The sequence below is a fragment of the Anas acuta genome, chromosome 25 (assembly GCF_963932015.1).
Source record: "Anas acuta chromosome 25, bAnaAcu1.1, whole genome shotgun sequence".
Taxonomy (NCBI): Eukaryota; Metazoa; Chordata; class Aves; order Anseriformes; family Anatidae; genus Anas; species Anas acuta.
In genome coordinates this window covers 892,059-1,104,322 of record NC_089003.1, presented here as the reverse complement: position 1 = coordinate 1,104,322, position 212,264 = coordinate 892,059, and the positions used below count along the sequence as shown (strand labels likewise).

The following is a 212,264-nucleotide window of genomic DNA, read 5'->3' as shown; positions in this document are numbered from 1 at the left end:
GGACCCCCAAATGCAGGGTGGGGACCCCCTAAACTGGGTTCCAGCAGCAGGAGGGGGCCTGGCTGCAGCCCCACAGTGGGGAGAGGGGGCTCTGCTTTGTGCAGGGCAGGGGGCTACGGCCTAGGAAGAGGCAGGAGCTGGGGGTATCACGGCCCCCGTCCCCACCAGCACAGCCGAGGTGGCGGCGGAGCCCACCCCGTGGGCTGCAGGGGTTGGGAATCCCCCTGGGGCCAGCAGCAGCGTGATCCCCTGGGAAAAACCTACTCTGGGTCAGGCTGGAAACCCCCCCCCAGCCTGAGGGGCGAGAGGGGCTTTCCTCTCCTTTTGTCTCCTCTCACTTCCCCTTGAGTTCTGGCCCAGCAAATCCCATCCCAGCAGGGCTGGGGTCGGTTCCTCTGGGGTGGGCACAACGGGGGTGCCCTCGTCCTCTATCCTGGGGCCAGGCTGAGCGGTGCCGTGGTGCTGAGCAGCACAGGGGGCAGCAGGAGGGGGTTGCCTCTGGCTCTGGCCGAGTTTCTGAGTTTCTTCTGGGGTTTCTGAGAGCGGGGAAGTGCCTCCCCGCGCTGCGGGCTGGAGGCCTCTTCCCGCTCACCCACACACGGCTCCCGCTTTGGGATTAGCCCGGTGCTCTCGCTGGGAGAATCCAGCCCAGACCCTTCGCCTACTTCTGGGCAGGAAATGCAATTACCGCTGACTCAGCACCGCACAGCCCCCATCCCCCCGCCACCCCCCAGCCTCCCCCCCCCTCCTCGCCAACCCGGTGCCAGATGGGGAGCACCTGGCCCTGCAGGCAGCTCCCCATCTCCCTACCCAACCGTCGCCCTCGGGCTACCCCGATCCCACCTCTGCTGGCCCCACGGCCGTGCCACATCGCCCACGCTGGCCCCGTGTCCCCTGCGGCCCCCCGGCGGGCTCAGCTCCCTCCCTCCCTGCGTGGCCCCGTGGGGCTGGCGGTGCTGCGTGGGCGTCGAGCTGGCAGCCGGCGGCTCCTGGGCTCCTGCCTGCGCATCCCCGGTCCCAGCAGCTCCAGGGGAGCGGGGCTGGGGGGCTTAACCCCTTCAGGGGCTGCGGGAGCGGGGCTGGGGGATGTCACGGGGCTGAGGTGCGACCCCAGCACCGGTTCCTTCCGTGGATAGAGTGGCCAAGGCTGGCAGGAGCGCCCTGCCCTGCCTGACCGTGGCACCGAGGGGTGGCCAAGGCCACGCTGCTGCGGGTGGCGGCACCGTGCGCCCCATGGACCCCGTTCCCAGCCCTGGCACACGACACCGGCGGTGCCAGGCCTCACCGGGACGGGGGCACCGCGTGCCCTCGGTGCCATGCAGCACCTCGGTGCCACCACCGGTGACAGCCCCGGTGCACAGCACCGGGTGCCACCAGCCCGGCACCTCCCAGCCCGGCCACCAAGCACCCGGTGCCCGGTACCGAGGTGCCGCTGCCCACACCGGGCGCACCGGGGCGGCCGGGTCCCCCCGAATCCCCGACGTGCCCGGTTCCCCGCTGGAGGCGGGTGGGCACCCGGGGGTGGGGGGTGCCCGGTGCTGCCCCCCCAGCCCCGTTCGGCCGCGCGCCCCCGCCCGGTGGATGACGCAAACGGCGGCCCCGCCGCCCCGGGCGCGCTGGCTCCGCCCCGGGCCGTGCGCGGCGATTGGCGGGGGCCGGTGACGCGCCGGGGCCGGCCCGCCCGGGGCGGCGGCGGCGGCGGCGGCGGGGCCGGTCCCGGTGGCGGCGGTGGCGGCCGGTGCTCGGCGCAGCGCGGGCGGCGGGGCCGGGCCCGGCGGGGCGATGCCGTTCCCCGGCGGGCTCTGGTGGCTGCTGTGCTGCCGGCAGGGCTTCACGCTGCTGCGGCGGGACTACGGCGACGCGGACCGGGAGGCGGACGGCGAGGCCGAGGAGGAGGCGTCCTTCGAGCTCCGAGCGCAGGGAGACCAGGTGGGTGCTACCGGCACCGGCACCGGGACCGGAGCCGCGGCTGGGCACGGCGCGGTGGGTGCCACCGTGCGCCCCTCGTCCCGTCCCGGGCGCACGGCTCGGTTGGGCTCGGCTCGGCTCGGCTCGGCCCGCGGCTGTCCGGTACCGTGCTGGGCTGCGCTGCACCGGCCCCGCTCCCGGTGCACCGGCCGCTGCCTGCGGGCCCCGAGCGCGGCTCGCACGGGGCTCGGAGCCCGTCCCGGTGCGCGCCGTGCGGGGCCGGCACCGCGGTGCGCACGGGTTTGCCCGGTCCCGGGAGGCTTCGGAGAGCTCGGCCCGGAGGTCGGGGCACCGGGAGCGGATCCGGCCCTTCCCGGTAGCGACCGGCCGGCTCCGGTCTCCGCCGCCGCTTGCCCGGGCACGTCCCTACCGCGGTCGGGGCGCGCCGGGGCCCGCGGGCAGGGGTGCCCTTGGCGCGTCCCCGCACCGGCCGCTCCCCGGGCACGGGGGACCGGAGCCACCGGGGCTCGGCGGGGCTCCCGGGCAGCCGGAGGGGGGTGTCCCGGCCGCGGGGGGCGTGCGGGCTCCCGGTACCACCGCAGGTCGCTGCGGGGGGGGCTCTGCGGTGCTCAGGGGGCCGGGCTCCTGCTGCTCCGTGGTGTGACCGGGGGGGCTGCCCAGGGGCTGGGGCTGATCCTGGCACAGCCTGGGGGGCTGCGGACCCCCTGGGCTCGTCCTGAGCCCCCCCGTGTGCTGCCCCTGGCTGAGCTGGGGCACTGGGGGGAGGCTGGCCGGGGGTGTTGCCCCCCTATGAACAGGGCCTGGGGCACAGTGCGGGGGTGCACGGGGACGAGGGTGCCTGGCTGGTGTCCATGGGGCTGCGTCTGCAGGGTGGCAGAGGGGACGGGGTCCCCTGGCCCAGGGGTCCCCCTGCCTTCCTTGGGAGGAGGCAGCCTGGCTGCTTTTCTATCCCTTTGGGGCCTGGCTCCGTGTTCCCGTTAGCTCAGGCTGTGTCTGGTCAATGGGGGGGCACTGGGGGCTCCCGGTGCCCCCAGCCCCTGTTCCCAAGCGGGGCTGGCTCCTGGCCGCTCAGCCCAAGCGGTGCTGGTGCCCCCGGGTCCCTCTCTCGGTGCTGCGTGGGCCGTGGCGGCGGCTGCTGGCTCCCAGCCGTGGGGCTGCTGCCGGGGCCGCTCCTGGTGCCCTGCCAGCCCGGTGGGAGCCCGGGCACCCTCAGGGCTTCGGGGCGCAGCCAAAGCCGGGGGGGCGCTGCCAGCCTGGGTGCCTGGCTGGGGAGCGGAGCTGCCCGCGCCTGCTCCTCAGGCAGGAGCAGTGGGGCTGGATCCCGGCTTGGGATCATCCCCGTGCCACCTCCAAGGGTCAGGTTGGTTTGGGGGGCCCTGTGGGATGGGTTCCTCGGGGTTGCTCTGCGCAGACCTGCGGGTCCAGGCAGCGCTGCCGGGGCCGTTCCCGGCACGCTCCGCGCCGGGGAGCAGGGCCTGGATCTCCCCGCTCCGGCTGCTTCCTCTGCTCGGGGAAGCGGAGCAGCGCGGCGGAAGCCGGCGCTTCCCTCCTGCGGGGCTGCCTTGGGGACGGCTGATAGCGCGGGGGCGGCCGGGGAGCCACGGGGCTGAATCCCTGCCCTTAGGGGACGCGGGGTTTGCTGAGAGCTAAGCTCGCTGCAGCCCCTCTCCAGCCCCACAGCACTGTTTGCAGCCTGGTTCCCCTACAGCCGGGCTGGGGACAGATCTGAGCCCCCCCCCAACTCCAAGCTCCCCCCTTGCAGCAGGGCCTGGCTGTGCTGGGATCCCCTTCCCCAGCAGTGCCAGGGGCTGGAGCTGGGCCCACCGGGTGCCAGTGGCGGTGCCAAGGGCACGGGCCAGCAGCAGAAGCCGTTTTGGGCTTTCCCGTGTCCCACAGGCTGCGCTGGCTCCGGAGGTCCAGGCTGGCGTGGGCGGCCGTGACGCTGGTTCCCCGGGGAGCCCTTTGCCCGCCCCACGGCCGCGGGGTCCTCGGAAACCCTCGGCGCCAGCCGCCCCTTCCCGGGAGCGTGGGAGCAGCTGCCCTGGCCCTGCCGTGGCGGCTTCTCTCCTCTCCTGTTTATTTATAACCCTGAGAAGGAGCCGGACACCGCCGTCTCCTCCTGCGGGCCACGGCCAAGAGGAGCCGGGCACCGTCTCCGTGCCTCGCAGCCGGGCAGGAGCGTGGGGAGCTCTCCCTGGTTGTGACCCCGGTGTAGGGCAGCCCCGGCAGGAGCTGGCCCCGTGCACGAGGCGCCGGCGTTGCATGACAGGTGCCCTTAATGCCACGGGTCAGCGGAGCCTGCTCCTGCCCCGGCGCGGCGATACCTGGAGCGGCTCCTGCTCCCCCTCTCCCTGCTGCTATTTTTAGCAGCCGTCTCTTTTTCTCGGCGTTTTTGGAGCGCCCTGACCTGGCTGCGGCTGCCCCCGTGGAGCTGCAGCTGGCGGGGAGCCCGCACCTCTCCTGGGGTCGCATCCTGCCCGTGCCACCGCATCCCTGCGCCCCGGCGCTGCCGCCTTGCCCTGCCCTGCCCGGTGCCTGCCCGTGCCTGGGCTCTGCCTCATGTCCCGGCACGTGTGCCAGGCTCGTCACGTGTGTGGCACCGCAAACGTCAGGCCGTGCCGCGCGAGGAGGAACCGGCCCCCGGCCCCGCTGCAGGGCCAGGGACTTCCCTGCGCAGCGTCCCACCGCCGCGGGCAGGAAGTCAGCGGCCCCATTACAATGGGACTTTGTGCCGTAAGCGTATTACTCAGCACTGACCTTGTGCAATTCTGCACGGTATTCAGCCTGCCGGGGTCAGCTGAGGATACGCGGCCAGCGCGCCCGGCGGCTGCCCCGAGGGGTGCCCCAGCTGCAGCCCCAGGTGCTCCCCAGGACGCGAGCCCGTCCCTCGGGGTCTGGAGCCGAGCAGTGATCAGGGGGAGGTGGTTTCGGGGAGTGCCAGGCGGTGGCTGTGGGGCTGAGACGTGTCTCCTTCCTCCCCAGGCGTCCCTGGAGGTGAGCCTGAGCCAGCCCACCCGCACCAGCAGCGGCTCGGAGCGGTGAGTGACCCCGTGGTGCCGGGCATCCCATCGCATCCCCCTCACGGTGCTGCAGGAGCCGTGCACCATCCTGCCCCGCTCACCTGGCCGGGCGCTTGGCAAGAACAGGGGCTGGTGGTGCTGGGACTGCCGGGCTCCGTCCCCGTATCTGCTGCACCCTCGGGCTCATCCCCATCCCTTTGCCTCGGCCTCGCCGTGTCGGGTGGCGCGGCTGCGGCAGGGTTTGCCAGTGGGGCCGTGCGTGGTCCCCGACCCCGGGATGTGTCCGTGGGGACCGTGTCCGGCCATGGGGACCATGTCCCGGGACGCCACGTGCCCAGGGAGATGGGGTGCTGGGGGCACAGGGGCCTGCTCGCTCCCCGTCCTCCCAGTGCCGACACCGCTGCCAGCATTCCTTCCTGGTTGTTCATTTTCCGAATTCCTTGGCAGGGCCGCGACTGCAAACAGCTTATTTTTAGCCGGGGTCATCTGCACCCGATGGCTGTGCCGCGTTCCCACCGCGGGGTTGCGGGGTGTCCGGTGCCCCCCGGGGATGTTGCTCCCCGCTGCTGTGGCACCGTCGGCCCCCACCTCTGGGGGCTTGGCGGGCTCCTAAGGGCACCCAGGCTCAGCCCTGCGATGTCCCCAGGTCCCTGCTGGTGTCGGAGGAGATGCGCAGTCTCATTGTGGAGAAGGGGCCGGGGCCAGTGGAGGAGGACCCCGATGCTCTGGTGAAAGGTAGGCACAGCGCTACAGGGGTTTTATTTTTTTTTCTGCCCTACCCCCAGGTTCACAGCTGGGGTTGGCAGGATTGTGCCCCGACGGGCTGGATGCCACCCTAGGGTGGCACAAGGCAGGGGACACGGGCATCCAGCAGGGTGGATGGGGCTGGTGGCAGGGGCTGAGGCTTCTCCTTCCCAGGCTGGCTGCAGCGGGAGGTGCGGGGAGGCGTCAAGACCCCCTGGATCCGGCCTCGGAAGTACTGGTTCGTGCTGACCCCCGACTCCCTGGACTACTACAGCAGCAACGAGAAGGGAGCCAAGCGCCTGGGCTCCCTCGTGCTCACCAGCCTCTGCTCCGTGCTCTGGCCGGACAAGCAGACCTACAAGGAGACGGGTAGGGTGCCCAACGGGTGGGCGTCCCCTTGGCAAACCCTAGCGCGCCCCGTGTCACCCTGCGGCACCCGGGGAGGGGGCGTTGGGTGAGCTGTGTGTCCCCCCCCAGGCTACTGGAGCGTGACGGTGTTTGGCAGGAAGCACTGCTACCGCCTGTACAGCGAGCACCTCAACGAGGCCGTGCGCTGGGTGTGCGCGGTGCAGAAGGTCATCGACAGCAAGGCGCCCGTGCAGACGCCCACCCAGCTGCTCATGCGCGACGTCGAGGTGAGTCCGCGGCACCGGGGTGGGGGACACGGGGGGGACACTGCAGGAACTCGGCCGGGCGGCCCCTCTGCAGCCGCTGCTGTCGCTTTGCAGGAGCACTGCGGCAGCCCCGAGGTCCTGGAGCAGATTTACCGCTGCAACCCCATCCTGCGCTACACCAGCAGCCCGCTCTACGCCCCCCTGCTGCCCTTCCCCTACGGCAACCTGGACCAAAGCGGTGAGCGGGTGGGTGGGGGGGACCCCGGGGTGCCAAACCATGCCGGTGCAGGGGACCCTGGGGTGCCAAACCGTGCCGGTGCAGCAGGGAGGGCCGGGTGCTGAGCAGGAGTGGCAGGAGTTGGGTTGGGTCTGAACCTCTCCACATCATGGGCACGGTGCCTGGTTGCTGGGGGCGATTTGGAAAGCCCCAAATCGTGGCTGTTAACACCCCCTCCCCATCCTGTCCCATCCCGTCCTGTCCTGCAGCCCCCGGTCCACGCAGCTACACCACGCTGCGCGACGAGGCCGTGAAGCTCTTCAACTCGCTGCAGCAGCTGGAGTCGCAGCGGGACCCGGTGCCGCTGATCCAGGGCATCCTGCAGACCTGCCTGGACCTGCCGCCGCTGGTGGACGAGATTTACTGCCAGCTGGTGAAGCAGACCACGGAGCCGCCGGCGCCGGGCGGGCCGGGCGACTTGCACTACTGGCAGCTGCTCACCTGCATGAGCTGCACGTTCCTGCCCTCCCCGCCTGTCCTGCGCTTCCTGCGCTTCCACCTGGACAGGCGAGTGCCACGGAGCTCGCCGGGTTCCCACCGGGATTGGCGTGGGGTCCCCGGCACTGCTGTGACCCCCCTTTTCCTCTTACCCTGGTGTCCCCCCCCTGCAGGACGGAGAGCCGCTTCCCTGCCTCGGAGATGGCCAAATACGCCTGCTTCATCCGGGAGGCGCTGGGCAAGACGAGGGGCAGGGAGTGCGTGCCGTCCCTGGAGGAGATCCTGGTGCTGATGCAGCGGCAGGAGATGGTCTGCACCGTGCACTGCCCCGGCGCCGCCGCCTGCAGCGTGGCCATCAGCTCCCACACCACGGCCGAGGAGGTGAGGGCCGAACCCGTGCCGTGTGCGGGGCTGGGGAGCATCGGGCAGAGGGGACGGGGGCGGGGAGGCAACGTGGGGGGCGCGGGGACGCCTGCCTCTGCCCGCCGTGACCTGTCTGTGTCCCTTTGCAGCCCTGAGCGCCGCGGCCAGGGACGCGCAGTCACCGTTGGTTGCCTTTGTCTCGCCCCAGGTGGCCCGGGAGCTGGTGTCGCGCCTGGGGCTGTCCCAGAGCCCCAACCTCTTTGCGCTCTACGAGCAGTCCCGGCTCCGGGAGCAGCCCGTGGGCAGCTCCACGCTGCTGGCCGACGTCCTCACCAGGTTTGAAAAGTAAATGTCCTGCTCTGCTGCCTACGGGGAGGGAGAAGGAAGGGGGGCAAGCGGGTCCCGGGGACGAGGGGATGCTGCTGGGGGGCTGCGCCCGCCTGCGTTGCCCGGCGCTGACGGCGCTGCTCTCTTGGCACAGCCTGGCCGGGGAGGAGCGGGAGCAGGACGCGCCGTGCCGGCTCTGCTTCAAGCACTACGGCTTCCTGGACACGGACAACGTCCCGCGGGACAGCCTGGAGTTTGCCCTCCTCTTTGAGCAGGTGAGAGCCGTGCCGGGGTGCCAGGGGTGGCTGTGCTGTGCCACGGTGCTACCGGTGGCTGTCCTGTGCCACGGGTGGCCATGCTGTGCCATGGTGCCACGGGTGGCCATCCCGTGCCACGGTGCCATGGGTGACCGTGCCGTAGTGGCTGTCCTTTGCCATGCCACGGGTGGCCGTGCCCTGGTGGCCATGCCGTGCCCGGGCACCCATCTCACCGTGCCCTCCCCCAGGCTCACGAGATGGTGCTGCGGGGCTACGTGCCCACGTCGGAGGAGACGCTGCAGACGCTGGCGGCGCTGCGCCTGCAGAGCCTCAACAGCGACTTCTCCACCCACGCCCCCTTCCCGCGCCTGGAGGAGCTTTTCCCACCCCACGTCCTGCACGCCCGCCTGCCTGCCCCCCGCCCCGACCCCCCGCCCCCCAAATGCCGCGGGGCCCGGCTGCGCGCGGGGCTGCTGGCCGGGGGGCTGTGGGGGCACTCGCTGGCCAAGCAGCGCGCCGAGAGGGATCAGCGCCTGCGGGGTCGCCTGCGGGAGGAGGGGGCCAGCACCATGGCTGCCATCGTGGAGAAGTGGAAGCTGCTGCAGGGCATGGGGCGGCCCGAAGCCATGGCCGCCTACGTGGCGCTGGTGCGGGAATGGCCGGGATTCGGCTCCACGCTCTTCGACGTGGACCTGCGCGCGGTGAGGCCCCGGCGCGGCGGCGAGGGGACGGGGAGCGGGCGGGAGGGGGTGGCCCTGACGCCCCTCTCCATGCAGAGCCCGGTGGGAGCCGGCCCCCAGCGGCTGTGGCTGGGCATCGGGGCCAAGGCGGTGTCGCTGTACAAACCGGGGGAGCCCGAGCCCTTGGACAGCTTCTGCTACGGTCGCATCTCCTCCTTCGGGGCCTCCGACAGCAGCACGTTCCGCCTCTCCGTGGAGGACCGGGACCTGCTCTTTGAGACCTCCCAGGTAAGGGACATCCCTCTGTCTGTCCTTCCATGCTGCCGTCTGTCTGTCCATCCATCCATTGTCCCCCTCGGGGGGACTGTTAGGAACGTCCCCCTAGGGCGCAGCCCCCCTCCGACCACCCGTCTCCCCTCCGCCCCGCAGGTGGACGAGATCGCCCAGCTCCTCACCACGTACCTCGCCTCCACGGCTGCCCGCCGGCCACCCCAGGAGCCAGCCCCCGGCCCCCCCCTCGATCCGGACCCCTCCGCGCTCCCCCGGGGGCTCTGCCCCGTGGCCGGGCCCTGGCAGCGCCCGCCGCCCACCGGCTCCTTCGGCAGCTAGCCCGGTGGCCACGGAGGATGCTCCGGGTGGACGGCGCGGGGAGGGCGAGCGGTGGGGTCCGCGCCGACCCCCGGTGCCCCGCGCTCTCCCCGCTCCACCGTTGCCTTTCTGGTTATTTCCTTAATTTATTTCGAGACGCCCGCTCGCCCACGTCTCCCAGCACTTTCCCTGGAGGGGGCAGCGGGACGGCCGTGTCGCGGGTGCCCGGTGCTGGCTGGGCTCCTGCTTCCCCCGGCCGGTCCCCCCCCAACGCTGCTGCCCCCCCAGGCCCGTCCCCTTCCCCTGTCCCCTTGGTGCCTTCGCCTCCAGCACTCGTGCTGCCCTTGGCGGCTCTGCCTCTGCCCTGGCTCCTTCCATCCCGGTGCTTTTGCCCGGGCGAGGAGGGTGCTGGGCAGCAGCGCTGCCGTCCGTCCGTCTGTCTGTCCGTCCGCTGAACCCACCCTTCCTGGAAAGCTGCGGGCGGCTTTTGGCCGAGCCGCCTCGGGGCCCGGTGCGCTCCTGCCGGGTGGCCCCGCGGTGGGGCTCGGGGTGCAGGGGTGGCCGGCCCGGGGGGCGGCAGGGTGGGCTGGGCAGGTACGGCTGGGGCTCAGCCCCGTGGCATTGCCTCTGTAAAGTTTGTCGGTTCCAGTCTTTTGGGTTGTTTTTTTTTTGTTCTTTTTTGTTGTTGTTGTTGTTCATTTTTTGTTGTTGTTGTCGGTTTTTTTGTTTTTTAAATAAATGCACAAAAAGAAAGCGGAGCCTTCCTGCGTCCCCCAGCCAGCAGGCGTGGATGGGATCCCATCCCCGTGGGGACAGCAGGGCCCCATCCCGGGCGGCCCCCGTTCCGCGGGGAGGGTTCGGCACAGCGTGTCCTTGGGGGGCAGGGAGCCGCCGTCCCTGCGGCCAACGCCGGGAGCCGGGCTCCTCGCTCTGCCCTTTGGCATTTCGTCAACAGCACAGCCAGCGCTGCGGCTCCGCTTCCAGCTCCCCCCGGCACCCGCTGGCACTGGCTGCCCCGGCTGGGGGGGAACCGTCCCCGCAGCGGGCGCCTTGGTGGGGCCGGTGCCAAAGAGGGCGTGGGAGCATCGGCGCTGCGAGGGCCGGCGAGTATTTTTAGCCCGCTGCTCCGTGCCACACGGTCAGAGGAAAAGGCTAATTCTCACCTTGGGCTGACGGGGTTTGGGCTGGGGCCAGTGCTGCCCCGCACCCAGGGCGGTCAGGACCACACAGTCCCTTGCCCGATGCCACCCCAAGGTGCCATCCCCTCGCTTTGGGGCCGGAGTGGTGAGGAGCCCTTTTTTTGTGCGCCCCCCATCCTGCACGTGGCCTCACCCCTGTGAAACATTAACGCGGGCACCCGCGTGCGGGACGGGAGGCGAAGGCAGGGCGGTGCCGGCGCCCGGTCAGCCGTGCCGCAGGTCCTTCCAGTATTTCTGGCTCTGCTGCAGCTGCCACCCGGCTCCCCGGCCCTGCCCGGCCACCCTGCGCCGTGCGGGTGAGCAGCAGGAGCCCCTCGGGTGCCGAGGCCGGCCGGCGAGGTGAGGTGAGCGCTGGTTTCTGGGGGCTGTGTCTGCGAGCCACTTGGGAGCTGCTCGCTGCAGGTGGGGTCAGTGCAGGAACAGCCTTTATTAAAGCAAAATAACCTACAAAAATATAGATACAGCCTGTGCCCCAGGCCTGATCTGGCGAAGGAGGAACAAGGCCCGTGCCCAGGGCAAGGGGACTGGCTCAGCCACACAGAGCCCTCGGCCCCAGGACCCAAATCTTTGGGCCAAGCCCGCTCCCGGCCCCCAGTTTCGCTCTCGCCGTCCTCCGTGCGAGCGCGTGCTCCCAGGGGAAGAGCTCTCCCTACCAGCAGCTGCCCCAGTCCCGTCCTGGGCCAGTGGAGCAGAGGCTGTCCCCTGCCAAGGGTCTTAGGGGCAGTGCAGCTCCGTGCTGAGCCGCTCCTGCGTGTGTGTGTGCAGCCACCGTGGCGATGCCAGCTGCAGCCGGGCAGCTCGGAGGGGTGCTAAGGGTGGGCACAGCAGAGCCGAGCCCCGCTGGCACGCGTGGGGGAGGCCGTGGGACCCTCCCGTTCCCCCCACACGCACAGGGCCCTCACTGCTCCTGGGTGCCCCAGGAGATGTAGTCGGGGCGCGTGGCCGCGTGGTACTCGTCGATCAGCTGCTGCACGATCTCCCGGGAGTTGTCCAGCTCGTCGAAGTTGTCCTTGAAGATGTCCTCCTTGCGGAACTGCTCCAGGAAGGCCTCCCGCTTGCGCAGCTTGTCGTACTGCCGGCACGTCCGCTCAAACAGCTGGAGAACGGCAGCAGCGAGGCGGTCAGGAGGGCCGCGGGTCCCCGGGGAGCCCGCGCGCAGAGACACCAGGACGGGGCCCTCAGCCTCCCCCGGCTGCTGCTCGGGAGGGAGGAGGGTGAGCAGCACCAGCTCCTGCCCCCGGCCAATGCTCGCCACCAGCTCGTGCTTCTGGGGCTGCTTTAACCCAAGAAGAAAGGAATGGAGCTCCTGGGAGAGCAGCACCAGGGATGGGGACCTACAGGGAAGGGTGGGAGCCCAGGCTCGAGCTGAACCCCACGGTGCTGCAGGAGGGAACTGGCCCCCACCCCGCACCTGCAGGCCCCGCTGGGGTTTTGGGGAAGGCCAAGAGGAGGAATGGATGTGCCTGGAAGGGGAGAAGCTCAGCTCTGGGGGGCTGCTGCCGCCCGTGGTGCAGGGGGAACTCACCGAGGAGATGTTGGTGTGGTTTGCCATCATCAGCCCGCTGACGCGGTGTGCGGAGGGCAGGTAGGGGGACTTGCGGGACAGAGCCACCTGGATGCTGGCGGGCCCCCAGGGGATGAAGTTGGCCAGCTTTCGCTCCCGGATCCGCTGCAGGCTCTTGTGAACCTGGTGGGACGAGAGCAGAAAAGGGGGAGAAAAGCGCTGGGCAAAGCAGCCCCAGGACAGCACTCCCAGGAGTGCCTGGAACAGCTGCAATGGTTTATCCCCGATGGTTTATCCCCGATGGTTTATCCCCACGGGAGCTCACCTGCGTGGGATCCACCTCCCCCTGGATGATGTTGAGGATGGCGATGTAGCAGTGGTTGGTCTGCCTGTCTCGCCCCGTGGACACCATCACGTTTTTGGGCTGCAGCAACCTTCTCATCACATCCAGAACCGTGGTTTTCCTCACGCTGGCCACCTGCAAAGGGCGGTCCAGGTCAGAGGCAGCGGGCGTGCTGCTCCCTCGCCCTCCCGCTGCCCCGCACACGCACGCAGGAGCAGGGGGCAGCTGGAGGGGAGAAGTCCTCGCCCCGGGGGATGGAGCCACGTGCAAAAAGCTGCATGCAGGATGGGCAAACCCCAACGTCACACCGCAGGCACGGCCAGGCTGAGAGCTGGAGCAGCAGCCAAGGCTCCACCGAGGGAGCTGAGCTCCTCCAGCAGCACAGCAGGGGCCGAGGGGTGAAGCTCAGAGCTCAGAGCGCCGGGGCCACGTTTTGTGTTGCTGCCATCAACCCGTCCTGCTCTGCTGCCACGACGAGGAGCAGGGCTGGAGGAGAGGATGGGGTTGTTCCCCACTGCAGCCCACACCCCATCGCTCTGCAGTGAGCCCGTGGGTGCTGTCAGCCTTTGCCTGCACAGCTGCAGCCCTCACGCTGGGTGCCAGCACCCAAAGGTGCGTGCCCACGGCGAGGACAGCTTGGTGGTGTGGCAGCCCAGGTCCCCTCCGAGCTGCTGGCTGAACCCCTCCCCACACTCCTCCTCCCTGGGAGGACAGATCACACGCTCGATACCCTTTTCAGAGCCAGCAGTTTTTCAGATTTGCTCCTCTGAGTAACATCCTGAGGAAATGCACACAACAAGAGGAGAACAGCAGCTGTTAGCCCCGAGCAGAACTGAGACGCGGCCAACGCAGGTGAGTGTCTCAAAACAAAACAGCCCCGGCCTCCCCTGCAGCCAGGGGGCCAAGCTGAAGGTGAGAGGCAGCATTTGATGCAGCTGAGGGGCAACCATCCCGTCGGGGTAGGGACTGACACCTGGAGACCACGCTCAGCCTCGGCATGACACCGACACGGCTCACTGCGGCGACAGGCCTGGCAGGCAGAGCTTGCTCTGATCCTTTTTAAGGTTGCCTTTTGCCAAATCAAACATTGTCGGCTCTCCCAAAGCTGCCACCGCCGACCTGAGGCATGCAGGAGGCAGCCCAGCACACGCACAGCTGCGAGTGGTGTCACGCTCGGGCTGTCAGGCGAGGCGAGGTGGCTGCACGCAGCTTAGGACCGAGCATTTACAGCTCCCACCACGGCTCCGGGGCTGAGGGATGGCAGCAGGCGAGCGTGGCAGCTCCTGCTGCCCTCGGGGAACGGGAGGAGCCCCCAGCGGGCTGCTTTAGGGACCGGGCTGCCTTACCGACTGGTCCGTAGTGAGCGGCGTGTAGCCCGTCATGAGGAAGTGCAGGCGCGGGGTGGGGATGAGCGAGGCGATCAGCCCGATGAGGTCGTTGTTCATGTAGCCAGGATACCTGAGCGTGGTGGTGCTGGCAGACATGATGGTGGAAACCTTTTTGGGGGAGAGGAGCAGGTCACTGCGTGGCCACGGAGCGTGTTCCAAGCCCGCTTCATGCAGCGGGGCCGAGGGAGGCCGGGGTGCCCCAGGAATCCACCCCGAGGAAGGGCAGGGGGCTCTCATTCCCGGCTCCAGGCTGCCCAAGCTGAGCCCGGGGAGCTCAAACCAAATTAAAGCCACCGGGAAAGCCCCGTGCCAGCTCCTCGGGAGGGGAGAGAAGAGCTTCTCACCAGCTGGTTGATCTGAGAGAAGGAGGGATTCTGAATGTGCAGCCGGTCTGTGGCGATGCGATTCAAGGCTGTGTTGTCTAGAACCACCTGCAGGAGGGGACAAAAAAAAAAAAAGAAAAAAAAAAGCTCCGTGAAGCTTAAGGGAGGCACCCAGAGGAAAAGGCAGCCCCGGCCACGTGTCTGAGGGCACCGGATCCCGCAGCCTGGCCCAGCGCGGGCCCCGAGCGCCGCAGCCCGGCCGAGCCCTCCCGCAGCAGGTGGCAGCCACTGGAAACCACGGAGCTGACTCATTCGTGGAGCGTAACTGACACTGTCAATGGGAGCTCTTCCCTGCGCCTTGGCCACGCTCCCCAGCGCTCTCCCGAAGAGCACAGCCCCTGGGCCAGCACCTCACGGCAGCTTCAGCCTCAGCAGCTCCGCCGGAGCCTCCCCTGCCCTGCTCCCGGCGGGGATGAGCTGGGAGGGACGAGGTGAGGAGCTGAGGGGGGGTGAGGGCTGAAGGTGCTGCGTGGTTGGGGGCTGCGGGTGCTGGAAGCAACGCTGGAATGGAGCTCGAGTGGCAGGCTGCAGGGGAAGCACAGCCAGCCTGGGGAAAACCTGCTGGATCCCAGGGGCAGGGCAGGACAGCTCGGCAGGGGTCAGAGCAGAGTCCTCGTGCCCTGAACCACCAAATCTGCCTGGCTGGAGGTGCTGGGGACCCCCCCTTACCACGCAGTCAGCGTTCTGAGTCAGCCTCTTCAGGGTCAGCAGGGAGTTGTACGGCTGCACCACCACGTCGCTCATCTCATCCTGGTTTGGGAAAACCGAGTAGGTCTCCACCAGCTTCTTGGGATACCTGGTGAAAAAAAACAGCCCTCGGAAGGGTTAACAGGGCCAAGGCAGCGCGCTCCCCTCCCACCAGCTCTCTTTGCAGTCTCCAGGGCTCAGGACAGCAGTGAGTCACCAGCGCTGCGTGCCAGAGTCGGCTCCCAGGGAGGGAATTTGTCCCAGCAGTGCCTACCCCAGCAGCACGGGGAGCAGGCAGCCAGACGGAGCTACAGGCGAGGCTGAGCCATCCGCAGGCTGATCCAGCAGCTGCCTGCCAGCCTTTTCAAGAGGCTGCAAGCTCCGACAGGCGGGGACGGCAGCTCAAAGCCCACAGCTACAGCCTCCCACCCCTCCCCGGCGCAGGCAGGGTGGCAGAAGGCAGCTGCCTGCTGAGAAGGGCCGAGGGAAGGCAGCGTTGGGACAGCGCGAGCCCAGCTCCGGAGCCTCTGTAGTCCCCAGGCGTATCAGGAGCCGTCCCTTCCCCGGGCTCTTTGCCAGGGATTGCACAAGACAGTGTTTGGGTGGGGGCGGTGGCTGGGGCTCTGAGTCAGCTCTCTCCAGCTCTCAGCTCTGGCAGGGTGCCCGGGCATGGGCCAGGCTCTGCTGCGCTGCGGGAAGGGGCTGGGGCCGAGCACTCACCTGTCATTCAGCCTCTCCAGGAGGTAGGAGCCCAGCCCCGAGCCCGTCCCGCCGGCGATGGAGTGGCAAAGCACAAAGCCCTGCAAGGAAGCAGAAGGAGGCGTGGGTCAGCCCCGAGAGCAGGGCAGAGGGTGAGAACCTCCCCTGCGTGGCCAGGGCTGCAGAGAGGGAGCTGAAGGCAGGCAGAGCTCAGCCCTGGCTCCTCCAGATCGCACGCTCCTCATGCCGCTTCTGCCAGGGGGGGAGGAATCTGCTTCTCTGCACACACCACGAGGTCCAACCGCTGCTCGGGAGCCTCCTGGATTCCTCCCAGCCCAAACCAGACTTCAGGACAGCTCAGACGTCACCTTCAGCACCCAGCTGCTCGTATAAAATGGACGCAGACCTTCTCAGCCCTTTCCCTGGGCAAGCCTTCCAGGGTCTCTGAAGCCAAACTCCCTCTACCTAACTTCAGGGCAGCTCCCCCCGCCTTGCTGCAGGTCCCACAACCTGCTCTGAGAGCTGCCAGTTTGTTTTTCAAGCCGCATTTTCCCTCTCTCTGTTGCCATGTGACAGCCTGACACAAACACCAGCGAGCCATGCCTGTCCCCACGCAGAAACTGGGTTTACACGACGGTAGCCAAGGTCCTGCCAGAGGCAGGCAGCAAAGAGGCCTGAAAGCTGTCTCCAAGCTCTTGGTGTCCCTGGTGCCCCTTCGATCCAGCTGGAGAGAGCACGGAGCTGCCGGGGAGCCATGGGATGGGGGTGGAAAGGAAAAAGCATGATAATGAGAGAGAAAACTCCTCCTTCAGGCTGTATCCTGTGGAAGCAGCACTGGGGGCAGAAAAATGCCCCGCTGAGGTAAAATGATTTCTGGGGAAGCCTGGTAAATGTAGTCATGACAGAAAAGACCTCGCTTCCCCAGCTCCCCTCCCTCCTCACTGTCTGCTCAGCACTTCAGCAAGGACTGAGCCTGACCTCATAAAACACCAGCCTGGCCCTTAAAACACCAGGCAGGGCAACTGCAGTCAAAGTCCTCAATTTACTTACTTCCAAACTGTCGCTGCCATCAGCCTCTCTGTCTATTATGTCAAAGATATCTTCGTGGATTTTTTCTCCCTGCAAAAGAGACCGGAACGGGATGGGTTTCTTCCCTGCCAAGTCTGACTGGACCCAGGGTGCCCCAGATCAGTCCTAAGTCCCTGCTGAGCGACGTGGTGCTCTGCAGGAGCTGCTGGCCTGATGTAAAGCCTCGTGCCTCAATGCCTTTGGGGCACCAGAGCCCGATACCTGCGAGAAGCCACTGGCCCAGTTGTTCCCAGCTCCGCCGCCATGCTCAGACAGGTAGATATTTTCTGGGTTGTAGAGGTTGGCGTAAGGGGAGTTGAGGATGGAGTGGATGACCCGGGGCTCCAGGTCCAGCAGCACGGCTCGCGGGATGTAGTGCTCGTCATCTGCCTTTAACGAGGAGCAGCGAGATCAGGACGCAGCCGCGGCTCAGTGCAGTTTCTGACTGCGGGGAAACTGCGACCGAGCGTGCCACCCCCTGGCCGCAGCAGAGCACAGCACAGCCCCCGTCTGACGGAGGAGAGGAGGGCGAGAAACTCGGTCCGTCTGTACAGCACGGAGCCTCTCCACGTGCCTCACAGCGTCCCCTGAGCGCAGAGGGCTGGCTCCTCCCAGCAGTTAGGTGCTGCCTCCCCACCACGTCCCCTGCAGCACCCGGAGCAGGGCCGGGAGGGCTGGCAGCGGGCAGGCAGCAGGAGCAGGGCTCAGGCTGCTGCGGGGGTTTGCACAGGGGCTGAGGCTGCGAGGCTGACCCCAATGGGGGGCTGCTGAGGAGAGAGATGGAGCAGCCGGGAAGGCTCTGGGGGCGTCCCTTGGGGCAAGGGGCAGCACCCAGCACCCATGGGTGCAGCACCCATCAGTGCAGTGATGCAGCACCCATGGGTGCAGCCCCCAGCACTGCAGTGGCGCAGCCCCCAGCACCCATGGGTGCAGCCCCCAGCCCCCAGCCCCCATGGGTGCAGCCCCCCCGTGCCGTGCCCCCCGCGGGTACCTGGTAGAAGAAGACGTCCTTGCGGTCGGTGCCCTCGGTGGCGAACTCCTCCACGATGCCCTCGGGGCTGATGCCGTGCTCGGCGCAGAGCTGCTTCCAGAACTCGAAACCGACTGCGGGCAGCGGGGGGGGGACGGGGTCAGTGGGGGGGGGGTAGGGGGCAGAGACCCCTGCAGGCCCCGCCCCCTCCCCAAGCCCCGCCCCCAGCCACCCTCAGGCCCCGCCCCCCAGGCCCTCTGTGGCCACGCCCTCTGCAGGCCACGCCCCTATCCCCAAAGCCCCGCCCCCTCCCCTGCAGCCCCACCCCCAGCACAGGCCCCGCCCACAGCACCCTGAAGCCCCGCCCACCGCCAGGCCACGCCCCCCTTCCCACACCACGCCCCCAATCAGAGCCCCCGCCCCCTCACGAAGCCCCGCCCCCTCCATAAGCCCCGCCCCCTCCCTCACAGCGGCCCGGCCCCGCCCGGGCCCCGCTCTCCCGCTCCTCCCCGCCCCGGCCCGGCCCCGCCGCCGCCCCGCCGCTCACTCTGGTTGCCGCACTGGCCCAGCTGCAGCGTGATGATCTCCCGCGGCATGGCGCCCGCCGCTGCGCTCCCCTCCCGCCTCCCCGCCGCCGCCGCCGCCTCCTCCTCCCGCCCGCTGCCCGCCGCCCGCCGCCACGGGCACTGCGCCTGCGCGCCGCGCACTTCCGCCCCACCGCCCCCTCCCCTCCCGCGGCGCCTTGGCAACGCGCATGCGCGCCGCCCGGCCGCCTCCACCGCGCCTGCGCCAAGATGGCGGCGCCCAGCGCGGCTCCAGCCCCTTCGCCCTGGCGGCCGCCATGTTGGTGCCGGCCGGATGTTGATGCCGTGAGGGAGCCATGGCGGCGCGGCCCGGCGGGGCCGGCGAGCGGCGGCGGCGGGTGGAGGAGCTGAGCGCGGCGCTGCGGGGCCGCCTGGGGCCCTACGAGCCGCTGCTGGGCGCCCTGCAGGCAGCGCTCGTGTGGGAGCGGCCGGGCCGCAGCGCCCTGTGGTGGGTGGCGGCGCACGGCCTCTTCTGGTGAGCGGCCCCCGGGGAGATGAGGGGACGGGGGCGGGCAGGGCCGCACCGGGACGAGGAGGTTCCAGGGGGGAGGGTCCGGGCCCTGCTGGGCACTGACGGGACCGGGAGAGCCTTGGGGGGGGGGGGGGTGCTGAGGTGATTTGGTGCGTGTGGGGCCTGGTAGTGAGCCCTGGGGGGGCTGGGGGCTGGGGTGGGGGGGTGGGGGGGCAGGGCCCCAAAACCCCGGGTATTGCCCCCAAAATCCTGAGCAGGGCCCCTGAACCCCGGGTAGGGCCCCAAAACCCTGTGTAGAGCCCCCAAAACCTCGGGAATTGCCCCCAAAACCCCGGGCAGGGCCCCCGAACCACGGGTAGGGCCCCAAAACCCCGGGCATTGCCCCCAAAACCCCAAGCAGGGCCACAAAACCCTGCGTAGAGCCCCCAAAACCTCAGGAATTGCCCCCAAAACCCCGAGCAGAGCCCCTCGGTGCTGTAGGGGTTTTGCTCTGTGCCCCCCGTTCCTGCCCCTCGCGGGGTTTGCTGAGTGCTGCCTTCTCCTCAGAGCCCTTCCCGCAGCCGGCTGGTTACGCTTTGGGGTTTGGGTTTTGGGCTGAGCTGCTGGGCGAGCAGTTTGGCTTGGTGACCTGTTTCTGTGTCCAACAAATGCTGGAAGCGCTGAGCTCTGCTTTAGCTTTGTCCCTCTCAGCGTGTCCCTCTCATAACAGCACCAAACCAGGCAGCAGGAACTGAGCTGGTGGGTGAACAGCAGGGGAAGGGCAGGAGGTTCTGCTTGCCTCTGGCCGGTGAGCTGTAAACGAGGGTGGTTGTGCTAGAAATGACACAAGCAGATACTGTAAAACCATCTCAAGGCAGCTGTGAGATAAGCTCCTGGCCCAGGCAGTGCGGGCAGGCTGATTGCTGACTGATTGCTGCTTGCTTTCTGTTCTCTTGCTGTAGCTGTAACCAGGTTTTGAGGGTGGTTTGCGTCTCCTTTCGTCTGTGTCAGGCAGATCGTGCTGGTTATTTATCTGCTTGTTTCTTCCTCATAGGTTCTTTGCTCTGACTTCTCTTCGATTGGTGTTCCTGGTTGCGTTTACTCTTATTGTAGTAGTTTGTATAGATAAGTGGAAGAACAAAATCTGGCCTGAAATTGGAGGTAAGTTGCAACGTTTAAGTTAATATCAGAACGTTAAGTACTGTTTTTAGATCTGGAGTGTGCAGCGTTTGGAGTTAAAGAGGTAAAATCCAGGGCTTTTTTCTGGTGGGAATCCAGAAGCAGGCAAGAATGCTGTAGGCACGTTCTTCCTGGAGTTGCTCTGGGAAGCCCTAACCTGTGTAAATAATAAGAGGTTTTTCTGCCAGTGTCTTGTAACCTTCTGAGTTTCCCCTTCCATTTTTGCTTTGTAGAGACTTGAGATCTTTTAGCACGTTATGAAGTAGCCTGCTTGTTTGTGACTCTTCTGTTTGTGGGATGTCACCCCAGGCTCTTGTTTGCTCATGAGGTGTGGTTTTATGGCGTGTTGGAATATTCGCCAGTTGGGGCTTTTGTCATCTCTGTGTAATTTTAGTGAAGCACAAACCATTCTTGAGTTACAAGGAAAAGATCTCTGCAACCTGTGTTGTACAGAGTCATTCTGCTAAGAGAAGAACTCTAGAATAAAGAGAGCATTTCACTAAATGCTAATGTTTGAAACAGCTGGTGTGTGAGAGTTAGGGCAGGTTTTGAAGCAGTGATTCATCTTCTAAGCATTCAATACAGGAGCAAGAAATTTCAATTTCAAAAATCCAATATAAAAGCAAGCGTTTATGGAATATGTCTGGATTTCTCCTCGGATTCAGTAATAAATCAGCTTCAAGGTTTAAGACAGAGATGAGTCCCAGCCTTGCCTACAAAGTAGAGAATTCATTAAAAGGAGAGGCATCTTAACAGCTGTTAATTAAATTAGTCTTAAGCTTTCAGGGAACAAAGCAGCTCTTTTTCTCGTTTGTAATATTAGTGTGCTCAAGAATAATAACAATCCGAGCAGGATTTTGTTGCTTTTGCATGGTCAGATGACCTTTGAAGCAGTGCATGTGGTTTCCATGCTCCCAGAGAGAGCTCTGTAACTAATGAGCAGGTTCTACCCCAGCTTTGTGCCTCAGCCTGTGTTCTGGGTAGTTCTTTGGAAGACATTAAAGCTTCACTCGGTTCCTGCCATCAGCTTTCTGCAGGCTTTATAACCGAAGTGTTCTTACTAGTGAGGGAAGTGGGGAGAGTTACCTGCCCAGCTCCTGCATAACCTTGATTTAAACTCGTCAGGAGAACTGGTACATCCCTGGCTTGCTTTTCAAGCCTGGTCTGGGTGAAAAAATATCAAAAGGCATAAATCCAATGCCTCCGAATAAGCAAACTGCTTGTCCTTCACCTTCTGGGTGTGTGCAGGGGAAGGGAGGGAGATACAAGTGGAACTTTTTTTTTTTTGCAACCAGAGCCTTCCAGATGCTGTCCAACAAGGCTGAGGAGCAGCAAGGAGGCTCTCTTGCAGTCTTGTACCGTCACTGTACAAATTCAGAACGTGTTACGGAGTGATGCGTCTCTGGTTCTTAACAGTTAATGTCTTTTCCAGGCACCTCCCAACTCATTAAAGCTTTACTTAAATCCCAAGAGCTAAGCATTCTTATGGCAAATTCCTTGCAACTAATGTCGTGTCTGTTCTTAATATTTTAGTGGCAAGACCTGACGACTTAGACAATGAGAGGTAGGAAACTAATTGAATCCTCTGCTCTTTGGTGCTCTGCTGTGATCCCGGGTAATTGGTACCTGCACGTGCTTGGAATGTTGGCTTCTTAGAGAGGAAGGAAGGGGAGTAGGGAGCTGCTTAATGCAGTGAGGATGGAGCCCTCTGTCGTGCTGTTGTGACAGGTTTTTGACTTGCCCAAGCCATTATGTTATAGTTAATCTCTGCCTTCAGATTGCCCGGCAGTTAATGCTTGCTTGAGTGTTGTAAAACTTCCACCGCCGCTTCCACTTGCACCCCCGGGTTGGAGGTGCTGCCTGAAAACCAATTCCTTTTGTGTGGGTCTCCAGTAGCAGGAAAACAACTGGGGCTTTTGTTGGAAAGAAAGAAATCTTCTAAGACTAGATCTGGAACGTTTAAAGAGGCATTTCCCAGAAGTTGTTCCTGCATAGTTCTGACCTGACTGCAGCTTTAATAACAGTGGGTTGAGAAATGTTTGGGTGTTGCCTTCCTAATAACACCTTCCTCTCTCTGGGCACACCTTTCTGCCTGCTTGTGCTGCCCGGCCACACTTGGATGCTCAGCTCTTGATTAAATCGCTTGAGCTGTTGCCAGAGAAGTTTGTTTGTTTACTGCAAGAGGCTCAAATACAAAAGGAATTGCTGTTCCTAAGCTTCAGGTTCCTGTGACTAGCAGTTAAGAAGCACTAATAGAACCTGCCAAAGATAATACCTCCGAAGTAACAGAATCTATTAAGTAAGGTACAAGGCTGCCTGGAAGCCTCATGCTGAATTTTTGGGGGTTGCTGTTGACCAAGTCGATGCAGAGAAAGCAAATGGCTTCACTTGATTTGCTTCTGCCGTGCCCCTTCCCTTCCAGTAGCGTGGAAGCTCTAGTCTAAGACGACAAGAGGCTGAGTGACTCACATCACTGCTCCTCAGCTGCTGTGGGAGAACGGAGACGCCTGCAGAAGGGGATGCAGAGCACTGCTTTTGGCAAGGCGCTGCTCTGAGAGGCAGGCTGATGCTCCTCTCGAGAGCTGAGCAGCTGGGCGAGAGGAGAAAGTGGTGTGGTGACAAGCGCTTGTCACAAGGGACGTCTGCACTGAATCCCATGCAGTAATTAATATCTGTTGCTGATTATTTTTCCATTCTCTGCAGCTGGGGATATGTCCACCCTCGGCTGCTCGGGGTGCCCGAACTTTGTCACCATTTGGCTGAAGGATGGGTGACCTGGACCAACTTCTTCAATAATCTCTACGTTTTCAAGAGGCAAAGCCCTGGCAAGGTGCGAATGTACAGACGTTAGCAAATGGCATAGTTGTCCAGCCTCTGCTGGTTTCCTTTTGTGATGGCATCCAGCGCTGGCTGAACGCGTTCCAAACAGGGGAGGTTACCATGGGAAGTCTCCCAGCTTGGCATGGCTGTGAAGTGGTGCAGAGGAATAGAAAGCACAGGCAGAATAATCATGTGGAGGAGGGAGGAGAAAACAAGCGTTGGCACGTTGATTGCATTAGTGAAGTGGCAATAGAGCTGCTCCTTCTGTAGCTTTCTAGTTTTTTAAGTGTCTGTCAAATGCGTCACCGCCAATGGATTTTAGCAGGCAGAGAAAGTGTCATTTTTTTTTGTTGCTCTTGTTTTTGAGGCTTATGCAAAGAGGAACCTGTAACTGCATTTGTGTTCTTCACTGTGAAAGAGTTCTCTCTCTTTCAGTCTCTTCCTCGCTTTTAGCATACCTGCTTTGGGAAGCTCCCTATAATCCGAAGCAAGAAACTTTGCTGTGCTGCCTGTGGCTCTGAAGGCAGACACATCCTGAGTCTGTTCTAGTCCTGGAATGGGGTAGTGCTAGGAAGGCTTGGCTGTTGTTAAATTACAACTTTAGCTAGAATTCTGCAGGGAGAAAGATGGTCAAGAAGTGAGTGATTCCATTGCTTAACCCTGGAAACTCACCGTCTCCCATGTCTTCAGTTTTGCCTTCTAGTCTGTGGAGTTTTTACTTTCCTGGCTGTTCTGGGCCGGTATATCCCTGGACTCCTGCTCTCATACTTGCTGTGTAAGTAGAAGATCCCTATGCCAAATACAGACTTGAACATGAAAAAGGGATAGAAACGAGTAGGATCTGATTGTCTGAGGAGTCAGGCTCTGCTCCAAAGAGAGCAGCAACCATTCCTGCTCCAAAGGAAGGGTCATGTTAATGGCTTTAAAATTTAAAGTAATGTGTTCTGCCTAGAATGTGGTGGGTCCTGTCCAGGGCTCTAAGGTCTCTGGTCTGGACACAACATGTCTGAGTGGTTAGTAACGATGGATCTGAGCACTGAAAGGTCGGCCTCTCCGTTTTGTTACCTTGGCAGAGGTGATTGCACCAACTCTAAAGCAGCATTACCTTCAGTGCCCAGATCTTGCATTCTGGATGTGTGTGACACTGCATCACAACACAGGCAAGGTGCTTGCCAGATAGCACACCGTGCAAACTTCTCATCAGCCTTCCCTATTCCCTCAGTGCTCTTCGTCCTGCTGTGGCCCCTGGCTGTCTACCACAGGCTGGGGCACCGCATGTACCTGAAGCTGGAGCCAGCTCTGCAGCGGCTGGATTTCAGTGTCCGAGGCTACATGATATCGAAGCAGCGGGAGAAGCAGCGTAAGTTTCTAGAGGGTGTTTCTGGCCCTTCAGACACTGATACTTTGTACCTGAACCGATCTGTAAACCAAGCCTCTGGTCGTGGAGTGGGGTAGCCCTGCACGTCTCGCGTGGCGGTTGCTCCAGTTCCCTTGGCAAATACTTGCAAGTACTTTTTGGGAGGAAGTGAGGCAGCTCTGCCTCCACAGGGGTCTGCCAGTGAGTGTGTGGTGTGAGCTCTTCATGGTGCTGAGCTGCATCAGTTCTCAGCTGTCAGAACCGTGTGTTCTGGGTTGCAGTTTTACCAAGTCCTTCCTCTTTTCAGTGTGAGGTTGCTGCTGAGCATGTTCATCTCAGCAAAAGATCTGCAGCAGCCCAAGTCAGAAATGATCCCATTGCTCTGTTGAGGAACCAAATATGCTGTGTTACGTCCAAGCCTGCCAATTATTTTTTTTTCTTGGTGTAAGATCTCTGTCCTAACAGCAATAATAAGTTTTGACTCTGGTTTCTGACAGTGCGCCACCGATCCCTTAATCAGGAGGGCACGGATGATGGGAGTGACAGTGAAGAGGAGCTTGCTGCTTTCTGTCCCAAGGTAGGGAACTGTACATGAACGTACTGGGTACTGTGGGTGTCCAGAACTGCTTGTACCAGCTCCTAGGCTAGGCAGTAACACGTGAAACGAGTCTCAGATACCAGCCTCTCATGAGGACTGGGTTTAACTGGCAGCCACTGGATGATGGCAGAGGAATTAGCTTTCCAGTATTTAATATTTTCTAATGTATCTCCTGTTTCAAAGCTGGATGACTCCGTGGTTGCCAAGGAACTAACCATCTCTGACTCGGAGCATTCAGATGCTGAGGTTTCCTACACTGAGAACGGGATGTTTAACCTCTCAAGGGGCCAGACTCCACTGACAGAGGGATCAGAAGGTGAGAGGAAACTGGCAGCTCCTCAGAGGTGTGGAATGCTGAGCAGGCACCGGTGCGACAGGTTGGGGGGAGGCCATGCATTCCCTTCTGTCCCTGAGGTCTAGCTGTTTGATGTCTGTTGCTGGCCAAGATGAGATGAAACTACCTGTTTTTTCAGCGCAGAGCTTCCTTCTTAATTCCTGTGGTGCTTTGGTAGAGCAATTTCAGCTGCTCTTCAAAGGCAGATCCAGCTCTGCCAGTCTTTGACCGCAGGGATGTGTGTTGCAGCACAGCCTCTGTCACCGTGACCGGCCTGTCCCTCTGGTCATGTCATTATAGTGTAGGCACAACCAGCTCGTCCTGTCCAAGACCCTTCTGTACCCTCTGCTTATCTGCTGACTGAGCGAGAGGGTAGTTTCCTCTTGTTCAGCACCTGCATTCCTTGAGAGTGAGCTGGGAGGTAAGCAGGCACCCAGAATAGCTATGTGAGGGGGAGATTAAAGACAGCGTGATGCGGAGGTGATAGGAGACCGTCTGTCTTGGTAAGGTAATGGCCCAGATTTTGAGTGCTGTGCTGTTCTTGCCTTCAGGGTGTTTGGCATGTGCTGTGTATTTAAAATACTCTCTCCTCTTCTAGACCTGGATGGTCACAGTGACCCAGAAGAATCTTTTGCCAGGGATCTCCCTGACTTCCCTTCCATCAACCCAGAAGTGACTGGCCTAGATGATGAAGATGACACCAGCATTGGGATCCCAAGTCTGGCTTACCGCCCGCAAGGAACGGAAGAGTTGCACTTCCCTTATTACCAGGAAGAAGCCGGCGCACTGCCATCTGTACAGAATCTCACTAACAACATAGCTGGGTTTGTCACCAGGGGGATGATACAGCTTGCGCTGTCGGGAGCCGCTCAGCCGGGCTCTTCGCACAGCGACAATCCCCAGAGAGGTGCAAAGACTTACCTCAGAACGGCCAGCTCGGACTTGGACACTGACGCGGAAGGGGATGACTTTGAACTGCTGGATCAGTCTGAGCTGAACCAGCTGGATCCTGCTGGCTCGCGGGGCCAGTAAGCAATCACATCACCTCCTTTCTGGTTTTCTGATGTGTGTCGTGGAGGGGAATCCTGGAAGGAAGAAGCATTGCACACTTATCTAGATTGTCTCCCGTGTGAGTACGAGTGATATGACAACCAGTCCTGGCTGGGAGCACCACTGCGAGCCGTGACTCTGTAGCCTCGCTTGGATTTTAAAATAAACCACCCTGGTAATTCGTAGGGAAAAGGTGTTGATGTGATGGCTCCACAATCACCCATGCGTTGCCCTGCATTGTCTGCCAGGATGCTGCTTGCTCCAAATTTCCTCACCTAAGACAATAAATCTGGTGTCTGCAGCCGAGAGACCACAAATCAGACTGAATTAGCGTCGCTGAGAACAATCTGGAAGCCGACCTTCCGGGGCTGATACACAACAAGGTGAATGGGACTGGTTTCCCCTCAGACTTAGTGTCTAGGACTTAATGCTGTTCTGTCTTTAAGACAACCCTTTCCTGCTCCTCAAATGTGCACAGAAATCCCGATTCTTCTCTCCCAGCAATATCCAGCTCTGGGTAGAAACGAACACCTTGCTCCCCTTGTGGACGTGGTGGTGTACGGCCACAAACGTTTGTACTTGTAATGACCACTCATCTCCAGCTCAAGCTTTCTAGTGATGCTATTTTGTAAGAGACATAATGGCAATAAGACATCTACTGTGATGACTAGAGTCCTGCAAAGAACATCCACGTGTGGCAGCTGTTCTTGTGTTGCTTTCTTAAAATCCCGGACTAACAATTTACTAAAAACCCCGTGTTATCCCCAAACACATCCGGCATGGACAGTAGCAATACCACATTTCCCCCGACACTGCCTCTTAGGGAACAACTAGGGAGAGGTTTTCTGGAGGAGGGAAGAAGCGGAGCTGGCCTGCTCAGCCACTTTTGTTCTGGGCCTCGTTCCCAGCTTTGTATAGCTTAGAACCTGCCAGTAGGAATCGAACGGAGGACACCAGCTCCAACCGCAAGGGACTGAAGAGCTTTTACCTGCTGTGGGCACTTAAACAAACCAGCAACCCATAGGGGAGAGACGTGTGAGAGCCCTTTCCGAGTCACTGAGCTTTCCCATTGCTTTTTCTAAGCCATAAAAACTGATACAGATCACATTTGTGCAGCAAACAACTTACCTCTTCAGGGAAACGCCCATGTATGTGCTTCTTTTTGTCTAAATCTGCTTGCCTGAAAGTGTTGGCCGTACAGATGCTTAGACTGTCTTGAATTAAGGAGGCATGGGTAAGGTGGGGGCTTTATTAATTTTATACTAGCCTAAATCTTTGGTTTGGCCTTGCAAGGACAAGCTGTCACCTGAGAAAATGTCAGCCTACTTTGGGATCTGAAGTAAAGAGCCTGTCACAAACCTCGAGGATTGCTGGGTGATACCAAACCACCGAGTCTGTGTATTACACGGGCACTCAACAGCTTACAATCTAGTTCTAGGCTGCTGGGTGCTTTTGGGACTGGGGGCTGTTTTTAGGGGCTCTGTCCCTCTGCAGGGGCCATTTTGGGGGTTCTTTGGGGGGATTTTTCATTTTTGTGGGGCTGCTTTGGGGGTGGTATCCACCTGGTGCCGTCTGTGCCTGGTTGTGTCTCCCCAGTGTGGCCAGTTTTGGGGTCATATTCTCTGGTGGGGCCGCTTTTGGGGGCCATGTTGTGGTGGGACCATTTGTGGGGCTGACTCCTAGCGGCCCTTTCCTAAATTACGTGTTTCCGGGCAAAGCACCCCAAAATGTGGGAACCCAAAGAAAAGAAGCTGCTGCCACACCACGATACATAGGGTACACCTCAACTCCCTGGGGGAGCATTTACGTAACCCCACACGCAACCAGACTCTGGGCCTTCTCTCCTTCCAAACAACCCTAAATGTAACCCTACAAGGAACACTGAGCCCAACCCTAAATAGGAGCCTAGAGAACATGTAGGGTGCCACTTTCTCCCATCAAAAAGAGCTCCCAGCGGAAGCCTTTGGGTTCACCTGAACACCTCGGGGGAGATTTTACACAGTCCCACACATAATGGGACTCTGCGCGTTCTGTCTTTTCAAACACCAATAACCGTAACACTAAAACTAAACGTCAGCCTAAACCTAACCCTAAACCTAACTCTAACCTGAAACCTAACCCCAGCCCTAAACCTAACGCTGAACCTCACCCTAACAATTACTCTAACCCTAGTCCTAGCCCTAGGGCTAACACCAAACCCTAATCTAACACTAACCTTAACCCTAACCATAAACCCGAACCTGAAACCTAACCCTAAACCTAACCCTAAGTATAATGGTGGAGGTAACCCTAACCCTAAACCTAACCCTTACCCTAACCCTAACCCTAAACCAAACCCTAAGCCTAACCCTGATCCTAGCCATAATCATAACCATGCACACCCTACCCCTAACACCAAACCCTAACCTAAGCCTAACCCTAACCCGAAACCTGACCCTAAGCCTAAACCCAACGCCCGCCCTCACCGCTGTGACCACGCCCACAGCTGTGGCCACGCCCTCTCGTGGCCACGCCCACTGCCGCCCCCTCCCGGTAACCCGACCCCTCCCACCGCCGTGACCACGCCCACTTCAAGTAACCACGCCCCCTGCCACCACCTCGCCCAATCCCGTGACCACGCCCACTCCAATGACCACGCCCCCCTGCTACCACCTCTCCCGTTCTGGCCACGCCCACTCCGTGACCACGCCCCCCTGCTACCACCTCTCCCGTTCTGGCCACGCCCACTCCGTGACCACGCCCACCACCCCATAACCACGCCCACCCCCCCGCGGCCACACCCCACCCCCTTCCTCCCATTGGCCACTCCGCCGGCTGAGGGGCGGGGCCGCGGCGCTGATTGGCGGAGCGGCACGTCACTCAGGGCGAAGCAGCGCGCCATGGCGGGACCGCTGCAGGTGGCGGCGCTGGCGGCGCTGCTGGCGGTGCCGGTCCCGGTGCGGGCCCCGGTCCCGGAGCGGCGGCAGGAGGCGGCGGTGCGGGCCCTGGCTCGGCGCCTCCTGGGCCCCCGGGCGGCCTCCGCCGTGGCGCTGTCGGTGGACGGGCGGCTGGCGGCGGGCGGCCCCGATGCCTACCGCCTGCTGTCCCCTCCCGGTGCCGCCGTGGCCGTGGCCGTGACCGGTTCCAGCGGCGTGGCGGCCGCCGCCGGGCTCTACCGCTACCTGCGGGACTTCTGCGGATGTCACCTCTCGTGGGCCGGGGCGCAGCTCCGCCTGCCCGAGCCCCTGCCGCGGGTACCGGCCGAGATCCGCGCAGCCACCCCCAACCGGTACCGGGACCGGAGGGGAGGGGGGGGGGCTGGCGGTGCGCTGGGGTCCCGGGGGTGGCGGTGTGGAGGGCACCGGGGGGGGGGACCCCGGTAATGTACCGGGTGCTGGGGGGTCCCGGGGGCTCCGTTACTGCAGCAGGCTCCCCGGTGCTACCGGTGCACGGGGGTCCGGGGGCTCCGGTACTGCCCTGGGTGCTGAAGTTGCACGGGGGGACACCGGGGGTTCCGTTAACACACCGGGCTCCCCGGTGCTGCCGGTACGGGGGGGTACCGGGGCCTCCGTTAATGCACCGGGCTCCCCGGTGCTGCTGGTATGGGGGGGGTACCGGGGGATACTGGGGGCTCCGTTAATGCACGGGGTGCAAGGGGGGGGTCCGGGGGCTCCGTTACCACCCCGGGCTCCCCAGGCGCTACCGATGCACGGAGCTCCGTTAACGCACCGGGTGCTGCCGGCGTGCGGGGGCCTTGGGGCTCCATTAATGCCCCGCACCCCTGGGTCTGGGGGCACCCGGGGGGCTCTGTTCGTGTCCCGGTTCCCCCCCCGGTGCTGCTGACGTCCATACGGGGGGGCTCCGCTGGTGGCATCCGTGCCACGATCCGTGCCAGCTCGGGCACGGAGCCGGGCACCGCTCACAGCTCGTTAGCCCGGGACAAAAGGCGCTCGGCCTTACGTAACGGGGGAGGCAGCGGGGGGCCGGGGTGCTCCCCCCCGGTCCTTATATCAGCACCCCATCATCGTTGTGCCCCAGGTACCGCTACTACCAGAACGTCTGCACCCAGAGCTACTCCTACGCCTGGTGGGACTGGGAGCGCTGGGAGCGGGAGATCGACTGGATGGCGCTGAGCGGCATCAACCTGGCGCTGGCCTTCCTGGGGCAGGAGCTCGTCTGGCAGCGGGTGGGGTGTCCCCGGGGCCGGGGGGGGGGTTTGGGGGGGCTGTGGTGGGCGTCGGGCACAGGGGGGAGCTGACGTTTGGGCTGCCCGCAGGTCTACCTGTCCCTGGGTCTGAACCAGTCGGAGATCGACGCCTACTTCACGGGGCCGGCGTTCCTGGCGTGGAACCGCCTGGGGAACCTCCACGGCTGGGCAGGGCCGCTGCCGCGCTCCTGGCACCTCAAGCAGCTCTATCTGCAGGTACCGGGGGGGGTCTCACCCTGCTGGGGTGGTGCTGGGGGCGGGCTCCTTTCCCCGGGTGCCCAGAGACCCCTCGTAGCGCCCGGGGCTCCTCTTCCTCCCCTCCCTCCTCTTCCTCTCTCCCAGTACAGGATCGTGGAGCGGATGCGCTCGCTGGGGATGTTCACGGTGCTGCCGGCCTTCGCGGGCCATGTGCCGCCGGGGGTCCTCCGGTACGTGCGGCTGTGCCCGCAGACCCCACAGGTCCTTGAGCTCCCTGCCCTGTGGGTCCCGGCTCCGGGTCCCACCTTCGGGCAGCACCGGGTGCCCCTGGGGGCTCCCCTGCGGCGTGCGGTCCCATCCTGCTCCTGATCCCCGTCCCTGCCCTCCTGCTCAGGGTCTTCCCGCGTGTGAACGCCACTCGCCTCGGGGGCTGGAGCCACTTTGATTGCACCTACTCCTGCTCCTACCTGCTGGACCCCGAGGACCCCATGTTCCAGGTGATCGGCACCCTCTTCCTCAAGGAGCTGATCAAGGAGTTCGGCACCGACCACATCTACAGCGCCGACACCTTCAACGAGATGAGCCCCCTGTCCTCCGACCCCGCTTACCTCTCGAGGGTCAGCAACGCCGTCTTCAGGTCGATGACGGGAGGTGGGTCGGGGCCGGGGCCGCCTGGTGGCACCGCGGAAGAGGGGGGCGGTGGGGTCCGGGGGTGCTCCTCGTGCCTCACCCCGTGTCTCCGTCCCCAGCCGACCCCGAGGCGCTGTGGCTGATGCAGGGCTGGCTGTTCCAGCACCAGCCGGACTTCTGGCAGCCGGCGCAGGTGCGGGCGCTGCTGCACGGCGTGCCCCTGGGCAGGATGATCGTCCTCGACCTCTTCGCCGAGTCCAAGCCCGTCTACCCGTGGACGGAGTCCTTCTACGGGCAGCCCTTCATCTGGTGCATGCTGCACAACTTCGGCGGCAACCACGGCCTCTTCGGCACCGTGGAGTCCCTCAACCGCGGCCCCTTCGAGGCTCGCCGCTTCCCCAACTCCACCATGGTGGGCACGGGGCTGGCGCCCGAGGGCATCGAGCAGAACGACGTGGTGTACGAGCTGATGAACGAGCTGGGCTGGCGCCACGAGCCCCTCGACCTCCCCGCCTGGGTGTCCCGCTACGCCCAGCGCCGCTACGGCGCCGCCAACGCCGCCGCCTCCTCCGCCTGGCTCCTGCTCCTCCGCAGCCCCTACAACTGCACGGGCGTCTGCGTCAACCACAACCGCAGCCCGCTGGTGCGCCGCCCGTCCCTGCACATGGACACGCAGCTCTGGTACAACGCCAGCGACGTCTACGAGGCTTGGAGGCTGCTGCTGAGCGCCGGCGCCGCGCTGGGCTCCAGCCTCACCTACCGCTACGATCTGGTGGATGTCACCCGCCAGGCGGTGCAGCAGCTGGTGGCCGATTATTACCTGAGCATCCGCGGCGCCTTCCAGAGCCGCGCGCTGCCCGAGCTGCTGACGGCCGGCGGGGTGCTGGTGTACGACCTCCTGCCCGAGCTCGACAGCCTCCTCTCCAGCCACCGCCTCTTCCTCCTGGGCCGCTGGTTGGAGAGCGCCCGCGCCGCGGCCACGAGCGACCGGGAGGCTGAGCTGTACGAGATGAACGCCCGCAACCAGCTGACGCTCTGGGGACCGAGCGGGAACATCCTGGATTATGCCAACAAGCAGCTGGGGGGGCTGGTGCTGGATTATTACGGTGTGCGCTGGAGCCTCTTCGTCTCTCTCCTGGTGGAGAGCCTCAATTCGGGCAGCCCCTTCCACCAGGAGCAGTTCAACCAGGCCGTCTTCCAGGTGGAGAGGGGCTTCATCTACAACAAGAAGCGGTACCCCACCGCGCCCGTCGGCGACACGCTGGAGATCTCCAGGAAGCTTTTCCTCAAATACTACCCCGGGGCCATGAAACGGAGCCGGGCTGGGCCAGCGTGATTTGGGGCCGTGCCTCTTGGAGCCTCCCCCAGGAGGGAGGGCAGAGACCCCGCGTCCTCATGCGTCGAGGCTCCTGCAGCTCCCTGCCTGATCGCCGCGTCCCTCCCCGATCGCCGCGTCCCGGTGGTGCCGGAATGAAGGCGCAGAGCCCCGCTGGGACCTGGCTGCGTGCTCTGCATGGGCAGGACGAGCCCCGGAGGGGGCTGGCAGGCAGCTGTGGGGCTGGCTGTGCCTCAGGGACCGCTGCTGCACCGTGCTCAGCCCTGACAGCCCCTCCTGGCTGCCCCACGCCTGCCCCACTGGAGCTGAGCCGCCCCACGGCACGGAGCAGGGAGGCAGCGCTCTGCTGCCCCGCTGGTTGCTCGCTGGGACCTGGGATGGTGCAGACGGACAGAGGACAGACGGACAGAGGGGCTGGCACGTCCCCCCCCCAGCGCCTGCCCCTGGCCAAGCAGCAGGGAGCCAGCCTTGCCCCATGGCTCGTGCCCCCCTCCCCGGCTCCCCTCCTTGTGGGGCCGTCAGCCTCTGCGCAGCCCCTGCTTGGTGCCTGTGGCACTGAAGGAGCCTTGGCAGAGATTTCTGCGGTGCTGCTGGGGCCGGGCTCCTCGGGCTGGGCTCTCTCTGTGCCTTTTCCTCCCCTCGCTGGGGCTCGGGCCAAGGCTGCGTGGCCATGGGTCGCTCTGGCCCCAGGCAGGGTGGGGGCTGAAACCTGCAGAGCTATTAAAGGCTTGGACACTGAGTGCTGTCGGGCTCCTCCGCTTCTCCCCAGCGTGCAATTTATTTGAACTTTGGCAAGGGAGCAGCTCGCAGATGAGATTTTTTTTTTCCCCTAAGGAGGAAAAAAGCACGGCCAGCTGCGGGGCTGCTGCTCGGGGCTGTCCCCGGCTGGTGTGGAGCTCCGGGGCTGCCTTCCCCTCGTGCCCCCCGTGCCTCCTCCCTGGCTCTGCCACGGGGTCTTTATCTCGGCAGCTGAACCAGCATCAAGGCAGAGGGAGGCAGGTGGAGGGGCCTTGAGATAAGCAGGCAGACAAAACAGGGAGGGAAGGAGGGAGGGAGGGGGCCCCTGCCCGGCCCTTTTAAACAGCGCAGCCCCCCCAGAGCCCGGCACTGCCGTGGTGGTGCCCATGGAGCAAACCACGGTGCTGATCACCGGCTGCTCCTCGGGCATCGGGCTGGGGCTGGCCGCCCGCCTGGCAGCCGATTCTGCTCGCAGGTTCAAAGGTAAAGGGGCGATGCTGTGCCACAGGGGGTCCCGGCACCGAGGGGGTCCTGGCACCAAGGGGGTCCCGGCACCGAGGGGGTCCCGGCACCGAGGGGTTCTCCCCCCGCCGGTCCCTGGGGTGGCAGCGCTGCCCCGCGGCCCCGTTTTCTCCCCCAGTGTTCGCCACCATGCGCGACCTGGCCAAGAGCGAGCGGCTGCGGGAGAGGTTTGGGGGCGGCTGCCCCGAAACGCTGGAGCTGCTGCAGTTGGACGTCACCGACCCGCGCTCGCTGGCCGCCGCGGCGCAGCGGGTGCAGGGGCAGCGGCTGGACGTGCTGGGTACGATTCCCACCACCCCCCCCGGGCATCAGCCGGGACCGGGTGCCAAAAAATAGGATGAGCCACGGTGGTCCTGCATGGGGCTGGGGGGTGCTGCAGCCCTAAGGATGGGGTTGGGGGCGTAGGGAGGAGGGATGGGGTCTGGTGCCCGTGTCCCCGTCCCCGATCCGTCGCCCTGGTGCTGGGGGTGCCCGGCTGACGGGGGCCGTGCCCCGGCAGTGTGCAACGCGGGGGTGGGCCTGATGGGCCCCCTGGAGACGTGCTCCGAGCAGGCCATGAGGACGGTGTTCGAGGTGAATCTCTTCGGGGCCATCCGCACCATCCAGACCTTCCTGCCCGCCATGAAGCGCCGCAGGGCCGGCAGGATTGTGGTCACCGGCAGCATCGGGGGGCTGCAAGGTGGGCACTGCATGGGGGGGGGGGTGGTGGGCTGTGCTGGCTTGGGGAGGGGGGTGCCCGGCTCTCAAAGCACCGCTCTGCCCCAAGGGGTGCCCTTCAATTCCGTGTACTGCGCCAGCAAATTCGCCGTGGAGGGGCTGTGCGAGAGCCTGGCCATCGTCCTGCGGCCCTTCAACATCCAGTGAGTGCCGGCAGCGGCGCGGGGAAGGGGCACAGAGCTTGGGGCTGGGGGCTGACAGCCCCCCCCACCCCCATTTGGGGCTGCTCCTTCCCGCAGCGTGACGCTGGTGGAGTGCGGGCCGGTCAATACGGGCTTCCTGCAGAACCTGCAGCGAGCAGACCCCGAGGGCAGCGAGCTGCAGGGGCTGGACCACGAAACACGGAGCCTCTACTGCAGGTACCTGCGGCACTGCCACGGCCTCTTCCGAGACGCTGCCCAGGAGGTGGAGGAGGTGCTGCAGGTGGGATGGGGATGGGATGGGATGGGGATATGGGATGGGATGGGATGGGGATATGGGATGGGATGGGGATATGGGATGGGATGGGGATATGGGATGGGATGGGATGGGATGGGATGGGGATATGGGATGGGATGGGATGGGGATATGGGATGGGGAGATGGGATGGGATGGGATGGGGAGATGGGATGGGATGGGATGGGGAGATGGGATGGGACGGGGATATGGGATGGGATGGGATGGGGATATGGGATGGGATGGGATGGGATGGGATGGGATGGGATGGGATGGGATGGGATGGGATGGGATGGGATGGGGGCTTGGGGCCGGTGCTGAGCCCTGTGCGGTGCCAGGTGTTCCTGGAGGCCATCAGCACCCCCTGCCCACCCCTGCGCTGTGCCACCACCCAGCTCTTCGCCCCCCTGGCGCGCCTGAAGCTGGCCAGCCCCGACGGCTCCGACTACGTGCGGGCCATGCACGACTTCGTCTTCGGCCCCGGTGATGATGGCGGGGACCAGCCCTGAGCACCGGCACCCGCAGAGCACCCAGCAGGGGATGGGACCCTCGGTGCCAGCAATAAACCCCTGCTGCTGCCCCACGGCTCCGGCTCCGGCCCCGCTGTTTGTGGGGCAGGACGGCACCGGCGGGGTGGGGGGCGGTGGGTGGGGGGTGGTGGGCATCGCCTGCGCTGGGAGGGTGGGACTGGGGAACCAGTGGGGGGGCTGGAGTGGGGGGCATGGGGGATCGAGGGGGTGATACTGGGACTGGGCAGGAGATACTGGGACTGGGCAGCCGGTACTGGGATTGGGCAGCCGGTACTGGGACTGGGCAGCCAGTTTGGGGCTGTTTTAGCGACTGGTACCAGGGCTCCAGCAGGCACTACGGGGGCTCTTTGAGCCACTGGGGTCCGGTGGGCAGTCCTGGGGCTGCGGGACACAGCAGGGGGGTGGGCGGGCAGCCGGGACCGAGCCCCCAGCGGGCAGCACCGAGGCCGGGCGAGCAGCACCGAGCCTTTAACGGGAAGCACCGAGCTTTTAACGGGAGGCACCGAGCCTGCAGCGAGCAGCCCCGGGACCCCCTCCGGTTGCCCGCACCCCTCCCGTTCCCCTCCGGCTCCCCGAAGCCCCCCCGGGGCGGCGATGCCGCCCTCGCTCCGCCACCGGGGCGGCGCCGGGGCGGTCCGGTGACGCGTTCCGGGCAGGCTCCGTCTTTCCGGCGGGGCCATGGCGCCGTTCCCGTCGGGGCTGTTGGTGCTGACGGCCCCGCTGGGCTCGGTACCGGGCCGGGCGGCGGCTGCGCTGGCGGCGGCGGCGGGGCTGGTGGCGGGGCCGCTCTACGTGCACCTGCAACCGGGGCTGCTCCTGGGGGGCTCCGCACCGCTCCCCGCCGCCCCTCCGCCGGCTCCGGTTTTGCTCCGGGCTTTGGCCGCCCTTTACTCGGCGGCGGCGGCGCACCGGGGGCTGGACGTGCGCGTCCTGCTGGGTCACGGGCACCGGCTGGCGGAGCCGCCCCGCGTCCTGCTGGCCGACGGGGGGGGCGGCGACGAGGACCCGGTGAGCTTCGGGCTCCGGCAGCTGGCGGCCGCCGCTTACGGTTGCCCCCCCGGGTTGCCCACCCTGCTGCTGGGCGACCCCGACGGGCCCCGGGTTGCCCCCGAGGGCACCGAGGGGGAGCTGCCCGCCTACCCCGACGTGGTGGTGGGGGGCACCTTCGATCGGCTGCACGGTGCCCACCGCCTGCTGCTCAGCGCCTGCTGCCTCCTGGCCCGGAGGAGGCTCCTGGTCGGGGTGGCGGACGGGGAGCTGCTCCGCCGTGAGTGCTGCGGGGGTGGCACCGGGGGTAGGGGACATGGGGGGGGGACGGCCCCGGGGGTAGGGGAGGCGGGAGAGGGTCGTGGTGGAGGGTTTGGGGTGGGGGTGGTGGGGAGAGGGGTGTGGAGTTTGCCCTGGGAAGCCTGGAGGGGCTTGGGGGGAGGTTGGTGGGAAGGGGGTTGGGGGGTCTGCACCCCAGTGTCCCTGCACCCCAGTGCCACCGCGGGTAGGGGGACAGCGGGAGACCCCCCGGGATTTGGGGTGAGACCCACCAGGAGCGGGGGGCTTTGGAGAAGGCAGGCCCCAAAACCCCAGGACCGGTTCCTCTCCCTCTCTCCCTTCCCATTTATCCATCGCGTCGTGACCCCGCGCTCAGCCCCCGCGCCCCCCCCGTGCCCCGCAGACAAGGTGCTGAAGGAGCTGATCGAGCCCTACGAGCTGCGGGCCGCCAAACTGCGCGAGTTCCTGGCGGACGTGCAGCCCGCGGTGCTGTACGACATCGTGCCCCTGGCCGACCCCTACGGCCCCGCCGCCACCGACCCCGAGCTGAGCTGCATCGTGGTCAGCGAGGAGACGCGCAAGGGAGGGGAGGCCGTGAACAAGAAGAGACTTGAGAACGTAATTTTGGGGAGGGGGCTGAGAATTCCCAGTCCCACCACCGGCGGGCTCAGTGGGCTCCTTGTCCTGGCAGGGGCTCGCTGCGCTGGAGCTCTTTGAGATCCAGCTGATCAAAGACCCCGAGCACGGCCGGAACGAGGAGGAGAAGATCAGCTCCTCCAGCCTGCGGCAGAGGCTGCTCGGGACGCTGCTGCGGCCCCCACGGGTGAGGGGGGGACACTCGGAGGGGTTGCGATGGTGTCGGGGGTCTGGGGGGGCTGTGGGACCCATAAATGGGCTGGACCCCGCTGCTGGCTTTGGGAAATGTCCCTAAAGACGCCCGTGGTGCTCCTGTCCTGAACTCCTGGAGCAGGTCTGGGTGAAATATGGGGTAGAAAGCAGGCAGTGGTCGGGGTTTTGGGGTCCCAAATGGGGTCACCGGTTTGGGTGAGTTGTGGGGTGAAAGCTCGATGCCCTGGTGAAGTCAGGGAGCCGCAGGGATGGCAGCCTGGGGTGCTGGAGCCAGCCTGTCCCCTGCCACTGGGGGGACATTTGGGGGTCTGCCTGCCTTTGGCACATCCCAGGGAAGGACAGGGCCGCGCTCTGCAGGGCCGGGAGCTGCCACGACGCCCGCGGGATCCTCGTGTGCCACCCCCCAGCCTGACGGCAGCCCCCGTCCCCGCAGGAAGCCCCCACTTTGCCGCCTCGCCCCTACGTGATCGGGCTGACCGGAGGCACCGGCAGCGGCAAAACCTCCATCGCCAGGCTCCTGGGGCAGCTCGGAGCCTTCCTCATCGACGCCGACAAGCTGGGCCACGCCGCCTACCTCCCCGGGGGCCCTGCCTACGAGCGGGTGCTGGCGGCGTTTGGGGCAGGTAGGGGTCCCTGGGGATGGCTGGGTGAGCCCAAAGGGGCAAAGTTTTCCCCCAAATCCTCCGTGCCCCGTGGCGGAGCTGCTTTCAGGGGGCTGGTTCGGGGCTCTGGGCTGAGCTGCTGCGTGTCCGACCTTTTCTGGAGTGTGATAAGGAGATCCCGGGTCCGGTCCCGCACCGGGGGGCCCTTTGGGGTCCTGTGCTGAAGTCCTGCTCTGCCCCGTGGGCCTCATCTTACCACGGGGGTGTCAGTGGGGTTCGTCCCGTCCCAAACACGTTCCCCTCCTGCCTTGCAGAGATCCTGAGCGAAGACGGGACGATTAACAGGAAAGTCCTCGGGGCCAAAGTGTTTGGAAACCAGGTAAAAGCGGCGCGGGGAGTGTCAATATTTAACCTCCCGAGCTCAGAGCTGTCTCCGCGTCCATGCCGGGGGCTTTTTGCTTCGCAGCCCTTTGAGCTCCTGGCCCTATTCCTGGCAGCAGTGCCGCACGGCGGGGGCAGGACACGGGGATCACTTCCCCGTCACCACGTCAGCGGCCACGCAGGACGTGCCCCCGGCACCCTTGGCAGCTGCTGCTGCTGCTTCCCCAGCCCTGCTTCCCTCTGTCCTTCACCCAGCACCGAGCTGAAGCCCCGCCGTGCGCGTCACCCGTGCCCTGTGGCCGTCAGGGGACTTGGACGCGTGGCAAGTGGGGCTCGGTGACCCCGCAGCTGCACCGGGAGCCCCCGCTCGCTGGTGCCGCCGCAGCCCAGGCTCCTCCTGAGGGTCCCTCGGGGGCTGGAGGGTCCCACGGGGATGCTGCGGTGCGAGGGGGGCTCTGCCAAGCGCTCCTCCTGCTGAAATTCTGCTGAGAGAAGGGTGGGAAAGGGAAAAGAGCCGGCAGTCATCGGTAGACACCAGAGCCTTCACCCAGCGTCTCTCCCGGTGTCCCCTGGTGCCGATTTCTGCCCTCGTTGGCCCCCCAGGAGCTCTGAACCCCGCTGTGCTTCCCTTCCAGGAGCGGCTGAAGAGCCTCACGGACATCGTGTGGCCTGAGATCGCCCGGCTGGTCAGGAAGGAGATCGGGGAAGCCGATGCTCAAGGTAACCGGGGCGCGCAAACGGGGGCGTTCGCTCCTGTGCCGCGCTCCAGGTGCCCCCTGCCCCATGGATTCCGCTGCTCTGGGCAGCACCGCGAGGATTTCCCATGCTCAGCCCCTGCTTTTTTGGCTGGGGATTTTCACTGCTGCTGGTGTGCTGCCTGCTCCGAAACAGCCCCAATTTGTTTGTGAGCAAAACCTTCCCAGCTCCAGGGGGGGCTTGACGGGCGTTTGGCTGCAGGCATCAGCTTGGGGTGTGCAGGGGGCACCTGAACCCCCTGATATGGGGCATTTGAGCAAACGCAGCCCCCGAAAGCAGCCCGAGGAGCGCTCGTGGTGCCCTGCGTGGCCGGGAACAACGAGCGATGGCCTCGTCCTGCAGGAAAAGCCGTGTGCGTGCTGGATGCGGCCGTGCTGCTGGAGGCTGGCTGGCAGGAGATGGTGCACGAGGTGTGGACGGCCGTGATCCCCGAGGAGGAGGTGGGTGCTGCCCTCCTGCTGAGCCCCGCTGCCCCCTCCCCAAACCCCTGAGTGTCCCCCCCCTGCGCTCCCCCCAGGCTGTGAAGCGCATCATGGAGAGGGACGGGCTGAGCGAGGGGGCTGCTCGCAGCCGGCTGCGGAGCCAGATGAGCAACAGCCAGCGCGTGGAGCAGTCGCAGGTGGTGCTGTGCACGCTGTGGGAGCCCGAAATCACCCGCAAGCAGGTGAGCTGCCGGCCACCGAGCTGGGGTCTGCATTTGGGGGGGCGAGGGGGGGACCCCAGGCTGGGACGGGGATGGAGGGCTGCGTGCTGGGGCTCACCGCGAGGCTGATGTGGTGTGGGATGAGGGATGAGTTCACACAATCCCAGAATTGTTGGGGTTGGAGGGGACCTCCAGGATCCCCCAGTCCAAATTTTTAACCTAACATCCTTTAAAGCCCTGCAGGGCTGGGGGCTGCAGCACCTCCCCGGGCAGCCCATCCCAATCCCAATCCTCTCAGCCCTTTCGGTAAAATTCTTCCTCACGTTCAGGGTTGGGAATGGAGCAGGGAAGGGGCAGAAGATTTGGGAGCCCTTCTTTTGGGGTTCCTCCCTCCCTGACGGCCGTTCCCTGGCAGGTGGAGAAGGCCTGGGCCCTCCTGCAGCAGCGCCTGAGCCACGCACCCGGATCGCCGTCCCGCTAACGGCCCCGTGGGACACCGAGCACCGAGCAGCACCGGGACATGGGGCGAGGGCACCGTCCGTGAAACGGGTGCGGAGGGGCTGGGGCTGACCCCCCCCCGCTGCGTCCCCACCCCGCAGAGGGGCCGGGAGCCCCCTGCCCTGATGCCACCGCCGCCGGACACCGTGACCCCAGGAGTGGGAATGAGCTGGAATCGCTGCGGCAGTGCCTTGGGTCAAAGGGCTGAGCCCCCCCCCGCTGGTTCCTGCACGTCCTGAGAGCGGGGGGCACCGCCTGAAGCCCCCCCCTAAAACCCCCAGGGCTTGGGGACAGGCCCTGGGCACTGTGAGCCCGTCCCGCTGTGCCAGTTAAAGAGCAGTTTTCCTCCGCAGTGTCTGTGGGGTGTTTTTGTCCCCTTTTTCAGCCGTTCCCCCCCCGGGGGCTGCCCCCACCACCGCCGCCACCACCCCAGGGGCTTCTTCCCCGCTCGGAGGGGGGCAGCAGCCCACCAGGGTGTCCCCCGGTGCCACCAGCCAGTGTCCCCCCGGTGCCACCAGCCCACGGCCGGGGCTGCTCGGGGGCTCTGCCCTGCTCCCGGTGCTGGTCCCGGTGCCCTCATCCTTGGGCTCCCCCCTCTGCGTTCCCGTTACACCGGGGGTGGCTCCACCGGGAGCGGTTTGGGAACCCCGGAGGGTCCCGGTGCTGGTCCCAGTGCCAGTCCTGGAACTGGTCCTGGTCCCGGTACTGGTCCCGGTGCCGATCCCGGTGCCGGTCCTGGACCCGGTCCGAGTGCGGGGGGGGGTGGGCGGGGCGCCCGGTCCCGCCCCCGGCGCTCCCCCGTGATATCAGCGGGCACCCGGGGCTGTCCCGCCCCGGTACCGGCACGGGGCACGGGGCCGCGCAGAGCAGAGCCGAGCCATGGCCGGGTGCGGGCGGACGCTGCTCGGGGCTGCTGCCCGGTGAGACACCGGCACCGGGACCCCGGGACCCCGGGACACCAGGACACCGGGACCGGGGTCGGTGCAGAGCACCGAGGGGCAGCAGCTCCGGTTTTCTGACCCCCTTTTTATCCTCTCCAGGTGCCCCGGTGCCCTCCGCTCCCCGTGCCCGCAGCCGGTGCAGCCCGCGCGGCCGTTCCTCAGCCTGGTGGGCTCCAGTGCCACCGGGTACCGGGAGCACCGCGTCCTGGGGTGAGTTTGGCACCGGAGAGGGGGGGGGGACCCGGTTACCGGGTGGGTGCGAGGTGCTGGTGCTGAGCTGTATTTTTGCCTCCCCCCCCCCAGATATTCGGCGCAGCAGATGTACGAGCTGGTGGCCAACGTCGGGGACTACCGGCTCTTCGTGCCGTGGTGCCGCCGCTCGGCCGTGCTGTCCCGCCGCGGCCACGTGCTGCGGGCCGAGCTCGAGGTCGGCTTCCCCCCCCTCCACGAGCGGTACCTCTCCGAGGTGTCCCTGGGGCCCCGGCAGATCCGGGTAAGCCGTGGTGTTCCCCCCCCCTGTCTGGGTTTGGGGCTCAGCAGGATCCACGTGGGGGGGAAAAGCTGGGGGCAGGGGGCACTGGGGGCGAGGGGCTGCGATGCACCCCGGATCCGGAGACCCCAAACTACTCCTGTGCAAGGAAAGCTGCCCCCAGCAATGCTCCCCCTGCCCTAAAACCGCTCCAGCAGCCCCGTGTCCTGTCCCCTGCTTGGCACTTGGGGATGGGGCCAGGGCCGTTTCTGTTGCTCATCCCGGTGCTGGGTGCCCGGTGCCGGGACCCCCAGCAGCTTTTTTTGCCCCCCCGCAGGCGGTGAGCAGCGACTGCCGGCTCTTCAGGCACCTGGAGACGCTGTGGAGCTTCGGGCCGGGGCTGCCGGGGCGGACGGACAGCTGCTCGCTGGATTTCTCGGTGAGTTTACAGCACCGGGGACCAGGCCGGGCTTTGGGGGCAGGGGGCTGCCGGCCCCGCTGCGTCCCCCCCGAGCCTTCCCCAGCACCTCCCCGCCTCCTGCCAGGTCTCCTTCGAGTTCCGCTCGGCGCTGCACTCCCGCCTGGCCGCGCTCTTCCTGGACGAGGTGGCCAAGCAGATGGTGGCCGCCTTCGAGGGCCGGGCGCGGGAGCTCTTCGGGCCGCAGGCTGCACAGCGAGCAGCGCGCCGGGCCTGAGCTCGGCCTCCCCCTGCCCCCAGCCCCGCTGAGGCCTCCCCCTATTTATGGCTATTTAACCCCCCCGGAGATAATTTATTGTTTTTTTTGTAAGCCCCGCTCCTGTTGAACGCTGTCGACACCAGGACCAAGCGGCCTCGGGCCGTGCGGCCGCTCTGTTTGTGGTGCTTGGGCAATAAAATTTGGGGCACGGACTGGCTCGGGATTGTTCTTTCTCCCCGTGTGGCCCCCATCCCTGTGCTGCCCCTTGTCCCTTTGCTGTCCCTGTCCCTGTCCCCATGCTGCACCCCATCCCTGTCCCATCTCTGTCCCTGTCCTACCCCTGTCCCTGTCTTGTCTCCATCCCCTTGCTGTCCCCATCCCGTCCCTGTCCCCATCCCGTCCCTGTCCCCACGATGTCCCCAACCTGTCCCCATGATGTCCCCAACCCATCCCCATGCTGTCCCCATCCTGCGCCCCATGCCTGTACTGTTCCTGTCCCCATCCCCATCCTGTCCCTGTGCTGTCCCCTGTCCCTGTCCCATCCTCGTCCTGTCCCCATCCCCTTGCTGTCCCTGTCCCCTTGCTGTCCCCATCCTGCCCCCCATCCCCGTCCTATCTCTGTGCTGTCCCCTGTCCCCGTGCTGTCCCCATCCCATCCACGTCCCTGTCCCCTTGCTGCTCCCTGTCCCTATCCCGTCCCCATCCCGTCCCCGTTCCCGTCCCCGCCCCGCCCCCGCCGCCCCCCCCCCGGCCGTTCCCGGGGTCAGGGCCGAGGGAAGGCCGCGGCTCACGGCCTCTGCCCCGGGCCCGGTGCCCCCTGCGTCACAGTGACGTCAGCGCCGTTACGCAAACACCGGGCACCGACCCGGCCCCGCCCCCTGCCCCCGGCCCCGCCCCCTCCTCCCGGCCCCGCCCCCCCCTCCCGGCCCCGCCCCCTCCTCCCGGCCCCGCCCCCTTCCCCCGGTCCCGTCCGGGCGCCCCCTGGCGGCGCCTCGGGCCCGCATTTCCCATCAGCCCCCGCGGCGGGCACGTGACCGGGGCGGGCGGAAGATGGCGGAGCCGCCCGGGGCCGCGGCCGAGGACTCGTGGGGCAAGGTGAGAACGGGGGGGGGGAGGCACCGGGAACCGGGCACGGGCCTCACGGGGAGGGGCTGCGGGGGGGTGAAGGTCAAGGTGAGGGGCGGAGGGCAAAGGGCCAGGGGGCCCGGTTGGGTCCGGTAGGGCCCGATTCGGCCTGGTCGAGGGGGCCCGGTTCTGTCCCGGTTGGTCCCAGTTGAGCCCGGTGGGTCCCGGTTGAGCCTGGTTGGGGCCCGGTTGAGCCCGGTTCGTCCCGGTTAAGTCCCGGTTGAGCCCAATTGGGTCCCATTTGGGCCCGGTTCATCCCGGTTGGGGCCCGGTTGGGCCCGGTTCGGCTCGGTTGGTCCCCGTTGAGCCCTTTTCGTCCCAGTTGGGTCTCGTTTGAGCCCGGTTGGGGTCCGGTTGGGTCCCTGTTAGGTCCCGGTTGAGCCCTGTTCGGCTCTGCTGGGTCCCCGTTGAGCCCAGTTGGGTCCCGGTTCGGCCCGGTTGGGCCCGGTCGGGTCCCGTTGTGCCCGGTTGCGCTGACCGCCGCCTTCTCCTTGCTGCCCCAAGGTGGACGCCGCCTACGGTGACAACGGCCTGGACTCGGGTAGGTGCTGCCGGGGCTCGGGGCTGCGGCCGGACCCGGCCCGGGGCTCCCCGGGACTCGGGGGGGCGGCGGCGGGGAGAGGGGGGGGGGGGCCCGTGGCCGCCCCTCGCCCCTCACCGGCCGCCTGCCCACCCGCAGTGCTGCTCGGGGACTGCGCCCGCAAGGGGAGCGTCGTGTCCCGCGCCAACAGCATCGGCTCCACCAGCGCCTCGTCCGTCCCCAACACGGGTGGGTTTTGGGGGCAGGCCCCCGGTCATTGCCTCTTCTGATCCCTACGGTTGGGTTTTGGGGTCCATCTCCCAGTCATTGTCTTCTCCATCCCCATTATGGGTGGGTTTTGGGGTCTGTCCCCTGGTCATTGCCTCCTCCATCCCCCACATGGGTGGGTTTTGGGGGCTGCCCCCCAGTTATTCCCTCCTCCGTCCCCATCACAGATGGGTTTTGGGGTCTTTCCCCAGGTCGTTCCCTTCATCCCCCTGCCTGCTGCCTGGCCCCATGTGGAGAGAGCGGGGGTGTCCCTGAGCTGCCCCAGGGGCTGTGACAGAGCTGCACGAGGAAGGGGCCCAGCTTGAGCCCCCCCCTTCCCGTGCTCACATTTTTTTGTCGCCCCGCAGACGATGAGGACAGCGACTACCACCAGGAGCCCTACAAGGAGTCCTACAAGGACCAGCGCAGGCGGGCGCACACGCAGGCAGAGCAGAAGAGGCGAGATGCCATCAAGGTAACCCCGAGGCCGTGGGAGCGCGGTGGCTCACCCCTTCCCGGGGCCCTGCGGCGCTCAGGACCCTGCTTTTTGTGCCCCTTTCCCCTTTTTTTTGCTGCTGCATTTACTCCCCTGAGCCCTGCGTGTGCCGGGAGCCGCCTTGGCTCCGTCTGGCTGCGTGGTGGGAGCTGGGGTTTGGCCCCGTGTGAAGCCACGGCAGAACTGGACACCCCAAACCCTGCGTGTGAGCCCTGGGTGGGGTGGGCTGTGTGACCCCACACCCCAAACATGTGGCTCTGCTTCCCCACAGAAAGGCTACGACGACTTGCAGGCCATCGTCCCCACCTGCCAGCAGCAGGACTTCTCCATCGGCTCCCAGAAGCTGAGCAAGGCCATCGTCCTCCAGAAAAGTGAGTCCTGAGGGGGGAGGGAGAGTAAAAAGGTGCTCCCAAACCCCAAAACACCCTGCAACAGCTTGGGGGGGAGGGATCTTGTGGTCAGGGGAGGCCGGGTGCTGACCCACGGGAGAGTTGGGGCCACCAGGAGCTGGTGGTGCCCAGGCTTGGGGCTGCCACTGCCCTGGGGGTCTCGGGGGGGCCGTGCGTGCTCCCAACGCCTCGCGCTGTATTTTCTTGCTCAGCCATCGACTACATCCAGTTCCTGCACAAGGAAAAGAAGAAGCAAGAAGAGGAAGTTTCTATTCTCAGGAAAGAGGTGATGGCCCTGAAGATCATGAAAGTGTAAGCAAAACTGCTCACTCGCTGCCCTCCTTCCTGCTGCTTTTCTCCCCCATCCTTGCGAGGCTCCTGTGGGGTGCTCCCAGCGCTCCCCAGGCAGCCCAGCACCCAGGGTACCTATCCTGCGCCTCCCCGCTGGCATCCCTCCTCGTTAGGGGCTCGTTAGCAGGGCTCTGGCTCAGGCCAGCTGGTGGGGTTGAGCGTGAGGTGGATCTGAGTCTGAAAACAGATCTGCTCCTGGTGGCTGAGAGGCTGCAGCTGCCCGGAGTTTATTCACCCGCGGGCTCCTGGCTGGTTGCAGGAACTACGAGCAGATCGTGAAGGCTCACCAGGACAACCCGAACGAGGGAAAGGACCAGATCTCCGACCAGATGAAGTTCAACGTTTTCCAGGGCGTCATGGATTCCCTCTTCCAGTCCTTCAACGCCTCCATCTCAGTCACCAGCTTCCAGGAGCTCTCGGCCTGCGTCTTCAGCTGGATCGAGGAGCACTGCAAGCCCCAGGTGAGCACGGGCACCGGGCGGTCCAGGAGGGGCTTCTCCAGTCCTAACGGTTCCGTGGTTGTAAGATCCCACCTCCAGCTGCCAGGCTGGCGTGGGGCTGGAAGCTGGCCCCTTAAAACAGTTCAGGAGGGGTCCTGCTCCTTCCCAGCACGTCCTTAAGACACCCAAAAGTTTGCTGGGAGTTAAGAAGTCGTTGAGAGGGGTGAGGCACGCAGGCAGAGCAGGTCCTCGTCATGCCAAGGCCCTGCAGCCCAGGACCACGGAGGGGTGATCACTTCCATGCACCGCGTGTGCCCCCCGACGGGGATTTTAGCAGGAGCAGCTCGCCAGGGAAGGGCTGCTCCTCCCCTGCAACAACTGACCCGGTCTCCTCTCTGCCCCAGACGCTCCGGGACATCGTCATCGGGGTCCTGCACCAACTGAAGAGCCAGCTGTACTGAGCCTTCCCTCACCAGCAGCTCCGGGGCTGCCGCCTCCTCGGCTCCTGCTGGAGCTGGGCGCCACTGGGAGAGGCCGGGCCGTGCCCCTCGGGGCTGTTCCTGAAGCTTCTCCGTTTATTTATTGTGACTGCAAAACCGAAACCAGGCTGTGCGCGCATCTCTGCTCCACAGGTACTGGCACAGCTGACGTTACCAAGTACTTCTAGGGACTTAGCAAAGGGAAAAGGGAAAAAAAAAAGTGTTTTGAATGTGTCGTGGCAGCCAGCAGAGAGTCCTTAGCTCAGGCAGGCGTGTGGTGCTTGGGTTTGCCTGTGCCACTGACTCTCCACAGCCACAGCCGGGCTGGCAGGGCAGCTCTGCTCCGTAACAGGCTGGGCTAAAAACCCTTCTGACCCAAGGAAATGAAAAAAGCATGCTAAAAGCTGTTGTAACACAGATTAGGAGGGTTCCACAGCTGTGGGCTCTCTCTCCCTCCCTCTGAAGCAGCTCCTAGGAGGACAAGAGGCTGTCCTGGGCTTGTGGAGATGCTTTGGGGAGCTGCAGGAAGGATCAGCCCCTCACTGCCAGGGCCGTGCTCGCAGGGAGCACACCAGGGCCTCGCTGTCCTGACCTCTCTTTGCAGCCATAAAAGCCCAGAAGGGAGCAGACTTTCTTTGCAGTCTTTTCCTGCTTGTGCTCGTTGAGATGTGCCTGGCTTCATCGCGCTTCGGGTCGTGACGTGGCCGTGCTGACCAGGGAAGTAGTGCAGTAACCGCAGCCCCGCGCTGCCGGGAGCTCTCACTGCTCCTTCTTAGAACCATAGGATTTTTTTTATACGTATATACGCATAACCAGCCTTGATTTTATTTTATAAATCACTCAAATCATTGTGAAGCCCTCTCGGTGTCAGCTTTGCAGACAGATCCTTGCTGGGACAGTGACCGTGACCCCCACAGAGGGGGTGGAGCAGTGCAGGAGCCGTTTGCTGCTCTCGGGGGTTTTTGGACCCCCTCCACAGCAGCGATGCCTGCAGCAGGGTCTGGTCTCACTCATCACCTTCTTGCTACCCCTCCAGCAGCTATTTTAGGGTGGTTTTCCCCCTGTAATGCTGTTTCCCAGCTCCACGTTGTTGGTCGGGATGCTGCAGTTTGAGCTTGTTTAAGCTGCTCCTACCTGACTCGAGAGGAACCCTTCTGGGGATTAATTTTTATGCGAGATTCTTCCCCAGCCCCCTTTTTTTTGGGTGTTCTTTTCAATTCAAAGCAGTGGAAGCCCCCAAGGAGCTGAGCTTGGGGGCGATGCCTGGAGTTGGTAACGTGGGGCAGCCGTGGCCCTGGAGGGGTTGCTTGGTGAGGAAGGAAAACACTGCCGGGGGCTGAGAGCCTCTGCCAGAAGCAGCCCCCCACCTCGCGAGGAGGACGGGGGCTTTTACAGACCTGCCGTTATTTTTCTATGACGAGAAGTAATGAAATAAATTGTGCTGAATGTTTTAATGACATCTCTGCTTTGAGTTCTTGTGGCTGGGCTCCCGGAGCCTTTCCCTGGAGCAGGTAAGAGTTGGACACAAAATTTCTGGAAGCCCAGCCCTTCACAGCAGCTGTGGCTCAGCTTTCCAGCTGTGCTTTTTACCCTCCTGGCTCTCGCCTTCTACCCCCCAGGCAGGGGAGCTGCACCCAAGGGTGGCCCTGCAGCACTCTGAACACAGAAGACACCACACCAAAGCACATCTGGAACAAAAGCAGGGTGTTTAATGAATCCTAGTCTCGTGTACAGCTCCGTGCACCCCCTGAGAAGCCGCCCCCTGCCTTTCAGTTTGCTGAACTCGTGCTGGGGCTCTGCAGCCCCCACCAAACCCCGTTCATTCACCTGTACCAGGCACTCGCTTCCTCTTCTTGCTACACCACCAGAGCCTCCAAACCAGGGCAGTTACAGCTTCCTGGCCACAGCCCGGTGAAGACACCGGCCCTCAACAGGACACTGGGCTGAAGGTAAGGAAAAAAATGGCATTCCCTCGGCAAGGGAGAAAGGGAAAGGGCTCAGTGCTGAGTTAATCGTTCCAACCACCCTTCCAGGGGCAAGGCACTTAAACACACACAAAAGATGTGGGACAAGCCCAAAAAAAAAAAAAAAAACAGCCCAAAACCAGCAGCTGAGTTTCAGCAGCACGTTCTGTTCCCTGAAGTGAAGGCCTCCCTCAGCACCTCACACGGCTGCAGGCAGGGTGACGTTGTGGTCCTCGTCTGTTTCGATGCCAACCTCCTCCTGTGTGAGGACAAAAGGGGCTCGGGGCAGGATGGGAGCTGCTGGCACAGCCCTCCAGGGGCAGAGCCAGGCGCTGGGACTTACAAAGAACTGCTTCTTGCTTTTGGGGTACCCCTCCAGGATGGCATCGAGCAGCTCGGTCGCCTGGCAGGACAGAGAGAGCCCTGGGGTCAGGCTCAGGGCTGACTCCCAGCCTCTGCTGCAGCTGCCAGGCACTGGTCCGCAGGGGGTGTCAGAGCCAGCACAGCTCAGGAAGAGGTGGAAACTGCTCTTTCTGATTGAAGGAGCATTCCTTTTGTTTCCACAAGAACAAACAATATTCAAAGATGTTTCTTACTGGGGTATTTCAGTGACATGGCCTTTCCCAGAGGCTTTGATACACGTTAGTCCTTACCAAGCCCGGGTGGCGCTCGGCAGTGAGCACAGAGCGCCTTTAATAGTCACAGTGTTTGCCTGAAGTCCCCCCAGTCTGTGTCACAGCTCACAGAACACTTGCCAAGCAATTCTGCCGACTGTGCCTGTCCCCTACGGGCACCAGCATCACCATGGGACTGTCACTGCCACTGCTCCCCCACCCCGTGTTCACTGCAGAGCCTTACCATCCGCTTCCTCTTCCTCCACTCCTTGCAGTACAGCCTCTGCTCACTGCACACCTGCCAAGAGCAAGGCAAAGTGAGAACAACCCAGCCAGGAGCCTACCTGCGGAGCCTCTGTAAGCCCAAAGCTGGGAAATGTCTGGTTCCAAGGACGTTGTACATCTGGGCTATGGCCAGAGGGGTTTCAGGCAGCAGGAGCAACTCCAAGCCCTTACAGGGACATGAACTGTGCCTTGTGACGGCTCAGGAGAGGGACGGGTTGAATTGATAAAGTGCCCAGCCCCTCTTCACCTTCTCTTTTTCCTCTGGCGTGACGTGGTTGGTGGCAGACTTGATCCTCTCCAGCTTGTCCGCGTAACCGGCGCAGTCCTTCCTCAGCTCCTCCACCTCCCGGGCCATCTCGGGCGTCGTCATGGAGCCGCTCAGCTCCCTCAGCTCTGCAAGGCAACGCCGATCACCGGCAGGACCAGCAGCCGGCTCCCAGCCACCCGACCCCGCAGCCCACGGCCGGCACCGGGGCCGTACCGGGAGCCCTCACCCGCTTCCATCTGCCGGCAGCCCTGCTGCAGAGCCTGCAGCTGAGCCGACAGCGCCGCGATCTCCCCATCCAGCCCTCGCAGCTCCGCATCGCTGGCGGCCGGGAGCTGCTCCTGGAAGGGGGGGGAGGAAGCAGCAGGAGCTCAGCGGGACCTGGGGGGGGGGGGGGCTGGGGCAGGGCTGGGGCCGGCCCGGAGCTCACCTGGTCGGCGAAATAAACCTTCTGCTTGCCGTACACCTTCTCGCGGATGTGGCCCTGCTGGGCCAGCTGCTCCAGCGCCTTCACCACGGCCTGAGGGAGGCGGGCGGTCAGCAAGGCCCCGCTCCCCGCCCCGTTAGGCCCAGCCAGGCCCGGCCCGGCCCGGCCCGCTCACCGCCTTGCCCAGCCCGTGCTCCCGCTGCAGGTTCCCGAAAACGTCCTGGGCGCTGTAGGGGCGGTTCTGCTCCCGCAGGTACCGCAGCAGGACGGCGGCGGCTCCTGGGGGACAGCGGCGCGGTCACCGCGGGCGGCCCCAGCCCCTCCGGGAGCCCCCCGGCCCCGCCAGCCCTCACCGCCCGCCGCGGGGCCCTCCCGCCCCTTGCTCATCCTCCTCCTCCGCCGCCCGCCGACCAAATGACGCGCTTCCGGCGCGGCGAGCGAACCACCCCCGACGATTGCAGCCAATCGGAGCGGGAGGGAGGAAGAGGGGAGGGCGGTGATTGGAGGAGGGACGCGAAGCCACGCCCAGAAATGGGAGGGGCGGGGGTGCGCGGGTTGTTTGAGAGCAGGGTCCGGGTCACGTGGTGTGTGTGTATGGGGGGGCGTCGAGGCTCCCGAGGGAGCTCAGGTCTACCCAAAGGATTCCATTGGGAGCAGACGGGGGAAAGTGTCCAGGGCCCTGGTTAGGGTCATTAGGGTTTGGGTTAGGGTCATTAGGGTTCGTGTTCGGGTCGTTAGGGTTCGTGTTCGGGTTAGCTCCATCATTAGGGTTAGGGTTTGGGTTAGGATTAGCTCTGCCATTCGGTTAGGGTTCAGGTTAGGGTTAGAGTTAGGGTTAGTGTTGTTAGGGTCAGTGTTGTTAGGGTCAGGGTCATTACGTTTAGGGTCGTTAAGGTTAGGGTTAAGGTTAGGGTTAGGGTCATTAGGCTTAGAGTTGGGGTCATTAGGGTTAGGGTTTGAGTTAGGGTTAGAGTTAGGGTTAAGGTTAGGGTTAGGTTCAGTGTTAAGGTCATTAGGGTTAGGGTTAAGGTTAGGGTTTGGGTTAGAGTTAGAATTAGGGTTAAGGCTAGAGTTAGCGTCAGTAGGGTTAGGGTCATTAGGGTAATGGTTAGGGTTCGCTTTAGGGTTTGGGTCGCAGGGTAGGGTCATGAGGTTTAGGGTTAGGGTTAGGGTCATTACAGTTACGATGAGGGTCAGGTTTAGGGTTAGCGTTCCGGTTAGGGTTGTTTGGAAAGCGAGGAGGCGCAGAGCCCTGCGTCCTGTGGGGTTGTGTTAAGGCCCCCGGGGCCGTCCCGGTGTCCCCAAGGCTCCCGTTGGGATCTCCCCGCTCTGACCCCAGCGCCGCCCCCGCTGCTCCCCGGGGTCCCCCTCAGCGGCGAGCCGGAAGTGACGTCATCAAACGGCGCCACGGCCCGGGGCCTAGCGATGGCGGCGGCGGCGACCGGGGCTGGGGGCACCGGGGGGGGGGCGGAACCCCGGACCCCAGCCCCTGAACCGGCCCCGGCAGCCGCCCCCTGCCCCCCGCCTGCCCCGGGAGCCGCGGCCGGGTGGGATCCGGCCGGTACCGGGGGCCTGGAGCGGGGCTGGGGGGGGCCCGGCCGTTAACGGGCGGCGGGGAGAGGTGGGCCCAGCACCGGGTGCGTGGGCCTGTGGGGTGGGGGCGGGCACAGCTCGGCCTCCGCACCTCCAGCTCGTTATCCCCGCTTATAATTCATTATTCCTTGGCTTCATTACCTTAATTACACGCCCCGGCGCTCCCTGGCTGTGGTGTGTTACCTCTGGGGTGAATTATTTTACCCCGCAGCCTTTGATGTCTGCCCGGTGCTAAATGAAACGTTTGTGCTCGTCCTCACAGGGCCCGGCCTGGCTGGAAGGCGGCGGCGAGGCTCCGGGTGTCGGCGGTTCCCTGCCCTGCAGCCTCTGGACAGGCAGCGAGGAAGGCAGCGAGGCCGCGGGCAGCACCGGAGCTGCTCCCTGCAGGGTTTGGGTGAGGCCCTGAGCACACAGGGGCACGGCCGAGCGCCTTCGGAGGCCTCCTGAGGTGGGTGCTTCCAGGTATTCTGTTTTCCTACTCCATCAGAAGGTGCTGTAAGGGAAAGCAAAGTGGGAAGTGGTTGGCGTGTCCCCCAAGGGCCTGTGAGCAGGCGTGGTGCGAGGCCTGGGGCTGGTGAGGCCAGGAGGAGGTCAAAGAGAGGGAATTCCTGCGGGAGCCGTGCTGCAGGTACTGTGAGCACAAGGCCTGGAATGCAGCAGGTGCTGCCCAGGTGGGGGTATAGCTCAGGGGTAGAGCATTTGACTGCAGATCAAGAGGTCCCCGGTTCAAATCCGGGTGCCCCCTCCCCTTTTCCTCCTCTTTTTGCCCCCAAAAGGTCCATTTGGGGCTTCTCAGTTGACTGCTTTCCCCTGAACTGTTTGCAGGGAACGTCCTCTGGCAGACGTGGCGGTAGCCAGGCAGCAAGAAGAAGATTGACAGGAGAAGAGGACTGGCACCGTGGAGGTTGTGAGCAGAGAGGTATTTCCTTCAGTGTTTTTTGTGCTGGGAGTAATTTGTTGGGGTGCTGGAATTGTTTGGAATGAGCGGAAAACTTCCAGCCATGGAGGAGGCTGACGCAGGGGGTATAGCTCAGTGGTAGAGCATTTGACTGCAGATCAAGAGGTCCCTGGTTCAACTCCAGGTGCCCCCTCTTTTAAATGTCTTTTTCAACCAGCTTTTGGCCCAGGAAAGCTCAGGGCTTCTGCTCTGAGTTGCCCTGCGCTGTTTTTGTCTAAGTTTGCAATTTTCTGTAGTAACTCTTTGCAGAAGTTATGTCCATTGCCCTGTCCAGGCTGCTGCCAAGTTAATGAATCTTAACCCGTGGTCAGACACTGGCTGTGTATAAATGTTTTTAAAACCACCTGGTGCAGGTGTTGCTTCAGGGGGTATAGCTCAGTGGTAGAGCATTTGACTGCAGATCAAGAGGTCCCTGGTTCAACTCCAGGTGCCCCCTCTTTTTATTGTGTTTTTTTCAGGAAAAAGGACGAGGTGTTTGCCTTATTTTTAGATCCTCTGAGCTACTGTTTGGCCAAAGGGCTGGTCTCTGAACCAAACCCAGGACAGAGCATTAATCTAAAAACTCAGCCAAATCTGTATGCTTGTCAGTGACTAAGCAAAGGCACAATGCTGCCTTCTGGGCTGTAGGAGTTGTTTTGATCAGCCAAGAGACTGCAGTGGTTCTACGCTTTGTCTCCTCTATTGATTCTCTGAATATACTTTGGCATGTGCATTTCAGTGCAAAGGAGTCTGTCAAATAAAAAAAAACAAAAAACTGAGCTCTCTGTGATTTTTGTTTTTGTTGTTGTTTTTTTTTTCCTGCACCTTTCTGGTTGCTCACCCAAGGGGGTATAGCTCAGTGGCAGAGCATTTGACTGCAGATCAAGAGGTCCCTGGTTCAACTCCAGGTGCCCCCTCTCTTTATTGTTTTTTTCATCCTGCCTTTTGCTTAGGAGAGTTCAGGGCTTCTTCTCCAAGTAGCTGTGTGCTGTCTGTGTGTTTTTGTTTGAGGTGAAATTCTCTCTAGTATCTCTTTGCAGAAATGATGTCCATTACTCCGTCCAGGCTGCTGCCAAGTTGATGAATCTTAACCCGTGGTCAGACACTGGCTGTGTATAAGTGCTTTTAAAACCACCTGGTGCAGGTGTTGCTTCAGGGGGTATAGCTCAGTGGTAGAGCATTTGACTGCAGATCAAGAGGTCCCTGGTTCAACTCCAGGTGCCCCCTCTTTTTCTTGTCTTTTCTTGTCTTTTTCAGCCTGCATTTTGCCAGAACTCATAACAGGAAAAAGATGGACACACCACCTTAGGTCTCAGGAGCTTGTCCTACGTGTTGGAGTCTTTGTGCTGCAATATTCAAGGCACTCAGTGCCTGTCTCCTAGGAACCTACCGGGCTTCTGCCCTGCGTGAGGAGCTCTGCTTCTGTGTGTGTTTGGTCTTGATTTCGTGCAGTGACTCCCTGCTGCCATCCATTATGGTAGGTTCATTACCTTGCCCAGGGGGCTGTTGGTTAAAGGCTTCTATCCACTGGACATGGACACTGGGCTCCGCGTGCAGTGCTGTAAAATTCCTCTGTGCAGGTGTTACTCCAGGGGGTATAGCTCAGTGGTAGAGCATTTGACTGCAGATCAAGAGGTCCCTGGTTCAACTCCAGGTGCCCCCTCTTTTAAATGGCTTTTTCAGCCAGGCTTTGGCCCAGGACAGCTCAGGGCTTCTGCTCTGAGTTGCCCTGCACTGTTTTTGTCTAAGTTTGCAATTTTCTGTCCACAGTTATGTCCACTGCCCTGTCCAGGCTGCTGCCAAGTTAATGAATCTTAACCTGTGGTCAGACACTGGGTGTGTATAAGTGCTTTTAAAACCACCTGGTGCAGGTGTTGCTTCAGGGGGTATAGCTCAGTGGTAGAGCATTTGACTGCAGATCAAGAGGTCCCTGGTTCAACTCCAGGTGCCCCCTCTCTTTACCTCCTTTTCCATCCTTTCTTCTTTACAGACAGAATAGGGAGAGACCTTCTTATTCCCCAGAGGTTTTAGAGGTCACTTCACGTTCTTTTGCCAACCTGTCATGGTTTCAGCTGGGAGAGAACTAATTTTATTAGTTAAGGCTAGGATGATGCTGTGGTTTGGATTTTTGATGAAAACAGTGGTGATAATACACTGATGTTTTAGTTGCTGCAAAGCAGTGCTCACCCAGAACCGAGGACTCTTCTCCTGCTGCCCTGCTGGGAGAAGGCTGGGAATGCACAAGCCAGGAGGGGAGCAGAGATCAAGACGGCTGCCCCACGCTGGCCAAGGAAATGCTCCGTACCATCTGATGCCGTGCAATAAAAGCTGGGGTAAAGGAGGGGGGTGACAACATCGGGAGCTTCTTGGGCAGCCAAACGCCGTCGTGTTTGATGAGCCGTGGAAGTGATGAGCCACTGGAAGCGGCTGAACGCCTGCCAGCTGATGGGAAAGGGTGGATTCATTCCTCGTTTTGCTTTGTTTGTGGGCACAGCTTGTACTGTACCTAGTAAACCATTATATTTCTGACAACCCCTGACTTCTCGCATTGTTCCCTGTCGGGTTCCCTCCCCGTCCCACCGGGGCAGAGCGAGCTGGAAGCAGCCGCGCGGTTCCCAGCCCCCTGCCAGCTTTACACCACAACACCCGCTCACACCTTCCTATTCCTCCTGGCTTTTTACTTTACACACAAGCCCCAGAGGCGATGCAGAGGGAGCAGGAACCGAGATAAACACCGAGCACGGGGGAAACCGGGATTAACGCCGCCGGGCGCTGGCTCCCGGACCAGGGGGGACTCGAACCCGGGACCTGCGGCCCCGCGGGCAGCCGCGCTCCCCCCTGCGCCACGCCCCAGACGCCGCAGCCGCGCGTGGCTCCGGGGCAGGGCGCGGGGCTGGGAGCCCGCAGGACCCGGGTTCGAATCCCGCCGCGGGCGGAACCGGCCCCGGGGGGGGTCCTAAGGCCGGGCCCTGCTCTGCTCTTCCGCTTCCTTCCGCCATCAGCGGCGCGGCGGAAGTGACGTCGTCAGCCGGCGCCACGCCCCGGTGACGAGAGGCGGCCGGAGCCCGGCGGGGAGGGGAGCGCGGAGCGAGCGGCGCCATGGGGGGGGGCGACCTGGTGAGGGGGGGGTCCGGCCGGGGCGGGGGAGGCCTCGGGTACCGGTACCGGGCCTTGAGGGATCCCGACAGGGCCTCGGGGGGGCTGGGAAGGGCCCTCGGGGTGCGGGCTCTGGGCCCGTGGGCTCCTGGAGCAGGCCCCGGGCCTCCGGTACCGGCCCCGGGCCTCGGGGTGTGGGCCTCGGGCCCCGAGGGATCGGGGCAGGGCCTCGGGGTGCGGGTTTAGGGCCCGGTTCCGTTCGGGGGGGGGGTCCCGAGGCCGTTCCCCGGCCCTTTATTGGGGCGCTGAGTCAAGGCCCTGCTGTGGTTGTCGCCCTCCCGCAGAACCTGAAGAAGAGCTGGCACCCGCAGACCCTGCGCAATGTGGAGAAGGTGTGGAAGGCCGAGCAGAAGCATGAGGCCGAGAGGAAAAAGATCGAGGAGCTGCAGCGGGAGCTGCAGGAGGAGCGGGCCCGCGAGGAGATGCAGCGCTACGCCGAGGACATGGGCACCGTCAGGTGAGGAGCAGCCACAGAGCCCACAGCACGGCACCCACAGCCTGCTGGGCACCGGTGCTGCCTGGTGGGGTGCTCCGTGCCCTGCTGGTGCCCCTGAGGGACGTATTTTCTGCACTGTTTTTAACGTGTGCAATGCAGAAAGTTTTCTGTTCACCTTCGTAAGCCAGCGCTTTAAGTTTTACCTTTTAGTTTTACCTTTAGAAGGGAAAAGTTTTACTGTTAGAGCTCTGTAATAGAGAATAAGACACTCTTGTTTGCAACAGGAAAAGAGAAGAGAAGCTGGAGTGGATGTACCAGGGTCCTGGGGGCATGGTCAACAGAGAGGAGTACCTGATGGGTCGCCCCGTGGACAAATACGTCTTTGAGAAGACAGAAGACAAGGATGCGGGCTGTTCCAACGAGACCGGGCTTCTCCCAGGCTCCATTTTTGCCAAGTCTGGTGCCAATTCTGTTCTAGACATGGCAAACAAAATCCGTGAGGATCCGCTCTTCATGATAAGGTACCAAACGTGGGGGTGAAAGCAGCAGTAGATCAGACAAAACGTTTGTGACAGTAACTTGATAAGAACTATCTTAGTTCTTTACGTATAGAGTGCTGTTAAATTTGTTCCTCAAAGTTTTATCTGTTAGTTTGTGAGCTGTAGGTTGTAGGTGCCAGTCCTGGCTGCAGAGAGTTCACCAGCCACTTACATGACTAGCAGGCTTTTGGTTGTGTGTTCTAGGCACAGCAGCAATTCAAATAACGTGCTTGAGTCAGTTTGTTGCTTTTCAGTAGTTTTTCTAACTTGAATTCAACAAAGATTGTCATTCTTCCTTGATTCATCTCTGCAAACTTCTGTCACCCTCATGTGTGTGTGAATTGATCTGGTTTGCTCTGAGAGTTCAGCCATTTAACAGCGTTGTAGCCCAGGGGATGGTAACAGGACAATTTTTGTTTACCCTTCTAGTTGTGCTCTCGTGGAAAAGGACAGACTTCATCTTAGTTGGGCCTGTTTTGCTGAATGTACCAAATTTACCTGTTTTTCTGCTTTATATGTTTTTAGAGGTCGTTCTTGGGGTCTTAAAATATACTTTGAGTTGCTTGCAAATACTAGTTTAATTTTATTTTATTCTGCTTTAGAAAGAGAGAGGAGGAGAAGAAGAGAGAAGTTCTGAATAATCCTGTGAAAATGAAGAAAATCAAAGAACTGGTAGGTTTGTCTCCGTACTCCTTCACAGGCTCAAAGCACTGAACCGAGGACAGGTTCATAGGTCAAATTAATATTTAGGAGAAGGAGCTGAGTTCCATTTCCTGACTTTCATAGGAAAACAGAATAAATTCAGCTTTGTCTGATCCCTGTATAATAGGACAAGGTTCCTTATCAGTCTGTCAGCAACAATTAATTTCTCGTCCTTTTGGATTCAGTGGTATTTTTCTCTTCCTGCTCCTAAGCTGTGCTTTTTTAGCTAGTGATTTACTTACTTTGCCCTTGCCTTGTGATGCTGACTGCACGAGTGTAGGGACAGTAATTATTGCTAATGAGATAGTGTTTTGCTTTATAGCTGCAAAACAGCTTGGATAAAAAAGAGAAAAAGAAGAAGAAAGAGAAGAAGAAGAAGCACAAGAAACATCGACACCGCAGTTCTAGCAGTGAAAGTGCCAGCAGTGATGATGAGAGAAGCAAAGCTAGGTATGTTTTGAGGTGTTGTAATGAAAATATCTCATGTCCTGTTTCAGTTGGCTGTTTTTCTTGTCTTTCTAATCCTCTGCAAGCCTTATCTTTCTAATTAACGCTCTTAATTTGCCTAACCATTTCTCTATTGTTACTTCATTGTTTTTGCATTAAGTTATTTTTATGACATTTTAATGTAAAAAATATTATGTTATTGAGCTCATCTGCATCAAAACTACTGCTCTGTTTTCTCGTTAGGTCTCAGAAGAAGATGAACAGTTCCTCCTGGAAACCTGCTCCTACCAAAGTCCCAGGATATGGCTTACAGGTAAGGACCCGTGTTTCACACAGCTTTCAGCAGCAAATTCCTGGGTTAGGGAAGAGCAAAAGTTGAGGCAGCTTGTTGCAAGAGGCTGCTCCACCAAGTAGAAGGGGATTATGATTTAAGAAAGTTCAATTTGGAGCCATCCAAGCCTTGAAACCGAAGCTGTTCAGATGCTGGTAGGACATTTATTCTCTCTGAACTCAGGTTAGGATTTATTTTGTTTCTCTTACCAGGGTCACACGTCTGTTTAAATGCTGTGCTTAATTGTCAGAACAATTTCAGTATGATACACCGTAAGTTAAACTGTCTTATACTGTCTTAAAGGTGAAGCCTTTAATAAGAACCTAGGAAATGAGATAAGTAAACACAAACAAATGTTTTGTGTGGTTCCTGCCCTTAGCCTAACCTGAGGTCTTCTCTGTAGCCTCGCTGTGATGCTCTCAGGGGACATCTGTCCTGAAGGTCACTTTTGCATTCCAGGTAAGGGACTCTGACCTGAGCCACAAGTCTCGGAGTTCCCCAGCTGCCAGCCAGGAGAGGGCCCCCCACAAGCACCGGGATCGCTCCAGGTCCAGGAGCCAGTCCCGCTCGCCGCAGAGACGTGGGAGCAAGAAGAGCACAGAACAGTCGGGGAGCAGGGGATCGAGGTCTCCGTCCAGGCACAGCAAACAGTGAGTGGGGCTGACATGGGAAACATAAACCAGGGGCTGCTGGTGGGGGTGGTTCTCAGGAATCAAAAGCTCTGTTACTCAGTCTCCTCCTGCCACCGTGGTCAGTCCTGGGTGTAAAGGCAGGAGCTGCACAGCTGTACGAGTGCAGAAACACACAGGTTAGCAGCTGGAGGGGCCCTGTTGTCTGCAACGTGCTACTCGTTTGCAACAGCCTCCTCCTGGGTGCACACATTAGGCATTGCTTATGACTGTACTTAATTTGGGTCCCTAATTTCCTTTAGAAGGTACTTGTAATTGCTGAATTACCCCTACTAAACGCTGATAAAATCAGATACCAAGTGCTCATTGCTTGCTAATGAAATAATTAAATCAGATTAAAAATATGACTCAGTACACGATTAGTTTGCATTAACATTTGCTTACAAAGCAGCCAGGTAACGGTCCTGTAGTTCCAGGAGAGATTTTAGTTTCAGAATGCGTACAAAAAATCCAGGTAACGTTTAGAGGTGTAATAAGGTATGTTTTGTTCATCTGTCCTAAAAAGAGGTATTTTTGTGTTACAAACAGCAATCGAGAGGAGAAAGGAAGAGCCAGAAGCCCTTCCCCTAAAAAGAGCTACCGCCGACAGCACGTTCCAGGGTACACGAGGTAAGCAAAACGTTGTCCCTGTGCTTTTGGGGGGAAGTTGCCCCAAAGACTGTGAAACAGTTCAGTGTAATCTGTGAATCAAATTTACTCTGCTGTCTAAAATAGATTGTATCAGATGTCGAGAAAGTCAGACAGAGAGTGACGAAGTGCTCAGCTCAGTGCTCTGGAGCTTGGTTGTTCGTTAACTCCTTGGACAGCTTCCCAAACTGATTCACGGGGCTGCTGGCTCGCCATATGTCTCATATCACTTTGCAAGGCAGTAATGCGAAGAAAGGCTTTGTCCTACGGGCTGTTAATTAGAAGCATTCTGGTTTACTGTCATCAGGAAAAGGTGACCTTGACAGCATCACCTTACCAGTCAATGAAAAATGAGAAGGCTGAAAGGAAGAGAAAAACAGCCTTTCCTGGGGGCATGGCAGAGCAGAATGCTTAGACTTGAACTTGCAAGCTTTGCTGATTGGGTACCAAAGGAAAAGCCATGTTATGACCCTCAAAATTAGAGGTGCTTAACTCATAAAGAATGGAAAGGAAGAGAGGGTTGTGGCCTAGCAGAGTTTTATTTACAGTAGTGGTGTTTTCTACACATCTAGAAAGATCTCTCCGGAGGAACTGGAGCGTAAACGCCAGGAAATGATGGAAAATGCCAAGTGGCGGGAAGAAGAGAGAGCAAACAACCTCAGGAAACACCGAAAGGAGGAGGAGCTGGAACGAGAACTGGAGAAGCTGGACTCCCGGGATGGAAAGTTCTTGCAGTGAGTGTCTTTATTATCTGCATTTTCATTCCAGGGAAATACAGGCCACATCTTCTCAGGAGTGGGTGGTGGAACCAGTGTTTGAGATGCTCAGATTATGGTGTAGATCTGTCTATATTTTTTTAAGCAGTAAAACTAGGGACATCTAGTTCTTCCAAATTCTGTTAATTAATCCCAAAAATATTGTAAACTTCTGTGGTAACCTCAGTGCTCAGACCAGGAGACTTGTGGTTAGTTATTTTTCTCTATCCTGTAGAAGTGCCTGGGGTTTCACAAGCAGATTTTAAGTTCTCTATTTTTAGGAGCTTGCAATAGCTTTAGTCCTGCAAATCCATCGGGAGTTTGTGTGCCAGGGGCTTGTGGGACTGAAACCTCTGCACAACAACATGGACCATTCTAGTGGCATGCCATTGTGGCACATCGCTTTTCCCTCGTTTGCTTCCCAGAAAAGCAATCAACTCCCCTGTGACAGATGCTTTTATAACTAATAGTTATATTTGGAAGATGGAGGAGACTTGAAAACTACTGAAAATACATTTCTAAGCACAGATAAATAAAGCATCAAATATGCTACAAGCCAAACTAAAAGCTAGTCAGTTCCTGCAGAGCAGACTTTAATGTGAAACAATTTGCTGCTTTCTATTTTAGATTCGTTTAGGTAGACGACTTGGGGATAACGAAGCCTGCTAGAAATGGTGTTACATTTGGAAAAAGAGTCTAATTTCTTGATTCGTTATTCTTTCTGCAGTCGCTTAAAACTAGAGAGCGCGTCTACTTCCACTCTAGAGGACCGAGTAAAGCGCAACATCCACTCCCTTCAGAGAACTCCCGCGGCCTTGGAAAAAAACTTTATGCAGAGATGAAACTTGTTCTCCCCCTGCTCCTGTGCAGGAGCTAAGCGGACACGTATCCCCAAAGGTGAGAGGCCTCCAGCCCAGGCTCACTGCTCTCTCCAGGACCAGTTTCCACCTCCCAGAGAGGTGCTGGATTTCTGTGCTGCGGGGTGCTCCGGACTCCTGGCGCTGCGCCTCCCTGGGTGATGCCCTCAGCCTCGCCAACACACCGTAGCTGGAGGAGCCGCGTGCCCTGGCGTTCCCTAGCCTAGTGCCCGAGCTCTCCCTGTTCTCTCCACCTCGCGTGGTTCTGTTTTGTACATTGTTAGCGCCAGGCTCTGCGGGGCGGTAGCTGCTGCGTCAGGCTCCTGTGGGCTCCTTTGGCTGAGCGAAGCCCTGCTTCTGGCAGCCCTCACGGCCCACCCCGACCCCCTGCGGGCCCGGTGCGTGGCACAACCCCGGCCCGGGGGGGGGGGAGGGGGGTCGTGCCCGGTGGGGGTCGCTCCCGGTGGGGGCAGCTCCGGAGGGGAGGGCAAGGAGCGGTTTTGGCGCCGCACAGGGTGCGGGTGCGGGGTCGGTGCGCGGCAGCAGAGGGCTGTGCTTGCAATAGAGCCGTTCCTACCGAGCCGTCCGTCCCGGAGCCGTTCTTTCCGCGCCGTTCGTGCCGCCCCTGCCCCTTCCCGTGCCGCTGGGGGGGCGCCGGGGCCGTGGAGCCGCACCGGGGGCGCCTTCTAGTAGCGGCCCGTGACGTCAGCAGCGGCCCATTCATAATTCCAGGCGCCTCGCCGCTCATTGGTCCATCCCCACGGGGGGGCGTGGCCCAGGCGGGGACGTCCCGCCAGCTGGGCGAGACCACCTCGGGGCGGGGAGGGAGGGGGGGGCGGGTTTTATCTGCCCGTTCTTTTTCCAGCGGCCGCTCCTCGCCGAGCCGCCCGCCGCAGCCCAGCCCCGTTTCGTTTCGTTTCGCTCCGCTCGCACCGGGGCTGGCCGGTGACCGGCTCCGTTTCGCCGCCCGTTATTTATCCCCCCCTTCCCCCCCCCGCTCCGCAGCCGTGGTCCCTCCCAGCCCCGCCCCCTCCCTCCGCCATCTTGGCGCCCCCTCAGCGCGGCGCCGCCGGGGCTCGGCCGGGCGCGGCGGAACGAACCACTGCGGGGGCAGGCGGCGGGGGGGAAGCTGAAAAAAAGACAGGGAGGCGGGGACGGAACCACCGCAGCGAGGCGGGGGGGGGGGGGAGCCGAGGGGCCAGGCCGGAGCCGGGGCTTGACAGGGGCTGGGCGGTACCATTGGGGCTGTGGGGGGGGGGGGGGGGGGGGAGGCGCCGCGCCGGGCGGGACCATGCGGTAGGGGAGGGGGGGGGCGCGGCCGGGGGCTCGGGGGCTCCGCCATGGCCTCGAACTGCGCGGGGGGCTCGGCGGCAGCGGGGGGGGGGGGGAGGAGGAGGAGGAGGAGGGGGTGGAGGGGGGGGGTGGGGGGGTCGTGGGGGGGCTGAGCTCGGCGTTGAGCGCCAGCAAAACCAAGACGAAGAAGAAGCACTTCGTGTGCCAGAAGGTGAAGCTGTTCCGGGCCTCCGAGCCGCTGCTCAGCGTCCTCATGTGGGGGGCCAACCACACGGTGAGCGGCCCCCGGGACCCCCCGGACCCCCCCCGGTTCACCCCCGGTCCCCCCGAGCCCCCCCCGGTTCCCCTCTGGACCCCCCCGGTTACCCTGAGCCCCCCCAGTTCCCCCCAGTTTCCCCCACACCCCCCCGGTCCCCCCCCCTCCCCAGGCCCTCACCAAGGGGCTCCCACCCCCCCACACCCCCCTTATATCCTCCCCACACCCCCCCCATCCCGGCCCCTGGGTGCCCACCCCATGAGGGGGGCTCCATGGAACCCCCCCCGGTCCCCTTGAGACCCCCCCCAGACCCCCTCGACCCCTCCTGCCCCCCCCCATCCCCGTGTCCCCCCGGGCCCGTCCCCTCCCCAGTTTCCTCAGCCCCCCCCCGGGCCCTCCCTCAGCCCCCCCCAGCTCCGCGCCCCCTCCTCAGCCCCCCGCCTGCTCACTCGGGGCCCTGCCTTTTTTTTTTTGAGGGGGAGGCTCCCCTTCATCCCCCTGCTTCCCCTCGTTGGCTGTGCGGGAGCCCTGACGTCTCCCAGCTCCATCCTAAAACCCTCGGGCACCGTTTGCCACCCGCCTCCCTCTGCTTTAGGGCTCTCAGCTGCCAGGACCCCGGCCCTGTGCTCCTGGGGCCCAGCCTCAGTTTCCCCCGGGGGTCGGTACCGGGGGCAGCTCCCGGGGAAATGCCTCCGGGGCCACCTCCGCTGCTCATCCCTAAGAGCAGCCCTAAGAGCTGCCCGTCTTCATGGTCTCCTCTGGAAGCCTCCCCAATCTGTAGGGGCTGGCACAGACCCGGCACGGGAAGGGCAGCAGGGATGCAAGCAGTGGCTGCTGCTCCGGGAGGTGCTCCGGGTGCCCAAAGGGTTCAGGATCCTCATCCCTTCGGTGGATGCACCCTCAGGTTCAGGGACCCGTTTCCCTATTGCATTAACGGGGGTTTCCTAGAGAGCGAAAAGGGTCTGGGTTTATTTGCAGAAGCAAATAACGCTCTGGAAACACAGAATTACGTTCCCAGCTCGCGTGACAATGGGATGAGAGCTCCCAAGCGCAGTTCAGCGCCGCATTGTCTTCCTCAAAGGATCTTCCCAGTGCTTGCTGCTCGCTGGCTTTGATCAGCGATGCTGTTAGGAGCTGGGAAGAAACGGGGAAATCGGGGAGATTCCTCCCGGTTCCGTTTGTGGGCTCCTAGGGCCGGCTGCTGCTCGGTGGCAGCGAGATGGCCCCTTTGTGGCTGCCCAGTGCTGGGAGCTCTGGCATCATTTTTAGGCTCGGGGTCAGGGCGCTGTAACTTTTGGAGCACTTGGTGAAACGCTCGGGCACTGGGAAGGAGGCAAAATGATGGCTGTGGGGGAACGCTGAAGGCAACGAGCTGCATCGGATGAGTTTATTAAGGAACCGCTGCCAGAAACGAGCACCATACCCCGAGGGGCTGGGGAAGGGTTCAGCAAACTTCAGCCGTGACCTCCTCACCCTCGGGCAGGCACCCAGCGTTTCCCAGCAGATTCTTTCTTATTTTATTCCTCCAGCTCGCTGCCGCTGCTCTCGGCTTGCGTTGGGGTGAGCCTTGGGGTGCCACGGGAGCTGGCGTGGCCGTGCCGGAGAGTTTGTGTTTGCTCAGCACACCCACAGCTGCGCAGAGCAGGGCGAGGTGTTGGTGTCCCGCTTATCCAGCAAGCAGAATTGCTGCTGCTGCCCCAGCAGATGGGTCTGGGCAGCCCGTGAGGACCTTCAGGAGAGGCTTTGAACATCGTTAGGTATCTTATGGGGGATTCTACACCCCAGTTTTTCAGGGCGGGGTGGATCCCGGGGCTGTGGGACCTGCCCCGGGGTCCCTGCGGCACAAAGCGCTGTCAGAAACGTGGCGTTGGGATGAACTTTCCCGTGGACGAATCGAACAAACAAACAAAGCGAGCGTTTTATGCAATCCTCCGTCTCTGCTGAGTGAGGAAATTCTCCTGGGTCCATTAAGGCAGCCTGGCAGCGGGTCGGCCCTGCCTGGTGTTGGAGCAGGCGGACCCGCAGCTGCTGCGAGTGCAGGAGGAGAGGGCTGGGGAGCACCGGGAGCAGCCACGGGGCTGGAGAGGGGCTGGGGAGCATCTGGAGCTGCGATGTTAGCGCCTGGAGAGCAGGAGCTGGGTCTGGAACACCTCCTCCAAGCGGTTCTGTGCAAATCCTGAGCTGGGTCCGGGCCGTCCCGGTGGTCCCCAGCCAACACTGAGAGCAATCAGAGCCAGGGTGGGGCCGAGGCTGGCGTAAACGGGGCCAAACGTGGGTGGTGTCAGCCCAGCAGCCGGATTTCCAGCCAGAAAACCACGGAGGGGAGAGGACCCCGCGTGGGATAATGCAGATAAGAGGAGGGAGCCGAGTCCTGGAGCTTCGCCCTCGATTTCTGCCTCTGTCAGCTGCTCGCCAGCGGTGAGCGATCCGGGAAACGTGGAGATGGCTCCGTGGAAGCTCTGCTCGTGCCTGCTGTTGTCATGGCACTGGGGGAGGCGACGCAGCTCCGCGGCTCCCTGCTCCTGGTGCCTCCTCGGGAGCCCCCCGGCAGCGGGGGGAGAGCCTCGGTGGGGCGCGACGCCGCTCCTCCCAGATCCCTGAGGGTCTGGGGATGCTGGCAGGCATTAAAAAAAATCCCGTTTCTGTTGCAAAGGGGGTGATCTCCTCTGCTGGTGCTGCAGATCTCGCCCGAGGCCTCAGGGTCCTGGCGGAGGCAGCAGCCGATCTCCTCGGCCCCGCAGGAGCGGCGCCAACCGGCACAAAGCGCGGCTCGTTGGCATTCGAGTGCAAAATTGGGATTTGCAGCACGCTCCTGCCCTCTCTGCGGTGTTCCCGGTGCTGCCCTGGCTGCAACAAGCACAGAAGCATCTGCCATGAATCGAGAAGGGGAAGCCCAATAAATTGGGACTGGCACGGGGCAGGCAGCAGGGGCTCATCCCCTCCAGCTCTGACAGACCTGCGGAGAGCACAGCACGTGGTGGGGGCGATGGTAGCCGGTGTTAAGGGCTTGGTGGGTCCCGGGGGACCTTCTTTTAAAGCAGGGCCTCCAGGAGCTGCTTCCCTTGGGGGAAATCAGGAGGGAGCTGCTGGGAGGCAGCTCAGCGAGCAGCGCGGGGCTCAGGAGCCAGCACCGCTGCAGGCTGCAGGTAGGAGGCTGAATCTTTGTGCTCCTCAGCCCCGTTTGCCCCCCGGGGGTACAATATTGCCTGCTCTGCCCGTGCTGCAGCCCATCAGGGTGTGGGGCTGCTCGCCAGCAGGCTTCTGAGTGCTTTGATCCCAAAGAGGAGGCTCCGCGGCCACCGGGAGCTTCCCTCTCTCTCTCAAGGCACGCCGGCATCCCCAGGGCGCTGGTAGAAATTATTGACTCCAAGAATCAGCTTCCACAGCACGGGGGTTTGTTGGGCTGGCTGCTGATTAATCATGCTCTAATTCATGGAAAAACGGGGGGTTTTCTCCCTCTCGCCCTTGCCTGGTTGTTCCGTGCTGAGAGCTGCCAAGTTTTGCTGCAGATTTGGGTTCGTCTCCGTGCTGGTGGAGGTGATTTTTTTGCTGCCTGTCTCCCAGCTGCTTCCTCAGGGTGCTGTGAGGTGGAGCTGGCATCCAGGAGCTACCTGGAGGTGCTGGGCTGAAAGGCAGCGAGAGGAACAAAGCGTTGGGATTTTCCTGCACGAGTTCCTGTCGTAAAGAATCCTGGAGAGGAGGCTCTCACGCTCCATCATCTGGATCCTGTTAGCAAACAAATCGCGTTTTCCCATCCATTTGCTAATGGTAATTGCCACTTTGAGGCTCCAGTCAGGTTTTGAAACCAAATTGTGCCTGGCCCATCCGTCCTGACAGCTGTCCCCGAGCGGCACGGGGTATGGATGTGTGATTTATTGACAAAGGAATTGGCTTTGGCGGCGGGGACAAGTGATCAGCCGCGGATAAACCAGGGTCCTGCTGACCACTGCTCCTCTGCTGCCAGGCAAAGGGGCAAGGAGGGAGAATTGGGGCTCAGGGGAGAAGGGGGGGGCTCTCCTCTTGCCTCCCTCGCCTGCTGCTGTCCTGACACCTTGTCACCCGCTGCCTTGTCCCCTGCTGGGACAGCTCCGGGCACGGGGCTGCCCTTTGGTCTCGGAAGGAGGTGAGAAACCCGCTGAGAGTCATGAAGCATCCCTGCAGCAATGCCTGGTGAGGACGCCAGGCGGTTTGTCTGAAATGAGGCTTGGTTTTAAATCCCCTGGGACCCTCCCAGCCCGCTGTGTGCCCGGTTTTCTGCGAGGCCGTCGGGTTTGTGCCCTGCGTGCTGTGAGCTGGGGCAGGACCAGTTTCGTGGGAGCTGCTGCAGGGTGCAGGTGGCAGCAGCAAGATGCTCTTCTCGGTGGTGCTGTCAGCCCGGGGCTGATCCCCGTTGGGTTGTCTGTGCTTTCTGCCCAGCGGGGAAATGGGAAGCTCCTGGCGTGAGGAAACCCTGCAAAAACTGACTTGTGTGCAAGAGGATTCAAAGACAGGTTTGGTCTGAAGGGCTGGATGGTTTGGAGAAAGCCAGCACCGCGCTGGCACCAGGAGCTCGTGCTCCACAGCAGCACCTCCGAGGTTTTTACAGCTTTAGACCTCTAAATCCTTTGCAGGAGGGCATTGTGGAGATGCCCCAGGCACAGCCCTGCCCGGGACCCCTCTGCCCACCTCGAGGCCAGCCCCGTGGAGAGCTCCCGAGCTCCGGGCACGCTTGGTACGGACAGGATCCACCCGGGGGGGGACAGCGGGGTCCCGAGGGAGCGCTGGGCACCTGGGTGCTGGGCACCTTGCTGTGACCTTGCCTCCCGTGCCATAAATGCCCGGGGCCACGCTCTGCTATATTTAAGCTGCTGCACGCCGCTGCCTGGGGAGAAGGCGAGAGAGCAGACGTGTGCCAGGCGCTCGTCACGGCGCTCCCCGAGGCTGCTCAGATTCCACCACGATAAGTGCAGGAGAGGAGCCCTGTGGGGCAGCGCTGGCCGCTGCTCTTCTCTGCTTGCTTTGGGGCCAGGTTTGGTGTTTTTGGGTGGTGTTGCTGTGATGCCAGGCCCTGCCATCTGCAGGATTGCCCCGCGAGAAGGCAGGGCTGGGGTCTCCCCTACCCACGGCACGGGATGGGGGCTTCTCCTTCCTCTTCTCCTGGGATCTTGAGAAAAGCATCAAGCACCAGAGTTGTGGGAGCACGCAGGGCACGTCCGTCGTACTGAACAAATCAATCAGTCAGCCCCAAACCGTGCTTCATCTCAGGCTGGAGGCAGCACCTCTGGCTTGGCACAGGGTTAGCAGTTTTCTCTTCCCCTTTCTGCCAGTGGGAAGGTGACAGCAGGGGGCTCGCTGGGGCTGAGACCTGGACCCCGGGGTTTGGGAGACTCCCACCGGTGCTGTTCCTTCTCCTTTTCCTTCTCCTTTTCCTTCTCCTTTTCCTTCTCCTTTTCCTTCTCCTTTTCCTTCTCCTTTTCCTTCTCCTTTTCCTTCTCCTTTTCCTTCTCCTTTTCCTTCTCCTTTTCCTTCTCCTTTTCCTTCTCCTTTTCCTTCTCCTTTTCCTTCTCCTTTTCCTTCTCACCCAAGGGCTCACTCAGTGCAGGATGAAGCCCGTGGCTGAAGCCAGGGGGGTTTTGGCCTCCTGCTCTGCTGTGATCACAGCCCAGGGAGGCGTGTGACGTGATTTATGCATTCCCCACACGTCCTGAAGCACTTCATGGGAGTGCTCAATGCTCCTGGGTGCTGCTGTGAAGGAAAAATACTGGGCAGGGCTTCAGGGAGCACCGGCGGGGCTCTTGGCGGAGCGGCGGCCGCTTTCCTTTCCGCTGCTCTGCTGTGTGGGATGGCAGCCTCTGAAAATAGGCACCGTTCCTCTTTGCGGCGCGTGTCTGTGTCTTTCCAGTCTGACGTTTGTTAAATCTGGTCTGGTTTTTCCATCGGGAGCGACGGGGAGAGGATGTGAAAAGTGCCCACCTCGTCGGGGCGGCCTCGTGCGCCTCCGTGCCCCTCGCGGAGCTGAGCTGTGCCACGGATCCCGCTGCAGGATGGTTTCTTCCTGCTTCTTTTTGTCTCCAGCTCCTTGGAGGAGACGTGGCAGCATCTCCGGGCTGTTTGTGCACGCAGGGAGCCCCAGCCCTGGGCTCCGTGTCCCCAGGCTGGCAGCCGGCACCCCATCCCTGGGTGGCAGGAAGGTGCCGGGCCTGCTGGGGGTCACCCGTTCTGCTGGGCTTTGGGTGCTGGGAGCAGAACCCGGAGCTGGCAGCTGCCAGAGCTGCCTGCAGCTCTCCAGCACTGCCTGCTCTCGAGCTCTGGCTCCTCGTTAGGGCACTGCCTGGGGCAGGGCAGCCCAGCACCACCAGCAGTGGTGGCCGTGGGGTGCTGCGGCGTGAGCCCGCCCGTAGGATCCTGGCTGAGCGTTGGTTCTTCTGCTCCCCTCTGTCCCTGTGGCTGCCACACATGGCTGAGGAGCAAAAACAATCGAGTGGAGTGACTCATCCCTCCGGAGAAGGTGGGATAAGAGCAACCAGAGACAGCAAACATGGAAACAGCACCCGCAGGGAGCTGTGCGGCGCTGCCCGCTCCGTGTGCCGGCTGCTCGCGCTGAGGGTGCTGCCCATCCGTGGCTTGTAGCACTGAGAACTAGTCCAGAAGTGATGCAACACTTCCCAAATAAAGGCAAAGGGGAATTATTTGAGACATGAAATCTGCCGTTTCTTGGTCTGTAGGTTGGGCTCGATTCTAAGCTGGATCCTAAACGATCAGAGGAAAGGGCTGAGGGTGGCTGGGGAGCACTCGCCCCATGATCGATTCAGTGAGAGGTGTCTGAGCAGCCCGAGGGGTTACAGCCCTGCAAAACCAGCTCCTGGGGCAGCTGGCGTCCCGTGAACCCATGGATGGTAGCTGCGGGGCGGTGGAATTTGGCGGTTTTGAGTCTGCTTTTCCTTTCTCTTTCAGATCAATGAACTCAGCAACGTTCCCGTCCCTGTCATGCTGATGCCCGACGACTTCAAAGCCTACAGTAAGATCAAGGTGGACAATCATCTATTTAACAAGTAAGCCTGAGCTCCACAGCTTATTTGTAACTAAAACCCTTTGTGTAGGGGCAGCTGGTGGGGTGGAGGCCTTTGGGATTTGTTCCCTGCTCTAATGCCAAGAGGATCTGGCGCTGCCAGGAGCACGTAGCAGGACACGGGGACATGGTCCTTGTAAGGCAGGCACCCTCATCCACAGGGCCTCTGAGCCAAGGCTCCTGCCAGCAGTCCTGCACCAGATGACTTCTGCAGGCATCCAAAAAGGGGCAAACATCTGCAGAACGGGGCCCTCGTGGGCAGGAGGGGGCTTGGATATCCGGGGTGGGTGATGCAGTGGGAGGCGAAGGGAGCCTGGTTTCACCAGCTGATCGTTTCACAAGGATCTCTGCTCTGCTTTGCCCTAGGGAGAACTTGCCAAGTCGCTTTAAATTTAAGGAGTACTGCCCGCTGGTGTTCCGAAACCTCCGGGAAAGATTTGGGATTGACGATCAAGACTACCAGGTAGCTTCTCTCCTCTCCCTGCCCTCCTGAATCCATTCTCTGGGACAGAATAACAAAGCTGGGGGAGAAAACACAGTACCAACATTATTTGTGGTCAGTTTTTTGGGTTTATGATCACGGTTTGAATGGTTTTACCGTTGTCCCCCAGCAGCGGAGCAATCACAGGACGAAAAGATGATCCCTGCTCTGAGCTCACAGTGTGGGCAGGGGCTGGGGGATAACAACGAGCCAGATCTGCAGGGAACATGAGCCTGTCGTGTTTCTGTAGGTTTGGGTGCTGCTTTAGGTGCTGAATTGGGTTTGTCCGGGTGGCTGCTGCTTGGGGACACATCCACCAAGGCCGGGGGCTCCAGCTTGCCTTGGAGAGGAGCCGTTTCCTTCTATTAACACAGCTGGGCTTAAATCCAGTGAAAGATTTAAGCTGCATCTGTGCCAGCAGGGCCACCCTTGGGTGCAGTCTCACGCACAGGAGGCTGTGCAGAACCCGCTGCTCAGAGGCCACTTAGATGAGGGGAAAGCCAGCAGGGCAGAAGAGGGTGGCTTTGATCGCTGCGTGGCCTTTAGCCGGCCGAGTGCTGGGTAATTAAAGCCCTTATCTTTGGCACTCCGCTGCCCTTGATACAGGCGGGCATGGTGCCAGCACCGAGTGGCCGAGGGCTTCAACCAAAATCCTCAGCAACCTGCCAGCACAGAGCGGCACGTTGGCGGGGCTGAGGGCTGCAAGCTTCGTGCTCTTTCTGTTCTGTATTCCCCGTGAATCTCACTGGGCTGCTTCTCCCTGGTGGTACGGCCACTTGTGCGTGTGTGTGCGCCTTCCCCACGACTCTCAGAGGTCTCCCCATGTCTAGGTTGTTGCCTGAGCAGCTCCTCTTCTGAGCTTGATGGAAAAAAAGAGCTGGGTTTGCTTAGCTTAGTGAGGAACTGGGTGTACCCCACCTGGTTCCTGGTCTCGTGGCACGAGGAGCAGATGCATAGCACCTGCACCTCTTTTCTGCCCCGTCCCCAGACCCAGGGGAGAGCTCTCGGGTCCCTCCATGAGAAGGGACAACCTCTGAGGACACCGGCATCGGTGCCAGGGGCTTTTTGCTTCTTTTTCTGTGTCCCAGATTCACCTCTGCTGGCTGCTGGGGACCGTCCTCCTCCTCTGCTCCCTGCCCCTCCATGCCCCTTAATGCACTCCTTGCATGCAGTGAAGTGATTTCTCCTAATTATTCTTTCTCCCCATCCATCTCCTGTAGTATATTTTGGAAGTTTTTTTCTCTTTGTGTTTAAGAAGTGGTCAAAACCGTAGGAGGTGCTGTAGGAGCACCCCCAGCCCTCTTGGTTCCCATGACCTGGTGTGTCCTTTACACCTCACTTGTTGCTCCGAAGGATTGCTCCTTCCACCTCGGGCAGAGCCGTTCGGCTGTTTAAAAGTGTCTGGTTAGAACAGAAAGCAGAAAACATTTATCGAGCTAAATTCAGGTGGGTAAAATGCAGTGGGAATTGAGCCAGGATGCTAAATATAACGCTCCAGCTCTGGAGGAGGTGGAAATGACAGGAAGGGAATGAAGTAAACCTAAGGGCTGGGAGTTTGGTAATGTCCATATGTGGTCACAGTTTCTGCTTCCCATCTCCTCCAGCAGAAACGCTCTGTGGTTTTGAGGTGAGGGGTGATTAAACTGTGTAGCACGGCCTCGTTTGCAAATGTCAGCAAGAAGTGAGGGTTTTTTGTTTGCCTTTATTTTCCTGACAGCTTCTAAAGCCATTGGCAGGAGCAGAGTTTTTCCCCTGCTTCATTAAAGTTTTAAAGGCTTTAAATGCCTCCTTCTGAAAGGAAACCTCTGGGCTCGCTTGCAGCGTGACACGGTAAATCCCTCGGTCGCAGCAGGCTCTGCTCGCTCTGTCTGCAGAAGAGCAGGCTCCCTCTGCTGTCTGCTCCTCAGACAGCTGAAAGGAGGCGAGAACGGTGTAACGGGAAGCTAAAAAAATACATCACGGGCTGCTCTGCCAGCCCTGAGACCCCGAAAGACATCACCTCGAGCTAACGACTGCGGTTCAGGTGTCATTGCTGCTGTGTCTGGGAGCACAGCTGTCCCCAGCTGCACCAGTGGCGAGGAAATACCAGTTTGAGCCTTGTACTGGGGGTTGACAAAATGGCTCCTGAGCACACGCAGGTAACTGGAAAGTGGTTTTTGAGCAGTGGCAGAGGAGCCTGGCAACCTGCTCGGGTTAGTGTGGGAGAGCAGTGGTTGAACAGAAGGATGGGGCTCACAGAAAGTCCTCCCACCTGGGCAGAGGGATCGGGGTGGATGAGAACAGAGCGTGGTGTGGCTCAGGGAAGGAAGCAGGCAGCTGCTCTGCGGTCTGCTTGGGATTTTCCAATTGTGCTGCACGGACCAAAAGGAGCTGCAGTGCTTCGTTGCTAAGGGTGGAGACAGGGAGATGAAGACAGATGCTGCTGGTTGTTGGAGGAACAGCCAGGCTATTTATACTCACAATCCGTTTCATCCGATTGTAGGAATAACTGGCTTCTGCTTTCTGAATGACCTGTGAAGAGTTCCTGAGACTTTTGCCAGCTTGGGCGTTGCTTTGGGGTGGGAAGGAAGGCAGGCCGCTCATTCATTTTGTTCCCTTTTCACTTGAACCCTGGAAATATCCTGACAGCTCTTTGTTTCCCAGGAGGAAATCCTGAGAAGTTTTCACAGAATCACAGAATTTATAGGTTGAGAGCTCTAGATCATTGAGTCCAACCTCTTTTGATACTGCCTTCTTAAAAACCAATTAGTTAAAGAATAAGAATAATAATCTTCAGAAGTGCATGCCAGGTGCTGGAGTAGGACAATGTTAACAAAGTGAAGGCCTAGGTGAAAGCTCTGAACTCCACGTTCAGACTTCTCAATAAGTCAAGTGGGCTTTAACCTCAGCAGTGCTGAGCTCGAAGATGTTTTCTGATTGTCACAGCTGGTTTGTGTGTGTGCTCGGGAGCTGGGCTGGGACACGGCCACGGCTACAAAGGTGAAGCATCACATCCCTGGGCTGGATTTTCTTCCAGAGCCAGGCCGTGGAGCTGGTCCTGGTCACCCGTGCCTCGTCTGCCTTCTGAGACTGCTCTTCTTGCTTCTCCAGGGGGGTGGCAGCTCCTGCCTCTCCTCCTCCTCACATTTCTCTTCTGTTTCCCTCAGAACTCGGTGACACGAAGCGCCCCGGTGAACAGCGACAGCCAGGGCCGCTGCGGGGCCCGCTTCCTCACCACCTACGACAGGAGGTTCGTCATTAAGGCGGTGTCAAGCGAGGACGTGGCGGAGATGCACAACATCTTAAAGAAGTACCATCAGGTAGGGGGAGGCTGGGACCCTGGGGGGGGGAGGTGGCAAACGGCTCGGGCTTGGGATGTGCTGGAGAACCGGAGCTCGGATGCGCAGTGAGCGACCTGGCGGAGGTTGCAAACAGCTTTTGCAGAGGAAAGCAGTGTTGTTCCTTCACACCTGGGAGCCAACTAGGGCTTGCCAGCCTGCTGCTTCACAGCTCTGAGTCCTTCACAGCTCACCCTGTCCCCTACCTCAGTGAATGATGAAGTTCCCTGAGCCCTCTAAGCTCCGAGCTCAGTGCTTTGAATGAGCATTTCCAAAGGGGCTGGGGAGGAGGCAGCTGCTTGCAGCAGGGAAGAGAAGCAAGTGGCACCACTGGAAATGTTCTGCCTTGGCCCGTGTTAGCTGCCAGCCCTTTGCTCCTTAATTTCAGATACATTTGCATAACCCCAAGAAGTGATATTGGCCGGTGCCAACAGCAGACCTGCCCTGCTGTGTCCTGTCGGGGGTGGGCTCTGTCTGACAGTGCTGCCCTTCTCTCCCCTTCCCCAGTTCATCGTGGAGTGCCACGGGAACACCCTCCTGCCCCAGTTCCTTGGCATGTACCGGCTCACCGTGGATGGAGTGGAAACCTACATGGTGGTTACCAGGAACGTGTTCAGCCACAGGCTGACTGTGCATCGGAAATACGACCTGAAGGTGAGCGTCTGGGGGCAGTCACGGAAAGGGGGGCTCCTTTTCTGGGTGGGAAAGAGTTGGTTGTTTTAACACCTGCTAGAGAAGGTCCAGGGCTTTGCTTTTTGTTCAGGTTTTGGGGTCTCTGGCTAGGGCTTCACTTAAGACTCAAATATCATTCAATTCCCCCATTCCAAGCAATCTGTGCTACACCAGGGAGGTCTGCAAGTCTGTCTCAGGCATGAAAAGGGATTTGGTACTGGCTTTAAAGTATTGGAGGGGGGAGACATGTTTTTTTGTTTGTTAGGTGGTTTGTTTTTTTGTGTTTTGTTTTGTTGTTTTGTGTTTTTTTTTAACCTGCACAAAGGACTTAAATGCTGTCAATAAATTCCTCAGGCATATAAACATGGTGCAACAACGACCTCTTTATTCTTTTGCTAGGGCTCAACAGTATCCAGGGAAGCGAGCGATAAGGAGAAGGTACGGACTGTCCCCGAGCAGCCTTCCCTTCCTCCTGGTCTTTGGAAGCAGGTGGGATCCCACTGACTTCCCTCTTCCCAAGGGGTGCTGAGCAGGGAAAGTTAAATGGGCCCTGAGCAATACCCTGTGTGTGTGCCACCTTCCAGGCTGTGCCCAGGAACTGCTTAGGCAGAGATGGTACAACCCAGCCCAGCTCTTCTCCGATTCTTGGCGTATCTCACCATGTTTGTAAAATTGGCTCCTGGTGCCGTTAAGGGGAACCTGCAGCCAAGAATCCTGCCCCTGAAAACTTGGGCTCTGACACTGCCGTGGGAAGTCCTGGTACCACTTTTCTGTTTGATTTGCACACACACATGGCCTTTGCAGGCTGGAGACCATAGAGGAATCCCATTTCAGCTTGTCCCAGAATTAGTCACTGTCATAAGCAAAGGAAGTCCCTTACGCCAACAGCCCTGGCATGAAGGCACAGCTGCACGGTGCCCAAGTATCCCTGGCTCACTGGCTGTTTAGTCTCTGGCTTTTTCTGCTCGTGCAGTTTGTCTCAGACTATTCGTGTTGGATCTATATAAAGCCACCGCACGCTCATACATCATTCTGAGAAGAAAATAACTGAATTCCCAGTTGCACAAGGGGTTGTATCTTCTATATCCTTGAGAACTCCTCGGGGCCCGTTGCAAACAAATTCCTCAAAACACAGTGGTTTTAATTTTTTCTGCAAGTCTTCAGGGAAAGAAGCATTTTTTTTTCTTCCCCCAGTCAGAAAACAACAAAATGCATTTCTTGTCTATTCTGGGAGCTGGTTGGATCGTCTCTGGCTGGAGCCCAGCTGTCAGCCTGCAGCACATCTCCCTGGCAGTCTTTAAAGCTGAGTTGCTCTCTGTCTCCCTTCACCTCCCCTGAGGTACAGGGAGCACACGGATGTGCTGTGCTCTGCCTCTTGCGTTTTTCATGCTTAGTGGACAGGATGAGGTCTTACAAACAGGCAGGAGATGTTCTGGTGCCACCCCACGCTCGGTCTCTGAGCATTATCAGCACGTGGCTGAAGGAGCAGTGTACCTGCCTTCCTCTGGGGCGTGGAGAATTTGACACGGGGTTTTTGTTTTTTTGTTGTAGGCCAAGGATCTGCCAACGTTCAAGGACAACGACTTCTTGAATGAGGGTCAGAAGCTGCACGTTGGGGAGGAGAGTAAAAAGAACTTCCTGGAAAAGCTGAAGCGGGATGTGGAGGTAGAGTTTCCTGGGGACAGCTTTTACTCCCAGTGTGCCTCCCACACCTGGATTCTGGGGCCTCTGGCCCAAGCAGTGCAGCAGGGGCTGAGCAGCAGGTCGCTCCTGCACCAGCCAGGCAAATCAGTCAGGATTGTGCTGGTGGCAGAGGGCGTCCGAGGGCCTGGGTAGATTCTGTGCAGTAGAGTCTAATCTAATTAGTAAATAATAAATAGTCTAAAAATGAATAGTAAATAATAAGTAGTCTAATAAAAGGGTTTAGCTTTCACTACTGCCCTTTCTTAGGGAGATGTTGGGAGGGGCCGGACTGAGGATTTCTGATCCCACATGGAAACTCTTTTCTTTTTCTTTTCCCCACTCACCTCTTTTTCCCAGTTTTTAGCTCAGCTGAAGATTATGGACTACAGCCTGCTGGTCGGGATCCACGATGTTGACCGAGCAGAGCAGGAAGAGATGGAGGTGGAGGATCGGGCAGAGGATGAGGAGTGCGAGAACGACGGCCTTGGAGGCAACCCCATTTCCTCCTACGGCACGCCCCCCGACAGCCCTGGCAACCTCCTCAACTACCCTCGCTTCTTTGGGCCTGGGGAGTTCGATCCTTCTGTGGACGTCTATGCCATGAAAAGTCACGAAAGTGAGTACTGTGGAACACTGCCCCGAAAAGGGTCTGGAGGGCAGGGGGGTGTCCTCTGGCCTGCCTGAGCTACATGGAGCAGAGGGCGGTCACAGAGGGACAGGGACCCTGCCGAGTGTGGGAGTGTTGAGTTTGAAAGGTTGGAAGTGATGCTTGGAGAGCAGTTAAGTGTTCAGGGAGTGTGGGGGACTCTGCTGTGCCCTTTCCAGTCGTTCTCTGCCCTTCCCCAGCCTCCAGCTGCCTTGCTTTCTCTGCTGGTCGCACTGACACAGACCTGCCCTGTGTTTCTTAAGGAGGGGGGGTGCAGCCGGGCTTCGCTCACAGCTCGGGGTGTGCCAGCAACTCTCTTGCCTCGCTAGGTGCCCCCAAGAAGGAAGTGTACTTCATGGCCATCATAGACATCCTTACGCCATACGATGCGAAGAAGAAAGCTGCACACGCTGCCAAAACGGTGAAACATGGGGTAAGCAGCCTGCTGCCTGCAGGGAGGATGGGCTCTGGGGCTTCTGCTTTGCCTGAGTGCCTGTGTGTGTGTGTGTGGTGCCTTTTGACACCGATTTTCTACCAGTATGGGAATCCTGTGGTGATCCCATGTCCAAGAACTGCTGTTCCTTCACTGTCTCCTCAGCCTGTCTTGGAAGATTTTCCCTCTGGTTGGTGGACAGCAAGACCCGAGGTTCCCTGCTCCTTCCTGGAGCAGAACAAATAATTACCATGCCTCTAGTCTGCCTCACACTGCATTTGGGGCCAGGCCTCTTCCCTGGCATCAACTTCGAACTTCCCAAAAGGGCTCAAAAACCCCAATTTAATGGGACATGAAGTGTTTCATGCTCTTCCTCTTTTAAACCGTAAAAGAACAACTGCAATGCTTTGACTCGGTGATCTGCAGGACATCCAGAAGAAGCTAAAATCAGCTTGGGGGATCTCTTTAGACCTTTTTTTTTCCTAGAACTTGCAGGCTCTGTTGTGGGTCTCTCCCAGCACAGCCAGGCCTTGTCCTGATCACTCCCTGCTGTCCTCTGTCCCCCACCCGTTGGGTTTGCCTCCCGAGGAGGGTGTTCTGACTTGTCTCCTCTCTGCCTTGCAGGCTGGGGCAGAGATCTCCACCGTCAACCCCGAGCAGTACTCGAAACGCTTCAACGAATTTATGTCCAATATCCTGACATAGTCATCTTCAGCCTTCAGCGAAAAAATGAAGAGAAGAGGGGCTACTTCCAACCAGAGAACGCAGCCTGTGACACTAAAACAGACACTGTAGCAGCTTGTGGGGTGTGTGTGTGTGTGTTTGTGCGTGTGTGAGCAAGGGTGAGTGCATGGCACTGTGTGACTTACGAGAAAACTAATTCTAGGTGCACCCTCCAACAGTCCACTTGACCCAGGTGGAAAAGTGGGTTTTTGTTACAGAAGTGCCCAGACGTAGATTCGAGGGCTTTTTAAAACAAGAAAAGTGCATTGTTGCTGCACTGCTCTTTCTAATGACGTTTTCTCCTCTCTGATCAAGAGACTCCCGTAGGGATATGACATGTGGCACTGTACAAAAGGGTCGCTCTAGATCACATCCAGTGAGAGTGAAGCAGTGCCTGATTCCACAAACTACTACTTTTTTTTTTTTTAATTATTATTATTATTGGACTGTCTTTAACAGAAAGACATACGAGCCCTTTTATTTCCCTCTTGGTAGGAATTGGAAGGAAAATAGCTCACCATTTCGAGGACGGAAAATATTACTCTGATAAGGAGGAGTCGCTGAACTTTAGGTAAATTCAGACTGGGACACTTTATATTTTTTGGTTAATTTAAGTAACAAAACCTTTTTTTTTTTTTTTTTTTTTTTGTAACTGCACTTGATTTACAAGAAAGATGAGGGAAATGAACATCTACCAAAGATGATCGCTTAAAAAGGTGTAACTCCTAGAACTTCAAATGACAATGTGAGGAGTAGCAGAGACATTGCACAACCTCAGACGATGATGTGCTCAGAGCCAGCGTGCTTTAAATTGGCCAGCTATGAAGAGTTTGTGAAAGAAGAAGCAAAATGTGTTTTGTGCCCGTAGGTTTGGGATAGTATTTGACTATCTGGAACATTTCCCTCTTGCACCTCAGTCAGGAATTGCCATGTCTCGTAGATTCTAGCTTCACATTGCGGTTCTGCCAGTGTTAATCTAGCTAATGTTCAGTCTTCCTTACTCACCCGATCTGCAACAGGTACTTGAATTTGTTTCCTGACAGAGGTTCTTTGCCTGGTTGGTTTGTTTTTGATGGCAATGTGACTTGCACACGAAGGAATTGGACTCGCCACCCGTGGGGAGTGCTGGGGGCTGGGGCTGGAGCCAGTCCCGCTGCTCAAGAGGACTCAGGACTTGAGCTGGGATGGCTTTTCTCTTTGCTCCATGCCCCTCTCTAGAGCGACAGTCAAGGAGTGGAAATATTCGAACACTTGCGCCAGATTCTCCCCCGATCCTTTTCCCCCCCAGACTGGGACTGATCTGCGTGAATCCCGTCCTGTTTTGTCTCCAGAACGCTTGTAATATTTTTCACAGCCAAGCTTGTCAGGCTTGCTTTGGGTTTCGTTAGCTCCGCTGCACAGCAGTTACAGATCTTTTGGTTCTTTTTTTTAATCTCCTTTTTCTTTCTGAGCAGGATTTAGTGTTTTGAACCAAACTCTTGCAGTTGAACCATGTTGCTTATCTGCCTTGGAACTGTTTTCACATATGCCTTTGTTTCGGGAATAAGCTCTTCTGAATGTCTGTCCTGTGCTGTAACGCTACAGTTTGCTGTGTGGAACTTGGTCCTTTGGAGAGATAACTGGTGCTCATCCCATCCTGGTAATTTCCCTAGACTAACACTAGCTCTGGTCTGGATTCTGGATGTGGGGCTGGGTGTTTGTGTCCAGACCCCCACTCGCGCTGTGGATGCCGCAGGTCTCAGCTTCCAAGGGGGCAAAAAGGGGGCTAAAGAGTCAGCCCGTGGGAGTGCACTGTAAATAGGGTGTCTGGGAAGCCACACGTGAATATCGGGGGTCGTAATGGGATACGAATCTTTACTCATTCGTGGGTCATTCCCTTTGACGTGGGACAAATTTCTTCTGCCTCTGTAGTCCGGTCCCTGTTTGGGGTAACGTGGGGGGCTAAGGCACCGCTGTCCGAGAGGCCGGAGAGCCTCGTGTCTTAAGGTGCCCAGCTGACAAAGCCACAAAACAAATGCAGGTATGAGGACACCTTGAAAAGGGAGGACTTAGAGGGTATTGTCAGCTTAGTTTTGTGGGCATTATATCGGTTGCTCTTCTCTTAAAAAAATAAGCACTTACATTGACTATCAATTGGAAATTAAATACCAATCACTTTTTATTCCTGACAGTTTTAAAAATCTGCATTGAATCTGCAACTTTGGCCTGGTAAGTTTGCCGTTCTCCTTTTGGGAAACTAGCTTGTATTTTTTAAACTGTTTATCCTTAAAACATGTGTTAAAAAGGAAGAAGAAAGGGGGGGAGGAGAGAGAGGGAAATCAGTGAACTGCAGACATCCTACGAGGAGACACTAAAAACCAAGCAACCCAAAGACAGAAGAATGGAGCTTGTGTAGCTAGGAGCAACGATTTCATTCAATGAAATTAAGATGCAGTTAATTCCTGCAGCAGTCTTTACAGAACTCCTGATCCCAAGGGCTTAAGAGCAGCTAACTGTATTTTCGTACTCCGCTCTGAACAAACTCCTGCTAGAATTAAATTGGATGTCTCTGGCCCGAGTGATACAAAAAAGCCCCATGAACTCCATTCACTTTAGCACTTCCCCAATTCTGCCACTTCTGTCAAGTTGCCATACTGTGTGTATTAAAGTAATTAAATGCAATTTTCTCACTTAATGATGTATTACCCAGGTATGTAACTTTGTTTAACGTAAGCATTTTGTATATTGTTTACATTTTGAGAGGTAGCATTATGTTAAAAATGCTAATTTTTGTTTCTAGACAGTATTTTTATTACCAGAATAAGAGGTGAAGCTGCAAATATTTGATTTGTTTTTAAAAGGGACTTTTTCTTTTCTTTTTTTGTTGTTGTTGTTGTTTTGTTTTTTAATCTTGTTTTAGGTCACTTTTTTAACTCAAGTATTTAAAAAGAAAACCCAGCCCTTTCAATTCTGGTTTTACAACTGCTTGTGCTAGTTTGTTGTCTGTTTCTGGTGTGAATTTAGTTCTAGTTGGCTGAATGTAGATATTTCTGTCTGTAGCATGTACCCTGCGGAACACTTTACACTGAAGTGCGGTTGACTGACAACCACCCTCGGCTGCAAGAGTTGCAGTAGGTAGGCAGCTCGCTCTGATCCCTGGCGTAGTGCAGGATTTCTCAAGTTGCAGTGCGATTCTTTGGTCAGCTGGAGTTTCAAAAAGGAAGAAAACTGTAGTGGGCAGAGTGACTCCAGTGCCTGAGGGCAGGGTGAGTGTGTGTCAGAAGGGAGCTGCTCGATCCATCGTCCTGCCTGGGCTGGGGGCCTCTCTCTTTCTGAACATGGGCCAAAAATGTCCAAATTTAAGGACTACAAACTGCTTTGAAGCCAGAGCTTGCCTCTTCCCTGCTGAGATAGCTCCTAGGGCATAAAGAAGAGTAGGAGAGGAAGAAGGCAGAGTGCAGTCACTGTTTGAGTGCTGTTCTGCCCCTTTAGTGCAATAAAAACCACTCGAGAACGCTGATGGGTCACCCTTTAACAGGAGCCCCATGTTTGGAGGTAGCAGGCAGCACCCAGCCTTCGTGTCAGTGCCAGGCAGCTCGATATGTACCAAGTGTCAGTGGGAGTTCACTTCTCATGGCCAGGAGCAGGGGAATCCTCCCCTCTTGGCTCACAGACAGTCTCTGATTGATCAGGTTTTAATTGTAATTGCCATGAGCACGAAATAGCTCACAAGGAAAATTCTGGGGCAGTAGGTGACTCCTGGGTTCCTGTAAGTGAGGCTGTACTCCCACATCTGAGCATCCTGCTTTTAATTTGGTTTATCGTAGCCAGCAAGAGCACTACAGCCCTTGAGTTACTACTTTGTTGTCTGGGAGAAAAGCTCTGCTTTCCCCTCCAGAGCGCTGCCCCAGCTACTTCCAGTGGGAACTGTGATGGGGTCTCTCCTCTTAGCCCAGTTTAAGGCATGAAGTGAGGCTGTATGGTAGTTATGGGCCGTGTTTGGTGTAGGGGACGTGTCTCAGTCTCAGCAGCTGCCTCCCAGTCCTGTGACTACTGAGCAGCCTTTATGGAAGCTTCCCTTCAAGCTGCACACAGGTCAAAGTGTTCAACCCTGAGGTGGTACAGACCTTTCAGAAGTCAGTGTGTGTACTAAAACTTGGTTTGCAACACTGCGTAACCCATCTGTGACAGATCGTTACGATGCTAAGCTCCAAAAACAAAACAGCTCTCTTCTCCCCAGCCGTGTCTTAATGCCCCGTTTCAGGTTTGCCTGTCACCTTGCCCTACTTCTGCAGAGCCATTCTCCAGTATCCATATTAGCCACTACTGATTTTCCTTGCTCTTTGAAATGAATTCTTGTGTAATAGCAATGGCAACGCGTGGGGAACCAACTTCTGGTCATCCGTCGTTTTTAGTGGTTTCGGTTTTCACCACTCAGAACTTGTGCTGGTCTTTGTTTAGCTGCACACCGCTAAATGCAGCTGGATGGAGTTGTGTCAAGTGAGTGTATTACACACAGGTTACAAGGGTGGGCAGGGCTAATCAGTGCAACTGAAAAAATGTGAATAAATTAAGTTTAAAACTAAAAAAAAAAAAAATGCATTCTAGGTTTTTTCACTGCTGTTTTTTAAATAGGAATTTTAAGTCCTCTGTGCTTGTCTGTTTGCTAGGAGCAGTTTGAGACACTGTTACTGTTTTGAAATGCATGCATGTTACAAGATGAGTCTCCAACCAGAGAAAAATAAAATTAAAACTTTGTGTACATCTGTTCCTCATTGCGGTGCTGTGTAGTGTTCTACTGATCAGCTGGTACTCCACGAGGCATGTGCTCGTTTTAAGTCCTGTATTAAACACAGCTGGAAAAGTCTGTTTATACATGCCTGGAAACTGGGGCTCTTAAGTAAAAACTAATTTTACCAAGTACTGACTCTGAAAACAAATTACAGCTAACAGGAAAAGCTCACGCTGCCCCCAGGGAGGGGCTGCTGACTCCCTAGGGTGCAGCTGAAGCTCCGCCACATGTAGGTGTGCCTGGAAACGTTAGGATAGGTGGCTTAGAGAACGATAAGCTCTACCACTGTATGCAACCCAATCTCCCGATAGCTTTAGAGATGAGAACTTAGTTACCTACCTACCGTTCAGATTCAAGAAAAGGAAAGTTCACTACAATAAAGAATTTTATTAAAAAAAAAAAAAGTCCAAGCAGGCTGGGGTGTGAAACACACGCACAGTTGTGCTGGGCTAGTCCATGCGAGCTTTCAGGGTCCGGGTAGTGATCTTGTCCTTTTCACTACAGGGAGAGAGAGAGAAAACTACCAGTAAATTCCTGTTAAATACTTCCTTAAAGAGCATCACTTCTTTAGCAAGATGCAACGTGTGTGTGTGGTTCATTTGCTAGTGCAGGTGAGATGATCTAAACCTGAAGGCGGCTGTTAAAACTCGGCAAACCCCATCCTCCTGCCACTCCTCCCCAGGGGAGCTCAGGAGGTGCAATAAGCAGCAATGCCTGGGATATTCTGTAAACCGTAGTAAGCAACACCATGAGCAAAACAAGCAGCTTCCTGACTGTATTTGGACTTGTGAAGCAAACTGTGCATCCAGCTTTGGCAAAGAGCTGCCAGTGCGCAGCAGAGAGCGGCCATGAGCAATCAAACAGCACTTAGAACGGACACAGCATTACTACTGAAAAGGGAGCGAGATCCCTCAACTGACTTTAACATGCAGCTTGTGAAATTCTACCTCTGTTCTGTAGGGGAAGAGAGCAGCACTTACATTATGTGTACAATTACGCCCATTCCAGATACAGCATCTCTGTCCACTGCGTTCAGCATGGCCTGCGAGATCGTTTCGAAGAGGTGATCGGGTTCCTGAGGAACAGAAGCTATTTCAGTTGGTGTAAAAACTAGGTGTTGAGTCATCAGACTTTGCTCAAACCTCAAAATATCATCCCCGATGCTGCAAGATTTTTCCTACAGGCTGCTGTAAGCTACAGCTTCTTTCTTGTGAAGTTCTCCAGGAAGTATCAGAGCACAGAGCTTCTGATCCAGCCTGTTTAGCTCCGGTTCTCCAGTTAACAGCAGGAGGCTGAATCCAAGAAGCAGAGCTGACCTTGGCCGCCTCACTCACCATGTCAGGCTCCCAGAGGGACTCGCACATGCCGTACATCTGCTCTGAGCAGGTGCCGCTGACCACGAAGTCGTCGGTTATCATGGGGCAGCCGATCAGGTCTAGAGAGCAGATGAAAGGTTCGTGTGTTATGGGGTCCAGGCCAGCGATGACCGGTTCTGTGTAGTAGGGCCCAAACCTGTGAAGAAAAGCACAGCAGAGGTTTTTTCTCAGTTTTCCTCCAGTTCAACCACCTGGAAGCAGCCACACATCACATGTAAGCATCCATACAAGGAAAATATTACACAGGTGCTTTTGCTGGGGGATTATTCAGGTCAATCTGGAAGCATCTTGCGATGGTTTTAACATGGCAAAGTAAATGAACTTGTACTGTTATAGGAGTATCTTAAAACTCAGTGTTTTGCAAGAAAATTGAAGATAAGATTGTCTCTAGATGGAAATCTCCTTTTCCCATATCAAAACAAGTCTTTACAAGGAGCCCTCCTCATCCTCCCAGCTCTCTGGAATGGGACCAGTACCGACAGCCACAGCCTTCACTCACACACAGGCAGTGACCCGGGTGTTTGACAGTTACCGTCTCTCATAGAGCAGGTTGGAAACCATGCTCATAAACGTCTGAGGCTTGATCTGCCTGCCTTCCTTCAGCTCGTAGAGATTCAGCCTGAACTTCAGTCTTTGGGCACTGCAAGAAGAGAGGAGAAACAACATTAAAGCCAGAGAAGGCTCCTTTCACTTTCATCTTCACCCAGGCCTGGCTGTGTTCTGTTGTGTGCTGAGGTAGCAAATCCAATGCGTGCCTGTGACAGGTGAGCACCCCAGATGCAGCTCCTTTTACACGTGAAATTATTCAGGTGTCTTAGCAGCAACGAGACCTTAAATCGTGCAGTTTTACTTTTAGAAAATAATCTGTTCTCGTATTGCAAACATCAGCAGAAGCTTTGTAAACCCAAGAAATAAAAGACTAGGGAAACAGCACAACCCCTACATGCTGCGAGATCAAAGATGAGCACATCATTAACGTAAATCAGAGCCTTTTGGCTCATCTGCAGACAGCCCCAGAGAGCCCCGGTGAGGGGAGGCTGAGAAAATGAGCGCTGGTACCGGCTTTGTGCCCTCCCCAAAGGAGGGAGCCCGGTGATGCTGATGTTAGTCCCTACATAAAGGGGGGCTCTGCAAACCCGGGGGCCGGGCAGCACTTACACGGTCTGCACGTCGGTGGCCAGCCCCGCCAGCCCGATGTACAGCCTCTCCCCCATGGGGAAAATCTTCTGGAAGTCCGTGGTCACCATCTGCGCCTGGATGCCGAACCGCCGGTCGGCGGCGATGGCCACGCAGCCCTTCCCCTTCATGGCCATCACGGCCCCGCCGTTGTACGACATGATCGACTGCGAGACGGGGCGGGATGAGGGGGGGCTGCACCAGGACCCCCGGGAACCCCCCAAGAACCCCCGGGAACCCTCTGGGACCCCCCAACCCCCCCCCGGGCCCCACCGGGACCCTCCCGGGTGCCCTTGGAACCCCCCGGGGTCCCCCCAAACCCTCCCCCGGGACCCTCACGGTACCCCCGGGTACCCCCCGAGGCCCTCCCCCAGGCCCTAACGGGAGCCCTTGGGACCCCCCAGGACGCCCCCGGACCCCCCTGTGGTCCCCCCAGCCCTTCCCCCGGGACCCCCAGGTCCCCCCGAGCCCTCCCGGTACCCCCCGGTGCCCTCCCCCAGGCCCTACCGGGAGCCCTTGGCACCCCCCGGGGCTCCCCTAGAACCACCCCGGGTCCCCTCTACCCTCCCCCGGGACCCTCCGTGACCCCCCCCAGGTCCCCCCGAGCCCTCCCGGTCCCCCCCGGTCCCCCCCGGTACCCCCAGGGCCCTCCCCCAGGCCCCACCGGGAGCCCTTGGGCCCCTCCAGGACTCCCTTGGACCCCTCCGTGGTGCCCCCAGCCCTCCCCCCGTGACCCCCCGGGACCGCCCAGGTCCCCCCGAGCCCTCCCGGGTCCCCCCGGTGCCGGTGCCCACCATGGTTGCGGTCGTTGCTCCGCCGCCAGGCCCGGCCCTGCTGCTCCTGCTGCTGCCGCCTCCGCTGCTCCGGCTCCTTCGTCCCGCCTCCCTCCTCCTCCCATTGGCCGCCGCTCGCCGCTCGCCGCACGCCATTGGCTGTTGAGCCCGCCGGGGGGCGGGGCTGGAGGGGGGGCGGGCAACAAGGGGAGAAAAGTGAAGAGTCACCGGGAGCGGGGCATGACGGGACGGCGGCGGACCGAGGGGAGGGGGAGCGGCGGGAACGGCTGGGGGGGGGCACAGCTGGAAATGGGGAACAGCTGGAGGGAGGGGGCACAGCTGGATGCAGTGCAAACAACTGGATGCAATGTGCACAGCTGGATGTAATGTGCACATGTGGGTGCAGTGTGGACAACTGGGTGCAGCACAGCTGGATGCAATGCACACAAACTGCATGCAACACGAAGAGATGGGTGCAGTGTGCACAGCTGGATGCAACGTGCACAGCTGGATGCAGTGCGAAAAACTGGGTGCACTGCACACAGCTGGATGCAATGCACTCAGCTGGGTGCAGTGAGCAAAGATGCATGCAACACGCAAAACTGGATGCAGTGTGCACAGCTGGATGTGATGTGCACAGCTGGATGCAGTGTGAACAACAGGGTGCAGTGCACACAGCTGGAAGCAGAGGGCACAGCTGCATGCAACATGCAGAGATGGATGCAGTGCACACAGCTGGATGCAGTGAGCAAAGATGGATGCAGTGTGCACAGCTGGATGCAATGTGCACAGCTGGATGTAATGTGCACAGCTGGGTGCAGAGGGCACAGACGGATGCAGTGAGCACAGCTGGATGGGCACAGGGGTATCGCCCTGCTGGAGGGTCGTGCAGGGTGTTGCACAGCTGGATGGTGTGCAAGGACCTGGCACAACAGCCGGGGGGCTGAGCAGGGATGTTGCAGTGCTGGGTGGGTGCACGGCGGGGTGTCTGTGCAGGGGCAGTGCCCAGCTCACAAGCAGGTTCCCAGTGGTGCTGGATTTGTCCCTGTGCTGCAGCCCCGTGCTTGTCCCCTGCACACACACACATTTCTGTGTCCCTGGTGCAGCCGGGATCAGCAGGGGGTGACAGGTTGGGACCGGCCGAGCTCAGCCCAGTGTGGCCCCGGCATCTCCTGTTTGGCACTGGGAAAAGTTGCCCAAACTTGTCTGAACTGAAGTAAAAACCCCAGGAAAGCCGTCCTGCTTCACTGTGCACAGCCCCGTGCAAGTCGAGCTTTGTGCATCCCCCCTCTGCCCTTGGGGCCAAAGCCCAAATGTGCCCAGTTTTGGAAAGGGCAGCACCACGAAGTCACTCTGTAGAGCAGCGAGTTTTGGCCCATCCTGGGGAGGGGAAAGGGCCTGGCAAGTGGCCGCGGGGGTATTTTTTATTCAGAAAGCAACTGAAAGGGGGATTTGCGCTCTGCAGAGTATTGGATTTCCTCCCCCATCCCCTCTCGCAAGCTCTCCCCTCTCCTGCAGGAGATGGGATTAAACGTTTAATTTAGGGGAGTGATGTTGTGCCAAAGGGAAAGAGATCCATGTGTTTGGAAACGCTCTGAAACGCAGAGCAGAGCAGCCCGCCTGCTTTCAATGAAAACCTCCGGCCCGTGCAGGCCCCGCTCAGGGACCGAGCCCCGGAGGCTCAGCCTGTCCCGTGCCTGTTGTATTTTTAAAGAGTTTTCCATTGTAAAAGGTTGCGGGAATGAAGTCAGAGGCCACACTGTGCCTGGCAGGAACGAGCCACGCGCTGGGGAGAGAAGGAGCACCAAAAACCAGACGGGAATCAAAGGCAGATTTCGGCAGAGGCCCCGGGGGGCTCGGGCGGTACCAGGGAGGTGATGCCCAGGGGGCACCTCTGTGCTGTTGGACCTGGATGGGAGCAGAAATCCTCATCCCCAGCATCTCTGGGCTCGGCGGTGGGAGCGTTGTTTGTGGCTCTGGGCTGGAGGCACCAGGGGGTCCGCCTGGCACTGCCTCGCGCCCCACATCGAAACATCAACGGCGTTATTTTGGGTACGAAAATAAAATCGGGGCAGGCGGGGAACATAAATAGATTTTACAAGACTTTGTAGGAGAGGAGAACTCCAGCAATGCAGAGTCTGGACCCCCTTCAGCTTTTTTTTTTTAAACAAAATACAGGCTCTGGGTGGAAACGCTTCCAAGTCTCTGCCTGGGGCAGGGGGCAGGGGGCAGAGGCTGAGCAGAAATGGTCGTGCTCAGCCTCTGACCCAGGGAAGCTTCCCCCTGGAGCGAGCTGTGACCCCTCGGGGGGCACGGGGGGCACCTCCTGCCCCTTCACAGCCTGTCCTGGTCCCTCTCAGCCCTGTCCGAGGGCAAGGAGCTGCCGGACACCGGACCCTGGTGCTGCGGGGGAGCAGGGAAAGCCCCCCGGGGGCTTTGCAAAATGAAAATCCCCCCCCTGCCCTGCGCTGGGCTCCGCTGGATGGACTCGGGTGGGGAGGGGGGGAAAAAAAAATAAAAAATGGGGTGAAGAAGGAAAAGGTGCGGCCCGTCCCTGGGTGGGCTCGAACCACCAACCTTTCGGTTAACAGCCGAACGCGCTAACCGATTGCGCCACAGAGACCGCGCTGGGGAGTAGCGCTGCGCCCGCCGCACTGAGCCAGAGCGCCCCGGGTGCGCCCCGGTGGCACCCACGGGGGGCACCCGGGGGGAGCACCCATAAAGAACACCCATAGGGAGCACCCACCCCAGGAATATCCATCCTGGGAGCACCCACTGAGAGCACCCAGACCCGGGAGCACCCATAGGGAGCACCCACCCCGGGAATACCCACCCGGGGAGCACCCCCCGGGAGCACCCACCCGGGATGGGGACACGCGTGGGACATCGGGGCTGGCCGGAGCCTCCCCCCGCGCCCATTCCCTCTTTTCTCTCTTTATTTCCCGTTTTTTTTTTTTTATTTTTTCTTCTTCTTTCCCTGCCTTTCCCCCCCCCCCCCCTTTCCTTTTTCCCCCCGTTTCTATTTTCCACCTTTTCCTTTCTTCCCTTCCCTCCTTTTCCATTTTCCCTCCCCCCCCCCCCTTTTATTCCCCCTTTTATTCCCATTTTTCCCTTTTATTTCCCATCCTCTCCCCTCTGGCCCCGCCGAGCACCGACCGCCGGCGGCCCCGGGAAGGTCCCGCAGGTCCCGAGGGGGGGGTCTCGAGGGGGTCCCGGGGCTCTCCCCGGGCGGTGTCGCCGGGGTGGGGGGCGCGGGGGGCGCTCGGTGCTGCGGGGCTGGGCACCCCCACCCCGGCCCGGCTTTGGGGTCCATTCCGGCACATTTGGGGCAATTTTCTTTTCTCCCCGAGCACTGGGGGGGGGTCGCACAGAATGGGGGGGTCACAGAGAGGGGGGGTGGCAGCACCGCCGCGCCCGGATCCCCCGGGGGGCGCATGGGGGGCCCTGTCCCCGGTGCCCCCCCCCTCGGAGGCAGGGCTGGGGGGGTGAGGGGGGGGCAACGAGGGACCGAGAACAGGGCCCCCCCCCCGCAACACCCCCAAAGGAATGAGATCACGTGCGGCGGGGCGGGGCCTGGCGGCGGCTGGAGGAGGAAAAAAAAATTAAAAAAAAAAAAAAAAAGGAGGAAAAAAAATAAAAAAAAAAAAAAGGAGGAGGAAGGGAGGGAAAGAGGAGGAAAAAAAAAAAAAAAAAGAGAGAGAGGAAAAAAAAAAAAAAAAAAAAAAAAAAAAAAGGGCCCCGGCCGCAGCGCCGCGCCGAGCCCAACCGAGCCGCGCCGAGCCCAGCCGGGGGCAGCGCAGCGGAGGGGCCCCCGCCGCCACCAGGTAGGGACGGGGCCCCGGGCCCCCCCCCGCCGGGCCTCGCCGCCCCCCCCACCCACCCCCCCCGCCGGGCTCCCCCCCCCCCCCCCCATCGCCCTTTTCTCTCCGCGTTCAAGATGGCCGATGGATGGCCGCCTCCCCCCGCTTTGTGCCGCCGTCGGCCCGGGGGGGCGGCCACCCCCCCCACCCTCCGGTGCACCCCCCCCCCCCATCAGCGGGTACCGGTGACAGTCCCAGGGCCCCCCCCCGGGCGGGCTGTCAGCCGGCACCGAGCACAAAGGGGCACCGGGGGCTCCCCCCCGCCGCCGCCGCCCCCCTCCCCGGGCCCCAAACGCCCCCCCCCGGGGCACCGAGCAGCGGAGCGGGGGCTGCAGCCGGGGGGGGGGGGCGCGGAGCGCGTGCCCGTGGCCGTGCCCTGCGCGTGCCCGTGCCCGGGGGTGTCCCGGGTCCCGTCCCGTCGCGGGTCGGGGGCTGTGCCCGTGCGCGCCCCCGCGTGTCCGTGCCCCCCCCCCCAAAAAAAAACCCGGCCCGTTCCGCCCCCCGGTGGCTGCCCCGTGCCGGTGTCACCCCCCCCGCGGCCGTGCCGGGACCCCGGGAGGGGCGGGGGTCCCGTCGGGGGGGCCGCGGGGGCTCCGCTGCCGCCGGGAGAGCGAGGGCAGCACCGGGGTTTTGGGGGGGGGTCCCGCGGGCAGGGGGCGTCCGGGAGGCTCCAAGTTAGCGGTGACTTTGAAACGCCCTTCCCCAGGAGGGGGTTTTGGGGAGGGGGGCGCCGTGCCCGGCCACCGCCCACGGAGACAAAAGACCCCGAGAGCCGGGACCTGGGGTGGGGGGGAAGAAACCCGGGGGGGTGGGCGCGATCCCGGGGCAGGGGGCGGGGGCCGCTCCGCCAGCACCGGGCAGGGGTCCGGGGGGGGGGTCCGGGGCTTTGTTCGCCCCCGCGGCAGGAAATCGCGGCTGTTATCACCCGGGTTTATTAAAACCGGTTTGCGCCGGTGGCTCAGGCTCCCCCCCCCCCCATCTCCCGGCCCCCCCCTCCCGGGGAGACCCGGGCCGCCATTGGTGGCTGCAAGTACCAAAAGCATCGAAACGCACCCAAAACGCAGCCCTGGGCAGCTGCGCGCCCCCCGTCCCCCTTGGCGGTCCCCGGGCGGGGGGGAGCAGGGGGTTGCTGGTGCCCCCCCCTCACCTGGGGCTGCAGGGGTCGGGGGCACCTGCCTGGGGGCAGCCGGGGGCAGGGCACCCGCGTGTCCCCTGGGGGTGGCACCCGGGGGTCCCCTGGGGGTGCCCAGCGCCGACCCCCGGGGTGTGGGGCTGCTGACCCACCCCGGTGCCCCCAGCCCTGCTGCCAGCCCCCCCCGGGGCTCTGCTTGGCCCCGTGCTGGGGCAGCTGCAGTGTCCTTGTGGTCCCCGTCCCCGCAGCGTCCCCATCCCTGTCCCCACGGCGTCCCCGTGCACCTGCCTCCGGGGACCCCGCGCGGAAACCCAGAAGCCTGGAGCGCGAGGAGGGGGCGGCACGCGAGGGGGCTTCCCCAGGACACGCTCCTGACACGGCCCCGGCCTTGCACACCCAGCCCCAAGCACCCCCTGCACACGCAGCCCCCCCCGTGCCCCATTTTCTCCCTGGGCACAGGATTTGCCCCAAACCCCATCCCCATATGGTGGCGGTTGTGGGGCTGGCGGGGTGGCACGGTGTTTTTTTGGGGTGTTGGGGTGCTTGTGAGGGGCCTGGCTCGGTGTCGGCACCGCTGCAAGCCCGGTGTGCACGGGGGGGGCACAGGTGTGTGCGTGTGCCTCCAGCTGCGTGCACGTGGGGCTGCACGGGGGGGCCCCGTGTGCGTACCCGGGGGGGGCCGTGCGCCGCCGGCACACCCTGGCGCTGCCACCGCTCTGCCCACGCTCATTGACACAAACCCGGGGCTTGTTCTCCCCTCTCCCCGCCTCGAATGGTTGTAATAAGGCTCTGGCTCCGCTCCAGGTATTGGGGTTGCCGTAGAAACAGGAAAACTGCAGCGATTTTGGGGCCGGCGTCTCCCATCAGAGGGTCCGGAGTAGGCAGGGGAAGAGAGCGCAGGCAGCGACTCCCCACAGCCCCCGTGCTGGTGGGGGCACAATGCCTGCACCCCGAGGCCCCGTGTGCACACCTGGCCTTGCACACTCAGCCTTGCACACTCAGCTTTGCACACTTGACCGTGCACACCCAGCCTTGCACACCCAGCCTTGCACACCCGGCCTTGCACACTCGGCCCCCCCCAGGTGCCCGCGTGCGCTCCTGGCCGCGGGCAGGTGGCCGGCCCCAATCCCCTGGAGTTTCTATAGAAACCACGAGGCGGTGGCTGGAAATGCCATTTTCACCGAATTCACCCAAAATACGCTCGTGCGTGCGGGCGTGTGCGCGTGCACGTGTGTGTCTGTGTGTGCACAGCCTGGGGAGCTGCAGGCAGGACCCGCTCGGGGACCAGGAGATGCGAACCCGCATCCAAAGGAGCTGGGTGGGGGCTGCGTGGGGCTGTGCGTGGGGGCTGCTCCTGCCCCCCAGGGCTGTGGGGTGCGGGGTTGGGGCAGCCCCAGCACCCCCAGGCTGGATTTGTCCCTCGGAGGCTGAAGGGGGTCCTGCGGGTCCCGGCCTGGCACCAAGCGGCTGTTTTGGGGATTTCCCTGCAGGGAGGATCCCGCCGCGGCGCTGCTCCAAGATGCACAGGACCACCAGGATAAAGATCACCGAGCTCAACCCCCACCTGATGTGCGCCCTGTGCGGCGGCTACTTCATCGACGCCACCACCATCGTGGAGTGCCTGCACTCCTGTGAGTGTCCCGGCCCCCCCCCCCCCCTGCACCCATGGGTGCCCCGGCCCGGCCGTGCCCAAGCCGCAGCGGGGCTGTGGCCAAGGGGCAGCAGGGTCCTGCCCCGGGTCAGTGCGGGGCATGGGGCTGGTGTTTTTTTTTTTTTTGTTTTGGTTTGTTTTTTTTTGTTTTGTTTTTTCGTTTTTTTGTTTTTTTTTCCCCCCTCCCCGTTTGCTCAGGTCTCCTCTCTCCCCGCAGTCTGCAAAACCTGCATCGTGCGCTACCTGGAGACCAACAAGTACTGCCCCATGTGTGATGTGCAGGTGCACAAAACCCGGCCCCTCCTCAGCATCAGGTGAGCAGAGGGGGGGCTCCAAGCCCACTACCAAGGTGTCCCCCCCCCAGAAAGGCTGGCTGGGTGCCTGCAGGGGTTGCCCCTCACCACCCCCGCTGTGACCTGCGGCCACCCGTGCGCTGCAGCTCCCAGCGCTGCGCCCCGTGGGGACGGTGCCGTGGCCCTGGGGGGGTACCGGGGGGGGGCTGGTGGCAGTGCAGGTGAAGCCGTACCCGTGGCACAGGGGCTTCGTGCCAGCCCGCGCCAGGCTGGGGACGCAGACACGTCCCATCGGGGCGGAATTGGCTCTGCAGGTGGTTGGCATAGAAACCGTGAAAGGCTGCAATACATCACTGGGCGCTTTTTTTTTTTTTTTTTTTTTTTTTCTCCCTCCTCCTCCTTTTTTTTTAGCCTCTTCCATGTAAATCCGTTTCTGTAGTAACACTTTTTCCTCTTTATGTTTTTTTTTTTTTCTGGTTCACTATGAAATATTTACACTCTGGCTCCCACGGCTCCCTCACCAAAGCCCCCCCCCGCCTGTGCGCAGCCAGGAACACGGCACAGGGGCCGTGGCAGCCCCGAGCCTGGCCATTGAGGGTCCCCTTTGTACCCCACTTGCCCCCGGCCACCCTCATTTGGGCGATTTGGGGCCAAGGGGGTGAATCACAGCACCGATGGGTGCTGCACGTGCCCGGGGTGCTGCCCACCCGTGCCCCCCGGTGCGGCCACGCTGGGCTGAGTGGGGTTGACTCATGCAGCAGCAGCAGCCGGCTGGTAATTAAGCTGCCAATCAAGCAGCAGAGGTTGCTTTTTCATTAGCTTGCTGTAAATTATAAAGCAAATTCTCCGGGTACATATTATAAATAAAATCACAGCGGGGCCTCGTGAACCGGAGTGACATCACCGAGGAATTAGGGATGAAAGACGTGGTTAGGCTAAAAATAATATGTGAAGGGCTGCTCTGGTCATTTGTTTTCCTTTAAAATAAAGGCCTTATTATTAAAGTGGAAATAATTGCAGATATAATTTACTTTTCACCATTCCCACTGCTCTTGCTTTGTTTTGGAGATTTTTTAAGGCTTTTAAAGGCTGCCAAAGGCCCTGCCTGCAGCGAGACGGAGCCCAAAGCCTTGAGCAAAGCCCCGGCCCTGGGTGGGTGCTGAGGCTGGGACCTGAGCTCCCCCTGCTCGAGTGCTTTTGGAGATCCTACCCGGGGGTGCTCAGATTTTAGCCAAAAAAACTCACTTTGGTTTGTAACAGCTCGCATTTGGCTCTGTCCCGCCATGTGTACGGCAGGGGGAACGCAAAGGCTCGGCCGTGAGCTGCGTCTGAGCCCAGCGATAAAACGAGATGCAAATTAAAACTTGCAGAAGGATTTTGCTGATCTTAGATTTTTTTTTAATTTTTTTTTGCAAGTTCTTGGTGTGTTTTTGTAATAGTTTTGACTACTGAAACGGATCCTGGCCCCAAAATGATGCTGTCATCATCCTCGGCAATTACAAGGATTTTTGAGATGTTTTCTTTCTTTTTCCAGGGTTAACCCTTTGGGGGGGTGCAGGGGGAGCTTGCCTAGCTCCAGGCCCACAGCTGCTCCTGCAGGGCAGGGCTGAGCCCTCGCTGCGGGATGGGTGCCAGAATTTGGGATTTTTCACGGAGGGAGAGGGGGGAGATGTCCCAATCCGGCTGATTTTTCTCTCTCTTTTCCTTTTCTTTCCCCCCCAGGTCAGACAAAACCCTCCAGGATATCGTGTACAAGCTGGTCCCGGGGCTTTTCAAAGGTACGGGCACGGACGGTTATAACTGAGGGAGAAAGATCGGGTTTGGGGTTGGTTTTAAATCCATCCCACCCCTCGGGGAGCCTGGTCCCCAGGCTGCGTGCCACCTGCGTGCACCATTCCCTGGTGACAGTGACAGGGTCTGGGCGGTGGGGCCGGGGGTCTGCGCCCCCCCTGCTCCTCTCCCCCTGCCCGGTGCTGGGTTTTCCCTCACCTTCCTCCCCCCTTCTCTTGCAGACGAGATGAAGAGGCGGCGTGACTTCTACGCAGCCTACCCCATGGCCGAGGGTGAGTGGCAGCCCGGGGGGGGTGCCCCCAGCCCCGCTCGGCCCCCGGCCGCGGCTCAGCCTCCCCCTCCTCCTGCCCCCCAGTTCCCAACGGCTCCAACGAGGATCGCGGGGAGGTCTCCGAGCAGGACAAGGGGAACCTGGCGGACGACGAGATCGTCAGCCTGTCCATAGAGTTTTACGAAGGGACGAGGTAACCGCTGCCGGGGCTGGGGTTTGGCTTTGGGACAGGGGGGCAGCAGCCAGCACCCCCTGCCCCACACCCTGTCCCGTATCTCCCATGGGTGCTGCGGCCGTGGGCTCCCACCCACCCAGCGGAGCCCGAGGCTGCGGCATCCCCGGCACCAAGGGCGGCCTCCAAGGGGGTCGTGGCGATGGGGGCAGTGGTTCCGAGGGGTTGGGGCAGTGACACCGATGTGGTTTTGGGGTGCTGTATGGGAAATGCATCAATGTGTGCATGGGCATGGCCGGGGGGGGCAAAGCCGAGAGCCCGGCTGCAGCTCTCCAAGGTGCTTCCCATCGTGGCCCCACCATGGCCCGCTCTCTGGGGGGTTGGTTTTGTTTTTTTTGTTTGTTTTTTTTTTTCTCTCTCTTCTGCCTTTTTCCTTCTCCTGTGACTTTGTCCCGCGTTTGCTTTCCTGCCCCCCAGGGAGGAGAAGAAAGGGAGCATCGAGAACGGGGACCTGGAGAAGGACAAGGTGAGCGCGTGGGGCCAAGGCACGGCGAGCTCCGTGCGCAGCCACATCGGGATGGTGGGGGGACAGGGGGGCGCCCCCAGGCCGTCTGCTGACAGGGTGGGAGCTGCCCCCACCCACGGGTGGGCTCTCAGCGATGTCTCTCCCTTGCCCCCCCCCCCCCTTGCTGTGTTCCCAGAAGAACGGGGTGCGGTTCCTGCGCTGTCCGGCCGCCATGACGGTCATGCACCTGGCCAAGTTCCTGCGCAACAAGATGGACGTTCCCAGCAAGTACAAGGTGGGCGCGAGCCTCCCGCGGGGTGTGAGGGTCCGGGGGGGGCCGTCCCGTGTCGCATCCCCCGCCGGCAGCGTGTATAACATAAATTGGGGGTTTGCTCTGGCTGCTGGCAAGGACGGCGCTGGGAGCCCCAGCAGCCCCCGGCACCAAAACCCCGATGTCCCCCGATGTCCCCTTGGTGGCTCTGATGCTGTCCTTTTGCCAGGTGGAAGTCCTCTACGAAGACGAGCCCCTGCGGGAGTATTACACCCTGATGGACATCGCCTACATCTACCCCTGGAGGAGGGTAAGCGCAGCCGCCCCCTTCCCCGCCGCGGGCTGCAGCTGCCAGGGCTCCTCCTGGAGAAAAGCTTGGAAAAGGACTCCTGGAGGTGAAGGCAAATGGCGCTGGAAAACTTAAAAAAAATGGAAAACTTAAAAAAAATGGAAAACCTAACAATTGGAAAACCTAACAATTGGAAAACCTAATAATGGGAAAACTTAAAAAATGGAAAATCGAATCATTGGAAAACTTAACAATTGGAAAACTTTAAAAATGGAAAATCGAGTAATTGGGAAACTTAACAATTGGGAAACGTAACAATTGGAAAACTTAAAAAATGGAAAGCTTAAAAAATGGAAAGCCTACCAATTGGAAGACCTACCAACTGGAAACCTGAGCCATTGGAAAATAAAACAATTGGAAAACTTAAAAAACAGAGCATCTACAAAAAATTAACCCCCCAGATACCTCCCTGCCTTAGGGAGGTGTTTCCTGGAGGCCAGCTCCCACCCGCAGCTCCTGGGGGGCCCGCGGGTGCTCTCCTGCCCCTCTCCCCCCCTGCAGAACGGGCCCCTGCCGCTGAAATACCGCGTCCAGCCCGCCTGCAAGCGGCTCAAGCTGTCCCAGCCGGCCACCTCCGAGTGCACCAACACCAGCGGCGCCTCCGAGTGCGAGTCGGTCAGCGACAAAGCCCACAGCCCCGCCACGCTGCCCGCCACCTCGTCCTCGCTGCCCAGCCCCGGGACGCCGTCCCACGGCTCCCCCAGCTCCACCGCCGGCAGCGGCCCCGGCCCCGCGCTCAACGGCTCCTCCTCGAACTGCCACCCGCTGCCCCCCGCCGCCAGCCGGTGCCGCAAAACGACTGTCAATGGCAGCGCGGCCTCCGCCTTGACCTAAAAAGGGGAAAAAAAAAAAACAAACACACCAGAAACCAACAAAAACCAACAAACCAGGGACGCCTGGCTGGGTTTTATATATCTATATATATTATATATATACATATATAAATATCTATGTGTACATAGGGAGAAAAAAAATTATACATACTTATTTTCTATTGATTGACCAGATTAATTTAAAATGCAAATAAGACACATAAATGTGGTTGAATATTTTTAAATGCTTTTTTTTTTTTTGCTTTTTTTTTTTTTAATTTTAACTTATGGAAGCTGCATGCCGGAGCTGGGAGCCACGCAGGCGCCGCCGCCTGCCCTGCTCATTCTCTCTAACGCTTTTCCCTTCTCCTCCCTACCCCTCTCCCCTCGTGCCCGCTCGGAGAGAGACGGGGCGGCGAGCAGGGCCTGCAGGACGCACAGGTAAGGGCTAAGCACAGGTAAGGGCCAAGCACAGAAGCCAAAAACTGCCCCCGGCTGCCTCGGCTCCGCTGGGCTCTGGCAGCGCAGGGGGAGCTGCTCCGTGTCCGCGTGCCCCCAGCCCCGCTGTGCCCTGAGATTTTTTTTTTTTTGCTTTTCCGTGGGTTTTCTTTTTGCACCAGGCTCAGTAACGTGGTGCCCGAGCGTCCCTTGCCGGTGTTGCCCACCCTGCTTTGCCTTGCCATGCACGTTTCTGTTTCTTTTGTGCTTTCCCTGTGTGGTCTCTGGACGTTGTTTCAGGCTCTGATCTAGCAAAGCCTTACACAGACGCCTCCCTTTCTGCACAGTAAGTAGTTTCTTTTTTTATTCCCAGCTAAAAAAAAACTACACTTGGGCCCTGATGCTGAAGGGCCAGCCGTACCGGGGGGGGGGTTTAGGAGCACAAACCCCAGTGAATATTGGATTTTTCCTTGCCAAGGGAGCTGCCACCTCCCTGGGTGCGCCCGTGGCCAGGCAGCTACGTGGTGGGGGCAGCACCCAGCCGGGGGGGACGCGGGGCCAGGAGCCGCCTGCACCCATGGGACCCCCTGCGCCACCGGCCCCCTGGCAAAACGTCCACAGCTTCGCCCCATTTCAGAGCTTTTTTCCCCTCTGTCCTTCCCACCCTTTCCTCCTGCCCCCACATTGGATTTTAAAATAAAAAATTAAAAAAATGACTACAGTGCCTTTAGCCAGGAGGCTCGGGGAGGGGAAGCGTGGGAAGGCGCTGCTGGTTCGGGCAGGAGCCGCGCAGCACCGGCACCGGGCGCTCCGGGGAGGGGACCAACTTCACAGCCACAAAAAAAAAGAAAAAAAAGCACAGGAGCCCCGGGGAGCGCAGACCCTGGGGGTTTATCTCCCCCCCCCCCTCTCACCTCGCTGGGGAGGGGGACGAGTGACAAAAACCAAGCAAGTGCCTGCAGCGCCCGGACAGCAGCCGGCAGCGTGGGCACGGTGAGAACCAAAGGAAAGCGGCACGGGAATTGCGTGGACAGCCCGGCTCCAAAGGTCAGGACGCGGTGGGGGGGGGGGTGTGTTCCTGTTGTGTTCTGTGTGTTTTTAAGCAGCACACCCCCAGCACGGACTCGGAGGCACCTTTGCTGTAGCACAGCCCCGGGCTCCCCACCTGCGGGTGCTGGGGACAGGCCCCGGTTGTTTCTTGTCTCTTCCCCATCCCCGGCTGCTGGGGCTCGAAGCGTGTGGGGGGGCTGCGTTCGTCTCGGTTTTGGCACCCCTTTTCTTGTAAATAGGTTAAAATGGACTGAGGGAGGCAGCTGCAGTGCCTCGGGCTGGGGGGTTTGTGTGGGGGCTCTGGGGGGGGGGGGTTGTTTTTGTTTCGTTTTTTTCCTGTATGGTACAAAACCAAACTGCTCTGTATGTTTGCATCCTGTACGGCGTTTTAATGTCCTGTAAGATATTCTGATACCCATATATCGATATTGGTTAAACATTTGTATCACGACAGCTTTGTACATGGAATAAATGCTGCAGATTGCCAGGCACCCGGCTGCGTCTGAGGGGCCCAGCTCCCGGGGGGGGGGACCCCCAGCTCCCTGCTGCTCCCGGTCCCGGGGTAGGGGGGGGGGGAGGTTTCGTTTCCCAGCCTCTGTGACCCCCGTCGGGGCCGAGTTTCCGCAGCGGGGCCGTGCTCAGGGCTGGGGGCCGGGGGGGGCCGCCTGCTCCCGGTGGCTGCCGTCGCAGAAGGGGGGGGTTCGGGTGCGTTTGCAGACGCACAGCGGGGCCGCCCCGTCCGCCTCGGCCGTGAAACGCAGCGGGGACACCCCGGGGGCCGCCGTCCGGTGCGAGCCGTCGCAGAAAGGCTGCGGGGGACAAGGGGGGGACGCACTTGGGGGGGGGGTCCCGCTGCTGCCCCCGCCCCGAGCGGCCCCGAGGGACCCCGCGTCTCGTGTGCCCCCCCCCCTCCCCAGGTCCCCGCTGCCGCGACCCCGCGCTGTGTATGGGGGGATTGGGGGGGGTCAAAGGGGGATGGAGGGGATTTGGGGGGAAGCGGGGGGGTCGCGGGGGCTCCCTCCCCCCGCCCCGAGCCCGACCTGCGTCTTGCTGTGCCCGCAGGAGCACCACGCGTATTTCTTCCCCGCCTTCAGCTCCACTACCAGCGGCTGCGGGGGGGCGGAGGAGGGGGCGGAGGGGGCAGAGGAGAGCGCGGGGCTGCGCAGAGCCCCCGGGGGGGCCCGAGCCCGGCCCCCCAGCAGCACCCGCAGCGCCACCGCCCCCAGCCGCAGCATGGCCCTAGCGCCCCCCCCCCCCCCCCGGACACCCCCCCCCGGCCGGCTCCGCCTCGTCCCGCCCCGCCGGAAGAGACCGGGGGGGGCAGGGGGAGGGACATTGAGTTCCCCCCCCCTTTCCTTTTTTTTTTTTTTTTTCCCGTTTTTTTTTTTTTTTTTCCTTTTTTCCTTTTTTTATTTTTTTTTTTTTTAACGTTTAACCCCTGGGGGACGCCGCTCTGCTGCCAGCCGCCGTGATTGAGCCCCCGCAGATGGCCGCAACCACGGGGGGGGCGCGATCACGATCGGGTTCGGGGGTGCTACTGCCCCCCCCCCCGGGTGCACCCAGCACCTTCAGTACCTGTGGGCTTGCAGGAGGGACCTGTGCGGGCAGGGGGGGGAGAAATGGGGGCAAGGGGGTGCAGCCGTGCCTGGTCCGAGCCCTGAGCGCAGCACCAGGGGGCTCCAGCCACGAGCCCCGTCCTGGCAGCAGCTGCAGCTCCACGGCGATGCCCCGGTTTTGGGGGGGGATTTTCTGTACCAAGGGTTCTCACGTAAAACCCCCGGAGCTAAAGCAAAAGCTCCGCCTGCCCTCACTGCCCCTGCACAGCTGCGAGCGCCCTGCTGGGCACGGAGAGGCACAGCTGGAGCTGGGCTTCGTCCATCAGCGCTGTCAGAAGGACCAGAAGGGCAGCAGCTGTGCTAGCACGCTTACAAGCTCTGTGGCTGCCTCTGCTCTCCCGTCCCAAGAAGCTTCCCTGCAGGACTGAAGCCCTGCAGACACCCAGGAGCCTTGGCCCCATGGGTCCTGCAGAGCCAGCATCCCTTCTCCAGGCAGATCGAAGTGTGGCAGAGCTGGCTCCTGAGCAGATTCCTCCTCCGTGCCTCTGCTGCTCCGCCTGGAAAAATGGGTGAGGAGGGGACACCTCTGAGCTGCGGTTGCAGACCTGCTGCTGCGAGTTACCATTGAGATTGCTGCTGCCTCCCCCCTGGCCATGAAGGTGACACCCGCAGCCTTCACAACTCCACGAGCACGGGAGAGGCACCAGGGACACATTCAGCTCAAGGCTTTTTTGATCATGGGCACTTGATTGTTTTTACTTATGTGGGCTTAAGAAACCGCACGGTGCAGCATACACCAAGGGCAATGGTAAATAAGAGAGCGGCGTGAGCTGCCGGCCCTGAAACCTGCTGGGCTGGGAGAGAGCCCTTGAACAAAGCGCCTGGGGCTCAGCGGTGCCTGCTCAGCCCCATGGGGCTGGAATTGGACGGGCGATGCAGGTGTCTTTAAGTGCAAACATAAAACAGAGCGATGCCCTTATCACCATCTGGTGTAGAGGTGTGCAAACAAACCCGGCTTTAACTTGAAAGGCTTTGGGAGCAGCCGGCGTTGCTGCTCTGTGCAGCTGGCCCCTGACGCAGCCATGGCTGCGCTCCCCTTCGGAGAGGAGAGGGAGGTTTAGACCAACTGAGGGGCTTGTGCTGAGCAGAGAAGCCCCCCGGCACATGTCCCTTTCTCCAGGCCTGTGCAGCAGGAGAGCATCTGCATCCCGAGCCAATCCTCCGGTCACACGAAACAACTGCAGCCTGTTCTGAGCTCCCGAGGGACCCGCTCCAGCACCGCAGCGGCCCGCGGCCCCGCTTGCTTCAGGCATGTCGGTCACCTCTCACCCTGCCAACTGGCCTGAACATTTCACCCCGAAGAGTATGATATCAGCTGCTTGGTATGTCCCCCCCGGAGTCCTCTACCGAGCACACGAGAAGACCTCGTCTCTGTCTATGTTGTCTTTGGGAGGCAGCCAAGGGGCTCGAGCCATCTGCATCCATGCGCTCTGCAGGGACAGCGCCGGAGTCGGAACCAGCCCCAGCCAGCCAGGGCAGCTGGTTTGTGGCTACAGCACGCCTGCCAGTGTGGAAACAGGGGAAAAAATGAGGCTCCGTGCTGTCCAGGACCGAGACAGCCACTGTGTGTACAAGAGCCACGTCTGGTGACACTGGTGAGTGGCTGGGAGAGACCAGCGGCAGAGCCTGCAGGAGCTGTAGAAGAGAGGGGCGCTGCATGGGGTTGCTTGGACAGATACATTTCATGCACCTGCTGTAGATATATTTCTCCCATTATCCTGGTCCAAGAAGATGCCACGACCTGCTTATCCATCACAGAACCATGGAACAAAGCTCAGTTGCCTCTCCAGCCCCCTCCTTGCAAAACCGGAACAGAAATGCTACCGAGAGCTAAGCAGTGGAAAGAGAAGAACCATGCCAGGAACAAACCAACCCAACGCTGCAGAAATAGTCAGCTTCTTTGTGCTTCAGGGCTCCAAGAAACACAGCAGAACTGGATCCGGGCCCCTGGTGCTCCACGAGCAGCCCCTGTGCCTCCCTCCCAGCCTGCGCCCTGGCACCGAGCGCCCGCACGCTGCCTGCCAGCTCCCCAGCGGGTTTCCTCCCGCACTGGGCTCCTCTCCCACCACTGCCACACCAAAGGACCGAAGCAGAAACACTGCGTTTCCTTCCAGCCTGAGAAACCAGAGGAGAAGTTCCTCAGCTGGCACAAGCCGCTCTCCACCCGCAGCAACCCCTTACATCAGTGGGGATCTGCTCCAGGCCCAGCGGTTTTGGGCACCAAGAGGAGGCTTTGCTGCTACCGGCCACAGCAGACAGCAAACGAATCCTCAGATGCAGGCACCAAACCTGCTTCTCCCTCCAAGTAACTCCTATAATGACCCAGAGCCTTCAATGATCCAACTCTGCAAGCCCAGGCTTTGTGTGGCAAACTCTGCCTCGCGAGGTGCAAGGCCAGCAGAGAGGCAGAAACCCTGCCCGTGCACCTCAGCCCCGCGGACAGCACAGCGCCCAGGTGGGGGTTCCTCACCCAGACCTCATTCTTTTTCCAATGCCGAAACCCTAACTGCATTAAAAAGTCTTGGATGTTAATATTAATATTATTTATTATAATAAAGAACAGTCAAGCAGCGTGAAAAAAATATATCTTAGCTACATTACCTTAAATTGCCAAAAATATACACATTTTTCTCTTTTATTTAATAAAAAACAAATCAAAACAAAAAAGACACATGCAACATACTAAATGAGACATTAGCATCAAAACGGGTAAAGAAACGTACCCCAGTGCAACTGAAACACAGATAATCTTTAGCTTTTATTTCTCTTTCCCCTGCTCCTCCTTTCCAGATGCGGGTGCTCGGTGGCGGCCCTCCGGCAGCGACCCTCCTGCTCCCCTCGGGCTGCCAAAGGCACCTTTGGCTCTGGGGCAGGTCGAGGTGATTTGACGAGGAGGAGCACGCTTCAAAGGGGCCAGGCACCTTTGGAAGAGGTCGGAGAAATGTGTAAGTGCTATCTGAACGCCTCTTCCCCCCCTCGTCAGCTCCAGCCTCGTCCTCGCGGGTCCTGGAGAGCGGCTTCGCGCTCCAACCAGCGCCACAAGCGAACGCGGGGACGTGCCCAGCAGGAGCAGGGACCCAGGACCGCAGCATAGCTCAGCCCCTCCTGCTTTTAGCAGAGATCCTGTCTACGAACACAGTCCTTGAATTCAGTCCTCGATTTCCAACCTCTTCCACCGGGTGGGCTCCCCAGGTGTCTTCCCAGCAGCATTGCAGGGCTCATGCGGCGCGTTCCAGCCCCGACTGCGCGCTCACCTTCCTCACGTACCTCTCGCTGACCCCCTGCCACCTTTCTGCTGTCACCCAGGGATTTGGGCACCATCCCACTGATCTGAACAAGGTTTCTATTTGTCCTAGGAGACAACTTGCTCTGGGGACAGCCGTTAAGCAGCCTCCCCTCCTCCATCCCCTCTGCTCCCGCTCCCAGCTCGTTAATCCCAGGGCGTGAAATGCGGTTAAATTTTGGAACATTTTGACCAGGTCTGGACACGACATCAGGTCCCGGTGGTTCCCGAGCAGGCTGAAGGCTGTGCTGCTGGTAAGCATGACAGCGCAACAGGTGGCAACTCGAGTTTGGGATCTTCCAGAAAAATAAAAAAAAAAGAAAAAAAAAAAAGAAAAAAAAAAAGAAAAAAAAATAGAACACAACTCAAACCCAGACAAACCCAGCTGGGCAAGCAGCTGGCTGGCAGCTATCACATCTGCAGATTTAAGAGCCGCTGCTGTACCCCTAGCCCTCCTGTCCATCATCCTGCTGACCCAGACCCGTGCTCATCGCTGGGCTCAGCTGCTCCTGACTCCCACGGACCTGGTGCACGGAGGTTGGCAGGTCCGGGCCTCACCTGCCTGCAGCCATCACACACACACGGGGGGCACGGCAGGGCTGAATTTAGCACGGCAGCCTCGGAATTGGCTGTGGCACCGATGCTCGCAGAGGAGCGGGGGCACAGCGTGGCTGTTTGGGGAGGAGGGAATAAAAAAAAAAGTGCAAGCACACGAGTGTGCCAGAGGACATTTCAGGGATGGGGAGCCAGGATTGGAGTCAAAACATTTGAAGCTGAAAGATCTCGTTCACATTTTGTAAGGATTGGGTTGATGGACGGGGGCACGGCTCAGCCCACAACACGAGGGCTGGGGATGGGGAGCATCAGCAGGAGCCACGCTTCAGCTGCTCCTCGCTAGGCTGCAGAGACCAGGAGGGAGGGAAGGAGACTTTTTTTTTTCCTGTATTTTCACTTTTAGCTGCCATCTGCATCTTGCCAATAGCTTCTTAACCTTGTTAAAACATTAGCTTTTCTGTATTAAAAACAAATTATATATATATAATATATATATTTCTGAGCAGACAGCAGTGTTCTGCCCAGTTCACAGAATGAGAGGCTGAGATCAAAAAGGTTCTTCCTCTTGTTTTAGCCTTACCCAGCCATGGTGGTGATAATCCTCCAAACAAAAATAACAAAACAAAAAAGGATGAAAGATTTAGCGGATGAGTTTTGCCTATCACAAGCTTCCCTAGTACTATCAGCACAGCCCCACTGCTGACAAATTTGAATAGTGCAAACCAGTTAGGGGCAGTGGGAATGTGCTGAAAAATGGTTGTTAAGGTCTGACAGTTATTATTAATTATTATTATTATTTTTTAAGACCCTCAGAGTTTCTGTTTGCTGGAGTCTTCGCGCCTGCCCCCACCCACCAGAGCTCTGCATTTAGCCAGGGGACGAGGCAAAGGGGCACGCGTACGTTTGACGTAGATGTTCCCCTTCCCTCGGGGCAGTCCCACCTGTCCTTCAATCAATCCATCGCATCCCAGCTCAGAGGAAGCCGCTGCCTTTGCCGAGGATCCAGGCTGCAAGGCGGAGGAATTAAGGTCAAGAGGTGGAAAACAGCGAAGGGTCCGATGTCCCAGCTTGGGAGGTTGTCCCATTGCTCGGAGATCCCTTTTCTCAAGTGCCCAAGATCAGTGGAAGAACGTTGGTAGTTTTTTCTTGTTTTTCTTTTTTTTTTTTTTTTTTTTTTTTTGCCAGACTGGAATGATTTGTGGTGGGTAAGGATGAACAGGTACCAGATCTGGGACTGTCTTTTCCACACACACACATTTCTATCGCCCAGCTTAGCCTAGGAAACAAGTGCCAGGTTCAAACGCACCTTCTGAAGTTGGCTACGGTAAGGGTAATACTGGCTACGGCCCCTTTTTTTTGCAAGCTGAAATTTTAGGCTTTGGAAATCTTGGAAGTAGACTGAAAGACGGCAGGAGGAGCAGGAGTGTGCTTTTCATGGGAAACGTACAGCACTGACCCAACAGCAGCTTGTGAGCAGACGTGGCAATGTCCTTTAAAGAAGTTGGTGGCTTTCACCTCCCCAAGCACCGATCCTTCCCCATCGCTCCACCACTCGTGTCTTTTCAGGCTGGGTACAGATCCAGCTGGCGTGCAGGGGCATCGTACGATGGCTACAGAGACAACAGCATCCTAAGAGCCCAGCAGATGAGAAGCAGTTGAGAAACCTCAGCTGCGGGGGCTTCTTCTCAGCCTCCCCATCTGGGCGAAGCAGACCACGGGGGCACTGCCACCACGTCCCACTTCCCCAGCCGCGGCACATCCAGGGCTGCCTCCGAGGGCACTGCCAGATTCCTCTCTGCACCGTGCCGAAAAGAGTCCTCAGCAGAGGGGCCTCCCTCCACCAAGGTCTTGGCCAAGGGTGCTCGATGGTCTCTAGGGCCTCGGCCTGGGGGCTACACGCACGTACACACACGCTTGCACTCCCGGCAGGCAGCTGGCGTTAGCTCTCCTCCACTCTGCGTGGAAACACAGCTTCACTTTGAGCATGTGTGGCACAGCCCAGCGCGGCAGGCTGCCCCCCGCCTTCGCTCCTCCCGATGCCAGGGCTTGGTCAGAGACGTTACTGTCTTCCAAAGCACCTCTTGGCATTGCCCAGCGGCAGGAAATGCTTCTTGGAAGCCTTGTGCTCATTGCTCTAACAGTATCAAAGTTGCTGACTGTGGAAAGCCACATTCCCCTGGCTGAGAGGAGTTGGCTGCTGGTTTGTTCGGGGTGAGGGGGGAGCTTAGCCCTTGTCCTGGGTAAGAGGAGCTCCCTTTTCATTCATGCTCTTTAAAAAACAAACAGAAAAAGAGACGCAGAGGAGACAGGTATCAGTACTGGACAGGCAGCGACACGAGGGGGCAGAAGCAGATAGCTCTGCTGTGCTGCTGACCTGGCCCTGCTCACCGCGACCTCTCGGGCGCCACCGAGATCATCGGAGACACGGGAGCCCCAGGCTTCCCCTCTGCCCGGTTCAGGCCAAACAGGCCCCTCGTCCCTGGCCTTTGGCTCCTAAGTGTCTCCAGCCAGGACTGGACCTTCTGGGAAGTGGTACGGGCCAGGGGAGGATGAAGGACAGGCAAAAGTACCACACCATCAGTCCCTAGACGCTGGTGTTCCAGGACAAGGGTGCTTTACGGAGAGGCTGCAGACCTCTCCGCACCTCCACCACCTCTCCTCTCAGGTGCGAGATGCCTTCTAAACCCTGGGTTTCAACATGCAGTCACCTTTACATCTCATCGCGAGGCCCTAACAGGGCCAGCACTGCAAGGGGCACGCTGCCCGTCCAAGTCTTAGGGTCAACGGAGACAAATCTACGGCCTGCCTCTGCCTCGCTCCTGCAGCAGGTCTGGTGTGTGTCTGCGCCCGCGTGCGCACAGGGAAGGGCACCCCGGGAGCTCTGTGCCTACCTGACCCTGCCTGGGCCTTACAGAAGTCCACGGAGGTCGGATCAGGCCGTGACACGGGCTAGTGAGGGATGGAGCAAAGCCAGTGGAGGATTCTGGCTCTGTTGCCTACGCGGTGCCCTCGTTCCCCCGTTAACTGCAGCGCAGACTGCCTCTCCCCGGGTCTGCACAGCGCCTAGCACCACGAGCTCGCTGGGGTTAGGGTAGCGCTAGCAGCATACGCACCGTTCCTTTTGGGGTGTTGCCATCAGCCTGCAGGTTGAGAAACGGGTTAGTCTGTGCTGTAAGGACAGGTGGGATGCCTGTCCCCGAAGCCATGAGGCTGTTCCCAGGAGCGCTGAGTGGCGGGGTGGCCTGCGGAGCCAGGAGGGCATTGCTAGGGTTGAGCTGCTGGGGGGAGAGGGAGGCCATGAGGGAGCTGCTGCTGGGGGGCGCCTGGGGGGCCGAGGTCATCAGGGCGCTGGTGCTGGAGTGCAGGAGGGGGGCAGAGGTGGCCGCCAGGAGGCTGCTCATGGACAGCTGGGACGAGCTCGTCATCTGCAGCCGCTGCAGCTCCCTCTTCTGCTGGATTTGCTGCATCATCTGGAACACCAGGGCCTGCTGCTCCTGCAGGGAAGGGCGAGAAGAGCCGTCAGGGGAGGGACAAAGGGCTCAGGAAGAGGTGACACCTAACCTAAAGGAGCCAGGAGCCAGAGCAGCACGCTCCGCCCCACGCACTGCAACTGGCAGCGCAGAGAAAGTCCCTTTCCTCATCTGTCTGCAGGTAGAGAGAGGAACAGCCTGAGAGGTTCATTAACACGCCGTGCTTCTGCCCTGCCCAGCCCCACTGCTTCCTGAAGCGTGGGATTAGCTGACCCTCACTGAGACACCTGCAGGCACACCGATCTACTCAGCCCTTTCCAGACAACTGATCCGTGGATTTTAAATCTGGGGTATACACTGACCTGGATTTCTGTGCTGGCTGCTGTTTTTTTGGTTTTTGTTTTTTTTTCCCCAGTCTTCCCTGCTTCACAGCTCAGCCCTGTCCCACAGGGTCGGTGCAGGTGAGCAGGACGGGGGGATGAGGGCCACGGCTCACCTGCGCCCAGAGGGACGCCCTCAAATCCCACCAAATTGCGGAAATCACTATGGCAACCATCGACCGAAACGGCAGGCTGAGGGCTGACATTGTTTCCATACCCATAGGGATGCAGCTGATGACACGGTGACATCAGCTGCTGAAAAGAGAAGCCTTTTGAAATTTGCTTTTCCTCGGTTATAAATAGCCTGACCCAGAAACCTATCCCAAACACTGGGCCACGTCCAAAGGAGATATAAATGTGCACGGCTTCATTGACGGCGTTAGTGCTGCCATGCAGCTCCACCGCAGGGGAGGGACAGCGCCGAGGTTTCTGCAGGGTGAGTGAATGCAGCTCTTAGGGACTTGTTTACCATCCGCCTGTGCAGCTTTTCCCACAGCAGCCTGCAATGGGGCTGCCTGATCCTTTTTCCAACCCCAAAGTCCTCGGCCACCTCCACAAGTCCCCCTGCCACCTCTCCTTCTCTTTGCCAATGTGCCCAGGCACACTCACAAGCCTCAGGGCTCAGTAATTTGGTGCTTATCTCGTCCTAAACTCGAGCAGTGTCCTCAAGCAAGTTCCTTCTCTCCTGTGAGCCTCAGCACATCTGCAAGCCCCAAGCTCGGTGCTCTCGTGGCAGCAGGAGCAGACATGATTTGCATTCAGAGATGTCTGGAGGAGGTAACAGCACTCCTGATTTTACGGAGGCTTAGCGTTACCACGTTCTCACACCCTCAGGATGTGGGAAACCCAGATTAAATTTTTTCCTTTGTACAAAAAATTGCAAATCCCCATCTCCCCCCTCCAGGAGGTGCCGCACCTTCCTGCCTAAAGCTTTTCTTCTCACTGCACCCACCGCAGCCCCGAGACAGGGGAAGAGCACGTGACGCCGCAGCCCCCTGGGCAAGGGGGGTCGTGTGTAGGAGGGAGCCGTACTTTCTGCTCCCTGCTCCGAGGCTTTCTCATTAAACAGTTCATCAGATAAAAGGTGCCAGCAGGCACACTTACCGGATTAAGCGGTTGAGAAGTCAGGAGCTGCTGGAGCTGCTGGAGCTGCTGTTCGTGTTGGTGCAAGACGTGCCGCTGCTGCTCTGTCAGGGGACTCAGGCTGGGCACGCTGCGAGGGGAGCAGGGCAGGGAAAATCAGCACAGCCCGCCTTGGTCCTGTACACACAGGGCCTCCCTCCCTCCCGGTGCTAAGCTTCTGATGGAGAGGGCAGGGCCGTCCCCGCGAGCTCCCCGTCCTCACCTGCTCAGGCTGGTGGAGAGCTGCAAGGTCGGAGGCCCGCTCGCCTGCGTCAGCGCGCTCGGAGGCTGGGCGGCCTGAGCTCCGTTCAGATTCCCCAGGATCCCGTTGATGGGCATCTGCTGGCCTCCTGCCAGGGTCCCCATCAGGCCGTCCACCATGGGCACCGTGGAGAGGCTGTGGCTGGCCGTGGTGCCTCCCCCCAGCCCGCTGCCTGCCACCCTGGCCAGGCCATTCACCTGCTGCACCCCGGGCAGGGGTAGCGAGGCAGGACTCTGCTGCAGCATGGGCAGGGGTGGAGGAGTGCTGTGGAAGGACAGGGAAGAGCTGCTCCTGCTGGGGCAACCTGAATGAGGGTCCTGGGGGAGAAACGGACATAAGAGCATCGGACTGGGGCAGCTTGTGAAAGGTCAGCTCAGCTCCAGGGGGGGCTCTGGACAGGAGCTGGAGGTGGGAAGGGGGGCTGTGAGTGCAGGTGTAAGCTCAGAGAGGTCCCAGAACTCAGACGTACTTTGCTGGATGTCTGCAAGCGCAGCCAGAATAACCTAGAAGCATTCTCGCCTCTTGCTCTCAGGCTCAGCTCCCCTCAGCACTGAGATAAACCGAAGAGCGGCCACTCCAGAGAAAGAAAGCTGATTTCTGGGCCTTCACTACTCGGATTTATGAGCTGGACATCATGTCAGAGCACTGGACTGCACTGCTCTGGTCCCGCCCCAGGTCCCTTTCCCAGCTGGCTGGGGGAGGCGGTGGCCCCTGTACCTCAGAGGAAGTGGAGAGCGAGTTCTCGATCCCAAAGCTGTTCTTGCATGGCGGGCTCTTGCTGATGCTCAGGGAGTCGTTGTTGCAGACTGGAAGGAGGAAAGAAGTGAGAACGGAGTCAGGGGTGGAGCCTGACGTTGCCACAGCAATGGCAAGGGAGAGCGCTTCCATCAGCGGCTGCAGCGAGATAAATGGGTCAGATCCTCCCTGCCGTGACCCCCCCTGCCCACCCCGAAGCACTGCTGGAAATGGCACGGGGTGACACTTCCCACTGCCCCTCACCGTTGGCAGGCAGGATGTACTGGGCCTGGCTGCCCGGGCCGTTGCTGCTGGTCACCACCGGGAAAGGGACGGAGAGCTGGACGTTGAGGAGCTGCAGGCGCTCCTTCTTGGCTGTCAGCGTCATGATCTGCTCCTGAAGCCGCTGGTTCTCCTTCTGCAGCGAGTGCAGGGCTTTGAGCATCTCTACAACTGCAGGGAATGGAAGAAGGGAAAGGAGACGGGGTTGGGGGAGAGGATGGGGGCAGAGGGAAGAGGAGAAGGGGGACCACACAGGGGTACCGCAATTAGACCACGCTGGGGGATGAGACTGAGCTGCAGATCACAGCCCCGCTGCCAGCTACCCCCCCATGGCCCAGGCTAGCGCTTTGTCCCCAGCCTGGCTCCTCTGCCGTGGGCAAAATCCCAGCTGGCTCTGCCAAAACCACGCACAAGGACCTCTCTTCCCGCAGCCCGTGCCCCCAGCGACTCACTGTTTACGCCGGCTTCCCCATTGCCCTGCTTCTCCAGCAGCTGCTCGATGTTTGGGGTGGCCTGGGGAACATTCTCCAGCTGCCCGCTGCTGCTGCAGGACACCGTCTGGTCAAAGAGGGTCGGCAGGCTGCTGATGGGGGACCTGGGGAGGCAGGGGGGGGATGTCAGCGACGCTTCCCTTACTCTGCACCCGCACCCTGCTCCCTTCTCCTGCATCTCCTCTGCCTGGGAGCGGCCGCGTCCCTCCCAGCCTCCATCTCCTCGGCTCCTCTCCATCCCCGTTCACCCCGATATCAGCTGAGCATCCTGCCTCCCCCCACCCCTGCTGCCCCTCTCCTTGCCCCAGGAGGAGGTGAGATGCTCCGTGCGTCCCCCCCCCTCCCCTCCCCAGCTGCTTTCCGCGGTCCCCGGGGCGCGGCGGAGGGCTCCTGAAGGACACTCACATGGACGAGAGACTCTCCTGCGGCGACGTCCCTCGGCAGCCAAAACTGCAGTCCTCCAGGTCGGGCTCTGCGTGGGGAAAGGGACAGGAGGGGGCTCAGCGGCGGCCGCTGCCGGCAGGTGCCCGGCAGCCGGGGGTGGGCGCCCGCTAGAGGGGAGCACGGAGCAGCCCAGCCGCCCGCATGCGCCCCCGCCGCCCGGGGGAGGCGACAGAGGAGGGGCCGCGTGTCCCCGCGTGTCCCCGCGGTCCCCCCCCCGCCTCTGCGGGCCTGCGGCTGGGCTGCTGCCCCCCTCCCCGACCCCCCCTTGGCAGCTGGAGCCTTTCCCTTTAGCCGCAAGGCGGGGGGGATGCGCGATGGCTGAGCCGCAGGATGGATCCCGTGCGCCCTGGTGCACCTCTCCAAGGTGCCACCGCAGCGCCGTGCCTTCAGCATCCTTCCCCTGCGCCCCAGCGTTTCCAGGTGCTCTGCTCCTCTCTGAGGTGCTTAAAGAAGTGTCCAGGAGCTACCCCCATGGCCACCCCTCTGTCCTGAGCACCGCAGTGCCAGGGATGGAGCTGCTGAGCGTGTGCCCGTGAGGGACATCTCCTATCCAAACACTGAGCAAGGAGCGAGGTGGATTCAGCTGCCATTTGCTCTCCATCCCCCGAGCCTGCCAGCCTGTGAACACACGTTCCCCTCGCTCCAGGACGTGTCAGATGTTGTGACTACAGCCTGCACCAGCTGGCTGGCTCGCCCCTCCTCTTCTTCACACAATAAGAGACGTTTCTTATGTGCAAGAATCCAGGAAGTCTCCTGCAGGGAACACTGCAAGGCGCTGTGATTTACAGGGTAGTGCCCTGAGCAGGGCAATAAGTTATTGCCAGCGTTTTCTGCTGCTGAGAACAAGCACGTGCAGCTGCTGTTCGGCAGCTCTTAGGTATGAGACCGATCCTCACCCCTTTGTCCATGTGGGAACATCTTCCTGACCATCAGCTAGAACTGGTTCACCTTTCTGGGCAGAATCCACCACTTTCCAGCAGTTCCCTGCCAGCAGCAGCCTCTTGGTGCAAGGCACCATGTGGAGACAAGGTTAGCAAAGTCCTTGAGATGCTGGAAGACATGAAGCCTTCCTATTTTCTCCACTGATGATCAGCTACCAGAAGGCTGGGAATGGTCGTACTGCAGCAGTGCTTCTCTGTACCATTTTCATCCAAAGACCACCTCAACTTTTCAAAAAAACCGCCCCCAGCCCATCACATGCAGCTTTGCCACAATAGTTTAAGCTTGCAACCAAATAAACATTTGGCTAAGCTCTGCCTGTCTGCGTGTTCCTGTCTTGTTTGCTCGCACACCAGGGAGGTTGTGTGCATATACACAGTGCCAGTTTGCTGCAGCCAGGCTCCATCCTCAACTATCTGCTGGCCAACACCACCCTGTTGTCTGGGGGACCGGGAGATGACTGAGTTATCACACAGAGACAGCACTTCGCAGGGCAGCAAGTAGGAAAAAGAGGCTTGGAGGCAACTGCAGAAGATAAATACGTTTGGCCTGTCATCATAATGAGGCAGGATCCAGGACAAGCCGTGGGAGGATGAACTAGACAGTAGCTAAGCAAGTGGGAAGATAAGAATCAGACTTTTTACACTGCCAAAGGCACCCGGTATCAACCTGCATCAGTGATAACAGTTTCTCAGTTCCCCCATCTGTAAGACAGGATAACACCATTTCCCTACATCACATTAAAATCACGAAGAGCTCAAATATTGCTGCCACAAAATCTATGTCTGCAGGGGATCTGTCTACACAGACACTCGCAGGAAAGGTAATCTGTTTTAAAGACAAGGCAGGAATACTTAAAACTTCACAATCACTCTGTTAACGACTTGGGATTAAAGCAGTCGTCACACTTTAAAATGAAAATGGCCACACAGGAGGTTTAATGCATGTTAATTAACCCCCCTGGAAAAAAAGGAGAATTTGGCTTAACACCCTCTGGGTCACTAGCTCCAGCAAGAGGAGATGGTGATGGAGAAAACTTAAAAGGTGACAACAGGAGCTGTTCTGAAGGCTGCCTGGAACTGGAAGAAACATGTCCTGAAACTCCTAAAATCCCAGACAAACAAAAAGAGCAATCTTGGAAATGGAAACTAAGGATCAAGCTTTCTCGAGCACTTTGGATGCTGGGCTTTGCCCACATGATTCATTCATTATTAGCCTCGGGGCTGGAACAGACTGCTGAGCGCTGTATTGTGCCTGAACCACAAGGCTGTTCCTGAAAGTTGACTTGCTTCCTTCTCCTGTCAGCACTTTGCCAAAATAACAGCAAAGGGGAAGTGGCAGCGGGTCATCTCCTCTCTCCTGTCGGTTGCCGCAAGGGAAGAATAACTCTTGGAATCATCCCATCCCTTCCTTAATTCCAGGTGACCGAATCACGCCTGGCTCAGAGCTCCCATGCAGTGCCCTCACTCCCCTGGTGCCAGCTGTGCGGTTACCTCCCCGTGGCACTCGAGCAGACACAAGCTGCCAGCAGGGGCATGCAGACAAAGCGCTGCCAGTGACAGAGAGACAGACAGGGAACGTCCAAGGGCTTGCAGAGGTCATAAGCAAGCACACAAGTTCATTCATGCTTCACATGCAGGCATGCACGCTGGTTAAGGCGAACAGGGGCACACCGGCGTCAGATTCTCCAGAGAACTCAGCCCTAAGGAGGACCGTGCCTTTTACAGTCCTGGCCTGTAATGCTGGGCAGAGTTTTACCTCCCAAGCTCAGCAGCCAGCATGCCGAGCTGCCAACGTTTCTGGGCTAGGGGAGCAGGAGACAGTCGCACCACTAACTGCAACATCTGAAAACCAGGAGGGTGCTTTTGTTTAACTACTGGTGCAAACCAAAATCAGGCCCATTCTGCTCGGAAAAAAAAAAAAAAAAGAAGTCTTATGATGCTTCGAGTTTCCTGCTTATTAACCAGGCAACTTTCCAAGAAAAATGAATTTGCCTTGGTGGGAAAAAATGAGCAGTTGTAAGCAATTCAGTGTTGGCACGTTCACGTTTGGAAGTTGAAAACAGTGAATTTTGCATTTCATGACAAAGCCAAAGCGGAAGAGCAGAAACTAACTCAAAACAGAGGTGGGAGATGAACATTAAGAGTGCAAGATCTCTCTCATTAAACAACAACAACAACAAGAAACCCTTCAGCTTATTTCGAGGAAGCAAAAGCTCGCAATAGTTTTCACCAGGTTTGCACAGCTTTAGTAGGTAAAAAGGCGAGAGATTTCCGTAGGGAAGGATTTCCACTCTTGCACCTCCTCAGCACGTGCCCAGGGACACGCATTAGCCGTTGGACACAGCAGCAGATGTGCTTTTACAGGACCGAAGGCCAAAACTTCCTTAGGGCAATGCAAGCACCTCCTGGCCTGGGGAAAAAGGCACTGTCCCTCTCTCCTAGCCCCTGGCTGTCACACGCATGGAATGGGAGCAAGCAGGGAGGGCAGCTGGAGAACTATGAGTGCGGTTGTCTTGCCTCTTCCAGGGAGACCCCTTCGGGAGCCCAAGCTCACATACCTTCTGGTTCACGTACCTGCCCGGCTGCTTTCCGACTGATTTAGGAGCGGGTTGATTGACAGCCCAGATGTGAGGGGGCTTCCGAAAATATGTGAGGAGGGGAGGCTGAATGTTGAACCTGCCAGTGAGAACACCTACATGGCAAAACAGGGGAGAGGGAGAGGGGGAAGAGAGAGAGAGAGAGAGAGAAATTACTTCTCAAAAATGCAAGAGGAAAATAACTTTTCATTATCCCTCCTCTTCCTGACTCTTGAACCCAGCTTGGTCTTGAGAGAGCATTAAAAATATCTTCTTGGAAGTCTCGCTAGACAGCTGAAATCTTCCCAGCCCCATCTCAGAGCCAAGAGGCCTGAATGAGCTGCGTAACACCGGAGCTGTAAAACTAACTCCCTCCTCCCTGTAAAACACCTCTCGCTGTGAGCTCCTGACAAAGGACCAGGCTCTGTCTCCTGGCACACACGCAGCCCACCCAGCTGGGAGGTGCGAGCCCTCCCACCGAGCTATCTGTGCTGCACAGCGAAGGTAGGGCTGGCACCAGGGCCAGCAGCCAGCAAGCAGCAGGGACGCAGCACACGCACCGACAGCCAGGCCTCTGCCTCCCGACCGTCCCGTCCTGTCTGTGCTGCATTTGCAGCCAGTGCAGAGTGCCCTGCCCTTTTAGGCTGCAGTTCCTCTCTGCCCCCAAACGGGCTGTGAGGCCAAATTGCCTCTGCATCTTTCTACTGCCTCTGAGGGAAGCCACAGTTGGCAGCTCCCCTCCAATCTGAAGGAAGAAAAACAGCGTTCCCAAACGGAAAAAAAGCAGCTCCTCTGTGCCCATAAGCTAGTCCTGCTCTGCCTGACCACCAGGCCCTCTCCTGCCCTGCTCCTGATGTTCTTACCTGCGTGGTGGAGACCGAGGAGGAAGAGGAGGCTGGGATGGTGCTAGCAAAGGGAGACCGGTTGAGCTGTGGGAGAGACGACGTACCCTGGTGTGCCAGCAGGCTGGAAGAGAGGGGTGTACTGCACACAGCTCGGAGCACTCCGCCCCCGTGGGAAATGGGGTCCTTGTTACTGGTGTAGATCCCTGCGAGGGGAGGAGACGCGTTAAGCATGGCCTGGAGGCAGCTGGCGCTGTGCAGGGCTTGGTCTCAGAAAGGGAGGGTGACGCCAAGCACGGGACCAAGCTGAACGTGCCCTTCATGGCCCAGCACACAGTGATGGTGTGGCAGCCCACAGTCCTTCTGTCAGAGGTGTCACAACGTTTTCCAGCCTTCCCCCCCCATCTCATTTGCTGCCCACAGCCGGTACAATCGGGCAGAGAAACCACAGCACACCGTGACTCACCAAAGCCACAAGTCAAGAGCCCGCCTGTGCTCTTGCTGAGCTATCCCCTCCCCTGCCACGGTGCCCACAGATCAAGGTGGGACACGGCCAGAGAAATGAGGAAGGAAGGTGAGGAGGGAGCTGGGAGGCAGGGGACCCGTCCAACTCCCCATCTGCACAGCCCCAGGTCGGGTCCTGCAGCGCTCTGCCAACATCTCTCCGCAGGAGAATGAGGGGACGAGCAGGGGGAGAGCGAGGCCTGGCAGCCTCCTCCTCCCTGAAACATCGCTTTGTGGTTTGGGGGGGAAAGGCAGGGGAAAAAATTGGCCTAGGTTTATGATAATGGAGGTCCCAACGATTCCTGCAGCTCCTCTCCGCTCTCAGGCAGCGCAGACGAATGGGCCGCGGCTCCCAGACGCACACAGCAAAATTATATCCCCCCCCCCCTTGCAATCTGACCTAAATCGGAGCATCTGCAAACAACCCACAATAGACCGATGACAAGTTCTGCTGCCAGAACAGTGTCAAACCTCAGCCCCGAGCTGCACGCCCCTCCTCTGCCTGCTGCCTTAACCCCTTCCTGCCGCGCATCCCCACTGCCCTCAGCCCTGCCAGGCCAGGGGACTCCTCCGGGAACTGCTGGCAGCCTCTCGGCAGAGTTAACGGCATCCTCCAGCCCTCCGTGGATGTGGTCAGGCCAGGATGAAAGGGTTTGCTCTGAAAAGAGGGGTTAAACTTGAACCTCTTATGAGAATCCCTCATTTGGGGTCGGATTGCGGTTGTGCTGGTTTGGCCTGGGAACACCCCTGTCTGTAGGCTTCAGAAATTCAGCTCTGGCTTGCTGAGGTGTTCCAGCACTCGAGAGAGAAGGGCTTGAAATGCTCCCAGCTCCAAGGAGAAGAGAAACTGACCCAGAGGAGACTGTGGGATGGCCACTAAGATGGAAATGGGAGAGCAGACCTGGTTTTTACAGCTTCTGGGAATGAAAGCGAGGGACCGGACCCTGGGCAGCTGCAGGTTCAGACACCAGCCAGACACGATGCTGAAGAGAGCGGGGCTGGGAGCACCCGTGCACACCTGGAGCCCTAAGGGGAAACATACCTGAACTCAGCAGTGGGGATTCCATGCTGAGGCTGGGCAGGTTCCCCGTGTGGCTGAAGGGCCGCGAGGAGTTGCTGATGCTGGAGCTAACGAGGGAGCCCCCGGAGAAGGGCGACGAAGACGTAGACGTGGACCCAGCCAGCTGGGCACCCAAAATCTCTTTGCTTTTGCCCCCTTTTGGCCTGCCAGGCCCATGCTTGTTTTTCTTGCTGCCCTTGTGCTTCTTTTCTTTCAGCACCTCTCCCTCTTCCATGCTGAGGGACGGCATGCGCTTGTGGCTGCTGCTGCTGCTGCTGCCACCAGCAGCCCCGCTGCTCCCCACCGAAGGGCCGCTGACAGGGTTCGAGGCCTTGTAGTCCACAGGGGAGGCATCACGGCCTCGCTGCTGGCTCACGGCCGAGGTGGAGAAGCGCATGATGGACCCGAAGCCTGAGAAGATCACCTTCTGCTCAAAGATATCCCCCTTCTGGCCTTCATACAGAGGGGAGCAGTGCGAAGACGAAGAGGAAGAGACAGGCTTCCGGTACTTCTCGTCGTCCTGCTCGAGCTTGGGGAATGTCACGAAATCCTGGGAGCACTGCAAGGAGCTGCAGGAGGTGCCTGGGGGAAGCAGAGGGGAAGCAGATGTAGGAAGGCTCGCAGTGGCAATAACTCAGCCGGCAAAGCAACGAGAGCACGGTCACAAGGCAGGTCCCCTGGCACAGGCCAGAGACTGAGCTGAAGGACGCTTCTGTCACCTCCCAGCCCCGGTCCACCCCCCCAGCTGCTCTCATGCTCTCTGGAGAGCACGAGCGGTGCACAAAGCAGCTTCATCCACCCAAACGTGCGTGCGTGTGCTCCCCGAGGCCCTGCACCACCACCCTCCCTCCTGCCCCGATGAGGGTCCCAGGAGATGGAGCACACGAGCGGTTCTGACAACAGCTCGGAAAAGGACCGAGGAACATCAGAGCAGATGGGAGCCCTGCAAGGTTTCAACTCAAAGCTCAGGGGAGCCCGGGTATCAGGTTTTGGCTCAGGTCTCTCCCCCGGCACTCCTTAAAGCACTCCTGCAGACAGTACCACCTACGGAGGCGAGGGCAGGTGCTGCCCATATTGCCTGCGCGCGGTGTCCCCTTCCCTCCTCCCTCCGCTCAGACATCTGGATCTGTTCTGCCTTGCAGTGCAGCAGGCCTGCGCAGGAGGGGAGCTGTAACACTCATCCCACTCGGTTATTCCCTCTGTGCATGGAGCGAGTAGCAAGGAGACTTCTCCCTTTAACCCCTCTTCGAGTGGTTAAAGAGCAATCAGCAAAGATTCAGAGGGCTTACTGGTGAAGCAAAGCATCACCCCCATCCCCTCTTCCCTGGCTTCTCCTTTGCCCCTTACCTGCAGGCTGGAAGGTCCCGCTGGAGGAAGCTGAGCTGAAGCCCGCCGAGCTTTTCCCACTTCCCGTCTTTTTCCCTTTGTGGCTGCTGCCATGGCTTGAGGACTTCTTGCCTTTCACCTCCGATCTCCCGACCTCTGAGGTCTCTTTGCTCCCCTCATGGTGGCTGGTGGAGCCCTGGCGAGCAGCAAGCACAGAGGTCACTCATTTGGGCCAGATGTGGCCGCAGCAGGGGCTCTTTTTATCCATTTCCCCTTACGAGAAGTAATTGCTCCCCCTGCCCACGAAGTGACGGCCAGCTCACATTACTCACAGGAGAAAAGCAGCATTCCCCTCCACCGCTCCTTGGTGGCATCAGTCCTTACACTCCTAGGGATTTCACTCATCCCATCTCACTGCAGGATGGGAGATTCCCAATGCATCCACCCAAACCCCTCCGCTGCCCATCTGGGGCTTCCCAAATCTACCGCAGCAAATATTCCGCACAGTGACATTGTTAAGCAGCATCTGACCACACAACAGATGCTCCCCAAACCCCATATAAGCCTCCGGGAGACAGGGAAGCCAGGGGGATGAAGAGGCTGGGCAGATGTGTGGAAATCCAGGAGCTTGGGAGGAGAGGGAGAAGTGTGGGAGCTGGGCAGAGGGGGACGAACTGAAAACCAGATTCCTCGGGGCACCCGTGCTAGGATGTGGAACCTTCACCTTCAAGTCACTTCAAAGCCTTCAGAGATCGCTTCCTGCAAGGTATTACTGCAACCAAATCGATATCATGGACGTGGTTCCAACGTGATGGCCACAGCCCAAAACACAACACCTGCACGTTAACGCCGACATCTTTTACTTCTCACTGAGAGCAGATACAGGGGAGACACGGAGACGCACAAAACCTTTCTGAAATTCCACTACCCCTGACTCCAGATGACCTCTTCTTAGGGAGAGCTAAAGAAAAAAGGGCTTGTAATGCAGACTCATGAATGCCCAGATAAAAATCTTCCCCCATTCCTCCCACATGGTTTAATCACTCCGCACAATGCAACAGCTGGCAGCCTAACACACACCAGATGTGCCGGGAATATGAAAGACAGGAGGAAGGGAGTGGTGGAAATTAGGGGGGGAGAAGGGGGAATCTGTATTTTCTCATCACAGACTCCTGGATGTAGGAGATTAAGCCTTCTTGATTTATGAGCTCAGAGGGAGCGTGAAAATCTTTCCGACTTTCCACATCTGCCTGGAGGGGGAAAGGAGAGCGGTGCCTGGGGGCTACGGGAAGTCCTGAGAGCGTTCACAAAGTCACAGGAACGAGATGGCTCATGTCCCGGCAGATACGCAAAGCCCCAAATTTTCCCTCCATAAATTTCTCTCTTTGGAGCTCCCCACAAGGTGCACGGGGCCACGGGAGGGCAGGGGGAAACCACGTGAGGAGACATGTTCTAAATCTGGAGTGTCAGGAAGGGAGTGCAGGGCAAGTAATGAATTAGTGCAGGGTGGAAGGGGGAAACCTGAGCTGGGAAATAAATCTTAATTGCAAAATTAAAGGCAAAAAGAAAAAAAAAAAAAAGAGGAGGGAGAGAGGCTGAGCTGGCGGTGGATGGCTGGACACTCACCTGCAGGGCTGATCTGACCTCACAGACCTCCCCAACAATCTCCCAGAGATTTGGGGGCAGGATTTTACTACCTACAGCCAAATGCTATTCTAGATAATGTTTGCCAAAGAGGTCACGGCAGATGGAACCGTACGGAGCTACCGTGAGCCCTCTGCACCACAGGGAGCCCTTCTCCAGCAGCCGTCCCAGGGAGCCTGCACGTTGGGGCGAGGGCCCTGGCACTGCAGCTGGGGAGCAAAGAGGGAAACTGAAACCGCCCTAAATCACTTCCCCTCCCCGTGCCTCCGTTTCTTCCCCCCCTTTGCTCCGTGGAGCCTGCAAGCTCTGTGTGGCACTGCAGCCTTCCAGGAGACACACGAGAACGGCCAAGCACAACACGGCCGTGATTTGGAGGGGAGGGGCCCCGCTCCCTTCATGCCAATATTAATAATAGTAACGAGGGCTGCAATCCTGTCACCTCCCTAAGGAAGCAGATTCTCCAGCTCAGGGCTGCTGCCTAGAGGAGGCAGGGCTGGAGAAACCTGCAGGCTGGCTGCTTACGTTGGACATACACAGAGGTCTGAAGCTCCAGACCACTGGCTTTTCTCCAGCCTGGGAAGCTGTAGGTACGTGTGCATGTGCAGAAACGCCGACGTTCTGTGTGTTTTGCAAACAGGTGTGCATGGGGGAGTGCAGGCTGCAGAGAAAAAAAAAACAGGGAAGCGCTGGGGAAGCGAGAGCTTCAAAATGAGGCAGCAGTTGCGTTTTGAAGCCCTGTTTTAAGCAACCAAGTACAAAACGTCATCGGAATGAGCCTGCTGCCCCAGCTGGAGGTGACAGGCTGGCGGGGAAACTCCTGCCTTCACCCCTGAGCCGGGAGAAGTGAGCCAAAGTCGCGCGGGCACCCGAGCACAGGCATGCACGCACCTCCTCCCCCCGGCACTCGCTGTCCCCCGAGGGGCCGTACCTGCTTCCCGGCCTCTCTGTGACACTGTGCAGCACCCAAGCTCTTCATTCATTAATTTATTTATGGGAAATCAGAAGAGCATCTCTTTGCCTCCTGATTGGCGGGGCGAGCTCCTAGAGGGAACCACTGACGAAATGCAGAAGGGGTGGGGGAGGCCGGTGCAGCCTCGAAAACACACAGAGCTGCTTTGCCCTGGATTAAACTACTGGCGAGGGGAAGCAGGGAGGACGCAGCACAAGGAACAATGCGATGAGAGCAGGAGCTCCTCCAGCCCACTCGGCACAGAGCGATGTGCTGAAGCAGCCACCCGGGCAGACCGTAAGCATCAGCTGCCTTCCCCGGCTGGATCGCTCGGTAGAGGTCAAATGAGTCTGCCAGGAGCCTTGGGCAAAGCACTCGTACGAGCCACAGCATCTGTAGCTGAACCCTGTCAGCAGCGAGATCAGGCAGCGCCGTGCCGCTGGTCTGCATGGGCAGGGGCAGAAGACACAGATGGGCTGGAGACTGTGCCTTTAACTCCTTGATGTCCCCGGTAAATTCACACTCGTGTCAGGACAAGGGATGCTAGAAGGCTCAGGGATGCTCGCTGTGAACATCCGTGCTGAGACACGCTCTGACAGCGGGGGGAAGGAGCAGCCTCCCCCCACAAGCCCCTGCCCCATCACTGCTACCGGATTTGCCCGAGCAAAGCACGGCGCAGAGCTTCCCGGGATCCATCAGCCCCAGGCCTGCCGGTAGACGCCGAGAGAGCTCAAATAACAGTGGGAAACCTGGAAAACCTCCCTGCCGCCGGTGGCTCTGCAGCCGCAGCCCTTGGCCCTGCTGCGCTCCCCCTCCCAGCACCTGATGGGGGTGGGTGCGGGGAGCCCTTGGCATCCGCGGCTTCAATTACCAAACCCAGAGCGAGCCAGATGTTGCGGCCCAAAACACGTAGCATGTGCGAGTGTGTGTCAACAAGTGATCGTGATGTCTACAGCTGGCAGGAGGAGGCAGCTGGGGTGGCTTGCGATCCCGCAGATTTACTGCAAGTGCAACAGAGAGCGGCAGGACGGCTCCCCGGGGGCGGCAGGGGGGGAGAGGGGAGGCTCGGTGCGTGCCGCCCGGTGTGCTCGCTGACACGGACGGCCAACACCAAGCTCCAGCTCCACAGACAGACCCCAAGCACAGACCCTGAGCACAGACCCCGAGCACAGACCCCGAGCACAGGAACCGCCTGCTGAATGCATCTGGCAGCGTGCGGCTGCAGAGCCGGAGCAGCCCTGGCTGCCAGGGCTTGCTGGTGAGCCTCATTGCTCTTCCCCTGGCAAGAAACCCTGCTCTGCCCCAGGCCTTCCCCACGAATGCCATCTTTCCAAGAGGCTTTTCAAAAGCATTACCAGTTGGCAGCACTTCGGGGTTTTGGGATGGACCACATGAAAAAGCTAGGAGCTATTACAGCCAGACACCATTACGCAGAGGGGATGCTTTCTGCTTCCCTCCCACTCCCCAAAAAGTCTGCAGGAGCTGCAGGTAGCCAGCATGACAACAAACGAGAGTCTATATCCAGCACAATCCCTCCCAATCCATCCAAAAGCCCTAGCCCGAGAGCACCTCTGGGGGATTTTCAGTCCATCTGCTCTCTTGCAGGGATGCTCCTGGGCCCCACAAGCAAGATTTGCTCCTCTTTGAGAGCAATGGCATTGCCTCAGGACGCTTTTCAGAGGCAGGAGGAGAGCTCAAAAGAGGTATTACGAAAAGTCATTTATGTGCTATGAATTCACACCCTAGTTTCGCTTTCCAGTGGAGATAAGAGCTGAGGCCACCGCTGTGTGTTCAGTGTGTTCATCCCCAAAACCAGAGTGAGGCAGTGAGAGCTCGTCACTGCACGGACGGGGCACGGACGTCTGGTCAGGTCCCAGTGTCAGGGATTAATGGCATTTAGGTTCCTAGAAGACGCAGGGAAGCACTTCAGTGAGACACTGAGAACTCTGGCAGAAGTCAGAAGTCTAGCACCACCGATTTCCAGAGGAAACCACATCAAAGGACCTTCGTGACTGAACGGTTCAAGAGGGGAGCACAGGGTGGACACCACAGTAGGTGAAAACTGGAATTGAAAAATAAAGCTGTGTTGCAAAGTTAAAGAAAAACGGGAACCCAGAGGTGGGGTTGCCTGAAGGAATGAGGAAGTGGGACACGATGGCACAAGAGGGACCAGCAGTGCTGTTCTGCACAGTCACACCACCACTGCCAGCTTTGGTTTTGCTGCGTGTACCCTACCCGCCCTCCAGCACACTGCTGGGACGAGCAGCACTAAGCTAAAACCCAGAAAGGACAAAGATGGCTTGGGCTTCAGAAAGGAAACTGCTTGGACACAGTACATTAATGCACGAATGTGTTCTCAGAGCTTTACATTAGTCCAACCGCTGCAATGCTGCGCTGGTGCAACTCTCCAGAAAGCCTCACGCAACCACCCCGAGGGGTTTGTGCAGGGTGCTTTTGGTAACAGAGAGCTTGAACAATGCCTTGAGAAACTGTGCACAAAAATGCAAGGGAAATACATTCTTTGTTATGAGGATTAATAATAACTCCCTAGGGAAACACTAAAACCCTGTCACTCAAGCACAGCTACAGTAATTAGGATCTCCTGAATTTTAGCTTACAAAGAGTTGAAAGCTGCCTGTAAAACTCAATTGCACCCTTCCCTCCTCATTTATAAAGGTCTGGCAGGGCTTTGGAGGAGACAGTGGGTAAGTGTCTAACAACCACTCCAGCTGGCCAAGAGTCAGGGTTTGGATTTCAGTTTAGTCTGAAAATAATCTTGGTAGGCCATCAGCTCCCGACAGCTCTGTTCACAGGGTGAATCTGCTGTTCCCAAAAGCCAGAGCTGAGCTGCCTTGACACGGGTACAGGTAAGTCAGGAGTGGCTGCAGCTCGCAGCTACTCCTCCATTCCGTCCTTCTGCAGCTTTCTGTTTCTCCCAGCCTAAGGCTGCCTTTGCCATTTCAGCTCTAAACTGCATCTTCTCCCTGCTTCCAAACTTGGCCTCACACAGAAGACAGAAAAACCTCTCCAGTCCCAACGCAGAACAACCCCGTGCTGATCAGCAGGAGCTTTCATTCTTCCAGACTGCCCCTGCAGCGCTTCTCACACTTGCAGACCCTGCTAGCCTGTGAATTTTCAGTTTCACAAGGCAGCCCTGCCATGTATTGGGCACACGAGCCTTTCCAAGTAGCATTTCTGTGCCCAAAAGGACATTCCTGGGACATGTTATCTATTTGCTCTAGCAGGAGCTCGGCCCTAATCATAGTCTCACACCAGAACAGCCCTGTTGAGGAGCTGCGTTAATTTGCTTTCCCACTACAGAGAGGGGGGCACAACTCCAAAGGTCCACGTGCTGGAGTAACCTCACTCGTTCCCTGACACTGAAAAACTGCAAACTTGGCCTTCACCTTGTTGCATGCAGGCTTGAAGCAAGTTCCACTGTGGCTATTCCGCTTTGCTAGAGTTTGGATCTGGCATGAGTTACAGAAAGCTCAGGGCTGTCCTGATTTACAGCCAGGTGCAAGAGCTGACGTTGGCAGCACAGCTCCAGCAGCGAAGAGCAGAAACCCACTGACATCCTGCTGCTGCCCCACCAGCCCTGGGCACTGAGCAGTCTCTGGGCAGCCAAACCTTCCTTCTTCTTACCTCAGGAGCAAAAAAGGCCACCACACGGTGCCTGTCTGCCTTCATTTTCCTGAAACGGAGGAACTAAACAGGACCCAACCTTCCATTGTCTCACACAGTATAGCGACCTCTACTATGCACTTTGAAGACCTTACATGCATGTAAAATTGTCTGTTTTTTCCCCCTAGCTCTATCATTTTGTCTAATAAAGGATAACGCCTCCTCCCACAAGCTTGCCTTGCTTACCTACCTGCCTGAGCTGATTACCATGTGGCAATAGAAAAGGCCAAAGCCTGGATATTTATCTATTCTGCAAGAGCTTTAAATCTGAACATCTGCTGCAGAACAGGCTGGCACTTCCAGCTCGATCACTTGGGAGCTCAGCTCCATGATTGTGTCGTCAGTGCTGACAGAAACCGAGACAGCTGCCGCGTTAAGTTCCCAAGGCGGGCGTTGAGGTGGGGAAGCAGGCAGAGAGAGTGAGAATGTGACAAATCAGGAATCGAAATAAGTGGACAAAAGCTCTTTCTCTCCTCTTCTGCACCATCCTTCCCAAATCCTCGGAAAGCCAGCCTTGGTGGCTTCCTCCTTCCCTCTCTCCCCACCCCACACTCACGCGCTCGCATCCTGTGGGTTTGGTACCTTTTCTGCAGCGACGGGCACCGAGGCTGGCGTAAGGCTCGTGGGAGATTCTGGACGTTTTTTGTGCTTCTGTTTAGGTCTTTCCTTGTCCTTACGACTCTGCAAAAGAAATCAGAGAATACTGGAAGGCTCTTTTCCTCTGCTGAGAATAGCAGTTGTAAGGGAAAAGAAAGGAGGGTGTGTAGGGGTGGATTTACAACCATACATTCATATTCCTCTTCCCTTCTCCACCCATCCACAAGAGCCCAGTATCCCTTCCCCCACGCCCCAGCTTCTGGCTGGGAGCGTCCCACTATCTCTGCCCCAGCTGCAGCCAACATCTGGAGCACAGAATATCAACAGAAGCCCCTGAATCAGTTTATGGTAAGATGATAGGGAAGGATTTAACAAGCTCTGGCTGATTTCAAGAAACCTGAGCTTTCCTCTTGCTATTTCCCCAAAGGGGCTCTGTGCCCCCTTATCCTCGCTCTCTCCCTTCTTCAAAGGTTTCTCGGATACACCCTGTACAGCCAGCGGAAGGATCTTGACTCCAGCACGTGTTGCACGTGCACAGGTAGAGAGATCAGTCAGGGGAGATCTCAGAAACCACGCCTGAATCCAACCCAGAGATCCTCCCCACCTCCTCTCCCAGCAGAGAACAGCTGGGCTGGGTCCATCTCTGCTAACTGCAGCCAGACGAGTTAGATTGATTTCTTCATCCTGTTTTCTCTCGCACTAAAACCCCAGAAAGATGGGATTCTTCAAGCTGCAAACCAAGGAAAAAATCGTGGCCTGAGAAACACGGAGCGCTGCCCACCCTGCTGCTACGGTGTCCTGGGGAACGCACTGCAACCGAAGTGGCTGTTCTTGCGTCCTGCTATCTGGATGTTTACGCTAAAACCGAGATGTTCTCAGGGAACGGACTGCAAACATACGCCTGTGACAGGCCATGGCTCCCACTGAAGTCAGTGGGGGCTGTGGATGCCCGAGCCAGCTGGCAGGCAGGGTGGCAGGATAGGAGAGCGTGCTCCATCACATGCTCCTGCTTCCTCACGGTCTTCCTCAGCCGCGTGCTCCTGTAGGGACAAAGCTGGCTGGCAACGGGAGCTTTTCTGTGCTACTGGGGTCAGCTAAAGGCACGGCCTGCTTGGCTGGAGCTGTGGAAACTTTTGTGCTCAATTCCAGCCTTGCCGGCGTGGTCACTGGTCTGTGGATCAAGAGATCTGCTGTCACACAAACACCTAGATGAGACGTAGAAAAATCCATCCTCTTGTTTTTTTTTAGGGAAAGAATGGCTGCTCTGGTACTGCTCCCTCACGTGGGTGCTTTAATCTAGAAGCTGAAGCCCTCCTTGTCCACCAAAGGTGTGTTCAGAGCAGGGCAGTCACTAGGAGCTCACTGACTCTCCAGGAGGATGCTGACTGCTTCCTCGGGCAGGCAAAGCCCTGAGATGGGATGCTGGCAGAGGGAAGATGCAACTGCAGTAATGGATGAGCTCCACTGCGGTGTTTTTTTGTTTTTTTTTTTGAGAGAAGCAAGTGCAATAATTAGCTTACAAACAATAAGTTAAATGTAAAAAGAAAAAAAAAAGGGGGGGGGGGAGGAGAAGGGCCAGCGTAAATCTGCCACCAGGCCACAGCAGCTTTCTCTGGGATGAGCTGGTGGAAGAGGGAGGCAAATCCAGCCAAAGCCTCGCTGCTCCTGTCTGACCGAGTACCAGCAGCGCTCCCGATATCCACCCATCTCCATCATGTTATCACCGGACTCCTGGTATTCGTCATATCTGCTAAAGCCTCAGTTCCCGGAGCTACAGCATTTTGCAAGGATCTCTGTTTTTTCTCATCTTTTTTCCCCCTTTTTCCCCCTTTCTTCTGCACACATTTACAGCGTTGGCACTGAATGAGAAAAGCTTGAGAATGTGCTTTCTACAAGCTAAGTGCTGAGACACGAACTTAAATGAAATCTTGACTAAATCTCACGATGTTTTAAATACTCGGGGGCTTCTCATGCTATAAATACTGCCCGAGTCTCGTGGGCTATGTAGGACAGGAAGATGGGGAGCTGTGGCGCAGAGTTACGCCTGTCGCAGGCTACGTGCCTCTCAGTGGCAGGGCTGGGACCGGTTGTTCGTTATCCCACCAGCAGGAACAATTTGCACTCACTTGGTAGCACGCAGCAGAGAATTTCAACGAGCTCAGGAGAGCTTCTTCATATCCGCATCTCATCTTACAAAAGGAGAAAGCAGGGCACATGGGATGAGAGATCTTGCAACGATTTCACAGCAAGTCATCCAAAAACTCAGGCAGAGAAGGCAGGCACCCTGCCCCACCGGACACACGGTTGCCCACTTGCAGCCACGCAGAGAAGAGAGAAATGGAAGCAGGAGCCAGACCCTCCCTGCAAAACGTTTTGCCAAATAACTGCACAAACTCAGGTCCTTCAACTTCCTGAACACCACAGAGCTTATTCTTGTCTTCCAAGCCCCAAATGCATTTCGCTCCTAAAGGTACAGCAGGCAGGACTAAAACATGATGCTGCAAACGCTAATGAGACAGCCCTGGAATCGTTTAACTTCACAAATCAAAGTCAAGAGGAGAGAAAAGAGAGCCGAGCCACTCTGGCTAATGACAAGGAACCTCCACACCTACACACACACGTGTGGGGAAAGGCAGGAACGTCCTGACTGTCACCACCACAAACCATAAAACCTCCCCCAGCTTCGCTGTGATGGCAGCAACCGAACTCACATCCTCCAGCTTCAAAATCCTGGCTGTCTGCTGTCTGAAAAAGCTCCCCTCGCGGTGCAGAGCCTACACCCGCTAACTGAGCAGTCCCCCGGCTGCATGTAGGAGTGCGGACATATGCACACATTCAGCAAGAAGCCAGCCTGCACAATAGGGACCAGATTTCTGGAACCCTCCGCTCCCATTCAGATGCTCGGATAAACGATCAGGTTTTCCGAAACGCTGGGTAGTGAGCTCTTTTGAAGATCCTGCCCCGACTCCATGTGCTGAGCAACTGCACTTTGAACTACGCAGGAAATCTGTCCCACAGAGCCTGGCTTTCGTGCTCTGCTCAAAGTGCTGCGCTGCACCCAGGGCCGCTGCAGCCCATCGAGGAGCCAACCCATGCCGCACGCAGCCCCCAGCCATGCCCACCTTGCTCCTTTGCTGTGCCCACCCAGTGCCTTTCCCCACCCCACAGCATCTCCTTATCCAGGCTCTGTGCAGCTCCTGCAGAAACCCGCAGGGGATGGAGCCCGGGAGCTCTCAGTCTGCAGCCGGCAGCCCCCGAGCTTTGCAGAGCTGGGTGCTCGCTGCCTTCGTGCACCCAGCAGGACCCCTCGGCCCCCTCCAGCTGCTCTCTAACACTTTTGGGTCCTTGGGCAACAGGATTTGACATCTTCTTCAGTATTGCTGAATAAATGCAGCGTCCTGGGCTAAAGAGGCAGGACAATTAATGCCCTGGGCTAAACGAGCAGGACAATTAATGCTTTACCCAGTGGAGGTTCTGCCCAAGGTGCAAGGACCGAGGCCCTGGGTCGGTCCTGGGGCTCAGTCCCTCCTGCCCGTGTTGACACGCACTAAGACAACCCGGGGCGTTCCCCAGCTCGCACCAGCGGCTTTTTAAACGTGTGGGTTCTCTCTCCAGGAACCGGAAGGCTTCAAATGCTTCCTGCACGAGCCGCAGGGTGCAAACAGAGAGGGGAGGGTGAGAGGAAAGGAGGGAAGCAGCACCGGCCCCTGCATCTCAAGTGACCCTCCCCACCTGGCTTTCCTGGGCCCAGAACTTTGCCTGGCTGTGCCACGAAGCAGGACTCAGGGGAGGAGGAGGAAGCAGGGAGGATGCAGCGGGCACAGGGAACCTTCCACCGCCCCCATCCCATCTTTGCAGGCAGAAGCCAGGCCCTACCTTGCAGCCGCTCGGCGCTCCCTGCGGCAGGCGGGCTGGCTGGGCGAGCTGCGGTCTGCAGGGAACATGAACCTGCCCCCAGCAACAAACTGGGTGGAAAACAAACTCTCTCCATGCAGGGCCGAGCAGCTGGGGCTTGGCATGTGGGCACGGAGCAGGCCAGGCCTGCGGCGGGGGGAGCGCGGCCGCATCGGGGGCGTGCCAGCGCCACAATCTCCCTTCGAGCTCCCCAGCGCAGGAGGAATGAAACAGGATCTCCGGCTGCCAAAAAGGGCTGTGCACAGCTCCCTCTCGCTCCCCCCACCGCCGTCTCCCCTTCCCTGAGCCCCCTCTTCTAATCTGCTGGACACCAGCAGTGGGATCATTAAAAGTAGATTGGGCAGGGGAAGGAGGGAGGGCAGAGCCAGGAGCTGGGAAGAGCCAAGCGGGCTCTGCTGCTCCCTCCCTCTTTCCCAGGCTCTCTGCACTCCCTGCCCAGAGGAGGAGGAGGAGGAGGAGGAGGAGGAGGAGGAGGAGGTCTGGCTCCGGGCTGCAGCCATGGCAGCCGCAGCGAGGAGGAAGGCAGCACCGGGCAGAGGGGCACCAAACCCCTGTGATCTCAATTTGTGATCTCAAATTGTCGCTGTGCCCCTGCTAACTGAAGGATTGGCTGGGGGGTGGCGAAACACCTGCACAACAAGAGGCCCCAGCAAGCCAGGCAAGGATGCTACAAAACGAGGCTATTACAGCTAGATGAGAGCAGATCTAGGTCCAGTACTCCCTCCCCAAAACACTGTGCTGGTCTCGCAAGCAGCCACCTGCATCCCAGTCGGAAAAATCGTCCTCAGTGCCTGCGTGGAAACAAAGCCCCGAGAGGCAGACCTCCCTCACCAACTCAGAGGCGAGCACAAAGCCCCTCACAGAACCCCGCGGGTTTAGGTTTCAGCCCAGCACAGCTTCTGCAGTGTGCTGAGTTTCAGTGCGGCTCATTTCCTCTGCTGGCATCTGGGCTAGACAGACAGACAGACAGACAGACGGACGGGCGGTGGGGAGGGAGGCTCTGCCGTGCATCTGCTCAGCCACCACGGGACTGGGGGCTGCAGGGAGAAGGGGCAGGACAGCCACAGGCCTGGTGTCCCCATAAAGTCCCCCCTGCAGCTCAGGAGGCAGTTCAGGAGCTCAAGGTGTATTCCAGGACAGGGACCGTTCCTCCCTGCTCCTCCCATAGGGATGTCCCCTATCCAAATTAAAAAGTCCCCCGATTTTGCTCATGGGCTCCCCGTGCTCTCTACGAACAGCTCTGGATGAGGTCCCTCCTCGTGGGGTTTGTGCCTCCGAATGTTGCAGTGCTTCGGAGTCCGTGCTTGGCTGCTCCTGCAGGGACAGATTTCATTCCACCAAGTGTGGTGATTTTTTTCTGTGCCTTTCCAGCAGACAATATAGGTGACAGAACATCTGTACTTCATTCAACCCCTGTGCGTCATCCAGCGTTTTCTTGGTATTTGGCTATTGTTTTCTTTCTTTCTTTCTTCTTTCTTTTTTTTAAACAAACCCTGCGAGGGCTCCCACAGGGTAGAGCGCACACATGGCAATACCCAGCCCAAAGAAATAAATGGGTTTGGTTTCTCTAAGGCCTGGTGTGTTCTGAGGAAAACCCAAGGCCTGGAGCTTTCCCATTTTCAGGACAGCACAGAAGGAAATGCTTGGGCTGGTATCATTTGTGCCTGAGAGGGGCGGGGGATCCTGACGCTGGTTGCAGTCCCACATCACAATTGTCCCTTGTCCTGTGGAGAACAAGACTCTTCACAAATGCCAAGCTGCTTTACAGAAGGGTTTAGGAGTCCAAATCCAAAATCTCTGCTGTCTTCCTTCTCCCACTGAAGCCAGCGGGTTAAATCCAGTGCCCCTCAGTCAGGTTTCCTCTAAGAAAGCAGCCGGAGCCCTGCGCTGGAAGGGAGCACCTGCAGCCTGGGGACTCGCACACGTTTTGCTCTGCCGCTGAGTGCTCAGCTCCCCAGCTCTGCAGGATGGGACCGGCCGGCTGTACAGCTGGACAGGCTCAAGACAAAACCTCTCTGCTCCTGGTCGGCACAGCAGCGTGCCCAGCACCCCTAAAACACGTGCAAGGAGATCACGCACTGCCAGTCACGGACTCCGAAACCTTTTGGGAAGTCCAGCCCCCTCCTCGGGTACCCCTTTAAAGTCTGCGTGCTCACACGGCCTCGCACCCTGCACCCCAGCACCCCCCCAGCCCTGCAAACAGCCCAGCACCTCCGGCAGCCTTCCTCACCCTGCCCACGCAGCTGCTTTGCACCCCTCGTGCCCCTCTCCAGTCCGGCTCTCCCTCTCTAAGAGGAAGGAGAGGATCTTGCACTCGGCTGTGGCCGTGCCAAGAGACCCCAGCCCTGACGGGGCCCCCGCTGGAGCCGCTGCTCAAAGCACTACGAGCAGCCAGGAGGGGAGAGCAGCGAGGCAGCAGCGAGACGGAGCCTCTGCACGTTTGTGAGGAACCCAGAGGCTAACAATAGTGGCAAGCGCCACTGAGAAGCCTATAAATAAACCCGCAGTCCTCCTGTTTTCGCTCTCCCCCTGGCGCTGACCTGCTTTCCAGCCAGAGCCGGGAAGCGGCGCTCCCCTGCCCTACCTGCCGGCCACGAGACCGCGCTCCCACCCCGCCACCAGAAGCTGTGCAAATATAGAAACCCGCCTCCAGCCCCCAGCCTGGGACCTGCACCGTCTGCCCGTTATAATTACAGCTGAGCTCTCAAATCCGCCGCCAATCACCCCGATCCTGCCCTCTCGCCACCCCCTCCGCCTGCTAAAAATAACGCGTTCCAGCGCAGCGCCAACCTTGTGCCAAGCGCTGCTCCCGGCCCGCGGCACAGATGCTCTTTCTCCCTCCTCCTCGCCTCGCAGCAGCTGAACACACAAGGGGAGCAAATACTCCAAATACATTTTTCAGCCTCGTCGGCAGTTGGAAATTTACTGCCTCGGTGTCACAGCGGGGTGGGCACGGCTTTGGACGTGCAGCCTGGGGAGGGGAGGGTTGCCTGTTTGCCACCTAGCGGGTAGGGTTTGGGCAGGCTCCCCAGACACCAAGTGGGCAAGGTGGGCAGCTCTCCAACCCGGGTAGTGAGGGATAACCTCTGTAAATAGAGAGGGAGACGGCTTTCCTGCCCACACGGTTTATGGCCTCTCAGCTGGGCCTGCCAGAAGGGTGCCAGCAGGTATTAACCGATGGCCACGCTGCTTTTGAAAGCCTGGATGCCCTTGTCCCTGGGAAACTGGGCTGGGATCCATCAGCCTTCAGCCACAAAACCCACCAGCATGTCGCTGGGCTGTTTCTGGATGTGGGTCACTATTATTACTATTCATAATGATGTATTGATTGTGAGGACGTCTACTGCAACAAGACAGAAACAAACAAACAGCAAAGGAAACAGCCAGACACCTAAAGCAAGACTGAAAAAATTCACACCACGATTTGAATGGGGATCACCAACTGGGTTCATGCAAAATGGTAAATTTGGCTTTTGACCACAGTGGAATAAACCTACAGGTTTCTTGGTGGAGTAATTCTGGATTTCTCCTAGCAAAAAAAAAAAACAAACAGGATCTGGCTCATAAAGTATTAAAAACTATCTGACCATCCTGAAAGTATTCCTGCAAAAGTTATTTGTGGTCCAGAGCCTACAGCACTGTTTTGGATGGATGGGGTGCAAAGGAGGACGGCGGTACTACATTGAGGATTCTTGATATTATAACAGCTGTATACATCAACAGATGGGGAAGATTTCTTAGTTTGCTGTCACTTGCATTAGAACCTAAATACTCCAAAAAGCACGTCCCACCTATCAGAGCTATTTATTTTTTACAATAATAAACAGTTCACAAGCCTCTGGTCTCCTAATTTCTTTCGGTATAGACCCTTCCACACCAGAACCTGCACCCCTATCAGAACCCTGAAGTCTGCTGGGATTCTGCCTTACACATTCACTGCTGTTTTTCCTTGAAATATGAGCCTTCATCACGTGAGTCAGTTGGTTAATTATGAACCTTGGTGTGCTGTTAACATGTCCTGTAACACTGCAGCAGTTGTGATGAGTATGTCTTAACCTGCACAGTTAAACAAATAACTGTTGTACCTGTCAGATCTGGCATTCATTGCTCTTCTAAATACTTGTTCAGCAAAAATAAATTGTTTTCACAAGTAGATTTGAAGCAGGTGGCCAATCTGACTAACAATGTACTACCTAAGACATGCTAGCTACTGTTGTTGCCTACAAGTAACCTGCCAGCCACAATGCAGATTGCTAATCAGTCCTCTAAAGCCTGGGCTCTGGGATCTGAGGACAACGACCTCCAGTTTACGTTCCTGAGCTGCTGCATTTAAAACCACAGCCCAAAGTACTTCCACACAGACCAAGTCAGTAGCTGGAAACCATAGCACAATGTCACCCTCAAAGTGGACCTGCCCCAAGTTAGAAATGGGAAAGTCGCACATTTCATGAGTGTGCTCTGCCAAGAACCCTCTGGCATAATCTGAACACACAAACTTGGCTCCACATTCCCTGTGGCTGTGCTGCTCTATTTACATACACATTTCTAGAGTTGTCTTTAGAAACACAGCCACTACTCACACCTCTGACTGTGAAACTCTTTGCAGAGTCAGGGCTCACCTGAGAAGCAAGCCATCAGTGCTCTCTGCACACTCTTCCCCTTCTCACCTCCATCCCACACGACTCTGCCTCTGAAGTGACAGCTCTGTGCAGATCTTACCTTCTTTGGCCTTTCGTGGTGGGATACGTGCTTCTCTTGAGCAGGGGACGTGGATCGACTCCGTCTTCCAGCAATGAAGGAGCTCCCTCCAGAGTGACGTGAGGTCTTCTGAGGTAAGTGGGGAAGGGAAGAGATGGACGACAGGGATAGGAGACAGGGAGAGAGAGAGGAATCTGTTATAGAGTCTGGTTTTCACTGTTACAGTGAGCAATGTTATGGTAAATGGCTTGTCTACAACATGCAGGGCCGAATTATAAAACTCCTAAAAATCCTGGGGTTTTGGTGACCCATGCACACTGATGCTTCTACGAAAGGCACAGCAGCTAAGAGGCTGTTCTGTAAACAACAAGATAAATGGCTGCAGCAATATTGTGTGGAGAAGTCAGTCCTCCTGAGCAGCAGCGTCCGTGTTTTGGTCTTGCGTGGGGTGTGGGTGTGTATGTGTATGGAAGGATGCTCTGCTCTCAGACTCCAGGCACCAGCAGAAATCCTGCTATCTATCTCAACATCAGTGAATCTGATACAGAGCTCCGCTTGTATCAGATACTGAGGGTACCTGAAGGGCAGGGAAGGTGCCCTCCAGTTTGACTTTGAGGGGAAGCTCAAGACATCAGTCACTGCATGTGACAGCACTGATAAGCAGAAAGGAAAGTGGGAAAAGCCAGCAACAAAGGAGCCACTGATAGATAAACCTGTACAGAGAGGATCAAGTTTCCTTTTTGCTGCAGGGGGGAGAGCAGGTGTCTACTAATTATGCAGAACAGGGAAAGGATTCCTCTCAGTCCTGTAAATAATAGGGGGAAATCCTTTGCCCCAAATATCCCTCAAACCATCCCTGAATGACTCCAGTCTCTTCTGGACTGTCCCTGTCCTCAGGCTGCACAGAACAGCTCGGGCTGTTCTGTGTTACACCCTCCTGCCCAGAGGGCCTGATGTACACTAACTCCCTGACTGCTCTCTTTTCCTGTCTCAAGCTGCCTCTTACCCTAGGGGCAGTGCTTTAGCATCTTTCTTCTAAGAAAAAACATCCATTTGACTTCTTGGGACATTTTCAACCATACAGACAAGGTCAGGGAAAGCAGATGGAAGAATTAAGCCTGTGGTTTTGAAAATGAGTCTAAAGATGCTATAAAAATGCAATAAATAAATTTATTTTTATTCCTAAGTGATTCTGTCTGAATGGCTGAAAAGAGAAGCATCCTGCAGACCTTGTTTATGTATTCCTGGCATTTCTTACTGCTCAGAGCACAGATACAATCTAGAATGAAGACAATGCCTTAAAATAAAATCCATTGAAGGGATGAAGAAACTCACCATTTTATTGAAGTGGTACTTGCAGTAGCCACAATATTTGACATTGTCGACTTCTAGGACTTCCTCTTCACATAAGAGGCCAGCCATCTGGGCACTGAAATACATGAAATCAAGAGGAGGATAATGCCAACTGTACCGACAGAAAACATATCCCATCAACAAGCAAAACACAGTTCAAGATATTCAGGCAAGGTCTTGAAATCTCCTGTCCTGCTTGGCAAATAGCTTTCAAAGACCCTGAAAGGAGTTCAGACTATTTATGATTCATATTAAGATCTTTAAAATTGTCAGTACTTTCCTACCAAATTGTTTTGCAATTTTTGTCTTTCTTAAGGCCTGGGTGATCAGTAACAATCCCAACAAAACACGTATCATGAACAAGGAATCCACGTAAAGCTGGGAATCCCCATGTTCTACTGACAGGCAGTGTTGTTTTCAGGCTGCAGGGTACACGAGGATATCAGCCCTTAAAATCACATCATCTAGATGATACTTTTGTATGTGCTGCGCTGAAAAGGAACATTCCTGGGTTGTGACTCATCTCTTCTCTTTTTGAATTCCACACAGTCCTAGGGAAATCCCCAGACTTCGTTCTCACCAGGGAAGGCTTGCTGGTGAAACCTCAGCCTTCCCGCGGAAGTTCCCCGCACAAATTGAGCAAGGATGAGATACCCCTTGCCTAAAATAAAAGCAGTATGATCTGCCCAAAACCCCAGGCCACCTGTTTGGTGCAGCCTCAAAACCATAGCAGCAAAACCAGTAGCTGGGACTGTTCCTGGAGTGATACTGTGGGGAACTCACCAGGTGACATGGAAAGCTTGCCGGCAGCCATGCCGATTACAGGCCATGCACGCTCCAGAGGCTGCTTTGCTCTCTCTGCCCTGCTCTTCACAGATGTAGCAGGTCTGCAAAAAAAAGCAAAAAAAAAGGTCACTCAGAGAGGTAGACTACTTCACTCTCACTCTACTCTAGGAGGCAAAGCCTTCAAGAACTCGTAACTTGTGTCCAGTCACCTCCTTCCTATGACAGCAGTTCTGGGTTATTTCTCGGTGGCATGCACAAAACTTATGCATCTTTTTTTTTCTCCCAAATAACAAATGGGTCTGATGAAAATATGGATTAACCAACATGCATCTCCAAGGAGTGGCAGGGTTGCTCAGGTTGTCAAGTTAAGGGAGAGGAAAGCAGAACATCAAAAGTTATTTGCAAGAAAATTTACATTTACATTGTTAGTTATTTTTGAAGGGATCTACGTACCTGGAAATTAAAATAAATTGGACAGGAGACATGGAGGACACAGACAACTGCAGAAAAGCAAGGCAGGGCAAGTACATTTGGGGCAGCAGGAGAAAGAGGAGACCTTACCTTGTTGAAGCGGTCGTGGGGTACATACTGCAGGACAATTGGCTCCATGGTGAGCACATTGGCAAACTGCACCTCTGGGATGTACAGAGCACAGACAACGTGGGCCCACCCTGGAGAAGCAAACAAGACAGAGAGCAGAGATTCACACGGGGCAATCCAGCGGAGTCTTATACTCAGACAAGGCTGCAGACAAGCATGGGAGGGAAAGAAGGAGGAGGGTACAGGAAGGAAGCCAATTTAAGTTAGATGCTAGATTTGAAATACTGCTTGTTGTAACTTGGTTAGGAATCAAATCCTTTGTGGGAGAAAGATAGACAGATACCACCTCCAGATGAAGTAAGAAAGCAGAGATTTCCTTGGGAAAAGAGATGTACAGCACTCATTGCCCTTAAAAACATTCCCTCAGGACTTAGGACCCAGAGCTGAAGACCTAGCCAAACCCAGAAAAGCATCCAAACAGTAAATGATGCTGATGGGACAAGTTTGACGTGTAGTCCCATGCCAGTGGAAACAAAGCTCCCTTTATTGGCTGTTATCAATGGTTAAAGAAGGCTCTTTTTCAGCAAGCCAAGTTAGATTAAAATCTAAATCCACCGAGACACTTCCCAAATCAAATGTGTAAATCGAAATACCATCTGATCAGGACAGAACTGAGAAAGCTTGAAGGTCAGGAGCCTATGGGGGACGATCCATACTGGTATGCCTACTGCACTGGGAAGATTTAGCTAGAATTAGGATGGACTCAGTTGGGCAGGCAGAACCAAGCTCCATGAATATGGAATCATACAGCACTGTAAGTACTCGGGCTATATAATTCTGTATAGTGGCATGTTTATAACACTTCTTGTGCCTGTCTACAGGGACCTGACCAAACCACATAATAACATGTTTGGAAGAAGATGCTATGTAGTTATAAAACAATCCCCCAACATGGTACTTTTACTACCGCACTAAGGCTCTCAGTATTTATGATAGCCCTAATGGACACTTTTACGAAATATCCTCGACTTAGGGCTTCTGCTCTAAATATGGGATCTATTATAATAAAGACCCCCTTGCCTAATTTAGCTCTTAGTGTATTAAGGTAAGTGGCAGGTAGGTAGAGAGGCTGTTCTGAAAAATAAGAAGATTTTGAGGAAAAACAAGTTTGATCCATACAGCCAGCAGCATCAATAGCTGCTAGCTCTGACAACTGAAATCAGACTCCACAGTACTTCACAGTACTAGAGGCTGACAAGCATCAATGATGCACAGGTAAGTCCCACAGAGAGAAACACCTTTGCTGTGTCCTGGTCCCCTACTCCTGGACAGGGACTCAAGGCTGAGGCTCCATTAACCTGAGGATCACATCACTGAGGCAAATAACTCAGCAACTTCCATTTTTCCATAAACAATGACGTATCATGCATTAATTCCTGCAGGGTTAACTTCAAGAAACAGCACATTTCAGGAGCTGTGCTTCAATACCAGCCAGAGGTCAGTCAGATTTCCCCCCAGGGAAAGGTCTTCTCACCATGGTGATTTCAGAAGGTGAAGTTTTGTAAGAAAAGGCAGAGTGTTTTCATTCCTCTGGAGCCTCCAGCCTTCCCTTTCTGGTGACATAGGCTCGGAAAAAAAAAAAATTGCACCTGGGACAGCTGCCGGGAGGCACTGCAAGACATACCGGCTCCACGCAGAAGTACTTACCTCCGTTGTCGGTCCGTTTCAGGGCTCCATCTTTGTGGGGACACAGTTCACATCTCTTGAAATTAAGCAGAAACAACAAGTTTAATCTAACTCCCAGGGGCACGGGGCCAGAAAAGAGATGATTAATTTAAAACACGCTTATAAAAGATGGGGCTGCTTTCAAAGAGAGGAAGTGGAAGAAGGGCTGAAAGCGGTTTGGGTACAAAAAGATACTGTGACACAGCTCGATATCGTCCTGTGTGACGAGGATGTATTTAAAGCCTCAGCCCAAGAGCCACAGGGCTGCAGGCGAACCTTGACTTTCACAGGGCTTTTAAAAAAGAAGTTTTAGCCCTTGCGGTTGTGAAGTAAAACTGAAAACCGTGACTCAGAGAGCAAAAGGCAAATAAAGAAAAGCCATTATCTATCTTCGCCCCTTTCCTTCCTTCTCTCTTTCTCTTGCGATACTTTTTCCAGCCAGTCTCATGAATGCTGAGTGAGGCAGTTGTGACATTTTCACCAGCGGGGTGCAGGGGCCATGATGAGCCCGGTCCCAACACCTGGGGCCAGCAGGAGGACACCCAGCTTCCCCAACCCCAGCCCCGAGTTGGAATAGGGAGAAAGTGAGGGGAGCATTGGTGCTGGAGGGTCCCTGACACATGGAGGGTGCAGGGAGCTCCCTCAGCCCTGACATGGTGGGTGGGAGGGCACAGGCCCAGCACCACGACGGGCTGTGAGGGATAGCAATGGCTCCACACCTCACTCCATGCTTTTGGGACAACTATGAGGGAGAAATTACCGATTTCTCCACCCAGGGGTGGCTGGAGGTGAGGGGAGATGCCCCCTCATGCTACATCTGCAGGACACCGAGGTCTCCAAGGCCAGCAGCGGCCCAAACCCATTGAAGGGCTCTCCTCAGGGCTATGGCAGAACAGCCTCACCCCACCCCAAGCACACCCAACAAGGGGGACAGAGAGACGCTGACAGGGCACGATGGCACGAGCCAGATAAGCCCAGTGCCGCGGCCCTCAGTGCCATTCCTACCTCAGAGCAGGTGGCGACGCCTGCGCTCCATTTCCCCCCTCACCACTGCGCTCCTGCCTGCCCGTCATCGCCTCCATGCCGGGCCATCGCCACGTGCAGCTCTCCCTGGGCCATAAAGCCCTGTTGAAGCCCTGAGGTGGTTTCAGATCACGTTGCCACACACGAGGGACGCTCTCACACAGCCCCAAGGGCTCCTCCCAGGAAATGGTCATTGTTTTCTCGTGACATCAGCCAGGGAACATTTCTATGCGTTTATTGTTTTGTTTGACTTTTCTGCGCCTGCTTAGAAAGCCTGAAAACCTGTGACATGCAGCCCTTTTCCTTCCCCAGCGGAAATGTCTGATTTGTGAAAAAAAAAAAAAAAAAGAAAAAAAAACACCAACAAAAAAGCTGTTTTTCTGTGAAAAATGTGCTTCATCAGAAAGTTTTGAAATGAGCTGCCTGGTATCGAAGCGAGACGGCAGCTGTACTGGTATGAGTGTGTGGGACACGCTTGCTGCCGCTGCTCCGCTACAGCCACCCAGCTCTGGCAAGCCCCATGTGTGATGGGGCAGGTGCTCCGTGCCACAACAGGCACCCGTGTACTGAGCAATAACTGGCCTCCAGCAAAAACATCTGCTGCTGAGCTGTCCCCGAGGACCTTCCACAAAGGTGGTCGTCCTCAAGGAAACTCAATGTTTCCTCTGCTGTCATTTCACCCCTTGACACAGTAAATATGATCACAAAGGGCAGCAGGGAGGCTCAGTCCAGTCCCCAGACGTTTTTGTGGTGTCACTTGTGTGGGGATGCCAAATAGATACCTTTGGCAAACACAAAATTCCTGTGATAATGTATAAACAAGAGATGAGAGGACAAAAGCCAGTGCCATTGGCAGCACATCTCACTTTTCCTGCAACTTTGCTTGAAATATGTCTGGCCACAGGAGTTGATTCGCTTTGCTCCTCATTTGGGTCCAGACAGGCAGGGCACTGGTGAGCAGCTCTCACAATTACCACAGAAAGCCAAGACAGAGAAAGAACTGGGTTAACTGAGACACTGTAATAAGAAATTTGCACTTGAAAAGGCCCCTCCGCTCTCCCCTCCACCCCTCAGATCAAAGCAGCTCTCCCACCACGCGATTAGCAAAGCTCTGATTGTAACAAGAGGGGTTAACAGCTCCATCGGCCCCACACAAGACTTTTAATAGCCCTGCCTCTAAATGACAGCTAAAGCCTTCACATGATCCCTCACATGAGTGCCCTCTGGCCATTGCAGCTCACCGGGCTTCCTAGACAATTTGATTACAAAGTGGATGGGCTTTCAGTTGCTTACTGTAAGCACAATAGTGTCCACAGCATCCTTTAGGGACCTGCGCATCTGAGGAGAGGTTATGAGCAGGGATTAGCGGTACCTCTTCCTTTCACTCAACCTGCATAGGCCGAGGAAGTCTCCAGCGTTTTTATTTCAACTCTGGGAAAAGAACAGAGCTGGTTGATTAAAACCAGGTTGTGATGGCGAAGGTTAGAGTTTCTGACCCTCTAGGGCTTCTAACTCAGGGACGGAGCACCAAGCCATTAGACCTGACAACCCAAGCCAGGGCTCCTGAGCTCTCCTTCCAAAACTGAAGAGATGGAGTCTCTCTAGAAGACAGACACAGAAATTGGGATGTTTTAAAGTATTCTCTAAGGACAGCAACAATCTTCATGCCTTCATACCTCATTTTCAAAGTAAAAGTATCAATATTTAGCCAATAAATACGCTTGTTATGGACCAAGCTTGTAAACTGCTTTAAGATTCTTCTATGAAGGCAGATGTGGGAAGACAAACACTGCTGTTTTGCAAAGGAGTTTGCTACACAGTCATTGTGAAAGAAATACGAATATCAATTCATCCTGCTGTTGACAGTGTATTTTGCGCTCACATAGCAGCATCTCTCATTCAAGACCCTCAAGGCAGTGTCTGCAGGCTGATAACGCTGCTTTTACAGCTAGAGAAAGCCAGATGCAGAGAGGTGCAATGAAACCCCTGGGCAGTGAAGAGCCAACACCTTCCAGCCTCGCTGGACCATGGAGCACAGATTCAAACAGCGTGTTAGCAGCAGAGCCATGCACAGACCTGACTCATTTCCCTTACTCTGATCATGCTGTTCCCTACATCAAAGAAGTAGATTCTTTTTATGTATTTACCCATTTGCGTGTCTGTTGCTATGACTGCTGGCGTTTAACTGAAAAGGTGAAGGATTTAGATAGGAAATCATCCCCAGCTCTGCTTAGGAAGGAAGATTATCACTGTTCAGTTATTATACTAGCAGGGCTGAATGCCACGGACTGAATGGCATGACTGAAGCCCACCACGCATTGTCTAACAGATTTCACTGAGGGCAAGTTAAATAAGGAACCACCTGCAGGGGTATTGTTTTCTTGATACCTTGGAGGCAGTTTGAAGTGTCTAAAGCACCAGAGAAAAGTTAGAATCCTTGCGATGAGCACAGGTGAGAAGGACTTGTGTGTACACGCACTACTACAGCTTACACTGAGTTGTAGCTAACACCGAAGAGCTTCTCTCTGCCTGCACGGCTGGGAGACAGGGGGGAAGGAGGCTCATGAAATCCAAATTCCTTTCTTTACTATGAAACTATCTGCAGGATGTAAAAGCACTCAAAGACACATTTGATCTTCTTTACTGCAGTGCGCATAAAAGCAGCATCTTACAAAGGCAAAAGAGCTCAGGTCTGAAAGTCTGGTCTTGTTTACACTCCCACTTCCAATGAGGAATGAGTTAATGCAATGTATAAAGCATGGTACAGATACCTAATTCCCCCATTCACTCATCTTTGCCAAGTTCTTCGCCCATCTGCAAAACAGATTAAACTTTTGTACTGCAGCAAGCAGAGAGCCCAGCTGAGATGGAGCACGCTATTTGCTCCGTTATGCACAGATCTGCGTATTCAGAGGTCACCTACAGCAGCTTCACTAGGTGTGTACTTTAGAAAAAAATGGCTAAACCAGTTCAGAAGGCAGCGCAGATATTAATAAATGTTGTTTGTGCTGGTTGAGGCATTCCGTATGTGAAAAAGCCAAAGTTTAATCTACATTGATTTTTTTTAAGGAAGTGAAGGGAGGAAACAGTCTCAGATTTATTGCATGGCAAAAGCAGCATCTCTGGCATAACTGACATGGTAAAGATCTATACCCTGGCCCCCCAGCAGCTGGTTGGTGTAGCTGAATCTGATAAGGGTTCACATGGGAAGTTGCAGAGTAGCTGGTGTGCTATAAACTCACAGCCTAGTTTACTGCACAAATAACTTTGCCACATAGACGGGCCTAAGAGGCAGTCCTGGCCTGATTGTTTCCACTTTCCTGCCTCACCGGGAAATGCCAGAATTAATTAAGAACATTCGCAAAGTGTTCCATACTGCTAAATTGCTACTTAGACAGAAACTAAAACCTGATCCAGCTTCCTGTCATTTTCTCTGCTATTTAGCAAACTCAGAAGACTTTCTGCAGGAGACTTGCTGCAAATAAGATATGAATGCCAACTCATCCTGTCTGTCAGTACGACAACATACACTGTACAGCAGCATCTCAGGTGCTAACAACTTTCCTCCACTCCAAAACTTTCTGAGGAGTTGTATAGAAAAAACTGCAGGGAAGCCACCTTCTAGAGGAATGGCATTACTTTTTAGGAGATTGAGGTCCCTAGATGCAAAAATTTCATCACTGATAACTTGCTTAAAAGTACCTTTGGTGGTGTTTTCATCAAAATGGCTAAGAAGGCTTTATAAAGCTGTTTGACATAATTATTTCTGGTGTACAAACAACGAGGGGAAAGATTTTCGAAGAGAATTAGTTTCTCAGATAGGTGAGGGGTGAATGCCTTGTCCACAGTTACACTGCAGGCTATAGGCAGAGCTGGGACTGCAACCACAGCAGTGCCGAATGCCAGGCTCCGTCACTTTTGTCTGTGGCCCATGCTGCTTCCAGCAGAGGTGTGAAGGGCTCTGAACCAATTTGTTCCGTGTAAGTACAAGTGTGCTCTGTACTCACCACCCTGGCGGCTCTCTCTTGAGATTCACATTTCCGACAGAACCACGGTCCGGTAGGAACCTGGACAATTCCATAACAAGCTGGAAGAAAAGCAGAGAGAGTTCATTTGACTGTCTTTAAATTGGCTGTTAATTTCTCAGCTGCATATAAAAGTTTGCCAAAGCTGTTATTAGTCAGATTGGTAACAAAAACAAAAATTACATCTGAGCAGCATTTTATTCCCCTTTCCAGTTTCCACACCCTGCAACAGCGGACAGCCCTTTGCAAGAGATCCAGTGTGATACATTTATTCAAGCTTATTTATACGCTCACACCCAGTATAAAATATCCTTATAAAAATATGTCCTAAGTGGGAACACAACACTTCATAAACCAGGTCCAATTCTGGCCTAGTGAACACAACCAAGGTAATTTCTTACCCCTTAACTTCCAAAATGTCACTAGTGATTTAATATAAAATTATTAAATGGGTGACTATTAAGCATCTTAACCATAATTAAGACTAAGATAAAATCTCAGCATCATAAAGGAAGTAATCTCAGTGTGAGTTCACACAGATATCAAGAAAAAAAAAAAAACATTTACCCTGCACACTCCCAACTTGTAAGTCACATCCAGCAGCCTTTTGCAGCATGCTTCCAACATCACTGAATTCAAGTTTTTTAGGACTAGCCCCGGAAACAGGTTCTGCACTGATACAAGGCTCCAGCTGACAACCCAACAAAACTGTTTTTATCCAGCTACACCAGGCATCCCTCTTGCTTTCTCTATCTCTACTGATTGTCTCAGGGTCTCCCTGGGCAAGCTGCAGCTCCCGTTCCTTTGAAATTCATTCCCTTCTCTGGTGGGGCAATGTTTCCTGAAGACCATTCACCTTCTTTGCTGACCTCCTTCTCACCATTCAGGGATGGTCTTTGTTGAGTCCTCGAGGAAGCTTTTCTGACCCAAAAGGGCTTTTGACCACCACACGTGTAGGTTTAAAGCAAGAGGCTGGCAAAGATAGGGGTAAGAAATAAGGCTATTTGTGCCCAGGTATAGGAGTCTCCTAGGAAAGAAGAAATTATATTTTCCTTATTCCACCTTCAAATGTGAGCTGACGGTTGGAATGGAATCCCAGTCACTCGAGACATCTGAAACTAGGTTGGACAAAGCATCTGAAAATATCCTGCTGGATGCAATCCTGTGACGTCCCCTGGGAAAAGGACCAGACATGATGCGCAATAGGTTTTCTCCATCCCTCTAACGTCTTTTATGCTATTTTAGCCAGGAAAACATGATTGTGGAGTTAAACTGAAAGAAGTGACTGCAAGATGAGCCAAGGCAGATACACAAGAAAATAGAAACTACATGAAAGCAATGACAGAGGAGCCTGCCTTGGGTCCATCTTTAGCAATGGGCTTAGGGCCAAAAGCAAGCACTCAGCTGGAGCCAGTGCAAGCTTCTGTGCCCACTGCTTCGAAGAGAAAGACAACAAGGAAGAAAACAAGGAAGAATGCAGCACATAAATAGGGTAGAGTTTAAAATATTATTTCTAAATGTTCTTCACTATCTTATTAGAGGCTTCATTTCCAATCAGATGTTTTTGTCAAGGAAATGGTACTGTTTTTATTTTTTTTTTCTAAAATCAGCTTTAATGTGTAGCTATAACATAAGCTTAAAATAAACAGAGGGTTCTGTACTGGGCTGTACAATCATTTCAGAAGGCAACTTTGGTTTTGCAGATATTCAAGCAGTACAAAGAGATACCAAACCTAGTGTGTGGTTGTAGGGAATGAGACTAGAAGGCCCAGCTGAACCTCTGCAGTGGTTTGCTTCTGTGTAGTGACTGAAAGCCCACCAAAACACCACGCGACTACTAGGTTTGTGAGCGGGCTTTAAAAAGGGGACTGAAGGTATCCTGAACACCCACTACACACTGCTACACTCCTTATGAATTCCTGCATCCTGACGAACTCCTACAAGCCCTAAACACACGGTTGTGCCTTCCGAACACCCCAGCAGTGCCCTCTCCTAACGCCTCCCAACCCTCCCAATGCCGCCCACCCTCTTGGCTGCCTCGCAGCGAGCGCATCCATCTCCGTAACCGTGCGGGCCCACGAGCAGGCACCCTACAAGAATAAACGGACTGCAGATTTGAGACTGCTCTAGCCAGCAAATAGACGTGTTGATGTTACTCTTGGAGGTGAGCACGAGGATGCCAGTGCCCTTATTCTCCCTCCACAAATTGCTGTGCAGAGGCACGTTCTCTAGCGGGTGGCTTGACAAGTCTTGGGAAGAACGCAAGAGTTACAGCACCAAAATTAAAACAAGCCAGCATCCTTGCAGAGAGACCCTACACGCTGCCGGTCACACGGAGGCAACCTGGCGGGGCTGTTTTAGGGCAGGAGACACCCAGGCACCGACTGAACGGAGAGAAATCCCCCGCCAGCTTCGCTTCCTCTTTTCACCTCCCCTTCAGTCACCTGGTTGCAAGCGAGCTCTCGCAGAAGATGTGAGCGCAGACACATCAAACGTAGGAAAAGCAGAAGAAAGCTCAACCTACAGACCCAGAGACCTGGCCTGACAGGCGGGGGGAGGCAGCGCAGGACAGGTTCCCGGCCGGAGACAGGAGCGCGCAGCAAGACGCGGAGGGAGAGCCTGCCCAGGAAGAGGCTGGAGATACGCTGGGAGATGGATGGGATAATAATAGATGGGAAAACAGACGTGCCAGATGAGCCCAGAAACCTCCGTGTTCCTCCAAACAAACCAAGCAGCAGCATCACCCCACCTCGCTGCCGCCTTTAAACGGCAGCAACCGCGCACCCGTCCCGGCGTCGGTGCCGAGGACAAACTTTCCGGCCCGGTAGCGTGTGCGAGGGGCGTGCTCCGAGTCATTTAAAATGCAAATGGCCCTTATCGCGGGGAGGGGAAGGGCCGGCTCCCTCCCTGCCCTTGGGGGCGGCAGCTCCCGGCCCGAGGCCGCCCCCGGGGGGTTACCCGGGGCCACGGGCGGCCGCGAGCCGAGCCCGGGCACGGGGCGGCGGAGGGGGGGGGGGGGGCTCGGGGCTCTGCCCACTGCTCCCCCCGGAGCCCGGCACCGGCCCCGGGCACCGGGCAGAGCCCCCCCTCCGCTCCCCCTAACCCCCCCCCACGGAAGGAAGCGACCGCCGCTCGCTGCCGGTGCCCCCGGTAAGGGGCAGCGCCCCGAGCCCCGGCCCGTGGGTGCCCCCCCGGGAGCAGCTGACGGCCACCTCCGGTCCCCTCCGCTCCCCTCCGCTCCCCCCGTGTCCCCCCCCCCGGCTCCTCCGCGGCGGCAGGCCGGCGGCGACACCGTTATTTGGAACAATGGGGATAAAACAAAGCCCCCCCCCCCCCCCCCCCCCTTCACCGCTCCGCCGGCCTCCCCCGCCGCTCCCGGGGCGCACGGCGGGGGGAAGGCGGCGGCGGCCCCGGCCCCGGCCCCGCTTTAGCTCCGCGGCCCGGGGCTGGCGGCGGGGCCGGGCCGTACCGAGCCGTGCCGGGCCGTACAGAGCCGTGCCGGGCCGAGCCGTGCCGGGCCGGGCTCTTACCTTGGTGCACCGCCACATTGCAGCCGTGTCCATCGCAGTACACCAGCGGGTTCTCCGCCCAGCCCCGCTCATCAGAACAGACACAGCAGCCTCCCACCATCTCCTTCATACTTCCATGAGGGTTTCCTTCCCCCCCTCCTCCCGCTACGCACACACTCCTCCCTCCTCCTCCTCCTCCTCCTCCTCCTCCTCCACCTCCTCCTCCTCGCTCCCCCCCTCCCCGCCCGCAGCCTGCCTTTCACACGGCCGCCCCCCGAGGGGCTGGGGGTGCCCGGTCCCCCCCCCCCCCGGTAGCAGCGCGGAGCCGGGAGGCGCTCGGGGGTTTGGTGAGGGTGGGGGGGGGGGGACACCCGGGGGCGGCGCGCCCCCGCCCCGCGCCCCGCACGCTCGCCCCGCGCCCGGGCACCCGCCCCCGCGCGCCCCCGCCCCGCCGCCCCCCCCCGGGCCATGATGGCCGCGATCCCAGCGGGGCCCCCCCCGGAGCCTCGCCCTGCGGCGGGGGGCTGCCGGGGGGCTGCCGGGGGGGGGGGGGGGTCGTGCTTTGCTTTGGGGCTGGGTTCTTGTGGTTGTTGTTGTTGGAACCCCCCCCTCCGGCCGCTTGATGCTGCTTTCTTTATGGTTTTGTTGTCTGTGTGCACCCCCCCCCCCCCCCCCATCCCCCCCCCAACCCTTCCCGAGCGGAGCGCGCAGGGCTCCGAGCGCGCACCCGGGGGTGCGAAGCGCTGGGTGCGCGCCCGAGCAGCCCCCACGGATCGCTCCCGAGCGATGAGTTGCGACCGTTCCCCAAATCCTATTATCTCCGCAATTCCTCTTTGACAGATTGGGGTTCCGCGAGCGCCACCGCCTGTCCCGCTCTCGGAGGCTCCTGCTGGAGGAGTTTTTAACCCGTTGGCACCTGTTTTGTGGAGATACCTTCCCAAGGAAGGGGAAAAATGGCCCCTTGGGGGGTTACGTCCAGCAGGAGAAACGTCAGAAATCCCATACAAACCAGTTAAAACAAATAATCCTAGAGCACAGGGAGCATGGCTCTGTGGGACTGCAGCTGGGGGTCTCCACGCGGTATCATGGCACACCACCATGAAGAGACAGGGAGAAACAAGGAAAGCCTGAGCACAGAGCACATAAATAAATAAGTCTTAGAGAAGAGGCCCAGGAGGAACCCAAGGAATTCGTGTAACTTGTCCGTACAGCTCCAGCAGGGCCAGCTGCACCTGCAAGCACTTGCCAGGGGACACAGAGCAGCGGGGAGGAAAGAGCCCAGGTCTCACCATCTCTCACATAGGTCCATCCCCAGCAGACCATGCTGTCCTACAGAAAAAAAATAAATAGGAAAAGCAGCAGCGAACAACTTTTCACCTGCAGTGTGATAAAGAAAAAGCTGTCCTCTTGTTGCTGCAGTGCACGGCTCCGTTACAGCGGTGCTTTTGCAACAGGTCGGGCTGCTGGAGGAACGGTACCCAGGAACCCCAGTACGAAGGTGCACTTAAACATTCCCAATTTGCACTTCTGCTGTTCAGTTCTATTCCTGTAAATCCTTGCTGTTATAAACAGAAGTGTTATGAATTAGACCCAAAGAAGAGAGCAGTATATCTTGCTTAGGAAATGCATGGGATTCATGGAAACATTCAACAACACAAAAACTTTTTTTTTTCCCCCTTGTTTTCTGATGGGTTGTGAGCACTGAAGGGAGATGGTTGTGGTTGTGGGAAAAAGGAAAAATAAATAAATAAATAAAAATTCAAAAGCCATTCCTGCTGAGTCCAGGAACAGGCACTTAAAAGTGTTTTCAGATGCTGGCACCCGTGGGAGTGGCTGGGAGGTCCTATCTCTGCTCAGAAGTCCTCAAAACGATCGATGTTCCTGCAGGACTGTGCCCTACCTGGAACACAACATCAGCAGTTCCACTCGCTGTCCTACAAGCACACCGCAGCAGCGGCTCCACGAGAACTGTTCCTGATTTACAGTAACTTAAACAAGAGCAGAAACGGCGTCAATATCTCCTAGACTGGTCACCTTCCTCTTCTCGCTCCAAGTTTTTCCCTTGCGTTGGGTAGGCTTTGAGAGGTCAGCATATCCTGTCATAGAGATTCTTTATAAAAAAATCTTCTCATCAGAGAGCAGAGAGGAAACCCATTCCAACAGCCCTCATAATCACCAGTTTAGCATCCTTTATATTGCACCTGTTCAAGCGTTACATCAAGGGGCTGGAAGGCAGACGGCTCCCTGAGAAGCTGCCTGCTGGGTTGCTGTCTTCCTTTTATTACATTCCTTTGAGAGTCACAGGGGCAGACAATACGTTCACCACATTGCTGGAAATTCACTGAGCCTTAGCTCACTTTTCTGGGAGGGTTTCCCCTCCTCTCCCCCTCTTTTTTTCTTTTATCTATTGTGTTATGAACTTGTTTAAAAGAAAGGGGGGAAAATCTGGCTGGTTGCCTTTGTAACCTGGAGGAGATCCTTGTGGTTTAAGGTTGTCTTAGACTACAGGACAAAACGCTAAACATCCGCCAGCCCCTGACGGTCTTGGTTCCAGTTGGCCATGCTCGCAGACACTTGGACTTGAACTGCAAATTTGCCTTTAGGGGATTAAGTTCCAATTTACATAACTAATCCCTGCGGTGAGGAAAGGCGAGGCCAGAGAGGAAAGGGCACGACTGTGCCTTGAGAAAAAATTGGGCAAAAGTTACGGCTATGAAAACCGAGACAGGGGGATACTTCGGTTACATTGTTCATTTGTTATTTTATCAGTCTAAAATGTGCTCATACCTACGAAGAGAGCCAAATTAAAGTGATATATACTGACTCATGGGAAGCACTGTCCTCGTGTATCTCAGTCATAACCGCGGGCCGAAGTTACAGGAGTTATTACTAAACTTAGTAGTTTACTGCTCTATACAGAGAATTTTTGATAAGGGAGCTGGCTTTTCCACAGGCTCATACATCATGGCCAGTGCTGTCAGCCTTATTTCTGGCTGCAGAGTCTTTGTTACAGATGATCTTTCATCGGGGGGAGGTCCTTTGCATTTGCTGGAGTAGTATTTAAAAATAGCATAAACTTAGTTATCATCTAAGTCGCTGACAGGGAAATCCTTGAGATAGAATGAATAAAATATTCTTACTGGGGTGTAGGGCCTTATCAGCGCATTTTTTTCATTCATACTTCAGCTATTTTGTCTATAAAATACATAAATCTCATGCTAAAGAAAAGAACGACAAAATAAAAGGAAGAAAATTTATCTTCCTTACAATAACTCCACGTGCTCCTAGGAAATGTAAGGAGTGATCGGTGCTGGAGAAGTGCTTATGGCCTCGCTTGCACAAAGCGTCGATGCAGGGAAGTGCCGGGATGTGCATGCTTAATGGCTCGCAGTGATAGATTGCCTCTCTGCGCAGGATCCTGGTCTCTTCCAACAGCTTCTCCTGGGAATGAGACTCCTCCTTGCCTTCGTTTATGGGGAAGCTGTCGCTTGAGATTACCGTGAGTAAGGACGGTAATTTATCTGGTTGTGTGTAGGGCTAACACTTGCCTATTTGTGGACAGGCAAATCTGAGCCCCTGTTTAACGAAGCCATTTGTTCTATCAGATTTTATCTTATTCCTATGGGCAGGTGGAAGGAGGAGGGAATTGTGCAGATAAGAGTAGTAATCCTCACTAGGCAGCCAAATTCCTTGAGTCACTAGCAAGAACCACCACTTTAAAGTATAAATCTCTCAGTTTGAACTGAGGGATCAGTGCAACAGATAGCAGCAGCAAACTCTTATCCTCTGTTAAGAACAGCCACTAGGGAGAACGGGACATAATCGGAGAACTCTCCGATTTTTTTTTTTTTTCATTTTAGACCAAACTTTTCATCCTTCTCACAAAGACATGTGCACGCTGAGCTCCTTCATCTTTTTGTAACTGCTCACCAGCACAGCAAGTGGGCTGCACACATTTTATTACCAACAAAAATGGGAATGATGGTAACAATAGCGATGCTAAGTAATCAAATGTGACTCAGTGAATTACACAAAACTTCACCCAGCTTTATTTTGTACCTCTCCTGCATGTAATGCTGCTAACGGGACAGTTCTGGGCTCTTGTTTCCTTTGCGGTGGGCTTTTAAAGCGCATAAACTTTTTCCTTTGCCCTCCACCAAGACCTGATTGTATTACCTAGCAACAAATGGTCCACGTTCAAAGGTCAGCATGGACAGGGTGTCAAAATCTTGGTGTTTCTCTGCACCGTAGGTAGGGGAGGTGTGATTGCTGACTTCGGATGCAATGAAGCCCCATCGCAGCCAGCACGGTGGTGTGCATTCTTCCAAGTATACGGGGCTCCTTAACTCTCTTTTCCCACTGAAGGACAAGAATTCCCACTGAGGCCTTCAAATGCTCCTCGTACCCCCAGCACTGACGCTGGGAGCTCGGTCTGCAGCCTGCAAAGGCAAAGTCTCTGTTTAACCAGGAGCTTCAGCCACCTCTGCAGCGTGCTGCCTGGAGGGAGAGAGCGGGACCTTTGCCCCTGCTGTTCATTAACCACACCTACCAAAACCCCCCACTTTTTGTCTCTTTCCTGCCCTGCTCAGATCCTAACAAAAATACGTGGTTGAGGTATCTTTCTTCGAGAAACTGCTCTGTTTAGTGCGGATATTTATGAAAGAAAAAGGAACAATCAGCTTTCAGAGTGGACTATTGAATCAGTGCTTGTGTTTTACTAGCTGGGTTATTTTCTGCTTGATCTCTTATGGGCTAAATGCTGCATTTTTAATACATGAGCATACCCAGAAAGATTCAGAGTACAGAAAGCCGAGTGCCAACCACATGCACTCCGAGCTCTGCTCTGTCAGTGACTTTCTGGCCTTGGACAAGTCACTTCCTCCCTTTGTGCCTCATTTTCCCTCTTTGTATGCCCTATTCCCTACTGCAGAGCCCTTTTGGATTGTTTATCTGCAAAGCACTGTATAAGTGCAAGTTATTATTCATTAAACAATGTCATTAAGTACTTTGAAAGGAAACAATGATGTCATTAACAACTTCGAAAGGAAATAGTGCCATTAATGGCTTATAAAGGAAAAAAGTAGCAATTGAAATATCTTCTGTGCCGGCCTTTTTTTCCTCCAGCAGCTTAAATCAAATGAGATGCTATGGCATATTCATCTTCATGGTTTTGATGCATTTAAAACAGTAAAATTGATTAATATAGTAGGTCATTGGACAGGAAGGCAATAAATTTGCTTTCGGTATTAAATTACTCTTTTATGAGTGGAAATATTTTGAAGAGATTGTTAGAATCCCTCTCTCTCTTCATCCCCAAAGCCCAAACTCCCACGCTTTTGTGGCACACAGGTCTTCGTGGCCGTGTTCCAGCCCGCTTTTCTGACTGTCCTCTCCCACCGGCGAAATGAGGATTCCTGTGGGCCGTGCATTTAACGTGGGTTAGCTCTTTGCTCACTTCTTCCTGCAGAAAAGCGCGTGTGCTGCAGACCGTGCAGATGAGGAACATCTCTAGAACAAGTCCAGTTTAACAAAGCGAACGGGATAATCATGAAATCACATAAACATTGCTCTGGAAAGAACTTGAAGAGACCAATTAGACGAACTCCCTACGGGGAGGCAGAACCAAGGACTTATTAGTGTCATATTATTTTTATTATTACTGTTTACATTAGGCAGTGAAAGTACACAATTAACAGAGGAGTAAGTGATGTGGTCGCTGTCCAGAAACCGAGATTATTTTTTTAGGAGCCTGTAGTTTGGCTTTTAAGTTTTTTTCTTAGGGACCTAAATAGATGCCTGGCTTTAAAACCAAAGCTTTCTACATGACGTCTTGCACAAGCTTTGAGCTGCTCCCATTTCTTGGTGTGCCCAAAGCTCTGCAGATGAGGAGCAGGACCCAGGCTTTCAGGAGCATTTAACCACTCCTGGAGCACCTTGGCACAGCAGAGGGTCCGCTGGTTCCCTGATGCAGGACATGAATCTGCAGCCTGGGTCCCAATGTGAAAGAGAGGATTTATAATCACAAACAGATTTTTTTAATGGGAGTTAGGCACCTGTTTCCCTTTGTGCCTTGGGACTTTTTCCTCACATTCCTATGCTTTTAGCGCCTCTAAAAAATCCTTGGCAGTAATTGAAGCTTTGCCTATGCCCACCAGTCGCACTCATTTAATTGGTTTACCAACCAGTTTAATTAAACCCTCTGTTTTGACATCCCCGTATTGGTTTAGAGCACTGCATCAGCGTAGCTTACAATCGTACGCTCAGTTCTTGGCTGCGCTGTCGGAAACTGCCTCTAAGACAGGAAGCCTGAGGTGAAAGCCCAAAGGTAGCAGAGCCTGCACAAAGCCAAACCGTTGTTCCAGGCTGAAGCCGTCTTCCCAGGGCTGAAAACATCCCAGGCCAGGCAGACCTTGTGGCTTGGCACGGTGTGGGCAGGACGGGGCAGCCTGCGGGTGAGGATGCCCTGTGCCCCCTGCCACCAAGCCGCCAATGATCCTGGGTGCTGAACCTGCAGGGGGTCAGTCTTTCTCCTCCCTTCCTCCCAAGTCACCTATATGTGTATAATTATATATGTGTGTGTGTATAATGAGTTCTCAAGCTGTTTTCTACTATACAAAAGAACCCCTTACCCAGCTCCATAGGAAAAGTCACGCACGGAGCTGCGCAGAGCTCTGCTGCTCTGTGGCCACTCAGTAAGTGGTGCCCTGGGCTGGGGAGGGGGCTCGGCTGTACCCCAGGTCCCTCCTGCTCCCGGTGAGCCCAGCACAAAAATCCCTGCCAGCAGCCCAGCGAGTGGAGGGCGTGAGTGGGGTCTGCAGGTTGGGGTGGTGCAGGGACCCCCAGGTCAGGTGCTGGGGCTGTGGAGCTGCCCGGTGCCTGGAGCAAGTTTGGGGCTGGGAGCTGCTGGGGCTGAAAAAGCCCCGTGAATATTGACAGGAAATGATCGGCGGCTTTTCTGGTTGCGAGCTGCAGCGCTGAGGTTCAGGCAACGACATCCTGTCCCCGCGCAGCGCCGGGGCCGTGGGCGCGCAGCCTGCGGGGGCCAGGCAGGAAGCGGGGGCACGGGGTGGGGAGAGCAGCCCGGGGACCGGGACCAGGTGTCCCCGAGCGTGGGTGTCCCCGTGCCGCCCCTCGCCTGTCCTCTGCGATGGGGGAGGTGGTGGCCTCCCTGGAGCACGTCTGTCCCTCCTCCATCCCGCTGTCCCCCATCCTCCATCCCTCAATCCTCTATCCTTTATCCTCTATCCTTCATCCTCCATCCTCCATCCTCAATCCTCTATCCTTTATCCTCTATCCTTCATCCTCCATCCTCCATCCCTCCATCCCTCCATCCTCAATGCCTCCCTCCACATCTGCCCATCACCTCTCCGCTCAAACCCCTTTGGGCCAGCCCCTGAAAACCCCACAGGGCCGCCTGGGACAGAGGCGGTTGGTGCCCGATGTGGGGCCGGGCGGCTGCGGGCAGCATTTCACACGTCTGTACACCAGTGAGAAGCTCTGGTTTTTAGTAAGAGATGCAAGGATGGGAAAGAAAATATAACCAAGCCTTTAGACCTTCGTCACTGGTCTTGGGAGATTTGCATGGACTGTTCTGAGATGCCTGTTTACTATAAATGTCCTAATTATTTGTCAGAGGAAGCAACCGTTTCCTTTACTGGTAATTTTGGTGATTTATCATGGACGGTGCCAATCTGGGCTGCTGTTAAGATCAGCCTTTTCGTCGTGTGTCTATGTAGTGACTGTTACAGATCGGGTCAGATCTTACACACCCTGTTACTCATCAGAAATTCTGAGGCTGTAACATGTTACTTAGTCACTGGTGAGTCACCACTTGTTCCCTGGAAAATAAAAGCCAGCCAAATTCTGACATCTGACGTCTGAGGCTTACCACCAAAACACTGTGTAAAGGCACCTGCGCTCCCTCTGGGTGATGCTCCGCAACGAGAGCTGGGGGATCAGAATTCGGCTGCTGTTTGATGAGTAATCAGACTAATTCATGAGTAATATTTGGAACAAATCTGTTTAGTCCGATTGAGATCTGGCGATCTCGATGCTCGACTATTCTTCCATTCAATTTGGGAGGATCGAACGGCGTGTTTTCTGCACGTGCCAAAAATCTGGGCCAAAACCCGAGGGCAGGGCCACCCCGGGGTGCTTTGGCACAGGGCTGTAGGTGGCTGGCTTTGGGGCCGTGCCGCGGAATCCCACCGGTGCCAACCCTGCTCTAACTCAGCCCGGCTCTGATTCATCCTGCTGTTCATTTCCCTCAGCCCGTCTGCCGGATTTAGCCCCCAGTGCCCGGGGGGGCGGCAGCGCCCCGGAGCGGCCCCGCACGGACCGGCCGCGCCCCCCCCGTCCCGCTCCCCACGGGCAAGCTGGGGCCGGGCTCGTGGGAAGGCGGCCGGGGACCTCTGCTGGACGAGCCTAAAAAGGCCCTTTTTTCCCCCAAACGCGTGCCCTGCGGCCAACCCGCGGCGGGAGGCCTCCGGGGGGCGCCAGCAGCTCGCGTTTCCCCCCCGGCCCGGCTGCCCGGGGGGGCGATGGCCAGGGCTGGGGGCTCTGTTCCCCCCAGGGGGCTCCGTTCGCCCCCCGACGGCTCCATTCCAGCCCCCTGGGGGCTCCGTTCCCTCCTCGGGACGACGATTGAAGCGGCGGGGCCGGGTGGGCAGAGCCCCCTCGAAGCACACCCGGGCTGCCGCAGCCCCCTTGGCCCCCCCGAGGCTCAGCCCCTCGACCACCGCCGCCCCCCCCCCTCCCGGGGCAGGCACCCGCTCGCTCCGGGAGCGGGGCTGTGCGAGGGGCGCCGGGCAGCGCCGGAGCTTTCGCCTTCTTCCCGGCTCTGCTGGGGGCCAGCAGCCCCCTCCCCGGCGCCCCCCAAGAGGTGAGGAGGGGAAGGGGCCCCCCCCGCCTGGCGGTGAGCAGGGAGTGGGGCTCGGGGGTGGCCGCTCGGGGGAAGGCGAGGGGCTCCTGGGCTGCTGCTGCCAGCTCGGAGCCTTCCTCCGCCTCCAAGCGTCCCCAAAACCCGGAGCCATTTGGCAGCTGGAGGTAGAGTGGTGTTAAAAAATAGCCATAAAATGAAATACGGACAAACAGAGCCCCCAACCACCACCACCACCCCCCCCCCCCCGCACACACCGAGCACACGAGCAATTTGCAGAACGCGCCTGAGAACAACTCGCAGCCTTTCAATAACTTTTTCCATCACAAATCCCAGGGTTTGACCCAGCTCGGTAGCAGGTCTAGCAGCTCCTCCCCAGGTCGTGCTGGGCATGGAGCAGGTTGAGGACATTTCGGTAACGCCTGAGGGGGCTGGGGGCACCTGGGGGTCAGCGTTTCACCCCACACCTCTGTCCACGTCCGTGTGTCTGTGCCAGCACAGACCCGAGCGCAGCCGTGTAGCCAGGACGTGTGAGAACACAGGGTTGGACGTGACTCCATCCTCCTGTGTGCCAGGTTTGTGCCAGCCTCTCCATAGCCCCAGATTTGCATCAAAATTCATCTAAATATTTCAACACACGCACTCTGCCAATCCCCCTATCTCCTATTACCTGCTTTACGTGATTAGAAATTGGTCGAAGTTTTATCTCGAGACGTAGGGCTGGTGTGCTTATCCCCCGCACCCATCACTTTGCAGCATTTGGGATGTGCACACACACACGTACAGCAGAACAAACATCTCGACCGGGTCGAGCCGAAACCCTGGGGATCTGCCCATACGGCGAGAGATTTTATTATTATTGTTGCTGTTGCCAGAAACCAGCAAACTTTACAATCCAGATGTTTTGAGAGTGTCAGAACAACTTGCTGCTGCTGCTGTTGTTTTTATGGTGAAATCAAAAGCAATCGCAGTAGTTTATAATCCGAGAGCATCCAGCCCCGCAAAGAATGCAGGTTGCTCTTTGCTTTATACCTATCTAACCCAGATGCTCCGGGTATCTCCCACTGTTGACAGCCGTTTTCTTCAAAGGCTTGTCTTCAGTGATCCATCAATTAGGATAAAAAATGAGCTCTCATTCTCCTGCATTTGTTTTGGGAAGAGGGAAATTATTTAAACAACTGTATCTCCATTAAATGAAGGAGCGAGGGAGGAGAGCAGATCCCCTGCTTTCTGAAATGGAGCGAAATGCTGTTTCACAAAACATATGCTCCCTGGGCTGCATACCACCTCTCACAAATGATTATTAGCTCACGCACAGGAACGTGTACAGTAACGAGCCAGAGAAGCAGTTTTTCAAGGGTAGGAGGAGATGCCTTTCCCCTTCATTTCCTCACGTAGTGCGTGAAAAGACAAAGGGTGAATATTAATGCTGATGTCCACTCTAACCTTTTTTATTTCATTCATCCCCGCTGATTACATTTTAAAGGCCTCGCTTCCTCTCATTGTACGGTGACCAGACCTCGGCACGAAACGAGGCTGCAGCTTCCCAGTTCAGCCGTACGCAGACACCCGCACACATGGATGCACGGAGAGAGAGAAGGGGAAAGAACCGGGGTGCAACTGGGCATTTTCACTGATTTTCTGTTTGCGTCCTTAAAGGAGGTTGTGATTTCAAACCTGAGCAAACTCGGTAACTTTCTGAAACCAAACAACACTTACCGAGTATCACCCAGGCAGCGGGGAAACTGAGCAGGGCGAGTGTCAGCCGTTCCCCTTTTATTGTCACCAATTAGGCACATGGTGCTGCAAAGAGGGCTCCGGCACTTCCAGCATTTCCCGTACAGAAGATAGCTGCAATCCTCCAGGACATGTTCCTTTAAACACCCCTTTGCCTTTTTATTTACAATAAACACATTTTTGTTAATGAAACCCTCGCCCACTTGCAATCACGCCTCCCCTCCCCAAGCCCCATAAAGCTCCAACTTTGCATATCTGAGCCCTGTTCTGTTGGGCTGGGTCCTTCGGGGGTCCCAGGGTCACGCTGGGGGCAGCAGGGTCATTGTATAGCCATCATGGGTCAATAAGCAACTGGTCAGGCTCTCAATCCACATCAGGCCTTGAAGAGGACTGGGAAATGGGAGAATCCATTCATAATAATAATAAACTTGTCAATCAATAACAGGCAGGAGAAATACTTTGTAAAAGGTAAAAAAAAGTTTTTCCTTTTAAAGTTTGACAACATGAAACTTTAGACAGTTTAAAAATGCTCCAAGACTATTTGTCTTTCACGGAGGAATCTTAAATCATAATTGCTTTAATATATAACGTTTAAAGGCTTAGGAAGAAGTGTTGTAGGTATGAGTTTGCTGTGCGATTTAAATAAGAATTGATAAATGTTTTTTTTTTTTCAAAGAATATAAAATGCTCTTTGAGAGAAAAGGCAATATCTAAGACCATTCTCTGTTTTCTAAAAGGACTGAAAGATCGTGGGTTTCTTGCCTTGCATTGCCTCTAATTTCTACTGATACCAGCACGTATTGAACGGTGAGGAATAGTTTTGGTTTAAGCTTATCTTAGCAACAAAAATATTTTCCAGCATTCTTTTAATTCTAACCTGAACTAGTGAACACAATCATGCGTTAGTAGTAAATCAGTAGGTTAGACATAATGAGACTTTTCCTGGTTTATCCAGGTTGGATTTAAAGGGAAAAAAACACAGAAGCAAAGCAAGAATTAAGATTCCTTTGCTTGAAATTTGCTACAGAGAAAATGTTCGGGGTTTATTATTTAATAATCTGCTTTCTTTTTTTTTTTTTTTTTATTAATAATTGTTCCATGTGAAATGAGACAAGAGACTGGATTAAACAAGAAGGGCAGAAACAACTAAATCACAATGTAATATGGGAAACATCAAAAGGCGACGGAAGAATAATGCAAATTCTCTGCTGGCTTTAAGATCGAGGCATGAAATCTTCGATCTACAAACTCGCTGTCCCTCTCTCTTAGAAGTCTGCTTGGTTTTTGGTGTTGTTTGTTGTTGCTCTTGCCTTGTTTTGTCTTCGCAAGGCGCACACTCAGCTGTCACAAAAATCATCTTTGAAATCGTCGGGAAAAAAATAGCTTGTGAGAGGCAGCAGGAAAATGGAGGTTGTCCCCCTCCAGCCTCCCGGCGCACCCCCGGCAGCTGCCGAGCTCACCAGCACCCTCCTGCACGCCTCTCGGCGGGGATTTCTGCAGGAGAAGGAACCCTCTTGGAACTGCTCAGTTGTATTTGCTTAGGAAAACAAACAAACATATTTTTTTTTCAAGCGGCAGTGTTTATTACTGTATAATTTCCTTCAGCTGCTCTCGAGAAAATGTGGTTTCTTTGTTAGAGGATGCTGAAAGACAGTTTATTAAGAAAGATAGAAGGAAAGCACAAAGTATGAAAGAGTGCCCTTGGGATGGTGAAAGTAAGGGGAAAGATGGGTGCATTTTTAATTCCCCGAGCTGGGACCCTCCTCCCACACCAGTAAAACCCTGCAGCTCAGGGAGAAAACACGGCTCGGCCGCCAAAAAGCCACCGACTCGTTCCTTCTCCCCTCCAGCCCCGACTCCGCTGTGGCCCCACATCCTCTGCGGGCACGGGGCGGCTTCCTGGGACCTGCCCGCTTTGCACGTAAATCTGTGGGTTTTACTCCGAGCAATTCTCTAAATGTTTTAAATGTCGTTGCAGTGGCACCATTTGGTCTGACGCAATTTATTTCTCTCCCTAGGCCCCTCCGGTGGTTTAAATCCCCCAGTTTTTCATCAGTTTGTACTTTTTATTTTTTTTTTCTTCTTTTTTTTTTTTCCTTCTAAAAACATGTTGTTTAGAGGAAAAGGGAACAACAGCAGCACACAGCCCTAGCCTGCAACAGAGCTAGCTGAGCCTACTTTCAAAATAAGCACACTTTTCTGTCTTTGTATGTTGAAACAAAAGAGAGCGAAGCGGGATTTGCATCTTTATAAATTGTCACTAAATACTGCTTTTGTTTGCACGGGGTAGTACCTAAAGGAAAAATCCCCAAAGAACCAAACATCTACTAATAATGCCCCGTGCATCATAGCACAAATTCGCTGCAAATTATACGAACTCGTTGCATACAAATACAGAGCGCTGCGAAGGTTTGTGCTCTGCCCTTCTCTCCAGCCACTGGTTTTCCCGAAGCCTCTTATAAGCATGAAAATAAATAAATGGCTAAATTCACATATTCTTTTATTAACAGCAGGATTCATTAAAATACTAGTAAATGATGATGCAATGAGCTTGAGGTTTAGATGAGCCGAGAAACATTTTTTGGTGGTTGGGTTCAATACGAATCACAAACTGCCCATGGAGAGGAAACTTTCTAAGGAGAGAAATCCTGAAAAATAACTCTGTCCCATGGGAACGCGAGGGAATATCTCTGCCCCTGAGTGCATCTGAGAGCATTTTTGCAACCCCTGGCTGCTGGCAGCACGGAGCTGGGTTCTGGGGAAGGGAGGCAGCCGCAGAGCCACCACGGCCCCAAGCCAAGGCGGCGTTTTCACTCGGGCCTGGCTGTCTGTCTGTCCGTCCATCTGTCCTGCAGGCCGGGCTGGGCTGGTGGCGTTTGGATCTGCTTCTCTGGCTCCCTCCTGTAGCCTGTAAAATGTTACAGAGACGTTTAAAAAGCCAGTGCACCAAGTGATTTGTAGAAATATTTTCATCCCGGACAGTTTAAGTGCCTGTCAGGAGTAACTGCCTCTGATCAAAATATTACGGGTCTTAGGCAGTGCCTGGTGCTGAGGCTGCTTTCAGCTCCCTGCAGACGTGGTGGGCTGCCTCTGGGTCTTCTAAAGCCATTTGAAATATTAAAAAAATAAAAATAAAAATCGCAATATTTTCCTTGCAACCCCCCTTCGTACCCGAGCCAAAGGCTTTCTCCATGATCCCCCCAGAGGTGTGGAGTGTCCCGCTGGGAGCACGAGGCCCTTGCTGCCCTCCAGCAGGGAGATGCAGCCTCACCGTGAGGGTTTCGGGATGGGACCAGCTGTGTGGGTGCTTTCTGAGGGTTTGCCTGCTCTGCACAGGGGCACGCTCAGGCTGTCCCTTGCTGTGGGGACCTCTGCGTGGAGCGATCTTGGCACCATTTTTGCCACCTCATTTTCTGGAATTTGTTTCCCACCAGAAAAAAAAAAAAAAAGAAAGATAATAAAATGATTCTGTGCAATTGACATAATTAAATGGGACCAATACTAATCACCTTTTCTGTGGTAAATTGGACATAGCTCCTTACTAAGTGCTGCCTGCTCCGTGAAGCTCCCTGTGCTTTCCCCTGCCCTCACCCCAGCTCCCCCCAGCACTGTCCCTTTCCTTTTCCACCTGCCCTTCACACACATCTCCCCCCTTGCTTGCTCGATGGGCTCTCCACGAAGGCTGGTGAAATTGGGAAACCCCCAGGTGAGCTCTGGGCAGTGTGAGCAGACCCAAATGGGCCATTTGCTGCCACAGCCTGACCCGTGCTGAGAGACCTGACACACCGTGAGCCCTGCCCCAAAATGCTTCCTCCTAGGGTCAGCCCAAGCCTATCTGGAGTTTTCTTGGGGGTTTTTGTTTTTTTCTTTTCCTGCCCCAGCCTTTGATTCCCACCGGCACCCTCGCTCTAGGTCAAACAGCAAGCGAGGTGCTGAGGAAGCTGCCAGCTGCGGGCCCCAGCTGCTCGCCCTGCCCGAGGGAGGTGTTTGCAGCCTCCTACAACCTGAGAGCCTCAGCACTGCTGGGGAGGGAGGTGCGGAGCCTCCATGGAGCTGTGCAGGATGGATCCATCCCACCTGGAGCCCACAGAGCCAGTGCTGATGCCCGGTGCTGATGCCCACTGCCTGGTGCCCAGTGCCCAGTGCCCAGCAAGAAGGATTGGTCTCCTTCTTGCCTGCGGCCACTCGTACCCTGTCTTCATGTGTGAACTTCAATGCCAGGCAAAATCGCACCTCGTCCACAGCTAGACCTGCTTGGGGCATTGCTTGGGGGTCTGCTTTCCAACCAAGCTGGCCCCCCAGCAGAAAGGTAGCCCGAGAGGCTCCCCTTCCTTTTATTTTGGTCCGAATTGCCCACGTATTCCAGCTCCAAAACCCCTCTGCCGAGGGGAAGGGAAAAGGCTGGGAGGTGGGGGGGTGCTGCCGCACACCCTGTGCTGCCAGGATCCTGGGAAATGGGAATATCCCCAAAACCTGGTAACTTTGATTGCTTCCTGCAGAAACTGCCAGCCAACCGACAGGTATAAGCCAAAAACCTGCCAGAGCCTCACGGGTGGCAGCACCACGGTGACCCCCGGGCGGTTGTCCTCTGCCTTGGGCTGAGCCCCCCCTGCCCACCCCAAGACCTGCAGCTCCTCCTGTGTCCCCTTCCACAGCAGGCCTGCCCCCACCGCAGCGATGCACATAGGTACGTGTAAAAGCTGTCACACCCCTCACAGCTCCAGCTCCTCTACAAAATCATAAAGCGAAGGTGATAAGGCAAGGGCCAATGGGCTCGTTATGCGTACAGTAAGTGACCTGGGGCCGGGGCAGCAAGGGACACTTACGGGGTAACACGGAGCTGTTACGGGGCCACTGAAACCCGTGCGCCTCCAAACCACGGCCCTGCTGCGAGCACCCAGCCCACGGCTGCGGATGGGTGGGTTTGCAGGGTCTGCGTGTCCCACGTCGAGCTGTCTGTGTCTGTATAGAGACATCAGCCCGCGCACACGCACACATATTCCATCCCGAACTTTATTCATAGCCAAAATATTGTCAATCTGGGTTTCTATTGACGGAGATTTAATGGGAAATGACGTATCCATACATTTGCCTGTGCGTGGCTTGTGAGCCCTGTTTCCTCCTGGCTTGCGATCAGGGGTCTCTGTGTCCTCTCTAAAGCCCTACGAGCGGTCAGAAGCGGTTTATTGCACTGCTCCAACTTGTATTTTCTTTACAAGAGCCCCTCGTAAACCCCGCGGCTGCATCAGCCGCATCGGACAGGGATATTACATGCCAGCTCCTTCCCTCCACCCCACGCTCCCCTCCTCCAGTCTGGCACGGAGCAGTGCTCAGCCTATAGGTAAAATGGCTCTGGCTTTCTGTGGAAACAAAAATACCCAGGATCTCCCTTCTTATTTGCAAAGGGAAACTCCAGTCTGGCTGCGAGCAGGACTTCTCCTGGTCCCTCGCGGCGAGCTGCGCCGACAGCAGCCCCTCTGCAGCAGCCAGCTGCAGGATCCCCGGACCGGCCACGTTCCGTCCAGCGCGATGCAAACTCTCCCCCCTCCCCTCTGCCCAAACAAAGAGGAATTTCGTGTTTGTGTTGGACGGCAGACCTTTACTCACAGGAAACTCTCTGCCTGTGGAAAACGAGGGTGAAATGTGCTGGTTTAACGCAGCCAGATCTGGAGAATGTGGCATTTTCTTTTCTCAGCAAGGCCACGAGTTTGCGGGGTGTGTGCGCACATGTGTGCTAGGAAAGGGGAAAAATCCTGCCATTGATTTCTTCTGCAGCAGAATCGATACGGCATCGGCTCGCCTGTGCGTGAGGCTTGCCTCTCGTCTATCGGCGAGAAGGTAAATGCAAATCAGGTGATCTCCGCTCCCAAATTAAAGGCAATGTTGGAGTTATTTTAATTTTTTTTACACACGTACTCAGGAATGTGCTTCCTCCTCCTCCTCCTATGGGATTGTTTCTAAATCGGGATCATTTGTGGTTGATTGTACATATAGTTTAACAAATTATTATTATCAAATTACTCAGATTTTGCCATTTGAACCACAAAAAAGCAGAGGAAGACTAAAAGCAACTTTTCATGTGGGAGACAGACGAAGCTTAAAAGGGAACAGCATGCGCTGCAGAGCTGCAGCCTCCCTTCCCCCAAAAAGGTTTCCGAGGTAACTGTTTCCCCAAAATTAGCCTCCTGAGCAGAGAGTTAAAATCACTCGGTCCAGCCTCCGCGGCTGCACGCCCTTCGCTCAAGTAGCTCCAGGTTTATAAAGAAATAGAAGGGACGGGACAATGGAGCTCCGGGCTGGGTGAGGGTGGGTTTTTTTCCCCCTCCCTTGGAGACAGAAATCTGCAATCCTCCTTTTGGGAAAGCGGCGTCTGGTTTGTAAGGCAGGAGCGAGCTACCAAATGCCGAAGAAGTCTTGGGAAGTTTGAAATAAAGTTAAGCAGCGCACAAAGGCATGCAAATGAATTTCCTTTTTTTTTATCCCTCTCTTTTTTTCTTTTTCGTTTTTTTTTTCTTTTTTCTTTCATTTCATTTTTTTCTTTTTTTAAGAGAACGTTTGGAAGAAAAAGATGAAAAGTGAATAAGGCAAGCGTGTGAGTAAAAAGGAATACGAGTATCTTTGCATTGCTTTTATTTGCACTGTTGCCGATGTTATTGTTGATTCTAAGCTCCAGTCCGTGCTCATTCCAGATCATAAATACAGTAATTGGCAATTAATAAGCATTCCACTCCGGGTTGCACGATGAATTGTTGCAGAGTCAATCGTTTTGAACAACTCGCTCAGAGTAAAACCTTTCACGGTTTATTAAATATATACGTGCACGCACACACACCCATCCCAGAGGAATTCGGGGAGATTTTTGGAAAGCGCAGCAACCTCCCTGCAGCCGAGCCGGAATGCCCCAGCCCGAACAAAGCAGAGGCTCCGGGCGAGCTGAGCCTGAAACTACCTCGAAAACGCAGCGTTTTGTGCTTTTTTTTTTTTTTTTTTCCCCATTTTAATTTTTTTTTTTCTTAAAAGAAAATCTCGGTGGCTATTGTGTGGGACTGCCCTGGGCTGGGGGGGAGGGGGGGGGGGGGGAAGCGCGGTGCGGGACTGCGCGGTGCGGGGCTTGCGCGGGGTTCGCGCGGTGCCGGGGCTTGCGCGGGGCTTGCGCGGGGCTTGCGCTGCGCGGGGGTGTGCGTGTGAAATGTTGGGGGGCCGTGACGTCACGGCGCGCCGCTGCCCAATCAGCGCGCGGGCCGCGGGCCCGGCTCCGCGGGGTGTTCCCAGGATGAAGCGGCCGCGGCGGCGGGGCCGCGGGAGCGGAGCCCGGCCAAGGTGGGAGCGCCACGGAGCCCCGGGGCTCCCCCGCCTCGCCGCGGCCCCGCCGCTGCCGCTTCTGCCGCCCCCCCCGCGCCGGTAGCTTTGTTTGCTCAAGCATCTCAGGGGCTTCGCGCAACGGAGCGGGGGGGGCTGCGCTTGTTGCTCCCCCCCCCACCCCCCCTCTTTCCCCCCCCCCAGTCGCCCCCCGGGGGTTATTTTCGGAGGGGAAGGTGGGGTGCGCGGCCGCGGGGTGGGACCTGGCTGGGGGGAGCCCGGAGGATGCGAGATGTTTGACTTCTTTTTTTTTTTTTTTTTTTTCCCTTTTTTCCTTTTTTTTTTTTTTTTTTTTTTTTTGCCGGGGAGGGGGAAGACGAGGAGTCGAGCCCCAGCCCGGGAAGAATGGGGTGTTTGGAAGATGTTGCGAGCCATTGACCGGAGCGTTTGAAGGGGTGATCGGCTGCTTTGGCTTTTTTTTTCTTTTTTTTTTTTTTTTTTTCCTCCCCTCCCCCCTCCCCCACCTCTCCGGAGGGGTAGGGATGTGTGATCAGGGAGTGGAAACAAATATGTCCTTATTTTCAATGCCCCCTTTGAAAGAGACAAAGTAAACGCTCCTTGCAAAATGTTCCTGACCTGCGAAGGGACCTTCGGAATTGTTCCAGCCACCATGGATTACAATGGGGAAGCCAGGCCGGGGGATTTTCATGCCGGCTATCAAGAAATCGAAGGGATAAACTTGGGATACTTACAGATCAATGGCACCCAGATGTTTGCCTTGGCCCAGGTCCTCAGCGACCTGTTTAAGGATATCCCCAGGACCACCATCAGCAAGAAGATGGAAACCTTAAAGATCAAGAGCCGACGCTGCGATCTCAAGGAGCTCCGGACCCTCAAAGCCATCCACTCGGTGCCCACCCGCGCGGTGAAATGCTCGCTCATATCCAAGGCGGACCTGGAGGCTCTCTGCACCTCCTGCAAGAGCCTCAGCCCCAGGAGGAGGAAGAGGAAAAGGAAGAGCAAGCGGAGGGAGCAGCTGCTGCTGCCGGACCCCGGGGAGCTCTTCGCCTGCCCCCGGCCCCAGCTGCTGCCGCCCTGCCGAGCCGGCGCCTGCTGCGCGCCCCCGGCCCCCGGGCGCCCCAAGCTGCCCCCGGCCTTGGCCAAAGCGCGCTCGGCGCCGGCGGCGCTGCTCCCGCAGCCGTTCCACCACCGGCCCTTCCCCGGCCTCGAGAGGGCCCCCCGGGGCCGCCGGGGCTGCGGGCTCCCGGAGCGCGCCGGGCTGTTCGGCGGCGTGCTGGGCGCCTACCCCCGCGACCTGGCGCTGCTGCACCCCGCGGCCGCGCACCCCCGCCGCGCACCCCGCGGCGCTCGCCGAGCCGGGCCGGCGCAAGCGGGGTCCCTGCTGCGCCAAGGGGCTCTTCCCGGCCGAGAAGGGTCCCGGGGGCGCCAGGAAAGGCCGCTCGTCCGCTTTCCCCGGCTCCAAGCGGCAGGGCACCTCCGCCGGCTACTCCAGCGACTCGGACTCCAGCCTGGACTTCGGCGGGTCCAGCCCCGCCACCTCCAGCGACTCGTCGGAGGAGGAGGAGGAGGAGGAAGAGGAGGAGGAGGAGGAGGAGGAAGGGGACACGTCGTGCAGCAGCGAGGAGGGCAGCTCCTCGGAGTCGGAGAGCAGCTCGCTGTGCAGCGGGGACTCGGTGCAGAGCACCCGGTACAGGCAGGCGGCTCTGCCCCGCTTCCAGCCGCAGCCCCCCCGGGAGCCCCTCGGCGACGAGCGCCCCGCGGAGCCCCCCCCGGGCTCGGGCAAGGCGCTGCGCCCCGACCCCGACCTCCTCTTCCTCTCGCAGCAGCTCTGGGCCAGGACTTTGCGAGCATCAACTTCGGAAAGTTTGAGCCCGGCTCCAGCCCTGGGCTCGGGGGCCCAGCCGCAGCCGGAGCTGTACGCAAAGCAGGAGGCCTCCCCTTCCTCCTCCTCCTCTTCCTCCTCCTCTTCCTCCTCCTCCTCCTCTTCCTCCTCCTCCTCTCCCCCTCCCTCCCCGAGCAGCACCCCTGGGGGGGACCCGCAACAAAAGGAGGGCGGCTTTGGGGACGCAGAGCCCTGCGCCAAAGGGAAGGATTTGCACAAAGATGCCTCGAACAATAGAGCCTCGTTAGGCCCCAGTGACCAAGCAGAGAGGCAGAGCGAAGCTTTAGCCGGCCGAGCGGCTTCCCAAGAGCCGGCCCCGGGCTCGGCCCCGCAGCCCCCGGCCCCGGAGCTGGCGGGGAGCCTCGGCCCGGCGCCCCCCGGGGAAGCGGGGGAGCCCCGGCGGGAGCACTTTGACAGGCTCATCCGGCAGTCCAAGCTGTGGTGTTACGCCAAGGGGTTCAACGTGGACGGGAAAAGTTTGCGCCACGGAGGGAGGACGGAGCCCTGCAAAGCTGCAGAGCTCAAATCCCCCGGCTCCAAAAGAGCAGAGAGCCCCAGCACCTTGTCAAACAAAGCTTTGAAAGGCAATGGCTCGGAAAGGAATGCCAAGCGCAGACGCCTTGCCAGAGGCGCTGAGGCAGAAAGGCAACAGAGCTCCTCTAAAGGGAGGCCACAAAAGACTCAAAGGAGGAATGCCAAAAAGGGAAACACTCATTGCAAACGCCTCGGCAGCGCCGGGCCAACCCCGCCTCGGAATTCCTTCAGCCTCATGGGCAACTTCCCCTGTATTCCCTCCCTGGTCGTGGGGGAAGATGGGGACCTGTGTCCTGCCTCCTCCCTGGGGGTCAAAAACTCCTGGGCCCTCTCCAAAACTCACCCGCTGTGGAGCTGGCACCTGGGGGGCAACGCCATCCCGGTGCCCCCCAGCCTCAAATTCCGGGGCTATAGCTTGGAGGATCTCTAAGGACCGCGGACGGCCCGGAGGAAAGGTTTACACGCAACAGATGCGAGCCGCAGGGCGGGCGGGGGCCGGGGCCGGGGCCGGGCGGGGGGCGCGGGGCCGGGTGGGGGTCGCGGGGCCTCCCCGAGATGCTGAGCCCCGGGGGCGGCCGGGCCGGGCTCTGCCGGCGAGGGGGGCCCGGGGCGGGTGAGGGGCCGTGAACGGGTGCGGGGGCCGGGCGGGGGCTCCCCGCTCGGGCCGGGGCTGAGGTTTCGGTCCCCCCCGTGTGCCGGTTTCACGATGCTGGAAGGAGCACTCGGACCGAGGGGCGCCGACCCCTCGCCCCCGGGCTCTCCGCTTTTGTCCCAGCGCCGAGCTTGAGGCGGGGGCGCGGCGCCAGGTGGGGGCGCGGGGGGGTCCCCCCGGGCCGAACTCGCCCCGGCCGGCAGCGTCGCCCCTTCCCCGCCCTGGCCGCGCTCCGCTCCCCACCCCCGGAAGCCAAAAACCGCTGAAACGAGGAAAGAATAGAGCCGATTTCTCCCTTTGCCTCCATAAATGCAGTGGATTAAAGTAATAATAATCACACGCAGAGAGAAATAATGATGTCATGCAGCATAAACACTCCTTTTCGGCCCGAGTCAATCCCGGCGAAATTGGGAGCAGCTCTTGCAAATAACTATATTAATAGCAATGTAATGTTTTCTGTCTACTTACGAGACAGGAAGAAAACACAAACTTTAAAAAGACCAGGAAATTCTGTTTGCTAAAAGAAAACAGGAGGCTTTGAGAGGAAGTTATCTGAAACTGCTGCATGTATATTAAAAAAAAAAAAAAAAAAGTGGGTTGTTTGCTGGATAATAACCCTAACTGCGCTAGCCTAAAGGTAGCAGGCCTGTAAAAGCTTTACGGGCACAAGAAATAGGATCCAGGAGCATTAGCAATAGAGTACAGATGGACAATTTGATCTCTCCCGAGCTCCGAAGTGGAATGCGGGGAAGAATGTGGGGGGAATGTCTCTCCTCTCTGCAGAGGAAATCATATCCCAGTTTAACTTTTCTTGCAAACCACTGTCTTTGTAACTGGCTCTTTTGACTATTTCTGATGTGATTTCCACCCCGCTTTGGCATCAAAGCCCGCCGGGCCCTCTGAAGCCTGCTCGTTCCGGAGACGTTAGGCAAACCAAAGCTGCTGCGGCTCGGGGGAGCGGGGGTGGGTTTTCCCCCTTCTTTTCAACGGAAAATGTTCGCAGCCCGCGGCCGGGCGGGCGCGGCCGGGATCCCGCAGCGCGTTTCGGCCCGGCCCGGGGCCGCCGTTCCCCCCCCCCGCTGCCCCCCTCCCGCTGGGAGCAATCCCCCGGCCCTCCGCAGCGGCCTCCTCGTCCCAGGGAAAGGGAAGGGAGAGGGAAGGGGAAGGGAAATCATCGCAGGATTCAAAGAAAATATTCCCGTCTGCCACGGCTGATTTTGATTTTTTTTGGTTTAATTCCACCAGCGGGTAAAAAAAATGGCATTTTTAAGGTCAAACGTATTTTGTATCTATTAAGCGATGTTTTTCTTGGAGCTGGTGAATTGTTGCTAAAAGCGGTGTTTGTTTGACTTGGGTTTGCAGCGGGTTTTTGGTTAACTGCGGTTTTTGTTGACTTCAGCCCGCCGCCCGGAGCAGCGGCGGGGCCGAAATCGCCGCGTCCCGGGGCCGGGCAGGCTTCGGCCGCAGCCGCGGGGGGGTCCCCGGTGTCCCCGAGAGCTTTCGGGGAGCACCGGGCCCGAGCCGAGCCGGGCCGAGCCGAGCCGGGCCCGTCGCCTTCCAGCCCGGCCCGCGCTAGCACCGCGTGTGCCGGGAGAAACGAAAGGGACACGGGGCCGGGGCGGCGGTGCGGGGCCGTGCGGGGCCGTGCGGGGCCGTGCCCGCGGGAGGAGCCGCACAAAGGCGGCGCGGGGCTGCGGGCTGCAAAGCCCCGGCCCCAGCTCTCCGCGCCGCCGGCGAGCGCGCAGGAATTACCGAGCGAAAAGCGAAGAGCAAAAAAAAAAAAAAAAAAGCAAAAATAAATAAATAAAAAATGCAAAAAACGAAAAGCAAAAAATAAAAGGCAAAAAGCGAAAAGCAAAAAGCAAAATTCGAAAACCAAATGCAAAAAGCGGAAAGCAAAAAGCAAAATGCAAAAAGCGAAAAGCAAAAAGCAAAACGCAGCCGCAACCGGAATCCGCAGCTCCGGCTGCCGCGGGCAGGGGCGCGCAAAGAACTCAGGAATTTCTCTGCGGGATGAAATCACCTCAAGCCGCGCGGGGCAGCGGCAGCAGCCACCACCCCGGGCGCAGGCCCACGGACGTTTCTCTCCGTGGATGTGTGCATTTGTACACGGGGGTGCGTGGGAGCCCGGCTGGTAACACACGGCCTGTGCGTGCACGGTGCACGTACACATTTCTCTGCTCGCACACGTAAGTACGAGCGTGTGTAGCTGTGTACATCTGTATATAATGCAAGGGGGTTGTAGCAGGGCTGTGAATACAATACAAAGATTACCTCAAAACTTTCCACACAAACACACCTTGAATGGCTCCTCAAGCAGCAGAAACATCCGGTTCACAGCAGAAATTAACAATAATAATTCCCCCTGTTTGTTTCTAAATGTTTCAAAGAAATTGAGCGATCCATAAAAATAATCTTCCCAGCAATCCCCCAGTAAGAGGCTGGAGAGGGGAGTGGCAATGCATCGAAAGTAAACTGAAAAAAAAAAAAAAAAAAAAAGGAAACAAAAAAAAAAAAAGGAAAACCCAAATTGTTACCTGAAATAGCCTGGTTTGGACTTCAAAAATGAGAAGCCCGAGCAGTAGTTTGTTGGAAGAAGCAATACCTCTGTATAAAACAATGAGCCAGGAGAAGGGGACGCTTTGAGTGTAACAAACGAGTTCTGGTTTTGAGCAAAAATTCAACTTGCATTGCCAGGACGGTATAAAGGGTATAAAGGCACCTTTATAGTGACGTTAGTGAGATTGCTTTATTTCCAAACGGGTGCAAGAGAAACAAAACCTGTTTTTTTTTTCTTTTTTTCTTTTTTTCTTTTTGTTTCATAAAAAATGTTTGTCTAGTTAGGAGAAAACGGAAAGTATCTTCTTGTAAAAAATAAAGAAAACTTTTATAAAGGGTGCTGCTTTTAAAAATGCAGCAAGCTTTAGACTCAGGAAAATCTCAGCTTGGATACGGTGTGGTGCTTTGTAATCACGGTTTGTAAGGGTTTTTTTTTTTAGGGGCTGGGGGTTTCAGGGACCTTTGCTCTTGCTTTGCGTTGCTGGATTAAAAACTCACATCCCTCCGTCCCCGTCCAGTGGGTTTAAAAATGTCATGGCATGGGTGCTTCTCCTCTGGGCCCCGGCTCCAGGGCTGATTTCTTTGTGGGGTTGCTGCGAGTGGGGCGCGGAGCCGGTCCCCTTCCACGGGTCCCCGCTGGCATCAGGCCCCAGGGGGCTGCGAGCCCCCAGCCCAGGCTGGGCACATCCAGCTGCCGCCACCGCCTTTCCCTGCGCCCCGGCCTGGAACACGTGTCCAAAACGTCCGCCGCGGGGAGGAGAGAGCTGTCGCCTTTTCCAGCCTTGTCTTGGGTTTTCTGTTTAGATTTCCTGTACCTTTATTTATTTGAAGTTGTTGTAAGTATATGACGATGAAAGTGTTAATTCCTGCGTGCAATATGGAATCTAGGCTGAGAAATAAATACGTTTTTTTACAGAACCGCCTGCCACTCGGCCCTGTTTGTGCGTGTGTGCGTGCAAGGGGGCGGGTGGGTGGCCGGCGCGTGCCCACGTGTGCGGGAGCTGGGGGTGAGATCTCGCTCTGGGGGGGCCGTGTGCTTGCACACCCGGGGTGCACATGTGTGTGTGTGTGTGTGTGTGTGTGTGTGCTCGTGCACGTGTGTGCACCCACGGAGGTTGGGCGCCTTGCGGAGGGCGCGCGTGCCGCTGCTCTATTTATAGCCGCGGCCGTGTGGCCGTGCACATCTGGCTGCGTGTGTTTATTTACGCGCCCTGCCGAAGCTCACGCCTCCGCACGCCCGCGTGCACGAACCGGCCCCCGGCCTCGCACCCGCGTGGGCTCGGCACCGGCTGCGCACGGTGCCGTGCGTGTGTCCGCCCTGCGTGCCAGCACGTGGGTGGGTGGCCGCACGCACGTGTGCTTGGCTCCGCAGCACGGTGCTCCTCCAGACAAATTTTGCCCCCACGGAAGGTTTTTCCTAAACATTTAATCAGAAATCAATAGCGACTTCCATCTAATTTGTAGGCCAGACGCGAGGACGCAGGGACCGTTCCCCATCCGTGTGTTTCTATTTTGGGGGCCTCAGGAGCTCGTGCCCCTCATGGAAGGAGCACTTCAGATTTATTTTTAATTCTTTGGCAAAGACAAACGGCTGCGGACTGAGAGGGCTCATCAGAGCAGGGGTGGTAGGTTTAGACCCAAACACAAGAAGCAGAACAAGGAGGAGCAGCACGAGGGACTTGTACCTGTGCAGCGGTTTGGGAAGGTCCTTGGGGACGTGACCGGGAAGGCAGAGATGCCAGCCCAGGGAGCAGCGATCCGGCTCTCTCCAGGGCAGAAATCTGCCCGATTATCTTTCCAAACCGAGAGAAATGGAAAGAGAAACGAATGGCACCCCCAGTCAGGACCTCATTAGTTCTGATTAATAACTGTGCATTATTCGATTGCCACAAAACCGTCTCATGCCTTCGCTTCTGCAGGAGGCCAGGTAAAAACCTTCCCTGCCCTTAAAAATCTCAGACATCCAGATTACACCAGAAAATGGTTATGCAAATCACACGCTCGGCATTTGAAACCGATTTGCAGCCTTTCTTCGTCCCCCTTCTGGCATGGAGGAAAGGAGGCAAAGTCAAAATGACTCCCATTAAAAAACGTAAAATCCCCAAAGGCGAGGTCCAGAGCCCCCAGCCCCGACAGAACGTGGGAGCAACGCGGGGCAGGACGCAAAGGGGAGCCTGCGGTGGCCTAATCACAGCCAATGACCCCGCTATTATTATTATTATCTTTTAAAGAAGGTAATTTAACAACGATGTTAATTATCTGCTGGGACCAGCACAGGCCTTGCTGGGGAGTGGGCTCTGAGGGGAGCTGAGCCCCCACATTTGGGCCTTTTCCATGCCCAAAAACTGCAGGAGAAAGCACACGGGCACAGAGCAAGGTGCTGGGGGGCACCGGGGGGGGCGCGGCATTTATTTAGTTTAGTGTCAGGGTGTTAATGATGAATTAGATAGCAGAGGAGGGGCTCGGTAAAGCAGCAAGCTGTGAGAAAAAAAGCAGCGCCCCCCTCCCCGGGCGGGCTGGGGGCAGGGGGGAGCTGGGGGGGGGTGAGGGATTAAGTGTCACCGAAGGCCTTTCATTTACCGTGTTTACATGGAGTCAATAGAAGGGAATGGACAAGGGTTTATTGTGAGTTATGAGGCTCTTTCTAACTCCCGTGTTATCAATATCTCCCTCTTTAAAAAAAAAGAATGCAAAAAATGAGTTTGCTTTTTGTAAAAAAAAAACAGCAACACAAAATTCTCTGCAAACCTTTCTGGAAGGTGGGAGCCTCCCCACCCAGCCCACAAAGCGCTTCGCGGGATCCTTCAGCTGTTCCATATAAATCTACGGGCTCAATAGGTGGAGTTTATGCTTTTAGCAATTGAAAGAAATTGCCCTAAATGAGGCCATATGGGAAACTGTGCTCATCCTCCCCCTTCCCCAAAACCGGGGGAGGATTCCTCCTGCCCTTTGTCAGAAAGGGAGCTTCTGGGGCTGGATCTGGCTGCTCGGGGCTGCAGTGCGCTCCCCCAGCTGGGGGGCACAGAGCGGCCGAGGGGGGCGAGGAGCTCTGGGGCTGGGGCTGGGGTCCCTGCTCGGGGTCCTGGGGGTTTGAGCAGGCTGGGGGGGGCCCACAGGGCTGCCCCCTTTCAGGGCTGGGCAGCGTGGGCACCCTGCACCCCGACAGCCCCTTGGCATCGTGCCCTGCTCCGGCTTCTCCACGCACGGGGCCTCGTGTGCCGGGCTGGTTCCTTCCTCCCCAGCTTTTTTCCTCCCAGTTTGCAGGCTGGGATCACGCAGCTCTCCTCATCAGCTGGAAATACCAGCAACCGCCCGGGCGACTGCTTGTAATTAACCATTCGTTACAGTGGTTAACCCCCCTCCCCAATAACTGAAGGCGTCGTGTAGGAAACTCGGGATCCCGCACGAGAGCGGCGTGCCATAAAAAGGGAGCGACCCGTCGGGATGTGCTCTGAAATCGATCCTCCCCGAGCAGAGTGCGGGGCCCGGGGTGGCGGGGGCCACGTTTCGCTCTGCGGCTGCAACGTGCCGAGGAGCCCCCCCTCGGCTCGTGGGGAAGGTCTGAGCCGAGGATTCGTTTCAAACCGATCCTTAATTTCTCATCAGCGGTGGCTTGGGAGGGGGAAAGGGGGGGTAGGGGGTCGGGGAAATAACAAAAATGCTGCTGTTGGATTTGTAATTTTATACCCTCAGCTCCGGCTGGTTCTGTGTGCTCCGAGCATCGCGCACATGGGCTCGGTGTTGTTTCTCCCCATGCTGCACGAGCAGAAAACGGCGGTGAGGAGGAAGGGAGGCGAGCCCAGCGGCTGCATTTCGGGAGCAGGAGGCTCCGAGGACGCACGTGGGATCAGCTCGGGCCCCTGGGGAACGGTGAGAGCATGGGGGGGTTGGGGGGGGGATGTGGGGTGCTGCCATCCCCCCACCCCAGTGAGCATCCTCCTGTGTCCCCCATGGGGGTGCTTTGGAGCAGGGTTGCTTCCTTCCCCTGAATCCTCCGAATAACCCCCATGCTTTACTTAATATTTGTATTTTTTTTCCTGCTAATTCATGTTTTTCCCGATGCTTACCCAGGTGGGACTCCCTGCCCTGGAAGGTGCCCCAGGGGGGAGGGCTGCATGTGCCCAAACGCTGCCTGCACCCCCAGACCCACTTGGGGACACCGGTGTCCCTCCAAGGGTGGCTGGTGGCCGTCCTGGGTGCTGCTGGGGGGCTGCGGGGACAGGGGGTGGGGGCCAGGGCAGGCCAGGGGCTGTCACCTGGCTGCCCCCCCCTGTAAGGCAGCGGTGGGGTTGGGGGCTGGCTGCTCGCCCTGGCCGCGGGGGCTCCCCGGGGTGTCAGCTTTCCCCTATCTCTCCCAAAAATCTCGGCGGTGTGAACTCTGTGAACCCTGGGCCGGGACCAGCTGTGCTGCCCTGGGGGGGGGGGGGGGCAGGGGAGAAGCCCCTTTCAGTTGGTAATGGGCTGCCCAAAGATGTGCCCCCCCCCTCCAGTCCCGCCTGCGGGGTGCGGGTCAGGACGTGGGACCCTGGGGTGCAGGTCGGGACCCTGAATGGGGGTGATTTGGGGAGATTTCCACAATTTGCAAGATTTTATGTTTGTTTTTTTAATTATGCAGTTACAGTGGAGATTCGCTCCTGTTGTATGTCCAATTTCCTCTATTTTTGTTATTAATTCCTACTGCTCCTACAAGTCTAACGATCATTTCAGCACTTATTCTTTCAGGAACGACGCCGGTACTGAATCTTTGCAAAACACTTCCGTGGAGGAGGAAAAAAAAAAATCCATTAATAGCAGTTTGTGACAGAAAATCGTTTGGGCTATGCTGTCATCATACCTCCTAATACCTGAATAATTAATGTCCTACTTTTTCCCCCCTCTTCAAATATTAAAATGTTTGAATCCTTGTCAAAATTGAACGCCCCTCCTTGAAATTAATTGCCAGTGAAGATAAGAAGAGGTACACGGTTTACAAAATAGATTTTTTTTGTTGTTGTTGTTTTAAATGGGAGAAAAATCCAGGCAGAAGGATGGCTCCCTGGCAGCTGCTGCCTTTTCGCTGCGTTTCCAACTTTCTGCACGCAGCGATGGGCGCAGCAGCGCTTGCACGCTTGGTGGGTGCTGGTGTGCGCAGCCACTCACATGGAGCACACGTGGGCACGTGCATCGTGCTGCTGGGGGGATCCACGATCTCTTTTTTTTTTTTTGGGGGGGGGAGGATAGGGCAGTTCCTGGTGCAGGGACCCCCCTGCTGCTGCCCTAGGGTTGCGGCTGCTGGCTGACCCTGCTGGTGGCTGGGCTCCTTTAGGAGCCTTCTGGAAGATCTGAACGGCGAGGAAAGGCTTTGGGGGGGCTTTTGGGGGAGCCCCTCTGCAATCAGAGGCCAGCTCCAGCTCCGGTGAGCTGGGGGGGTGCGGGGTCACCCCATCTGGAGCTGCTGAGCAGGGTCCCCCCCCCCTGCTGTCCCCCAGGACCTGTATTTCTAACGTCCCAAGGGTGCGGCGCTGTCTCTCTTGGTTTAAAACAAAACCAGACAGAGTCTTGAGGGTCAAAAGGGAGGTGGGGGAGGGCTTTTCCCTACCTACCCCCAGACAAAGATCCCTTTGAATCTAATCAAGCAGAAAAGAAACCCCTTTCCTGTGTGTTTTTGTACAAGGGGAGAGGGGTTAGGGCTGCCCTGGAAGGTAAAAGGAAAGGAGATCCCATTTTGCCTCCCAACAATGAGATCTTTATAAATGTTCTCAAAAACCCCTGGCCGTGGAAAGGGAAGGACGCTGCGGCGTTTTCCCAGTGGACAAGGGGAAGGTGGGGGCCGCAGGAGGGGGGCAGGCAGTGGGGGGCTCTGGGGTGCTCGTAGGGCCACCTTTTGTGCTGCGTTTTCCAGGGGCAGGGGACGTTTCCTGCCCCCATCCTGCTCCACCACCCCGCTGCAGGTCCAGGCACAGCTCCGCTGGTCTGGGTGCTTGGAGGGGCTGATCCTGCCCCCCCTCGGATCAGCTGGATCAGCTTGGCCAAGGCTCGGTGGGGATAAGGTGCAGGCGAGGCGGTGCGGGGAGATGCTATGATGGGGGCTGTGGAAGCCCCCGTGCAACCCCCAGCACCCTGTGCCATGGATTTTGGGTCCAGTGCCGGTACCCCTGGAGCTGCAGGATGGGGCCCGGCTGGTTGTGGGGCTGGGTGCTGCCCCCCATGGGATGGGACCACGCAGCTGTCCCCCTCCCCAGCCCCTGTGTCCCTGTGCTGAGCCCAGCAGGGTGCTGGTGGCAGCGCACCCTCTCCATCAGCAGAACAAACCCGGCCCTGTCCCCGCTGCAAAAAGCCCCCCGTTGGTGCCAGGGTGGGCACCTACCCCAGGGGGCTCTGCAGCCGTAGCTGTGTCAGCAGCCCTGGCCTCCCTCCACCAGCTCTGCTCTGCGCGGCGGCCAGCCTCAGACGCTGCTTTTTACATCCTTTTAACTAATACCACATGACAGTGATTTAAGCTAATCAGCACAACCTCCCGTGTCAATGCAGGAATACTCATAACCCCCGTGTTTACATTAAGTACAGCAGTGTTTCAGCTATAAAAGCACTTTCAAACTGACATTAACTGCAGTGTAACGATGTTAGATTGACTGGAGTTGGGTCAAATGCCTACCAAAAGGCTGCTAGGAAGAAGCTGCTGTTGTATTTACTGCCAAAGCATTAGCGCGGCGTTGTCCTCACGAGGCTGCCCCCCCCCCTTTCCCCCCCCGGGGCCCACGTAAGCTGTTTTGCCTTCATGTGCCAACGCTCTGTGTCGCTTTCCTTCCCCAATTCCCATGGGGAAATTCGCTGGGATGCTGCCCTGGTGTGAGATGGGGGGGGCGCAGCACACCCCTGCCCTGCAGCACCCTTTTGGTTTTGGTTGCAAACCAAACCCACACAGCCACAGGGGTGGTTTGCAGGATCGCTGCCCCACAGCCCTGGGTCTCCTTGCCCACACCTCACTGCCCCCCAGCCGGGTTGTGTATGGGGGGACCAAAGGGGACACGGCAGCCCCAGGCAGCTGGGGCAGGGCCTGATCCGAGCACCCTGGGGTGCCCCTGGGTGCCACCCGGTGTCCCTCAGCCTCTCCGAAGCACAGCCCTGACCTCCAGGTGCTGTTGGGTGGCCAGGGAAAGGGGATGGGGGATGCTTTTTCTGGTTAATCCCAGATGTTCCTGGGCTGCAGATGGTGTCGGGGCACATCCTGCCCCCCCTTTTACAAGGCTCCAAACACCTGAATTTATGAAGCATTTCATAACCCTCGCTCACCCTGCGCACATCCTCACTGCAGATGTCCCACGTGGACGGGGTCTGCCCGTGGGCAGAGCCAGCACCTCTCCTCCTGCACCAGGACTGGGTTTTTGGGGGCTGGTTCTGCAGCACCCCCTCGCTGGCTCTGGGACCTTTCCAGTTCCCCAACCCACTGGCAGGGGCAGGGCTCCTGGTGCCACCTCTGCCCTGCTGGGGGGAGCCCCAAACCCACCCAGCGCTCAGCTCCTGCACTTTTCCTCCCCTGCATTTGAGTTTCTCAGGGGTGGCTGGCACCCCCTTCCCTCCCCGCTCAGGTCAGCACCGGTGTGTTTAAAAATAAAACGTATTTTCAAATAAACAGCAAAAGCCTTTAATAAACAATAAAAACTTTTAAATGAAAAGGCTGTAAAAACAAACAAACAAGCTCTTATTTCCCGGGGTCCCCCCGCTGCAGGCACATCCCCACGTGTTTTCTGGCCACCAGGAGGGCAGAGGGGCGATGCTGGGGCTCGAGGTCCCTTCCCAGCCCCCCCACCAACCTCCTGCACCTGGGGGCTTTGGTGGGGGGCAACACACCCCAGCTCACACACGTGTACCCCCAGGTTTATCTGCACCTCCCTCCTCCAGCTCTGCCTAACCCCTCTGCCCACGCAGCAGCAGCTTTTTATTTCACCCCAACTTATTTTTTTCCATGGGTTTCACAGCCAGGAGGGACCGGGGCTGTCATTCCCCTGCTGAGGTCCTCGCTGAGCATCCAGCACCCAGCTCCTCGGGGCCATCCCCGCAGCCCCGGGCCCAGGAGGACCCTGGCGAGGGTCGGGGCTGAGCCCCCGGGGCCGGGGCTGGGGCCGGTGCTGGCGAGCGCTGCCCACACGGTGGCAATATCTGCCCGGGGAGCCCGGGCTGCGCTGGGATGCCGGGGCTCTGCTCGCACAGCTGCGGGCTTTGCTGCCCAGAAATGCGTGGTGGGATTTTATATTTTATTTTATTTTATTTTATTTTATTTTATTTTATTTTATTTTATTTTATTTTATTTTATTTTATTTTATTTTATTTTATTTTATTTTATTTTATTTTATTTTATTTTATTCTTTTTTTAAAAAAAATATTTTATTCTTTTTTATTTTGTTCTTTTTTATTCTTTTTTATTTTATTCTTTTTTATTCTTTTATTTTTCTTTGGTTCGTTTGGTTTTCCTCTCCTCTTTCTCCACCACACCATGCCTGAGAGCTGCCAGGCACTGGGCGGTGCTGGGAGCCCCCTTTGCCCTGGGCACACGGCTGCTGGCAGCAGGTCTGGGGGGGCCACAGGGGCTCCCCCCTCCCAGGCAAGGCTGCCCCGGGGGCAGAGGCTGCTGCCAGTGCTTTGCCATGAGAACGGAGGCTTCCACACGTGTTCCTCGTCTTGGGCAGGGTAAAAACTCAACTTTTATTCTCCAGAGCTGGGGGAAAGTTTCCAGAGCTACCCGGCTGCTGCAGCATCTCTGGTGCTAGCCCTTCAAAATATTGACTTGATGTTCTGATGTTCTTCGCCTGTAATTTGATCGTGAAATAAAATGTGCTGTGGTTCAAAGGAAGTCGCATCCCACCGTGTTTTTCTTCAGTCCTTTTCCTTTAACTGGAAAACTTATATCCGGACCAATTATTTCAGGCAAATGAATTCATTCTCGACGAGTTGGAATTTTCTGTGAAAAATGTTTAATCAAAACATTCCCAAACAGCCCTACTGTTAGCAACCAACAGATGTGTTCCCGCTCATTAGCCTGCAGCGAGCCGAGCAGCCTCGGGCCGAGCTCCATCCCCTGCTCCGTGGCCGTGCGCAGGGATTTGGGCAGGATCCTGGGGGTGATCCTGGGGAGGGGGAGCTGTAGGGTGAGCCTGTAGGGTGGGCAAAGGGGTGCTCTGTGCAGCCATCACTGCAGTTTGAGCTCGTTCTGTGCTGGCTCTGTGTCCCCCAGCCCCTTCCCCGCACGGATTCTGGCTGTGTCGGGGGGGAGGAAGGGGTTTGGTGCAGGGGGGCTCAGGGCTGCACCCCTGGGTTTATTTGTTGCACACAGGGTGTTGGTGCTGGGCCCGCTGCCTTGTGCCCTGCCCTGCTGGGTGGGAGCAGGGTCCCTGGGGGTGGTCACTTGTATTTGTGGGTGCTGGGGGTGAGCACCCCAAATACACAGCCAGAGATGGGTCTGCCCTGCACGGGCGGGGGGGGGTGGGTTCAAGGAGCGTGGTGGGACTGAGCTGGCCCAGGAGGAGCTGAGGTGGCTCCTGGGGTGCTCTCAAGGCTGAGAGGGAAGGGCTGGGACCTCCCACCCACCACCTCCAAGCAATGAGACCACCCCATGGTTCATGGCCACAGCCTGGGACCCCCAGTGTGCCCAGCAAAGCTGCTGCCAGGGGGCTGAGCTGGGGGCGAGGGGGTCCGGGCCCCCTTCCCCTTTGCAGCCCCTCCAGATCAGCTGATATTCTCCCTTCTCTCCCCCACGGGGCTCCTGAGACAAAGGCCATATCAACCGCTTTTATTTCAAAACACGAAATAAAATTAACTGGGGGGAAGCGGAGGGAGCGCACTCTTCTAAAGAGCACCAAATTGTGTTGCCATGGGAACGGGAGGAGAAGCCCAGTAGCTGATGCTCTCCTGGGGCTTGGGGGCCGGCTGTACCAGCTGAGATGTTTTCTCATCTATCAGTCTTTCTTCTTCTTCTATTTTTTTTTCCTGTGTTCCCCCCCAGCCACCACCCTTTTGATATTTTCTCAGTGACTGAGCACCAGCCAGCAGCCCCGGCTGCCAGCTCGGGGACCGTGCCCTCTGCTCGCCTGCAGTCTTTGCCAGTGCCCATCTCCTCCCTTCCTGGGGGGGTCTCGGGGGCTGCTTGGTCTCCAGAGGTGAACCTGAGGAACACGGGAGCTTGGGGAAGGATCTCCCACCCCGCTTCGCCTGGCTCTGCCTCCTTGCACTAGCTCCACTCTCCAGCCCTGTTGCAGCTTTTGAGATCCAAATGTGCTTAAAAAAAAAAATACCCAAAGCCCCTCTCTGCTTGGAGCTTCGGGCTTTCCGCAGACTTGTGTGTGTGTGTTGCACACCTTTAGCTAGGGGAACTACTGCTCCACTGGAGCTCCTATCATTTTTGGCCAGGCTGGGTGCCTGTAGGTGTAACCGCAGGACTGTGATGGCACTTGGCTGTCTGTGAACATGGTGTCTGGTGTCTTTGGCAAACCCTACTCTCGGCACCCTCGGGTAGCTCAAAATCCTCGGAGATGCAGCCTCCCTGCTCCCAGTTTCCATTTTCTTACTTGTGAAGGGCTTTGAGGCACGGCAGGCTCTCCAGCCCCCATGAGCCGGCTGCTCCCAGCAGCTTGCTGGCCCCGTGCTGGGGTCTCTGGTTTTGGGAGGTGCCAGCAGGTTTGGGTTTTCTCTGATTTCCCAAGCCTTGTCGTCCTTGGCAGGAGGCTGGTGTGAAGGGGAACCGCTGATGATATTGCCGGGGGGGTCCCTGAGGTCTCCTCGTGTGGCTGCCTGGTGTGTGCTTGGCCTTGCCGAGACCCCAAAACTGGGTCAGAAAGACTCTGGGATGAGGACAAAGCCACTGCTGGGCGTGTGGGTGATGGCAGGGTTAAAGACGCAGGTGTTGCTGCCTTGCTTCATCAGGACCCTGCATTGCCACCTGCTGATCTGCACAGCTGAGGATGCACCACGCTCCCCTGCGTAATTCACACCCTTAGGAGCACCAGGGTCAAAGCAGAAGGAGCTGCGAGCTCTTGGCTTCAAGGAAGCATCGATTGAAATCCCTGCAAGGCCAACTCACCCTCTGGTCACTCCAAAATCAAATTGCTTCAGCCCATGTTCGGCCCATGGCTGCAGAGCTGCTGGTACCTGGGGTACCCCCGTGCCCCCCTGTGCTGTGGCTGCTGCCACCTGCCCCGGGCAGCTGCGTTGAATTGAGTCTGGAAGTATTTAGGGGAGGGGAAAAGTGCTATGGAAAGTAATATTTAATTAGCCCCAAGAGGACCATTAATTGGCAGCCCTAATTTGAAGTCTTGCCAGGGTCTGTTGTATTCCTACCCACTTAGCATAAAGTGGGTCTAGAAGCTAATTTGTAGGTCACACTGATTGGGTTGCATGTGTAGGGCTGCCGAGGGGAGGGGGCTGTGGCTGGGAGGCTGGTACCATATGCCACCTACCCCATGAGCTTCCCTTCCCTCTGAAAACGGTGACAACGCCAGCACCCTGCTCCTGGCTTTGCTTTGGAATCCCCTGAGGTTCCTGGGTGAGCGTGGGCTGTGCTCGGCGCATTTCCTCCCTCCAGCCTTGCCAAACCTCTCGGCCTGGCTGGGTGTCCCGTGTCCTCCCGGGGAGGTGTCCCGTGTCCTCCCGTGTCCTCCCGGCTGTGGCCGAGGCTCTAACTGGGAAGAAAAGCTGGGGCTGGCAGGCTGTGGGATCCTCCAGCTGCCCAAAGCTGTGCAAGGCTTGGCTGAGGTGATGCTACCACCCGTATGGGTGAGACCCAGAAAGGTCCTGGGTAGGGTTGTTGGTTTTTTTGCCCTGGATCTCACCCGGTCTGGGGCATCAGCGGCTCTTTGTGGAGGCTCTTGGACAAAGCTCTTGGACACACAGGAGTCCTGTGCTCCATGCTGGCTTTTGTCCCCCAGGTCAGTCCCAGCCGGGGGCTGCTGTCAGCCTGCGGTGAGGGCAGCAATTAACGGTCTTGTGCCAGCTCTCCCAGGGACTTGCTCCTGGACCGCAGGTAAGCCGCCAGCCCCCTGCCCTCCCCGGCTCCTTGGGCATCCCCCAGGGCCCAGACCCACGAGGGGGGCTCGCGGGAAGCTGTGCCCAACCTCTCCCGTGTCTGGCTCTGTCTGCAGAGATCGCTGCAGATTTATTGCATGACGGCATCGGGGCGGCACGGAGACGTCAGCTGGGTGAGAGGGGCCGGCTGCAGCCCCGCTGTCTGCGAGTGGCCGTAAACCACTCCGAAACCCCAAAACAAACGGCAGACCTGCACCCCGTGCCGACTGGGGGGGAGTGGAGGTTACGGGGGGCTTGGGTCTAACTCGCCTCGATTTGTGCTAACTGGCTGGTATGGGGAGAGCTCATCTTTGGGAAGGGAAATTCTGACACTGTCAGCATTGTTTGGTGCTCTGAACTGCAAATGGGTCCTGCTTGTTTCCGGGGGGGCTCCTCTCACGTGTGGGTGCCTCTCCCCATGCAGACAGAGCTCGTCTGTGGCTCTCCTGGTGTGCCGTGGCAGAGCTCAGAAATGGTGTCACTGGAGCCAGTGAGAGCCAGATGCATCCCAAAAATGCATGTGTGTAAAAATAATTAAAAAAAAAATCTTGCCTTAGTGGTTTTCCCCAGCCAAAGTCCTTTGCTAACCCACCAGTCCATCCCTCCAGGAGCTTGCTTTCTCCTCCCAGCCGCCTTCGCAGGGAGCTGGTGCCCCACCTCGAGGGGTGACCGGTCCCCTGTTGAGCCCATCAATCCCGCTCCTCTGCGCCTGGGTTCGGGGGTCTTCACCTCTGCACATTGCTCTCGTTAGCTTTGCTAATGACAGCACTTTTCTGGTGATAGATGTGCTTGTTTTCTTAGGGAGATGGCTCTTCCTTAAAGGCACACAGCCTTTGGTGACACCGCTACCATGGAACCGCAGGAAAGGAGAGCTGGAGGGGACTTTAAAAGGTAATTTAATTTATCCCTTGCCCCAAGGCAGGATCAAGTATTCCTATGTAATTTCTGACAGATATTTGTCTGCCTTGTTCTTAAAAGCCTCCAGTGATGGAGATCCCACTGCGTCTCTGGGCTGTCTATTGCAGGGCTCTAATAGTCCTTATTATTAGAAAGTTTCTCTTCCCATCCAGACAAAATCTCCCTTGCTGCAGCTTAAGCCCATTATTTCTTGTCCTTTCCGCAGCAGACGTGAAGAACAGATTATTCGTTCCCTCTGCTGATGCCCTTTCTGTGTTTGAGGACTTTCATTACGTCCTCCCTTGGTCTCCCTGCGCTCAGACCCGAGGCTCCCGGTACCGGCAGCCGGTGCTGTGGGACGGGCTCAGCTCCGACAGCAGGGTCAGACAAAGCAGCAGGGCTGGGATGAGATTTTTCATGATGCTGGCCCCTGTTTGGGTGTCCCGTGGGGGACCTGGGGGGCTTGGTGAGGTGGTGCCTTCATGCAGCACAAGTGGGGAGTGCTCACTGCAGAGCTGCTCCTTGTGGGGCTGGGCTGTGCCACACGATGTGCCACATCCATCCATCCATCCGTGCCCAGGCTGCTGGCACAGAGACCTGTCCCGTGCAGAGGTGTCCCCACGGGGATGAGCCATGGTGGGTGTGCTCCGAGGTGGCTCCAGGCAGAGGAGAACTGGGCGAGGAGAGCAGAGGACAACTGGGAAACTGCAGGTCTCCGGCTGCCACCACCCTCATCCCTCACAGCCCTGGGACCTGCCAGCCCAGGCGATCCTTTCCTCAGCATTATCTAAGCCTGAGGTCAGCCTCTGGGAGCAGGAGAGGCTTGTTCTCTGCCTGCTTTATCCAGGATTTCTCCATTCCCAGCAGCTCTCATTCCCAGAGCCCAGTTTCTGAGCTCCTCTCCGCTCGCTTCTTCTGCCCCTCGCGTCTCTCCTGCTTGTGGCTGCCCGGAGCCGCCCGGCTCCTGCCCTCGGTGGGGGTGCTGATGCCTGGCTCTGCCCTTCGTTAGGCTGCAGCTCCCATTTGCATGTTTAATATTTAATGGCAGACCCGTCTGACAGATCTCTTCCCTCCCGTCAGCAGTCGGTGGTGTAATGATTGTTTTGTTTCTGACTGTCAGCTTTGCGGGAGGCAGTTTGCTGATAATTTGGGAGAAGAAATTTGGAGTTTTTCCACACCCACCCCTCTATTCTTCCAGGCCTCTTAAGTATATGTATAAAGTGTGTATTTTGCAGTCGTGGTAATTATTGATATTTAAGGGGGTTGGCATCCCCGCCCCTTCTCCCTGCACCCCTGTGGTGATGAGTTTGGTTTACTGGGATTTGGGATCTTTATACCCCGTGTTTCACGTGTTTTTTATCAAAGCATCAGGTGGAGGGATGAGAACACTTGGTTCTCTAGCGGTTTCCACCATTAATAGGAAAAAAATGCTTGAAGTGCCCTGGTTTGGGGGATGCCAAGCATCCTAGCACCAGCAGAGAGGAGCAGCAGCCCCTGTGGACCCTCTGTGGGACTCCCAGGCTCCGAGTGAGGGTGGGGAAGGTCCCGCTTTCCATCCCTCTGACCGTAACTGCAGCTCCTACCAGCTCTTCTTTGGCTTGTGTGATCCACCACAATTTTGTGGTCCAGCATTATGGTTCACCAAGATTTTCATTAGGGAAATCAATGAGCCATATCATCCTGGCACTGTCTTGGTCATTGGAAAAACATAAATAACGCTGCGGCCCGTGGTGTCTCCAGGGCAACAGGAGCAGCCATCAAACAGGTCGTTTTCTGTGCAGAATATCCGAAATCTGCCATTCCAGCAGGTTCTGGGCTCAGCAAACGCCCTCCCTCTGCCTCTCTGCAGCCTCACTTGCCTGGCTGTTAGCACCAGCTTGGCGCAGGGGCTGGGGACGGCGCTGATCCAGGCTCACCCCATGCCCTGTGAGCACCTTCATGGCTTTGGGCTTTGCCAGCAGAAGGTTTTGGGGGTAACTTCCACCACATTTAGCTGCTCTGTGTAGTTAACAAGCTTTTTGTTTCCTACCATGGAGCCTGGCAATGCATCTGGTGCATTCCTTGGCTGTAACGAGGTCTGGGACCACCTCTGGACCTGGGCTCGTTTGGTATGGGCTGCGCACCCAGGTTTGGTGGGGGACCATGAGCCATGGGTGAGGGTCCCATCCCTAACCCCCCCCTGCCTGCAGGCACTGTCGTGAGGTCCCTCGCCCAGCCCTGGCCCCACTCCTCCCCTCCTGCCGTGCTGCTGGGCTCTCTCTCTTTTTTTTTTTTTTTTTTTTTTTTTCCAGGATTCATATAAATTGCTTTTCTGTTGCAAAATTGCCAGCAATTCCACTCAGCGTGAACCCGGCAGCGAGGCATCCTGGGATTCCTCCCTGCCTCCTCCCTCCACTCCTGCTGGCTCCAGCCTCCCGTGCCCCCCCCGGGAGCTGTTCCCGTCCCGTTTCCCCCCCCGATCCCAGTGCTGGAGGAAGGGAAGGCACCTGCATATGGAACACAGACAGCTCCAGCTCCGTCCTTGGCTGATGGCATCCATCACCCTGGGGTGCTGGGTGAGGGAGAGACCCCTGGGCACGCTGCCCCTGGGGGTGCAGGGGGGGTCCTTGCCCACCCATCCTGCCCCAAATCTGCCCACAGGTGGGCAAAATGGGTGTGCAGGGTGTGCAGGGACAAACCTTCCCTGCTGCATCCCCAATGCAAGGGGTGAGCCCCCCTGCCCCAAAATCCATGGGCTCCAACTTCAGGCCTGTCCACCCCAGGAATGCGATTTGTTCGCTGCATCTTTTGTGCTCGAGGGGCATGGAGTGGGCTTAGCTTAGCGGGGAGATCGTTTCTAGGCAGGTTGAACTCAGGGTGGGAGAATGGCAGCCAGTTTTCCTTTTATGCCCTCGCTTTTTCCCGGTTTGAGCTCTCTGGGAAGAACGGGCTGGGTTCTGGTCACATCGCTGCATGGAGCCGGACAAAACCCTGGCAGCTGTGAGGGTCCTGATGGGTCCTGGCCTCACCCAGACCGTGTGGAGCAGCCGTGCCTCGGGACGAGGCTGTCCCATTTTCCCATTATCCTGCAGATTGGTCCCCATCTTCCCGCAGAACGCTAAAAAAGCCCCGCGAAGCACAACAGCTTGTGGTAGCCTCCCCGCCACCCACTTTCCCTCACAGGCAGGCAAGTATGAATTGCCCAAAAATAGAGATGAAGAGTCCCAGAGGGAAGCATATGGCAGATGGGACTGGATCCCTGGCTATCGGGTTTTCCGTCAGCGCTTCAGCTGCGTGATCAGTTCCTCTTCGCTGCAAAGCATCGCGCTCCCCATGCCGAGGGGATCGGCTCTGGCTGCTGGGTTAATGCCTGGGAGGCAGCCCAGGATGCCTGCTTTGTAGGACTACGAGGATTTAGCAATCTGGAAGGTAGATTAGGGAGGCTTCCCCAACATTTTAAAGCTGTGATGCCTTTTGAAGCCCGCTGAAAGCAGCAGCCACATGAGGAGCAGGTGAAATTAGCTGGAGGAAACCAGGAGAGAAGAATCGTGTTGCTGCACCGGAGCCTCCCCGGATTTCAAACAGCGCTTTGATAAATTCCTGTCCTGCGGTAAAGATCTCCCAGCACAGCGTGTGCTGCAGCAGCCTGGGTGACTTCTCCTGCTGCTGATGGGCCCTGGGAAGAGCGGTTTGGGGATGGCCCCCGTGGGGCAGGAACACGGCGCTTTGGTGCCCCCGTCTCCTCTTCCCATTTCTTTCTTCTGTTTTCCTTCTTCCTCTGCTGCTGAAGACAAGGGGTGAAGGGGTGGAAGCTGCTTTTCCTGGCTGCCTTCTGCCAGTCCCTGCTGCTGGAAGTCAAAGCAAAATTTCCTCTGTGGGTCTGCCCCATGTGTCTGGCTGGTGGAGCACAGCCCGTGGGTGTCCTCCAGGTCACCCAGAGCCGCGTGCCGCAGCCTCGTCGCTTTTGGGGTCCTGGTCGCTTCTGCAATCCCTGTGCTGCACACAGAGTGACAAAATGCAAAGCTCTGGCACCCCCCTGGGCTTTCACTGAGGGACCTGGTGGCTGCTGATAGCAGCGAGCACCTCGCAACCCCAGGCAGCACCTCCGGAACCGCAGCAGCCGCTGCCTGCAGCCTCTCGCCTGTGTTATCGGCCTCCTGCAAGCACCGGGGGGGGGAAAGGGGGGGCTCAGCCTGGGCAGACCCAAGGAGGGGGCTCTGGTGCTGGACCTGTGCACGCAGCCGTGAGCAGGTAGGAGCAGCGTGAGCTGGCTGTGGCAGATGTTCCTGCCAGATAGAAGAAAGCGCAGGCTGCCTCCATCCTTGGCTCTGCTACTGCAGGAAACAAACTTTCACTTAAGCAGTGACTGCATCCAGGATTTAATTAGCTCCGGCTGGCAAGCCCAGCCCTGATAAGATCAGGCTGAAGGGGGATGTGATTGGCATTTCTATCCTAACCAGCACCACACTGGGAGGGCCTCTGTGGCTTAGATGTACGCAGGGAGCCAGCAGGGTCAGCAGCATGAGTGCCTGGAGTGCCTGTCCTCCCGCCCTGCTGGCATTCCCACACTTATCTGGGGTGGCTTTTAAGCCTGTTTTTTTTTTTTTTTTTTTCTTTTTCTTTTTTAAGCTCTGGCTCTTTTCGGCTGATGCTCCCCAGTGCTGAGCTGTGGCAGCAGGGAGGAGCGAGCCCTGCCCTTTGTGCAGCCTGCACTGAGCCAAGCCCCAGCCTCGGTGCTGGGTGCTGAGCTCACAGCCCCCCCCCCTGCACCGTGCCTGGCTCCTGTTCTGCCCCCCCACCATGGGGGGCACCTTCACAGCCCCTCAGGCACCTGCAGCCAGCTGGAAAGGGTGGTGGGGAGGTATTTTTACGCTGTAAAACAGAGAATGTACCATGAGCGCAGGAAAATGCTGCCACCCTGGTAGGGAAGAGGAGCGATACAGTCATCGAGCTTCAGCTTTTCAGGAAAAGATCTTTTTTTTTTTTTTCTTTTTTTTTTTTTTTTCCTCCTGTCCTTGTGCATTTTTTTGACTTTTCAAAAGTTTTCCTCATTTGTACTGGGATGAACCCAAGTTTTCTGGGAACCTTTGCCAAGAACCTTCTTTTGTATGGCAGGAGGGATAATCAACAGCACTTGAATTGCCAAGTCCAGATCAGAGAGTCAGTGGGAAGCGAGCAGAAAGCCTCATGCGATGCTCCTGTTCCCTGCCGATTGCCACGGAGCTCGTCAGCCCCAGCTGCTGCCACTTGGCCCTCCTGGGGCACGCACTGGGTGCTGCTGGAGGTGGCGCAGGGTCCTCAGCCCTGGCTGGGGACGTCCCTGGGGTCCTGGGCTCTGCGCTGGGGCACAGCCGAGCCGCTGGCTGTGGGCACCTCAGCCCCGCTGTGTTTGGAGCAGTGCAGCTTGCTCACTCCCCCATGCCACTGACGTCTCTCCTATCCCTTCTGACCCAGATTTCTGGTTCCTTCTGCACCAGAAATAGCCTTCAAACTCGCTCCTTTTAGGCATTTCCACCCCCTGAGCCTTCCCCGCGTGGCTGCCCCGTGCTTTGCGTGATTCACGGGCTCTCCCCGCATCCTCCCATGGTGACCCCTCCTCGCGAGCTGGATGCTGTGGTGGGAGCGAATCCCCCCGAGCAGGCAGAGCTCTGCCTCGGGACTTTGAGGGCCTGGAGGAATCGCCCCCATCCTTCCTCCACCTCGAGCGGGGCGCTGGGAGGAGCAGCGAGGGTCTGCGCTCCGGCTGCATCCCCGCTAATGGCTCAGGGTTGCCTCTGTGCTGTCTCCTGGTGGCTGTCTGGCCACCAGCTCAAGCACAGCCACGCTAAATAATATTTAATCCCTGCCTCCGAGTCCTCTACCCTACTTTTCTCCTTTCTTTCTTGGTTGCTGCAGACAACCCCGCTCTGCTGCTCTGAGCTGTGGCATTTACCCATGAGCAAGGTGTTAGCCGTGACTCAGCCTGCTCCTTGCATTTTCCCATCCACCGTGTCTTAATCTTAACAGCCACCTCCCCTCCTTTTTTTTTTTTTTTTCTTTGCTCACAATATGCCAGAACTCTGCTTTTTCCTGTCCCTCGAGAGCCCGGCTCTGGGATCTCCTGGACTTCTGCCTCCAGCAGCACAGTGCTCGACCTTGGCACTGCTTTGCCCCAAGCACGCCCGTGCTGGGTGCTGCTGTGGAGGTGGCTCTTTTGGCCTGACGATTTTGCTGCATTGCCCTTCCCTTTGTGCCTCTCTGCCGCCTTTCTTCCTCCTAGCACCAAAAAAAAAAAAAAAAAGAAAATCAGCGGCTGCTTTTCACTCTGATGGCTTTTCGTGACCTCTCCCTGCTCACCCCAGCACATCTCCTTCCCTTTCAACTGTCAGCTTCTGCCTCTGATCATCCCGTGATAACTCATCTCTGTTGTCCGGCTGCTGAACTTCCTCGGCACGCTCCTTGGCTTGCTCCTGAGCTGCCGGGGTTTGGAGAGCCCCCAGCACAGCGGGAGGGAGCCGAGGGTCCCCCACTGCTCACAGCCCTGCCGGATGCTGGTGACCAGTGAGGTGCTGGGGAACTGAAGTCACTTCCATCGGCCGTGTGAACGTGTCCTTGTGCTGTCCCTGGCAGGCAAAGATGGCACGTGGTGGCAGCATGGGCAGCAGAGCCTGGGGACCCCCCATCCATCCTCCCCCAGGGCTGCTGGGGTTGGTGCAGGATTTCCTGCCTGGCCATTGGGAATATCGGTCATCTCTGCAATCAGCAAAGCTGCTGCTTCTACCAAGAAAATCCTCTTAGAGCTGCAGGAAGAAATCAAGCCTGGCCCAGCATCTGGCTTCGCTCCCCTGTGCACGATGGCTGCGGGAAGGGGCAGGGATGGAGCAGCGCCGTGGGGCTCTGTCCCCATCTAACGGCCAGACATTGGGGACAGCCTGGGCCAAAGAGCCCACGGAGCAGTGCCGAGGAGGGCAGGGAGTTTTGGAGGCTTTAGGGTGTAAAGGATTCGTAGATGCCATAGAAAAATGTAGGACCTGGGGCGAAGAGGAGGGAGACCCGACCATCTCAACCTCTTTTTCTTCCCTTTGCTCTGTTGTTCTCTTCCCTCCTCCTGCTCCGATGGCCATCCATTATGCATCAACAATTCTTTATCCATGAATTGTGGAGAGAAACCTGGCTCTGGGTGGGAGACGGGGCCCCCCCAGCGCTGGGGGTGCAGCGCGTGGGCTCAGCTCCCCGCAGCCGCCTCTCGAGCCCGGCACCCACCTGGGGCTGGGTTGGGGGGTGAGGAAATGGGGTCGGGGTCCAGCCCCAGCTCCCTGCAGGGCCTTGCCCAAGTTCCCTGCTGCAAAATTTGGGCAGCTCGAGGTCACCACCCCTCCTCGCTCCAGGTCCGCAGCCGTTTGCGGTGTGCCTGGTCCGCGGTGCACGGCTCAGCCCCAAATGTGCTCGGCGGCGTCGCGGTCACGGCTGTCCTCAGTTGCCATGGAGATTTTTCCTCCTCCCGATGCCCAGAGGAAGGCAGCGCAGGGGCAGCCATGGGAGCTGCTGCCCCAGCCCCGTGCCCAGCCCTGGCCGTGGCTGTGCCGGGCGCAGATTTTGGGTTTTGGACACACAACCCATGTGGGTGGCTGCGAATTGCACCCGTGTGCTGCTGCGGGCGAGCCTCGAGCCCAATACCACCATGTGGGGATGAGGATCTGGCTCAGACCTTGGGTTTGGGTGTCTGTGCTGGGGCAGAAGAGGTTTTCCTTCCTTAAGGAACCCAGGCTCTGAGCGGGACCGCGCGCTCCAGATGGGAAGGGACGTGGAGGCAGCGCAGCGTCCCTTCCTGAGACAACAAAATCCATTTGCTGGCGCTGCTTTTGCTCACACATCTGCCAGTGCCTGCATTGCTTAGCTGTTATTAAGCCCTCACCAGTCACCGTGAAATTGGGCAGCTCCTCCCGTTTGCATTCCTGCATGGAGCGGGCTGGGGAATTCCTCCAGCTCCTGCAATATTTCCCCCCCTCGAGCTCTCTTTCTGCCTCCCCAGCTCATTCCTGGAGCTCCGGCCTTTTCCTTGTGCTCCTGGAGGCAGAAAGGGGCTGGGCGGGGGCAGCAAAATGATGCTGGAAGGGAACCGGAGGACTTTGTTGGTCCTTACAGGTGGATTTTTGGAAGAGGGTGGGGATGGGGGGCAGTGCAAAATGCACGTCCCCAAGCTTGTGTGTGGCAGGACGAACACGGGGGGGGGGTTGTGCGTGACTGGGTGCATTATAAATGGAAACGTGTGGCTGTACGGCCAGCGTGGGCGGCGGGGCTGGGCACACGGGTGAATGTGAGCATGTGCAGAGGGGGGACAGATGTGTGTGGGATGGCTCCGTGTGAAGCTATGTTAAAAATACGAGCGAGGCAGACACTGGCGCTTCAGATGCTCAGACTTTGCTTCAAAATCTCCCAGGCGAGGCAACGAGGGCGCTGGGCCGGGGGCGGCAGCAGGGGCTCGCGGTGCCCAGGTGATGCTCATCTCCGCTCACTTCCAGCCACTCGTTTCCTCCTTGGTGGTTTTAAAATGGGGCACAGGGAATTTATTGAGTTATTTTGGGGGGAAGTGGGCTTGGCATTGCCTTTTCTGAAGCTCCCTGCTAACTGGGATGTGGCAAAGTGGGACTGGTAAGAAAATTTCAGCATCCACACGGGTTGGGAGCTTGCTGCTGGGGGAGTTTGCTGTGACCGAGAGGAGGGATTTGGGACTTTGCAGGGCTAATAATGCCCTACTGGCATCAAGCTATTAAACTTCTGGGGCTCTGGACCCCCAGTTTTGGGCTGGCCCTACTGGATTAGGGGGGCAGGCAGCAGCATCTCCTGCTCCCCAAAACCTTTCCGATGTGCTGGAGCCGGGGGCGTGAGCTGCCTCGGGCTGCGTGGCGGAGGAGGGAGGATGAGGATGGTGTGCTTCAAGGGGAGGGCTAATTAAAGGCAAGGAGCCCCCAGATCTCACCCAGGGGCCTCGTTCCTGGCCCTGCAGAAGGGGATTGAGGTCTCTTTCCTTCTGGGCTGGATGGGAGGAACATGAAAGCTGAGCCTCGGCTCTCAATTATTTATGATCCATTTCTTTTTTTGTCTGACTTGTCCTAAAACGTCCTTTGAAGCCCCCGCACGTCCTGGTCCCTCTCCAGCCCCAGCGTGGCTCCCAGTCCTCTCTCTGCCTTCTCCACTGCTGGGGCCTTTTTCCTGTGCCCTCTCTGCCCTTTCCCTGCCCAGATTTGCCTCTCCGAATGTGCAGGTGCTGCATGTGGTGGTGGCTGCTCCCGGTGGTTGTGCTGCTCCAAGGGCAGCACGAGGGTTTCGGAGCATCTCTGCTTCCCTCTCCTCTCTCCTTTGGGAGGAACCCAGCTGCAGTTCTCTGCGGGGGCTTGGTGCTCAGAGCATTTTGGGGGAAAAGAGCCATCCATGGCAGGATCCTGTCCCTGCAGCTCTCAGCCAAGTCGCAGATGTTGGCTTGCTCGGTGACACACCAGCTCCTGCAGCCGTGCGGTTACGCACCGTATCTGCTCTCCTCTTTAAATTAAATTCCTGTCTCTTGTGGCTGCAGGACTTTCCCTCTCCCTCTGCAAAGCCTCAGAAAACAGAAATAAATAGACTTGTTCTCTTGCAGGCTTTCTTCCAAGAAGGCGGGGATGTGTTCGGGTCATTCCCGTGGTTTTGGGCAGGGTTGGCTCCTGCCCCTGCCTGGTGCTGGTGGTGGCAGCGAGGGCTGTGTCCGCCCCATCCCGTCCTGCCCAGCCCCAGGGCTCGTGGCCACGGTGCCCCCCCCGGGCTTGCCCCTGCCCTGCCCTGCACGTGCTTTAATGGGCTTCTGGAAAGAGATCGCCTCGTGGTATCGGGTGTGCAAGGTTATTGGAAGGAGACCAGCAAAGGTCCATAACCTCTCTGCTGATGAGGATGAAGTGCTTGTTTAATACATTTCAGCTTTCAAATATTTCTCCTTAATGTGTTTTTGAAATGACTGGAGCTCTGAAGGGAATATGTAACTTGTTAGAAAATAGATGTGCCGATTAGACCGCATTTCAGCTCATTTAGAGACATTTCACCACCTCACTTGGATCTGCTGTGATCAAAACTCCTGCCTCCCCGTGAGCTGCGGATTTGGGGAGCTGTCAGCGGCGTCGCCCCGTGGCGCGGTCCCGTGCTGGGGCTGCTCCATGGGTGCTGGTGGAGGCTTTGGTGGTGGCGTGGGGAGGCTTTCATCACTGCTGGGTCTGTGTGGGGTTTTCTGGTGTGTTCCCTGTCTGTGGTCAGGGTGGGTCATGCCAGGAGGGAGCAGTTTCCACCTTGCTGCTTGAATTTCCCCCTGGTGCTCTGTAAAAATTAAACCTACCCCTGGGTTCCTGCCAGGTGGCAGCTTGGGGTCTGCCAAGGGGATCCCTGGGGCCTGTGGGGAGAGCAGGATCTGTCCCTCGCTGGGTCTCCTGCATGGCTTGGGAGGTGCCCGTGCGCAGATGGCCCTGGGGAGCCGTGTGCTCCCTCCAACACGGGGAGGTTTGGGCTTTCCTGGTGGCATCTCTGAGAGTGGCAGCTTGGGGCTGGGTATCAGATGAGATATTTGAATGCTGGGGGAATGTCAGCTCCTCTAGTCTGGCTGCCAGCACCACACAGACCGGACAATTTCACTTTGCATTATAAACGCTTCGCCTCTTATTACATCTCCGAGGCACTCCCGAATCTAACAGCAGTTCCAGGTCCCTTTCCATCCCATTTTTCATTCATCCTTTCTCTTCCCCCTTTTCTCCCTCTTTCCTGTGCCCCCCAGCACGCAGAGCTCCTGCTCTCCCCCTCTCCCAGCTCAGCAGAATGCAGTGGCAGGGGTGTAAGGAGGACTTGGAGGTGATGGGAGCGTGGGCTCATTACCAGGCAGGGACAAGTGATGTGCTGCAGCAGGACACGGCCCCCCTGGCCCACGCGTGCCGGGGCGTCCTGCTGCCAGGAGCACGTCAGCCCCATCAAGACGCACTTCGCTGGCTCTGGAAAAGGTTTTTGCCCCACGGACGTTCTCCTAATGGAGCCAGCGCTTCCACGCTCCCCCGTGCCGCTGGGCAGCGGCTCTCCTGCTAATGCAGCGCTGCGGGGAGCGCGGGGGCTGCCGGGGGGAGCTGGGGTCTCCTCGACCCTCCCTCCTCCTGGCTGGGGAGGTGGTGGTCGGGGTCACAGCCCCTGTCCCATGAGGGGGGGAAGTGGAGAAAATCTGTGAGCTGTCCTTGCCCATCCGCAGAATAAAGCAGCTGCTTGCTGGTTCTTCCTCCTGTCTTCTGATCTTGTTCTCTGGACTTCAGGTCCATTTTTCTTGGCCAGGAGGTGCCAAATGGGGTAAGGAACCTTGGTGCACCCAGCACACAGTGACCCTATGGGGGCTGCTCTCCCCCTGGACGGTGGCACTGCCGGATGGGGACTCTGTGTGGGTACCCCATGCGATGGTGCTCCGCTACAGAGCGCTTTGCTGGCTGCTCACCTGGGGAATTTGCAACTGCCCAAAGGCAGGCAGGTGGTGTTGGATGCAGAGCTAGGACCCGCCGGTCCCATGGGGTCAGGTACAGGACCCGGGGCTCTGCTGGTGGCTCTTCCACCCCCTTTTGTGCTCATTTTCCCCTGACCTACCTTCAGAGCATCCGTGCTGCTGCCCACACAGGGCCACGGCAGCCGCTGCCCACCCCGCCCCTCTCCCAAGGGTGCAGGAGCGTGGCTCTGCCGGCCCCCCCGGAGCAGCGCGTCCCATGGGTGCCGCTCCCCTGTGTCACCCGTGGGTCCCGCTGCCGGCGGTGCGCGGGGGCAGCCGCTCCCCGCCCCGCTCCCCGGGGGTGCCCCTGGGTGGGCACCTGCCGCCGAGCGCAGGCGGGGGGGACCTTTAAGAGGGAGCGGAGAGGGGGAGCCGTCTCCCCGCACATTAATCTCTCATGAGCTAATGTGTTTTTCCCATTTGTTCCTTTGTACATCGCCGAGCTGCGCGCTCCCCCGCGCACACACCCGGGCGCGCCCCCGCTCGCTCGCGCTCTGCCGGGGCCTCGCTGGCGGAGGGACGGGAGCGGGAAGGACGGGAGCGAGCGGCGCAGCGATGGGGAATACACCCTCTCAAGGCATGTCACTCTCACTATGTGCACCCATTCTTAAGTAGCAGGTATTTTTTTTTTATTCGTGCGTTTTGGTTTTTTTTTCCCTTCCTCCTCCCTCCACGCCGCCGGTGCCGTTGCCGCTGCTGCCCGGGGCTCCGCCGCTCCCGGTGCCGGTGGTGACCGCGCCCGCGGGGGGCTCCGGTGTTTCTGGGGGGGGCCGGGCGCGGGGCTCGGCAGCCGGAGCTGGGGCTGCGGTGCCCCCCCCACACACCCCCAAGGGCCGGGGGCGCGGCGCTGCTGCTGCTGCTCGGGGCCGGTCGCTGCCGGGGCCGCCGCGCTCCGAAGGGGCGCAGCCGCTGGTGGCGGTCCCGGGGAGGCGGCGGCGGGGACCGGAGCGGGGGCGACCGGGGGCTCGGGGGGGGGGGCTCGCCGGGATGCTGGGGGCGGTTGTGCCCGGCGTTGCCGCGGCACCGTGCGCGGAACCGGGCATTGTGCTGCCCCAGCCGGGCGGCGGCTGCGGGCTCGGGGGTTCCTTTGGAGAGGGACAGGGGGGGCGAGGAGGGGGGCTGCGGGCTGTGCCCCCTCCCGGCTCTCTCGCCCCCATCCTTCCCCCGGCCGCTGCTGGGGCGCGCGGGGTGGGCGAGCCGCGGGGGCGCCCCTTTTGGGGCGTTCGCAGCATCCCCGGGGAGGAGGAGGAGGAGGAAGAGCCTGGCACGTCCCGGGCTGTGCCCGGCTGCGGGGGGGGAGGTGGGAGGGGTGGAGGCGGGCAGGGAAACTTAAAATAACTCCGGAGGCCCCCCCACGACCGGGGCTGAAGGAGCCGCCGAGGGGCTGCTCCCCCCGCCGGCTGGGCAGGCAGGGCCGCTGGGTGGGGGGGGTGCGCCCGGGGGTGCGCGGTGCGCTGCGACCCCCGCCGTGCCCTGCCCCACGCTGGTGGGGGGGCTGCGCTGCCCGCGGGTGGGGGCCCCTTTGTCTGCCCTGGCGGCGGGCAGCGCCCAGCCTGCGCCCCGCAGCCTCTCCCCTTCTTTGTTCTCCGCATCCTCGCCCTGGCTGCGGGAGGCGGGCGGGGGGGGGGGCGGTGATGCTCGGGTCCCCCCCGCACCTGCTGGTGCCGGGTGGGTGCTGGCGCCCAACTCCCGGGGAAGTTGGGTTTGGCTGCGGGAGGCCCCGGGATCGTGCCCGGCCCCGGGGGAGTGTTGGGGGGGTCGCATCCAGCCAGCTCCCTGCTGGGGCTGGGGGTGGGAGGGGGCTCTCCTCTCAGCTGGCCCCTGAGGGGTGTGGATGTCCCCCACCCTGGCACCAGGTGGGGAATTGGGCTGGGTCAGTCCCAGGGACCCCAGATTTGCTGTCGGTCTCCTGGCCTGGCTGCCAGCGCCCAGATCCTGGGGGCTTTTCAGTCCCCCCCGGTCACTCCGTGGCTTTTGTGCCCCCACTGTGCTGCTGCTGTGGGGGCTGTGCGGGATCCGAGCTGCCCAGAGCCACCTGATCACACCCACCCCAGCGGTGGCTCTTTCCTCATTTTAATGAGGAATACATTTTCGATGTGCTAATTATTTCCCACCAGACTGCCCCTGAAGCCTCCTACATTCACACCATTGTGGAAATGGCTCCGTGCTCCTCCTGACAGTACTCGCTGCCCCTGGGAGCTGCTGGTGGGCTGCAAAGCCTTCAGGGGGCTCGGGGGGAGCCTCAGGGCTGCCGAAGGCTTCCTTTGTGCAAAGGGGCCTTAATCCTTTGCCAGGAGCCATCCCTTGCTGCCCGGCAGGATGGGTGGGGGGACACTCAGCCTGTTTGCTCCTGAGCACCCTGCTCGTGGCTGGGGAGATGTCTGTGGGGACGGGCTGGAGTGGTTGATGGGCAGCCTGGGTGTTGCTGGGGTGGGGGCAGTGCTGAGAACTGGTGGGGCGATTGCACTTGTCTGGGTGCTGGTGGTGTTCATGGCAGGGCTGGTGTTGGCCCCCCACATGACCTTGGCCAAGCTGCTTGGCTCCCCCCACGATGTTTTTTTCCCTTTCTGGAAATGTGGCTGAAGGCTCCTCTCCGCCACACTCTGCTGTGGAGCTGTGAATTTAGGCTGCCCCCCCCAAATCCTCCTCCTTCCCTCTGCCGTGTGAGCATCAGCTCGCAGCAAAGGCCCGGCTGGTGGGAAACACCCACCCGTGCCTGCCTTTGCTTTATTTTCCCCCAAGAAATTCTCCATGCCGATTCCTTTGCCATGGGAGCAGGGGTGCCCTGGATGCCTTTTGCTGCTGCAGAGACCCAGGGGGGAGCTGCCTTGGCACCGGCCAGGAGCGGTGGTGGTCCCTGTGGGGACCCTGCCAGGGGCTGGAACAGCCCTTTGCCATGGGGAGCGGGGAGGGAGGACGCAGCCTGGTGGTGCAGGGTTTAATTATAGAAATTGATTCTCCTCTTTGCCACGCATCGATCCCAGCCAGGGTGCACAGCAGCTCCCTGTGCCCCGGGGACGCTGCCTGGCACACACAGACACGTGTGTGTGGTACCCACAGCATGGGGAAGGGCTGGGGTTTTGGGGGGCAGCCCCAGGCACCAGGGAGGGGCCGGGGTCAGGCGGCTGGGGTCTGTTTTGGGGTCTGGAGAGGAGGTGAACATGTGCAGGTGTCCACAGGGTGCTGTGTGCATGGAGGAGCCCAGCGAGGCTCCCGTTGTCAATATTTTATTTCCAGCCATGCTGGGATGGAAGCGGAGGGAGGCTGCAGGCTGGCGGCGTGTTTTGGGGAGGCTCAGGGCGCAGCAGAGCAGGGTTTGAGCAATGTGAGAATGGGGGGAGGAAGGCTGCTGTGCTGCCTCCCTGCTCCTGGGGGGGCTCTTGGCTCTGCCCCTGTGGTGTCCCAGGCCTGCTCCTGGCCGAGCACAAGGTGCTGATGGCCCCAGCCCTGCAGATTTTGTTTTGGAGATGTTGGACCTTCAGCAAAGCAGCGTGACGGGGGCTGCCCTGGGGGCTGCGCTTGGGATGGGGAGGCACAAGCATGGGGCTGGACGTGGGGAGGTATCAGAAGGGCAGAGGCTCCCTTTTGTGCCAGCCCCGTGGCTGCGAAGTTCTTGCCCCCCCAGCGCTTTGCTCAGCTGGCTCTTTCCCAGCGGCTGTGGTCAGGTTCCGTGACAGTTCTCGTTATTAAAACGCCCCTGGGTGGGGGCGATGAGCGATGCCTGCCGTGAGAGCCGCAGGGCGGAGAGCAGAGGCTGCTCGGGCCAGCTTTGCAGAATTATTGGCATAAAAAAGCAGCGGGCAATCCTGTTAGCATCACTTGGGGACGTCTGGGGCCTGCGATGGGGTCACACGAGCGGGTCTGACCCCCCCGGATGGGCTCCTGCATCTGCAGCATCGCCTGTGGTGCTGCAAGGTCCCAGCTCCTCACCTCCAGCATCTTCAGCTCCAAAGGGGTGAGCGCAGGCTGCCCCCCATCAGCTGCGCCTGCTCCCCACCCAAGGTCCTCATCAACCCCCCCTCCTGGCTGCGCCAGGCTGCAGGTGCACCAAGGCTCAAAGAGGCACTCAGCAAAGGAGCTTAAATGCTTGTTAAAAAATTACTGATTTGCTCCTCGCCACCCAATGGGGATAATAAAACTTTGCTGTCAGCTGTTTTTATTTTTTTTTTCCCTCCCCCTGCGTGGTTTCCACTTTCAGAATAAATGCAAATGAAGATTTAAAAAAAAAAAAATCACAACACCACCACATCTCAAACAGAAGGACTGATGGAAAGGGCTGGGTGGGGGTGGGAGGAAGTGGAAGGAGGGGGGGACAAACACTTATGGTTTGTTTGTGTTTTTTTTTTTTTTTCCCTTGTGCTGAAATGTTCTGATTGCAAAGGGAGGAGGGCAAAGGAAGATGATGCATCTGAGTTTGTAGCACAGCTAATAGTGCTCGGTTGGGAAATTGAGCATCTGTACTCTCCCCAAACTGGGAACCAGCGTCACAGCCAAACTGGGAAGGTGGACATGGAGAGAAGCTGCTTTTTCTCCCAGTCCATCCCTGCAGCTCCTGGCTGAGGTCTCCCCCTCCTGCCTCCTGCAGCCCTCAGGTGGGATGAGAGGAGGCGGTGAGGGTGATGCTCCTCAGCTGAGACAGAGCCTGCAATCAGCTGCTCTGGCTGGTGTTGTCCAGCCCCAGTTTATATATTTCAATTACAGCCTGTTAAAAGCCTCGGTGTTTCAGGAGCTGCCCAGATTTACGGCTCCTGTCCTGCAGCCAGCTTGGGACCCCGCGGTGGTGCCTGGTGGTGCAGCTCCTGCCTGGAGCGGGGCAGTGCTGGTGGATTTGGGGACTTAGAACCAGCATTCATCCTGACACCTGCCCCCATTTCTCCCACCTCCCCTCTCCCCAGGTGCCTGGCATCTTCCTCATGAGCACCCTGGGGTTAGAGGCACCCAAATCTGATGGTCGGTGGCTCTCGTTAATTGGCCTCATTACCACGGTGGCAGGGATGCCCAAGGTGGGGAGGGGAGGCCATAAGCCCTGACCTAGAGTCTTGACTCCTAGAGGTGGTTTTGTATGGTGGATGTGGCGTCTGGTTTGTTTTTTGGGGTTTGCTTTTAATTGGAGTGTTTTGAGCTGGAAAGGGACCAAATGCTGAATGGCAGCAGCTCAGACCCCGGACCTGGCTGGGCCAGGATGGACCCGGCAGCTCGGTGTGGGGGGAGTGGGATGGGAGTTCAGGGCGATGACCCCCGGTGTAGGATTTCCTCTTGGTCCTTTACGAGCCCCTGGTTCACTGCAGGCCCCTGATGCAAGGAGGAACAGAGAGGATGAACAGGGAGAGGGAAATCCAAGGATGAGCAGAGAGACAAGGGCTGTGGTGGGACCCGGGCTGTGGCATGGGGCAGGGTGCAGCAGGGCAGCGGTGGCCTGGCCTCATTTCTTGCTCTGCACAAATTCCCTGCTGGAAACTGTGCATCGCTGTGGGCAGTGCGTGTTTCTAAAATCCTGGTGTGTTGCAGAGGCCAAATTCCTAAAGAATTTGTGCACACAAAGCCATGCTTCTTGCAAACCTGGCATCGGGCTTGTGGCACCTCCTTGCCCATCTCCTGCCCTGCCTGGAAGCTCCTCGGTGGCCCCGATGGTTCTGGGTGACCCCAAAAAGCCCCCGGCACCTGCAGGAGCCGAGGCTGCAGCTCGGCCGCATCAAGAGGCACAGGGCAAGGGTGTGAAAGAACCACCTGTCGGGTGGCTGTCCGTCCTTCCTTTCATCCTTCTTTCCATCCTTCTTTCCTTCCTTCTGCGGCTGCCGTCGTGCTTGGCAAGGGCAGAGCAGGAGAGGAACAAACTCTCCCCTCGCGTGTTATTTGGAGGGATGCTGTCACGGCGCTCGGGGTTTTTATTTGGCTCGGTGGTTTTATGTTAATGAGCTCGCTCTCCCGCACGCTGAAAAGAGAAGGGAAAAAGTGTCACTTTGGATCTTCATGCATGGAAAAATACAGCACCTCCCTCCTGCAATTAGAGTTGGATCTCGGGGAAGGCGCGCGGAGGCAGGGAGGGCTGCAGGCACGGGTGTCCGCCTCGCAGAGGCAGCCGCCGGCTGAGCCCCCCGGGGATGGCTCCAGCCCCTCTGTGCCGGCCGTGCTGGCTCCTGGCTGCACCGTTTGGCTCTCAGCATCCTGCTGCTCCCACCTGGGGAGAGGCCCAGAGCCCACGTTTGCTCCTCTTTGCCCGTTGCTCACGTCTGCGCCCACGCGTGCGCGCTGCATCCCGGCACTGTGGCACGGGGTCCTGCCAGCCCTGAGCCCGGTCCCTTGTAGGAATTGGGGACGGGGCTCTTGGGGTCGTAGCTGAACGTCCCCGATGCCACCAGCGAGCAGCGGAGCAGAGGCAGCGCCTGCCTGCTCGGCCGTGCAACAGGCAGCCCCAGCGTTGCCCGAGGACTGCAGAATCTGTCTCATTTCAGGAGGATTAATGATTCCAGCATAATTTGAAAAACATTATATGGCTCATTAAAAACACATTGCCCAGACCAAACAGAGCGGGTGCGTGTTCCCAGGCCTGCCAGCCACCTCCCCGTGCCAGTCCGTGGCATCGCCCTCTGCCCACTGGGCCACGGGGGATGATGGTGAGGCCGAAGGCTGTGCTCGAACCATGCCTGGTTGGGTGCGTGGGGTGGCCATCACCCTCTTCCCTCCTGATCCCACTTTTGGGAGAGGTTGGGGGCAGCCAGCCGGGACGCCACGTCCCCTCGGGGGGTTTTGGTGATGCCGAGGTGTGGATGCACTTTGGGGAAAAGACATGGGAACGTGGATGTTGGGAGCACCCTCTGCCCTCACCTCCTGTCCTCAGGGTGCCTGCATGGAGCTGCCAAGCCCCTGCTGAGTGCAGGAGGCTCCTGGGGGGCCCTCAGCCCCCCAAAGGGGTCCCCATTGTCCCAGGGCCCAGCAGGGAGAAGGGGAGCAGCGCGCCTCCTTCCCCCCGCACCCGCTGCCTTTCTCCCCGCTCCCTTCCCGCACGCCTCCTCCTTTCTCTCGCCTTCGCCGCTTCCTTTCAACTCTGCCTGTGGTGGGGGGAATCAAAGAGGAGAGCAGTTTGGGATTTTCAGTCCTTCCTCAGCCGCTGCACTGCGTGAAAAGCAAAGCCTCTGAAGGACACTCAAGGACGCTGCGATGGCGCGTTCCCGCTCCGCTCCCTGCCCTCCTCCTCCTCTTCCTCCTCCTCCTCTTCCTCCTCCTGCCCTGCCGAAAGCAGCACCCGGGCAGCGGCTGCTGGCGGGGCCGGGGCTCGGTGGCACTGCCTGATGTGACACCTTGTCCCTGTGCCAGGTCCCTCAGGGCGCTGACAGAGGTGACAGAGGGCGGGTGACAGGGAGCCCTGCTCCTCCTTTGGGGCTCACACCGCGGCACAAGGCGAATCATGGCCCTGCTCCTGCTGCACGCTGCTGGGCTGGGGCAGGGGGGCTGCGGTCTGGGCACTGCCCGGGTCTCCGTCCCTGGGATGGGGGGACCAGGAGGGGATTGCTCGGCACCCCCCTAGTTCAGCATCGTGGGTGCTCCACAGATGATGATGGGGGTCTCGGTTTGAGGGGTCCGTAGCAGGGGCAGCACCCAGAGCTTTTTGCTCCCCCCCACAGCATGAAAATTGTGAGGATGAGATCAGAGTTCACGGCAGAACGAGCCATGGAAAATCCTGAGTAAGAGGAGCCACGCTTGTCCCCCTCCTTTTTCTGTTTCCACCAGAAAAGCCACACTTTGTCACTTGGTCTCATTGCTACTGGGGTCTTTTGTGGGCACGACCCAGCTGTGGGAGGGGGCATCGCCTCCAGCCCCTGGGCTTTGCTGCCCCTCTGGGTGCCCCCTGCCCTCCTGCCGGGTCCCACGGCCACGAATTCACTCCAGAGCATTTCCTGGCACTTCACAAAACATGGCATCAGTAATTAAACCTCAACAGCAATTATCAAAACAAATGAATAAAGCCCATTTAGGAAGGATTTTCCACTTTTATTTCGTGCTTCTTGTTCCTCTCCCGTTAATGCCTCTCAGATTATTCACTCGCTCTGTGCGTGAAATCCATTCGCACACCACGAGACTCAGAATTTGTGCCCCGTGCCCCAGGAGCGTGCGGCCCCAGCACGTCCTGGTGCTGGGAGAGAGGGGTGCACATCACAACCGACCCCCCCCCTTGGTCTGAGGTCGAAGACCCCACCCCAAAAGCCAGGGTTGCCAAAGCCATCTGCAGCTGTCAGCTTCGCTCGCTGGGGCTGCAGCCATGGAAACAGCGCTCAGCACCCTCCTCCTCCTCCTTCTCCTCCTCCTCCTCGCTGGGGAGGGGGCACCACGGAGCCCCCAGCCTCCCGGGGGGCTGCACCCCGAGGGCAGCGATGGGAGCGAGGGCACGGGGAGAGGAGCCAGGCTGGGGACGAGGGGACAGACGCCCCACGGCGTGGGCGTGCTGGATGAGCTGGGTGCAATGAATGAGGTCCTTGTGAGCGCCGAGGTCTGGTCCCCTGCCCCCCCCTGCTGTCCCCTACCCCCCCTGCTGTCCCCTGCCTGTCCCTGTCACCCCGCTCCCCCCGCACACAGGCTGGCAGCACAGCGAGGCAGGGGAAGAAATCCTCCCTGGTGCCAAAGACAAAGGCTCCAAGCAGCCCTGGGTGAACGCCCAGCACTGCCCGGGCTCTGTCCCGCTGCAGGCAGGAGGTTGGGGGCATTCAGAGCCGGGGACAGCCGGGTGGGGGGCCCTGTGTGGCTGCCACCCCTCCCTGTGCCCACCCAGCTCCGCTCTCAGCATCGTGTTTGCCCACGGGAGCAGTCAGTGTGAGCAGTCAGTGTTAGCAGGCGCTTTTTGGTGCTGTCATTTTGGAGACGCCGTTTGCCCCCACCAGGAGCTGGTGACCCCGGGCTGGGCCATGTTTGGGTTCGGGGTACAGCAAGGGCACAGCTTCGGGGAAGATCCCGGCTTTTTTTTTGCCAGATCAGGGCCACAGCAAGCCGGTCCCATCCGAGTGCCCCTCGTGTGTGCACAGCCCCTGCTCCCAGGCTGGGGCCGAGCTGGGCAGGGTCCCCGTGGGGACAGCCCAGGAGGATCGGGGCATTTTGGGGGTGAGGCTCCATGCAGGGGGTGCGGGTGCAGGGGCTGCAGCTTGCGTGCCCCCATGGTGGGGTGATGCCGGGGGTCTCCAGGCACGGGGCACAGCCCAGCTCCCCATCGCCGTGTTTCTTCCTCAGACGCTTTCTGCTGCTGCTCTTTTGTTTCAGATTTATTGTGTGTTTGCTTGCTCTGATTTATTTGTTTATTCCCCCTCCATCCCCGGCGAACTTTTCCGCCCGGATCGCGTTCATTCATGAATCTCCTCCTTTCCTGTCCCTAACCAGGGCTCGATCGAATTGCAGGAGGGAAGAAGCCAGGACTCTGTTCCCTTTGTTTAAAGTCACCAGGTTAGTACCGGGGCCGGGGGCCAGCAGTGTGCTCCTCCCCACCCTGCGTGTTTCGTGTCCGTGTCCGCTCCCTCCCCGACCCCCTCCTGGGTGCAGGGGGCGGTGGGAAGGCGGCACCTGAGGTCCTGCCCGGGCTGCAGCCTGCAGCTGGAGGCGTTGGTGTTGCTCCCTGAGGGACCGGCTCTCCCCCAGCAATCCCCACAGCCTGCAAAGTTTGGGGTTTTTCCCCGTTGGGGACGGGGTGGGAGGTGTTTGGAGGGGGGGAGCTGTGCCGGCTCCCTGGGGTTAGGTGCGCAGGCAGGTGCCTTCGCTGGGAGCCGGCTGTTGGACACGCGGCTGGTTCGGAGAAACTGTAAGAGGGAAATGTGGTGGAATCTGTTCAGTAGCAACCCCTGCTGGGTCTGTCATAATAATAGATTTTATTTCTGTGGCATCTGTCGGCCTCTAATGGGCTGGGTGTTCACATTGCCGGAGATGGTTCCAGTGTCTCGGCAAAGATTTCAGCGCTTCTTTTTGGGGAGGCTGAGACGGGCACCAGAGCCCTGCCAATCAGGGCAGCAGCTCCGAGCTCAAATGATCCTGGGAGCAGCAGCAGCCGTCAGTCCCGGCCCAGGAGATGGGGAGAGCGCCCGCAGGGAGCCTCCCTTCCTCCAGCAGCTCCCTGGCTCTCCAAGGGGTTCTTCCCCTCGGGGCTGAGCCCCAGGCACCATCCCACCCGTGCCTTCTGCTCTAGGTTTGGTTATCCGGGACTTTGGTGACCTCCTGCCCTGCAGCAGGGTTTTTTTTGTGCCTGAAGGCAAGGGGAGCAGCACCGGGGGTCGTTCTGAGGGCTGCACATTGCTGTCGTGCAGCCAAGTCCCAGCAGAGCCGTGCCGTGCCGGGGAGGATGGCCTGGAGGTGGAGGAAATCAAGCTTGTAATGCGCGGGGTGTGCCAGGCCCGCTCACACGAGAGCCGTGGCGGTGGAGAAGCGAGGCGCTGGAACGGCGCGCTGTGATTTAATTGCATTTCCTGCACACGCCTTGTTGAGGTGTAATGATGCCGTATCCCAAAAGGGGAGTGGGCAAGCAGGATGCAGGCAGCAGCCCACGGCCGGGCCACGCACCCATTTGGGGACCTGCCCGCGGCGCTGAGCGCTGCCCTGGCTCGTTTGCTGTCCCAGAATGACACGTGCAATTAGCTGCCTGGCTCCGAGAGGCAAGCACGCTTGCCCCTCAGCTGGAGAGCAGACTGCGTGCCTGCTTCCTCGGGACCCTGCAGGGAGGAGGTCCCGGAGCCTGTGCTCGTGGTGCTGTCGGTGGGGTTTGTGGTTGGCTCCGTGCGCGGCGTCACAGCCCTGCTGGTTCCACCACCGGTTTGTGGTCCCCAACCCATGGGGGGCTGCGGGTCCTGCTGGTGCTGAGCCTCAGCGTTGTGGCAATGCTTCGCTGGGATTCACACCCTTGAACCATCCGGGCAGCGCCTGGGGGTGTTGAGATGAGCACAGCAAGGGGAAGGGCGCAGGGAACAGACGGGATCCGTGCGTCTGTAGAGTTTGTGGGCTCTCTCCAGGACCTCCAAAGACCTTTCTGACAACCCAGTTTGATCCCACCCGCGTAACACGGGCCTTGCAGCCTCGGCAGTGATTTCCACCCAGACCATGGCTCCTGGCTGAGCCGGAGTTTGTCTTTCAGGAGAACAGCCTGCCTTGAGTGAACGGTGGGAAGTGATGGAGAAACCACCCCTTGGTGCAGGCTGTTCCCGGGCCCCGCTAAGCACATCTGCCTCCTCTTGTCTGTGTTCCTGACGCTTCAGCTTCCAGCTATCAGATCTTGTTCTGCCTTTGTCTGAACAAGATTAAAGAGCCCCTGCTCTCAGAAGCTGCATCCTTGTGGAGGTGAGCACAGAGACAGCTATAAGGTCATCCTGCAGACACGTAATGATGCCAGTTAATGAGCACGTCTCCTGTGCAAAGAGGCAGGTTCGACCCCTTCCCAAAGGCTGCAAGCCCCGGCTGGGCTGGCGGAGCTGCTGCTCGGCACCGCTGGAGAAGCAGCAGAAAGGGGAACGGCTGCTTTGTCCCTGCTGGGTGCGTGGTGTGGGGTCACCCTTCAGCGGGGCTGCTCCTGCCCATGGTCCCCGGAGGCATCCAGGGAGGCTCTCCAAGCACCCCGGTGCCATTCGGGCTTGGCTTTTGTTTCCCAAAGCAGTGCTGGATGTCCCGCTGGGCATCAACAGGGAGCAACAGCGACTTGGCTCCTGGCTCTGAGCCCCAGGGCCAGGAGGGGGGCAGCAGGGACCCTCTGTGTGTGTGTCCCCGCTCCCAGGCAGAGGGGCAGTGGCTGGATCCCACAGACCAGGGGGGCCTGGGCTGCTCCCCCCCCCCCGTGCCCAGCAGCTCCCGCTCCCCTCTCGCCTTGCTGGTGCTCCCCGAGTCAGGCTGCCGGAGCAGCCCGCGCTGTCTGAGTGCTTATTCGCAATCAAGCAACCCAAGGAGGAATAATTCACCGAGTCAACGGCTTTTTAATATCTCTGTGCTTTAAGTCAATTTTCAGTGCACTCATTTGCCTTTTAATTAAAATTATTGCTTCTCCCTCACATGCATCTCCCCCTTGCTTCTAAAACCAGCAAGCCAGCAGCCTCCCCACTTCTTCCCTGGTGCTGTCGGAGCCTCCCAGCCGCTGGGCTGGAGCCGTACCCGGGCTCCCTCGCTGCTCCTGCAGCTGGGGATGCTCTCGCCTCTGTTTTTCGGACTGTTGTAGTAACACGGGTGCTGGAGCAGCCTCTGAGCACGGCCGTGGGGTGCTGACCCCTGGGTGATGGGGGACTGGGGGGCCGTGATGGGGTGGGGGTGCCCAGGGCAGCCCGGAGCCGCCCCTGGGATGGGTGGGAGCAGCCCTGAGCCCCTCTCCCCGCTCTGCTCCCCGCGAGGCGTCTGCGGTGCTGCACTGACAGGTGCCGGGCTGACGAGCTGCAGACTTGTCAGCGCCGGTGATGCACCTATAATTACTGTCTGATGTGCCAGAATTAGACTGGGAGCCGAGGAGTTTGATGCAGACGTGAGTGTCCTTGGCTGCCAGCGAGCGCTTGAACAAGTGCGGGGCTGTGGGCAGAGCCGAACCCCCGGGGCTGCGGCTGGGGGGCCACATCCCGGCCCCCCGGGGCCACCTCCCGGGGAGGAGCGGGTACGTGTTAGGGGCACAATGCGTGTCACACACTGTGCCACATCATGTGGTGGTCCTCGGCTGATCCCTGCTGTTGGGCAGAGCAGGGATTTCTCTTCCCAGCCCCACACGCGGGGTTGAACCTCCCCGTCCCGCAGCCGAGCTCCTTCCCCAGCGTTTTGTCAGCGTCAGCCCCAGCTCACGGCTGTGGGCAGCTCCCGGGATGGCCGCGTGTCCTTCAGTGTCTCGGCTCGAGTCAGATTTATCGACCACCTTCGGCTCCTGCCTTCCTTTCCCATTTCTCACCGCGGTTTCTGGTTTCTCGGCCCCACTTCCATCCGAGGCTCTGGCTCGCCGTCGCTGGCCCCGCTCGATGTGAGCGAAGGGCACCCCCAGCCTGCGCCAAGGTGTTAGAGCCTTTATCATGGTCCAAGGCCTGTAATTCACATCGCAAGAGCCAATAAATGGGAATGATTCAGAATCATTTAGCGGCTTCTGCTCAGGAAGAGAGAGACCAGGACCTCAATTAAGCCATTTGTAAATTGTTAATTTAAGCTTTTCACTCAGATGCCTTAAATTGTTCCCTCCTGCAGTTTACAAATGGGTAAAGAGCACAGAAATATAAATGGAGCGGTGGGGAAATGCCATTTAGTTACCGTTTTCGGCAGTGGTAATAGTACTGTAGCTAACAGCTCCGGCTTAAATCAGAGCAAACCAGGGCACTCCTGCACCGACAGCGCGCGGGGACCGGACCTGGAGTGGAGGCATCGAGGCCGTGCTGCCACTCCAGGAAATGGGGCTGGGGCTGCCAAAACCCTGTGCAGCCCCGGGGCTGTGCAGCCCCTGGTGTGGAGCCACCACTGTCCTTCAGTTCCCTGTCACAGCCCCGTTGTGTCCGTCCCTGCGCCCACCGCTCCCTCCTTCGGGCCCCATCTTTCACAGGCAAGGACGAACGTGCTCCTGCTGCGAGGATAAGGTCGTGCCTTGCTGCACTGATAAGGGTGCGTCACATCCGTTGTCACCACCACCACCCCCTCCCCGGCCACCGGTGATTGCAGCGTGGGAGGTCCCAGGTTATCAGCTCCGGGGTTTAAGCGATGTGGTTACCGAGCAGCCCCGGCCACGTAACGGAGCTGGGGTTGGGGCTAAGGCTGCACAGCGTGGCTTGTGACAAGTGTCCCTGTCCCCATGAGTGGGGATGTGCTCACCTGGGTGCCCTGTTTGCCAGGGGTTTTGGAAGAGGCTGATAATTTTTTTGTGGGAGAGGCTGATAAAGCTTTTTTGGGAGAGGCGGATAAAGGCGAGGCAGGTGGGGGCTGTTTAAACGCAGCAAAGGGCACATTTTCTGCTCCCTCCCGTGGGACGGGGCTCAGCCCAAATTCGCTCCACGTCTCAGGGAGCAGGATTTGCAGCGTCTGCGCTCAGCAAGTGAGCAAAGGGAGATGGGCACCGAGGAGCTGTGAGGGCTTGGTCCCGCGCCACCGCGCCGGCTGGGAGCCGCGCGCCGCCGGAGGTGTCGCTTCGGCAGCTCGGGGCCGGGCTGTGCTGCCAGGCATCGCTGGGACGGGGCTGCTCGGGGGACGAGCTCTCACTTGACGCTTCCCCAGGTGGCTTTGGCTGCCTCGCCAGCTGGGGAGCAGAGCCCCAGCCCCGCGGGCTCACCGAGCGGGAACAGCTTGGGCTGCGAGCGGAGCCGAGCCGCGGCGCACGGAGGCACCGGTGTCCGTGGGCGGCTGGCGGGGACGGGGCGCGCGGCGGGGCCCTCCTGGTGCCAAGTCCTTCCCGCAGCTCCACCTGCCAGCACTTGGCAGGTCCCGGTGCCGATCTGCGGCGCCCATGCCAGCCCCGCCAGCGCTGCCGCGCGATGCCAGCCTCGGCAGATGTTGCCGGCAGCCTCGGCAGGCGGAGCAGCCACGTGGCCCTGGTGTCTCACAGGGAGCTGTTCCTCTGCTCCTCCAGCGAGGCTGAGCCATCTTCAGGGCTGCCTCGGTGCCTCCAGGTTCTCGCTGGGGTTTAAGGAGTATTTATTACTCAAGAACGTATCAGTCATCAGTTGGCTGGGTTTAATAAGAAATTATGTTCCCCAGCCCTTCAACTGTGAAAATGCGTTTAGCCGTGTGATGTCAAAGGTCTCCAATGGATTTTTTTTTTTCCTAATCTGGCTTCCTCCCATTTCTGATAGTAGCAGCCATGATCTGTCTGCTGGCGGGGTGCAACCATCAGCCTCTGAAATGGAAAAGGCCTTTTGGTCCCTGTCCCAAGCCTGGTGCTGCACTGTGCCTGTGCCTGAGCCTCTTCCCTGCGTGCAGACACCCCAAGAACCGGGATAAAGTTTGGTCTGAGCAGCCTGCCCGTGGTCACACAGCTGGGGGACATCCTGCCCCTCCGGTCGGGGGCAGAGCTCATCCTCACGGGGGCTTTTCTGGGCGCTGCTGCTCGGCAGCCTGTGATTTCTGGGCATTTGAGCAGTGCACAATAGCTGCACTGTGTGCGGCGTGTTAGGGCACTGCGCGCATGAACGTCGCTGTACAGACTGCGTGCAGAGCACGGCGGGGCTGGAGCTGTGCTGTGTGCGAGCAGACACAAAGCTGGGCTGTCTCGTGGTGCTCGGAGCCGGGTGAATGGGGTCCTGCAATGACTGCCCCGCTGTTCGCACCGCAGCCGGCAGTGCCGGGGCAGAGCGTGGCTGCATTGTGCCGGGGCTGTGCGCGGGCATTGTGAGCAGTCATCCTGCTTCTGAGGAGCTCGCAGATGACAGGAGCCAGGAGGGGCAGCGCAGGAAAGACGGTGCCTGGAGCCTGCTCCTCCCCACCCCAGGGATTGGGGCTGTGCAGAGCTGGCCCTGACCCCCTGCACCCACCCTGCGCCCCGCCGGGTGCTGGGGCTCCTGGAGGCAGCTCCTCGGAGAGCCCCTGAGAGCAAAACCGTGTCTGGCATCGCAGGTGCAAATGCAGGCGTCTCGCCCTGACGTGTTAGCTGCTTTTACCAGCCTCTCCCTGGGAGTTCGCTTGCTGGCACGCAGCTGCTCTGCCGCGCTGATTGCAGCCTCGGAGGGGCAGAAGTGGCACCTGGCCGCGGGCTTTCTGCGGGCACCGGTGGCTCTTGGTTTAACCTCAGCTCAGGTTTGCACTGCAGAGAAGCCTTGGAAAGTCCCAAAGTGGGAACATCTGCCTTCGGATTTGAGAACAGGCGTTCTCCTCGCCGGCAGCTTGGAGCCCATGGGTGCAAGGTGTGAGGCAGCACCAGGGCAGCGGGCGGGCCCTTCTGAGCAGCTCTCCAGCTGCAGCGATGCTCATTTGCTCCTCATCAGCAGAGCAATCAGAATTGAAAGGTCACCCCATCCTCTGGCCCTCCCTGCAGCAGGGCTGTGGGAGTGAGCCAGGTTTCAGGGATCAGCGGGAAGAACAACTAATCCTTGCTGCCAGCAGTAACCGTGTTTGCTTTCCCAGCACAGCATCCTCCCCCCGCTGCACCCCCTCGTGCCCCCAGACCTCCAGCTTCAGCTCTGTGTCCCCGTGCTGCCCCCGGGAGGGAGGGGATTCATCTTCCCTGTTGCTGTGAGCCCTGTGGGCATACATGAGCGCTGGGTGACCTTCCAGCCCCGCCGCCTGCCCTGGGCTGTGCCTCCTCACCTCCCATCCACACCTCTGTGGACTCAAAGCTCTTGCCCCAAGCCTTCCTATTCCCACAGCATTGGCCCAGGTGATGCAAATAGCGCCCAGGTGAGAGGCAACGTAGGCACCACAGAAATGCAGAGCAAGAGGTGCCCTTGGCCCCAGGGTAATGGAGGGAGGGGAAGGAGCTCGCCCTGTGCGTGCGCGGTGCCCGGAGCCAGCCCAGCCTCCTGGCTCAGCTCTGCAGAAGCGCTCAACAAAGAGCAGCGTGATTTTGGGGGTCGTCATGGCACAGCGTGCAATGAATCCCGGCTGCCTGTGCCAGCCGTGACTCACGGCTCTGACTCTTCAGGAGCCTGGACGGGCTCCAGCCCGGAGCCCAGCGCTGCTGAGCTGCTCCCTTCTGGCCCTGCTGCCGCTGGGCTCCGAGCTGGGGGCACAGCTGAGCCCTGGCTGGCACTGGGGGTCCCTTTTTAGGGTGAGCCTGGGATGTCTGGCAGGATGGGGGTGTCCATGAGGGACTGTGGGTCCCAGCCAGGACTGCAGGCAATGCGTGGCATCTTGTCCTAAAGCCCAGGACTTCTGCATTTGGTTCTGCTAAGGCTCTGTCAGGTCCGGGCAATGTCGTAGCCTCCATCTGTGCCTCAGTTTCCCCACGGACAACAAGGAGATAAAGCCCCCCCTGTTGGTCCTGGGTGCAGGGTTTCTCTGCAGCCCAAGCCAGCTGGCTTTCCCACTTGGGTTGTTTGGGCTGGGGTTTTTAGGCTCAAGCAGCTGTAAGTTCGTGAGAGAGCCTTTGGGATGCCAAAATGAGCTGGTGGCAAGGCATGGTCACGGGGGAGAAAACACTGGGAATGAGGGAAGGAGGAAAAAAGGGTGAGCTTGGCAAGCCTCTTCCCAGCCCTAGAAGGGAGGGGAGAGACTTGGGACAGGCAGGGTGCAGGCAGCGGGGAGCTGCCTCGCGAGCAGGTGAGCTGCTTCTCTCCAGCCACGGCGCTTTAATTGGCTTCCATCTAGCTGATCAACAGAGCGCCCTTGGGCAGGTTTTAAATCTGCACAAATTGGGTTTCTCGTAGCAGTGCTGAGGCCGCCGTGCTTTCAGCTGGATATTTCATATTTCTGGCAGGTGGAAAACGCCGCTCTTGGCTCTTTTGTAGCTGGGGCTGGGGTGTAAGTGTCCCCGCAAGCGCATGAGCGCGTGATTTCGGAGCACTGCTGGCATTGCTGCTGCCCCGGGGGGCTGCTTGGGTTTGCTTTTAATTGCATTTAATTAGTGTTTGTGTGCTGCTCGGGGGCAGCTCGGCTGAAACGTGTCCGTGCAGGAGAAGTCAGGGCTCTGCTGGTGTCCCCGTGGTGCCGGGGGTGCAGAGCTGCGGGACCTGGCACTGGGGTGCCCCCAGTTGGCTCAGGACCGTCCCCGGGTGAGCCCTGGGCCGTGTCTGCTCGGGCAGGGCAGGGAGGGGCAGTGCAGGCGCTGACGGCATGGGCACGGCTGTGCACTGGCTCCTGGCTCCCAGCCCATGTGATGTATTTGAGGGGGCACGCTGACATTTCAAGAGGAGAGAAAAAAAAAGAAAAGAAAAAATACCCAGAGACCCACGGG

At 58.0% G+C, this 212,264-nt stretch overlaps 17 protein-coding genes, 3 long non-coding RNA genes and 8 other non-coding genes across 52 annotated transcripts in view; 21 read left to right on the top strand and 7 right to left on the bottom strand.

Annotated features, from left to right (window-relative positions):
* The first annotated feature begins 1,301 nt into the window (after nucleotides 1–1,301).
* Nucleotides 1,302–9,990, top strand: PLEKHH3 (pleckstrin homology, MyTH4 and FERM domain containing H3). Of its 5 annotated transcripts, none has more exons than XM_068660601.1 (13): nucleotides 1,302–1,929; nucleotides 4,912–4,967; nucleotides 5,596–5,684; nucleotides 5,868–6,062; nucleotides 6,171–6,328; nucleotides 6,422–6,545; nucleotides 6,794–7,091; nucleotides 7,196–7,403; nucleotides 7,535–7,721; nucleotides 7,867–7,987; nucleotides 8,218–8,670; nucleotides 8,746–8,937; nucleotides 9,079–9,990. In XM_068660601.1, exons 1-13 carry the CDS (start codon nucleotides 1,317–1,319, stop codon nucleotides 9,256–9,258), a joined length of 2,874 nt encoding a protein of 957 aa, XP_068516702.1. In that variant the 5' UTR covers nucleotides 1,302–1,316; the 3' UTR covers nucleotides 9,259–9,990. The 5 variants fall into 5 exon arrangements, with proteins under 5 accessions (XP_068516702.1, XP_068516701.1, XP_068516703.1 ...); XM_068660600.1 differs by having other exon boundaries at nucleotides 7,535–7,730; XM_068660604.1 differs by having other exon boundaries at nucleotides 1,679–1,929; nucleotides 7,594–7,721.
* An 854-nt stretch (nucleotides 9,991–10,844) lies between these two features.
* TUBG1 (tubulin gamma 1) lies at nucleotides 10,845–18,153 on the bottom strand. Its single transcript, XM_068660605.1, has 11 exons — nucleotides 18,026–18,153; nucleotides 17,500–17,612; nucleotides 16,731–16,898; nucleotides 16,491–16,559; nucleotides 15,462–15,541; nucleotides 14,724–14,850; nucleotides 14,016–14,102; nucleotides 13,630–13,779; nucleotides 12,266–12,418; nucleotides 11,962–12,123; nucleotides 10,845–11,532 (listed from the first exon to the last, which is right to left on the bottom strand). Exons 1-11 carry the CDS (start codon nucleotides 18,072–18,074, stop codon nucleotides 11,335–11,337), a joined length of 1,356 nt encoding a protein of 451 aa, XP_068516706.1. The 5' UTR covers nucleotides 18,075–18,153; the 3' UTR covers nucleotides 10,845–11,334.
* Nucleotides 18,154–18,275: 122 nt separating this feature from the next.
* RETREG3 (reticulophagy regulator family member 3) lies at nucleotides 18,276–27,213 on the top strand. The gene is made up of 9 exons (XM_068660607.1): nucleotides 18,276–18,537; nucleotides 19,568–19,674; nucleotides 21,226–21,256; nucleotides 22,396–22,522; nucleotides 23,203–23,287; nucleotides 23,735–23,872; nucleotides 24,367–24,446; nucleotides 24,651–24,783; nucleotides 25,400–27,213. Exons 1-9 carry the CDS (start codon nucleotides 18,359–18,361, stop codon nucleotides 25,831–25,833), a joined length of 1,314 nt encoding a protein of 437 aa, XP_068516708.1. The 5' UTR covers nucleotides 18,276–18,358; the 3' UTR covers nucleotides 25,834–27,213.
* A 1,489-nt stretch (nucleotides 27,214–28,702) lies between these two features.
* NAGLU (N-acetyl-alpha-glucosaminidase) lies at nucleotides 28,703–32,344 on the top strand. Its single transcript, XM_068661008.1, has 6 exons — nucleotides 28,703–29,119; nucleotides 29,869–30,016; nucleotides 30,107–30,253; nucleotides 30,380–30,465; nucleotides 30,630–30,886; nucleotides 30,985–32,344. The coding sequence occupies exons 1-6, from the start codon at nucleotides 28,731–28,733 to the stop codon at nucleotides 32,199–32,201; spliced, it is 2,244 nt and encodes a 747-aa protein (XP_068517109.1). The 5' UTR covers nucleotides 28,703–28,730; the 3' UTR covers nucleotides 32,202–32,344.
* A 728-nt stretch (nucleotides 32,345–33,072) lies between these two features.
* Nucleotides 33,073–35,198, top strand: HSD17B1 (hydroxysteroid 17-beta dehydrogenase 1). 2 transcript variants are annotated; one of them, XM_068661009.1, is made up of 6 exons: nucleotides 33,090–33,422; nucleotides 33,580–33,741; nucleotides 33,961–34,140; nucleotides 34,228–34,321; nucleotides 34,418–34,601; nucleotides 34,952–35,198. In XM_068661009.1, exons 1-6 carry the CDS (start codon nucleotides 33,326–33,328, stop codon nucleotides 35,120–35,122), a joined length of 888 nt encoding a protein of 295 aa, XP_068517110.1. In that variant the 5' UTR covers nucleotides 33,090–33,325; the 3' UTR covers nucleotides 35,123–35,198. The 2 variants fall into 2 exon arrangements, with proteins under 2 accessions (XP_068517111.1, XP_068517110.1); XM_068661010.1 differs by lacking the exon at nucleotides 33,580–33,741 and having other exon boundaries at nucleotides 33,073–33,422.
* A 595-nt stretch (nucleotides 35,199–35,793) lies between these two features.
* COASY (Coenzyme A synthase) lies at nucleotides 35,794–40,490 on the top strand. The gene is made up of 9 exons (XM_068661003.1): nucleotides 35,794–36,410; nucleotides 36,813–37,027; nucleotides 37,101–37,232; nucleotides 37,692–37,881; nucleotides 38,175–38,239; nucleotides 38,877–38,961; nucleotides 39,340–39,437; nucleotides 39,515–39,661; nucleotides 40,056–40,490. The coding sequence occupies exons 1-9, from the start codon at nucleotides 35,822–35,824 to the stop codon at nucleotides 40,119–40,121; spliced, it is 1,587 nt and encodes a 528-aa protein (XP_068517104.1). The 5' UTR covers nucleotides 35,794–35,821; the 3' UTR covers nucleotides 40,122–40,490.
* A 136-nt stretch (nucleotides 40,491–40,626) lies between these two features.
* On the top strand, nucleotides 40,627–42,437 carry LOC137844545 (coenzyme Q-binding protein COQ10 homolog B, mitochondrial-like). The gene is made up of 5 exons (XM_068661004.1): nucleotides 40,627–41,058; nucleotides 41,179–41,289; nucleotides 41,383–41,572; nucleotides 41,886–41,987; nucleotides 42,094–42,437. The coding sequence occupies exons 1-5, from the start codon at nucleotides 41,018–41,020 to the stop codon at nucleotides 42,241–42,243; spliced, it is 594 nt and encodes a 197-aa protein (XP_068517105.1). The 5' UTR covers nucleotides 40,627–41,017; the 3' UTR covers nucleotides 42,244–42,437.
* Nucleotides 42,438–43,205: 768 nt separating this feature from the next.
* MLX (MAX dimerization protein MLX) lies at nucleotides 43,206–47,751 on the top strand. Its single transcript, XM_068660974.1, has 8 exons — nucleotides 43,206–43,320; nucleotides 43,855–43,891; nucleotides 44,030–44,119; nucleotides 44,506–44,612; nucleotides 44,905–45,004; nucleotides 45,235–45,334; nucleotides 45,633–45,834; nucleotides 46,218–47,751. Exons 1-8 carry the CDS (start codon nucleotides 43,276–43,278, stop codon nucleotides 46,272–46,274), a joined length of 738 nt encoding a protein of 245 aa, XP_068517075.1. The 5' UTR covers nucleotides 43,206–43,275; the 3' UTR covers nucleotides 46,275–47,751.
* Nucleotides 47,752–47,979: 228 nt separating this feature from the next.
* PSMC3IP (PSMC3 interacting protein) lies at nucleotides 47,980–50,333 on the bottom strand. The gene is made up of 8 exons (XM_068660975.1): nucleotides 50,201–50,333; nucleotides 50,023–50,126; nucleotides 49,851–49,940; nucleotides 49,650–49,761; nucleotides 49,403–49,548; nucleotides 49,115–49,168; nucleotides 48,600–48,659; nucleotides 47,980–48,515 (listed from the first exon to the last, which is right to left on the bottom strand). The coding sequence occupies exons 1-8, from the start codon at nucleotides 50,232–50,234 to the stop codon at nucleotides 48,456–48,458; spliced, it is 660 nt and encodes a 219-aa protein (XP_068517076.1). The 5' UTR covers nucleotides 50,235–50,333; the 3' UTR covers nucleotides 47,980–48,455.
* A 1,141-nt stretch (nucleotides 50,334–51,474) lies between these two features.
* Nucleotides 51,475–54,361, top strand: LOC137844371 (uncharacterized). 2 transcript variants are annotated; one of them, XR_011089887.1, is made up of 3 exons: nucleotides 51,475–51,888; nucleotides 52,266–52,359; nucleotides 53,418–54,361. It is a non-coding gene; the product is annotated as an uncharacterized lncRNA (long non-coding RNA). The 2 variants fall into 2 exon arrangements; XR_011089888.1 differs by lacking the exon at nucleotides 53,418–54,361 and adding an exon at nucleotides 52,857–53,411.
* On the top strand, nucleotides 52,114–52,185 carry TRNAC-GCA (transfer RNA cysteine (anticodon GCA)). The gene has a single exon. It is a non-coding gene; the product is annotated as a tRNA-Cys (tRNA).
* TRNAC-GCA (transfer RNA cysteine (anticodon GCA)) lies at nucleotides 52,460–52,531 on the top strand. The gene has a single exon. It is a non-coding gene; the product is annotated as a tRNA-Cys (tRNA).
* Nucleotides 52,763–52,834, top strand: TRNAC-GCA (transfer RNA cysteine (anticodon GCA)). Its single transcript has one exon. It is a non-coding gene; the product is annotated as a tRNA-Cys (tRNA).
* On the top strand, nucleotides 53,223–53,294 carry TRNAC-GCA (transfer RNA cysteine (anticodon GCA)). Its single transcript has one exon. It is a non-coding gene; the product is annotated as a tRNA-Cys (tRNA).
* TRNAC-GCA (transfer RNA cysteine (anticodon GCA)) lies at nucleotides 53,533–53,604 on the top strand. The gene has a single exon. It is a non-coding gene; the product is annotated as a tRNA-Cys (tRNA).
* TRNAC-GCA (transfer RNA cysteine (anticodon GCA)) lies at nucleotides 53,969–54,040 on the top strand. Its single transcript has one exon. It is a non-coding gene; the product is annotated as a tRNA-Cys (tRNA).
* Nucleotides 54,260–54,331, top strand: TRNAC-GCA (transfer RNA cysteine (anticodon GCA)). The gene has a single exon. It is a non-coding gene; the product is annotated as a tRNA-Cys (tRNA).
* A 976-nt stretch (nucleotides 54,362–55,337) lies between the features above and the next one.
* CWC25 (CWC25 spliceosome associated protein homolog) lies at nucleotides 55,338–61,496 on the top strand. The gene is made up of 10 exons (XM_068660683.1): nucleotides 55,338–55,494; nucleotides 55,818–55,990; nucleotides 56,254–56,490; nucleotides 57,111–57,180; nucleotides 57,533–57,660; nucleotides 57,901–57,970; nucleotides 58,448–58,638; nucleotides 59,206–59,286; nucleotides 59,877–60,038; nucleotides 60,787–61,496. Exons 1-10 carry the CDS (start codon nucleotides 55,477–55,479, stop codon nucleotides 60,899–60,901), a joined length of 1,245 nt encoding a protein of 414 aa, XP_068516784.1. The 5' UTR covers nucleotides 55,338–55,476; the 3' UTR covers nucleotides 60,902–61,496.
* An 818-nt stretch (nucleotides 61,497–62,314) lies between these two features.
* PIP4K2B (phosphatidylinositol-5-phosphate 4-kinase type 2 beta) lies at nucleotides 62,315–82,209 on the top strand. 4 transcript variants are annotated; one of them, XR_011089886.1, is made up of 12 exons: nucleotides 62,324–62,483; nucleotides 69,399–69,496; nucleotides 69,880–69,976; nucleotides 73,141–73,293; nucleotides 73,819–73,965; nucleotides 74,383–74,421; nucleotides 75,535–75,648; nucleotides 76,024–76,282; nucleotides 76,642–76,745; nucleotides 77,370–79,107; nucleotides 79,640–79,676; nucleotides 80,508–82,209. XR_011089886.1 is itself a non-coding variant. In XM_068660686.1 (10 exons), exons 1-10 carry the CDS (start codon nucleotides 62,463–62,465, stop codon nucleotides 77,448–77,450), a joined length of 1,113 nt encoding a protein of 370 aa, XP_068516787.1. In that variant the 5' UTR covers nucleotides 62,315–62,462; the 3' UTR covers nucleotides 77,451–82,209. The 4 variants fall into 4 exon arrangements, 1 of the variants encoding a protein (XP_068516787.1); XR_011089885.1 differs by having other exon boundaries at nucleotides 79,640–82,209; XR_011089884.1 differs by having other exon boundaries at nucleotides 77,370–79,676.
* A 397-nt stretch (nucleotides 82,210–82,606) lies between these two features.
* Nucleotides 82,607–85,740, bottom strand: PSMB3 (proteasome 20S subunit beta 3). The gene is made up of 6 exons (XM_068660685.1): nucleotides 85,586–85,740; nucleotides 84,774–84,958; nucleotides 84,148–84,255; nucleotides 83,574–83,751; nucleotides 83,220–83,314; nucleotides 82,607–82,737 (listed from the first exon to the last, which is right to left on the bottom strand). The coding sequence occupies exons 1-6, from the start codon at nucleotides 85,718–85,720 to the stop codon at nucleotides 82,689–82,691; spliced, it is 750 nt and encodes a 249-aa protein (XP_068516786.1). The 5' UTR covers nucleotides 85,721–85,740; the 3' UTR covers nucleotides 82,607–82,688.
* A 2,373-nt stretch (nucleotides 85,741–88,113) lies between these two features.
* TRNAN-GUU (transfer RNA asparagine (anticodon GUU)) lies at nucleotides 88,114–88,187 on the bottom strand. The gene has a single exon. It is a non-coding gene; the product is annotated as a tRNA-Asn (tRNA).
* Nucleotides 88,188–89,231: 1,044 nt separating this feature from the next.
* Nucleotides 89,232–98,421, top strand: PCGF2 (polycomb group ring finger 2). 3 transcript variants are annotated; one of them, XM_068660672.1, is made up of 10 exons: nucleotides 89,232–89,388; nucleotides 92,047–92,187; nucleotides 92,425–92,521; nucleotides 94,223–94,278; nucleotides 94,513–94,563; nucleotides 94,647–94,755; nucleotides 95,212–95,260; nucleotides 95,436–95,534; nucleotides 95,740–95,820; nucleotides 96,361–98,421. In XM_068660672.1, the coding sequence occupies exons 2-10, from the start codon at nucleotides 92,076–92,078 to the stop codon at nucleotides 96,691–96,693; spliced, it is 987 nt and encodes a 328-aa protein (XP_068516773.1). In that variant the 5' UTR covers nucleotides 89,232–89,388; nucleotides 92,047–92,075; the 3' UTR covers nucleotides 96,694–98,421. The 3 variants fall into 3 exon arrangements, with proteins under 3 accessions (XP_068516773.1, XP_068516772.1, XP_068516774.1); XM_068660671.1 differs by lacking the exon at nucleotides 89,232–89,388 and having other exon boundaries at nucleotides 91,453–92,187; nucleotides 95,439–95,534; XM_068660673.1 differs by lacking the exon at nucleotides 89,232–89,388.
* A 102-nt stretch (nucleotides 98,422–98,523) lies between these two features.
* On the bottom strand, nucleotides 98,524–99,440 carry CISD3 (CDGSH iron sulfur domain 3). Its single transcript, XM_068660707.1, has 2 exons — nucleotides 99,200–99,440; nucleotides 98,524–98,968 (listed from the first exon to the last, which is right to left on the bottom strand). The coding sequence occupies exons 1-2, from the start codon at nucleotides 99,392–99,394 to the stop codon at nucleotides 98,798–98,800; spliced, it is 366 nt and encodes a 121-aa protein (XP_068516808.1). The 5' UTR covers nucleotides 99,395–99,440; the 3' UTR covers nucleotides 98,524–98,797.
* A 2,863-nt stretch (nucleotides 99,441–102,303) lies between these two features.
* MLLT6 (MLLT6, PHD finger containing) lies at nucleotides 102,304–146,705 on the bottom strand. Of its 5 annotated transcripts, none has more exons than XM_068660648.1 (20): nucleotides 146,518–146,705; nucleotides 142,970–143,049; nucleotides 137,922–137,976; nucleotides 136,236–136,345; nucleotides 135,672–135,775; nucleotides 134,871–134,964; nucleotides 133,557–133,664; nucleotides 124,908–125,006; nucleotides 118,070–118,244; nucleotides 116,705–117,304; nucleotides 115,180–115,364; nucleotides 114,315–114,432; nucleotides 110,761–110,827; nucleotides 110,317–110,459; nucleotides 109,847–110,035; nucleotides 109,565–109,653; nucleotides 108,809–109,164; nucleotides 108,568–108,676; nucleotides 106,727–107,107; nucleotides 102,304–105,882 (listed from the first exon to the last, which is right to left on the bottom strand). In XM_068660648.1, exons 1-20 carry the CDS (start codon nucleotides 146,624–146,626, stop codon nucleotides 105,838–105,840), a joined length of 3,216 nt encoding a protein of 1,071 aa, XP_068516749.1. In that variant the 5' UTR covers nucleotides 146,627–146,705; the 3' UTR covers nucleotides 102,304–105,837. The 5 variants fall into 5 exon arrangements, with proteins under 5 accessions (XP_068516749.1, XP_068516750.1, XP_068516751.1 ...); XM_068660649.1 differs by having other exon boundaries at nucleotides 133,557–133,661; XM_068660650.1 differs by lacking the exon at nucleotides 146,518–146,705 and adding an exon at nucleotides 143,555–144,948.
* A 12,889-nt stretch (nucleotides 146,706–159,594) lies between these two features.
* LOC137844528 (uncharacterized) lies at nucleotides 159,595–165,301 on the bottom strand. The gene is made up of 2 exons (XR_011089933.1): nucleotides 165,163–165,301; nucleotides 159,595–160,019 (listed from the first exon to the last, which is right to left on the bottom strand). It is a non-coding gene; the product is annotated as an uncharacterized lncRNA (long non-coding RNA).
* On the top strand, nucleotides 164,418–174,974 carry EPOP (elongin BC and polycomb repressive complex 2 associated protein). The gene is given in 3 exon segments (XM_068660978.1): nucleotides 164,418–165,755; nucleotides 165,757–167,302; nucleotides 173,752–174,974. Coding segments are annotated over 2 exon segments (2,241 nt in total). The 5' UTR covers nucleotides 164,418–165,035; the 3' UTR covers nucleotides 167,278–167,302; nucleotides 173,752–174,974.
* A 6,383-nt stretch (nucleotides 174,975–181,357) lies between these two features.
* Nucleotides 181,358–182,699, top strand: LOC137844372 (uncharacterized). Its single transcript, XR_011089889.1, has 3 exons — nucleotides 181,358–181,573; nucleotides 181,956–182,050; nucleotides 182,169–182,699. It is a non-coding gene; the product is annotated as an uncharacterized lncRNA (long non-coding RNA).
* Nucleotides 182,700–194,885: 12,186 nt separating this feature from the next.
* SRCIN1 (SRC kinase signaling inhibitor 1) overlaps nucleotides 194,886–212,264 on the top strand; it is a 62,606-nt gene continuing 45,227 nt past the window's right edge. For 3 of the 10 annotated variants that reach the window (XM_068660635.1, XM_068660634.1, XM_068660631.1), the window contains exon 1: nucleotides 212,250–212,264. This exon is cut by the window's right edge. Coding sequence is in view for 1 of the 10 variants with exons in the window: in XM_068660632.1 (XP_068516733.1) it covers nucleotides 195,035–195,056 (22 nt within the window). In the remaining 9 variants the exon portion in view is untranslated. Of the gene's footprint in view, nucleotides 195,098–203,842; nucleotides 203,906–212,248 lie in introns of those variants that run through there. The other 7 variants (XM_068660638.1, XM_068660632.1, XM_068660637.1 and 4 more) reach the window with 7 other exon arrangements.

Bases quoted from the DNA above. Each gene is read 5' to 3' on its own strand.
- PIP4K2B (XM_068660686.1), top strand. From the start codon at position 62,463: ATGTGGGGGGCCAACCACACG. The intron at 73,966-74,382 runs GTGAGCGTCTGG...TTCTTTTGCTAG, and splicing joins ATCGGAAATACGACCTGAAG to GGCTCAACAGTATCCAGGGA. The intron at 76,283-76,641 runs GTGAGTACTGTG...TTGCCTCGCTAG, and splicing joins TGCCATGAAAAGTCACGAAA to GTGCCCCCAAGAAGGAAGTG.
- PSMB3 (XM_068660685.1), bottom strand. From the start codon at position 85,720: ATGGCGTGCGGCGAGCGGCGAGCGGCGGCCAATGGGAGGAGGAGGGAG. The intron at 84,959-85,585 runs GTGGGCACCGGC...CCCGTCTCGCAG, and splicing joins GAGCAACGACCGCAACCATG to TCGATCATGTCGTACAACGG. The intron at 83,752-84,147 runs GTAACTGTCAAA...TTTTCTTCACAG, and splicing joins AACCTGCTCTATGAGAGACG to GTTTGGGCCCTACTACACAG.
- PLEKHH3 (XM_068660600.1), top strand. From the start codon at position 1,317: ATGCAGCACCTCGGTGCCACCACCGGTGACAGCCCCGGTGCACAGCAC. The intron at 1,930-4,911 runs GTGGGTGCTACC...CTTCCTCCCCAG, and splicing joins TCCGAGCGCAGGGAGACCAG to GCGTCCCTGGAGGTGAGCCT. The intron at 7,731-7,866 runs GTAAATGTCCTG...CTCTTGGCACAG, and splicing joins GTCCTCACCAGGTTTGAAAA to CCTGGCCGGGGAGGAGCGGG.
- RETREG3 (XM_068660607.1), top strand. From the start codon at position 18,359: ATGGCGGCGCGGCCCGGCGGGGCCGGCGAGCGGCGGCGGCGGGTGGAG. The intron at 19,675-21,225 runs GTAAGTTGCAAC...TTAATATTTTAG, and splicing joins AATCTGGCCTGAAATTGGAG to TGGCAAGACCTGACGACTTA. The intron at 22,523-23,202 runs GTGCGAATGTAC...CCATGTCTTCAG, and splicing joins AGAGGCAAAGCCCTGGCAAG to TTTTGCCTTCTAGTCTGTGG.
- MLLT6 (XM_068660648.1), bottom strand. From the start codon at position 146,626: ATGAAGGAGATGGTGGGAGGCTGCTGTGTCTGTTCTGATGAGCGGGGC. The intron at 110,828-114,314 runs GTACGTGAACCA...TTCCCCACGCAG, and splicing joins GTCGGAAAGCAGCCGGGCAG to AGCCCGACCTGGAGGACTGC. The intron at 105,883-106,726 runs GTGCGTATGCTG...TGTTTTTTAAAG, and splicing joins GCAACACCCCAAAAGGAACG to AGCATGAATGAAAAGGGAGC.
- PSMC3IP (XM_068660975.1), bottom strand. From the start codon at position 50,234: ATGAGCAAGGGGCGGGAGGGCCCCGCGGCGGGCG. The intron at 49,762-49,850 runs GTGAGCTCCGGG...CCCCCCTTCCAG, and splicing joins AGGTTTATTTCGCCGACCAG to GAGCAGCTCCCGGCCGCCAG. The intron at 48,516-48,599 runs GTAAGTCCCAGC...GTCCTCACACAG, and splicing joins AAAGCAAGAAGCAGTTCTTT to GAGGAGGTTGGCATCGAAAC.
- TUBG1 (XM_068660605.1), bottom strand. From the start codon at position 18,074: ATGCCGCGGGAGATCATCACGCTGCAGCTGGGCCAGTGCGGCAACCAG. The intron at 12,124-12,265 runs GTGAGCTCCCGT...TCGTCCCACCAG, and splicing joins GGGAGGTGGATCCCACGCAG to GTTCACAAGAGCCTGCAGCG. The intron at 11,533-11,961 runs GTGAGTTCCCCC...GCCGTTCTCCAG, and splicing joins ACCACACCAACATCTCCTCG to CTGTTTGAGCGGACGTGCCG.
- CISD3 (XM_068660707.1), bottom strand. From the start codon at position 99,394: ATGCTGCGGCTGGGGGCGGTGGCGCTGCGGGTGCTGCTGGGGGGCCGG. The intron at 98,969-99,199 runs GTCGGGCTCGGG...TGTCCCCCGCAG, and splicing joins GCGGGCACAGCAAGACGCAG to CCTTTCTGCGACGGCTCGCA.
- PCGF2 (XM_068660671.1), top strand. From the start codon at position 91,725: ATGCCATTTTCACCGAATTCACCCAAAATACGCTCGTGCGTGCGGGCG. The intron at 94,279-94,512 runs GTACGGGCACGG...CTTCTCTTGCAG, and splicing joins GGTCCCGGGGCTTTTCAAAG to ACGAGATGAAGAGGCGGCGT. The intron at 95,821-96,360 runs GTAAGCGCAGCC...CCCCCCCTGCAG, and splicing joins ACATCTACCCCTGGAGGAGG to AACGGGCCCCTGCCGCTGAA.
- NAGLU (XM_068661008.1), top strand. From the start codon at position 28,731: ATGGCGGGACCGCTGCAGGTGGCGGCGCTGGCGGCGCTGCTGGCGGTG. The intron at 30,017-30,106 runs GTGGGGTGTCCC...GGCTGCCCGCAG, and splicing joins AGGAGCTCGTCTGGCAGCGG to GTCTACCTGTCCCTGGGTCT. The intron at 30,254-30,379 runs GTACCGGGGGGG...CCTCTCTCCCAG, and splicing joins TCAAGCAGCTCTATCTGCAG to TACAGGATCGTGGAGCGGAT.
- COASY (XM_068661003.1), top strand. From the start codon at position 35,822: ATGGCGCCGTTCCCGTCGGGGCTGTTGGTGCTGACGGCCCCGCTGGGC. The intron at 37,028-37,100 runs GTAATTTTGGGG...TTGTCCTGGCAG, and splicing joins ACAAGAAGAGACTTGAGAAC to GGGCTCGCTGCGCTGGAGCT. The intron at 38,962-39,339 runs GTAACCGGGGCG...CTCGTCCTGCAG, and splicing joins CGGGGAAGCCGATGCTCAAG to GAAAAGCCGTGTGCGTGCTG.
- CWC25 (XM_068660683.1), top strand. The intron at 59,287-59,876 runs GTAAGCAAAACG...CTACACATCTAG, and splicing joins CACGTTCCAGGGTACACGAG to AAAGATCTCTCCGGAGGAAC. The intron at 60,039-60,786 runs GTGAGTGTCTTT...TTCTTTCTGCAG, and splicing joins CGGGATGGAAAGTTCTTGCA to TCGCTTAAAACTAGAGAGCG.
- MLX (XM_068660974.1), top strand. From the start codon at position 43,276: ATGGCGGAGCCGCCCGGGGCCGCGGCCGAGGACTCGTGGGGCAAG. The intron at 43,892-44,029 runs GTAGGTGCTGCC...GCCCACCCGCAG, and splicing joins TGACAACGGCCTGGACTCGG to TGCTGCTCGGGGACTGCGCC. The intron at 44,613-44,904 runs GTAACCCCGAGG...GCTTCCCCACAG, and splicing joins AGAGGCGAGATGCCATCAAG to AAAGGCTACGACGACTTGCA.
- HSD17B1 (XM_068661009.1), top strand. From the start codon at position 33,326: ATGGAGCAAACCACGGTGCTGATCACCGGCTGCTCCTCGGGCATCGGG. The intron at 33,742-33,960 runs GTACGATTCCCA...GTGCCCCGGCAG, and splicing joins GCAGCGGCTGGACGTGCTGG to TGTGCAACGCGGGGGTGGGC. The intron at 34,141-34,227 runs GTGGGCACTGCA...CTCTGCCCCAAG, and splicing joins CAGCATCGGGGGGCTGCAAG to GGGTGCCCTTCAATTCCGTG.
- LOC137844545 (XM_068661004.1), top strand. From the start codon at position 41,018: ATGGCCGGGTGCGGGCGGACGCTGCTCGGGGCTGCTGCCCG. The intron at 41,059-41,178 runs GTGAGACACCGG...TATCCTCTCCAG, and splicing joins CTGCTCGGGGCTGCTGCCCG to GTGCCCCGGTGCCCTCCGCT. The intron at 41,573-41,885 runs GTAAGCCGTGGT...GCCCCCCCGCAG, and splicing joins TGGGGCCCCGGCAGATCCGG to GCGGTGAGCAGCGACTGCCG.